Source organism: Mchenga conophoros, linkage group LG14, assembly GCF_057382185.1.
Source record: "Mchenga conophoros isolate Kocher_MC1m ecotype Shallow Benthic linkage group LG14, M_conophoros_male_GT1.1, whole genome shotgun sequence".
Taxonomy (NCBI): Eukaryota; Metazoa; Chordata; class Actinopteri; order Cichliformes; family Cichlidae; genus Mchenga; species Mchenga conophoros.
In genome coordinates this window covers 4,986,430-5,245,669 of record NC_140539.1, presented here as the reverse complement: position 1 = coordinate 5,245,669, position 259,240 = coordinate 4,986,430, and the positions used below count along the sequence as shown (strand labels likewise).

Below are 259,240 nucleotides of genomic sequence, written 5' to 3'. Positions count from 1 at the left end.
TACAGGAACTCATTTCAGTTTTCTTTTTTTATCTTTTTTATTCTTTTTTTTTTTTTTTACAGTATTTAGCTCATTATTGTTATTGTAGAAAAAGCTATTTACATATTTATCTTTACTCTGATGGTGGTTATTTTTTTCTAAAATGTTTAAATTATTTATAATCTACTGAAAGGTCTCACTGAAAATCTTTATATGAATAACAACAAATCATATAGAGAAAACTTTACCTTAGGATACCCAAATTTTGGTCATTTTCAATTTTCTTCCTGGACAATAACATACTTTTTTAGTGCATTTTTAGTAGACTCAGAGAAGTGTTAAAAAAATACAACCATGAAAAAGCAGCATTTGAACTCAATAGAATCCCATTTGAACTCACCTAACCTTAAGGTTTGCAGCATAAATCCGCATAATGTAGCCTTTACTGCACCATTTGCATGGCTATTTTTGATTTAAAATGTTGATGAATTGAATCCCGCTGAGTGTGGAAAGAGAGAACACACATTAAGCCAGTCTATCTGAAGCTGACATTGTGCTATTTTACAAAAAGGCTGGCAATGTACAATACAACAAAGCACAATGAGTGGGCTCATTTTCTGAACACCCGGGAACTGTAAAACAAAAAGCATATGGAACAGGCTGGAAAGTAAACATAATGCAGGTCTTTGCAAAGGCTCTGCTTGAACCACCTCGAACAGTACAAGTTACAGACAAATTTTGTTACTTTCTAGACTATAGCAGGTTTCAGCTGGAGTCAGTATGTTCACATCTGTTGTATCCTTTGATAGCATGCAGCAGCGGAGTTCAAAAGGGAAAAAAATGTTTTGGTTTTTGCATATGTAATCAAGTCCCAGACTCTGTAGATCATAACACAGACTCTCTTCTCTTGTCACAAGGGCCTTAACAGTGGAAATAATTGTGCTGGAGAAGTGTTCAGGAGCAGCTTCTCCGATGAATTGTGTCTTGTTCTCAAATTTGTTACTAACTTATGATTTTATACCGATTTAGAAAAAGACTGATTTAGCTTCAGCAAAGCAGGATAAAACTAAAATACCCAGTTAGCTAAATGTGAACAACATCATAAATCAAAGTAAAATAAAATGAACTGAGTACATTTATTCAAAAATAATTGATAAGTGACCTTATAGCTAATAAAACAGAAGATTGCCTGATTTAAATTTGGCTGATTTGTTGGTGAGGTGGTCAGCACTGCTGCCTCACATGAAAATCCTGGGTTTGGATCTATTGGGCTGTTTCTGCTTTCACTGCTCTGAGACCAGTTACTCTCTGTGAGTTCTGTGAAAAAAGCTAAACATGTAAGTGAGCATTCTGTGATTTATTATAGTAAATCACAGAATGACTTAAGTTCTGTATATACATTACACAGTAAGTTCAGATCTGGAAAATTATGAATTTTGTATCGCTTTTTTGCAACACTCTTGGCCTTTAATGGCCTTTGGAGTGCAGTGAAAAGAATTTTTATAAGTTTTTAGCATTTGGCAAGTAAATGGTTGATTAATTAGAGGAATTTGTGCCATGTTTGATTTCAGACTCAACTATCAATTTTGGATTAAAGGCCTTTACACACTGAGCGTGTAACAAAAAAACAACATGAACTTCCAAATTTTCTGGATCTGAATCCGTCGCTCAATGTCGCGCTTTTGTGAAAAGTTGATCCTCAAAAAACGCACTGTGAAACAAAGAATGAAGTCAACATCAAGCAAGATGAGTTGGTCCTGATGCTTGTAAACAAGAAAAGCTAGAAATGAAGATTCTGGGTTCACTCAATTCCCAAGTGAGTGAATTACCTACTTCACTCACTTAAGAATTTTTTAGGAATAAAAAGAATTGCAATCAACATCTATCAGAACCAGCTTTACTGACCAGTAGTTATTTATGGTCAGTAAAGCTGATACTAGCCTGGTTACTTATTAGTTCTCAATGTAACATAATAGAAAACAGACAATATTTACAATAGAAACATATATTGCATATTTATGTTTATGGTGCAGTTGTGCAGGGGGCAGAGATATTGGATTAAATTATGGAATAAATAAGGGATCGATAACTTGTTATTTGTTACTATTAACAGTACATATAAAGACTGAGAGAGAAGGAGAGAGAGATATAACGAAATAGTCCGTACAGCACAGTTTGATTCAGCAGCACGTATGTCACATGTTTAAGTACATCTGTCTTGTAACATTTTTTTTTTCAGTCTCTAGTGACAAAATATATGTGAACTATATGAAAGGGGAATTGTTTAAAGTAAAGTTTAAAAAAAGTATATTGGACTTGATTTAGTCCTTGGGGTTACAGGAAGTTGTCGCTGCCATATTTAGCTGCTTTGTTGTAGATTCCTTATAGGCTTCCTTCAGATTTTAGCCCAAGTGTTGCAATGGAACCGAGCTGGAGTACGTTTTTATTTCAAGTAAGTGGCACAGTCTCCATAAACGTTTGCCATAAAGCGTAAATATTGTTTGCTAAATGGGTTTTATCCGTTTCTGAAATTACTAAGAGTTAGCCAAGAAAAACAAAGGTGTTAGCGATACCCTGCTAGATAGCTCCGCTGAGTGGTTTCCTGTAACGAACTGCTAACTAGCTTTGTCGAATCCAAGAGCTCCAGACTTTGTGTTGCCAACTTAGATACAGTATAGTCTTGGTATCAGTTAAATAGCCAGAAATCTGTGTCGGTTCATAATTTGCGATTTGTACCATTTACAGCTTAATGGTCACATTATGTGACTATAAAGCTAATTTGTAGCTCGGATTTTGGTGATGCGCGCGCTAGCAAATTAGCTTTAAGCAAAGCTTTTGCTATTGTATGTAGGTAAGCTAAGCTAATAGGCTAACGGATTCGCTAACCAGACACTTTTCCCGTGTGCACCGTGGCTATTGCAATAGTACAGAGGGTTAACAAAGCAAGAAAGCGGTGGGGAGCTTAAGCTCTTGACTGGCCCCGTTAACAAGAACGGAGCTAACCCTAGCACTATAACTAAGGGGCTACTTAGCACGCCAAGAGAAGTGATTAAATCACATTCAAGGCTCCAAACGTTACCCTTTATCTTATCAATGATCAATAGCCACGACTTGCAAACTAGAAAAATAAACTATAAAGTCATCTGGTTCATTAGTTTTGTAAGTAAGTTCAGAATCAATTCACATGCTGTTTGATCATTTAATCTTGTTTTGAGAAACGAAAAGGAGGTTGTAAATTGTATATAGTCTATATGCCGAATAAATTAAGTTTTATGAAATAATCCCATATTATAGAAGGTCGGTGTTTAATTTTTGCTTAATTTTTACTGTCCGCAGTCAACTTTGTATCTGTTTAAGTATAACTGACACGCACTATTTTTATAGTGTATCATGTTCTCTGAACAACTGGTATTAAATCTACACTTTGTGTACATCTTAACTGCAAAACCTTAAGAAACCCTGCGCCATAACCTGATATTTTTTTTCTAGTCTTTTCATGAGATCTGAATATAAACAGCAAGACAATATTTACCTGCATCAATATAAGATTTGTAGACATGCCAACAGTTTTTCAAATAGGAGTCTTACCATAATTAATCTATACATTGTATTAACAGTGGCAGTTGTACAATTTTTTTTCCATTATCTTATTTAATGATGTTTAGCTTAGAAGATTTGTATAAATATTTTTTTGGAGCAGCATGATAGAGCAGCTGGCAAGCAAGCTTTATTTGTCACATACACAATCATACAGAGTACATGGGTCTATCCAGGACCCTTACTGGATACCCGCTCCAAAGGTGTGTAGTCTTACTACTACACTATCCAGCAATCTACTCTACTTGTTGTTGCTCGGAAAGGAGGAATTTGGCCGACCCATGCCAATTGCTAAAATGCTAATACAAATGCGGTACTAAATAGTCATGATAGGTAAAGTGAGCCTTTGTGAATCAGTGAAATAGTCAAAGCAATTACGCTGCGATTGTGCCAAGGTTTTAAATCAGTTCTACAGCCATCTTGACAGGGACACCTGCTGGCCATTGTGGCTATGATCACATATTGAAAATTATATTTGGTGATCATTGCAAAATTCTAAACAAAGCTATATACTATACCAGGGTTGCAGCAGAAGTCACCTGACATTCGTTCACACCACAACAAAATCAATCACATCAACATAAAAAACATAAGCACACAATATGCAGACTCTTGCATCCTTCATTGCACTTTGTTCTTTGCTTTTAGTTCTTATTAGCTAACATTCACACACATACTCTGAGGGATGCATCGGAGACCAACTTTGGGTTATTAACTTTCCCAAGGATATTTGGCATGCAGACTGCGGGAGCCAGGCATCATTGATGACCGGCTGTACCTCCTGAGCTACCCCCCCCCCCCCCCAACTTGGCAACCTGTTGGTCATGTTGAGAAATCTGATGGCTTGTAGAATAAATTTCATTTGAACCTGCTTTTTCAATATCAATAATTATGATCAATGTATGTTTTGGAAAACTCCTTAGACACAGTAAGAAAAGTGTTCAAATATTGAAAGAGTTAAAATAGTTAAATAATGTAATGCCTATACTACCCCCTCGTATTGTGTTAATTAATTCAGTGCATCCAGTTCATAAAATAAAATGTATTGAGAAAAGGTTGCTAATTTCTATTTATATTTTGATAAGTTTTGAGGATTTGAATGTTGCCTACTTTATTAGGTAAGTTAAGCATAGGCCACAGCAATCAGTGTGGAAGATGTTTGATGCTGATAACGCTTACGGAAATTTAAAATGAATAAGAAAAGTATCAATGGCTATATTTGTCATATGTAAATGTTTGTATAGAAAAATATTAGTTTTCAAGTTGCTTTCAGGCTGGGTTGGCTTTCTGTGAGTTTGCAGTGTCATCAGGTTTTGCTCTGCATTGTCAAAAACAGCCACGAAGCAGCAGGTAAGCCACCGGGATGAATTGCACCAAAATCTGAGTTAGCTGTGATCACATGATGTGGGGTTTTGGACCGCACTTTGGAACAGTGTTTCAAAACATTTGTGGTTTATAAGCTTGACACAGGGTTGAAATGTCAGTGTTGATGGTTACTTCCTTTTTTGTAAAAAAAAAAAACATGGCTGGGAGCGCCAGTGCGACCAGCCGTTTGAGTAAAAAAGAAAAAAATCTCCGCAACTCTGAAAGTCTCTGTGTGGTCAACAACAGACGCACATTATATCATATCATATTTTAAGTTAAAATTTCAGCTCAGCGAAGAACTTTGATCACAGGAACTTTTTCAGTACCATATTTTTTTGGACTGTAAGGTGCACTTAAAATACAGACTTCATACAAATGTGTGCCTTATGTATGAATTCCGGTTGTGCTTACTGACCGCGAAATGATTTTATGTGGTAACTGGCACTCAAAAATCTGTCAAAATGTTTTAAGTACAACTTTGGTAAGCTTTGAAACCGCACCACTTGATGGGTTGTTCACGCATTATGGCTACAGTAGTCGGGAGCCTCACAGAGTAATATGTACCATGCCTCAGCATAATATTACCGTTAGGGCTGGGACATATTATACCGTTCACGGTAATACCGGTACAATGATACACAACGATAAGAAAATAAAATTTCACGATAGAATTTGGGTAAAACGCGCATGCGCAGTTCCTTGGTTTTCATACGCACATTGCCGAAAAAGCATGGCGGCAACGGAGAATGAGAAGGGGGAAAAACGGATTGTTGAGTGAAACAGATGACCCAGAATCGGTTTGTAAAAATGGTGCAACTTCAGTGATGTGAAACTGGTTTGGTGTTTGTCCATCAGAAACAACACTGGAATAGAGCAGCTGTGATAGAATACAGCATTAATGAATCAATGGTACAGAAGTGGAGGAAGCAAGAAGAATGAGTTGAGTAAAGTTGGACTTACCTGACTGCTTTGTTTCGCTTAATCTGCGGCGCACTTTATGGGCCGAAAAATACTTTTTTATTTGGCACACTGCAGTTTAATGTTGCAAAGCACCTCTTTTTAACTTTAGTGGATATTATACATGGTTATGCTCAGGATATTTCAGCCCATTTCTACTGGAAATGCCTTTTGGTTAAACTTTAAGCAAGGAATTTGCATTTGCACATAAATGCACATTAAAAAAAAACAGCTGCTTGTTGAAAATAAATTGATGGGGTTTTTTTGCGCTAGTAAAGTTGTGGAGTTATATTTTGTATTTTGTCTCGCATTAATTATATCGTCAGTTATATCGTTATTGCAAATTTTCAAATGTGTATATAGTGATAAATATTTTTGGTCATATCGCCCTGCTCTAATTACTGTATTGTGTGTATGTAAGGACCCCAAAATGGCACCTTTTAAGAGACATGCTTACAAAGCGGATTTCAAACTAGAATGAGTTGAGTAAAGTTTGACTTATCTGACTGTTTGGTTTTGCTTAATGCGCCTTATAATCCAGTGCACCTTATGATCCAAAAAATATGGTAACTTATGTTTCTTGTAAAAATGTGCTCCAAATAAAGAAGTTTGTTGACAAGCTTGTTAGTTAATCATATACAAGTCAATATTGCCTGTATGGACAGCAATTTTTTTTTAATTTTTTTTTTTTTTTTATAAAGTGTACATTTAAATCTGCGGTGTTAAACGATGCAGTTGAGAAATTCGGGTGCACCTAAGAAAAAAAAGTTAGGCACACCAGTGCAGGGCATGCAGTCTGACAACATCACATTTTAGTACCTGCTCAGATTGCTTGGAACACCCATTCGAGCAGGTACTATTTTAGTACCTAGTACCAGGTACTATGACCTAATTGGAAAAACCTGAAACCTGTGGTAAATATGTACCAGTGACTGTAGAAAAGATTGCCGACTTGGTTGCACTTCTTCCCATTATACAAAAATGAAGCCAAAATGTCCTGTTTGTGGAAGCTGCCATGTTGCACTTTTGAAGCCAGAATCTGCGCAGTAGTGACTTGAGGTGTAGTGGCTGCCTCTTGCTCCTGCCCACACACCCGCACACATACATTTAGTTTTAGTTTCATTTAAGTTCAATGATTTTTTTTTTTGATTATTTTTTTAAAATCAAGCCAAAGCTTCAGTTTAATTATTTCATTTGTCATCTCATCCGATAAGTGCTGCAGATAATCACCAGAGCAGAAAATGTTTGTATCATCAGCAAATGGTACCCTTTTTTTTTTTTTTTTTTTTTTTTTTTTTTTACCGCTTTGAACACTTTACAAATGTCATTAATGTATAAGTTTAAGAATTTGGGGCCTAAAACTCACCCCTGCAGTACACCACAAGCAGTGTCCATACGTAAGGAGCAACAACCATTTAATTTCACAAACTCCTTCCTGTCTCTTAAAAAACTCAAACCCAATTTAAAATTACCCCCTGGTGTCCTTTATTTCAGTACAATAGCACATGTATGGCTTTAGTTTTTGTTGGTTTTTCCCCACATACTGTATGACCTTAAAAATCAGTAGTAGTAGTAGTAAAAAAGGCTTTTACTGTGAAAACCACAAACATATTTAATAAACCTTTTACTCCTCAGCCGTAAAAGACTGATGGGGTATTGTCGTCGCCCTACTAGGCGGGCAGCATGAGCACCCAAGTTTGTGAATGTGAAAACTCAAGAATGAAGTCACCTAGGTTTTTCACCATATGTCAGGAGTGGGCAACTCCAGGCCTCAAGGGCCAGTGTCCTGCAGGCTTTAGATATCACCCTGGATCAACACACCTGAATCACATGATTAGTTCATGTGTTTGATCAAAGACGCATCTAAAACCTGCAGGACACCGGCCCTCGAGGCCTGGAGTTGCCCACCCCTGCCATTGCTGCATTTACTAAGTTTCAAATGAATTCGAAGTCACATTTTCTGAAAATCTTATGAATGTGATAACTCGAGAACAAGGCAGCGTAGGATTTTTAAATTAATACCGATAGGCATGTCTACAAGGAGGCTATAGGGTAGCACTGGTGGTCATCAGTATTTTTTTTTTTTTTTTTTTTTTTATTTATTTTTTGAAATTCTATTTATTAATGTTTTTTAATTTGTAGCATTTCTATGATCCTCATGACTGTTAGAGTAGATACACAGTACTTTCTTAACTTTACTAATCCTTGATGATATGTGTATCTATTAACATAATTTTCAAAGGTCCTCTTCTTGATTTTTATTTTGTTTTATTTTGTTATTACAGCAGGCCAATGAGGCTCTGCATCACCAACACCAAGTAGCTGGAAACAGCCTGTTGCCTCTTCTTAATTCTGGGACAGAGCCACCTGATCAGAAACCAGTGCTGCCAATCCCGTTGGACCAGAAACCACCTGTCAGTGCTACAGAACTTCTTAAAAACAATGTGGCTACTGGGGCTGTTGGAGGAGTTGGTGAAGTGGCTCCAGTTGCTGTGGTTAAAAAGGAACCTAAGTCAAAGACTCCCTTTATCTGTGGCTACTGCAACAAAGCTTTCCGGGACAGCTACCATCTACGGCGGCACGAGTCTTGCCACACTGGCGTTAAGATGGTGTCACGGCCTAAGAAGGCTCAGACTGCTCCTACCATGGTGCCACTCATATCCACTGTACCACGTGAGAATAGTGGAAATCCGTCATACATAACTACTGTAGCCACAGGTGTCCTGACTACAGCAACAACATCAGCATCCACAGGCACTAGCAGCATGACCCCAATGCAACACCAACAACTACAGAGCATCCCTAAAAAGCCTCCCAAGCCAGTGAAAAAGAACCATGGTTGTGACATGTGTGGTAAGGCCTTCAGAGATGTGTATCACCTCAATCGCCACAAGCTGTCACACTCAGACGAAAAGCCGTTTGAATGTCCCATCTGTCAGCAGAGGTTTAAAAGGAAGGATCGCATGACATACCATGTCCGCTCCCATGATGGGGGAGTTCACAAGCCCTACATCTGTTCTGTCTGTGGGAAGGGCTTCTCTAGGTATGTGGTTCTGATTTCTCTATTGTTATAGTTCTTCTAAATTTGTACAATTTAAGGAATCATAATTGTTACACTACACTGTTTTTGAGGGATCACACTAATAGCCAGCCCCCCAAAAAATCACTTCAATTTTATATTTCAGTTTTAGGCTGTAGACAGGCTGCTGTCGCACTGTTTTTTCCATTTGAGGGTACACACTGTTTTGGTTTTGGGTTTTTTTTGGGGGGGGGGGTTGTTGTTGTTGTTGTTGTTGTTGTTGTTGTTGTTTTTTTCTTTCCTTTTTTTTTTTCTCTTTTCTTCATTTACGTATTTATTTCTGTCATTATTCATGAGTGCATATGTAATATCCCAATGCCAGTATTGACAGAGGACAGAAAAATGGGGGGGGGGGGGGGATATGAAAGAATAAGAGGGCAGAGCAACTAGTGCAGAAAGAAAAAATTTATATCTCAAACAAGTGGCACCTAAAAAGAAAAGGGGCCTAAGCCACTAGTCTTGTGTCGGTTGTAAACGAAACGGCTCCTAGAGTCGGATCTTTGAAGTGAACAAAGGGTGTTTTTTGTTTGTTTGTTTTCTTTCTCTCACCCTCTCTCTCTCTCACTTTTTTTTTTTTTTTTTTTCTCGCTTCACGCCCACGTGAGCCTTGTATTTGCCGTGAACAGGGGGGGGGCGGTAGCTACACTCCCAATAGCAGAGAGAGGGAGAGAGAGAGGGGGGGGGGGAGAGCGAGGGGGGGGGGGAGAGAGCGAGAGAGAGAGGGAAAACACTCTTCCAAAAAATCATCACAGGCCTATATGATAGAGAACGTGCATCTTCTTTTTGTTTTGCATATTTTAATTTATATTTTATTGTGTTGTTTGCAGTGTTTTGTGTTGTTTCACTTTAAATTTGTTTAAAAGGAAAAAGCTGAAAATTTAAATAGAAGTTGAAATGTAAATAGTTGTTTTTTTGTATTTTATAATTTATTTTTTACATTTTATGTGGAGTGACCGGTCAAAGCGGGCACGCTTCATTTTGCGTAACTATTTCTAAATCCCTGTAAAACTGCAACCACATAAGCTAGAGCAATAATTTTTTTTTGGCATATGAAACCAGAGGAATTTCATGCCATCACCTTGTCCCAAGTCATGGTTTCCTTCCACATATGGCCTTGCAAAAATTTCCTAAAAAGCATTTGTAGCAACAAAAACATAATATTCTAGAAACATGCTTTGCCGATCCAATCAGCTGTTCATAACACTTCCTACGTTGGAATAGACGTCAGCGTGAACTATTGCATGTCTGCCATTGCCTGCCCAAAACCTGAAGTTATGTAAATGTAGTTTCTTACCTTCGGGGCCGTATAATCCTATACTGGTGCTTTTAAATCATGTTGACTTGATGCTTTTCTGTATCGTTTCTGGGATGCTTAGAACTCAAATTGCACTGCTGGAAATAGTTTATTTTGATGCACATGCTGGTTTTTGTTTTGTTTTTTTTGTTTTTTTTTGCAAATTTACATTATAATATTTATTTTCGATTTTCCTGCAGTATATTAAAATTGATGTCTCCAAAAAAAAACAAACTATGAAGACACTCAAAATAAATTTCCTGTGGTGGGAAACTATGTTTTGTAACTTTTTTGTATTTACAGTTTTGAGGGACACTTAAATTTCTCGAACTAGAAATATGTTGGTTTTTTTTTTTGTTTGTTTGTTTGTTTTTTTTAAAGATTTTCAATTTTTTTTTTTTTTTCTAGTTTATTGCACTTTCTTGTAATTTATGTAGTTACTATAGACTTAATGCATACATATTATTAACATTTGGGATATAACAATTGTATTGATGTTTAGCAACTTGAAATGCTCCCAAAAATGGTACTACAGCATGTAAAAACATAAAAATAAGCTCTGGCGGACTTGCTCTATGCTAGGTCTTAAAGGGATAAATAAAAGCATATTTATGTATAAACATATATAAATAAAAAAACATTTTTTTTACATTAGTAATTCATTTTGTGCATAAATTTATATTGTTGCTGATAATAAATTAATTAACAAAGCAACAAAACAACCTGAAGAGCCGGTTGGGATCCAAAAGACTCGGCTCTTTTTAGTGAATGGAGCCGAAGCGGAGTTGAGTATGTGGGTTGCGCACACAAAAAAAAATTAACAGATCTCCACTGCCAATGCTAAACAACCTATTCTGCTATGGACTCTTCTTTGGTGTCATTTCTTGGATTGAATAATTGAAGTTTAAAGAAAGACATATTGGCAATTTAACAATTTATTCATTTAACAAACAATGGTCAAAAGCATGTGGAAGAACCATATATATCCATAACAGCCTGGCACCACCTCTTCATTCTTGTCATCAGCTTAGTTCCTGCTTGGGGATGGCATTTCATTCTTCAACCAGGATTTTTCGCAAGTCGGTCAACATTGTTGTGTATGTTACTCTGGCATGAACAGCACATCCAAGCTCATTCCACAAGTGTTCATTGGGGTTGAGGTCAGCACTGCAAGCAGGCTATTCCAGCCCCTCCAACTCAAAATTCTCTGATAAGCCCTGTTTTGTGTGGACGAGCATTGTCATCTTGGAGGATATACAGTCCCGATCACCAGTTTATGACTACTTGAAAATGGCCAAAAAATAATAATTTGCATGGTTGGATCTTAACATGGTTCCAATCTAGTGCTGGGCCATATTATACTGTTCACGGTAATACCGGTACAATGTTAGGCAACGATAAGAAAATGAAATATCGCGATAGAATATGGGTAAATGCGCAGTGCCTTTTGTTTTCATACACACATGAACGAAAAAGCATGGTGGCAACGGAGAATGAGAAGGGAGAAAGCAGATCGTTGAGTGAAACGGATGAACCAGAATTGGTTTGTAAAAATGGTGCCACTTCAGTGATGTGGAACTGGTTCGGTGTTTATCCATCAGATGCCCACCAAAGCACTTTTTTTTTTTTTTTCTTTTTCTTTTTTTTTTTTTTTTTGGGGGGGGGGGTAGAACATGCAAGCAGGCGTTGTTATTGCCGTATTTGTCAGACTAAGGTGCTCGTCATTCTTGGAGTAATCTGGGTCCTAAACTCCGTCCTCTTCAGTTCCCAAAGTCAAACGAACACTGCAGCATCACTGAGAGTTAAAAACTGTCTAAATTCTTTCATCTTTAATAAAATGATCAGCATTGCTGCTTTACCAGGTGTAACTATGAAGTTTAACATCCAGGCATCTATGAAAACAGCTAGCGACACAGCTATGTTTGCATAACAAACACAGTGAAGCTGGAGGATCAACGCTAACACTTTCCACTTTCCACTCGATAAAAGTTAACGTGAAGGTTCCTGATGGTTAGAGACAAATGCAATCTCATGGCAGGATGCTGTAAACGGGCCAAACTTCAGTTAGAAGAACAACTGAGATAATCCATCCACAATATGAGGTTAGTCATTAATATACTGCAACAACATGGGAATAGAGCAGCTGTGATAGAATACACCATTAATAAATCAATGGTACGGAAGTGGAGGAAGCAAGAAGAATGAGTTGAATAAAGTTTTATTTATCTGTCTGCTTTGTTTCGCTTAATGTGCCTTATCCTAATCCTGTGCACCTTATGGTCCGAAAAATGCGTATTTGACTTTTTTATTTGGCACACTGCAGTTTAATGTTGCAAAGCACCTCTTTTTAACTTCAGTGGATATTATACATGGTTATGCTCAGGATATATCAGCCCATTTCTACTGGAAATGCCTTTTGGTTAAACTTTCAGCAAGGAATTTGCATTTACACTGTTACATTTTTATATAGCTTTAATACACATAAAAACAGCTTGTTTAAGTGAAAATAAATAAATGGGGGGGTTTTGTGCACTAGTAAAGTTGTGGAGTTGTATTTTGTATCGCATCAATTATATCGTCAGTTATATCGTTATTGCAAATTTTCAAATACATATCGTGATAAATATTTTTGGCCATATCACCCTGCTCTAGTTCCAAGTTGAGCTCCAACGTGCAACAAGAAGAAATGGGAGTCAGATAAAACATTTTTAGGAGCATGCAATTTATTGAAAACAAGAATGAAACTGCTGATCAAAAGTTTAGGACCACACCTCCAAAAAAAAACCCCCACAGAAATTAGAGTTTCAAACATGAACTCAGTAGTGAGTAGCTCCAACCTTATTGTTGATCACTTCAAAAATTCATTTTGGCATGCTTGATGCAAGCGTTTCCATGTGGTGAGTGGAAACATTTCTCCAAGTGGTGAAGACGGCTGCACGAAGGGCATCTACTGTCTGGAACTGTTGTCCATTTTTGTAAACTTCCCTTGCAGTCTATCCCCTAAGGTTCTCAATTGGATTTAGATCAGGGGAACACGCAGGATGGTGATCCAAAAGAGTGATGGTATTCTCCTGGAAGAAGTCCCTTTTCTTGTGGGCATTGTGTACTGTAGTGTCGTCCTGTTGAGGGAAAAAAAAAAAAAAAACCCAGTGGACATAGCCTACAGCCATTTGACGCCCCTGCACCTCCTGAAGCTCCATTGTTCCACTGAAGGAAAAAGCACCCCAGACTACTATGACGCCCCCTCCACTGTGGTGCATAGAAAACATCTCAGGTTTTTGTCATGCCAATAATGTTGGGAAACCATCAGGACCATCAAGGTTAAAAATAAATAAATAAAAAATAAAAAATTTCTCATCAAAGAATAAATCCCCAAAGGTTGATTCTGTTCATCTGGATGTAGCGTTTTCAGTGGAAGAAATGTTTTGTCACTCATCCAGGTGACTTCTTCAGTCTCAGCTGACTGCAGCTTTCCCCAATCTTAAAAAAACATTACATAATGACTGAAACTAGCACCACTGAAAGAACACTGGGCTCCGAGGTCAGTTCATTCATCATAATTATGCCCACTGATCAAAGACCACTGATCAATTGCCATGAGTACCATTCACAGAGAGTTGAGGAATGGCTGCAATCATAGCATTGTAAGATGGCAAAAAATTTACCCTTAGGCCCCCTCCTCGATTCAGAGATGGTCTTTCCCTTTTCACATAACTGGCCTCCTTGACTCCACGCCTAAACCAGCATTCCTCCTTGTCCAGAATGTGTACATCCTCATTATTGAAAGAGTGTCCACTGGCCTGTAGGTGTAAATAGACTGCAGAGTCCTGGCCTGACGAGATAGCTCTTCTGTGTTCTGTCTATGTTACTCTGTTTGTGACGGGGGAACCGATCCTTGGGGTGGACCAGTTTTTGGCGCAGCGTGTTTTGGGGTTTAAAAGCCACAGAGACGCGGTGTTTAGAAGTTTGAGTTTTGAAACAGTCCTTAGATCAGACCTTACCAAAGTGTGGGGCCATTGGCGCGGTATGAAAAGGGGGGGGGGAAAAAACAAACGTTTGGACACTGCTAGCACGGGTGGCCACACAAACACAAAGCAGGAGCTGAAGCATAGCTGAATATGTTTCCAAACCAACTTCATTCTAAGCCAAAGACTAGAAAATATGGTGAAGCATATCTTCCCTTTGGTTTCACCTGCACAAGTGCCGAGGTAGGTCTCCCCTTCAGAATTGGTTTTCCCTTCGTCGGGAGCAGCACTGGGATGTTCAAATCACAGACAAACAGTATCCCACATTCTTGATTTTTAGTTCGCAAACACTTCTCATAATAACTAACTACTCCTGACATTTTTGGAGGTTTTAGCTCTTTATACAGTGAAGTTACAGTGGGATACAAATAATATCAGGCTGATCCTGCCACGATTTGTTCACCCTGTCCAAATCACGGACAAACAGTATCCTACAACTGTTTATGTTTTTGAACCCGTTTTGCACAGAGAGGCATTTTTTTTTAAAAATGTATTGATAGCAATGTTGAATATTATTACACAGGAAAAAAACAACTACACGTAAAATAATTACACCGTGATGCCTCTGCCTTTCTAAATGGAGGGACAGTGACTGCGTGTGTGTATGTAAGCGTGTAAAACTGCAGATATTCAGCTTAACAGTATTTTCTCTATCTGCCATTCTGCAATTCATCTCATGTAAACAATAACGTGGCGCACAGCGTGACGTGAAAAAAGGCACATAACTTTGACATTGCGTGACGAACTCTGTATTCCTCGTCCACACGTAAACGCAAAAAAGGAGTTTTTAAAAAATCTCAGTTTTTGGTGATTCGAAACGCCGTTTGTGTGGACGAAACAGCTGCGTTTTCAAAAATACAGTAGGTGTGGACGTAGCATAAAAGAGTTAGTAGTTTATTTTATTACTACCTGTAATTTATTGCAGTCTACTTGTATTAGCTTAATTGTTTACTAAATGTTTGAGGTGTGAAATAAACAAAATATGGGTGTGTGTGGTTGGAGGATGCGTTAGTGCGTTGGGGGGGGCGCGAACATTTTTCTTGTAAAACAAAGGGGGGCCTAGCAAAAAGCGTTTGGGAACTACTGCCTTAGATGATAAAAACAGTTCTGAACCAGTCATTTGGAGTGATGCTCTAGCAACACTGAACTGTCAAATATGACACTGAGGTTTCTGATGCTTGATTAAACAGAACAGTCTTAAGCAGCTGATATGCGGCCTAATTTCTGAAATCATATGGTCATGAGCAATAATCAAAGTTCTTTTTTTTTTTCTTTTTTTTTTTATTTAACTGGAAGAAGTTGTTTTAACCACTGCTTGAGATCTGTCAGGCAATTACTTAAACTAGACAATTTTACAAAACTAAAGAGACTTTGAAAGAAAAGTATAACTGGATGTCATCAGCATAGAGATAATGGGAATTATTATTGTAATGCCTAATGATTTGGCCTGGGGGGTAAATATTGACCAAAAAGAGAATCAGACCCAAGACAGATCCCTGAGTAGGGATGGGTATCGAAAACCGGTTCTTGTTGAGAACCGGTTCCCACTGTTTCAATTCCTTGGAATCGTTTGCCACTTTTAAAAACGATTCCCTTATCGATTCCAGTCGCCCCGAATGACGTCATCACGTTGAGTAGCGTCTTTTACCCAGTAGGAAACACGGCGCCTGAGCGGCACAAACGCTCAAAAGTTTGGTTACACTTTATGAGAAAGGATGACAACAGGGCAACGTGCAATACTTGCAAAGTAGAGATTTCATCAAAGGGAGGAAACACTACGAATATGCAAAAGCATTTGCTCAAAAAACACGCGATTGCTTTCAACGAATGTCGTGTTTTTGATCCGCTCCGGACTAGCGAAGCTCAACCCAGCAGCAGCGGTAGCGTTTCCACGTCCTCTCCCGTTAATACTGCAGGTAACTAATCAATTAGCATTGCATATTATGTTAGCGCGATTTACCTTATTACAAAACCTGCTATTACTGTGCGTTGCATTTAGATAACCATGATGAGAGAGACAGAGTCTGGCTGGCTCAGATGCTGGCAGTTCTCGCTGCAGTCTACCGGTAGCGTCTCCTTTCAGGCCAGGATAGACGAATGTCACCCAGCAGTGTCTAAGTTTGTGGTCAAAGGCTTGCACCCATTTGCCACAGCAGATGCCCCCGATTTCACTTTGGTAAGTGAATGTGTTTAATTGTAGGCAGGGACATTACTGGATATTCTTGTGTAATTGCTACAGAATAATTTATGTTAAACTTTGTTATTGCTACAGGAGAATATTTATTTTATTATTTTACATATACATTTTTTTCCTGGGGACCCTGTGACACCCCATTGAAGAGCCGTAGGCTGGATCTCTTAAGATCTCACTGTTGGGTTTGTAAGGCCATGTTACTCCTAAATTTCTATCTTGTTCAAAGAGAAGATATAAAACACAGTTCTAAGCTAATCGACTTTAGTGTTCTCCTTTTTAAAAAAAAAGAATCGATAAGAGAATCGATAAGGAATCGAATCGTTAAACAGAATCGAAAATGGAATCGGAATCGTTAAAATCTTATCAATACCCATCCCTATCCCTGAGGTACCCCACAAGGCAAAACTGTCGTTTCAGACGTCACTTGATTCACAAAAACGGCAAAAGATCTCTCAGATATGACAAACTATTTTAAAACAAAACCAGTAATCTCAAACAGTCCTTGAGCCTATTAATCATAATACTGTGATCAATGGTATCAAAGGCAGAGGCTAGGTCCAACAGAACCAGAACTGTGTACTCTCCAGTGCAGCCATCACGATGTCACTAGACACTTAAAGTAAAGACGTTTCAGTGGAGTGCAATTTGCTAAAACCAGACTGAAAAATGTCCATAACATTATTTTTCTCCAAGAAATAGTTGTTTTGCTACTGTTTATTTCCCCAACATTTTTAACACAAAAAGCAGTTTGGATATTGGCCTGTAACTGTTTGGAGACTGATCCAAATGAGGTTTGTTTAATATTTGCTCAACAACAGCATGTTTAAAGAAGCTGGGAAGTAAGCCAGTATGAAGAGAAGTATTCATCATTTCCACTAAACAGGGGCCAATTGTCAAAGACACTAATGAAAAATGCAGCCGGTAGGACAACAAGAGGGCGTGAAGTTGGTTTCAAATGACCAAGCAGAGCCCTGATTTACTGTAATGTAACAGGAGCAAAGAAGGACCAAGTATCAAAGGAAAGCAAATTGTAAGCATGATACCGAGCACACTGTGGGGCAATATTAGACTTGATGGCAGTGACCTTATTTGGGAAGTTCTTCCCTCAGTGATGGTGTTGGTGACCGTCCTCACTCAACCTGAGCTATGACATGCTGGCTGACAGGGTCAACACACTGTTTGGCTTCAATGTCAGCTGTTGAGATTTGAGGGAGTACTAAGGCTACGTCCACACTATCTGGAGCATGTACAAACTGATATTAATGTTTTTTAGGGGTGTCAAAATTGAGAGCAATCAAAACAACTGCTATATAATGCACTCCACTATCTTTGTTTAATTGGTCACATGACTGCATCACATGACTGAAATGCATCATCGTTTTAGAAAGTCTGCGTTTTCGAGTGTCCACACTGTGATGGGACAGCTCCGTTTTGAAATGTATGCGTTTTCGAGAGCCTTTTCAAAACGCTGCGTTTTTCCTTGGGGGAAAACGCCGTCTCAGTGTGGACGGGAGGCCAAAATGGAGAGAAAACGATCGGTTTTTGTTTGAAAACGCATTAGTGTGGACGAAGCCTAAGAAAGCGACCTGGATGTCATTCGTGAAACTGTCAGCCAGACTGTTTCACGAATGTGGACAAAGATAACACAAAAGCAAGTTTCATAAAGATGTTCTCTCCTCTGTTTTACCCTCTCAAAGAAAGAGTACCTATATGGCTCTACAGTTTGGTGATATTGTCCTCTGTCAATCCGATCGTTCAGTCTGACGTCACTAGCAGTGTCTGGGCCTAAACTCTGCTGCAGGTCCATATATCAAATGATCACTGTGGCATTACTGAGAGTTAAAACACTGTCTTAAGTCTTTAATCTTTAATAAAATTATCAGCGTTCTGCTCTACCAGGTGTAACAACTGGAAACGGAATTTATGACATTTAACGGAGTTAGAAGTTGGCAGGAAGTTAGCTCGCTAGCTTCCATCGAAATACAATATAGCATGTCCTGACTGCGGCGGTTTGGAAACAAATTCAAACGTTCAGCTCTGTTATCACTTCCAACATAAATGAAGACAGAAAACTAAACAGCAGTGACGTTTGTAGGGTTACTGAAGTTGGGCTAGCTGGTATATAATGATGTGCTACGTGACCGCTAGCGACACAGCTATGTTAGCATAATATAAACAAGCTAACTTTTTTTCCACTCGATAAAAGTTAACGTGAGGGTTCTCAGTGGTCAGGAACAAATGTAATCGCATGGCAGGATGCTGTATAAGGACCAAACTTCAGCCAGGAGAACAACTGAGATAATCCATCCACAATACGAGGTTAATCATTCATATACTGCTGCATGGGCTGGGCTGTAGTTACATCGTAAGGTTTTTAAAAACTGAGCTTAAATAAATGATTAGCGGTAATAAACGCCGAGGGAGGTCAACGGTGATCACTGACTTTTTTTTAGGAGCTTTTTGAGATTAAATAGAAGAAAATACAAAGCATTAAACATGTTAACAACACAAAAGCCATATTAAGTGCAGACTACTTTAGGCCCAGAAGTAGGATTCGTCACGTCATCGCTTAATAATCGGATACCACGTCCAGTTTACCACTTAAGTTGCTGCTTGCCTTTGGCAGTTCAACCAGGACACAGTGGGTATTTGCAGACTGTTTAGCACTTTCCTGCAAGATATGTGGAGCGCCTTCACATCCAGCTTCAGCTTGTACCATCCCAGTACAAAATAATTCATAGCCCAGTGGTTCTCAAATTTTTCACAATGAGTACCACCTCATAAAATACAGTGGAACCCCGGCTTACGAAGACCCCATTTAACAAAAAATTCAAGTTACGAAGGCACTGAACAGCAATATTTTTGCCCGTGGTACGACAAAATGCCTGTGTAACGAAATCCGTTTGCGAAATGTGCTTCACTGTTCCACGTGAAAGACGTATTGTTGTTGCAGTGCACTATTTCGCGTGCTTTTCGTTTGCAATTAGCCTATCGTAAGGCATAAATATGAGCGAGTTTAAAAAAAAAAAAAAAAAAAGTTAAAATATATCATTGCACAGTGTACATACGTACATTAATTAACGTAAATGTAAGTTTTAGTTTTAATGTTTAGAATTAAATTTCATAATGTTATGTACACATACGTACGTATTAGGGGTGCAACGATACAGAAAATTCACGGTTCGGTTCAGTTCGATACTTTGGTGTCATGGTTCGATATTTTTTTCGATACAAAAAAAATGTTCATGCCTTTTTAATTTGTCATTTATTAAATTTTCACGGCACATTCCGCACCGCATCTCTGTGCGTTCATCATTTGTTTGAAGCCAGCTCACCTCCTGCAACTACTTTTCCGAGAATACGCGCTTCTTTTGTGGTTCGGACTCCTTCTGACATTTGTTTGGAGGTGGAGGAACACCAAAGTAATTGCTTAAAGGAGCTTCTTCGACATCTTTAAGAGGTCTAAACAAATGTCTGTCCTCCTCCTGAAAATCTTATGTACGCAAACACGCGTTGCAACTTCTTATCTTGTGCGCGTTTTTTATTTTGACAGCGAATGCGCACCTGCGGACCACTTATGTGCACCCCTGGTTATTTAGCTTGTCATATTGCAGCCACAGAAATTCTTTTGTCCATGAAACCATAAAGCTGCACTTTCTTTTTGCCTTATAGTCTGATTTGTCATAACTTTTCAGTTTTGTGGTAAGCTTTTCTTTGGCTGTCACTTCTTCACCCTGACCTGTCTTATTTGGCTCAGCAGAACTAAAATATATATCCTGCTGCTTTTACTCACGCACTCACATAACGCTCAGCGATTCTCTGCGCGATCAACCTCTCACATGTTTAAGCTGCGGGAGATTTCACTTGTCATGTTTGCATAGTAAGCTAACGATTAATAAGACGATGTCAGAGGAATTGGTGCGCAAATTATCATCACTCACCAATCAGTGCTGTCGCTCTCTATACGCAGTTCGCGCAATTGCAAAGTGAAAGCAAAAAACAAGCGCAAATTCAAACGCGATTTCAATATGTCACATATTGACAGTGGCTCACCGATGCCAATGACATAATTACCCAGCTAAATTTCCGAAAGAATGCAAAAGCATTGACATATATTTTTCCTTCCTACGATAGCCCGACGGGCAGGGCAGAGATAGATTTTGGTAGCCCGACTGGAAAAATCGCTAGCGATTTTGCGAGCCCTGTATCTGATTGAGGAATCACTCATCTTTGGAAAAGAGAGTTTATTACAGAGAAATGTCTCTTTTCAAAATAAAAGCTATACTATACGCTTTTTCTGGGCTATATTCTCAGCAGCATATTAAACATATCAGGTCCCCATGAGGGAGAATCATGTGCTAAAGCTGTCTAAATGACTCGGGTAAAGTTTGTAGCATGCGTGCTTGTTGTTTTTGTCTGCTTCCACTTGTCTTTGCACTAGGATGATGTCGGCGTAAATGTGCAGTCATATTCGTTGTGTTCCCACTAGTGCTGTCAGCGTAAATCTCGTTGAAATGACGTTAACGCCACAACACGGCAAATCTCCGTTAACGAGCTACCGCGGATCGCCCCGTGTATGGGGCTGGACGGCCAACACGTTAATGAGCTAACTGCGCTAACACACTAGCTCCCACCCATGTAATTGAGCATTGCGTGGCACATCCAACATACTGTTTTACTTTTGTCCATGACGCGCTTACCTTCAGGGTCATACGTCACATGAAAACCCAAATAGTTCCAAACGCCAGATCTGAATGAGGGTGGGGGAGGTTCAATTTGCCATGTTGCAAGGAGAGCTTAACTTCTGTCTCGCTAGCTTGCCCTGCACTCAGTGAATCTGCGTTCGACTACTCCGCCTAGGCTGCACTGTCGAGCGCAGATCCACTGAGCGCTCAACACAGACAGCATCGTCAGAAGCAAAGTTGATAAAATAAATGAAAACTTTTGTATTGTTCGATACGTACCGAATATGCGTACCGATCCGAAAGCACTGTATCGAACGGTTCAATATCGATACGAGTATCGTTGCACCCCGTGTGTGTGTGCGTGCGTGCGTGCGTGTGTGTGTGCGTGCGTGCGTGCGCGCATGCATGAAGAACTTCGTCTTCAGCCAGCATCGCCTCACTCAAAAGGCGATGGAAAAAGGTGCTTCAACTTAAAAAAAATTTGACTTACGAAAGACCCTCTGGAACGAATTAATTTCGTAAGTCGGGGTTCCACTGTATATGGCTCTTCAAGTACCACCCTTATCACCAACATTAAAGTACAGTAGTATAGGCCTACTTAACACCACATACAGTTTACACAGACAATTTTATTTCTTATATGAATGTTATTTATTTTAACTGTCATAAACAGGATGTGACAAGTGATAATAATAACTACTGTACTGCACTACAGGTGGGATATCCAATCTTTAAATGATGACCTGATGTAACCTGCTTCTGCGCCCAAGCTACTCTACACTGAATAAAACTGTGTTTTTAACATGTTTTAATGCTTTATATTTTGTTGTATCTAATCTGAACAAGCCCCCCAAAAAAAAGTCATTGATCATTGTCGGCCTCTCGGTTTTTATCATCATTATTCATTTTAAAGCTCAGTTTTTAAAACCTTACAATGTAACTACAGCCCAGCCCATGCAGCAGTATTGTTCTCCTCACTGAAGTTTGGTCCGTTTACAGCATGCTGCCATGCAATTACATTTGTCCCTAACCATCAGAAATCTTTATCGTGTGGGGGAAAAAGTTAGCGTTCATCCTCCAGCTTCACTGTTTGTTTTTTATGTTAACCATAGCTGTGTAGCACATCATTATATACCAGTTAGCCCAACTTTAGTAACCCTACAAACGCCAATGCTCTCTCTCAGGCCTCGGTGATGGTACTGCTCTCGAGCTTATGGAGAGGATGCTGTCCTTGTTAGGAACTGATGACACTGGAAAAAACGTTTTCTTTCACTCTATCCAAGGTCACCATGTCTATAATGGCTTCACCAATTTTGCTCTGCGCTGTGTGCAGACCGACTCCACATGAAACAATAACAACATCATCATCAGCTGTTGTGTTATCAGTCTTTTCTTTGAAATACTGGGGCTGCGTGGGCTTAATGTTGTCATGCTTTTTATTCACATGCCTGCTCCTAAATATTTTTTTTTATTGCAGGTATATTTTTAGTTGCAAATGTGGGTGAAACACTTGAATTTACTTGGTAACAACTGAGTGCTACTGAGCCATGTTATAAATGAAGCATGAAAGCAAAACATTTGTGTCGAGGACTTTTTATAATAGTTATTCTAATTCAATGAATTGTTTCAGCCCTAATCTCAGCCTTGCAAGATGTTGTCACAAAACATCAAAGGCTTTGTTTGTTTGTTTAACCTACTAGTTAAAGTGAGCTTAAAAATAAATGTGGTTTAATTAGTTTAATTGTGGTTTAAAAACGAAAACTGACCAAAACTAGTGTGAGGACTTCATAAGCTCAGCTCTGAGGTTCTCTGACGCTGCTGTCAAAAGTTATAAATGGCCTGTAACACTACCAGTAACTATGGAAGGCCAGGGCTGCCATAATGAATTAATTAAATACGCCATTAAATAATTCATTAAATGTAGCAATAATTATTTACAATCGGAAATAATTAATTACATAAATATTTACGACGCATGTAATTAATTATTGACATATTTAATTAATTATTGACACATTTAAATAATTATTGACAGGTTTAATTAATTAATAATTTATTTATTTAATTCATTTTGGCACTTTTGTCCCCTTCATCTCTCTCCTTGAAATAATTTTATCTGTCAGCCTCACCCATCAAACGAAGTGGGCGGGGTTAACGCTGCCCAAGCAGCTTCTCTAACATTTGATTGGTTGCAAAGTAAGTCAAGACAGGTCAATCCTAGATAATCGATTGCTTGTGTGGACTTGGGGCAGCCAGGTATCCTAGAATGCATTTTAAATCACAGGCAGCAATGGTGGTGGTGTAAAGTTTTAAAATACCCCATTTTTCTGTCACCAACTACACTTTTAATAGTGTTTTAGCCGCTAATGTCGCGGCGTAATCTTCACATGTCTGGTCAGGTTGTCGACATAGAACATGTTTGCAAAAGTGCTCAGATGTTTTCAGCTCTGCTAACAGTCAGCTGACAGAGTGCACCGAGCTCACAGCCCCGGTGTACCAGCTTAACTGTTTTTGTTTTGTTTTTTTTAGTTTGTTTGTTAGTTGTTGATTGATATAGAGAGGGAGAGAGAGAGAGATAAAATTATTTATTTTTTTTTTATTTTTTTTCTCCTTCCCCGGTCATGTTATGTTTAACTGTCAAAGGCTTGTTACAAACTATGAAACACATGGTGCAGACTTCTGGATGTTAGAAGAAAACTAATACTGCTCATGAATGAGACTAAAGGCAGGAAGGTGTCCTTTAAATTTGTTAATAGGACCTCCCTATTTATATCATAGTTTATGATATAGCACGTGTATTTCAGTTATAGCCTACTTATTTCAGTGTAGTGGTGAACAGTTACACAGCTCACGTGGGCGTTATCTGTAATACTCCTTAACTATAATTTATCCAAGTTAACTTCAGTTGACCATTCAGACAGTTCTTTTGCAATGAAAAACATAAACACCCATGCTGCCGGTAGGTTTCAGCTGTGCCAGCTGTTTACATTACAGCTGCTTATGCAGTAACCATGGTAACAACGGACTCTGAGCGGCTGGATTGACACAGGCCAGACAACAATTTTACATATATGATCTTAAAACAGGACACAGCCATTATCTGTCCTGGCCTCATATCAAATGTGAACGCAGACTGAGTCTATGTTTGACGTTTGCTTTATATCTAATCTTCCTCTCAAACATTTAAACGGCAGCGAGTCTGCAGCTGAGGGAATACAAACTCAAATTGTCGGAACAGGTTTGCTCGTTTCTTGCGTGTATTCATTTGGTGATTTATTAAATGTATAAATGTTATTCTAATCTGCTGCTGAGTCTCTTATGCTGATGAAAATGCAGAAAACACAGATCACAAACACCTGTTCAACTAATCACTTTTATTCCACTTTGATCTGTGACAAACTGACGGTTCATCTCTGTTAGTGTTGCGTTAGACTGCTATATTTTCTTGTTCTTTATGCTGTAGATTTTCACGTCTCTGGAATAGTTGGCATTAATAAGGATGATTTTCTGTTAAATCATATTAATATGACCCGTGACATATTCGTAGATGACAGTTAGATTAGTCAGCCGGGAAACTGGGCTAACTCGGAGAGCTGAAGATATCATGGATATGCTGACCTCGCTCCGTGGTGTACAGGGCCGTTTACCCTCATGATTAATATTCACAATAAAAATATTAGCCGAACATCATGAAGTCTGTATGCGTTTCATAGTGTTGAACAACCTTTGTATAGTTAAAGCCAGCAGTTACTACATGACAGAAACGCCAACGTTATCTCTTTTATGCATTTATACGCAGGTCATGCTGATTACTGAACAAAAACCCAAAGATCAGCTGTTAATTGAATTTATTTCCTCTCTCTCCTCCTTAAACATGTTTTTAATGTTATTTATAATTCAGAATTGGCGACTGAAACACGTAGGACACATAAGAACATCAGGAAATAAAAACCCGATGAATATAACCTCAGTAAAAGAAGTCAGTGTCAGCGGGGGTTATTATAGCTGTGTACCGGGGTCTGCGCTTTGTCGGTGGTAATAACAGCTCGATTGCTTGCGAGGCAAGCGGGTCTGTCCCACGCTTTGCCGTGAGACTGGGCAGACATCTCTGAAATCATCGAAGCACTTTTGCGAAGAGGCTCTATCTTGACAAACCAACCAGACATATGAAGATTAAACCACTACATTCTCGGCTAAAAAAAAAAAATTATTAAAACGGTATTTGGTGACACACAAACAGGGTTTTTCAAAGTTCAGTTCTGTTAGTTTCCACATGCCGGTTGTTGTGTGGTAAAAACAATGGCCACCAGGCCAAAGCAATGGTTTTGACTGGATCAGTGTTAACCCCGCCCCCTGAGTTTGATGGGTGAGGTTGACAGATAAAATTATTTCATGGTGAGACCTGAAGGAGTCAACTGTGCCAAAATGAATTAATTAAATACACCATTAAATAATTAATTAAATGTGGCAATAATTAATTAAAATGTGAAATAAATAATTAATTAAATGTGTAATTAAGTAATTAATTAATTAATTACATGTGTCGTAAATATTTATGTAATTATTGACACATTTAATTAAATATTGCCACATTTAATAATTTCTTTCACATTTTAATTAATTATTGCCACATTTAATTAAATATTTAATGGTGTATTTAATTAATTCATTATGGCAGTCCTGGTGTTCCATAAGTATCTACCTATTTATGCAGTGTAGGATTTCTCAATCCTAAAATACATAATATTTCATTGTGAGTATTTTACTGATTTTAATTAAATGATAAAACTTCTCAATAAAATTAGGTGATTCGTCCCAGATAGATATTAAGTTTGTGTTACCTTCTTCATAGAAAACCATGCATCTATATTTCTGGCCTCCTGACAAGCAAAATAATGTTTGGAATTGTTTTTGTGATCGGTTTTGTGTTATTTGGGTTTTATGTAAAGGGAAATCTAATAGTATAAGGGATTCTTGGGTTAAAACTTAGCCTGGATTTTTCAGTTACTGTAACTACCACATTACCCAGCCTTAAATTGGTATGTATATATCTCACCTTTCAGACCTGATCATCTAAGCTGTCATGTCAAGCACGTCCATTCCTCAGAGAGGCCATTTAAATGCCAAGTAACGGTAAGAGTTGTGACTGGGTCTCTTGCTTTCATGTTTATTTTAAGTTTACATTGTGTGTCTTCATCACAGGCCAATAAAGGGCAGTTTTGTTTAGAGATTAGCTGCCACTCAGAAACTGTTAATTTCCATTTGTATCATGTCTTATGGTTACTTTGTATATTATAATATCTGAGTTCTCTGTGCTTCAAATATGCATTTTCTGAAATGTAGTGGCTGGTAGTCCATGGTTTTTGGCAAAACACATTTGTGATCAGTCATGCTGCTCATGAAAGTAACATGAACAATCTTGAGGTTGATCACAGAAAATGGCAACCAATGCAGCACAAGCTGCACTAGTTATCTAGAGTGTCCTTTTTGCAAAGTGTTTTGTTAATGAAGTGAAACTACAATACAAGTTGAAAAAGAAAAATTGATTTCCTGATTTCTCATTTTTCTCAGGCTTGTACGTCTGCTTTTGCTACCAAAGACCGCCTGCGATCTCACATGATCAGACATGAAGGCAAAGTGACCTGCAACATCTGTGGCAAAATGCTAAGTGCTGCCTACATCACAAGTCACCTCAAGACCCATGGGCAAGCTAGCTTCAACAGCCCATGTAACAATAAAGGTAGGTGCATATCTCCTTCCCTTATTTGCTCACTTTTGCATTTGCAATAATATTGCTGCGGTAATGATTACAGATATGGAGCATTTAGACGGACAACGTGGCTCCAATTCCTCTCAAAATGAAGTCAAAATTACCTTTTTGTGGGGGCTGCCATATTGCACTTTTGGAGCCCAAGTATGAACAGTAGTGACTTGAAGTGGAGTTGCTGCATCACACTCCCACCCACACACCCGCTGGACGAAACCGCGAACAAACCCGCCTACACTTTTTATATAGCCCAGCTGCTCCAATTTTGAGGATATCTGCTGATGGGTTTACCACGACTGATGGTTCGTTAAATGAAGGTGAATACAACCATGTTGCTATAATTTAAAAAGACACAGCTTAACATCTTATAGTTCTACAACATCTGGCATCACTCTGTAGCCCCTATTGTTAATGTGTTAGCTAGATTAGCCTTTAGTGTATGCACTGTGTTAGAGGCTTGTTGCTAGCTAATTAGTGATGCTACACGCCTATGTTACTTTCATAGACTTGGTTTGAATGATACAGCACTACTTAGATTTTTAAATATTGTCCTTTGAGATTTTAACGTAAGCCTGAGGATGATATAAAAATGAAGATTTAAGCAGTTTTAGATCCATAGCACTCACAGAGCACTCTGCAGTCTGGTATCATGGAAACTTTAAAATAAAATATTAGATTTTAAAAACACAGCAGTGGAAGGTTAATAGAAGTGTAATTTGTTCTTTTCATTTAATACCAGGATCCAGAGTTCACCTTATTACTCACAGACACATTTCACCAGGGGAAAATGAGTGAAGGATACCATCAGGACCAAGCTAGGTGTTGTGGAGCCAGAGGTTTCCAGAAACTTTCTCCCTTTCTTTCATCACTGCTGTCCTATGCCAGATTTTCGGTTGTCCCACTGAGAGAGACATTATTTCAGAAACATCAGGAGGAATGAAGCAGGACTCATTATCTTCACTAGCAGCTCCCTCAGAGGGATATCTTCTTCAGATCTCCATCGTAGACCCATCACAGAACATCTTTAAACCCAGCACTTCATAAACAATGTGATGGCGACCTTTGCCTTGTGTAATGTTAGCAGTAGTGCACATCATCCTCAGATAAAGCACAGAGGACCTGGACTTTGACATAACAATGTTGTATTCAGTCCAGTAGAAACATATTAAAATTTAAAATACACATTATTGTCTCTTGTTACTCTTGTATGAATGGCTCTTAATTAATTTATGATAAATAACACACTATTAGCAAAACACAGTGTGAAAGTTTTTAGTTCAATATACAAGTAAAGACCTTTGACGTTCCAAATCATGTCCTTTTCATGCAGCTGACTACAGTCAGTGTTAAAAGCAGAGGCTGTGCAGATCTGAGATCAGCAGGTTTCTGCTGAGTTACTGCTTATGCTCCTGTATAGTGAGACCAGTCACCTGGATGTTAGACTTTTATCAATAAAACGGCTGCAGCCTTCACTGACAGCATCTCATGTGGTACTTTTTAGTCTTAGTACTGTTTTCATCAGTTAATTTTGGAGTTACTACAAAGAGTGAATATATAGGATCATTTGTCTGTTGCCACTTGGGGGTGCTGAGGTCGGAATCTCAGGGCAGCATCTGTAATCACAGAGAAAAGAATCATTGCAAACAATGAAATGTTTATTTCATTTCAAACCCATCCAACCCACCCTCTGTTTGGATAGTTAAATTTGTGATTGACATGACATTGGCCAATCAGATGAAAGGAAGAAAAACAGGGTCAAAATTCGTATTTGTAACTTGAAACTTGAGTGCAGAGTTTCACAAGTATTTTTGGGCTAAGTCCACACACAAATCTTTTTTACACGCACACAAATTCTTTTTACACATACAAATCCTAATTTACAAGTACAAAACTGATTTACAAGTACTAAATATTTATGACCACAATTTGAGCCCATAGAGTTTGAAATCCTTTTTGTAACCATGTCTCTTACAGGTGCCATTTGTGGTCCTTATACACACACACAGTACGGTAATATTACGTTGAAGCAGAGTACGTATTACTCCGCGAGGCTCCTCGGTAGCCGTAATGCTCCGACAATCCATCAAGCAGTGCAGCTTCGTAGCTTACCAAAGTCGTACCAAAAATTTTTTTGAAAGGTTTCTGAGCGCTGTGTACCACAAAATCAGTTCGCGGTTAGTAAGCACAACCAGAATTCATACATATGGCACACTGTCGGTCTTTGAGAAAATGAAAGGATTTTAGGCGTCAACGCGTTAGCGCAGCTCGTTGATGCCGTCCAGCCCTACGCGCAGGGTCATCTACGGTAACTCATTATCAGAGATTTGCCCCGTTAATGCAGCTATGGCGTTAATGTCACGCTGACAGCACTAAAACGGTAATCTCCAAATCTTTTCTTTTTACCGACCAGCTCCTCTTTGATAGCTGCTGTGTCCATCTTGTCGTTGCCTGCAGGTGAAGCGATGGGGGAGTGGGAGTTGTGTTCAGTGAAGGAGAGAGCCGAGGCAGAGTAACGTTGCGTAGAGACAAAAGTGGGCGAAAGAGAGGCAAACTTGCGGTTCCACAAGTATAATTATAACATAACATAGACTATATCATACAAACGATATTGTCACATCTCAAATCTCGTATAAAAATATATCGATATATTTAAAAACTTGATATATCGCCCAGTCCTAATATCACAGTATAATTTAAAGCAAGTGCGGTAATGATATATATCACGATATATTCTTTTCTTCTGTAGAACGTATTTTACACACTATAAGGCACACTTAAAATCCTTTAATTTTTTCAAAAATCGACAATGTGCACAGAAATCTGTCTTTAGTACGACTTTGGTAAGCTATGAAGCCGCACCGCTTGATGGATTGTCGGAGCATTACAGCTGCCGTAGTCAGGAGCCTTGCGGAGTAATCTGGGTCCAAAACTCTGTCAGCTTCAGGTCCCAAAGTCAAACGAACACTACGGCATTACTGAGAGTTAACAACTGTCTAAATTCTTTCATCTTTAATAAAATGATCAGCATTGCTGCTTTACCAGGTGTAACAATTAAGTTTAACATCCAGGCATCCATGAAGACAGAATTTATTAAATTCAACGCAGTTAAAGTTAGCAGGAAGTTAGCTCGCTAGTTTCCACCTAAACATGATATAGCATGTTCTGACTGAGAGATTTCTGAAAAAATTAAACGTACTGCTCTGCTATCACTTCCAACATGAAGTGGAATGAAGACAGAAAACTAAACCGCAGTGACGTTTGTAGGGTTACTGAAGTTTGACTAGCAGTGATGTCCTACGTGATCGCTAGCAAAACAGCTATGTTAGCATAACATTAGCAAAGTGAAGCTGAAGGATGAACGCAAACTTCTTTCTACTCGATAAAAGTTAACGTGAGGGTTTCTGGTGGTTAGGGACAAATGCAATTGCATGGCAGGATGCTATAAACGGACCAAAATTCAGTCAGGAGAACAACTGAGATAATCCATCCACAATACGAGGTTAGTCATTAATATACTGCAACAACATGGGAACAGAGCAGCTGCGAGAGAATTCAGCATTAATGAATCAATGGTATGGAAGTGGAGGAAGCACCGTTTTTGGCTTTCCCCATATTCCAAAAGTGCTTTGACTCTTTGCTATTACTGTCACCCGGCATAATTTGCAGATAATGTTGTTTGCAGCCGCTGCAATGCTTTCGACCAAAACAGGCGCAACTTGATGACACCATCAACATGCGCTATCGCGATAGAGCGGTATAGTCAAAATCTCTACCGTTGGCCCAATTTATATAATTTCTACCGTATACCGTTTATACCGCCCACCCTTAGTAGCCTGTGACAAAAACACATAATTTGTTCCCAGTTCTCCAGTTGAATCTTTGAAAAAATGCCAAACATAGCAGTTTGACAGCTAGAAGATACTATTTTTTTCTTTTCTTTCATACTTAAAAATGCATCATTATAAGATTATTACCTAACACGAGACCTGAAAGATGCATCTGGCTCTTCAGCTGATCATTCCATCTATCCATCTATTATTCACTGAAGCTTCATCAGAAATGGTCTAATTTGAAGGGTAACTTTTCTTTAACTATTCTTAAGAAAGGGGAAACGGGAAAGGTGGAGGTATGCTAAATTACACAAGAACTGGACTAATAATTAGTGACATCAGGTCTTATGAAGTGATACACAATTTCAGATTTTTGGTTTAATTTGTCATCAGTATGTAGAGTGGAGGTCAGGAGTGATAGTCTAATGCAATCTTTACCACAAGGTGGAGGCACTGTTATGGTTTGCAGCTCCATTTCAGCCATTGGTATTGGGGATCTTATCAAAATGAAGAGAATTATAAATGTTGAAAAGTACTGAGAGATTTCGATCCACCGTGCATTACCATCTAAAAACGTATTTGATTGGAAATGGCTTCTCTCATTCTTCAACAATGATGCCAGAATAGACTGCCAGTCCTTTTGGCATCATTGCTTAAGCATACTTCAATTGAAAAACAGACACAGTTATGGATTGACCTCCCCAGAGCCTGGACCTCAACTTTAATTTGACTGTGGTATCATCTTGACAGAGAAAAGAACAAAAGGCAGCCAACGGCCAACAATATTCCTGAAGACTACTTAAAGAAATTTAAAGAAAGCTTGCCTAAGAGAGTTCAGGCTGTGTTAAACTGTAAAGGTAGCAATATTGACTTGTATATTGACTTTCAAGCCTGTTAAAATTGTAAAAACTCAATTTTCCCCTTATATACTGTATTTCCATTTATTTTCTTGCATTTAAAAAATGACTACACCCATTTCCAGTTTTCCTGGAAAGTCATAAAGAAATGAAAGCTGGCTCAAGACATTTGCACTGTACTGTATACTTGAAATAGTCTTTAATGATTTTTTTTGTTTTCTTGTGAGATAATGGACTCCACAGAACTGTACAATATCATGTTTTAATTATATTTTCTTACTGTGGTTGTGCAGGTTTAAGTGCTGGTGGAATTTGAGATCACCTTTTTTTTTTTTGTTTGTTTGTTTGTTTACATGTTTCTTATAAGTAATCCCTAACTACTAAACTGCACACATCACATGAAAGGGCAAATGTTAGAAGTTGGACAGTTTAGGTGATGTCTACAAAGCGTGTGGATTATAAAGGAAAGCTTTCAGAGGAAAACCTGGTCTTATTAGGGGAAATAGCATATCTCTAACCTTAGATGGTAGGTTTCATTTCTAGATATTTATAGTATTTATTAAAGCTTCCAAAATGTGACCACCCAGATTTCCAAAATCCTATCCCAAAGACTGTCTGCTCGTAGACCAACGAAGTGTCTCAAAGAAACCTGCTTCCAGGAGAAAAAAATGTTGGTGTAAATGTATCAACACCAATTGAGAAATGTTACATAATGGGAAAGTTTTTAGGATAAAAATTTGACCTTGTATTTTCACATTTTTACTTTTAAGATGTTTTCACTTGTGTTTTAAATTTACAGTTACCTAAAAGTAAAAAGAAAAAAAAAATTTTTTTGTGGTAAACATGTTGCAAAACCTGCTGAACGAGCAGTTTATTACAAAGCAGAGGACCAAGATGTCTCATTCTCAGCTGTCCTGTGTCCACCACATGGATTTGTAACCACAAAGCACCTGTGATTCATGAGCAAATCACTGCAGACACAAAATCCCTCATTCTTTCAACCAGCAAAAATGAAGTTGAAAGAGAATTTTGTATATCTGCAACTGCTAACGAGTTATCCAGCATAAATGCAGTGACCAGTATGCTTCTGTGACATTAGTATTTGCTCAGATATTTGGCAAACGTTCAGTCCACATGCCAGCAGTGTCTTCTCACTTAGTTTCTACCAGCATTGTCAGTTAAAGAGGACTGTTAGTTAGTTCAATTTTATTTATATAGGGCCAAATCAGCCTCAAGCGCTTTATATTGTAAGGTAAAGACGCTTAATGGACCCAGCAATTAAATTACCTCTTTGAGTGAACATTTGTCAACAGTGGGAAGGAAAGGGCAGAAACCAGTTGGGTGTGATGGGAGGAAAACAACATAAAGACACACTGTGGAAGAGAGACAGATATTATTGATAACTACTGATTTAATGCAGAATGCTGAGTGAAAAAGGTGAGTGAAGAAGAAATGGTACTGGTCTCCAGCACCATTGGCTTATTGCAGCATAACTAAGGGAGGATTTAGGGTCTCCTGATCTAGACCTAATTATATGCTTTAGCAAAAAGGAAAGTTTTAAGCCAAATCTTAAAAGTAGAGACTGTGTCTGTCTCCCAAATCCAAATTAAACTGGTTCCACAGAAGAGGAGCCTGAAAGGTGAAGGCTCTGACTTCCATTGTACTTTTAAATACTTACTGATCCATTTAGAAAATCTTTCTTTACTTCTACTTTCTATGGACAGAATAAAGGTGTACAAGCATGCACCATGTGTGTATTGTAGTAACAAAATTCAGTGTAGGTTTGAAGTAACTGGGTCAAATGAGAGACAAGCCATGATTTAAATGTCAACCTACACATTTTTCAATATTTTTGTTCTGTAACTGTAAATTTAAAACACAAGTGTGGGGAAAAAAATACAAGTAAATATGAATGTTTTGTACACGTTTCCAAATTTTATTCTAGAAGCACTGACATTCTTGCAACATATTTAACTTGATACCATGAGTCATACTGTCAGAATCCTCGAAGCACAGGCCAAGATGGAGGAATGTTACCCTCTTTAGCCCTAGCTAATCAATCACCCAAAGACCCAGACATTTATAATTTATTTGAAAATCATATATTTGGCCTTGCTTACCCTAATAGAAAAAAAAACGCACACACAAAGTTTAATTTGAGAGACTAACATTTTGGTTTTATTTTATACTAGAAAGGCTAAAACCCTGGTCGAGGTGTTGTACCCCATTCCCACCTACACACAACTTGACTAATTGATCAAGTTGATTCCAAGAATAATGGCAGTGCTCCCCTTGTTTATGTAACCCAATATGTGTCTGTATTTCTGAATAGGCATAAGTGACTGGCAGTGGAACCACTCAGGGCCACGAAAAGGTAATCCCGTAGCAGAAATAGCAGAAATCCCTAATTATTTAAGCATAACCTCTGCAAAACATTAGTGGCCAGTTTTAATTCATGTTGTACCATGTCACCTAAGTACAAAGAGATTTTTTTTTTTTCTTGAAGCACTGGTACAGTTGAGGCTATTCTCATGTGTAGATAATAGATATTTTGCTAATGTAAGGTTAAATTTCATGAAGCAGGATCAGTAGATCAATTAAATTAACCACAAAAAGGACCATAGCACTCGGGGTAGATGTGCACTCCTTTACATTTCATCACAGGCCATCTGCTATTACCGAGCTGTCATTTCTGTCTGGACTTCGAAATTTAGATTTTCTTTTTGAGAACGGATCACAAATGACCCAGCAATGTGCCAATTATCTGTGGGCAAGAGTGAAACTAGTCAGTGATCCTAAGCTTACCTAGGCCTGCTAATTACTGGTCTAAGACCTACACTGCAGTGTGTGTCCAACCTTAGGAATATGCAGAACTTAAGATGTCCTTAATATGTTTCTGTTTAAATTTTTTAATTATAACATTAACAATAATTAACTGGTTAGTCTATTGATCCTGCTTTTTGAATTTACCCCTCAGGTGAGTTGACGGTAGGAGAGATTTTAAATAACTCCTTCCAAGTCCTAATTGACAACTCTCATAAAGGTAGGTTTCTTCAAATATATTACCACAGTTGACACTATGTGATAATGATGTATTGATATTTTCAGTCACCCACAGCCGAGGAGCTGAGAGGGCTGTTGTCTCCTTGTTTTGAAAGGGTAATATGTATCTATAAGGCTGACCAGCCCTAAATGTGTTTTTTGTTTGTTTGTTTTTTTCTTTTCTAATACAGATGCCAACAACTTACACAACAGCTCTGCGGCTACGACACCTGTCACCAACTCTGCAGCCAACACCTCTGCTGTGAACCGCAGTGTCAATTCCAGCAATGCTGTTACCATCACAGCTCAGATTAATACTGCCACCAGCACCGTTAACATTACATCGCCAGTTAACCTGCAGCACCCTGTCACCATCACTGGCCCTGTGAACCTGACCTCTGTTGGAATCCCTACAACAGCACACATGAATATTGCCCACCCGGTAGCTATCACCACTCCTATGCCCATGAATATAACTGGGCCACTCAATATTGCTATGAGGCCCATGGAGTCTATGCCTTTTCTTTCCCAGGTTCTGCCATCCTCCCCTCCTTGGTAGATCTTTTGTTCCTCATGTAACAGTTAGTGATGTTTTAACTGCCTAATAACGGACAAAGCCATTAGATATTAGTAAAATCTCCCTCTAAATGAGTTGATAGTGTACTGGGCATAAAAAGGTGAACTAATGTGTCACGTAGATGGTAACCAATGATTGTTACTTACAGAGGTCAGCATTATTACAACATTATGTGGTAATTATGAATTTTATTTTTAGTTAATACAGAAAATACATATTTTTGTAACTTAGCAATGGTCAGAAATTAATTAATCAGAGTACTAGCATGTACATAAATTGTTCTTTTATAGAATATATATGCATTTTGTTTTATGCATTTTACCTTAGGACATTAGTAGAAATGTTTTAATAGGGGAAGACTTTGTTGATTGTGAGTTGTTTGTTTTGTTTTTTTGTTTGTTTGGGTTTTTTTGCCTAATTCAGTGAACCTGAAAAACCACAGTCCTACATCATATTGATGCAAAATCTGTAAATCCAATAATATGTCCAATAATATTGATAAATAGTTGTCAAACCTATTAGTTGGATCCCTGAAGGCAGAGCCAGTCTTACATGTCCATGTTTTAAAGAGCTGTCATTGCTTGCTTTCAACGTCACGAATGAGCTCTCATGCTCAGGTAATTCCAATTTGTTACATCGTCATCATTTAACCAGATAACATGTGATTTCATAGTTTGGGAGAAGTGGAAATAGGTTTAAGCCAAAGAATTTTATAAATGTAATTTTGCCCATGAATGATATTTTCAAAAAGAAGTGGGGGAATCTTTTAACCAGTATGGAGATTTTTTTTTTTCATCTGAAAACCAGAGAGAATAAATTGTTGCCTTTAAAGAGACTAACACAGTAGATGCTAACGTGTCCTGGTCATCACACGATTACGCTCAAATGTTTCCAGGACCCAGTATATTGCTCAAATATGAATTCTACTTTTTGTACCATTTTAATGTTTGATAATGCTAATATTGATGTATTAGTCAATTGTATTACTCACAGTTGATCATGTGAACAGTTTTAATTACACCTATAGACTCAAACCAAAAAGTAGGTTCTTTCACTTAAACATGGTTTTAAATTATTGGGCAGTTATTACACTTCCAGCTGTTCTATGTTAAACTACTTTGTATTTGCATTTTACCCTTTTACAAATATGTATAATTTTACTGTAATGGTTGACATTGAGCAAACTCAGTGCAGGAGTCTTTACCGTAAACGCAATATACTGTAGGGAGGCAAACCATTTAAGATCGTTATTGTCAAGTTATTTGACAAGACACTGTTGATCTTATCAGAGTGAGAAGTAAAAATTATATTGTGCAACTGGACATCTTAAAATATGGATAATGTGTGATGCTATACTGATATTTAGGAAATGTCTTAATATTTGTGTTGCTTCTTCTTTTCTTTTTTTTTGTCCTTTTTAGCTGATTTTTATTTTAGTGGACTTCTCAGTATTTTATATTTGATATGTTTTAAAGTTAAAACAAGATATGTTTATTTGGAGTATGTTTTGCTAAATTTTGCGCCCCTCCCCAGTAGAATTTCTACAGTTAAAGTTGCTGGAAGCACAATCATTCCTTACTGCTGGAGACAAGTTTATGTGGAACTAAGTTTGGAGGGGTTGTATTATTTTGTATTTGAACGTGACAGGTGAAAGTATTGCTTCCTGAAAAATGTCACTTAGGCTTTGCCTGTTAAAATCCTGGTATTATCAAAAGTCAAACATTAAATTTAGCTTTTTTTAAGACTTTTTAAACGTGAAAGCCAAAAGAGAAGACATTACATTTAAGTGGCGCAGTCCCAAAGTTTCTGTGGTGTGTTCAGTTGGTTAGATTTTTAATTTAGCAGATAGTGGATCCCATCACTGTCCATCATTTGTGTCAACATGTCAGACATTTTACACTGACCTTTTTTCTTTTTCTTTCCTTTCAAACCAATAATGTAAAACACTATTTTATTGCCTTTACCCATGGTAGATAAAGCCTTTCTATTAACTACATGTTATTGGTGCAAAAACTTCATCAACACTGATGTGGCCGTCCAGCCTGGAGAGAAAGGAGAATAAGGAGTCTTATACATAAGCCTGGTGTCACTTTATTTTTATTATGAGAAAAATCCCACTAAAAAGGAAAACATGTTTTACTTGCTGCAGTTTTTATACAGCTGCAAATGTCCAAAAACATTTGGACGCACTCACAATTTTTTAAATTTTGCCCTTTGTACACCATCTCACTGGATTTTAAGACAAATAATTAGGATGTGATTAAAATGCAGACTTTCAATTTTAATTTAAGAGGTTTTACATACATTCTGTATTAACTATTATGAATTACAGCAGCTTTTTTTACAGGCCCCAATTAGACAGCTGACAAACAGTTTCATGGCAAAGTGACACCTCTTCTTTGATTATTTTTAGCTGGTAAATTATCTGGACATCATTACAAATGTTGAATTTGCATGTGGTAGTTATTAACCTCAATATGAGTGGGAGTCAAACCATTGGTTACACTCAAGAAAAAGAAGACCAGGTTAGAAAACATTTTGGTTTTGTCTTGGACAAATAAAACCAATGTTATCATTTACCAGAATAGTAGGAAGAGATCCGAAGCATACTACATAATTTGTCAAACAAAGCCTTGGCACGGGCATGTACGGCTTCCACAAATGTTTATTGATGACGTGGCTTCTGATAGGATTAGTAGGATGAATTCTGAAGTGTACAACTATACTTTCTGTTTCTATTAATGGCAAATAGATAAGGTTGCAAGGTAGACTGCAAAACCAGCCCAAGAGAAAAAGAAGTGAGATATGTTCATTGGCCAAACCAGTCACCTGGTGTCAATTCATATTTTCAGTTAGTAAAGACAAAACTGGAGACCTAGGCAGATGTCCACATCTTGGTGATGTCCATGGGTTGAAGACTTCCAGCAGTCATTGACTGCAAACGATAATCATTTTTATTACCGTTGCTAAACATTAGTAAACAGATAAAGCAATACTTTTGCTAAACTATTGACTTAAGGCAGAATATGTCCATCTTAATCACATCTTGGTTATTTTTTTTAATTTAATTATATTGGTTTTTAATTTTTTGGTTTCAAAATTAAAATTGCCAGTGTGGTGCTTTAAGCGCAACATAATAAAAATGTTATTCAAATGCTTGTGGATTTAACTATACCTTATCCCTCCAATACGGAATACTGAGTGTTGTCTGTCATCTAAGATTACCAAAATAGGAAAATGGTCATAGTACAAAGTTATCTACATGTTGTCCACTCCAAATGGTGCTACTAATTAGAGCTTGAACATGAAGCCATTAATTACTTCTAGAATAATCCCCAGTGCAATAGTATAGTAGGACATTAGGTCTTGCTTGTATTTCCATTAGCCGTGGCACAGTGTTAGTAATATCAAACTATAGCAGCACAGATCAAACCTGTCAGCAGAGAAATGTTCTCGATGTTTGTAATTTGTTTAGGAAAGTTATCTGTTGCTAGAAAGAGAGAAATAAACTACAGCCTTATTCTGTGTAAAAGAGTTTTCTCTGTAGGTTTCATATGCTTCCTTATTTTATTTATTTTATTGTTGTTGTTATTGTTTTCTTGTCACTCTAGCAACCTAGATAATTGGGATAATTAATAAAGAACATTTGCCTAGGTGTAAACAAAAGATCAAGATGCTAAAGGATGGGTGTTGTGTTACTGATGTTATTACTTAGTGGTTTTGACAATTTGCAACCATGTGCATGCAGCATCCACTAAGTTGCCCTTAGAAGTTACAGGCTCATGACTCTAAATGTTTACATACCTTTTCCTGCTGTTTCAGCCATTTAATTTTCATTTGTGCCCCCTTCAGTTGAGACTTGTGAGCTTGCACATATTCTGCTGCTCTCTTGGGCAGGAATAGGTTTACAGAGCACATTACATCTGGAGATGTCTGCTTGATTGTTTGAAAGGGTGAACATGTTTCCTGGCTGTGAGTGTCTTGAGCAACATGAATATACAGTTTTTTGATACTTGGATTTTGTAGTTTTTTACCCTTTTACAGTGTAGGAACTCCGTAGCACCTGCAGTAAATGGTAAGATATAGGGACTACAGGACAATGGTACATAGAGGGGCATTCCAGTTTGGTGTAACTGGACAATGACTGTCAGTCCCACTTCACCTGGCTCATCTGTATGTTGTCAACTCAGTTGTTTAGCTCATTAATTTCATTTTATGTATGCTAACAGTCCACAAGGGAAGGTGCTTTTAATTTTAAATGGCATTATTTGTTGAAAATATATTTCCTGGTTCTTTTGTTTGTTTGTTTGTTTGTTTTTATGTTGCCTGTGGATGATGAGTTGATTAGAAGGTAATTAGAAGGGTGAAGACTTTTTATAAAAACACTAAAAAAAAAAAACATACAGGATGAAAGCTTAGTATGTGGTGTCATTTGTCCTTCTTTAGTGGCTGGTTAACAAGTGTGCCTAAAATACTTTACAAGACTTTTCTCACACATTGATACTTCCTCTTCTAGTTAAGCTGTGCAAGAGAATAGCCTTGTGAAGGAATCCTTCATTAGTTCAAATGGCCTAGGGTCCTGCATGGCCAGTTTTTGGCTTTGTTCTTTAAAGCTAACAATAATGAACTTAATGTTTTCTACTTAAGGACTAATCTTGAAACGCAAAGTGATTGATCTTTAAAAGCGCATGCTCCTGTTAACGTATCATTGACATTTCTCTGTGTGGTTTCACTTTGTAATCCAGCCTAATATGAAAAACAATTTGTTTGGCCAAATAATTATTTGAGTTTTGTTTTGTTTTTTGGTGAAGTTTGTAATTTGGCAGATGTGAAGGCAAATGAATGTATATCTTTGTATAAACCATTTAGTTCAGAAGACATGCTAGTTATGACACACAAGGAAAAAAAACTTTTATAAATCCTTTTTGTATTAGAACATTAACAGTGGTAATTTTTGTATATATGAAGATTAGGCTTTCTGATTAGCAGAAAGGTAAAACATTCCTACATTTTTTTAAATGTATGTCCATTGAGAATAATTATGTAAACATATTTCCAATGTTTTATGTGCCTTTTATTTTAATTTGTTTAAATAAAAGAAAAGAATCAAACTTGTTTGTGGACCGTCTGATACAGAGGAATTTCAGTGCTCATTCAAGATAAATTTCTGGAGTGATGCAGATCATCTAGATGCGAGAAGTTGTAGTGACTAATAATTTTTGTTGCTTTTACTAGATTTAGTTGAGATTTCTGAAAGGTTATCTTTGTCGCCCACAACACAAATAAATAGCAGAAAATGAGTAGATGGAGTCGCTGATCTTTTGCAGTGGAGTGGCTGCTTTGAACTCCCGCTAATCCTAACCCACCAGACAGGTGTCTGCACTCATCATAATTTTGTCAACATGAAACTGTTCAGTAAATCTTGGCATCGTTATTATTCTTCACACAAACCTTTCTGTGATGTGAGGATTGCCAGCCTAACTACAGCTCACACTTTATGTTATCTGCACTCAGACTGGATGTTAGTCCGCGCATGCTACACTGTCACTTTGACAGTCCAGCCGGATGAACCTGTGACACAGCTGCATTCTGAGCATATTTCAGATCAACACTTCCTGTTTCATGTTTAACACATCAGACTCTGCAGCTGTCAATGTCAACTTCCAGAGCCTTCAGGAACTCATGGCAAACCTTATTCACCCCAGGGCCTCTGCCACCAAGAAGTTGTTCAATTGCCTCATTGGCCTCACCCCCCTGTGATGGACGAGTCATCCCCCTCTGCTTCCTCTATAGAAGATAAGGAGGTCCTCCAAGTATTCCTTTCAACACCTGACAATATTCTCAGTTAAGGTCAGCAGCGCCCCACTGTACACAGATCAGGCTTTCCTCTCCTGAGTTGCCTGACGGCTTGCCTCATACTCTTTGAGGAATGAGGCTACGCATTATTATAATGGTGATTTTTCTTTTACAAACAACTCATGAGAATTTCAAGCTGTTTTTAACACCGACACTGGTCTCTCAATCTCCCGTTGGGTAGTTGTGAGTTTCTCCATGATGTTATTTACCTTCAGTTCCGTGGTCTTTTCAGTCTTTTGCTCACAGAGCAGATTCTGAGACCTCATGACCGCAGCCAACTGATCCGCGATGTAATCCAGCTTCCGCCCAGAGGTGTTGTTCCAAGTGGATTCTTCCCTGATGTAATTCAATATACGCTCAGAGGTGTTATTCTGAGCCTTGACTGCAGCCGTTAGCTCCTCCAAGCTCTTAACCATGCTGCATTCAGTGAGCCCATTCTGAGAAGCCGCACCTCGTCCCATCATTTCAATCCCAGCGGGCAGCCTTGGGGGGGGGGGGGGGGGTTTGAACAGCCGGTTCCGCTTTCTTAATTCTGCGATAAGCCAGGGCCAAGCCAGCTCCGATCAGCAAGAACCCTGTTATCATGGTTCCGAATAGGTAGATATCTTCAGCGTCCTCGATCGACAGTCCCGCCAGGCACACGATCCTCCATGTCTGTCACCCGTCCATCGTGTATCCGGCAGGGAAAGTCCCTCCAGGGCACTCGGGCTCTCCCGAGCCCAAACTTCTCATTGACAAAAGGGTGTCAATAGCATTCAGAGACCAGTTGATCAAATCGTATTCACTATAGCTACTGTACATTATCTCTTACACTTTAAAGTATTATTAGAATAAATTATTATTATTATTATTATCATGATTAATATTATTCTTATTCTTATTATTAGCTGTATAAAGTGATACATTAAGACTGCAGCTTTGACATTTCTGATGTGTACCTGGAGTAGGTGCTGATCCAAACTTTACTGTGTCGTGCTCCTGGCTGCCTCTAGATGGTGCATCTGTGAAGGAACTGCTGGCGATTGAGAAGGAGGGCTTTTCATCGGTGCTCACACACTCCTCCTGGGGCTCTGTCTGGCTCCTGTGGTTCTGTTGGCCACTGTGGGGCCATATCGTGGGGGCAGTGGGGCAGTTCTGTTGGGCACATGCATTTACAGTGCTCTCGGGTTCCTTCTTAACCGTTTCTATCCATTGGCTCTGGGAGGCTGAACCAATTCCAGAGGCCCATTAGGTTTCCTACAGTTCTGACATGGTGTCACGGTGCATTTGCAAAGAACTAGCCCTGATGAGTCCGCGTCCAGAGTTGGGACCAGGAAGCAGAGTTGCAGTCTTACACGCCTCTCTGCAGCTTCTCTCCTCCTGCTACCCCCCCAAAAACCCATCTCCATAGAGACTGTGTCAGCTTCCAAAAAGACAAAAAACAAACTAAAAACCAGCAACAAACAACTTAAACATAAACAATTACAAAGAAAGAACAATACAGTATCCACATCTGAACCAAAGAGTAAAACAGTGAAATGTGGATTATTAAATATTAGGTCTCTCTCCTCCAAGTCTCTGTTAGTACATGACTTAATAATTGATCAACAAATCGATTTACTCTGCCTTACAGAAACCTGGTTGCAGCAGGATGATTATGTTAGTCAGAATGAGTCGGGGGTGTTGATTCATTTAAACTACCAGAAATCTTGAAGCACAGGCCGAGGGGGCGGTGTGGCAGCAAATTTTCACACCAGCCTATTAATTAATGAAAGACCAAGACAGACTTTTAATTCATTTGAAAGCCTGATGCTTAACATTGTCCACCCCAGCTGTGAAACTCAGAAACCAGTCTTACTTGTTATCATCTATCGTCCACCTGGGCCTTACACAGAGTTTCTGTCTGATTTCTCAGACTTTTTATCTGATTTAGTTCTGAGCTCAGATAAAATAATTATTGTGGGTGATTTTAACATCCATGTAGATGCTAAAAATGACAGCCTCAACATGGCATTTAATCTGTTATTAGACTCAATTGGCTTCTCTCAAAATGTAAAAGAACCCACCCACCACTTTAATCACACTCTAGATCTTGTTTCAACATATGGAATAGAAACTGAACATTTAACAGTGTTTCCTGAAAACCCTCTCCTGTCTGATCATTTCCTGTTAACATTTACATTTACCATAATTGATTACACAGCGGTGGAGAGTAGACTTTATCACAGTAGATGTCTTTCTGAAAGCGCTGTAACTAAGTTTAAGAATATAATCCACCCACTGTTATCATCTCCAATGCCCTGTACCAACACAGAGCAGAGCAGCTATCTGAACGCTACCCCAACAGAGGTCGATTATCTTGTTAATAATTTCACCTCCTCACTACGTACGACTCTGGATACTGTAGCTCCTGTGAAAACTAAGGCCTCAAATCAGAAGTACCTGACTCCGTGGTATAATTCTCAAACACGTACCCTAAAGCAGATGACTCGTAATCTGGAGAGGAAATGGCGTGTCACAAATTTAGAGGATCATCATTTTGCCTGGAGAAATAGTTTGCTGCTTTATAAGAAAGCCCTCCGCAAAGCCAGAACATCTTACTATTCATCACTGATTGAAGAAAATAAGAACAACCCCAGGTTTCTCTTCAGCTCTGTAGCCAGGCTGACAAAAAGTCAGAGCTCTTTTGAGCCAACAATCCCTTTAACGTTAACTAGTAATGACTTCATGAACTTCTTCACAAATAAAATTTTTATCATTAGAGAAAAAATTACCAATAATCATCCCACAGATGTAATATTATCTACAGCTACTCTTAGTATCATTGATGTTAAGTTAGACTCTTTTTCTCCAATTGATCTTTCTGAGTTAACTTCAATAATTACTTCCTCCAAACCATCAACGTGTCTTTTAGACCCCATTCCTACAAAACTGCTCAAAGAAGTCCTGCCATTAATTAATGCTTCGATCTTAAATATGATCAACCTATCTCTAATAATCGGCTATGTACCACAGGCCTTCAAGCTAGCTGTAGTTAAACCTTTACTCAAAAAGCATCTCTAGACCCAGCAGTCTTAGCTAATTATAGGCCAATCTCCAACCTTCCTTTCATATCAAACATCCTTGAAAGAGTTGTCAAACAGCTAACAGATCATCTGCAGAGGAATGGTTTATTTGAAGAGTTTCCGTCAGGTTTCAGAGCTCATCACGGCACAGAAACAGCTTTAGTGAAGGTTACAAATGATCTTCTTATGGCCTCTGACAGTGGACTCATCTCTGTGCTTGTCCTGCTAGACTTCAGTGCAGCATTCGATACTGTCGACCATAATATCCTATTAGAGCGATTAGAACATGCTGTAGGTATTACAGGTACTGCACTGCAGTGGTTTGTATCATATCTATCTCATAGACTCCAATTTGTGCATGTAAATGGAGAGTCCTCTTCACACACTGAGGTTAATTATGGAGTTCCACAGGGTTCAGTGCTAGGACCAATTCTGTTTACATTATACATGCTTCCCTTAGGCAGCATCATTAGAAGACATAGCATACATTTTCACTGCTATGCAGAGGACACCCAACTCCATCTGTTCATGAAGCCAGATAACACACACACCAATTAGTTAAACTGCAGGAATGTCTTAAAGACATAAAGACCTGGATGGCCGCTAACTTTCTGCTTCTTACTTCAGATCAAACTGAGGTTATTGTACTCGGCCCTGAAAATCTTAGAAATATGGTATCCAACCAGATTCTTACTCTGGATGGCATTACCTTGGCCTCCAGTAACACTGTGAGGAACCTTGGAGTCATTTTTGACCAGGATATGTCCTTCAACGCACATATTAAACAAATATGTAAGACTGCTTTCTTCCATTTGCGCAACATCTCTAAAGTTAGAAATATCCTGTCTCAGAGTGACGCTGAAAAACTAGTTCATGCATTTATTACTTCCAGGCTGGACGACAGTAATTCATTATTATCAGGATGTCCAAAAAACTCACTGAAAAGCCTTCAGTTAATCCAAAATGCTGCAGCAAGAGTCCTGACAGGGACTAGAAAGAGAGAGCATATTTCTCCTGTTTTGGCTTCCCTTCATTGGCTTCCTGTTAAATCCAGAATTGAATTCAAAATCCTGCTCCTCACATACAAGGTCTTAAATAATCAGGCCCCATCTTATCTTAATGACCTTGTAGTACCATATCACCCTATTAGAGCACTTCGCTCTCGCTCTGCAGGCCTACTTGTTGTTCCTAGAGTATTTAAAAGTAGAATGGGAGGCAGAGCCTTCAGTTTTCAGGCCCCTCTTCTGTGGAACCAGCTTCCAGTTTGGATTCAGGAGACAGACACTATCTCTACTTTTAAGATTAGGCTTCAAACTTTCCTTTTCGCTAAAGCATATAGTTAGGGCTGGACCAGGTGACCCTGAATCCTCCCTTAGTTATGCTGCAATAGACATAGGCTCCCGGGGATTCCCATGATGCATTGAGTTTTTCCTTTCCAGTCTCCTTTCTCACTCACTATGTCTTAACAGACCTCTCTGCATTGAATCATATCTGTTATTAACCTCTGTCTCTCTTCCACAGCATGTTTTTTATCCTGTCTTCCTTCTCTCACCCCAACCGGTCGCAGCAGATGGCCGCCCCTCCCTGAGCCTGGTTCTGCTGAAGGTTTCTTCCTGTTAAAAGGGAGTTTTTCCTTCCCACTGTCGCCAAAGTGCTCATAGGGGGTCATATGATTGTTGGGTTTTTCTCTGTATCTATGAAGCGCCTTGAGGCGACTTTTGTTGTGATTTGGCGCTATATAAATAAAATTGAATTGAATTGAATTGAACTGATGGGCTTTCCTTGGAAAGAGAGGCCCCCTGGGAGTCACTGGGTGTACTGCAAGCTTTAGAGCAGGGGTCAGGGGAAGAAGTCCTTTCTAATGAGGCCTGAGTTTTCATGTCCTCTGATGCTCCACTTGATTGTGTATTTGCTTTCTGCTCAAAGTGCCACTCTGTTGATGAGGCCTTATGTTTGATGGATAGGTGTCGCATGATACTGCACTGGAGAGCGATGACATCCTGAATCCAGCTGAAACTGAGTGGGGTTTCTCTCCATAGCAGCCGCTATGTCGGGTCAGAGCAGAAACTGTAGAACTCTCAAGCTCTGCACCCTGAACTTCATCCTCAGGCTCTGCTGCCTCCTCCTCTCCATCGTTCTGCTCCTCTGAGGGGGTTGGGGTGGATGAAGTGTTGGAATTTGGAGTCCCAGGTCGGCTGCTTGGCCTGCTGCTGGTTCTGCGGTCCAATAGTTGTACCTGGGCCACTCGTAGACCAGGACCTGCAGCTCCGGCCCCCGGAGGAAGACCGTCAAGCTGCAGCCGGCCAGCGTTGAGCTGCAGCTCCACGGATGGAGAAGCAGAGCGCTTGGAGGAGGATTTCTCTGGCAGGTCGTTGGTCTGTTCAGACTTCTTTTCTGTACATAGACACACAAAAAAACCCAAACACTGATTTAAAAAGCCATCTCTTGACCCTGCTGTCCTACCTAGTTAGAGGCGAATCGCCAACCTTCCTTTTATCTCAAAAATTCTTGAAAAAATAATTTTTAAAAAGCTAACAGATAATTTTCAGAGGAATGGCTTATTTGAACAGTTTCAGTCAGATTTCAGAGCTCATCACAGCACAGAAACAGCTTTAGTGAAGGTTACACATCATCTTCTCATGGCCTCAGTGCAACGTTCAAAACTTTTGACCGTAATATTTTATTAAAGCAATTAGAGCATCCTGTAGGTATTGATTTCTGCAGTGGTTTGTATCATATTTATCTAAGGTTAATTATGGATGTGCTAGGACCAATTCTGTTTACAATTTAAATGCAGTATCATCAGAAGGCATAGCATACATTTTCACTGCTATGCAGAGGACACCCAACTTTATTTATCTATGAAGCCAGATAACACACACCAATTAGTTAAACTGCAGGAATGTCTTAAAGACATAAAGACCTGGATGGCCTCTAATTTTCTGCTTCTAAATTCAGATCAAACTGAGGTTATTGTACTCGCCCTGAAAATCTTAGAAATATGGTATCTAAGCAGACTCTTACTCTGGATGGCATTACCTTGGCCTCCAGTAACACTGTGAGGAACCTTGGAGTCATTTTTGACCAGGACATGTCCTTCAATGCACATATTAAACAAATATCTAGAACTGATTTCTTCCAATTCCAATCTTTGTGTAATATCTCTGAAATAAGAAATATCCTGTCTCAGAGTGACGCTGAAAAACTACTTCATGCATTTATTACTTCTAGGCTGGACTAGATGTTTTCTAATATTTTGGGACATCATTTTAGAGACAGAACATTACTTTTTACTTACCACATTGTTCATTCTCGCCAATGTCTGAGATGCAGAAGATGATAATTTACACTTTGCACTGTCTTCATGGATTATTGGTTCATTTTACACAGATTACATAATAAAGTCAGTCTTGTATTCCTTGCAGTCATATCAAACACACAGGCCAGCACCAAGAAATAACGAAAAGTGCAAGACGCACTGAAAACGCTGACCTGTGTATCTCAATAATAAAAAAAAACTATATACATATGTACAGAAATAACTCCTCAGACTAGCCACATCATGATGGTCTCTGTGTAAGATGGAGAGATGTTTCCAGCCTTTCCAGACACAGCGCAGACATGAGGAGTTAGAAAGTTTGCTCCAAAGCACGAGGAAACATCCATATGTAACATCCATGTTCCATATGTCCAGGAAAGGCTTCATTGCTGATCACAGCCGGAGACGTTTCCTTGGTGGAGTGGGGCTCCTGCTGCTGCTCTCCTCCTCTGCAGGCTTCCTCTTTGCACCCTGTGTAAACCTCTTCAGAAACTGGCAGAGCACCGACATGATTACTCTGCCGTCAGAGGTGTAGTCCGTAACTCTCCATCGATTTGTCATTTCCCTTTCCTCTGTGCAATACACAGTGGAAATGACTCTGGTGATGGTGTCGCCGTCGACATCCAGGGTGCAGACGCAGTTCCTCTGATCTGCCTTCAGGACAGAAAGATCTGCCTTCTCTGGAAGCAGAGGTGTGAGGAACCATGAATGGAGGTGGGACCCTGCAGGCGGCACCATTAAACCAGCTGGTGAGTTGGTAGGAGGAGATGGAGTGGTGTTCTCCAACTGGCTCTCTGGCACATGGGTGAAAGGTGTCGTCAGCAGCAGTTTGTTAAAGAATCCCCTGAAGGCAATATAAGGAAACGCCTTCGTCCCCGTAACCAGGTTGTGGTTTAACGAGAGGACCAGATTTTTCATAGAGTCCACATGGCTGGGGCTCAAAGGACGGCTCCTCAGGTTGGAGATTAACATCTGGCGTACGCTGACAGGACTCACCAGCTCAGCTACGAGAAAACAAAAAGATCATCTGTGTTAATCGTGACATAATCAGACAAATTACGGATTTAAATGTCAAAACATGGCTTTATATCATCATATGCTATTTCTACACACAGCAATGAGAGGCCCGCAGCAGAACTCACTCTTTATGAAAGCCTTAAGATTGGTAGAAGGTGAGAAAAATGGCTTTGCACTGTAAATGACTAAATTTCATGTTTTAAACCAAAGATCACAGCACCAAACTCTGCTTGTTAGCATGTTTAAACAGTAAAAATGTCCTGCTGATAGAATTCATTTGCAAATTCACATTTTAGCTGCATGTAAATTAAAAATGTACAGCTCATAGTAAAGAATAACTTTGTGTGTTCTTGGTGACTGTGAACAACATTTCATGATAAATGAATGTCATCCATAATATTTGTGAATTATGGACACATTGTCAGTAAGGCTGCATAGAGTTTCAGTGATGTTTAATAATGAATTCATGTTCAGCACTTATTCTTATTTTATTTAAGCATCAGTCTGTTGGAAATAAAACAGCTAAAGTCAGGTGAGAAACCTCCAACCTGCTTATTGCATGCACACAGTTTCAATTTCTCACCGAGCACATAACATACATCTGGACACCTGTACAGACACGGCAATACACAATGCACTCACATAAATATGATATACTTAATTCAGCATCAGTAGCTATAACTGATTTTGCACATAATGCGTGCAAGATCAAATTTTGGCCACATCTCCGAGGACTCCCTAACCTCCCTCAAAATTTCCCAGCTTTATAAACGCAACGAGTGCCTCTGTGAACTCTCACAGCTCCATCATGCTTCTATACAGATTCGTAATTTATTAACTTTATCGTCTAATTCAGGGCCAGTTGCTAAAACATGTAAACTCAAACCCTCCACATACAAAAACAGGACTCCAGGATGACCGCACTGACGTCAGACGTCAGCCTCCCGCAGGTTCTAATGAGTGACGTCGTTTCCATGGCGCGTGCATTAAATTGAGTGTTTTTAAGCATTTTTCAAACAAAAATTGCCCAAAATTGATGTTTCTAAAGTTTGACATATTTCACCTGAAATGTTCACACTCATGAAATCTTCCTCACTTTAAAGCAGGGGTCGGCAACCTTTCTGATGATGAGTGCCATTTAAAATTTCCTCAGAGGTCAGTGTGCCATATGATTGCATTAGCAATAAATTTAATAACGCTCTATATTAACAGTTACACACTATATAGAACCACTTTCTAGAATTATATTTGTTTGCAGATGTTGACAGCTATCAGCGAATAGTTATCAGCTATTTTGAAACAAAAGAAAGACACTTGTTATCCATAACAACAAATGAACTGTACAACAGAAAATACAAATGCTATTTATGGTCTCCTCACATGAATGATAAGAAAAATTAACTAAGCCAATATGGCATGTCTGTTAATACAGAGACACACATGTTAATATGATCTCTGGTCTCCCACTCAGAGACACAGGTCTACGAGTGTCCAGCATTCAGACGGCTACCTGAGGACACTCATTCATTATTATCAGGATGTCCAAAAAACTCACTGAAAAGCCTTCAGTTAATCCAAAATGCTGCAGCAAGAGTCCTGACAGGGACTAGAAAGAGAGAGCATATTTCTCCTGTTTTGGCTTCCCTTCATTGGCTTCCTGTTAAATCCAGAATTAAATTCAAAATCCTGCTCCTCACATACAAGGTCTTAAATAATCAGGCCCCATCTTATCTTAATGACCTTGTAGTACCATATCACCCTATTAGAGCACTTCGCTCTCGCTCTGCAGGCCTACTTGTTGTTCCTAGAGTATTTAAAAGTAGAATGGGAGGCAGAGCCTTCAGTTTTCAGGCCCCTCTTCTGTGGAACCAGCTTCCAGTTTGGATTCAGGAGACAGACACTATCTCTAATTTTAAGATTAGGCTTCAAACTTTCCTTTTTGCTAAAGCATATAGTTAGGGCTGGACCAGGTGACCCTGAATCCTCCCTTAGTTATGCTGCAATAGACATAGGCTCCCGGGGATTCCCATGATGCATTGAGTTTTTCCTTTCCAGTCTCCTTTCTCACTCACTATGTATTAACAGACCTCTCTGCATTAAATCATATCTGTTATTAACCTCTGTCTCTCTTCCACAGCATGTCTTTTATCCTGTCTTCCTTCTCTCACCCCAACCGGTCGCAGCAGATGGCCCCGCCCCTCCCTGAGCCTGGTTCTGCTGAAGGTTTCTTCCTGTTAAAAGGGAGTTTTTCCTTCCCACTGTCGCCAAAGTGCTCATAGGGGGTCATATGATTGTTGGGTTTTTCTCTGTATCTATGAAGCGCCTTGAGGCGACTTTTGTTGTGATTTGGCGCTATATAAATAAAATTGAATTGAATTGAATTCATGTGAGAGAAAACCTGCTCACACAGACATTAGAGCCAAATACTGTCAATAAGGCCTCTGCAATGTTCTGAAGACAGTTAAACTTGTCAGGTAGTGATGTCCAGCAGGTGAAAATGCAGCTCCATGAACACGCACAGCTGTGGATTCCAGCTGCTTCGATGTTGCATTAACTGGCATTAACTCAGCCAGTTAATGCGAGACAAATCCAGCAGCTCATTAAAGATTTCTGGTTTGATTAGAAAATAAAACACTGGTCCCAAAAATGCATTGTGTCTCGAGTCCGTGTATCTCCGTGGTGCTGATGCTGTGCTGAGCGGAGAGCTCCTGAAGCTTTTGAAGTGTCAGAATGTGGAAAGCTAACAACGTCCCCCTCACCAGTAGGTGAAATTATTTTTAGCCAATTACAAGTAGAATCTGGTAGTTGGGGTTGTTAGTTAAGATACCGTCATTAAGAAGAGGCACAACTAATGTGTCTATGCGAGCTGATTTGCGATGTGCACCGCTGGCGTGGCCATTTATTTTTTAATGCACCCTCTCAGATTAATTAACTGCGTGTCGTGCACAGGGCTGGACTGGGACAAAAAAACAGCCCGGGCATTTTGACTAAAGACCGGCCCACCAGGTATTAAAGCCATAAAGCCTTTGAATGAAAACAAACGCTGTTGTGACAGTGATGCACAGTCTTGTTGGTATATATGTATGATTTCTATACATTTTACGTCAGATAAAAACTTTGGTTGTAAGCTTCAGATAATTATTTAATAACAGCCAGACATTTTAAATGAAAATAAGAAAGTATTTCTTTGTGCCCCCCTCTCCCTGTTAATGCCCTACCTGGCCCCTGGCAAAACTTTGCTAGATCCGCCCCTGCACAGTTACCAGCTGTCAGCTACTTAGAAAAGGATCCTGGTGTTATTTGTCTCTCAGAAACAGTTCATAACTTTCCTTCAACTCATTCATGTCATCTAAAAGGTAAACCTGTTTCTCCTTCACCTGTTCAGCTCTGATGATCCAGTAAGGACATCTCCTGGTTTCATCTTCATGTTTCCCTCTCACCACATATACAAACCAATATCATGACCAGCAGCTTTACAGCTGTGGCTCCAGCAAACATCAGCTGACACTAGAAATTAATATTAAAGAAATTCTAACAACAGCTGATCAAGCTTAAACGTGCTGCTGTTGTTTAGCTCGACATCCGCCGGTTTCCTCTTTCTGGCGCAAAGTGAGCGATAAACAAACAAGAGAGAAAAGCCAATCAGCTGATCATTGATCAGTTTCATGATTGAAGTAGCAACAGGAGAGGGAGGGGAGAGAATGAAAGGAGAAGAGGCAGCTGTGCAGCAAAGACACAGAATAACTCCAGCTTTGTGTCTTTTCCATTCTAGCTGAAGTCCGGGACAAACTGTGTTCCCTCTCAGCTTAACACGAAAGGCGTAATATTTTCTCTGAATGCGGGAGGATTCCGTCTTTTTACGGGACGGTTGGCAACTCTACTAACTAACCTTATGAATAAAATAAAGTTCACTATCAGTAACATCAAAGCACCCACCCAGCTGTATAGAAACTCCATCATGCTAGCTAGTACGCATACGAGTTATTGTAACTGACTGTAAAAAGTCAGCACAACGAAAATAAACTCCATCTAAACTTTATATCTGACCCAGATAGACTGCAGGTCATAACTTCTTACCTGAAGTTCAGTTCACCTGACGCTCGGACCGGCGGCCGCCCCGGGTCTCTCCTCGTCCTGCCTCCGATCTCCCTCATCCACCTGCTGGCCTCCACCACTTGTTAATTTTTTTTTTTTTTTGCCTGTCCCGTTTGGCTCTTTTGCCATCAGAATTGTTGTCTAAAGGCAAAGAAAGATGCCCAACGGATTTACTTTACCAAACTGACCATCCCAGCCTTGCCATAATGGTCCATTTGATTCACCTTTTATTGTTTATTTTATTTTCATTTACTGAATACGGGACAGACTTGACTGGGGGAAAGAAGGGGAGAAAGAAAGAGGGAAAGAGAAACAGCTGAGAAGAGGGACGGGGGAGAAGGGCAAAAACCAAAAACCAACAGAATGAGCAGAAAAAAAAATGAAATAAAAAATGCATATATCAATCACCTGGATCACCTGCTGAGAAAGAAAAAAGAAAACAAGCAGAAGAGAACAAGAGTAATAGAATAAACAACATCACAATGATATATGGGAATATGACAGTAAATACTAAATATTAAACATTATTGTGCAGCACATAAGATCAACAGAACACAGTGTGCTTTGACGTAGGAGCCAAAAAGGGTGTAGTTTGTGGGTGTGATCACCCGTGTGTACACCTGTGAGCATGGACGCGCTTGTTTTTTTAAAAGGTTCCTTCATGTAATGATCTGCTAGAGGGTGTGGGGGGGCCACAGCCCCGTCCTCCAGGGTATGAAGCAGGTATGGAGGAGATCAAAACTCCAGACATCCAGAGGCCCCCAGAACACAAGAGACCAAGGAAGACCAACAGAGGGGCAGCCGCGCCACTGTCCCAGAAAGAGCTGAGGAGAGTCCCAGATGAGGGCTCACTCAGCAGCCGCGGAGCAGAAGCCAGGGGGAGTTGCAGTGACGCGCCCGTGAGCTCCGCCGGCAGCCAGCCGAGCCTGAGTGACCGAGCCCCAGGCCGAGAGGCCGGGGGCACCCCACCTCCGAAGTGGCCCGAGCGAGCCCCAGGCTCCAGGCCCCGATAAGCGGCCGCCAAGGAGTGAGCCGGTGTGTACCTGGACGCCCATCCCCGGACACAAAGAACCACCAACGCACCGATGTCTGAGGGAGTCCGCTACTGGCAGGGGAAGTGGTGGTAGGGGGAGATAGGCCTCCAAACCTTGGAGGGCCTGAGATGTCCCCAGAGAGGTGGCGCCTGACACCCAACCTGACATATAGACACAGAAATACAGGCACACACATATACAAACATCCATTCCCACCCTCATGCTCTCATATGCACTTACTCCACACTCAACCAACGTGGAGACAGACATAAAGAGACGCTGTACACACGATCACACTCCCCAAGCGTACTCTACAAACCGGGTCTAGGTACCCTTGCCCCTGGAGGGGGAACTGCACCCAGACCCAGGTGGTGTTACCCTTTTCCCTGCGGTGGGGGGAGGCAGACCGCCCCGACTCCGCAGCAGCAGGGAGGCCCCACACTCCAGACCGCAGTCGGACGGCCAACTCCTCCTCCTAGCCCCCCCCGCTCCAGCAGGTCGCAGAGAATGGGGGTGAGAGAAGACTCCAAACCTCCCTCCACCCGCTCATTGTAGTGTTGATGCATGTGTGTTCTAAGGTGCATTTAAAACCCAGGAGGGCATGGAGCTACCTGCCAGAGAGCAGCAGGTAAGCGCATGGTCCCTCCTGCTAGCCCTCAATGTCTACGTGTATTTAACCTTGAGAGGTGGGCAACTACGCCAGGGGTGGGGTGTACACCCTGATGGTACTTTGGATTCCGTGTATCGCGCCCACCCCCAAGATCCTATATGTATGTGTAATGAGAGTGTGAGTAATGTGAATGTCTAAGTTGTGGGATAAAATTGAGGCAGAGGCAACCAGAAGGAGACGGGGGGGGGGGGCTCCTCTGCACCCTGGTGACATACCCCCACTCCAAGGTCCTGCGTGTGTGGGTGGTTGTGGTGGAGCGGGAAGAGGGAGGCAGCTGGAGATGGGGAGGGAAGGAAGGGAGGGGCAAGTGACCCCTCCCTGGGGCCAGCTCCCCCGCTGACCCCAGTAGGCACCCCCATACTCCGCGACCCGCCAGGGAAAGGGGGCCCAGGCCCATCCAGACCGGGGCCCAGTGCAGCAGCGCCTCCCGGCCCCACAGAGCCCGGGACAGTCCACCCAACCCCACCACAGAGAAAACTGCACCCACCCCACCATCCACTCATCTTCCAGACTACATAAGACAATAAACACCCAGGCTGAGATCTTCCTCCACCTCTCCTGTATCTCCCCCTCCTGCAGAGGGAGCTCCTGAGGAGAGGAAAGCTCCTGCAAGATGTGACAATCTCCCCCACCAGTTGAAGAGCCCCCCCAGGTGGCTCGATGCACCGGCGGCACCCTGCTCCAGGGCTGGGCCCCCATGCACCCACCCGCCCACAACCCCGGCAACACACCAACCAGGACCCAAGCCCTCGAGGCCCGGCCCGGGCCCCAGCCCAGAGACGGAGCGCCCCCAGAACCTCACGCCCATCCCGGACCCACCCAGGGGCAGCCAGGCTACCAGGTCAGTAACCCACGTCCGTCAGCACAGACCCTCCCCTAGCCCCGCTGCACGCAGCCGCGAGGAAACAGTCACCTGAGAGCCAACAGAGCCCCTAACCGGACATGACCGCTACCCCGGGTTGAGCCCCCCAAGGAAGATGCCTCCGGGGAACCCCCCGACGCCCTAAGCCTGTCCCTACCCCCACACCAATCACAACGGTGAAGGCGGGACCAAACTATGACCCCCCACCCCCACTAGGTGATGGAGCTGATCAAAGGAGCCCAGAGCAATTGATCTGATGTGGTGGCAGAGGCTGTATCAAGACTAATGTAATCTAATAGATAATTTCTATATTGGTTAGAATTAAGATTATTTTTATTTTTCCAGTTCATGAGGACAGTTTTCTTGGCTATGCATAGGGCAGTGAAAACCATATGGGCGATATTCTTTTCTGAAGTGACATTATCTAAGCTGCCCAACAAACACACTAAGGGGGAAGTTGGAATGTTACATTTCAGACACTTTGATAAGTCTTCACATGTCTCGCGCCAAAACTTCTGAACTGGTGGACAGAACCAAAGAGCGTGGATATAATTGTCCGGTGAATTGGTTTGGCAGTGTGAGCAGTTGTTGGTAGACGTAAAGCCCATCTTGAACATCCGATGACCTGTATAGTGCATTCTATGTAATATTTTGTATTGAATTAATTGAAGACTGGGATTTCTAATTAGATGAAAGGTTTTTAAGCAAATCTGAGACCAGAAGTTTAGGTCTAAGTTAACTGATAAATCCGCTTCCCATTTTGCAATAGGAAGTGATATTGATTCATCTGTTTTAGAAAGCATTCTGTATATTTTGGATAGTAATTTGGGGGTTTTAAGAGTAAGAAATTGAACCACACTTGGTGGTGTTTGTAGTTCAACTTGACCCGGTTTAAATTTCTTTTTTACTATGGATTTAATTTGTTGATATTCTAAAAATCTTTTCTTGTTGATCCCATATTGTGTAACTAGTCCGTCAAATGAGATAAATTCTGTTCCTTCTAGTATATGTTCTAAATATTTGATTCCTTTACCACTCCAATCTGAAAAGTTTATCATATTATTGTTTTGTAATATGTCAGGGTTGTTCCAGATAGGTGTACGTTTGCATGGGATTAATGAAGACGCTGTCAATTTTAGAAACTCCCACCATGCTGTCAGAGAAGAGCTGATGTTGATGCTTTTAAAGCATTCATGTCGTTGGATGTTTGAGCTGATAAATGGTAGGTCTGAGATCTCTAGATTATTGCAAAGTGCTTGTTCTACATCTAGCCAAGGTTCATCTAAGAGGGTATGTTTTAGCCATCCTGAGATAAACTGAAGCCTGTTGGCTAAGAAGTAGTGCTGAAAGTTAGGTAGTTCTAGTCCTCCTTTATCCTTGGTCTTTTGTAGTGTTTTTAAGCTTATACGTGGGGGTTTATTTTTCCAAAGGAATTTGGACATACATGAATCTAGCGATCTGAACCAATCTTGTGGCGGTTTAGTTGGGATCATTGAGAATAAATAATTTATTTTTGGTAAGACCATCATTTTTATAGCGGCAACCCTTCCCATGAGTGATATGGGTAGACATTTCCATCTAGCCAGATCATCTTCTACCTTCTTTAAAAGTGGGATATGGTTTAATTTAGTTAGATCTGCAAGCTTGGGAGAAACATTAATACCTAAATATTTTATATTTCCCGATTGCAGTGGTGTAGAAGAGGAATTATGGAGGGAGCAATTAATCGGTAGAACTGTAGATTTTGACCAGTTAATTGAGTAATCTGATATTCTTGCAAAAGAGTTTATCAATTCAATCACCCCAGAGATATTGGTTTGTGAATTTTGGAGAAAGAGTAACACATCATCCGCATAAAGGCTGATTTTATGTTCCACGTTCTTGCATTTTATGCCCTTAATTACTGAATTCTGTCTAATTGCTGCTGCTAGTGGTTCAATAAAAATTGCAAACAGTGAAGGGGAGAGTGGGCATCCCTGCCTGGTGCCCCTCAAGAGACAGAAGCTGGAGGATGTCTGGTCATTTGTTCTAACACAAGCTGTTGGGGAATTATATAATATTTTTAACCAGTTTATGAAAGAAGATCCAAAACCAAATTTGTGTAAAGTTGCAAATAGAAATTTCCAGTTAACTCTGTCGAATGCTTTTTCTGCGTCTAAAGAGAATATTGTAGTTTCTAGGTTTTTACTGTATGAGTAGTCTATCAAATTAAGTAATCTACGTGTATTTGTTGATGAGTGCCTACCTTTTATGAAACCAGTTTGGTCAGGATGAATTAAGAGGGGGGTTATTTTCTCCAGTCTCTTTGAGAGAGCTTTGCAGATTATTTTAAGGTCTACATTTATAAGGGATATTGGACGATAGCTTGAGGGATATACAGGGTCTTTGCCTGGTTTTAGCAGGAGATTAATGTTTGCAGAATTCATATTTGATGGAAGTCTGCCCTTTTCTTTCATTTCCAACAGCGTTCTGTAGAAAACTGGTGCTAGAATCGACCAGAATTCTTTGTAGAATTCTGCAGGAAAGCCGTCTGGACCTGGAGCCTTATTATTGGGCATACTTATCAGAGCTTCCTGGAGTTCACCTGGTGTCAGTGGTGAATCCAGTGCCATTGCTTGAGTGTCTAATAATTTTGGAAGAGTTATGTTGTCCAAAAACTGATCAATTTCTTTTTTAGATGGGTTTATTTGTGGTGAATACAACGTTTTATAGAAATCCTTGAAAATGTTGTTTATTTGTATCGGTTCATATATTGTGTTCCCAGATGAATCTTGAACAGCACATATAGTTGTTTTTTCTTTATTTATTTTTAGCTGGTTTGCTAGAAATTGACCGGATTTATTACCATGTTCATAATTTTGTAGGCGTAGTCTTTGTACTAAGAATTTTGTTTTTTTATCAATTATCTCATTTAATTCTAGTTTTGTTTTGCGTATTTTGTTCAATGTTTCCTGATCTTGGTGGGACGCGTAGGCTTCTTCTAGTGATTTGATGTTTTTTTCTAATTCCTGAATATTTTTGTTTTCTTTTTTCTTTTTATGTGATGAGAAAGACCACTTAAAATTAACAAGACCACTTGTTAATTTTACTGAATCTCTGGAAGCTCCAAGATGCCACCACCAAACAACTGCGTTATTTTTACACACCGGCCAGCATCTGGCCAGTCCAACACCTTTCATTGTTTATACCGTTACAAAAAAAAAAAAAAATCATTGGGCCACTGAGCAAATGCCCGTATGCCCGATGGCCAGTCCAGCTATGGCCGTGCCACCAGTTAACCCTTCGTGTGCCAACTGTGGCACACGAGAAATTGCAAATTGAGAATTCAGTTCACAGGTCATGCAGGGCCATAATAATTATGGCCCATGGAAATTATGCCCCCCCCCCCACCCACCCACCCACCCCAATAATCACACCCAACCAATACAACCCCCCCCAAAAAAAATAAATAAATAGGCTGTTGATTTTCTTTACTCATTTCAGGTATTACCAGCAAAACAGTTGCATGTTTAATCATCTGGGAATTTACCCAGATTTATTTATTTATTTAGACAGAGATCTTGACCCCCACCCCCCAATGTTCAGCAAAAAGTTACACCGATAAGGTCATGGCACACTACTCTCCCCCAATTAGCTCCCTGAATAACTTCAAATTATTGATACCGATATCGGCAATAATGGGCCTGTATTTACTTGGTATTGGATTGATACCAGAATTTGTTGTGTGGCATAGCACTACTGTGAATGAGGGAAAGTGTGAATGTTGAATGTTTTTGTTGAAATGTTGAGGCAAGTATATACATGTTAAATGACAAGATATGCGTGTTCAAACAGCATCAGTTAACACACAACTTCAAGGTTTTTTTTATTTCTATATGATAATTCTTCATAATTAAACAACAAGAACGAGTAATCTGATGCCCTGTAATCATTATGAAGCAATAATTTGAAATACAATAACACATTAAGTTTGTACAAAGTATTGTATCGGATCAGTATCGTCGATACCACCCTGAATTTTACTCCTTACTATGTATGACACTGTCTTTAATCTTGTCTTCCTTCTCTCACCCCAATCGGTCTCAGCAGATGGCTGCTCCTCCCTGAGCCTGGTTCTTCCAGAGGTTTCTTCCTGTTAAAAGGGCGATTTTCCCCTGTCGCCAAAGTGCTTGCTCATAGGGGGTAATTTGCTTGTTGGGTTTTTCTCTGTATGTATTATTGTAGGGTCTACCTAACAATATAAAGCGCCTTGAGGCAACTGTTGGTTTGGTACTGTATAAATAAAATTGAACTGAATTGAATTGAACTGAAGTCAATTGAAAACTGCATAGTTTTAGTGGACCTCAATAGCTCACTGGAGCATTTGTTGAACTAAATCATTCATTTGTCTTTACTTCCTGATTTAATGTGTTTAAACTGCTGTTTGTTAGGAAGTCGTTGAAATTTATTAAATTGAACAGGAAATACTTAAAGATGTCCCATGCAAAGAGCAAAGAAAAAAAGACAAGTTACAGACTGTGTTAAAGAGGCATGCAGCTGTTTTCTCTAAAAAGCTAGGAAAAATGAAAAGGGTTAAAGCCGAACTGCCTCTAAGACCCACTGTACCCAAATTCTGCCCACCACGTAACGTGCCGTATGCTCAAAATCTTCTAAACCCACAGATCTGTGTGGATAAGTATCCAATTCCACACACTGAGGACTTGTTTGCTTCGCTAGGTCAATTGCTCCAACTGGACCAATTGCTACCAACTGATACCTGGACAACATGCTCGTCGGTGGTCCTGAGGATGCACCTCAAATGGATGAGGTCCTGAGCAGACTTAAAGAAGATGGCCTGCATCTCACGCAAGAGAAATGCCTGTTTTTCTTGGTCTAATGATATTCATTTTGAGCCAGAAAGAACATTCCTGACACAAAATAGAATCAGTTTTTGGCAAAGTGACTTTTATATTTCCTTTATTTGTCCAGGTAAAAAGTGTCACTGACATTAAAAAGCGATCTATCCAAGAACGCAGCAGAAATATATAACATCACATTTCTATAAACACACTTTAAGTGACCAAGAAAGACTTTATTGATTGTAATAAAACTTAGGGTTTTTTGTCTTTAGTATGCGTACCACTGCCACTTACTTTCTTAAACTGGTCTGGTCCGCTGTTCAGAAAATCAGGATTATCAGTCAAATGCTTTTAAAACTTCAAACTTTTGAATTAGAATAACAATTATTAAAATTTATAAAACATCCTTAATAAAAAAAAATTCAACCCGGCCTTGATAAGCAATCTGCAATTAACAGTGGTTTTCCCTACTCACAGAACCCAAACACCACACAAGTAAATCCTCAAACTTATCACAAACCGCGGCACAAAAGAAAAGTGCACTTCAAAGACAGAAAAGCTCAACTGTGAGAATCACAGTAAACAAAAGGCCACTCTGTAGCCAACATCATTTATTTAGAGGAGGCCCCCGAAATTTAACAGAATTTTTTTATGATATATATACCGTGAAATCATATGTACTTCTATACACCATATACCTATACTAGAGTGTTTATATATTGGAATTACAATGTTAAGCAATTGCTCAAATTGTGATCCATATATTTAGGTCAAGCATTATTTACATTTGCAAGAACACCTGTTAATGCACAGTGGTTGTTTTGAGATTTAATAATTGGGACTTATGTGCAACTTTGAGAGTTTTGTGGTCTATTTTGACAGGTTTGTGGCATATGGTTGGTAGAAATTGGTAGAGAATCCTGGCTATTTAAGCACTTGTGGGACTCTCCACCATTTGCTCTTAGAACTGAAGAATCTTCTTGGATGAGAGGTGAAGCGTCTTCAAGACACCTAAAGAAGCCCAGTTGCTTTTTTTCCCAAGCTCCTTAGATTACCATGAACTGGACGACTGAGAACCTACACACACTATAACATGTTCAACCTCTGTTCACTACAGTATTTGCTAATATAAGTAATATAAGTAAAGGTATTAGACTTTAAAAACCGTAGAAACATCGGAAATCACTTTTTGGTAGATTTTGGCACAAAAAGTTTTATGTAGTATTTTATTTTGAAGGTCGTTGGCGGAAGTTTCCTTATTTACACGCTAACCATTTAACAGTAGTATTCCACCAAGTCTTCCACGGACTGCCACGTCGAGATCCGTGACGACAAGGTTTGTAACTATTCTTTCACACTGTGATTCTCTGCTATAACGAACCCGACTATTACGAGTCCGGTAGAAATATGCTGGCCAACAGAAACTGTCCCAACTCAGGACAGTTACTTGTAACTCACTGCTAATAATAAAGTAACTCAGTGCTGCTGAATCGTCAGCAGTACTTTGTCATCGATGAAGCTCACGCTTCCTAAAGTTAGAACTAACTACTATACTAACTACTGTCACTGAAAGGCACCGGATACAAAACCGTAACTTCCTCGACAGTACGTAATACTGTCTAAGAGAAAATGGGAAGACTAGAAAACTCCTGTATTTAACGCAGTCCCCTGTGAAGTCAGCGCCTTCTCAGTGTGGAACTAATGTTACGAAGTGTAACGTTAGCATGATATGAATACACTGTGCCGCGATACTCACGATTCAGGTACTACTTTTACCCTAACCCTAGTAAATATAGCATGGGGGGCGACTGTGGAAGGTCAGACTGCTTCGGAATCTTTTTTTGTATTTCTGCATGCTGGAGACTCTTGATGACTAAGTGTATCTTCAACGTCAGCGACTGAACATTTCTTGCCCTCCAAACTGCTGTTTCCCTTACCTCTGATTTTTTTTTTTTTTAATACACTCGTGAAACTTGCTTTATGTAGAACATACCTGCTTGGTTTGTTTGAATCTCGGTGCAGTAAAGGTTGTTTTTAAATTCACCTGGGTGAATTTGATTTGAAGCTTACAGTGTATTCTTTTGTAGCAATATGATTGTGGAGTAGTGCTTTATTGTTAGTTAAGGATTTCTCCAGGTAATGGTCTCACTGAGATTAAAATCTCTTTTTCAAAGAGAGACCTAATAAGGTTAATTAGTGACTCTACTTTGACCAATGAACAATGCTAAAACATAGTACATAGCACCAATAATAATATTAAAAGAGAAGAACGTATAATTTGCAATTCATTATTATAATAATAATAATAATAATAATAATAATAATATTGGCAAATGTGTACAAGTAAATGGTAAATGGCCTGTATTTGTATAGCGCTTTATAAGTAGAGCTTAATAGGTATTCTGTCTCTCTCTAATAGGTTTATTTGGTTTTTATCCCTCAGTTTCAAAAAGGCTGATTGGGTATTGTCATCACCCTGCCAGGTGGGCAGGTAGGCAGATGGCCAATGTGGACACCCAAGTTTGGGAATGCGATAACTCGAGAACAAAGCAACATAGGAATTTCAAATGATGCCATAGGTGTATTAACTAAAAATCTCAGACGAGTTTGAATCTTAGTGACCCCGACCTCAAGGTCTGGGTCAGAGTTCAAGTTTTCTGAAAATCCTATGAATGCGATAACTCAAGGAGAAGTTAATGCTATAGGTTTATCTACTAAAAATCTCTTAACAGGTTTAAATCTTAGGGACCTCAGCCTCAAGGACAGAGGTCAGAGGACAGAGAAGTTTTCTAGTAATCCTGTGAATGCAATAACTTCAAAACAAATTTATAACTTAAGAAAAATCTAAATAACTAAAAACCGTGAAAGCACATAGATTTGCTCTCCTGATATTTAGACTGTAGTATTGATATTTTAACCTTTGCTGTTCAAAAACTGTGAGCCTCACTGTAATAAGAAAAGGTAAACATGGACTGTAAATCATTTGTAAATGTCATAAATACGTGTTATTGTTGTAAGCATTTGTACTGAAACTGAAGAAAATGGAAGGTTCTTGTGTGTTACATGTCAAGGCAGGTGGATGCCCCTTCCTAAACCCAAGTCTACCGAGCTCTATTTCTTTAACCTCCTAAGACCCAAACTCTTCCAAGGCATTCATTTTTAATTTCTCTTTGATATTTGGGCATGTTGGGACACGATGAATGTAAAAGCAAAGAATTACCAGATTTTTTTTTTGTTTCTAAGAAAAATGAGAGCCACATATGAGGATATTCGTTGTTCTTCCTCTACACCCCCCCCCCCCAATTTTTGCACATGTCGAGGAGCGTGTCAGGCTACATTTCACTGTGTGTTATACTTGTATAACTATGCATGTGACAAATAATAAAGAACCTAGAACCTACCTAGAACCCTAAAATTTCAATAGAACAGTAGCACTATAATGTCCTTGTAAGTGGATATCAGGCCCTTGTAGAGCAAAATTGAGTATTTTGGCCTAAGTAACCCAAAATGGGACGTCCACATATGTGGACGCCAGGTCCTAGGAGGTTAAAGGGGATGCAACAAGGAATAATTTGATCATTGAGGTTTTCCATCTAATATTGTAGGTTTTTAACTTCAAGGTAAAGGCACCTTGATCAGATGTTGTGACTGACATTATAAAAATGTAACTGAATTGAGTTCGCTTGTCGAATTGAAATGGAAGAAATAGACGTTGTCATAATGGTGGAGGATCACATAAGGGACTTGGCTTGTCAGCCATTACTGGACAGTGTGGAATCGTTTCTGGTCCTTGCTAACTCTTGAGACTGCTATATCAGTATCATTTTTGTCTGCTTACTTCTGAAACTGAGACTTAAGATAAGATAAGATAAGATAGAACTTTATTAATCCCTCGGGTGGGATTAAAACAACTAGGTGTGAACTCATTTCTATTACTCCTTTGTGCCACCATGTAATTTACAACAAGTGTGTGTGTGTGTTTTAGTACTACAAATGAACTGCATAGAAAAAGGGTTTCAGCATAAGTAACAGAAATATTAATGCCAAAATTTAATGCTAACTATTGTATGCTTCCCCAGGTTCCAGTGAGCACAGCAAGACAAATCATCACTTGGTCGTAATGAGGCAGCTTAAAGGCAAGCCGAAGAAAGAAACCTCTAAGGACAAGAAGGAGCGCAAACAGGCAATGCAGGAAGCCCGTCAGCAGGTTGCTACTGTAGTCCTGCCCACACTAGCTGTAGTGGTCTTACTTATCATCGTCTTTGTCTATGTGGCCACCAGACCTGATGCTATTGAGTAGACACTAAAGAAACATCTACTTCCCAGCTGGTGTGGCAAATTGACTTGGTTATATCGAAAGGATTGACCCTATCATGTGATGACCATACTTGTGCAGGCCAGTTACTGGGCCTAGGACTATTGTTTATTTTAAGGAAACCCTTCTTCAAAGTGTGTCTTCATGCTGCAAAAAGAAGAAAACATTGCTCCTTGGTGCCTCCAAATGTATGAGGGTAAAACCACATTTAATCTTGGTTGTTAGAGTCTTACAGCCACTGATGGATTTGTGTGTATGTTTAACAAAACAATGCACTATCCTGCATACCAAAGTACTTATGCAGAGCTTTCAAAATGTGACCACAGGTGTTTAATGTCTAAAGTGTTCAATGTAAAAAATTGGTCTTGTGACTTGTGCTGTTAAAAATATTTCAAATCAATGCAAACAAGGTCCTTTACCACACCTTAGACATATCTCACATTTACAGTATCTGTACAAATATGTGTGACATGTTTAGAATAATTCTTGTGCCTACCTTGTGTGAATGTCACTGTGAAATATTTTATTTTAAGAGCAGTAGGATCACACATGAATTTCTTCATCTTCAAAATGTTTAGAAGCCTGATCCACAAAGTCATTGACATCCAAACATTTGAGTCATTCGTGACTTGTTCAAAGTGTAACAAAGTGCCTTATAAGAGATTTGCATTTTTGCAAATAAAGAGAGAAAACACAATGTGATTTGTTAAATATTTTAAATACTACAACTTTTATCTTTGTCTGTTTGTTTGTGGGGTTTTTTGTTTTGTTTTGTTTTGTTTTGTTTTGTTTTGGTGAAATGCAGCAAACCACATTCGTATTGGTGTTTATTATTACAACAGGGGTTTTGCTACTTGTTCTCAAATATAATCTTGGCATCAAGCATTGTGAGAAAGCTTGGCCAAAGTGGCTGAAGAAGGCCAGGAGACAGATGCTGTTAACTCCAAAGTTAACTTGGTGCAAATAAGCATGGACTTAAACCAAAATTAATGTCAAGTGCACTCAGCCACACTGACCTGATCCTCCTCTGTCAAACACCTGAGTTCTCTGCTTAAATACTCGATATCCAAACACAATATTCTCCTATGGAATATTCCATTCAATGGGTAATACTAAACATTACATGATGATACTTTTTACCAAAAATAAAACACACACCTCTGAAGTGTAGCCATTACATTTTACAATAATACATACAACTCTCAAACAAACAAAACCCTAAAATTGACTTTATTAAATTAAAACAATTTTCTTCCCCCTCTTCACCTGGTTCCTTCCTGTGATGTCAGCACTAAACAGGACAAGCTAACAGTTTAAATAAATGAAATTTTAACTTAACAAACTTGTCAAAATTTATTTAAAAGATGTTATATTAAGTAATCTGTAAAAGTGCAAAACATAAACAAACCCAGGATAGTAAATATTTGCAAGCTACAGAAAAAAAACAAGGTATGGCTAAATCAAAACAAGAATGTTAACTAAGAATAACAAACCTAAACTCTGGGCAAATGGTGTTCTCACCCACATTGTCACAAGCACACACAAAAAAACCCACACTATTGTGAAATTTCTGAATATTTTCACCTCAGAATGAATTTTCCAAATGTCTTTTTGTCGGACAAAGCATACAGAAATAGCTGCATTTAACAAACAAAATGTGTTGTGGTTCAGTCAGGTTTCAGAGCTCATCACAGCACAGAAACAGCTTTAGTGAAGGTTACAAATGATCTTCTTATGGCCTCTGACAGTGGACTCATCTCTGTGCTTGTCCTGCTAGACCTCAGTGCAGCGTTCGATACTGTCGACCATAATATTCTATTAGAGCGATTAGAACATGCTGTAGGTATTACAGGTACTGTGCTGCAGTGGTTTGTATCATATCTATCTCATAGACTCCAATTTGTTCATGTAAATGGAGAGTCCTCTTCACACGCTGAGGTTAATTATGGAGTTCCACACGGTTCAGTGTTTACATTATACATGCTTCCCTTAGGCAGCATCATTAGAAGACATAGCATACATTTTCACTGCTATGCAGATGACACGGAGCTCTATCTGTCCATGAAGCCAGATAACACACACCAATTAGTTAAACTGCAGGAATGTCTTAAAGACATAAAGACCTGGATGGCTGCTAACTTTCTGCTTCTAAATTCAGATCAAACTGAGGTTATTGTACTCGGCCCTGAAACTTTAGAAATATGGTCTCTAACCAGATACTTACTCAGGATGGCATTACCTTGGCCTCCAGTAACACTGTGAGGAACCTTGGAGTCATTTTTGACCAGGATATGTCCTTCAACGCACATATTAAACAAATATGTAAGACTGCTTTCTTCAATTTACGCAACATCTCTAAAAGATGATGTCTCAGAGTGACGCTGAAAAACTAGTTCATGCATTTATTACTTCTGGATATTACTTCCAGGCTGGACTACTGTAATTCATTATTATCAGGAAGTCCTAAAAACTCCCTGAAAAGCCTTCAGCTAATCCAAAATGCTGCAGCAAGAGTCCTGACAGGGACTAGAAAGAGAGAGCATATTTCTCCTGTTTTGGCTTCCCTTCATTGGCTTCCTGTTAAATCCAGAATTGAATTCAAAATCCTGCTCCTCACATACAAGGTCTTAAATAATCAGGCCCAATCTTATCTTAATGACCTTGTAGTACCATATCACCCTATTAGAGCATGCCAATGAGCTGTGGGTAGTGACCGAAAAAACAAGATCATAGATACAAGCAGCGGAAATTAGGGTGCCTGGCCTGTCCCTTAAAGATAGCGTGAGGAGCTCAGCCATCCAGGAGGGGCTCAGAGTAGAGCTCCTCCACATCGAAAGAAGCCAGTTGAGGTGATTTGGGCATCTAACAAGGATGCCTCCTTGATGAGGTCTTCTGGGCATGTCCCACCAGGAGTAGGCCCAGGGCAGACCCAGAACACGCTGGAGAGATTATATCCTTCAGCTGGCCTTGGAAGGCCCTGGTATTCCCCCGGACAAGCTGGATGAGGTGGCCGGGGAGAGGGAGGTCTGGGCTTCTCTGCTTAGGCTGCTGCTCCCGTGACCCAGCCCAGGATAAGCGGAAAAAGACGGATGGATGACGGAAGACTGATTTTTGTAATTCCTTTCAGTTGTCTTGAAGAATAGTTTTCTAAGCTCCTTAAAGGACATTGCAAAGCACTTTAAGTATTTGCTGCCTTTTTGTTTTGTTCTCTGTCAAGACAATCCTATACTGCTTCATTTATATTAAGGTCAGAGTTCTGAGGAGGCCAATCCATGACTGATAGTGTCCCATTGTTTTCTATCCAGACATGCTTTTACTCCATTGGCAGGGTGTTTGGGATCATTGGGCCACATTCACAAACATTGCACTGCTAGTACATCACTAATGGTTTCAGGTTTTGAGAGTTGAGCCTGACAGTGTGACAAAATGGAACTTCTAAATATGATAATTTAAGAATAGAAATTAAGGTATGAAAACATTGATGAATCACTACTTTGTGTGTGAAACATTCATATGCACATTTATGCACAAATGTGTCCATAGCAAAGTGAGTGGTTATCATTGCCGACCTGCCAATGTGAGGGCGTTGTGGTTCAAGGTCAGAACACCCAATGATATTTGGGCACAACCTGATGACATCGGTTAATTAACTTATTGCAGTTACAGCGCAGATGTAAACATCTGTTTGTTGGGAGCAGTTTTGATTGTACAGTCTGACAGCTGCAGGAAGGAAGGATCTGCAGAAACGGTCATTCATGCATCTAGGATGCAGCGGTCTGTCACTGAAGGAGCTCTGCAGTTCAGCAGCATTTACATGCATGGGGTGTTAGACTCTGTCCATCAGAGATGTTATTTTGGCCAGAGTCCTTCTGTCTCCCACCACCTGCACTGGGTCCAGGGTGCATCCCAGAACAGAACTGGCCTTCCTAATGAGTTTATCCAACCTCTTCCTCTCAGCTGCCGATAAACTGCTGCTCCAACATACCACACTGTAAAAAATGACAGATGCCACCACAGAGTCATAGGTCTTTAAAAGCGCTCCCTGGACTCCAAATGACCTCAGCCGCCTCAGCAGGTAGAGTCTGCTCTGACCCTTTCTGTCACGGTCTGGCTGGCAGATCGTGGGGAGATGGGGAAATAGGACCCAAACGCTGGACTTAATGGAATGAACAGTGGGTTTATTTACAGTGAGGTAATTGTACACCACACACTGAATCTCCAAAAGTGCTCCCTCGACTCCCGTGACGTGTCTTCTCCCAAGTGCTGGTATCCCGTGCTCTCTGCCCCTGTGCCTTCACACACCCCGTGTGTCTTGCAGTCCTGTGTTCCGCTGTCCTCCTGGGGAAAAACACAGACACAGCCGTTATGGCACCAACTCCGGCAGGCATACACTTTAACAACACTAGAAACACTGACATGGAGTCTAACTCAACGATCCTGCGCCGGAGGAAGCTCCATCGCTCTGTTAAGTAGCTCCCCCGACGATCCTGATCAGAAGCAGGTGTGTGGTAAGCTAGGCGTGACCAGCAGCTGGCAGGGCCACACCCATCAGGCCTGCAGGTGGCTGTCCTTCATCCTCCAGCCTCACACACACACACACACACACACACACACACACACACACCAGCATGGAACACAAGAGCACAGTGCAGCAAACATACATCCAATACACTAATAACAATAAAGGTCCACACTGTTCACGAACCCCGAGTCCCCGGCACCGGGTCCGTGACAGTACCCCCCCCTCAAAGGGTCGACTCCCGACGACCCAAAACAAAACCACAGAACAACCAACCCAGGGCGGGTGGCGGGGGGTCCAGGACGGAGGGCCCCAAAACCACTCCGCTAAACAGCCACCACAAAGCAACAAAAGAAAAACACAGTTCAACAGTTCAATCCCCCGGTCCAGTGGCAGCAAACACAGTTCTGGCGGCCGACCTGTAGGACGGCAAAACAAGCGGGACCCGCTGCGGGTTAGGCAGTGGCGGCAAAAAAGTTCAGGTGGCCTACCTCTAACCCCTTGATGGAAACGCAGGAGCTCCGGCGGGCGGCCATGGGTCCGGCAGCCGCGGTGGAACGGTTCTGGTGGCCTGCCACGGGTCCGGTGGCGGCGGCGTTGTAGCTCCCGCCTCAGCACAACCCATGATTCTCGATGTACCGGCCGGGCTGCAGGACGTGGCGGCCGGGCTGCTGGACGTGGCGGCCCCTCCGGCACGCCGACCTCCAGCTCTGGCTCAGCGGATCCCTCCGGACCTCCGAGCTCCTCCGGTGGAAGCGCGGGCTCACCAGGCTCGCTGAGCTCCTCTGCTGGCAACGCCGGTCCCTCCGGCTCGTTGAAGTCCGCCAGCAGCGGTGCGGGCTTCTCAGTGGGTGGCTCGCTGAGCTGCTCCAGCTCACAGTGCTCCTCCGGCATTAGCTCGCTGGGCTCCCCCAGCTCACAGTGCTCCTCCGGCATTAGCTCGCTGGGCTCCCCCGGCTCACTGTGCTCCTCCGGCATTAGCTCGCTGGGCTCCCCCGGCTCACTGTGCTCCTCCGGCTCGCCGAGCTCCTCCGGCTCGCCGAGCTCTACAGCTGGCGACGCGGGCTCCCCTCGCTCGCTGAGCTCCTTCGGCATGCTGAGCTCCTCCAGCATAAGCTCGCTGAGCTCCTTCGGCATGCTGAGCTCCTCCAGCATAAGCTCGCTGAGCTCCTCCGGCTCACAGTGCTCCTCCGGCATTAGCTCGCTGTGCTCCTCCGGCTCGCTGAGCTCTACAGCTGGCGACGCGGGCTCCCCTCGCTCGCTGAGCTCCTTCGGCTCGCTGAGCTCCTTCGGCTCGCTGAGCTCCTTCGGCTCGCTGAGCTCCTTCGGCTCGAGCATGCTGAGCTCCCGCTCGAGCATGCTGAGCTCCCGCTCGCCGAGCCGCTGCTCCCGCTCTCCGGGCTCCGGCTCGCAGGGCTGCACGGCTGGCCGTGCAGGCACCTCCCGCTCCCTGAGCTCCTGCTCCGCTTCGCTGAGCAGCTCCTCCCGCTCTTCGGGCTCCTGCTCCGGCTCGCAGGGCTCAACAGCTGGCCGTGCGGGCACCTCTGGCTGCGCTTCAGCCACAGATGGATGATCCGGAGGCGAAGATGGTGATGCGGTGTCCGCAGGTGGGGAAGGTGAAGGTAGAGCCGGTGAAGAAGATGGCCGAGGGGTGACTGCATGCGGATGGGATGATGACGGCGCTACAACCGCAGATGGTGAAGCCGCCAGTGGCGTGGAGACTGCTGAATGAGGCCACGCTAGTTGTACTGTTGGCCGGCTTGCAGCAGCGTCAGCGGTGTCACCATCCACTGAAAACAAAAAAGCAGATGGGGTGAGAAATGAAAAAGTGTCCTTATTACTCACCACAGCCGGTTCTTGAGATGTCCGGGAGGGCGGCTGCGGTGAGGAACGCCGGCGGCGCGAACGCCGTTTCCGGGTAGACGTCGGGGCCGGCGTATCAGGCTGAAGAACCTCAGGCTGGCCGAGTGGGGGGGCAGCCTGGATCGGAGAGTGGAGGTGAAGGGTGTTGAGCAGGAAATCCGCCACAATCGGAAAAAGATTGTCCAACACCCAGGGAAAACAAGTCAGTGTTTCCTGCAACCGCTTCTCCACAGCACAACGTAAACCCTCCGCGTGCGCTTCCAGCCACAGTTCACATAGACGATTTACTTTGTCTGTCACCTCCCTCCTGAACCTCTCCGAAAAGTCCGCTGGGTCCATCTGGCAGGATCGTTCTGTCACGGTCTGGCTGGCAGATCGTGGGGAGATGGGGAAATAGGACCCAAACGCTGGACTTAATGGAATGAACAGTGGGTTTATTTACAGTGAGGTAATTGTACACCACACATTGAATCTCCAAAAGTGCTCCCTCGACTCCCGTGACGTGTCTTCTCCCAAGTGCTGGTATCCCGTGCTCTCTGCCCCTGTGCCTTCACACACCCCGTGTGTCTTGCAGTCCTGTGTTCCGCTGTCCTCCTGGGGAAAAACACAGACACAGCCGTTATGGCACCAACTCCGGCAGGCATACACTTTAACAACACTAGAAACACTGACATGGAGTCTAACTCAACGATCCTGCGCCGGAGGAAGCTCCATCGCTCTGTTAAGTAGCTCCCCCGACGATCCTGATCAGAAGCAGGTGTGTGGTAAGCTAGGCGTGACCAGCAGCTGGCAGGGCCACACCCATCAGGCCTGCAGGTGGCTGTCCTTCATCCTCCAGCCTCACACACACACACACACACACACACCAGCATGGAACACAAGAGCACAGTGCAGCAAACATACATCCAATACACTAATAACAATAAAGGTCCACACTGTTCACGAACCCCGAGTCCCCGGCACCGGGTCCGTGACACTTCCTGTAAAGAGCATGAGTGTTGTGGCTCCAGTCCAGTTTATTATTCAGGTGAACACCTATAAGAGTCCACTATCTCTAAAAGCTATCTAAAAGCTGCAGTTGCTTGCAAACAAACTTAAGGTGGAAGCACTTTAGGGTGTGTAACATAAAAATGACAGCTGTAACATATCATTTAATCTACTATTAGACTTAATAGACTTCAAGACTATTTCTTTAATTGATCTTTGTGTCACGGCCGTGCAGCCCAAGGTGAGAGAGTGGACTCAGGTGCAGACAAAACTTTGGAGGCTCGATGGCGTAGAATTAAGTGAAGTTAAGTTACAGGAGGTCAGTTGTGACAAAAAAACGAGTGAAGAACATAAAACACTCTTAGTAAGTGAACATGAACTAAAGGCGAGAGCCTTATAACCGGCTCAGAGGAAAATACTAATTTACAAGGTAGCACATAACTTTGCATGGACCCCCAAATCACTTGAAGTCATCTATAATCTATGAGGCTACGCTCTGAGATTCTATCAGTAGCACTAAAGGAAAACACTATGAACGGTTCTATGAGGAAAAACAATATTACCTGGGGCCAGGGCAGACACAGAGACACAGGCTGGACACAGAACAGAGGGAGTGTGGAAACCAAAACTTAAGAAATACAAAATCACAAACCAAGAAGAACTGGAGAAATAAAAATGTAAAACAGAAACCAAAACCAAAACTGAAAACACTGGGTCAACCACCCAGGTACCCTAACACTGAAGAGATAAGTACCATCTTGTTATCCTAGCATTAGTGTTTTTCATGTTGTGGATCCATTGCAAAGCATAATGATCATTCTCAAAAACAAACACTTTCCCAATGTAGAATAGAATAGAATAGAATAGAATAGAATACTTTTATTTGTCAATTTCTTCAAATGTACTTGCCATACAAAGGAATTGAAATTACGTTTCACACTGTCCCACGCGTAGACATTGACAACAATAAGGTGCAGATGCACAACAAAAACAGCCCTAACAATAAAGTAATAAATAGTAATATAATAATATAAATAGTGCTAAAAGAAATACTAAAAATATATATATAGTAGCAGGTGTGTGCAATTGCAATGCAAGTCAGGAATGTTTTCAGTTCTTGGTTCAGAGAGTGTTTCCTTGTTGGAGAGTGTGCGTGGGTGGGTGGGTGGGGGGGAGTAGAGTCCAATCTGTCTTCCTATACTTCTGCCAATCTGGTGATTCTGCTGGCTGGGAGTCGGGAGGGAAGAGAGTTCAGCAGTCTCACAGCCTGGTGGATGAAGCTGTTGGTGAGCCTGGTAGTGCGGGAGTGGAGACTTCTGTATCTCTTTCCAGAGGGCAGGAGGCTGAACAGATAGTGCGCGGGGTGGGTTGCATCGTTGACAATTGTGATGGCTTTGCGGGTGAGGCGAGTGGTGTAAATGTCTTGCAGGGAGGGGAGTGGTACACCAACTATCCTCTCAGCTGTTCTCACAATGCGTTGTAGAGCTTTTCTGTTATAGTCAGTGCAGCTACCGCCCCACACAGTGATGCAGCTGGAGAGGATACTTTCAATAGTGCCTCTGTAGAATGTAGTCAGGATGGGTGGTGGAGCACTTGCCTGCTTGAGTTTGCGCAGGAAGTAGAGGCGCTGTTGTGCTTTCTTGGCCAGTGATGCTGTGTTGGTGGTCCAGGAGAGGTCCTCACTGATGTGCACCCCCAGGAACTTGGTGCTGCTCACCCTCTCCACCGCAGCGCCGTCGATGGTCAATGGGGGGTGACAGGTGTGGCCTCTCTAGAAGTTGACAATAATCTCCTTGGTCTTACTGACATTTAGCAGGAGGTTGTTGTCTCTGCACCACGTGGTCAGGAGCTCAACCTCTTTCCTGTAGTGGGTCTCATCGCCCTTGGTGATGAGCCCCACCAGCGTTGTGTCGTCCGCAAACTTCACAAGGTGGTTGGAGCTGTAGGTTGGTGTGCAGTCATGTGTCAACAGGGTGAAGAGCAGAGGACTGAGCACACAGCCTTGTGGAGCCCCCGTGCTCAGGGTGATGCTGTTTGAGACCTTGTTGCCCACTCGCACCGCTTGAGGCCTCTGGCTGAGGAAATCCAGCAGCCAGTTGCAGAGGGAGGTGCTGAGGCCCAGTCTGTCCAGTTTACAGATGAGTTGTTGTGGTATTATGGTGTTGAATGCTGAGCTAAAGTCTATGAACAGCATTCTCACGTATGAGTCTTTCTTGTCCAGATGAGTTAGGGCTGGGTGGAGGGCAGAGCAGATTGCATCCTCTGTGGATCGGTTCGCTCTGTATGCGAACTGGTGTGGGTCCAGGGTGGGAGGTAGGGTGGATTTGAAGTGTGACATGACTAGTCGTTCAAAGCACTTCATAATAATGGGTGTCAGTGCCACGGGGCGGTAGTCATTGAAACAGGCTGGGGATGGTTTCTTTGGCACAGGTATGATGGTGGCAGTCTTGAAGCATGATGGAACAGTGGCTTGCCTCAGGGAGGTGTTAAAGATGTCCGGTTGGCTCGAGTTGTGATACCTTTCACTTGTGTTACATCATCAATGCATGTCTCGGTGAAAACTAGCACACAACAGTCACTTACTTTGCGATTCGCTGATCTCAGAAGTCATATGTTGTCCATTTTATTGTCCAGAGATCGTACGTTGGCTAAGAGGATCGATGGTATGGCTGGGCGAGTTGGCTTAGCCTCAAGCCTGACTCGGACACCTCCGCGCTTGCCCCGCTTCCTTGTCCTAGCGCACCGCTTTCGACACCTCCTTGCCCGGGGAGGGTTAGCAGGCGAGTCCGGTGAGTTGCTAGGCCAGCTAGCAGGCTGTCGCAGAAGTCCTATCTCCCTTAGCATCTCAACGTTAGTGTTCAAAACTTGGCAAATCTTGCTTCTCTGAATGTGTAAGAGAGCCTGACGACTGTACACATATTCCGACGTGGACTGGCGAGAAACACTTGCAGAAAGACACTTACTTGACGAACAAAACATCGCATTTTCAGGAGAGCGTGAGGTCGCTGCGTTTACACGCGCCGCCATTTTGATGTGATAATATGTGATAATAGCTTAGGTGTCTAGGGCCCATTTAATTGCCAATGCCTCCTCCAATGGTCGAATATCTCATTTCCTCCTAGACCCACCTCAGAGGCATCTGTTTGTACTGTAATGGGAAGTCTAAAATCTGGACACTGCAAGACAAGTTTCAGACACAGTCTTTCAAATCATTGAATGCATTCTCAGCCTCTTTAGTTCCCTCAATCTTTATAGAACTAGACTTTCTTTTCATGTTGGTTAGTAGAACCACTCTGGATGAAAAATTGGGAATTAGTTGGCAGTACCAACCCACTAACCCCAAAAATGATTGCAACCTTTTCTTTGTGTTTGGAAAGGGTGCTGCAGTAACTTGATCCACTTTTGCCACCTGAGGGCGAATGCCTCCACCTCCTATTACATAACCAGGTACTGCACCTCGGGCTTGGAGATGTGAAATTTCTTTGTATTTATGACAAGTCCTGCATTTTTGATGCGTTGAAAAACATCAGCATGAAGACAACAATATCATCAATGTATGCAGCTGCATATTGTTCTGCACCCCTCAAAACTCGATCCACCAACCTTTGGAATGTAGCCAGTGCTCCATGCAAGCCAAAAGGCATCACTGTGAATCTAAACAATCCACTTGGTACTCTGAATGTAAGTCCTTTGAAGATTCTGTCAAGGGAACCTGCCAATATCCTTTACAGAGGTCAAGGGTTGTCAGAAAATTAGGATTTGCATTGGATACGGATCAAAAACACACATACAATTTAACTCATAAAAGTTTACACAACATCTAAGCTTAGAATTATCTTTCTTTGGCAAAAGCACAACAGGACTACACCACTCACTGTGTGAAGGCTCGATGATTCCTGCAGCCAGCATACAGCAAGTGGCATCTCTAATTGGCCGTTGGTCTGGAGCAATCTTGCTGATTCACTGCTGGCCTCTCCCACAGCGTCGCTCCCATGCCCCTGCCTCTGTGAGGCCTGGGCCGGTGAAGGTTGACTTATCAGGAGGCAGATGTTGAAGAAGCTTCCATCCTCTCCTCCGGTGTCGCCCACCTGTCCCTGGGCTGCCCACTGCTGGTCCCCAGGCACAGTGTCGGGCAAGATGGATCCCTTCAGCTCTTGATTGGAGCATGCCGGGTGTGGGAACTAGCCCTTCCTGAGGTCCTGTCTAGTAGAACAGACCTCAAGGTTGGTGATGTCACACAGCCACAGCGCCTCCTATCTCAGGTGCCACTGCTGCCTGATTGGTCTGGTTGCAGGCAGTTGAGTGCCCTGCCTCCCAGCATTTATGGTCCCCTGCCCGGAGATGGTTGCTGCCATGCATGGCGAGATTAGTTTGCCTTTGGCCCCTCCCCCGATAGCCCCGTCCCTGGTCCCTCTGGATGCCCCTTCAAGCCCTCCCTGGGCAGGGCGGCATGCTCTAACAGGGGCGTGAGGGTAACTGCTGGTGGCTGGTGGCCATTTTGTCGGTCGCTCTATAGGGATGGAGCTTGACACGACAGCTGCAGGCAGGCTGGGGACACAGAGAGCCCTCCCACATCCTGTGCCTCTAAGGCTAAAATGGGGATGGCTGCAGCGTGTGAGGGAATCAACCTCCACCGGCCCAGGTGGACGGTGGAGGTTGATTACCGTGAGGTCGATGTTGAAGAAGCTTCCATCCCCTCTGGCTGCCACTGGAGTGGGGCCTGGATGGGTGGACCTATGTCTGGGTCGCTTGATTTCCGGGCCCCTCCCGCAGCATTCCCTGCCATGGCCCCGCCTTGTGAGGCCTGGGCCGGTGGAGGTTGATTGTCAGGAGATTGATGTTTATGACGCTTGGCTCCGGTCGGACAACCAGGGTTGCCTGATGGGACTGCCTGTCTGCCCTGCGGCCACCTCGCTGTGCTGAGGGCCCTATGCAGGCGTGTGGAGACAGCTGTGTTCAGGTGAGGCGGGGAGGACTCGGAGCCTAGGATCACCTGTCCTCCAGCCGCCTTCCTCCCTCATGACATCCTTTGAGTTGGGCCTAGTGGCCAGCACTGCTGTAGGCTGTGTTCCCCTGGCATATTGCCCATGCTTCGCCGGTTTATATGCCAGTCAGGCCTCACTGCGTCTGCCGCCTGGGCCAGCAGTTGACAGTTCTCCAGCCTGCGGCGCTGGCTCTCTGTCTGGCAGATTGCCCACATATTGCGGGTTACGTTACCTTTCGCAGCTGTACTGCTGCTGCGGGCTGTGTTCCCCTGGCGTATTGCCCGTGGTTAGCCGGCTAACGCGCCAGTCGGACTTCACTGCAGCGAGTGTACGTTCTCCAGCCTCTTAGCCAGGTTCTGTCTGGCATATGAGCTGCTGCGGCTGCAGGCTGTGTTTTCCACGCCAGTTGGACCTCGCTGTGTCTGATGTGTCAGCCAGTGAGTGAGTGTTCTTCACCCTCCAGCGCCGACTGTGCACGAGTAGCGAGTTCGCCCTTGCGACACACCTGCTGCAACAGCACTTAGTGGCCAACCGGCATTGGGGCACACCTTTGGGTTGTGTCCCCAATTGGCCTTTCAGTTGGCTGGACCGCCAGCCCCCTTGCCAGTCTGTGGATGGCGCGGGGTGGCTTGGGGACAGACACTTTGGGTCATGTCCCTACCTCGGCCCTCTGCTTTCAGCGGCTGTGCTGACATTGCAGGCTGTCTGTCTGGCATTGCCCGGTGGCTTATGCGACCAGCAGGATACTACTTGGCAGCTTGGTGTGCTGCGCTCCCTGGCCGTGTGCTTCACGGTTCCCAGGCTGACCTTGAGCGGCCAATCACTTGCGGTCCTGCGTCCTGCACTACAGGTTCGGGCCAGTCTGGCGTCTGCAGACTGCTGCCTCCACCCCCCGGCTTGGCCTTCGCGTCTGGCGAAGCCCTGACCAGGGTGGTCTGCTTATGTGTACTTTGTCGATGGTTCATTGGCACCTTCCCTCTCGGGGGTTCGGTTGCACTGTCTCCTCGCAGGGTGTCTTAGAGAGTTACCCCGTACATATGGATAATGTAATGGTGTGGAGAGATAGTCTCGATATGATAGTACGTACAGTTACTGTGCAACCTTGGTTCCCTTAGTGAGAGACTATCTCTCCACCGTCAGGTCGCTCGGAGACGTGTTCCGATCAAACTATCACCGGTGTCACCTCTGCACAGCTGTTTTATACGTGAGCTGTGGGGCGTAGCCAGGTGTGCTGGAGTGTCTTAAAGAAGTATCCACACACCACGACCAAGGGGGGACGTATCTTGTACATATGGAATACGTAACGGTGTGGAGAGATAGTCTCTGACTAAGAGAACCAAGGTTACACAGTAACCGTATGATTTACCTATGACTAATGACTTAGTTAGTATAAGGGATAAGGTAAGACCCTCATCATCCTTGTTAGAGATCTTAATTCTTTCTGTCCTGTTTGGATCTCTCACAAGCATTGCTCCCTTATTGCTGTCTATTATTAACAGCTCACTGAGGCAAGATTGTGTTCTATCCGATTTTAAGTATACTAAGGTAACTCAATTACTTACAAAACCTCAAATTGATGCCAGTTCTCCCAGCAGCCTATTTCAAAATGAAAAAGAAAACATTTTTGAAAATCAGTTTAGATCATTACTATGCACTTTGCAGATTTCTGACCACTTTCAATCTGTTTTTCAAAAGCAGCGTGCCATTGAAACTGCTCTTTTAATGATCTCTATAATGATAGCTATAATTGCCCTCTGTTGGCATCTGATGCAGAAAATTGCTCTGTGCTCATATTGCTTGACCTCAGTGCTGTTTTTGATTCTGTTGACCATAATATTTTACTTAATATGCATTTCTTATCATTTGTATGCTGATGACATTCTGTCCACCCTAGTTGACTGTTCTTCCTGGATTAGTGACTGGATCTCCAGTAACTGTCTTGTTTTAAACTCTGACAAAACTGAGGCAATAATCCTTGAATGCCATTCTCCATAGTCTTAGTGTAATTTTTGACTCACGTATAGAATCTATTTCACATTCCTGTTTCTTTCATTTAGAGAACATTTCAAAATTGCAAGCTATATTCTCGTATTAACTTATCCAGGGCCGCATCACATTTTAAGCTTTTTATGTTTTACATTACAAATTTCAACACTTTATATTTTCATCCAGCCATCTTGTTCCATTTATCTAGGGTTGGGTCATGGGGGCAGCAGCCTAGGCAGAGAATACCAGGCCTTCCTCTCCCTGGCCACCTCCTCCAGCTTGTCCAGATGAACACCAAGGCATTGCCAGGCCAGCCGAGAGATATAATCTCTCCAGCGTGTCCTGGGTCTTCCCAGGGCCTCCTCCCGGTGAGACCCAGGACACGCTCAGAACACCGGAGGCGCTCGTCCTTGTCAGATGCCCAAACCACATCAACTATTTTCTTTTGATGTGGAGGAGCTGCGGCTCTACACTGAGCCCCTCCTGGATGGCTGTGCTCCTCACTAAGGGACAGGGACAGGTCAGCCACCCTTCGGAGGAAGCTGGATGGCTGGTTCGACTGGATGACTTCCCGGCCTCATACCCCCATCGGGGGTATGTGGTGGGGCGTGGTCTGGGGTGCCATGCAGGGAAGGTGGACGCAGCTTCACGGCATCCGCAATTACGCCTGCCGACTTAAATAAGGGGAATTAGGGTTTGTGGGGAGAGTTGTGGTATATGTTCGGCTGGTAGCTTGGGAGCTGCAGCCGCATTCAATAAAATGGCTCTGAAATCTGACCTGTGGACTCGTCGTGCCTTATTTACACCACACTGATCCTATGAGTCTTACCCAGTAGGCAGTGCAGAGCTTAAATGGATGAGGGCATTAGCCCGGTACTAACTGCCTCGAAGGCCTCTGGGCGGTTGCGCTCCTGCCACTGATAAAAAAAAACTGGGGGCAATGGCCTTGCAAGCCTAGTCCTACTAGCTACACGCATCAACGGCAGCGTCCCTTTAGATCAGTGCTCTTGAAATATAACTAGGTTTAGTTTAGTGGCTTTGAAAAATAAGCCCCAAGGCTCTGTTACTTTAAAAGACTGGAGTAACCTGTAAGAGCTATTTATTCAAATGCAGATTAATACTCAGGGTTTTGCCTTCACTGTTTCACAAAGGGTTAAAAAAAAATAGGTCCACAATTCGGACTTTTTAATGCAGCATGTTTCAATGAAGTGATTAAACATAAGCAAAACAGAATTAAATCAGTTTGCTAATTAACCTTCTCTGAGCTAATGCTGAGCAGTGATGGGAATAACGGCATTACAAGTAATGGTGTTACTTTTTTCAGTAACGAGTAATCTAACTAATTACTATTCCTATCGTTACAACGCCGTTACAGTTACTAACAAGAAAATGCGGTCCTTTACTATTTTTCAACAAACAGACGGTTGAAGCTGTGTTCAGCTTACCGCATCTTATATCACTTGCACGGAAGTAGCTGTAAGTAATCGGGGCGCTACAGCTTTAAGCAGCTGCGCGCGCTCCCGCTGACGGTAATCACGATCACTGTCTAGCACAGTGGTTCCCAAACTTTTTTTGCTGGGCCCCCCTTTGTTTTACAAGAAAAATGTTTGAAAACGCAGCTGTTTCGTCCACACATAAACGGTGTTTCAAATCACCGAAAACTGAGATTTTTTTAAAACTCCTTTTTTGCGTTTACGTGTGGACGAGGAATACAGAGTTCATCACGCAACGTCAAAGCTATGTGCCTTTTTCACGTCACGTTGTGCGCCACGTTATTGTTTACATGAGATGAATTGCAGAATGGCAGATAGACACAAAATACTGTTAAGCTGACTATCTGCAGGTTTTACACGCAGTTACTGTCCCTCCATTTACAAAGGCAGAGGCATCACGGTGTAATTATTTTACGTGTAGTTGTTTTTTTCCTGTGTAATAATATTCAACATTGCTGTCAATGCATTTTTCAAAAAATGCCTCTCTGTGCAAAATGGGTTTAAAAACATAAACAGCTGTGGGATACTGTTTGTCCGTGATTTGAACCGGGGGAACAAATCGTGGCAGGATCAGCCTGATGTTATTTGTATCCCGCTGTAACTTTACTGTATAAAGAGCTAACATCTCCAAAATGTCAGGAGTAGTTAGTTATTATAAAAAGTGTTTGTGAACTAAAAATCAAGAATGTGGGATCCTGTTTGTCCATGATTGAGCGTGTGCTCCCAACAAAGGGAAAACCAATTCTGCAGGGGGAGACCTACCTCGGCACTGTGCAGGTGAAACCAAAGGGAAGATATGCTTCACCATATTTTCTAGTCTTTGGGTTAGAATGAAGTTGGTTTGGAAACCTATTCAGCGATGCTTCCTCTCCTGCTCTGCTTTCTGTGGGCGCCGGCGCTAGCAGTGTCCAAGCAGTGGTGGTCCTAGCCTGTTTGTCGCCCCGGGCTAACACTCCCTCTGGCGCCCCCCCCCCCCCCCCCCCCCACACACACACACACACACACACGAAGAGAGAGAGAATATGCAAACGGCTACCAAACAGCCATCATAATTCATCATACAATGAGAACAGGACAGGATGACCTGCCTTTATCCAATGACACATCTGCTTACCTGCATCTTTTGCTCGTTTCTCCTCCTCTTCTTTTCTATTTTTTCTAAACTGAGCACCTGATGGCTTTGAACTTTTCTTGTCCATCTTACATTGGTTTTAATTTTTGCACTCCAGTATGAACACAAATCCCCCAACCCAAGGATCACCACAACATAACCTAATAGACCTACACCTTAGTTCACAGATTCACTTTGTCTAGGGTGTATTTCTGGGATTTCACACAACCCAGGATTCAAATCATGAATGCATAATTTACAACATTATGAATGAAATGTGCTCTATTTGGAAGCAGCCGGCCCCCCTCCCTTTTCGACGGGTTGTGTGTGAGACTTTAAATCATCAAACTGTAAATTATAATTTTTGAATTGTTATTGATCCCTTTACTCCTGGTCCTAAACTGTAGATTTATTTTCTTACTCTTCTTATATTTATTGTTTGTTTACTTGCACTGCTGTAACTGGAGCCTCGTCGTCTCGTCTCTCTATATACTGTACTGTATGTAGTGGAGATGACAATAAAGTTTACTTTGATTTCAGCAGCAAGGAGGTGCACCGAGGGCTCTCGCGCTCACTTTTCGCATATAGAATTTCGAAAAAACATCGGTGCAAATTATAAGTCTCTATCATGATGTCTGGTGTTTTCGTGTTTGTTGTTTTTTTTAGATTTTGTTTTATTTTGCGAGTTGGTTATTAGATGCTGCTCTAGCCAGCCAGAGAATCCCCTGCAGCCCCGCCCTCTCCTCCCTGTGCCGCAAGCAGCAGGCGCACCTCGCAAACGGAGGGCACCCTTACTCCCAGCAAATGGGCGATAGAAAACCGATCGGTGCCTATGCCATTCCCAATATGCGCTGGCTGATGTCGGGGCAGCATGAGTACGAGCAATTTTTTTTTTTTTGCCGATGCCCGTGATGCCGCCCCCCACCACGATGCCGCCCCGGGCAACCGCCCGTGTCGCCCATATCAAAAACCGCTACTGTGTCCAAGTGTTTTGTTTTTTTCCTTTTCATACCTCGCCCCCCCCCCCCCCCCCCCCCCCCAGCCATGGCTCTGCGCCCCCCCCCCCCCCTAGGGGGCGGGCCCCACACTTTGGGAAGGTCTGGTCTAGCACAACACCTGGAGCTAAGGGGCAAAACAATCGCGTGAGTGCTGCTGTTTGACTGAGGAAGAATAAAGTAGTCGTGGTAAGCCAGTCACACGACCACTTAAAGACAAAGCAACAAGATGATATATACCAGTTTTTAAATTGTGTTGATAGGCCACGTAAAACCACAGTCATGATAAACAATATATACGTGGCGTTTTTTCCTCAATAGTTTCGTCACTTTTACTGTCTAAGGACAGCGCAGCAAACACTCTCTGCATATGAGCAAAACAACAAAACAAAACAGGGGAAGTTTTAGGAGTGACGGCGAGAGAGAGAGAGAGAGAGAGAGAGAGAAAGACAGCAGAAATAGAGGGAGAGCGAGTTTTGAGATGTGTCAGAACATTGAGGCGACTGCTGTCTCCAGGTAGAAACAGGAGTGATACACCTGCTGCTGTCAGACCTGCAGGTATCAGGCTGTGACGTTCTCCTTTATAGTGGACAGAAATAATTTTTTTGGAGTGGCACAAATAATTTGTGTGGCATCTTATTGAATGCAGAACAGCTGATTGTTATGTAAATAGTTTGAAATGGTTATTTAAAAAATCAAGGTAAAAGGTAAATGGATGCAAATAACTTTGTTGTTTGCAAAACTTGTGCATAGGATTTTAAAATTAACAATTTATATTTGCATTTAAAGTTATCAAATATGATTCATTAAACATGTTTGTGGTTGTTACAGTAAAAATATAACTTTTTCTACTCGGATTTTATGTTTTTTGTCTGATTTTAGATCAATTGTGGTAATACAGTATGTCAAAAATGAAAACATAACTGTAAATTCAGACACGTGAGGCTGTGCTGATGATACCAAACAAGGCTAAGTAAATAATTTTTAAAGGTAAAATGTGGAGGGAAAATCAAAAGTAGTTAAAAATGGCCAATTATACCCTGGACCAAAGAGGGTTAAACAATTTTTTTTAAAGTAACGCAATAGTTACTTTTCAAGTAATTAATTACTTTTAGAATATTGTAACTCAGTTACTAACTCAGTTACTTTTTTGAAGAAGTAACTAATAACTATAATTAATTACTTTTTCAAAGTAACTTGCCCAACACTGATGCTGAGCTTGTTCTGATCTTTGTGAGAAGAAAGGTTGGAGAGAGAACAAGCACACCCTAGCCTGAAGAGTGGCAATCCAAATCGTCTTGAGTCGATGATCTAACAAAAAATCAGGAACAAGCCAAAACATACAAAATCAACTTGCAGGTTTACAGTTTCGGCAGCAGTTGATCTCTCTGATAGTCCTTTATTGTCATTGCACATGTACAAAATTATGGGTGCTCCACACCAACAGGAATAAAATATAAATAGTAAAACGGCAGGAATTTTAAAAAAAAATTTAATTTGGTGAGATGAGTCGGCAGGGTGTGGTGTGGGGGGAAAGCGTATATTAACAGTCTGAATTACCCAGGGGAAGAAGCTCTTTGTGAGTTTAGAGATGTGGGACTTGATGGCCCTGAGGCGCCGACCAGAGAACAGTGTTGACCCACTGTTCTCTGGTCGGCGCCTCAGGCAGGTGGCAGGCAGGGAGCAATCGGTCACCTGTCATGGCCCTGGTTTTCCTGAGACAGGAGGATCTGGCGATGCTCTCCAGGGTGCCAGATTAGCTCATTCTTACATGAACACTCATTTCAGCATATTCTTTTTTTAATTCAAATACAGGGGAAAGTTTTCTCACTTTTTCTCTTCTGAACTTTGTGTTTGTGAATCACATTATATACAATAAAATGTATTTTATTGAATAATGTGTTTTATAGTCAGACATTGCTTAGTGTCTGCTCACTCTTCCCTCCTATCCTCACACACACACACACACACTTTCAGTGATAGGCCTGTCTTTACTGTCATTATTATACTCTCTTATTTGTTATATCGATTAAACTTACACCTGATTTAGTTGATTATGCTTAATACTGATCTGTCACGGCCGAGGCCGACTCAAAAGAAAAAGGACTCAAATGCAGAACGCAGAGCAGCACAGAGAACGTTTTATTGACAACGTTTATTCTTTCACAACAAGTGTAAGTGAAAAAAAAACCCCAGAAAACTGAGTTGTGTGTTTCACTAGTGCTAGGAACAAACACCAAAACTAAACAGCACTTATGCGACCTGAGCTAAGTAAACAATCAGTGATTTTTCAATGGTGGAAACTGCAGTTCTGTGGTTAGGGACAAAGGGAGAGTCAAACTGGATGGCTGGGTCCCTGGAAAGGGGTCAGAGTCACTGAAACAAGAGTACATATGTCTCAACTCTGTATATTTTTATATATTTTATTTATTGTTTACTCTATTTAATTTGTAAAATATGTGTACACACACACACACACACACACACACACATGTAGAAAAATATTTAGTATACACATCCAGAAATGCATATACTATTATATATTGTACATATATTTATTAGTTTCAGATGTAGCCATTCTTGTATTTTGCTTGTTTACATTATTGTATTTTGCACAACTCTGTTGCTTGTGAAGCTCGCACACAAGAATTTCACTCACATGTGCTGTACCAATGTACCTGCACATGTGATGTGACAATAAAAGTGATTTTATTTGATTTGATTTGATATGTCAGGTATGGTTCCGGAGGAATACTGGCAAGCTATTTGTTCTGAATATTCCTTTGCACTGCTTACTTGCCGCAGGTGGATCGGTAGCGTGGTCCCGGTGAGTGGTACGTAACCGAAATTCCTGACATTGAGGCAGGGAGGCAGGCAGGTGCGTGGAGTGAGTAAAACCGTGAGACTGTCAGGAGGTCCAGCGTCCGAATGGGGGTTCTATGGCGGAGAGTTGCGTCTGCTAATCTATGGTGCGTTGCTATGAAAGAGAGATACAAGATGAGCCAAGGTAGTTCACTAAGCCGTGTACAAAACAAAGCGGTGGCCTGTATTAACTGTGGTTAGCTGAGAATCTGGCAAAGAGAAGTTGAGCGCCGCTGGCCTTATAAGTCCACGGCTTAATTGCCCACAGGTGCGAGCAATGAGCAGGAACACGGTGGCTCCTCCCAGAGGTGGAGCTGCTGGCTTGGAGGAAAAACACTGGGACTCACCCAGACCATGACACTATCAGCAAAATCATATATGAATTACGGTTCTGTGTTCAATAACCAACACTTAATACCATTTCTCTTATTCAAAATCATGTTTAATGATCGTTGGCTACACATTTCCATTTCTTTCCACATTCCTGCAGCCACACACAGATGCAACTCTGCCAAGGTCGTAACTGGATCATGTCTATGCAAACAAAATCCAGATGTTAGAATCATTTTCATTACTCAAACTGCATTTTTCAGTCAACATATTAATCAGACTTATACTTTCATTACATCTTTGTTTAATAATAAAGATGATTTAGCATTAGCAAAAGCTCATATAGAGAAACTCTGTAATACCACTTTTTTTTTTTAACATAAAAGGCTATTAAGACCTTTTACCCTTTCTCAGATGTGATAAGAGGTAAGCCAGGGGGACCTCAATCTCTCTCTGTCCTATCTCTCTCGTCTGCTTCTTCAGTCAGTACGTGGAGATCATGTCCATATCCATTGGTTGTCCAGCTTTCTTCCTAAACCTGTATTCTTTATTTATTCTTTATTCATTAATATCTAAGGTTCATCCAGGTTGCGATATGTTCAGCCTATTTTGTATTTTATCATTTCTGCCCAGTTGTACAGTTGTTATAGTTTGTATTGTTTTTTAAGGCTTGTGTAAAGTGGGGATGGTGCATAGAGCAATATTCATATCGGCAAGCATCTCCTCTGATAGGACTCTGTCAATTAGCTGAGGGAGTTGTGCTCTTCCTAGGGTGGCTACATTGAGTGTGTTTTCTGTTGATGTTATTGAGTTATTAGTTGCTTCTTGGTCAGTATGGATGTTGGCTTTCTACTCATCCAGAGTACTCACATATGCTGCATATAACCCCTCTCACTGGCTCATCTGGTAATTCCATATTCTTGTCCAGTAGTTGCCCATGTATGCCTCGTTCTAATAACCCACTTCTCATCAGTGTGTACTGGTTCCTCAGAGCTGTGGGAGTCCTGCAGTAGGTGTTACATTTTTTATGCTTGCATGGTGGGGTTTATTAGACTAAAAGTATAGTATACAATAACAGGCTATAAAATATACTTCATACACATTTTTATTTAACAAGTATGAGTTATTTTTAGTAAACATACAAGTCATGTTGTCTTGTTCTAATGCAACAGTAAAATAATTAAACACAAATTTGTCTTGCAGATAACAAACCCTGATGCACGAAGCAGACAAGAATAAGCAAAAACAAAGATGTACAGATCCAACAATCTGTTATCCAGAGCTTGAAAAACATCTTGAACCTATAAAGGAGACCGTAATTAAACATCTCCTTTGTGAAAAGGTGAACACACCAGTGAGCAAAATCATAATGAAACTAGAAAACAATAGGCCAGTCTTACAACTATGAAGTTCTGTTACATACAGCAACCAGCAACATACAACGTGCACAGCTGAATAAAAGATATATAAAAAAAATATACAACATTTGAACTAACCCAAAAGACGCATTTTCAAAGCATACAAAATGGCTAAATCCATTTTGCAGCAAGGATATATTCATGCTTAATAACAATGTTTTAAGTGTTCATAACAAGTTAAAGCTTTACCTTTATCTTGGTGCAGGGGTGCAATACCAAATGTGGCTCAGGGTCTGAAGAGAGCCCTCATAAATTCCTTCATGTGGACTCTAATGTCTATATTTCTTATTCAAAATGCCTGTGTGGACATTGGACGGACATGCGATATAGTGGACTGTAACCATGATTTCAGTGATCTCAAGTTAAAGAAGTATCTCTCCTGTGAGGCCACTGATAGTGGTAAACAAAGGCACAACTGTACGAGTCTTCTAGCGTCTGTGAACAGAGTTCTAGTTTGAGAGATAACTCTTTATTGTCATTGCACAGTCATACCTAGTACAATAGTACAACGAAATTGGAACGTGTCCAAACACACACACACACACACACACACACACACACACACACACACACATATGTATATATGTATATATATACACACACACACACACAAATATATATCAATGTATATATATTTATATATATTTATGTGTATCTGTTGGCATAGCATACCGTGTTACATGTAGCATACATGTTGCATAATGAAAATCAAAATGATGATGAATCTTGAAAACAGTGCCTGGAAGTGTCCTTTTTCATTACGGCTAACTTGACCCTGCACCGCCCGCCCCCCAGTCAGTTTCTGTGAAGAAGACTTCCGGTAGTGTGTCATGGCGGTGGGATGGTGAATCCTAAAGAAGGAGAAAAAATCTCGCCCCTTTCGTCCTTTCCCACAGATTCAAGACAATTTCCATGCATTACTAAGCCCGTCAGCTGCGGTCTTGCATCTTGGATTTAGCAGCAGAGGGCTGCGGTGTCCGTCCGCCTGGTCATGGCGGCTCACAAACCAGTGGAATGGGTCCAGGCCGTGATTACTAGATTTGATGAGCAGGTAAGATGGGCTCATTCAGTAGATGGGTGTAGCAAGCTTCGGTAGTGTTGACGCTGAAGTACTCTAATTAACGTAATATATACAGCAACGAGGTGTTTTGAAAATCGAATTAAATACCGATTCATTTGTCAAATGTACTTTCTCCACTGTAGTGTACTGTGTTTGCTTCTTCCAGCTGCAAAACACTGAAGATGAGGTCTTTCTAGCTAGCGCTGTCTCCACGATCAGTTAGCACGTTTATCTCATATTATAATTGAGCTGTTGGGATTTGCCTGTTCCAGTGGGGAATAATGTTAATAAAACATTATATCTAGAACATTTGAACCAGTGAAGACACGTCTGTATGCCATTTAAAGTTGATCTGTCGTTTTCTCTCTTGTCAGCTAGGTAGCTAACATTAGCAGGCCTAGCTTTCTAATGTAAACAAAAAAGATGTGGCTGGGGTAGCACACTGCATCCAAAATATCTTATGAACTTACTGGGGTGTGAGTACTAAAAGTTAATGCGCCTCTTTCTAACAGCTATTTTCTTAACAGTTACTGTGAGACGCCTGCTTTTCTTTATTTGTAAGAGAAATCCATATCAGTTTATACTCAAAACTTAGCTCTTGTTACAATGTGTGTTCGTATTAGTTATTTCCTTTAAGTATGACACATCTACGACGTCGACAAAACATGCATCAGCTGTTTACAAAAGAAGAAACCTCCCAGTCAGACAGTAGTCAAAGTTAATTTTGGTAGATTGTGATTGTGAAAAGTAATTCGCTTTTCTTAAGTTGTCTTGGGTGTTAGTTGATACAGATCATGGCTTGTACGTAGGATTTAGCAGCTTAGCCTGGATTACTACCACTGGAAAAAGTGGCTTTCGGTGTTACATCTACTTGTTAGTTATTATTGCACCAAACTCCAATTAAAACCTCACAGGCAACAGTCTGTGCTGAAATACACATAGTTTGTCATTGACACTATTACATTTTGAGCAATCTGAGCGTGTTTGGAAGACACTAATATTAATAATTAATAGAAAAAGCATTTAATGGTCAGTGTTTATATTGCTTACTGCCTACCTTGCTTTTTTTTTTTTTTTTTTTTTTTTTTTTTTTTTTTAAAAACAACCTTTGTCGTATTTTTTTGGGGGGGATATTTGTCACACTTACATAATTCAGAGCAAATTTTAATGTTAGACAAGGATAACCCAAGGACATCTGGCCCTCCTTTTTCAATTTACCTAAACCTATCTAGGTCTATGTGAAAAAGTATCTTTTCTTTTTCTCTTAATAAATTAACTCAACATTTAAAAGCCTTTGATTTTTACTTGTATTTGTCTAATATTACATTTTGTTTTTATATATATATATATATATATATATATATATATATATATATATATATATATAGAGAGAGAGAGAGAGAGAGATATTAAAAACTTTAATTTTAAAATGGCAGTTGAAAATTTCCTTGTAGACAAGCATTTTGGCAGCATTTGAGGAATGATCTATGTCCATACTTGAAAATTAATAGGTGACCATTACAGTTAATTGACTGGTCACGCTATCTGCATGTATAAAATAGACATGGACAACAAAGCCAGCAAGCAACCCTTGTAGTTCTTTGTGTGCTGATTTAAGCACTTTGTTTTTGTTTCCTTTGGAAAAGAGTCACAAGATACTGATGTGACAAGTCAGTTGAGGAAACATGATTGATAAGATCCAATCAGGAAGCACATACGTGTGTCTGTGTCACTGTTTCCAAAAATTTCTTTATGCTTGTTCAGACCGGGGAGAAAAAACAGGTAAGAAGTTTTCCCAAGAAAAGTCTGAATTTTAGAAACCCAGACTTGTGTGGATGGTAGCTGTAAACCTAGCAAAAGTTACTAATTTAAAATTATTATTTTTTGACTATAAAATCAAAACTGTTAAAATATCAAAGAAATTATTTGAGATTACATAGATTTTGTTAAGTATGTTTGTTATATGTGGTCAGTTTTTGGGTTGCTACTGTGAAGGATTTTCACTTCCCAAAAAATGTCAACATTTTGAAGTATACTTTTTTGTACTAGTATAGTAGCAGTTACAATGAAGCTTTAAAATAAACAAGAAAAGAAAAAATGTAATGAATAAATATTATATAGCATTTCTATCATTACTGAGACCAAGCTATTGAGTCTGACAAATACTTGAAGAGGTGCAGATGAGTTGCATTAATTTTTTGTAATACAGTAGAAAAGAAAATGGATTACGTGTGATTGCTGTGATGGTATGTATAGCAAGAAACCAAATGCTATACCACATCAGCACTGCTGGAAAATGTTTTCAGTTTTTATGTTACTGGTTTAGTAGAAGTAGGCGAAGCAATCCAAATATCCCTAGTATAGATACCAGTTTGCTGATATTGGTATCAGATTGATATGTGATCGGCTCAGAATGTAGCCATCTGAGCTTGCTGTCCATACCTGAGGTCTTGGAAACTACCAAACAAAGACTCACAGGTTTGGCCAGCCGCTTGACGAGGTATACCAGAGAGATTGAAGGCAGAAGAATAAACTAGCTGTTCTCCACAGAACCATCCAAGGTATATTCCCAGTGGCAGGGCAACAATATGACAACAGCTCCACAAAGGGTGGAGACTGAGCAATACTGGAAGAGCATATGGGAGAAGGATGCAACACATAATGACTACGTCCTGCCCGTGATCAGGTACCCTGCTGGGATAATAAGATGGCCAAAGGAGGAGGTAGAAGCCACTGACATCAAGACCAGGAAGCTCCTGACCATGCATGGAGGGTTTCATTCTAAGTCTAGCACAGTGAGGCTGTACGCTAAGCAGAAGGAAGGAGGCTTGGGACTAATTAATGTAAGTTTCCATGACCGACCGTGTGCTCAGTGAAACCCAAGAAGGAGGAGGAACCATCATGAAAGGACAAGCCCCTGCACATTATGTACCTATGGCAGATAGAGGAAGTGGCTGACATCAAGAAATCCTACTGAAAGACAGCACAGAAGACAAGGTGCATAGAGGCTGGGGTCTGTCACACCAGGCAATATTCTAGGGCAGGATGTGTAAAGATGCCCCTGAGACAATCCAACACATAACAGCAACGTGCAAGATGCTAGCAGGCAGGGCATACATGGAATGCCATAACGAAGTGGCTGGCATAGTATACAGCAGGGGTCAGCAACGCTGGGCACGCGTGCCAGCTGTGAAGGGTTAACTAATGGCACAACAGGCAGTGAATTAATCGGAGAAGGTGCATTAAAAATAAATGGCTGGGCCAGCGGTGCACATCGCACATTAGCTCGCATAGACACATTAGTTGTGCCGCTTCTTAATGACGGTATCTTAGCTAACCCCAACAACCACATTCAGCTTGTAAATAACTTAGCCTACCGGTGAGAGGGACGTTGCTCGCTGGCAGTTTTTTTTCAAGCGATGTTGAAATTTCCACATTCCGACACTTCAAATTCTTCAGGAGCTGTCCGCTCAGCGCAGCATCAGCACCGCGGAAATACACGGATACATCCGTAGACTCAAAACAGAATTCGCAATGCGTTTTCGGGACTTTCAGGTGTATGGACTAGAGATGGACCGATCCGATATTACGTATCGGTATCGGTCCGATACTGACGTAAATTACTGGATCGGATATCGAAGAGAAATAAAAAATGTAATCCGATCCATTAAATATCAAAAACCATCTCACAAAACTTGCCACACGGCGTAACTCAGTTCATAACCGTAGCACGTCGGAGCAGTATGCATCACGTGATAGAGCGGCTGTGTGTATTTGGAGCCTCGCTACCAAACCAGCATTTCATCTCCGAGGAAGTTATCCCAGAGAGAAGTAAAGCAAGTGTGTAAGTTCGTCTCTGAATCTTTGTAAAGCATTCCCACGTTAAGCTTAACAACCGATATATGGAGCGACTGCCTCTCTCTCCTGCTGCTACTTCAATCATGAAACTGATCAATGATCAGCTGATCGGCTTTTCTGTTGCGAGTCCGTCTCTCTTTTTTGTTTTTGGCCCACTTTGGACCAGAAAGAGGAAACCAGCGGCTGAACAACAGCAGCACGTTTAAGCTTGATAATCTGTTGTTAGAATTTATTTAATATTACTTTCTACACCAGGATCTTTTTCTACGTAGCTGACGGCTGGTAACTGTGCAGAGGCGGATCTAGCAAAGTTTAGCCAAGGGGGCCGATAGGGCATGAACAGGGAAAAGGGGGCACAAAGACATACTTTTCTTTGTTATTCTAATTTAAAATGTCTAGCTTTTTATAAATAATTATCTGAATCTTACACCCAAAGTTTTAATCTGATGTCAAATGTATAGAAGTCCATTACTGTATATAGTAACTGTTAAGTCTAATATACCCTAGTAAGCTATACTACTTTTTCCTTTGGGAAGATACCATCTGTGCAGTCTGCCATTCTGTAGAAGAAAGATGTTGAATCTATTTAATTATTCTTCAAAAATAATTTAATTCTGTCAAAGGAGCTTGCAAAGAAAAGCGTCTGGACTTCTTTAAGTTACTTGAAGACGTTTCACCTCTCATCCGAGAAGCTTCTTCAGTTCTAAGGTCAAATGGTGGAGAGTCCCAGATATAAACCTAGTGGGAGTAACCCCCCACAGAGGGACAAAAGGACCCCCTGATGATCCTCTAATTGCCTGAGCCAAGGTGATTAGAGGATCACCTTGGCTCATGCTTGGGATGTCATGCTTGGAGAAAACTCTCCTGAGGAGAGTTTTCTCCAAGCATGACATCCCGGTGCATTTCAGACCCAGCAACACGCTCAGACAAAAACTGGTTCACCCGAAAGACAAAACGCCAAAACGCAGACTTAACAATGTGGTGTATGCTGTACAGTGCAGCGAGGAATGCCCAGACCTCTACATTGGAGAGACCAAACAGCCACTTCACAAGCGCATGGCACAACACAGAAGAGCCACCTCCACAGGACAAGACTCAGCAGTCCATCTGCATCTTAAGGATAAAGGACACTCTTTCGAGGATACCAATGTTCACATTTTGGACAGAGAGGACAGATGGTTTGAAAGAGGAGTGAAAGAAGCCATCTATGTCCACTGTGAGCGACCATCTTTGAACAGAGGCGGGGGTTTACGACACCAACTCTCTGCCATCTATAATCCAGTTTTGAGATCCCTTCCCAGACGCCTTAACGCCCACTCACATCCTGGGCCATCTGACCTCAGGAATTCGCATGATAAGGTGGGGCCAGGTTTCACAATGAACACACCCGAAACTCTGGCTGATTGGGACCCACACCCAGTTTCACACCTTGGCTCAGGCGATTAGAGGATCATCAGGGGGTCCTTTTGTCCCTCTGTGGGGGGAAACTCCCACTGGGTTTATATCTGGGACTCTCCACATTTGACCTTAGAACTAAAGAAGCTTCTCGGATGAGAGGTGAAACGTCTTCAAGTAACTTAAAGAAGTCCAGATGCTTTTCTTTGCAAGCTCCTTTGACTACGATGACCTGGATGACTGAGAACCTTCACAGACAATTTAATTCTGTGCATTTTTTTTCACACTGCATCAAATTAAAGTTGATTAAGTCGATTAAGCATCATTAGGTGGAGGGTGGTTCCCTATTTTTTTTGCTGGGAGTTTGCAACCCTATTAGTTAGGTTGCTTAATATTTCTGCTAAGTACTCTTTAAAATACCAGAATAGGGAGGATGGAGCAGGTAGGGCTGCTCGATTATGGCAAAAATGATAATCACGATTATTTTCACTGAAATTGAGATCACGATTATTTGACGATATTTATTTAACCCTTTAAGACCTACTATAGAACCAAGTCCACCAGAGCTTATATTATTTTTATTTATTTTTTTTACATGCTGTAGTGCCATTTGTGAGAGCATTTCAAGTTGCTATACATCAATACAACTGTTATAGCCCATATTTTAATAATATGTATGCATTAAGTGCATAGTAATTACATAAATTGCAAAAAAGTGCAATAAACTACAAAAAAAATTGAAAATCGCTTTTGTTTTGTTTACATATATTTCTACTTGGAGAAGTTTAAGAGGTTTATCCCTCAAAACTTTAAATACAATAAAGTTGCAAAAAATAGTTTCCCACCACAGGAAATTTATTTTGAGTGTCTTCATAGTTTTATTTTGGAGATACAGCAATTTTTATATACTGCAGGAAAAACAAAAAACAATCCTATGATGCAAATTTGCAAAGAAAACAGCAGGTGCATCATTTCACTGTGGGAAGTGTTACGAACAGCTGATAGGAACGGCAAAGCGTGTTTCTGGAATATTATGTTTTTGTTCCTGCAAGCTCTTTTTATGCAATTTTTGCAAAGCTATATGTGGAACGAAACCGTGACCGAGGACAAGCTGATGGCATCAGATGTAAGTACAACTCCTCCGGTTTCATATGCAAAACAAATTATTGCGCTAGCTTACACGGTTCAGGTTCTACAGGGATTTAAAAATAGTTACGCAAAACGGAGCGTGCTGCTCTGACCGGCTTTAAAGGGTTAACAATGACTTTAAAAAAATAATATAAAATAGTGTGCAACACCACTGAAGTTTTTTTTTTAAAACTCTCTTTTCAACCAACGGCAGTCACTCTCCAAATAACTTCTGCTTAGCTTTCCGAGCTTCCCTCGGGTCCTCTTAATCAGCGGTCTCCAACCTTTTTTGCGCCACGGACCGGTTTATGCCCGACAATATTTTCACGGACCGGCCTTTAAGGTGTCGCGGATAAATGAGGGAGGGGCTAATAATCGGCTCAGTCATTTTTAATGATCGTTGAAAGCCCAGATCGTAATCGTGATTAAAATTCGATTAATTGAGCAGCCCTAGGAGCAGGTTTAAGTTCATTAGATTGATCAGTTTTGCTGAACTATGACATATTTTGGGTGCAGTGTATCTTTTACATACAGGTATAACAGAATAGCTTTAGTGTTGTTGTTTATTTAAACTTGAGTATGAACTTATACAAAATGCAGCAAGATATTAAAAAACAGTTTTATTGATTAAAAAACACTATATCGGATTCATATCAGTATCGGCAGATATCCAAATTTATGATATCGGCTACAATGTAGCTTGCCATCGCCAGTGTGTGAATGTGTGTGTGAATGGGTGAATGACTGAATGTAGTGTGAAGCGCTTTGGGGTCCTTAGGGACTAGAAAAGCGCTATACAAATGCAGGCCATTTACCATAGTTCTTTCCATGGATTTTAAATTGGATACAGGTCAGGTGATTTGCTGGGCCATTCTAGAACCTTTATTTTCCTTCTCTGAAACCATTTGAGAGTTTCCTTCCCTGTGTGTTTGGGATCACTGTCTTCCTTAAATGTCCACTCTCATTTCATCTTCATCATCCATGTAAATGGCAGCAGGTTTTTATTGTTTGTTTGGTTTTTTTTGTTTGTTTTTTTCGGGAATGTCTTTTCTCTCTTAGTGCTCTCTTTGGCTCTCAGACAAATCTTATGATAATTATTTTCACACCTCTGTATGAAATCTTGGGGGAAGCAATTGGTCTTGACTAGTTTATAGTGAAGTTATGTTTTTTCCACTTCCAGATTATGGCACTAACAGTGCACACTGGGACCTTTAGTAGTTTAGAATTTCTTTAGTAACTAATGCCATCAGTATGTTTTGCAATAATAAGGTTGTGAAGGTCTTGAGAGAGCTCATTGGTTTACTCATAATGAGAAGTTTCTTGTGTGACGCCTTGGTAATGAGACACCTTTTATATAGGCCATCAGTAGTAAACTAGATTATATAATTTGCGCTAAGTGACAGGACCGTTTTCTAATTATTAATAGATTTTAGCTGGTTTAATGACTTTCCATTTCCCTGTTTATTTTTTCAATACATTTTCCTTGTGTCATTTCTAATCAGGGCAGGGGAATATGGCCAAAAATATTTATCACAATATATATTTGATAACGATATAACTGACGATATAATTGACGCAAGACAAAATACTTTACAACTTCACAACTTTATTAGTGCAAAAAAAACCCATCAATGTATTTTGACTTAAACAAGCAGCTGTTTTTTATGTGCATTAAAGTTATATAAAAATTTTACAGTGCAAATGCAAATTCCTTGCTGACAGTTTAACCAAAAGGCATTTCCAGTGGAAATTGGCCGACATATCCTCAGCATAACCATGTATAATATCCACAAAACAAAACCTCTGATCCCAATCTCTCTAAGCAGCTTTGCTCAGACTTAAAAAGAGGTTATACACACACAATACGGTAATATTATGTTGAAGCACAGTACGTATTTCTCCGCGAGGCTCCTGACTACGATAGCCGTAGTGCTCTGACAATCCATCAAGCGGTGCGGCTTTGTAGCTTAGCAAAGTTGTACTAAAACATTTGACAGATTTTTGAGCGCCGTGTAGCACATAAAATCGGTTTGGTAATAACGACGGCCCGCTAGCATGCTCTACCAAAAAATATGCTTTGGTGTGTATCTGACGGACGAAAGCCAAACCAGCTCCACCCACTGAAGTTGCAGAATTTTTACAAACCAGTTGTGGTTCATCTGTTTCATTCAACGATCCGCTTTCGTCCTTCTCATTCTCCATCGCCACCATGCTTTTTCCATTATGTGCTAATGAAAACAAAGGCACTGCGCATGCGCGTTTTACCCATATTCTGTCGTGATATTTCATTTTTTTATCATTGCCCAACATTACACCGGTATTACCGTGAATGGTATGATATGGCCCAGCCCTATTTCTAATTATTGGACATAATTTATCAGTTTGATTTCTTTGCATGTGTGGATTGGATGGGTTGTTATCAACATCTAGTGAGAATTTCATATCAATATCACCTTTAGAAACGTGTATATGTATATTTACTTAGAAAATTAGCAATGTGTTCAAAACTTATTTTACCTGCTGTATATTGCTATATACTGTCAGAATTATTTTCCCTCCAGGGAATCAAGAACCTACTCTTTTTAGAAAACCGTTTCCTGGTAGTCCAATTCCTTGGAATCGTTGGTCTGCCTGCCTATTGATTCTGCTTATTGGTTTTTGTGCTTGCGTGACAATCAGGTGATTGAGGAGGAAAATAGCAATGCAGTGGATATGGACATTTATTTTTATTGCTCTAAAGGACGAGAGCACAGTGGGAAAGTGGAAAACTGCATCCAGGACAGAAACGAATGCATTATGCTGCAACTTTAGTTCTTTGCACGTATCTGCACAGACAACATAGTAATGCTAAGCTAGCCAAGAACCCAATACTAAAGCTGAGTGAATGCCGATCCCAGCAGCAAGACCCTTAACTTCTATAGGTAACAAACAGATGAACAGTTAGGCTGCAGCCTCCCTTTCTAGCTGTTCATGTTTCTAATGCGGAATCACTTTGCGTCTTTGCTTTCTGCAGTCAGCTTTGTATTGTACTAAGAGAAAGATCTTAGTAATTAAGTAACGTACTGCATTACTTTGAGGAAAGTTTTCTGTGTAATATGTGCACTAATTACTACTTTGAGTAACGACTCCAACACTGATCAAAACAAAGAAGGGTGCTACCCTAACAAAATGCACAAACGTTTGACCGAAAAAAATGCAATTTGCATGTAATGTAATTTTTTCTATTGCTGCTTAGCAATGGTGGTTACTCTCAAAATGGAGCCAACGAGAATCAATAAGAAAGTGAATCGATAAGTGATGTTTATAATGGAATCGGAATGGGGATTTGAATTTATCAATTCCCATTCCTAACTACAGATGTGGTGTTTAGGTTTAAAGTGATGATGGAGAACTATAGAGAAGGTCAGAAGGCGATAGACTATATCTTTGTGGATCTAGAGAGAGCATAGTTCCACAGGTGTGGTACTGTGGTAATATATCAGGAAGTCAGGAGTGACAGAGCAGTATGTCAGTGTGGTGCAGAACAAGGGAGGACAGAAAGCCAATAGTGAGGTGTGTGGTAGGTGTGACAGATGTGTTCAATGTGGGAGTGGGATTACATCAGGGATCAGCTCAGAGAGGCTTTTTGTTTGCGATGGTGATATACAGGCTTACACATGAGATTGCTGGTGATATAGCTGTTCTCACTGTTGACAACACTCCCATAACTTTCCACTTTTATTTAATAATAATAATAATAATGGATTGCATTTATATAGTGCTTTTCGGGGCCCTCAAAGCGCTTTACAATTCCACTATTCATTCACTCTCACATTCACACACTGGTGGAGGCAAGCTACAGTTGTAGCCACAGCTGCCCTGGGGCAGACTGACAGAAGTGAGGCTGCCATATCGCGCCATCGGCCCCTCTGGCCATCACCAGTAGGCGGTAGGTGAAGTGTCTTGCCCAAGGACACAACGACCAAGACTGTCTGAACTAGGGCTCGAACCGGCAACCTTCCGGTTACAAGACGAACTGCCAACTCTTTCAGCCACGATCGCCCCATTTGTGTTGCCATCAGGTGCAATATGACCAGAATCTCATATCCCAATATAAGACATCTATCGTCCCGATAACGATATAAATCACAAAAATGTAACATTTTCTGTAAATTCTGTGAATCTCGGGCAGCTCGACTTACGTGAAGTGTTTCCAGCTGGGCATCGTGTACCTGGAGTCGAGTGTTTTAACCGATGCATGAAACGATGCATTTTTTTTTCTTTTTCTTTTTTTTTGTGTCCCGTTTGGATCTTTAGCCATCAGAATTGTTGTCTTAAGGCCAAGAAAGATGCCAAGCGGCGATGCATTTTTAGACATAAATTGTAACGGCCGCTGTTTTCTTTGTGAGTATTTATTACACGGCGTGCTGCGGGGAAAAGCCTTTTCAAACGTTTGAGTCTAAGGTTTTTTTTTTTTTTTAGCACCTGCCAGCTCTTTTTTGCTTCTCATCCGTAAATACTCTGCATGCTCTTTCACGTCGTTCAGTTTATTTTGAAAAGTCTCAACAGGATCTTGAGCTTTATTGTGCAAGGTTTATGTGGAAAATAAACAAGCGGACACGCGATGGTTTTACCGTCATTGTTGCTAACGACAACGCATAAAAACAGGCGCTTGTCCGTCCGTAGTGTGGCTATATTAAATATAAGAGAAAGAGAGAACTTAAGAAATGAATATAGCCACTACAGTGACCATCAAAACAGTGAAAAAATATTGCCGTAAACAGTTTATTTTGCGACACCACGAAACAAACGATAGCGTAAAATGAAACGATAGATGTTTTTATATCGTCATCCGATATATATCGTTATATCGAACAGCCCTAGTTGCCATATAATTTTGTGATTGGCTGACAAGGATAATTGAAGATGCTAGGGGTAGGATGAGATGGAGGCAGATGATCTGCTGTGGCGACCCCTAAAGGAAACAGCTGAAAGGAGTAGTAGTACTAATACTATTGCAGCAACAATCATAACTACAAGTATGTTGCTGTTCTCTTGGCAGTGACATTTTCTGAATTGCCTATGTACTTTGTATCCAGAAAGAATTTAGAAGAATGGGAGAAACAGCCCAAGATATAGATTGGCTATATATACGGTGGATGTAAAAAGTGTGCACACCCATGTTAACCCAGGGTTTTGTGATGTTAGACCACAGTAAACAATTTCAAAAGTTTTCCCACCTTCAGTGTGACCTATAGCCTGTACAGTTCCCGGCGAGTTTACATGGTATTAAATGACTCTCAAAAGCTTATGAGAAGACTAGACAAAATCTGGTCAGGGAGACCTACACCAGCACTGAAGAAATGTGAATTATGATGAAGAATAAAAACAGTGTAATATTCAACATGAATAAATGTCTCATTAGGACATGCATAATATTTTAGCTAAAATACTCTTCACTGCACACACTGACATTTTAAATTTAAAAAAGCCTTAGCATTTGAAATTCTTAACAGAATTTAAGAACTTTTACAGACAACATGCAACAATAGCTGCAGATTGTTTTTTGTTGTTGTTGTTGTTGTTTTTAACTCAATGTTTGAAACTGAAATAAAAATTAAGTGTTTACAATTCTGATTCCATTTTTAGTTTCATTTTTTTAAACAGCACAAAGGGCCAATGATGATGAGAATAGTGCTGCGCTGCACTAATCATGTTGTTGGAATAGTTACAGCTACATGGGGTTAGGTTGATGCTTTCTTAGCTGGTAGCAACATATGTGTTAATCTTTGAGCTGCTACGCAATGGTACATTACAGCAAGGTAAAAGACTTAAAATGAAAACGTGAAATGTTAATAAAATCTTCAGCTAGAGGGCACCTCAGCAGACACAGCCTGAGGCTCAAAAGACTTCCTTGTTTTTTTTTAACATTTTATGTTGCATACATCTTTCCACAAAGGCAGGTAACACTTGACAAGGCATGATGCCAGTATCGAAAATATCAGATTTAACCCTTGTGTGGTGTTCATATTTTTGTTACTCAGCCAGTGTTCATGGGTCTGGTGGACCCGCCAGAGTTTTGGCTTTCCAAATTAACACTATCAAACAATTTTTTGTTAAATTACTCATCAGATGTTTACTTCATCCCAATTACAAACCATATGAACAGCAAACATGGTTAATTTTTTCCCTTTAACTTTTGTTAGATCACATTTATGAATCAATGTGCTTCTCGGGTTTTTTTTGTTTTGTTTTTTAATGTTATAAAAAATATATCAGTTATAATCAAGTGGAGTGAGTGGAAAGACACAACACATTTACACGTGAAGCAATATGTTTCACAACTAAATGGGATCAGCTGCTCATCAATGGTGACATTAGGCCCAGGTTTGTAAAACAGGGGGAGGTGTTGCACACACTTATCCCACACTGTCCTGATGGCAGCTAGCTTGTCTCTCTGCCGTCGAGCTGGTCTGTCAACTCGGTTATCAAAACGGATAATCCTGGAAATTTTGTGGAAGTTTTCCAGAGACATTGATGCACGGAAAGGTTCGTGCCGGTTTCTGCATCCCACAGGGATTCTGTGGATTCCCCTTTGGACCTGAAAACTCCTGCAAGGATAAGGACCCCAAAGTAGGCCTTTGGGGTTCTTAGATCTCCTTCCATCTCTCTCCAAAAACACACCTTCCTTCTAGATTACTGCAATCCAGAATAATTTTCTGGATGGAATCTGGGATGAAAAGCTCAAATGAAGACTTGATGTCCTGTCAGCCGTGTTGGCCCTGGCTTATCACAGTAACAGCTCTGCAGGGTGGCTCATTTCTTGGGCAAGAAGACCATTCAATTTCACCAGTTATTGACATCCATATTTCTTGCTGTCTGGTGGGCTTGTTCTGGTCCTGGAGCTGGCTGCAGATGGGGTACTCGTCTTCGTTTTGTTACTAAATGGTGCTCAACCTCATCGTCTTCTTCAAAGTCACTGTCAGACTCTGAATTTTCAGAAATGTGAAATATTCTGAAACCTCTTTGTCAACATCATCATCCAAAGCTCCTCTCTCTTCCAAAATCAATTGGACGGCCCTCGCAGCAGATAATCTTTTGCCATCTTGATCAGTTGTGATAAAGAACCACACTGGCAAAGTCTTATTTATAGTATTATGCCCCTAATTTGCAGGTGGGACAGGGTATGAGAAAATAAAATTTGGATCCCTCAAGAAAGAGGGTAAAATGTGTGAGAATGTAAGAGCAGACGGTGTTGGTAGTTGAATTTTCAACAATGTTGCAACTTTGTGCGGAGCAGGAGGGGAAGAAAACACTATCAGCAGCACCAGAAAGGAGGAGGACAGAGTATGGGAACACAGGACCTGCACTTTCAACACTTTTATTAGACCTGGGTCCAGTGGACCCGAACACCTTGTATGTAATGTAAATGCGTGGGGGGAGGTACAGTATGAGGTCATTGAAAATTAGTTCGGATTTATGTTCTTCACAGAAAATAAGCCAAAGCCAATGAATTTCAGGTTGAAAAAATAATTAATTGTTTAATTTTTCTTTTGAAAAAAACTGAAAACGGGTCTCACAGACCCGAACACCATACAAGGGTTAAGCAGCCCAATTAAGGTAACTGACCCTCATCACCAATTTCTTGGCTATAAACATTTTTCTCAGACAGTTTTTTTCTAGATACACACAGTGTAGCGAGACAGCTGAACGCCTGTGTTCACTACCTCATCAAACTGGTGGTCGCACACCTGATCCATATATGAACTTCACTGAGCCAGTGCTGTACTTCATCTGCTGTTTGTTTCCCTTGGAGCATAAACGGATCACAATCAAGTGTCACTTGTGTTTATGTTCTCCTTCATTTACATTTGGAAGTTTGATAGAAATCTGTACCAAGGCGACATACAAAGTCTTTTAAAAACTGTTTATTATTTTGATTGTATTTGTTTTATTTCCTATAAATAAGAAAATAAATACATGAATATTTAAAAAAAATTGTAAAAGTGAATATCCATGATGCCCTTATTACAATAATCATGTTTGAACAGTTCATTACTGGATGCAACTAAAAAGACCATGGTCGGAGCAAAAGAGGAGTTTGGCAGAAATGCAGTCTTGGGTCAATCTTGGATATCTGACAATAGTTTTTTTGTTAATGTTGGTCTTGATAATTATAACAATGAACAAAAAGGTGATACATTTTATATTTATAAGCATACATACAGGGAGTGCAGAATTATTAGGCAAATGCCACCAGTTTGGCCATATTTCAGAGCTGCAACATCACTGGAGTGCCCAAAAGCACAAGGTGTGCAATACTCAGAGACATGGCCAAGGTAAGAAAGGCTGAAAGTCGACCACCACTGAACAAGACACACAAGCTGAAACGTCAAGACTGGGCCAAGAAATATCTCAAGACTGGTTTTTCTAAGGTTTTATGGACTGATGAAATGAGAGTGAGTCTTGATGGGCCAGATGGATGGGCCCGTGGCTGGATTGGTAAAGGGCAGAGAGCTCCAGTCCGACTCAGACGCCAGCAAGGTGGAGGTGGAGTACTGGTTTGGGCTGGTATCATCAAAGATGAGCTTGTGGGGCCTTTTCGGATTGAGGATGGAGTCAAGCTCAACTCCCAGTCCTACTGCCAGTTTCTGGAAGACACCTTCTTCAAGCAGTGGTACAGGAAGAAGTCTGCATCCTTCAAGAAAAACATGATTTTCATGCAGGACAATGCTCCATCACACGCGTCCAAGTACTCCACAGCGTGGCTGGCAAGAAAGGGTATAAAAGAAGAAAAACTAATGACATGGCCTCCTTGTTCACCTGATCTGAACCCCATTGAGAACCTGTGGTCCATCATCAAATGTGAGATTTACAAGGAGGGAAAACAGTACACCTCTCTGAACAGTGTCTGAGAGGCTGTGGTTGCTACTGCACGCAATGTTGATGGTGAACAGATCAAAACACTGACAGAATCCATGGATGGCAGGCTTTTGAGTGTCCTTGCAAAGAAAGGTGGCTATATTGGTCGCTGATTTGTTTTTGTTTTGTTTTTGAATGTCAGAAATGTATATTTGTGAATGTGGAGATGTTATATTGGTGTCACTGGTAAAAATAAATCATTGAAATGGGTATATATTTGTTTTTTGTTAAGTTGTCTAATAATTATGCACAGTAATAGTCACCTGCACACACAGATATCCCCCTAAAATAGCTAAAACTAAAAACAAACTAAAAACTACTTCCAAAAACATTCAGCTTTGATATTAATGAGTTTTTTGGGTTCATTGAGAACATGGTTGTTGTTCAATAATAAAATTATTCCTCAAAAATACAACTTGCCTAATAATTCTGCACTCCCTGTAATAGTTCTGTAAACCATAACCTGCACCCAAGATAGGAAAAACAAGAAGTAGAAGCTGTAGTCAACAACTATAGCAGTTGCCCATTGTTTTCAGACAATAGCTTAGGGGCAGTTTAAAAAGAGACATAATTTTAACAAGAGGATCTCTAAATGAATGCATCCCAGAGGAAAGCAATTAAAATGAGAAGAGTATATAGCACATCATGCAGGATGGATAAACAACATACAGTGTGTAGCTTTAAAGGCTAAGCCTGCCAAAATGTTCTAGGTGAACGGTGTTCTCTAAATTTTTAGTCAGGCCACGACAGAAATATTTTATTTACTGAATGTCTCACCTCTAATTTCATGGGGTTTTTTTGTTCTTTTTCTCAGCTTCCCATTAAAGTTGGACACCAGAACACCCACACCAAAGTCAGCACAGAGCACAACAAGGAATGTTTGATTAATATCTCCAAGTACAAGTTCTCCCTTGTCATCAGTGGTCTTACCACCATTCTCAAAAATGTCAATAATATGGTAAGTGCATTTTTCTACTCTCCTAGTCATAATAGTTACATGCACACACTTTAAACAAATCTTTTAGATTGTTGATGTATGTTGCAGGATGTGACATGTGTTGATCAGGCTTGTTGTGGTAAACTGCAAGGCTGCTTTATCAGACTTGTATCGGGGCAGGTTGGAGGTCAGTTCAACACTTAACCCTTTAAGACCTACCATAGAACCAAGTCCGCCAGAGCTTATATTATATTTTTACATGCTGTGGAGCCATTTTTGGGAGCATTTCAAGTTGCTATACATCAATACAACCATTATAGCCCAGATTCTAATAATATGTCTGCATTAAGTGCATAGTAATTACATAAATTGCAAAAAAGTGCAATAAACTACAAAAAAATTGAAAATCGTTTTTGTTTTTTTAACATATATTTCTTATATATTGAAGAAATATATGTCATATATTGCTCTCGGGCAGCACGGTGGTTAGCACCGTTGCCGCACAGCAAGAAGGTCCTGAGTTCAATTCCAACACCAGGCCGGGGTCTTTCTGTGTGGAGTTTGCATGTTCTCCCCGTGTTTGCGTGGGTTCCCTCCGGGTACTCCGGCTTCCTCCCACCGTCCAAAGACATGCAGCTTGTGGGGATAGGTTAATTGGATAATCCAAATTGTCACTAGGTGTGAATGTGTGAATGAATGTGATTGCAAATGGTTGTCTGTCCCTGTGTGTTGGCCCTGTGACAGACTGGCGACCTATCCAGGGTGTACCCCGCCTCTCGCCCTACAACAGCTGGGATAGGCTCCAGCGCCCCCCGCGACCCTGAAAAGGATAAGCAGAAGCGAATGGATGGATGGAACATATATTTCTAGTTAGAGAAATTTAAGAGGCTTATCCCTCAAAACTGTAAATACAAAAAAGTTGCACAAAATAGCTTCCTACCACAGGAAATTTATTTTGAGTGTCTTCATAGTTTTATTTTTGAAATACACCAATTTTTATATACTGCAGGAAAAACGAAAATAAATATTATAATGCAAATTTGCAAAAAAGCAGCATATGCATCAAAATAAACTATTTCCAGCAGTGCAATATGAGTCCGAAGCATCCCAGAAACGACACAGAAAGTCATAAAGTCAAAGAAAACTTTTAAAAACACCAGAATAGGCTCATGAGGCCCTGATGGTAAAAAAAACTACAATTCCGCAAAATGACATCACTTCCGGTTTCGGGCAGGTCATGGTGGACATGCAATAGTTCGCGCTGACGTCTATTCCAACATAGGAAGTGTTATGAACAGCTGATCGGATCGGCAGAGTGTGTTTCTGGAATATTATGTTTTTGTTGCTGCAAGCGCTTTTTATGCAGTTTTTGCAAAGCTTTATGTGGAAGGAAACTGTGACCTAGGACAAGCTGATGGCATAAGATGTAAGTACAACTCCTCCGGTTTCATATGCAAAAAAAATTATTGTGCTAGCTTACGTGGTTGCAGAGCTACCGGGATTTAAAAATAGTTACGCAAAACAGAACGTGCCCGCTCCAACCGGCTTTAAAGGGTTAAATGAGGCATAAAACGCTGCAAATGGAAAGGCTAATTTACACCATTGAGCCCTACTCTCAAGAACCAACATAGATGTAACACTGTCTGTGAAGCTGGACTTAAGAAATGTGCTTACTGTCCACTTTCACTCTGTGTCTTTAGCAGTAAGGGGCAGTCTGTTGTTCAGCTAGCTGCACTCAAAAAGGAAAACCCAGTTGTTAGCTGTAATATTCGAGTTTGTAAAGCACTTTATAAATGAGGATTGTGTAGAGTAGAGCCTGAGTCACCAGACAAGAGTCCAACTTTCCTGCTTTTCCCCACCAATCCGATTGTACAGAGCTTTGCAATCAGCTGGCCAAGCAGATGTTTGCAACACGCAATCAGCGCTATTTTATGCAATAATATATTCTCTATTTTCCCAAGCAAAACCAAACAGTGTACAACATCACAGGTTACTATATATCACCAAAAACTGTTTCCTACTGATGACTATTGGAAATTCTAATATCCATCAGCATGTCCGCAGGAAATCTCCATGTTACAATATCCTTCAATTACATTTGGGATTCGCTTTTCCTCACTTCTGATATGAAGTAAGTCGTTTTACTTACTTCATACGGGGAATTATTTTTCCCCACATCATCAGTGAGATGATCAGTCATCAGTGAAATAATGTGGCGAAAAAAACAAAAGATCTCCAAAAAGTGTGCATTCTTGTCCTCAGAACATCAGATTCTTTTCTTTTTCTTTTTACCCCCTCTTCATACACATTGGCCTACTTTTCCCTGCAGACATGCTGATGGGATTCCCAATCGTGCTTTGGAAAGAAACTTTATGTTTGTGGTGTGATGTGGATGTACACTCGGCCAAGGAGGGAAATTCGGGAAATTCGGTTTCTGTCAGTCCGGTGAATCACCTGTCACCTGGCTCAAACAGCCTCTCCTCCATACAGTCCTCATTTATGAGAAACAGACAGTAAGGTGGACAGTATGTCCTCGTCACTGTTGCAGTCAGGGAGAGCCCGCGTGTGATCCCCTTTAACTGATTTTTAGTTTTAGTGTTGTTTTTCTTCCCTCCAAGTTATAGGTGCTGGACTTTAACTCAGGACCTTCTTGTTGTGAGGCAACAGCAATTTAAGGATCTTTTAGATAGTTGTGTTCGAAAATCTTGGTAGATCACCGATTTCTGAAATACTCAGCCTGTCTGCCCGCACACTGTTTACAGTCACTTCAATTCAATTCAATTCAATTCAATTTTATTTATATAGCGCCAAATCACAACAAAAGTCACCTCAAGGCGCTTCATAGATACAGAGAAAAACCCAACAATCATATGACCCCCTATGAGCACTTTAGTGACAGTGGGAAGGAAAAACTCCCTTTTAACAGGAAGAAACCTCCGGCAGAACCAGGCTCAGGGAGGGGCGGGGCCATCTGCTGCGACCGGTTGGGGTGAGAGAAGGAAGACAGGATAGAAGACATGCTGTGGAAGAGAGACAGAGGTTAATAACAGATATGATTCAATGCAGAGAGGTCTATTAATACATAGTGAGTGAGAAAGGTGACTGGAAAGGAAAAACTCAATGCATCATGGGAATCCCCCGGCAGCCTACGTCTATTGCAGCATAACTAAGGGAGGATTCAGGGTCACCTGGTCCAGCCCTAACTATATGCTTTAGCAAAAAGGAAAGTTTGAAGCCTAATCTTAAAATTAGAGATAGTGTCTGTCTCCCGAATCCAAACTGGAAGCTGGTTCCACAGAAGATGGGCCTGAAAACTGAAGGCTCTGCCTCCCATTCTACTTTTAAATACTCTAGGAACAACAAGTTAAATCACCTCTCTACTTTAAGGTTAATCTTTAAGGTTGTCTTGACCGTGTCTGAATGCATTGTTAATTTTTAAGATGTTTTATTTGGGTCTTTCCATCTCTTCAGCAATTTTTAGAACATTTTCTGCTTGACCATTCCAATTTGCATAACTAGAGTAAAATGGAGTAGCCTTCTGGACAGAGAGCTCCGATGTTATTCCCGGGATCTGCTGGAGCCACACAGTTATTTCATTTTTAACTTTAATTTTTATATTTTTATTTTATTTTATTCCTTCCTAGTTAAATGTACCCTTTTCGTATTTATTTCCTATCTTATTCATAGCCTTTTCATTTTTCTTTAGGTCACGAGCAGTTGTGTAAGCATTTCACTGCATATCGTGCTGTGTATGACTGTGTATGTGACAAATAAAATTTGAATTTGAATTTGAACCTTGTTGCTTCTCAGATTAACCCTTGATTGAGTTTAAGGCTAGTTACTAAAGTTCATGCACTCTGCTCTATGGGATTCTGTCACATAAGATAAGATAAACCTTTATTAGTCCCACACATGGGAAATCTTTTGGTCATGGCAGAAAGTACAAGTTTAAGAGCAGTAAAACTTAAGAAAAACACAAAAGAATATGATAAGATAAACTAGAATAACATACTATTCCTCAAGAATAAAATACTATTATAAAATAGAATAAAGTGCTCTGTTATAGTAGGTAAATTGCTTTTGGTAATATTGCACATCAGGGAGACAGTTACAGTTGTGTACAGGATGTGTGTCTGTCTGCACATGTGTGGTCATCTGCAGAGACCATGCTGTAGAGTCTGACAGCAGTAGGAAGGAGAGACATGCGAAATCTCGCCGTCCCACATCGTGGGTGCAGCAGCCTGCCACTGAAGGAGCTGCTCAGTGCTGTCAGAATCTCCCAACCTGTGCCTGTGGAAGTCTACCACCAGCTCCTTGGTTTTTCTAGTGTTGATCTGGAGGTATTTCTGCTGGCACCAGTCCACAAAATCTTGGGTCAGTTCTCTGTACTCCCTGTTGTCCCCATCAGTGATGAGGCCTAATATTGCAGAGTTGTCAGAACTTCTGCAGGAAGCACGGGGTGGAGTTGTGGGAGAAGTCTGCATTAGAGTAATTACTTTATGGCGTACCACCATAAAGTAATTACTCTGGAGTTCAGAACTGGACTGAGATCACCCCAAAGGGTCCCAGTGTGGTTGTTTTTGCCTTACGCCTAAGTGAATTTACTGTGTTCACATCTGCGAAAATTAAGTTCACAACAGCAGAAAAAAGAATGAAAATTTGATTTAAGCAGACTAAAAAGCATAGGTATGAAAACACCCTAAGATTTAAGATCTAATTCAGTGATGTTATGTCTGTGCCTGTCTTCACAGCGGATATTTGGAGAAGCATCTGAGAAGAACCTCTACCTCTCTCAGCTCATCATTCTAGATACCCTGAAGAAGTGCCTGGCTGGGGTGAGCTTTACCCTCTCACAATATGGTTTTGTTCTGTCAGGGAAAAAAAATTCACTTGAGCAAACTTAGTTATGTCTAAGTGACCTCATCTTATTGAAGACCATATCTAACTAAGGCAACATTGACTTGACAGTGAAATTTTCTTTCCGTAATTTGTCAGTAGATGGCACTATAATACAGTGTAACGCTTGTGATCTTGAGGGCCAATTAAATGAGACAGTCTAACCTATGAAGTGCCACTCCTGCTGCATAGCAGCCGTGACACCAGCAGCTTTGTTCAGCAAAATGTAGATAATGTAGTTCATGAGACTTGCTTTATTTCACTTTGACTGTATAATATAGATATAATAGAGCTTACATTCATTTTAACACATTAAATATATTTTATTAAAATTACCGGTGGAATTGGTAGAAGTTAACTCAGTTGATATATACTGTGCTTCAGTAAAAATTTGAAGTACATTCACTTCCATTCAATATCATTTTATAACTTCTTCTACTCTACTAGGCTTCATCTCAGAGATGAATGTTGTTCTTTTAATATATTTTAATATATTGTAACCACTACACCCCAATGCAATATGTGTTTAGTTTGTTTAAGTCAAGATGTTCACTGGATAACTTTGTATCACTGGAATACTCTATTCACTTGTTAGACTCTTGCAGCAATATTTGGCTGTAGAACAAAGGAGAAGCTCGAGTAATAAGTCTAGTTACAGACTTTGTCAGTACAGGAAAATCAATTTCTTACCATCTAACAGGAGATTTGTGCTTATGTGTTAAATCTAGACCATAGGTTGTTAACTACAAACCCCTCTGAAGCACAATGACACCAAGACATTGGGTCAAACTTTTCAACCAATTTCTTTAGGAGTTCTTGGTGCTAAGAGTGCCAACATTCGAGGGCCATGTAGGTTTGGGGCACTTTTTTTGCCTTAATAAATTAAATCCTTTAGGAGCTTTTTGTATTTACTTGGCTTATCTTTATCTAGTATTAGACTTTGTTTGATGACCTGAAACATGTGAGAAATATATGACAAACTAAGAAATCAGGAAGGGGGCAAATGGTTGTAATTAGAGCTGGGCGATAGAACGATAACGATATGTATCGCGATATAACTTTTACTCGATAGAGAAATTAAGCTATCGCGATAGACCTAGCCGCTCTTGTCCTCAAAAAAAAAAAAAAAAAAAAAAAAAGGTCAGCCATTCCAAATTAAGTAGCGCAGAGCCGAACCAATCACAGCCGCAGCGTCACGTCGCGTGACTTGTTACGTACAGCACAAGTGCCAAGCCGCACGTGTGTTTGTTTGGGAAGCAGCCAGCGGGTAATGGAGCCAGCGCATAATGGCGGAAATGAGTGTGCCGACTAGAAAAATCAACCGAGCGTGACCGAAGAGAAAACAGATGATGGTTCCAATGCCGGAGAGATTGTCAAACGGAAGAGCCATAGAAGTTCCGTAGTGTGAAGGTATTTCGGCTATTTCAAGTCTGACAAAAAACAGAGTAGCGTGCACTGTAAATTGTGCCGAAAGCAAGTCTGGAAATACAATAAACTGGTGCATGCGTCACACTGTGCGCCACGTTATTGTTTCGGTGAAATGAATTTCTACAATACTGTTACTGTTAATTCTACTCTCTGCAGTGTTTAAATGCTTACATATACACACAGTTACTGTCCCTCCACACATACGACTCGGTTCTGCTTCTATGCCCCAGCTTTGTTTACTTTTTCCCACCGAGGCTTCTAGACTTCTGATTGGCCAACATTTCTGCACGGTTAGGAATCTAGCGCCACCTAGATTCCTAACCGTGCACCCCTGACCTCGTTGCCCACCTCTCAATTTTAAATACACTTAGTCATTGAGGGCTAGCAGGAGGGACCATGCGCTTACCTGCTGCTCCTTGGCAGGTAGCTCCATGCCCTCCTGGGTTTTAATTGCACCTTAGAACACACATGCATCAACACTACAATGAGCGGGTGGAGGGAGGTTTGGAGTCTTCTCCCACCCCCATTCTCTGCGGCCTGCTGGAGCGGGGGGGCTAGTAGGGGGAGTTGGCCGTCCGACTGCGGTCTGGGGTGTGGGGCCTCCCTGCTGCTGCGGAGTCGGGGTGGTCTGCCTCTCCCCACCGCAGGGAAAAGGGTAACACCACCTGGGTCTGGGTGCAATTCCCCCCTCCAGGGGCAAGGGTACCTAGACCCGGTTTGTAGAGTACGCTTGGGGAGTGTGATTGTGTGTACAGCGTCTCTTTATGTCTGTCTCCACGTTGGTTGAGTGTGGAGTGAGTGCATATGAGAGCATGAGGGTGGGAATGGATGTTTGTGTCTGTGTGTGCCTGTATGTCTGTGTCTATATGTCAGGTTGGGTATCAGACGCCACCTCTCTGGGGACACCTCAGGCCCTCCAAGGTTTGGAGGCCTATCTCCACCCACCACCACTTCCCCTGCCGGTGGCGGACTCCCTCAGGTGTCGGTGTGTTGGTGGTTCTTTGTGTCTGGGGGTGGGCGTCCGGGTGCACACCGGCTCACTCCTTGGAGGCCGCTTGTCGGGGCCTGGGGCCTGGGGCTCGCTCGGGCCCCTTTGGAGGTGGGGTGCCCCCGGCCTCTCGGCCTAGGGCTCGGTCACTCAGGCGCAGCTGGGGGCTGGCGGAGCTCACGGGCGCGTCACTGCAACCCCCCCTGGCTTCTGCTCCGCGGCTGCTGAGTGAGCCCTCATCTGGGACTCTCCTCAGCTCTTACTGGAACAGTGGCGCGGCTGCCCCTCTGTTGGTCTTCCATGGTCTCTTGTGTTCTGGGGGCCTCTGGATGTCTGGAGTTTTGATCTCCTCCATACCCGTTTCACACCCTGGAGGACGGGGCTGTGGCCCCCCCACACTCCCTAGCAGATCATTACATGGAGAAACCTTTGGAATGCAAGCATGCTGATCCACACAGGTATGCACACATGGGTATTCACAGACGCGGACTACAGCTTTCTTGGCTGCTGCCTCAAAGCACACTGTGCGCTGTCTATCTTGCGTGCTGCACAATATCGTTTATTACTTAGTAAATACTGATATCTATGACTAGCTAGTTTATTGTGATGGTGCTTTGTTTTCTCTATTATTATGTTGCTCTTTGTTGTTTGCTGTCTCCTCTGTTTGTTTGTTTGTTTGTTTGTTTGTTTGTTTTTTCTCCATACAGGTGACCCAGGAGTTTTTTTTTTTTTTTTTTTTTTGTCTCTCTTCCCCCCCCTTCTCACCGTCTCTTCTCCCCTTGGGTTTTCTTTCTTTCTCTCCCCCTCTCTCTCTCATTCATTCCCCCTGTCCTATTTATTAAAAAAAAAAAAAAAAAAAAAATGACAAAGGATGAACTGAAGCTCTGCCATCACGTAATGTCGCATACTGCTGTTTCTGATGTCATTTAAAAAAAAAAAAAAAAAAGGAATCTAGCGCCACCTGCTGCTTTGGCATGTTCATAGCAGCGTTTTCCTTCATTTCTGCCTTTATGTGTGGACGGGATTATTTTTTAAAACGAAAACGGAAAATCTCCGTTTTCAAAAATACCCGTGTACGCGTGGACGTAGCCTCAGTCTCTGACTGGAAGCGCTAATTCGTCATTCGGCTTTTGTCAGACTAAAGTAACTGTTAAAACTGTTTGAAAAGCTAAGCTATACAACAAGGAGAGATTGAGAATTTCCTTTTAGTTCTCAGTTTATTTGATATTGACAAAAGTTAGTCAGTTTTGTCTGTTCTTCTGTAAAACAAACTAAGATTTATTTTTAGAATTAATATTTTGTTTCTAAGTGGAATTGACAATTTAGTCTGTTTCGTTTGTTCTATTTTGAAACTTAAACGCTTTAGCGGCTGCCTTTTGTGTAGTTTGCAATATTTGCCTTTATTTATCTGAAAAAGTCTCATGTTCCTTAAGTACATCTACCCTGTTGAACTTATTATGGGAAATAAATATTTAAATAAAAACAAGCTGCTGATTATTTCACATTTTACTTGTGAGCAACGGCACATTTAAATCTTACAAATATAGTTATTTGGCTTATATCGTGATAGATATCGTTATCGCCTGAAATGAAAAAAACATATCGTGATATGAAAAAATCTCATATCGCCCAGCTCTAGTTGTAATAGTATATAGTGCAAGAACATCAAAGATTTGATTTGACTTTGTGTGAGTAGAAACTGTAACAGACACATTGAATATCTGGGGTATAGTGGCAAGTTGTTGTCCGTCAAATTTAGGCTTCACCATCACTACCATTTCTACTACTATTATGTAGTGTAGATCAGAATTTATTCAGTGTCTCTGTTGCTGTTTCCCCTCATGCAGACACAAACCCCTAAGTACACTTCTCTTTCATGAATCTTGCTCCCCATGACCCTGGGATTGGTTTACCTTTGGCTTTCACAAAAATGACTGAAGCCTGGTACTTCTCAGTAGTTTGTGCTAGGGCTGTGTTTGTAATTTCAAATAGCTTCCCAATCAAAATGCCATTTCACATCATTGAAACATCATGTAGCCCTTTTGTTGATTGCCCTCCTCTTTGTTTTCCCTTCTCAGCAATCCAAGGACTGCTTGCGTCTGGATGAAACTATGCTGGTCAAACAGCTGCTGCCAGAGATCTGCCATTTCATTCACACGTATCGTGAGGGGCACCAGCACCAGCATGCTGCTGAGCTACGAGCCTCAGCTTCGGCTGTCCTCTTCTCTCTGAGCTCCAACAACTTCAGCGCTGTTTTTAGCCGCATTTCGACCAGGTAGCACATTCACCTAAGTCTGTCATTTGTTGTGTAAATATATAAAATGAAAAGAAATAGACCAGTGGCCTAGAGGGTTTGAGGTTGAAAAAAATATATCAAATCTTTTAATGAATTGAATGAATTTCTAACTTCTCAAAGAAGTCCAATGTGCCTACTTAAATTTTTATTTTTTTTTTAAAAAAGGGTGAATTTAGTTAAGTGAATTAGATAATTATTATTTTCAAATGTGTCTTTGACAGATTTCTAAACTGTTTGAAGGTCTAATAAAAAAATTAAGCAATATATACGGTGCAAGTATTCACAGCACTTTCTCCAAAATTTTACACACAATGCCCTGTGACAAAGTGAAAAAGATTCCTTGAAATTCTTGTAGACATATTAAAAATAATATTGCATAACAGAATAATCATGGATTGGAAGGCTTGACATGGATTGGATGGATTGACATCATGGATTGGCTAGTGCTCTCACATACACTGTCATCAATGGGAACTTTATATACACAGGCGTGTCTTTCTAAATCCAAGTCCAGTTGCCTGAATTTATACCTTTATGCCAGGTGGATTGCAATCAAGTTGCAGATGATCTGATCTGATTGCATCTGACAGATGATCAATGAAAACAATGCACCTGAGATCAGTTTTAAGCGTCATTGCAAAATGTGTCTACACACACACACACACACACACACACACACACACACACACACACACACACACACACACACACACACACGGCTAGACCCCTCATGCTAACCAAGCCTACCGCAGACATGAGTGACAGAGATAAATGTGAAGCCATACCGGCTCGGAAGTCGCCTGGATTAACAAGGTCCGCATCAGGTGTCGAGGAACCAGGGCATGCTGATTAGAAGTGGGCTACTGGAACCAGACGGCATCGGTAGGCAAGTGACGAAAATAGAGCGCTATTTGAATGCTACTATGCAAGTAACCCCTGCGGAAGGGGTTACATGAATAGGATGAGGGCCTTATGGAGTCTTCGATACCCAGCATCCACATTAACGGCGAAACAACTAGTAGCTCTGTTTTCTAACATTCGGAAGAAAGGATTGCTCTCATGGCTAGAGATTCACAAGGTACAACACTCATGCTACAGCTGTAGGGGGCGATTGAAGAACTGAACTAAAAGATAAGATCATGGCGAAGCTTGAAACCTGGATCCTCTGTAGCCAGTTACCAAGACTACGTGAAGTACACTTGGAAGATTTAGTAGATGATGTAAATGAAGTACCAGGGACGGACACCTAGGGCTCTGATTACTAATGTGACCACTGTTAACTTCACCCTCCACATCTTCTCAAGCTCATCTCTGAGCCCTTGGCTCTTCTCTGACTTGACTCAACAAATACTTTAAACATACAGTGGGGCAAAAAAGTATTTAGTCAGCCACCGATTGTGCAAGTTCCCCCACTTAAAATGATGACAGAGGTCAGTAATTTGCACCAGAGGTACACTTCAACTGTGAGAGACAGAATGTGGAAAAAAAAATCCATGAATTCACATGGTAGGATTTGTAAAGGATTTATTCGTAAATTAGGGTGGAAAATAAGTATTTGGTCACCTCAAACAAGGAAAATCTCTGGCTCTCACAGACCTGTAACGTCTCCTGTAAGAAGCTTTTCTGTCCCCCACTCGTTACCTGTATGAATGGCACCTGTTTGAACTCATCATCTGTATAAAAGACACCTGTCCACAGCCTCAAACAGTCAGACTCCAAACTCCGCCATGGCCAAGACCAAAGAGCTTTCGAAGGACACCAGGAAAATTATTGTAGACCTGCACCAGACTGGGAAGAGTGAATCTACAATAGGCAAGCAGCTTGGTGTGAAAAAATCAACTGTGGGAGCAATCATCAGAAAATGGATGACATACAAGACCACTGATAATCTCCCTCGATCTGGGGCTCCACGCAAGATCTCATCCCGTGGGGTCAAAATGATCATGAGAACGGTGAGCAAAGATCCCAGAACCACACGGGGGGACCTGGTGAATGACCTGCAGAGAGCTGGGACCAAAGTAACAAAGGTCACCATCAGTAACACACTACAACGGCAGGGAATCAAATCCCGCAGTGCCAGAACTGTTCCGCTGCTGAAGCCAGTGCATGTCCAGGCCCGTCTGAAGTTTGCCAGAGAGCACATGGATGATACAGCAGAGGATTGGGAGAATGTCATGTGGTCAGATGAAACCAAAGTAGAACTTTTTGGTATAAACTCAACTCGTCGTGTTTGGAGGAAGAAGAATACTGAGTTGCATCCCAAGAACACCATACCTACTGTGAAGCATGGGGGTGGAAACATCATGCTATGGGGCTGTTTTTCTGCCAAGGGGACAGGACGACTGATCCGTGTTAAGGACAGAATGAATGGGGCCATGTATCGTGAGATTCTGAGCCAAAACCTCCTTCCATCAGTGAGAACTTTGAAGATGAAACGAGGCTGGGTCTTCCAACATGACAATGATCCAAAACACACCGCCCGGGCAACAAAGGAGTGGCTCCGTAAGAAGCATTTGAAAGTCCTGGAGTGGCCTAGCCAGTCTCCAGACCTCAACCCCATAGAAAATCTGTGGCGGGAGTTGAAAGTCCGTGTTGCTCGGCGACAGCCCCAAAACATCACTGCTCTCGAGAAGATCTGCATGGAGGAATGGGCCAAAATACCAGCTACTGTGTGTGCAAACCTGGTAAAGACCTATAGTAAACGTTTGACCTCTGTTATTGCCAACAAAGGTTATGTTACAAAGTATTGAGTTGTATTTTTGTTATTGACCAAATACTTATTTTCCACCCTGATTTACCAATAAATTCTTTACAAATCCTACCATGTGGATTCATGGATTTTTTTTTTCACATTCTGTCTCTCACAGTTGAAGTGTACCTCTGGTGCAAATTACTGACCTCTGTCATCATTTTAAGTGGGAGGTGGGGGAACTTGCATAATCGGTGGCTGACTAAATACTTTTTTGCCCCACTGTATATCATGGGTCCAGAGAGGGACACATTGAGCACTTGTGGACATTGGTAAATGGCCTGCATTTGTATAGCGCTTTACTAGTCCCTAAGGACCCCAAAGCGCTTTACACAACCAGTCATCCACCCATTCACACACTGGTGATGGCACTGACAGAGGCGAGGCTGCCGGACACTGGCGCCACCGGCCCTCTGACCACCACCAGTAGGCAACGGGTGAAGTGTCTTGCCCAAGGACACAACGACTGAGACTGTCCGAGCCGGGGCTCGAACCGGCAACCTTCCGATTACAAGGCGAACTACTTTAAAATATAAAGCCTTTGAAACCAGATGATTCTTTTTAATGCACCCTGTATTATTATCCTTAGTAATCCCCTGACTTGGGGCTTCAGGCAATAAACGTGCCAACAATAAAGAATTTTTTGGGGAATCTTGTCCAGTAAGTCTCTAGGCTATATTTAGGTCCATTAATTATTTTTGCCTCTCTCTTATTGCACAGTGGAAAACTATCAGTGTTTGGCCTCGCCAAAGCCCAAACCCCAAAGAAGAGCTTTGTAACATCCTTCAAAAAGCCTGTGGAACTATTCCTAAAGACTAAATAAATAAAGAAATAAATAACAAGAGAGTTCAGGCTGTTCTTGCTGTATTGAAGTACAAAGGTAGTCATACCAAATTTAGATTTTATCGTAAAACCGGACTTATCGTGCTTGTTGTTTTCAACATGTAGACATCCATTCGGGACTACAGAAAGTTATAGAACCTACAGTGCTATTTATTTTATTACAATAATTTTAGATTTTAAAACCACCTAGAGAATCCCACCAAGTATAAATCAAGCTTTCATCACACTGCTTGTGAAACTAAACCCACCCAGCAATCTAATTATTGAGTTCTTAGCTTTTGCATCTGAACTATATAAAATCATACCATTTGTTATTCATCCTTATCAGAGAGGTTTAATTAAAGGTAAATAAATCTAAGACAACAACAGGGGGAAAAAAAGCCACGCACTTCCTCCAGGGCCAAAAAAACATGAACATGGAAAAGAATTAACTTTGTTCTTTTCAACCTCAAATTTCCTTACTTATTCCATCTAGTGTATCATGTTTTGAGCACATGTACTCTTCATTGTACAATGAAATACAGAGCGGTGCCATCTTATGTCACCTGTCAAAAGCCACATGACCACGACACACAGTAATAATATGCAATCAGAACCATGTTTTATGAAAGACGGTCGATAAATAAATCATCTACAAGTAATATATATTGGCTTGGTATAAGCCAGAAAAATCAGTGCCTCCACAAACCAAGCAACAAACAGAAGGGTATGCAGAATGTTGCAGGGAGTATCTAACAGGAAAATATTTGATACAGTTGGTTACACAGATATCAAACCTACTCACTCAAAGAACACAATAAGTAATGCACTCAACCGCTAGGGCCTGTATGCACACTCACCACGCAAGACTCCATTGCTGTAGAAAAAGAATGTTGAAGCGCATTTAGAATTTTCTTGAACAACATTTAGACAAGCTTGTGAAATACTGAGAGAACATAGTGTGATCAGATGAGACCAAAAGTCTCTCTGAGCTCTTCTGTCAGCCCTTGGTATTTCTCGAGCTATTTGTTTTCCTTTCCTCTAATGTCGCTATCTGTCGCTACAGCCGTCTTCTTCTGCTTGTCCACCACTACCATGTCCCGATGGTTAGCCGTCACCAGTTTGTCTGTCTGTATCTCTTAAGTCACACATGATCTTAGCTTGGTCATGCTCAGCCGCGCTAGGGGGAATGTCCCAGTTTGACTTGTGGACTACCAGGCCATACACAGATATTCCTGTATACTATACTGTACACAGATGTTCCTTTTTTATGGGCCAGGACTCGCGATGGAAGACGCCAGAAAGGAAGCAGTCAGATTAACCTCCAGCTGAAACTCTGCATCATTTATCCACGATATCCAGTAAATCCACGGTAGGGCTAGCCTTCTTTTGGGCCACTCCACTGAAATAAAATGCTGAATCGCCAGAAGTATGACCCAGACTGACTCTGGTGCAGTAAGTCAGACCAGCTGTTTAAACCTAGTTGGTCTCAGTGGCAGCTTATTTGGGTGTGAAATACAGTAAACGAATGAAAGCTTCAGGATACTTTGATTGAATGTGCTGGGCTCATTTCCTTGTTTTGCTTCATGGGGATTGGAGAACCTGAGGTAGAGTTTTGATTGTGCAACTTTTTTTAGTAACAAAGAATGAACTGAAGATCTAATATGGAATCCACTCTGGTTTTTTGTCTTCACTTTTGTGAGTGAACTCAAGCAACTCCTTATTACTGATGTTATGGACTCCTTGTGGAATGAATTTACTGGTTAATGGCATTTTGTATTGTTTTTGTGGGTGAGTGTTGAACATATTTCTTGGTGTATAGGAAATTGCATTGGGTTTGTTTTCATTCACTGTTTAGGGTGTTGTGTCTTAAATGTACAAACATCCTTTGTGTGGTTAGCATTTTAAACTGAATCCATTTTTTTTTTCTGGCTGGTACCTCAGAAAAAACTTACTCGTGAGTCTCCTTGGCTAAGCAAACTTACACTATATACAGACCTATTGGTATATGTTCTCAAGTCAAGATGTACTGGATTATAGTGCAGTGGAGGTCTGTGACTTTCATTATTTATTAAGATGATTTCTAAGTCAGTACACATAAGGGCATCATCTAAGTGTGTCTTGGTGTTTGGTTGGAACCAGATTGAAAGTTTAGTGAGTTGAAAGCTTTCTCTGCTGTGTCTTTTGTCTTTCTAATGGTTTAATGTAGTGCATGCATACTTTATTCAGAAAGTATTCAAAGCACTTGTTGCACATTCATGTCATGTTAAAAACTTTCTCCAAAATGGAATAAAGTCATTGTTCACCTCCCAATTTTACGCACAGTACTCCATGATAACAACGTGAAAAATGTTTGCTTGAAATTCTTGCACAAGTATTAAAAATAAAAAACAAAAATCTAACTTGTGCATAACTAATCACAGCCCTTGCCATGACATTCAAAATTGATCTCAGGTGCATCTTATTTCATCCTGTGGAGTCGACACACTACCATTTAGTGGCATAGGACCATGGCCTCAAATTTGGAGGTGCTAGATATCATTCCTACTGTTACAAACTTTGCTGTGAACCGCTCCAGTCCAAACTGGAGCACATGAAACCAACAGAACTACATCATCTGCAAAAAGCAAAGATTAAATTCTGAGGCCTTTTATCACCTGGCTATGGCTATCCCTCATATTCCCAAAACACCCCCCATAGGATACCCCGAAGGTTGCAGTTGAATGCTTTCTCCAACTCCACAAAACACATGTAGACTGGTTGCGTTCAATCTTCCACACCCCCTTGAATATCCTTGTGAGGATAAAGAGCTGATCTAGCGTTCCACCACCAGGACAGAAACCTCATTGTCCCTCCTGAATCCCAGGTTCAATAAATGGATGAACTCTCGTTTCCAGTACCCTGCCATAGGTCTGCCCAAAAGCTGAGGAGTGTTATCCCTCTATATTTGGAACACACACCCCCATCCCCATCTTAAAGATCGGACTGAATGCCTATCCAGGGGTGCAGCTGCAGAGGTGTGTCAGCCAAGACAACCGTGGCTTCGAGAAACTTGGGGTGAATCTCATCCACTCTAGAGGTCCTGCCACCAGAGAATTGTTCAACTACCTCAATAACCTTACCCCCAAGTCAATTGTCCGCCTCGTTCTTAACTCTGCTTCCTCTATGGAAGATGTGTCAGTGGGGTTGTGGAGGTCCTTGAACTATACTTTAGCCAAGATTCAGATTGGCAGGACCTCCGTCTTTGACTCTTCAGGGTCTGCTCTTGATGTTTCCTCCTGAGACTTGGGCCCGGCCACCAGGTCTCTCCTTCAAGCGCCCTCCTAAGACGTGGGTTCAGGGTGGGGGGCTGGTAACCTTATCCTGGGCAGGGTAAACTAGTCTGGATTTATCCGAGTCTTGATTTATTTCAAGACGTGGAGCATTTACAAATTATGGGATATGTGTCATGTATCACACATTTGCTGAATATAGTTGATAACTCATGAAATTTTTATAGTTCTTTTTTAATATGATTATTATATCAAATTGAGTTTTACTGGCATAGGGTCCATTCCTATAATATTATAGGGTTATGCTGTAGTATGAATAATGAATATTCAGTTATTTGGTCAGCAGAGAGTACCTCTGATTTCCAGATTAATGTTTTAAGCTCTCTTTTCTTTATGCCTTGTTGTTTGTAACTGCTGAACAGCAGAATTCTCTCCTTGTCTTTTCAGGCTTCAAGAGCTGACCGTCTGCTCAGAAGATAACGTTGATGTTCATGACATAGAGCTCATGCAGTACATCAATGTGGACTGCTCTAAGCTGAAGAGGCTGTTACAAGGTTTGTTTCTAATGCACTTACAGGTTTACATTTGGGGCTATACTATTTGTAAACAGACTACGGAATTATTAGAAGAATAAAATTAGTTTTTTATTGAGAAATTATGAAATAGAGATGTTAAAGAAAAAATTCTGTTTGGCTTTCTTCTCTTAGAAACTGTAATGAAGTTCAGAGCTCTAAAGAAGCCTGCCCAGCTTGCAGTCATCAGCAGTTTAGAGAAGGTAATTTTTTCTCTTTGTAAAAGTGCAAAATAATTTTAAGCATGATATCAGTGAATAATGCAAATGTGACACGTCTTTTTCTTTTTTTCAGGCATTTTGGAACTGGGTGGAGTGTTACCCAGATGAGTTCACCATGCTGTACCAGCGACCACAGTCAGATATGGCAGGTATGAAAAGAGTTAAATATAATATTAATATATAAGATGATGGAGAAGAAATAATTACCCCCATATCTGGGAAGTTATTTTGTTAGAACGGTTGATATGATTGTGTATTATTACAACTGTTTTTAGTAATAGTAATAATGAAACACACACACAGACAATATCAAACAGCTATCTTGTAGCAGCTGAGCTGATTTAGTCTGTTAGAGAAAAAGCTTCCATGCCTGCTTAGTAAGTGGTACAGAGCGTGTGCAGTGGTACTGTATGCATTGGCAGTGTTTGAATATACTGATGGCACATTTGATGTACTGTAGAAATGGTCTATTCTCTCCAGCGATATATGTTTAAAATAATCAGTAAGAACAATAAAAGTTTTTGAATGGCATTCTACAAGTGACATCACTACTACTGCTGGTTCAGCTGATGGTTGAATGGAAACAGTAACAGCAGTAAAAGATGACAGGTCCCTTTGTAAGTAGTAGAAGTAGTTGAAGAGTAGTTCAATAGCCATCAAAAGATTCTTTTAATTTTCTAGATGGTTTTTCTAATGTTCTACATCAGCGGTCCCCAACCCCCGGGCCTCGGACCGGTCCCGGTCCGTGAGTCGTTTGGTACCGGGCCGCGAGAGTTGAGGCTCAGGTGTGAAATGTATAGTTTTCAGGGTTTTTATCGGTTTTCAGCGTTATTTTGTTATCGTTTTTATCGTTAACTCGGTTTTCCTGGGTCTTTTCACGTGTGTTATGAATAAATCTTCTTTTTTTCGGTACCGGTACTAGTTTTATTTTGTTGTAATTAATCATCGACACCTTAAAGGCCGGTCCATGAAAATATTGTCGGGCATAAACTGGTCCGTGACGCAAAAAAGGTTGGAGACCGCTGCTCTAGAATATATAAGTAATGAAAAATATTGTCAGCTGTACATGTTTTATTTCAAATTTAACATACATGATAGTGGCTTAAAAAAATTGACTGGCAATGTTCCTGGCATTAAATGTGTGTATTTATGTCTTTGTACAGAAGCTGCAGAGAAGTTGTTTGACCTGGTGGACAGTTTTGCAGAGAGTACCAAGAGGAAGGCAGCAGTGTGGCCACTGCAGATAATCCTCCTCATACTCTGTCCAGAGATTACACACACAATCTCCAAAGACACAGTGGAAGAAAGCAAGGCTAACAAGGTGTGACAGAAGAACACACAGAGATAAAACAGAGTTTGATTCCAGTCACATTTTAATTACACACACACTTTTCTGTCATTTTGTATCTGCAGAAACTTTTTCTGGACAGTTTACGGAAAGCTTTAGCAGGGCAAGGTGGAAGCAAACAGCTGATGGAGAGTGCTGCCATTGCCTGTGTCAAACTTTGTAAAGCCTCTACTTACATCAACTGGGAAGATCATTCCACCATTTTCCTCCTGGTCCAGTCCATTGTCATGGATCTCAAGGTCTGACCACTTTCTGAAAAGCATTCATCCTGTTTGTTCAATCTTAGGTTGTGTTAATACTGTTTATTATTACATAGCGAATAGTAATGAATCTTTACACATCAAAGATGAACGCACACATCGTGCCTACATACTGGACATAAGTTATCACTCAAATATGTTTCTAAATGGGTGTACATATTTTGGGAAAAATAGTTTGAGCATCGAAACCAAACTGATTTTCTGAGATTTATTGAAAGAAAGTTCAAAACTTTGCAAAAGGATCAATATACAGAATTTGTACCAGCATTGACCAAAAGGCAAAATTATAGCAGCTTCTTTATAGCCATTGTCTGGATACAGTCTTTGTCTATTCAGTGGTTGGGAGGGAAATTCTCACCATCATGTAGGCACCAGCTAGATAATGAAGTGTGTCATGCCCTTGAGCAAAGTTTACAGTCAGTTGTTTTCCTGTCTTCATTCACTCCTTCTTTGTACAATAAAGTTATAATTACATATCAATAGTACATAGTGGTTTGATGAGGTAAAGTACATATTTTCCATCACATTTCAGTCTATTTGGTTATTTTTAATCAGACATTCTCAGCGAAAAATATCAGTAATAATACAAAGGAAAACCCTCCAAAAATATCAGATTCGCGCGTAGAGTTTAAGCGATTATGTTTTGCCAAGTCATGAGACTAGTCGCATCTATTTGCTCTCATACAGCTTTGAGTCGATGTCTAGAAGAATTAGTTAATCTTTCCTGTTTCTAATAAATGTAATTTATCCACTCTGTATTTTTGTTGTGAGACTTTAACACTTCTAGCATCCAAATAACATAAATATGTAAAATGACTTCACCTATCAAAATCTTAAATGGACAAAACCTTGATCTTAGAAAAAATGTGCAGAGCACCAGATTACTTCAAGTTTTAGTTCTTGCGGTTGCCCTTCAAAGTATTTAACAAAGTTGATCCTCTTCCTAATATTTAACTTGTTTTAAACGTGTCACTTGTCTGAGCATCCATGTAAAAGTTCAAACTGCTTGCTGCTCAGGTTACTGGCGTATGCACAGTCTTATCTGTCTGATTTTAGAGTGTGATGAATCTTCAGATTTCTTTGCTGCTCAGTGGACAGCAGGCACAGCGCCTCGTCTCCTCGCCTCATGTCGAGCGTACTGAGTTCTCACTGTAACTCCCTCCAAGCTGAATAACGGACACATGGCATTCTTGATTTCTTCTGGCATTTAGTGGACACAGGTGCCACCAATGATGCGTTGAGAACTGTACAAAACAACATAAAATAATCAATTTTCATAGAGAATAAACAATAAAGCATGTTATTCAACATGAAAAAGACATTCACAATTTGACCTTTTACAGTTCTTAATTTAACCTTTACAAAATGTCAACACATTCTGTATTGCACATGACTAACATAAACTCGACAGATCTGTCACAAATAAACATCTTGTTTTCATACCAACACATAGAATACAAATTGCATACCCCGACTGCTGCTGACGGCAGCCACAAAAAAAGGCTTATGTAGGCATAGATGTACTACCTGCAGTTTTTATACCTGTACATGGATTGTTAGTTACACAAATCATAGAAAAATTGCAAAAAAACAAACAAACCCATTTGTAAAGTAAAATTTGTTCTGCTTGTGTAGCTGTATTTGTTGTACCATCCCGCCTTTTCCTTCTCATGTGTCAATTTAGCATAATGAGGAGAGTGAAAGGAAAAGAAAGGTTGGGTACATATGTTTTGCTCTGAGTAGCCTGTAAATTGTTGTTAGGAGATGAAGTTAGTGTTAATGCTGTGGTCTGGTTCCAGATTTTGTTTAGGTGCTGGCTCTACCACTGTCTCCACGCTATAGTTGCCTAGAGAAAGAGAATTTTTGAAGTTTTATAAACTTCACATTTACAAACAGCTGCAGTTTATGGGAGTAATCAAGCATCCAGAAATGCAGCTTTTTTGTGATGTGCAATGGATTTACCTGAATCAGTTAAAAACTTTTATTTCCATGTGACAAAATGTATCTTATATCACCCTGTGTGTTTATGTAGAGTCAGTGTAAATGGTGACTGATCTTAAGTGATTTCACTTGCTTGTTCTAATGCTACAAGCTCAGCAACTTAAGCTGAATAGCAATATGGTAAAGAGCCTAATTCCAAGATGTTCTGTGCACATCCTACTTTTTCACTGGTGTCTGGGCTGCGTTATGCCAACTCGTCCACAAAAACCTTCAGATTAAAGTTAGCCAGCAGTGCACCCTGTAGGTCAGGTCTGAGTGAACAGATTCCAGAAATGGCTGCTATAAAATCATGTGGTTCATCATTTGCTGCTGTGGGGAGAAGTGATGCTGGGTTTAAAACAGTACATTTTTTCACTGTGATATTTGGCATTTTTCAATAATACAGTGTGATGCCAAAACCAAGAAGCAGCTAGTAAATATAGTTTATTCTCAGTGCGATCCGTGACACAGAATGTGGCAGATAAAAGATTGGTGGAGGTGGAGGTGGGCCTGCTGGTCTTGTCATTCTTTTAGTCTATCATGTCCAGTCATTCCCCTCCGATGTATCATTGCTGATGATGGAGCCTCTCGGCAGCATGTATATGACATACATATGATGTCATAGCAAAAAGTCAAACTTTATTGTTATTTCTGCTGTATGCAGTACAGTTTATAGAGAGACGAGACGACGAGGCTCCAGTTACATTCATTCCAAAAGACAAACAATGAATACATAAATACATCAATAAAATAAATAAATAAATAAAAATCTTTGTGACTTTGGAATGGGTTGGATCACTGCAATCCTTTTTAGACAAAGGGTCTGACCATGTGGTGTGAACATGTGTCCCAGAAAGGTGAGTTTCTCTGAAGCTCACTTCGGGCTGTTCTTAGTGAGGTATTTTATAGCCCTTTAGTTTCAATCTCACAAGCCCACTTAAAAGGAGAACAGATTATTAAATCATCGACCGATCAAAAAATGTGGACCCCTCCAGAGGGATAAAACCTGACAGGTTTCTTTAAGTCCACCGTTAAAAAGTGTTGGGGCCTGGTTTAGGCCTCAACACAGCAATGTATTTGCTTGGTGAAACTGGCAATATGGTGTGGCGGTTGTTTGCAACACAAACATTTGTTGTTAGATGCTTCCTGAACACCTAATTTGCGATGTTTTACCCCTGGAACGTCAGTTTCTTTCAACTGTTTGTACTGTTGCATTTATGTTAGCCGCAGCCCCAATCGTTTTGTTCAGTCTTTGAAAGAGAAACGCGTGAAATGCCGTCATGTAGCCTATAAAATCAGTTCAGTGAGAATTACCCTGGCTGTACACTTATCTTTTGTCAAATAGACACTGTTTTTTCTCTCTCGAACTGCTCATTAGCTCCCTTCCCATGTGCTGTTACATGTAGCAAGTTTGTTCCCATGTAATCAAAGTCAAATTTAGCTTCAATGTCAAAAACTATACATACAGATCATACACAGGAATTTGAAATTGCTGGGCTTCCACAGCCCTCAGTGTTACACTTAAACAAACATAAAAATCTTATATATGGATGAGATGGTATATAAGGTGTGTGTGTGTTGGTGTGCAAGCTTCACCAGTTCATCAGAAGCAGGAATAACAGCAGTTTGTTTGAGTCTCCACTCACATGCATACAGCGGTGGATCTGAGTCACATTTAACCATCTGCAACATTCTGTTCACTGGTGTTTTATTTTACGTTCCCCTGACATGATGACACTCGGTTAGTTTACATGTCAAATCTTAACCCTGCAAGTTGACAGGACAGCATGATAACAGAAATGCATGTTTGAAAGATCCAAATAAAAGATCAGTGCCTTCATATTGCAAGCATTTTACACTTGTATTAACCACCAAGTTTATTGACGGATCACTGATTGGTGGCACTGAAACGGATGAACTCGGTATTTGTTAGTAAGCGTGTTTCACACTGATGAACTATATGACTATGATTACGAGTGTAAGCTGGTCTTCATTGGCTGTCTGTGTGTGTGTGTTAGTAGGCAGGTTAATGCATTGTGTGTGTGTCTTATTTTCATCTCTGTTGCGATGCTGAGGACAGTTCCCCTTCTCAGCCTTTGCTCCAAGTCAGTTGGCTTTTACTGTTTTTCAGGACAATCCTTAAACAATCATTATGCAGATCGGACTTTAAAGAACATCCAAAGGCTTTGAAAGATATTACTTCATTCATTATTATTACATATGTTATACATATTATACGTTTTGTATATAACAGTATTTGTAACTGCTGTAACTGGTCCCTTTATTATATTTATCTATAAGGACGTTGTGATGAAGTTTGTCTTTGTAGAAATGTGCTTGTGAATGACATCAAGTGACTGTGTTTCATCAGGCTCTGCTGTTCAACCCAGCCAAACCCTTCTGGAGGGGAACGGGCAGTCAGAATGCTGATGTGGAGCTCATGATGGATTGCTTTGTGTCCTGTTTCCGCATTAACCCTCACAACAACCAGCACTTTAAGGTAGACAGGAAAAAAGTGATATTCATTTTCTTGTATGCCATGTTAACCTTTGTTTGAAGGTGCATGACATGAGAAGTTTCCTGTAAATCTCGGGGTGCTTCCTCTTTGTCTTATAGGTCTGCCTGGCCTCGTCATCCCCTTCCACCTTTCACTTTGTCCTGGTCAACTCGTTACATAGAATAATCAACAATGTAAGTTTGCATAGGCTCATACATCAGTGGTCCTGCAACAGTTTGAAGTGTTCTGTGACTTACTTGTCATCTCTTGTCCTGTGTTTTATTTCAGTCCCACCTGGACTGGTGGCCTAAGATTGATGCAGTATACTGCCACTCTGGAGAGCTTCGCTTCATGTTCTCAGACACCCTCAACCGTGTAACCCAAGGCACTGGCACACATGCCCCCCTACGCATGACTCCGGTGAGAAGGCATAAGGATATTGTAAACTGTTTTACTTATTTAAACAAACTTGTCTGAAGGTCAGAGAAAGCATGCCTCAACTAAACATGGCAAAAGACAAACTGTACTATTACAATAAAGAGTCAACTCTGCAATATAATTATACATGTATATAATTACACTTGGCTACTAGTTACTGCTATATTGTCTTTTCTCTCTCTCTGCCTCTCTCTCTGCTGCCTGCTACAGAGTCTAACATTTATTGGAAAGAAAACCACCAGCCTTAAGTTCAAAGAGAAAGCCACAGATTTGGACACTCGAAGTTACAAGTGCCTCCTCCTTGCTCTGGTTAAACTCATCCATGCCGACCCCAAACTCATGTTGCATGTGAGTCCCTCTACATTTATGTTGGACTGTCTTATCAGCTAGAAACAACTGATATTTTTCTTTGTTTAAACTGGTACAAAAATATCTTTCGACTTCAATATTTTGCAAGTATGCTCATATTTTTGTTTGTGTCGTTGTGTATCAGAATCCAGTGAAACAAGCTCCAGAGATGCAGAGCAGCACAGCAGAGCTCATCACTGGCCTTGTGCAGCTGGTGCCGCTAACCAACAGTACCCAGCTCTCACAAGAAGCCATGGAGGTCAGAGTCCAATGCTCAATGCTCGGTGCACTTCCTACAGATATTTAAAATGAAAAGCAGGAATAAAAGGGAAAAAACTCCTTTCAGTTTTACACATGTGAATGTTCACATGACTAATAACATCCAGCTATTAGCCAGTCAGTAGGCTGAGCAGGACTTTGCTATCCCTAATACCATTCGGCTCTCTCTCTCTAAAGTCTGTTGTCTTGCTGTTAGACAGACACCAACTTCATAGTTGTTGACTGTAGTTGGCCGTGGTGCTCTTGTTCTGCTGCGGGGATTTGCTGAGCTGCAGAACAAGGACTCCAACTACAACTCCATTCAAAGATTGTAGAGGTGGAATCCATCTGTGGGAGCAAGAATTCACTAGAGACAACTGATTATTGCTGTTGTCTCCTATTTCAATTTAAGAAAGTGTTTTATATGTTCTGTGGAAAACACAAACAAATAAAACAGGAAAAAACAATGAAAGAGCTAGTTGAACTTATATGATCACACAGCTCAAGCTATTTATTCAGCTTAAGGCTAAAGAACAATTTCAAAAATACTTTTTTCTGAAAGTTCTGACCCAAAGTGATGATATCTCTTGAGGTTTGTCTCAAATTTTACACAGTCTCACGGTCTCTGGAATTGTGGTAAATTTCTTATGCAAGTTATTATAATAGAGATAGGAACTGATCTTTTTATTTTTGATTGTTAATCTTTACCTCTTCCTGGTTCTTTCTCTTAAGTCTAAAATCTCCTTCCTCTTGCTCTTTTGATTTCCAGGCTTTGTTAGTTCTGCACCAACCAGAGAACATAGAGCTGTGGAATCCTGATGCCCCCATAGAGACATTTTGGGACATTAGGTACAACAGTCTTATCTTTCATGAAGAAGCTAGAGATCTTAAATTTGATCATTCCCATCAAGACTCAGCAATGTCCCAAAGGGTTGTGACTCATTTTCTTGCCTTTTAGTGAATTTGTTTTTATTTCATAACACAAACAATATTACATCCATCCGCTGAATATGTTTTAGAAGATATTTTGACATTGAAGCCAGGAACTTCTTGGACATTATTATGTCTAGTCTATGCTGGGGCATAGAGTATAAAACAAAGTAGAGTCCCAATAAAAAGTTTGAGACCACTTGAAAAATTGCAAAAAAAAATCATATTTTGCATGGTTGAATGATAAAAAGGTTCCAAGTCGAACTTGAACATGCAACAAGAGGAAATGGGAGTGAGACAAAACATTTTTTTGAGCGTGCAAAGCTTAAACTGAAACAGCTGATCAAAGGTTTTGCAAAAATGTGGATTCATTGTCATCTTCTGTCCAGTAGTCACACTGTCATGAGGTTCTGATGGCAAAGGCAAAGAAGCTTTCCCTTTTTGAACGTGGTCGGGTTGTTGAACTGCATAAGCAGGGCCTCTCGCAACACACCATCGCTGCTGAGGTGGGACGCAGCAAAACAGTAATTTAGGATTTCTTAAATGAATCCTGATGGTTATGGAACAAAAAAGTCAAGTGGAAGACCCCCAAAAATTTCACCAGCACTGAGCGAGAGGGTCTGTCAAGACACTGGATGATCCTCAACCCAAATTAAGGCTGTTACTGGTGCTGAAGGCAGCCCCACAATCAGCAGATGGCATCTAAGACTGAAGGGCTTCAAAAACAAAAAACGTCTCCTTAAACGCCACAGAACTGACCTGTTGGACTTTGCAAGAGAGCACCAAACATGGGACATTGGAAGGTGGAAGAAAGTTTTATTCTCTGATGTGAAAATTTTTTTACTTCGATGGTCCTGATTGTTTCCAATGTTACTGGCATGACAAGCAGATCCCACCTGAGCTGCTTTCTACCCACCACAGTGGAGGGGGCAGCACAAGAGGTACAGGGTCGTCAAACGGCCGCTGGCTATGTCCAGATGTTGCAGAGAACATCCCTCATGACTGAGGGCCCAGGTCTGTGTGGTAACAACTACAGTACACAATGCCCACAGGACAAGGGACTTCTTCCAGGACAATACCATCACTCTTTTGGACCATCCTGCATGTTCCCCCAATCTACAATGCAACTGAGAACCTTTGGGGATAGCTGGCAAGGGAAGTTTACAAAAATGGACAACAGTTCCAGACAGTAGATTCCCTTCGTGCACCCGTCTTCACCACTTGGAGAAATGTTCCCACCTACCTCATGTAAATGTTTGCATCACGGATTCCTGCAACAAAATTTGCAGTGATCAACAATAACGGTGGAGCTATTCATTACCGAGTTCATGTTTGGAATTTTGATTTCTGATTTGGGGGGTCTACAGGGTTTTTTAGAGGTGTGGTCCTAAACCTTTCATCAGCTTGTAAAACGGCCTGTTTCAGTTGAAGTCTTGTTTGCAATAAATTGCATGCTCCAAAAAATGCTTTGTCTCACTCCCATTTCTTCTTGTTGGATTTTGAAGCTCTACTTGGAATCTTGTTCAGATCCAACCATGCAACAAATGATTTTTTTGCTATTTTTCAAGTGGTCTAAAACTTTTGATTGGGACTCTATAGCCCCTTTTAATCTTTTTAGAACTGGTGAATTAAGTCAGGACAGCTTAAATGAAAATATTACAGGTAATGAGATATGATGATGATCCGTCACAGTATGACCCTAAATGCATTGAGTTGCTTTCATGTGATTGGATGATTAGATATTTGTGCTAATAAGCAGTTCAGCAGGTATAACTAATAAATTGAGTGTACACAAGTAGGTTGGACTCAGTATGTTCGTTGGAACTTTTCCTCAAAAATGACCATTTAGTACTTATTTATATATGAAGTCGACAGTTTCAGATACTGTTAATGGAATTAATGGAAAATAATGGAAAGATGTGCATTTCTGAAAGGTGCTTTTATGTTGTTATAGTGTAAAAAAAGCAGCACATACTCAGTTGATGTTATAAACATTGAAATTTACAGGACCGCTTGTTTATGTTCTTCTTTTCAGTTCACAGGTGCTCTTCCTAATTTGCCGCAAACTCATCGGTCAGCTAATTGTTAATGGGACAGAGGTTCTGAAATGGCTGAGGGAGATTCTCATCTGCAGGAACAAGTTTTTGCTCAAAAACAAGGTGCAGCCCCATTTATTTACGCACATTACTCTGGTGTATGCCCCAGTGATCAGTCTAGTCCTTGCGAGATGTGTTTCATTGGCTTAGAACCAGGAAGGGTGATGATGTGATGTCCCACAAGGTGGGTATAATCAGGATGTTACTTGCTATTTTCAGGAGTGTGCCACCATGGGTGGTGGCATCCCCATCTGTCGGCAGGCACAGACAAAGCTAGAGGTGTGCCTCTACATGTTCTTGTGGAGCCCAGACACCGAAGCTGTTCTGGTGGCCATGTCTTGTTTTCGCCACCTGTGTGAGGAAGCTGATATCCGCAGTGCTGCTGACGAGGTGCCCGTTCAGACAATCCTGCCCAACTATATGACTTTCAGTGAACTGGCATCTGTCAGCAACATGATGGGAACGGGTAAGTATGTTGCCTGTACCTTAGCTAGAAGTAATCCTCCAGTTTGGCTTCATGCCATCTAATGAATCTTTTCACATGAATAAATTGTAAATGATTTTGCTTTGATGCACAAAACAAACAAAAAAATAAACGGAAAACACGTTTTGATGCATGCTCAATCAAGCAAAATACAAAGTGTGTCCTCAGCAGCCAGTGTGTGTCAGACAATTCACTCAAGCCGAGAAAAGCATCCAAATAGGATTCACATAAATATTAAACCAAAAAGTTTCATATTTAGAATCATCATTTGATTTTGAGTTCAGTTCTTATGTAATTTGGCATACCTTTTTAGACCTACCACTTCATCTATCCTCCACTTGTTCAGTTTCTTTACATTTTTGTAAGAACAATCTGCACACATTCTAATTTTTAATCTCTGTGAGAATCACCTTTGTGATGTGAAAATTCAGTTTTTGTAGTTAGCAAACTGTGTTATCTTTGCTATTTTTAAATAAAGAACAAATTTTATGACAGGCTGCAAGTAGTAAAGTGCCTAAAGATAATAGAAAAATGTTTTTGGCTAAGTTGTCTGCTGAGTTATGTGGCTTTTTTTCATCCTTGGTTGTTCTATGCGTCAGTGTTATATGGCTTAACAAACAAAAAGAAAACAAACAACAAAAGAAAAACATTCCAGTGAAAACACTCAGATATAAGTGGACTGAAATCAGCAAAAAAAGCAGTCAGTGTCTAAAGAAAGTCATTGAAAGACCTTACAAAATCCTGGAGAACTATTGCTGAGGACCACTCAAAAGAACCCTCTTATTTCTTGGAAGTAAAATATCAAGAAATGAAATTGATGCAAGACTCTTGCACAGTACTGTATCGCAATATGACATCATTTATCAAAAACTAAGCCAAAATGCAAAAGCAGGGTCTAAACAATAGGCACACACTGTGATTTAGTAGTTTTTTAGATCCTGCTTTACTAGGAATATCTAGATGTCATTGTTTTCTGTTTATATTGTCTGTAGATCCCAAAATAGAAGTCTTTAAATGAAGGCTTTGTTCTTAATTCCATAGGCCGCTCCACCTTGCAGAAGAGGGTGATGGCTTTGTTGAGGAGGATAGAGCATCCTACGCCAGGAAATATTGAAGTAACATTCAATTTACATTCATTTTCAGGGCTACTGATGTGCTTTTTGTTATTTTTGTAATCACCCTTCCCTGGTGACTTCTTGGTTGATTTATACAATATCTTCAGATCTCAAATTTACAATTTGTTAATGTTGTAGGCTTGGGAGGACACATACGCTAAATGGGACCAGGCCACCAAACAGATTCTCAACTTTCCCAAAAACAAGGCAGATGATGGACAGGTAAGGTATAGGGAAATGTGAAGTTACCGTCTCTATGTATCACATCTTTGCTGGGAGTACCAGACTTAGTTTTACCTGAAAGCACAAAATACTAAGATAAAATATAAGAGCACTGCTAGTGAGGCAGTAGCAGAGGACACCAGTTTTTAGCAGGTATGGATTATTTACCAGCTCTGAATTCTACCTGATTGCAAGTCCACTATTGTGTTATATTCAGTCATCTTTAGAAGCTTATTTATTTTGGAAACTGAATTATAATCCTAAACATTACAATCATTAAAACAGTCTCAAAGAATTCTGATTAGTCAAACTAAGATTTGGTGACCTGTTTGTTGCTGTTGATGTGAATTTTTGTTTTGAGACAATGCAATATGAACAGAGATATTACTGAATGCAGACTTGTAACAAATAGCTTACCTGGTGTTGTGCCACTGGGCCTCAGTGTCTTTGTATCCCCCTGCAGCAGGAGTGGATCAACATGACAGGATTTCTGTGTGCTCTGGGCGGTGTGTGCCTCCAGCAGCGCAGCACCCCAGGCCCACCCACATACAGTCCACCTATGGGTTCCATGACCGAGCGTAAACACTCCATGATCTCTATGGGCCCTTGTGAGGTGTCCAACCTCATGACCTCCTCTTGCTCTTCGGCCTCGAGTGAGACACCTGTGAGCCGCTTCCTGGACCGGCTGCTGGCTCTGCTGGTTTGTGGCCACGACAGGGTGGGCCTCCATGTTCGCACCAATGTTAAGGATCTCCTTGGATTGGAGCTCAGTCCAGCTCTGTATCCCATGCTGTTCAACAAGCTCAAGAACAGCATTGGCAAGTTCTTTGACACTCAGGGTCCGGTGAGTTCGTATTAAAGAGAAATAAATGTTAAAAATTAGCCATTTTCTTAGGAAGTAAAAATGTGTCAAATAGTGGAGAAAAATTAGAAATGTGGTTGTGTAATAGGCCCTTGTTTTAATAGCAGTCGTTTTTTTAATTGAGCTTTAGAAAGCCTCCTGTATAACCTCATCCAATTTTCAAAAATCTTTATGCCATCCAGTGACACGAGGACGTAGCATAATTTGTTATTCAGGACCTTCTTTTTCAATTTTAGGACAGAAGCAGTAAAAGCCTATGAAATCACCTCAGTACACATAAACTGTATTGTTGGAAAATTGTGGATAAAGTTTTAAAAGTAAAAACAACTACAGATACAGCCACTTAAAACTGCCGCCTCATCAGTGACAGCACCACGTTGGAATCCTGACCGATTGCTGGCTAATGTTGAGCCTTGTTATTAAATATGTATATTAATATGTTTGCAGCCAAAAAATTACAGGTTGTGCACGAACAGGTCAGACAGAAAGTGATGCTTGCATTCTGTGATTATTGCTGACTTGTGTTTCTGAACATGACAGCGTAAAATTATTATTGTAGGGTCTTGTATGTTTTGTTATATAAACTACAAAATCGAAACTTAAACTAATTCAGATTGTGCAACAATATGTATGTGTGTGTTTCAGCCAGAAATATGTGGATGATTAATAAAACACTGCTGTAGGAGTGAACCACAAAGCGCTGGCACTGTGCGTAAAACCATTGGTAATTCTCACCATTTACACTTTCCAAATAAATTACGTCATAGCGGTAACGATCACAGTCCTGCCTGCTTACTCAAGGTGTCTGCCACTAATCTTAGTAAATCGCCTTTGTGATTTGCAATATAATACTCTGGTTCAAAAATTTTGCGCTGTGAAAGGGACACTCCAAGTCCAACGACTGATACATGTCCTGCAAAGTATCCAACCTGTAGTATTTATGCAGGTCTGGATCTTTGAGAAAGCTTGTGTGCAAGAATACTATTATTATTTAGTTATAGGTGGAAAATCTGCATGTGCTAACAGGTCGCAAAGAATCGCGTTATTAGCGTTCAACCTGGTCTTAATGAGCGACTATACAAATGTAAGAATTAGAAGAAATTTAAAGAATAAATCAAAGTATTTAGTTTCAACCTTACACGGAAAAGTGAAGAATGTACTCATATTTCAAACAGAGGTCTGAAGAAGTATCAGCCCAGCAAACAATAGGCTGGGATCTTTGAGGAAGCTTGTGTGCAAGAATATTATTTTTTGTATTCAATTTTCCTTTAAATTGTAACTATTTTATTAGATTAGCTTGAATTGGATGAATGAAAAACTGTTAACTGAAAATAGTTTGGGGGATTTGTAGTATGAAATGTCTGAATGCTGAAAATGAAGTTTTATCAATTTCTTTTAGATTTTAATCGGTGAAGAGGTTTACAGCAAAAGCTATCAAAAGAATGTAAAATTCCATTAAATTCAGTTTTATAGCATGAAATCAAAACACTTGCCTTAATGCGCTTTATATTATAACATAAAGGCCCTACAATAATACTGAGAAAATCATCTATGACTAACTATCCAGGGGGTTTTTTGTGGGTTTTTTATTTTTTCTTTCCCCTAACAAAGCGACATCCCTTGGTGCCACTATGCAATTGAGTGAAAGGGACGTGTTTATAGCGGAAAGTATACGCCCCAAGGACGAAAGGGAGACTCTCAGCGACTGACTTTCAGCTGACAGTTGACTGTCGGCTCATCTCTGGCTGAAAGCAGCAGTTTTGAGTGGCTGTATCTGTAATTTGCAGAAAAATGTTCTTTATCAGTCTTAAATGGATTAATATTACTTTTTAATTATATATATTCATAATATTTAAAAGAATCATCATTACCTTGCTTGAGGAGAGTTTAACATGGTTAACTGTCAATAGCGCTGGAGTTTTGGTTAAATGGCTGGTTTTGGCCCAAAAAATCCCCAAATTTTCTTCTGGCAAGGACTCAAAAACAAATCTGGATTAAATTGTCAGATTTTTCTTAAACAATTCTTTGTTTTGGTTCATCACACTGCAGCTTTGATAAAATTCAGTCCTTTATCAAAAGTCACCAAGTGTGTTTGTTGTTTTGTTTCTTTAACACTGTGTACAGTAACAATGTTACTGACATTTACGTTGTGGCTTTCCGTTTTTTCAGGTTCCCATCAACGACACTAACACACAGTTTGTGGAGCAGACCATAGCCATCATGAAGAACCTGTTAGATAACCACTCAGAGGGCAGCTCTGAACACCTGGGACAAGCCAGCATTGAGACCATGATGCTCAACCTAGTAAGGTAATCACAGCAAAATATGAAATTAAAACATTGTGCGGTGATGGAAATTACAAAGCATAAAACACCACAACAAACTAAATCTAAATTGATGTTCTTTTTGGCATTAAACATGTGAAAATAAATGTCATAACATCTGGACATAGTTGTTCCTTTTAGCAGAATAACTTCTAGTAGAGTTTCTTCATCATTTAGCAGAATGGTCCAGCCTTCTCTCATGGATCATTCCATCTCACAGTGGCATGTAGAACATTTTCTGCTTAACCATCTCCACTTTGCATTAAAAGAGTATGGTCAAAAGTTTGAACATATTTAGTAGAGGTGGGAATCACCAGACACCCCACGATACGATATGATCACAATACTTAACTCGCGATGTGATATATTCTGATTTATCAAATTTTTTCTACTGCAGATTCTGCCCATAAAGGTAAACTTTATCAATATTCATTTTATCTAATAACAAAGTCCTCAGGCTTCTTCAGTCTCCAGTAACTGAACAAGTCACTTGCATGAGTGATGAAACGTTTCTCTCACTGAAAACGCCATGTCCAGATGAACACAATCAACTTTTGGAGACTGTATGTTTGATTAAATTATAAATTCTTTAATATTTTGTGTACCTGTCCAGGACCTGCAGATGAGAATTAAATACTAGCAAAATCTAGGATAAGGCACCTTTTTACCTCATAAACTAAATGGGTGAATGTGGTTTACAGGTACAGCCACTCATGTTTGCTGCTAACAGCCATATGTCAACCGGTTGTCAGCTGATCGGAGTACCCCCCTCCTTCTCCTGGGACATATCTACTTTCCACTATAAACACACCCCTTTGACTTGAATTATTACCTGTAAAAGATTTTATGAGAAATCTTGTAGTCACCGAAACTATTCCCATATTGGGGGGTTGCTGCTTGCCTGTAGAAGGAAGGCTTTTATTTCACGATCATTAATAAGTGATGATTGTTTCAATGAAATACAGATAAAGCACGGCAGCTGAACAACAAGCATTAAAATGTAAAAAGCTTAACTCCCTTATTTTAATGTCATAAAATTCAGGAAAATTCAAAGAAGAAGATTGTTTGTATCACAGTGTTCTGTCAGTACTTTCTGTCAGTGATTTCTGCAGGACTACTATGTGCGTCTGTTAAAATCACAGTTGGACATAGAGAGGATATTTGGGCTGGGGTTTGGAATTCATTGGCCTTTGGTGGGAGGGGTCAGAGAGCTGTTTGAATAATCGCCTAATGTGTTACAAGTAGTGATTTATCAGAGATGTACAGAGCAGAAGGGTTTAAAACAAAAAACGCAGTTACACCAGCCAATTTACTGCATTTTAAAATTATGCAATCCATACATTATTAGTAAAACTACTATTTTGTGCCCCTCTCCTACAGAATCTTTTTACTGACCCTATTAATCACCCCAATTGTTTAGAACAAAGTGCCACAAATTTCTGGCAGAAAAACGCAGGCACATACACACATTTTGAGTGCTCTATGGCAGCTTGTTTAAATTGCATTAATTGCTGGGTGTTGCACAATCCAGCAAGTGCTTAATTCACATTTCAGTTTTGATTTTGACCATAGACAGCAAGCATCACTGTCTGTCTTCTGTCTTGCGTGTTTGGTATGCACAACCTCTTTTTTATTTGGTGCAAGCAAACATTTATGTTGGTATTTTATAGAAAGGCTTAAAGTAATGGTTCTGTTATAAGTATTTAAAAGGTAAATGAATGCACACTCCTCCCCCTGCTGGATATGCAAGACATTACAACTGGTTTTCCTAAATGCCACTTATGGGTGTTCCTACTCATGGTTGCATGGTCCATGTCACAGGCAAGATATATCATTACTGCTAAGAATCGGCTAAGCATCCATCATCGTCCTGTTAGGGACCAGGTGACCATTTTAAGTGGCTGTATATACTGTGAGGGGCGAGTAAGACTAGAAGGAAAAACTATATAAATCCAGTACATTTAACCCTTTTAGGGTTTTCCATCAGAGTATGTCGACTTTATCAATAGGCGCTGTTTTAAACAGGATCAAATGTTTGCTTATCCAAATGTGTTTAAAAAGTGAATAATGTCAGTGAGAGAGATTTTGTTTTTTCAAAGTGAATGGAATTATGATTTTATTTGTCTCTGAAGCTTTTGGAAACTGTAATGAAAATCACAGAATATGCTCTGAGCTACACAGAACTGTGCTCTATCCCTTAGGTATGTGCGTATTTTGGGTAATGTAGTCCATGCGATCCAGATCAAAACCAAGCTGTGCCAGCTGGTCGAGGTGATGATGGAGAGACGAGATGACCTGTCCTTCTGCCAGGAGATGAAGTTCAGGTCAGTAGAACCAGCTACCAGTTAGGACACTGTTTGCTTGCACATCACTGAGGAAAAAAACACATCTTCTACTTTTTATACCAGCTGCTTGCACTTACTGACTTAATGCATTTTAACTGAAGAACACATCCTATTCACTTAGATTTTCTTCTTCCACTTATTTGATTCAGAGTTGGATTGGGGGGGGGTTGAAGCTTTTCCCAGCTGTCACAGGGCAAAAGGCAGGGTACACTCTGGACAGGTCCCCAGGTATCACTGAGAGACAGACGACCATTGACGCTTACTTTGACACGTTTGGCCAATTTAGACTCGCAAATTAACATAACCCTTTGAATATCTTCTGACTGTTTGGGGAAGCTAGACTACCCGAGAGAAGATGCAGACTTCACACAGAAAGGTCCCAGGTGGCCAATGGGTTTGAAACAAGCACCGTCCATCACCAAGCTGCGACGCAATAGTGCAGCCCGCTGCCCCTCCGCTTGTTATTTACATAGAAATGTATTGCCTCTTTGGACATAATGGAATTTTTCACTCATGGTGTTTTGTAGGAACAAGATGGTGGAATATCTGACAGACTGGGTAATGGGAACCTCCAACCAAGCTGCTGATGATGACATCAAGTGCCTGACAAGGTGCATCTCTGTTAAATATATGCTATAAAACCATTGTATTGTCAGGAAATGATGAACTCCCTTCTCATTGTTTTCATATTTGTCTGTGTGTCTGTTTGTGTGCATGCATGCATGTGTAATGTGCGATGCTAAGGGACCTGGACCAAGCCAGTATGGAGGCTGTAGTATCACTGTTAGCTGGTCTTCCTTTGCAGCCAGAGGAGGGAGATGGAGTAGAGCTGATGGAGGCCAAATCTCAGCTCTTCTTGAAGTAAGAACACATCAACATTTTACCTTTTCTGTGGCATAAAAGACAGTACTTGATCATTAATTCATCTCAACAGTAGCTCACAATCATCAGAAATTTTATGTTTGAATGCTGATGCTCTCACAGCCACAAGTACTATGTACAGCCTCGCTCTGCAATAAGTGCAATGCATCATGGCCAAAGACAGAGGAAGAGGAAATTGATTAGGGGCAATGTTTAAGGATGTGAGATGGTGTTTTAGAGATGAAGAGAGTGTCAGACAGGATCATGTATGTGAGACTGGACACTCAGGGGAAGGAGAAAAGGACTTGTATCAGTTGGCTAGCCAAAGAGATTGAGCGGGAAAGGACGTACACCCTGTTATGCTGGGCAGACACTGTGCGATTTTTGGCCCATTTTGAGCCGATTTTTGAGTCGTGCGACCGTTTTGGCGATTGGCCCGATTTTGGCCTTCATCGTGCATCGTGTAGTATACGTGGGGTAACGAGAAGCTATTAACACCTCACGACCAGCTCCAGATCATCAATCGCTTGGTCGTGAGGGTGTCACCGCAGTTTCTCACACTGCGCATGCGCAAACACAAATGTCAGGGAAAAAGACGGAGCAGTACGGCAGTGCAGCGTGTGATCTGGACACAAGCGATGGAGGCACAACTTGTAGAACTTTGGAAAGCTCATCCGAGCCTTTTCGATGTGGCCTCACAAAATGATCACGACCACAACAACCGTGAAAATAGTTGGATCTACACTGCTGCTCAATCACAGCTGCCTGATCAATGTTTTTCATTAGCAATTTAGCAAAGTTGATGGTGGTGGTGTGTCTGTGTGAGTGAAAGCCAGAGGGAGAGCAAGCGACATTATTTCTGTTATAACCTTCGTTTTATGGACGCACAGTGTGAGCACTCAGGTCGCATCAGAGCATCAGGCCGTATAGTGTGAGACCCTGCATCGTTCGCAGGTCATCGCACAGTGTCTGCCCAGCATTAAGGTGATTAGAGATTGAGATGGAAAGGTACTAACAAATGAAGAGAGTGCGCTGAGAAAGTGAGAGATATAATTTATGAATGGAAAAATGAGACCGATCAGTAGGGCTGGGCCATATCATACCATTTTTTGGTAGAGCATGCAAGTGGGCCGTCGTTATTACTAAACCGATTTTATTTGGAACACGGCGCTCAAAAATCTGTCAAAAAATGTTTTAGTACGACTTTGCTAAGCTACGAAGCCGCACCGCTTCATGGATTGTCGGAGCGTTACGGCTACCGTAGTCAGGAGCCTCGCGGAGTGATACGTATTGTGCTTCAACAGAATATTACCGTATTGTGTGTGTATAACCTCTTTTTAAGTCTGAGCAAAGCTGCTTAGAGAGACTGGGATCAGAGGACAGGCGCAACGGCAGGCTAATGGAGAACTAGCTAACACTGCTGAGAGGACCAGTCACTGGCTATGGTTAAAAAGGGCTGACATCACTTGGGCAGCTAAGGCAGTCAGCTAACCACGATACACATGCCCACGATTGATCGACCCGTGATGGGCCTGCCTCAACAGGGGTCGTCAAAAGGGTAAAACTTAACATTAGAGGTTTTGCTGGTTGACTGATAAGGCTGTCTTAGGGCCTCCTGGGGATTATGCAGTTAACATCATTGTTACGTCCCCACGATGAAGGTCTAGGGTTGTGTGGGGGGACTGGTAACATATGGGTCCGGAACAGAATGAAAGGAGAACAGACAGAGGTGTCTAGTAAATAAAATAGTTTTTATTATAGATGAGCTTAACATAAAGAGCCGACAACGCCATTTTACCAATAACACTTGGAAAAAGAAAAAGGTCGCAACAACAAAGAACAGAACAACCAAACAAAAAACTCCACAGCATGAGGAGGCACTTCCAGGGGCCCACAAGCCCACACGACTCACATGTAGCAGCTACACTGCTTCCACAACTCCCCACTATAGGATCTCTCCCGACACCTTCGACACACAATGTGGGAACACCAGAGGAAAAACCACCCTCCTACATCCAGTTCATCCCCAGCTTATATGACCTCAGAGAGGTGATTGCTGACTGGGCCCAGGTGGTAAATGAGGCTAATGAGTAGGGCTGGGTATCGTCACTGATTTCTAGAATCGATTCAATTCCGATTCACAAGGTCCCGAATCGATTCGATCCACGATTCGATTTAATTCGATTCGATTCGATTTAAATCTGGGAAATTTTGACAGTCAGAAATAATTCAGATCAGTACATTTACATATTTTTGTATCAATAAAAAGGAAGCTGACACACGCAAGACTTTATCAAAGGTGTGAGCATCACAGCAGAGGCCTTTGTGTCAAAGTAGCTGAAGATAAAACACAGAAAAAGATGAAGGTGGTTTTCCTGGCCTGGGATTTATAAAAATATTCTGCAGTCCATCAAAAACGAAAGAAAACCATTAATCAACACATGAACATTACCTCTGAAGTTAGAGTGGTTTTAGTAGAGATTTAGCATTTTGCATTTTGCATAATTTTAAAAAGTTTAAATTTGTTCAGTATTGAAGAGCAGAAATGAGGTTTTCTTTTCGGAAGAATGTAAAAGGGAAAAAAAACAGCGGCCGACAGCGCTGTAAACAACGGTAGACTTGTGCGTAACAAGCAAGCGAATAATGAAGAAAACAGATTTTTAGACGGGAAACTGTTCTTGAAGTACAGAGAGAGAGAGAGAGAGCGAGCTGTGCATCGCCGTGGAAGCAAAACAGCAAAAGTCAGAGTGAATTCATGACGATGTTTATGTGAAGCGTAGTTTGGATCTTCTTTTGCTGCTGGTTCGGTCAATATTGTTTGGAGAGACATCAAACTAACAGCTTTAGAATCAGCGCATAAAGGGCGTGAACACAAAGCGCGGACCCGCCGACAGATCAGAATCAGCGAGCTGTCGGCTTTCAGCCCCGATCGTGAGAAAGGCGACATCTCACTGATTCTGATCCGCGGGTCGCGCTGTGTGTTTAAGTCTACAGGGAGTGCAGAATTATTAGGCAAGTTGTATTTTTGAGGAATAATTTTATTATTGAACAACAACCATGTTCTCAATGAACCCAAAAAACTCATTAATATCAAAGCTGAATGTTTGTGGAAGTAGTTTTTAGTTTGTTTTTAGTTTTAGCTATTTTAGGGGGATATCTGTGTGTGCAGGTGACTATTACTGTGCATAATTATTAGGCAACTTAACAAAAAACAAATACAGTGGGGCAAAAAAGTATTTAGTCAGCCACCGATTGTGCAAGTTCCCCCACTTAAAATGATGACAGAGGTCAGTAATTTGCACCAGAGGTACACTTCAACTGTGAGAGACGGAATGTGAAAAAAAAAAATCCATGAATCCACATGGTAGGATTTGTAAAGAATTTATTCGTAAATTAGGGTGGAAAATAAGTATTTGGTCACCTCAAACAAGGAAAATCTCTGGCTCTCACAGACCTGTAACGTCTTCTGTAAGAAGCTTTTCTGTCCCCCACTCGTTACCTGTATGAATGGCACCTGTTTGAACTCATCATCTGTATAAAAGACACCTGTCCACAGCCTCAAACAGTCAGACTCCAAACTCCGCCATGGCCAAGACCAAAGAGCTTTCGAAGGACACCAGGAAAAGTATTGTAGACCTGCACCAGACTGGGAAGAGTGAATCTACAATAGGCAAGCAGCTTGGTGTGAAAAAATCAACTGTGGGACCAATCATCAGAAAATGGAAGACATACAAGACCACTGATAATCTCCCTCGATCTGGGGCTCCACGCAAGATCTCATCCCGTGGGGTCAAAATGATCATGAGAACGGTGAGCAAAGATCCCAGAACAACACGGGGGGACCTGGTGAATGACCTGCAGAGAGCTGGGACCAAAGTAACAAAGGTCACCATCAGTAACACACTACAACGGCAGGGAATCAAATCCCGCAGTGCCAGACGTGTTCCGCTGCTGAAGCCAGTGCATGTCCAGGCCCGTCTGAAGTTTGCCAGAGAGCACATGGATGATACAGCAGAGGATTGGGAGAATGTCATGTGGTCAGATGAAACCAAAGTAGAACTTTTTGGTATAAACTCAACTCGTCGTGTTTGGAGGAAGAAGAATACTGAGTTGCATCCCAAGAACACCATACCTACTGTGAAGCATGGGGGTGGAAACATCATGCTATGGGGCTGTTTTTCTGCCAAGGGGACAGGACGACTGATCCGTGTTAAGGACAGAATGAATGGGGCCATGTATCGTGAGATTCTGAGCCAAAACCTCCTTCCATCAGTGAGAACTTTGAAGATGAAACGAGGCTGGGTCTTCCAACATGACAATGATCCAAAACACACCGCCCGAGCAACAAAGGAGTGGCTCCGTAAGAAGCATTTGAAAGTCCTGGAGTGGCCTAGCCAGTCTCCAGACCTCAACCCCATAGAAAATCTGTGGCGGGAGTTGAAAGTCCGTGTTGCTCGGCGACAGCCCCAAAACATCACTGCTCTCGAGAAGATCTGCATGGAGGAATGGGCCAAAATACCAGCTACTGTGTGTGCAAACCTGGTAAAGACCTATAGTAAACGTTTGACCTCTGTTATTGCCAACAAAGGTTATGTTACAAAGCATTGAGTTGTATTTTTGTTATTGACCAAATACTTATTTTCCACCCTGATTTACGAATAAATTCTTTACAAATCCTACCATGTGGATTCATGGATTTTTTTTTCACATTCTGTCTCTCACAGTTGAAGTGTACCTCTGGTGCAAATTACTGACCTCTGTCATCATTTTAGGTGGGGGAACTTGCACAATCCGTGGCTGACTAAATACTTTTTTGCCCCACTGTATATACCCATTTCAATGATTTATTTTTACCAGTGAAACCAATATAACATCTCCACATTCACAAATATACATTTCTGACATTCAAAAACAAAACAAAAACAAATCAGCGACCAATATAGCCACCTTTCTTTGCAAGGACACTCAAAAGCCTGCCATCCATGGATTCTGTCAGTGTTTTGATCTGTTCACCATCAACATTGCGTGCAGCAGCAATGTCCAGTAGGACTGGGAGTTGAGCTTGACTCCATCCTCAATCCGAAAAGGCCCCACAAGCTCATCTTTGATGATACCAGCCCAAACCAGTACTCCACCTCCACCTTGCTGGCGTCTGAGTCGGACTGGAGCTCTCTGCCCTTTACCAATCCAGCCACGGGCCCATCCATCTGGCCCATCAAGACTCACTCTCATTTCATCAGTCCATAAAACCTTAGAAAAACCAGTCTCGAGATATTTCTTGGCTCAGTCTTGACGTTTCAGCTTGTGTGTCTTGTTCAGTGGTGGTCGTCTTTCAGCCTTTCTTACCTTGGCCATGTCTCTGAGTATTGCACACCTTGTGCTTTTGGGCACTCCAGTGATGTTGCAGCTCTGAAATATGGCCAAACTGGTGGCAAGTGGCATCTTGGCAGCTGCACGCTTGACTTTTCTCAGTTCATGGGCAGTTATTTTGCGCCTTGGTTTTTCCACACGCTTCTTGCGACCCTGTTGACTATTTTGATTGTTCGATGATCGCGCTTCAGAAGCTTTGCAATGTTGAGACTGCTGCATCCCTCTGCAAGATATCTCACTATTTTTGACTTTTCTGAGCCTGTCAAGTCCTTCTTTTGACCCATTTTGCCGAAGGAAAGGACGTTGCCTAATAATTATGCACACCTGATATAGGGTGTTGATGTCATTAGACCACACCCCTTCTCATTACAGAGATGCACATCACCTAATATGCTTAATTGGTAGTAGGCTTTCGAGCCTATACAGCTTGGAGTAAGACAACATGCATGAAGAGGATGATGTGGACAAAATACTCATTTGCCTAATAATTCTGCACTCCCTGTATCGTGATAAATATTTTTGGCCATGTTGCCCTGCCCTACCGATCAGAACAGATGAAGTACAGTCATAGAATTAGGAAGTGCAGTGGATTCACTGTGTCTTTATGGATTCGCTAGCTTAGTTAAGCTTGTAGCTTCCCTCCTGCACCTTTGGCACTCAGTGTGTAAGATATTTAGCTACTCCTCAGCCTTTAGTAATGATGATGCCTGTAAGAAATTTAGGCTGTATACTGCTTTGGAAGCTAGGCTCAATGCACAAGTACTCTCTGAAACGATGGGTTTCAGAGTGTAGCACTGAGTATGCCGTTTCCTATGTGATAGAGGCCTTTAGCGCTCGAAGCAGCTGTGAAAACAGGCTGACTAGTTTTAAACTGAAGCCCTCATTACACCGCCAACCCATTTATGTCTCAGAGGTCACTAAATTAAAAGTCAGAAACCAGAAACCTGGTTACAGGATGTTGTTTATGTTAGTTTAAATGAGTCAGCACCCCTGAGTAATCCTATCTGTCTCTGAGGTCTATGGGCAATTCCTTGAACTTGATGACTTGGTTTGTTCTCTGACATATACTGTCAAATATGGGATCTTATATAGTCAGGTGTGTGCCTTTCCATATTATGTCCAGTCAATGAAATTTACCACCATTGGACCCAAATCAAGTCGTAGAAACATCTGACAAATGATTACTTTGTCAATTTGGGTTTTTGTTTGTTTTAGTTTTAGGGATCTTTATAGGGCTAATTATCAACCTCTGTTATGAGGAAAAGTCACATCTATCAAGATGTGTGTAGTTCCTAAATTTCTTTATGTGTTTTAAAAAAATCTTTCTTTTCCAACCTTAATTGCCAACTGCATATCTTCATAAAACTTCATGAAAGACAGCTGAGGGTACATGAAAATATCTTATAGTTAGTTAGAACAATGAGCGATATGTCACTTCCAAACATATATTATTGCTGGGCATCAAATATTGGAACATTGTTGTTAGCTCCAGTTGGATGGTGTTGGAAGGAGCTTTACTTGAACACATCTCTCCTTCAGCTTTTCTAGGCTCTAGACTACCTTTCATACAGCCAGTCTCAACCTATCCAATTTATTTTTCAATCCAGATGTTTTTGATAAAGTAAAAATTTAGAATAAATTTATATCACCGCTTATGGCCACAGCATGGTGGTGGAATTGGTGTAACACGCTGAGGCGTGAAGGGCTAAGCATGGGGCCTGGCAGCATGAGGTCATTAAGTTTGGCAGTTTGCTGGTAGAGGAAGGAGCAGTTGAAGACTAGGGGGGCTTTGTTGTTGTGATGGACAAGACTGTGTGGAATGTAAGTTGAACCATTCACCTCCTCTGGAGTAGGGCTGGGCCATATCATACCGTTCATGGTAATACCGGTATAATGTTGGGCAACGATAAGAAAATGAAATATCGCCATAGAATATGGGTAAAACGCGCATGCGCAGTGCCTTTTTTTCATACGCATATGGTGGAAAGCATGGCGGCGATGGAGAATGATAAGGGTGAAAGCAGATCGTTGAATGAAACGGATGAACCACAACTGGTTTGTAAAAATGCTGCAACTTCAGTGGTGTGGGACTGGTTTAGCTTTCGTCCGTCAGATACACAACAAAGCACTATTTTTGGTGGAGCATGCTAGCGGGCCGTTATTACCGTGTTTTTTGGGAAATACGGTGCACTTAAAATCAATCCAGTGATTTTTCTGAAAATCGACAGTGCCCCTTATAATCCCGTGTGCCTTATGTATGAATTCTGGTTGTGTTTACTGACCTCGAAACGATTTTATGTACACGGCGCTCGAAAATCTGTCAAATGTTTTAGTACGACTTTGCTAAGCTACGAAGCCGCACCTCTTGATGGATTGTCGGAGCATTACGGCTATCGTAGGCAGGAGCCTTGCGGAGTGATACGTACTGTGCTTCAACATAATATTACAGTACTGTGTGTGTATAACCTCTTTTTGAGTTTTGTGGATATTATACATGGTTATGCTGAGGCCCAGAATCCTAAATGTCGGAGCAGGATCATCTGTCCAAGACATTAGAGAATGAGGGGAACACCCCCCCCCCCCCCCCCCCCCCCCAAAAAAAAAAAAGAAAAAAAAAAAGGACAAAGGACTGCTTTCTGGCTGTCCTCGCACTCTGCTTCTCTATTCTGCCAGACAGGCGGCGATGAAGCCACCCTCGTGGATTCCCAGCAGCAGTCTGACTAAGGTGTGGTCTGCTCAAACATGAACATTAAGAGGCTTATTTACTCACATAATAGTAAGATGCAAGGAGCCGTTCTTAAGGAAGGGAAGAAAAGAGAAAAGGCTGAGGTATCCAAAATTACCTGAATCTTGAAAATCAGTGGCAACAGGTCTAATGAAGCCATTGATCCAGATTTGTTTTGTATCAAATTGTGGTTTATATGCATGGAGGAGGTCAGAAGAAAGGTACAATAGTATCTACAGCTACATACAGTGGTTTCGAGCTGCATTTCAGCCAGTGGTATTTGGAGATCTTGATGCAAGATCTTTCAAGTGTCCTTCAAGAAGTGTGGACAACTGCTAAAAGAAATGACAAGAAAGCTTACCTAATAGAGTTCAGGCTGTTTTGAAGAATAAAGGTGACTTTACCAAATGAGTGTAGAACTGTACAAATTCAGTAACTGCCTTTAATCAGTGCACCTATTTCCCATTTTCCTCGCAAGAAATGGCGAGTGGCCCAAGAATCTTCCACATTACTATCTGTATGAGAATACAGGGATGTCTCCTTGATGTTGGGAATGGGGCTGAACACTGAGACAAACCTCTGTTCAGCCCACTGCTGCAGATTGCAGTGTCACTGATGCCTGATTTCAGACAGAATTATACAGTTTACAACGGACCACGTTTACTTTTCCGTTTTGGTTTTTCATTTGTTTTGTTTTTGCCAAATACTGTCACATTCAGTACACTTCCAGTAATGATTTTACAACTGGGTTTCTGAAATTTGTCACTGAAAATGTGAACCCCCGTGAAGGTATACAAATAAAAGATGCACAGTATAGTGAGACTATAGAAAACCCATCTTTTCTCATTTAGCTGTTGTTTTTGGTGGTGTGCAGGTACTTTACTCTGTTCATGAACCTGCTGAATGACTGCAGTGAGGTGGAGGATGAAGGCCAGGCAGTTGGGGGACGTAAGAGAGGAATGTCCCGACGTCTGGCATCCCTTCGACATTGCACCATCCTAGCAATGTCCAATCTACTCAATGCTAATGTGGACAGTGGTCTTATGCACTCAATTGGTAAGTAAGGAAATATATAAGGCAAAATGAATCTGTTGTGAGGAAGTCCAGTAGTTTATTTTAGTAAATTTACATTTTGGTTTCCTCTTTTTCAGGTCTCGGTTATCACAAAGATCTTCAGACTCGAGCCACATTTATGGAAGTGCTGACCAAGATCCTTCAACAGGGAACAGAGTTTGACACACTGGCTGAGACTGTGTTGGCTGACCGCTTTGAGAGGCTGGTAGAGCTGGTCACCATGATGGGAGACCAAGGAGAGCTGCCCATTGCCATGGCATTAGCTAATGTGGTTCCAGGGTCTCAATGGGTGTGTGGCTTCTTTTTGTTTTTAACCACGGATTTAAAATTGAATGTTGACATATGTTACCTACGACAATGTCGTAGGTAACATAATGCTACTACACATTTGCACAGACCTTTCAGAGGCCTTTTTTCCCTTTTTTAATGAATGGGTGTGTTCATAATGTTGCTTTAATACAGTGAAAGCCTATGTAATAGTTACTCTATGTGTTTTCAGGATGAACTAGCACGAGTCCTGGTGACACTGTTTGATTCCCGACACCTACTCTACCAACTCCTGTGGAATATGTTTTCTAAAGAGGTGGAGCTAGCTGACTCCATGCAAACCCTCTTCAGAGGAAATAGCCTGGCCAGCAAGATAATGACCTTTTGTTTCAAGGTAGAAACCCTGCCTGACTCTTCTTGTGAATTCTTTAGAAATGCTTCTTAACTGCCTCTTAGGACATGTTGTTTGCATGATTTAAGCTGTCACTCTTTCTTTTTTCAGGTATACGGGGCAGCCTATCTACAGAAGTTACTGGAGCCTTTATTGAGAGGAGTCATCACAACCCCTGAACACATTAGCTTTGAGGTGGACCCCACCAGGTTAGTACCTCCATCTCTGCAGACAGCTTAGACTGAAAAACTGAAGCCCTTCTTTTTCTTAATGCCTTTTGAGAAATGGCCTAGGTAGCAGATGTTGGAGAAATTTAAGTGGTAACAAAATTATAGCATGAACAAGGAGGAGCTTCCTCTGCAAGTCACTGGCAAATTTCTTCTCATACGTTACGAATTTTGTGCTGCCATACACTGGCTTTTTTCCCGTTTGCCATAGTTTAGTCACTGGAACTGCTTCAAATAAAAAAACACAAACTATGTGTTGGATGCATGTATCAGCTAAGTGCTGCCCACTATTTCTATATGGTCACAAGAACTGAAAGACTAATAGAACTGAGTTTTTTTTGTTTGTTTTTTTGTCATCAGATTGGAACAAGGTGAGAACCTCGAAGAGAACCAGAGGAACCTGCTGCAAATCACTGAGCGCTTTTTTCAGGCCATCATTAGTTCATCAGGCGAATTTCCCCCACAGCTCCGCAGTGTCTGCCACTGTCTCTACCAGGTAGACCCCTGATTTTTTTCACTCCAACATGAGTCCACAGTTGCTCACTCAATTTGTCTGCTCTTGCCTGTGTGCACATAGTGTCACTTTAACATTTCAAGCTCCTACCTCTTCACTCTAAGGCCGCCTGATGCCGCTTGATTCACTGCTTCTACATAACATGAATCAGTGCACAACTATACAGAACTTTAAACTGCTGGACTCATAAGTTAGGACCTTTCAAAGATCCTTTAAAGCTTGAGATTTGGTGGAACACGTTGCAGATGATTCTAGTGCAGAGCCTGTTTTTCTTTTGTTTTTTTGTTTTTTAAGGTTTTGCCATCTTGACATCTAACAGGATCACTAGTCATTATTTTCAATTAAAAGCAAGGTTATCTGAAAACTTTATACAGTTTTTGTTGGTCACAGTCTTTTCCTTTTTCATCTTGACCTGAGATATTTTTTGATTCTCTTGATTTAAACTGAACTAAAGCTGGTAATTTCTTTTCTATTAATCAGTTAACTTGCTAGTGCTAGACGTAATTGGCAGTGTGCACTACTGCCAAGTACAAGCTAGCAGAACCAGCGAGTTCTCTATGTACAAACACACAGTGCCTGTGACCATGTTAGCTGGATGTAATTTGTCCATTAAAAATATTCTGCATTTGACTGAACTATGAATTCCTACCTCAGTAGGAAAGTGGCTGCAAATGCAGTTTGTGTGTGCAAGCATAGCAAGTATTAATCACACACATGAATCCATGTGATATTCCACATTAAAACACTATGGTCTGCAGGATTGTTGATACAGTCAAGCCCATACTTTTTCATAACCCTGGCAAGTTTTGACTTAGTTACTTTTATTCAATCAGCAAGTTTTTTAGTTTTTTTTTAGTTTTTTTTTTTTTACCAGAAATGACACAAACGTCTCCCAAAAGATAATAAGATGATGTACAAGACGCATCATTTTGGAGGGGAAAAAAAATCTCATCTTTTATTTACATTTGAGCAAAAAGTGTCACGTCCAAAATTATTCATACCCCACGCAATAATCAATAGAAAGACCTCGATTACAGCAATCAAACTCTTCCTATAATTGCAGACCAGCTTTTTGCGTGTCTCCACAGGTATTTTTGTCCATTCATCTTTAGCAATGAGCTCCAACTCTTTCAGGTTGTAGAGTCTTCTTGCCATCACCCTGATCTTTAGCTCCCTCCACAGATTTTCAATTGGTTTCAAGTGAGGAGTCTGGCTGGGCCACTGCAAAACGTTAATGTTTTTGTCTGCTAACCATTTCTTCACCGCTTTTGCTGTGTGTTTTGGGTCATTGTTGTGCTGAAATGTCCACTGGTGCCCAAGGCCAAGTTTCTCTGCAGACTGCCTGATGTTATTGTTGAGAATCTTCTTGTATTGCTCTTTTCTCATGGTGCCATTTACTGTGATTAGGTTCCCTGGTCTGTTGGCTGAAACATAGCCCCAAAGCATTAGGTTCCCAACACCATGTTTGACAGAGGGGATGGTGTTCTTAGCAAAACGTTTCTCCTTTTTTGCTTTTGTTTTGTTTTGTTTTTTATGCCAAATGAAGGAAACATCATTGTGTCCAAACAATTCAATTTTTGTTTCATCTGATTGTAACACGGAAGACCAGAACTCTGCTTCTTTGTCCAGATGAGCATTTCCAAAGGCCAAGCAGGCTTTTGTGTGCCTTCTCTGGAGATGTGGCGTCTTCCTTGGTCTGCATTACTGGAACATAGCACTGTCCAGTTTCCGTTGGATTGTCTGCCTTGAGACATTGCCACTAGTAGAGCACAGATTCACCAGTATGGTCTTGGTGGTGATCCTTGTAATTCTATTTCACACCTCTCACCATCCTGCTGGCCAGCACAGGTGTTACTTCCAACCACATCCTCTGAGATGTTCCACACTGCGGAACATCTTGTATTTTTTTTAATAACATTGGAACTTGAAAACCTTTAGATATAACCTTGTAGCCCTTTCCTGACTTGTGAGCAGCCACAATGCACAGCTGCAGGTCCTCACTGAGCTCCTTTGTCTTAGTCATGCCTGTCCACAAGGAGCTGCTGTTTTTCACCTGTTAAATTGATTAAAACACCTGTTCTCAGTGAATCAGGGTAATGAGAATGCTGTAGAACATCTTGGACTGTTTGGAATGGTATAGAACTTTAGATTTTCCAAGAGACTGTGACAGTTTGTGATGGGTATGAATAATTTTGGACATTACACTTTTTGCTCAAATGTAAATAAGAGCTCAGAAATATTTTTCTCCACAATGATGCCTCTTTTACATCATCTTATTGTCTTTGGGAGACACCTGTGTAATTAATGGTTGAATAAGAGTAACGTCAAGTCAAAATTTGCCATGAATAATTATGGGCTTGACTGTATTTACACAATGCATTCATCTTTGTGTGACAAAATTGTTACCATGAACATCCACTCAGAAATTAGAGAGCTAAAAACATCTTTGAATATAAACACTAAAACTTGCTACTCCTGGTGCCATCAATTGCATGCACTAAATGAAGAGAGATTATAGCCACTGAGCATTCATGATACAGGCTCCTCAGAGCTATGTTGTAGTTCAAATTACTGAACACCTATGAAATTATTTAAAATTCCCCTGAGCAGGAGTAATATTGTAGTGAGGGCAGTTGGGCTTGTTAACCAGAAAGCATACAGATAAAATAAAACATAAAAGTAGAGAACACATGATGGTAAAAACTAGTAAAAGCAGTGTGTGGCCTAGGAAAAACAAGTTAAGTTGGTATAAGCCAGACTTAAACGGAGTGAAATTTCTCCCTAACTACTTTTTCAGTAACTCCAGATTTGAGTGCATTTAAAAAAAAAAAAAAAAACAACCCAAAAGCTGTGATCACACCTTTTTCATTGTCATGATCTAAGTCAACATTTGATTCTTTTGTTTGATCGAATCACTGTAAAAGAAAATCTTTTGCACACTCCTACACTTCCTCTGTCTTTATTATCAGCGCTTTCAATGAAACAAAGATTCTTTTGGGAGATTTTTTTGCCATCATTTATTTTTTCCGGCATCTGACCAGAATGCCTCGTGGGCGCCTCCTGGGTGAGGTTTTCTGGGCATGTCTCCCCAGGAGAAGGCCCTGAGGCAGACCAAGTTTAAATCCAGGACACGGAGGCGAGATTACATCTCGCTGTCTTGGAACGCCTTGCTGTCCCATGAAAGAGCTGGAGGAGGCGGTGAAGATCTGGAGATATGTTATAATTAGGTTGAGAGAGAGGGGTCAAAATTTCATTCAGAAAATCAAAGTCTTGAAGGCAGATAAACTTGCTGGCTTTGCAGTTCATGGTAGTACCTTAACTTTACAGCCTCTTGTCCCCAGGAAAGTATTTACAAATCATCTCAGCAGTAAACCTGCTTTACCCGTACATGAGCTAGACTGTTTAAGCAGAGCAGTGATTTTGAATAAGCTACTTTCATACAGTAAACTGAACTGGGTATCAGGGATGAGTAGCATAATGGAATTTAGATTCATGAATATTATTTTTAGTACCATCAAAACTAATTTTATCTTATTAAACTGACTCAGGAGTGTCATATTAACTTGGCAGAATATAACAGAGTTAAAACTGTTTTTGTTTTGTTTTTTAAATTGATGATACAAATATTGTGATAGGTGCAGTGTTTGTGACAATAAAGCTACATCAAAAGTGGAACATGCATCCGACCGTTGTTGCCAAGAATTCTACCACTGTAAAAATACAGCCACTTAAAATGGCTACCTCATCCCTGACAGGACCATGATGGGATTCTGACTGATTGCTGGCTAGTGGGTGAGTGTAATCATCCCCCACCTGTGACGTGGCTGATGCAACCATGAGTAGCAAATACCCCTAAACGGCAGTTAAGAAAACCAGTGGTAACCTCTAGTGTATCCACCAGGTGGAGCAGTGTTGAGGCGCATTTATTTACAGGCTTGGGATCTATGAAGAAGCTTGTGTGCAAGAATATTATTTGTCTGGATTAAATTTTCTTTTAAATTGTATCTCTTTATTAGATTACATTGAAATTAATGAATGAATGAAAAACTGTTTACTAGAAATAGTTTTGGTAACTTTAAGTATAAATGACCTCTGGCTAAAAGCGGCAGTTTTGACTGGTTGTATCTGTATGTCCTTATAGTGCGGCATCTAAAGGAATATTATATTATATTATAATATTGTAATATTATAAGCCATACATCAAAAGATAATGCTACATTTTTAAAGGGCTGAAATTTGGCTTTAAAATAATTGTTAATCCAATTTTTAACTTTCTTTCATTGTAACTCAATATGAACTTCAACTGCTATAAAAAGGGGTCAAGCAAAGGCACTTGAACAAGTTAATCACATTCTTCAGTAATGAGTCATACTTTAACTGCTTCTTAACCGTGTGGTATCTTGCATTCCACATTATATTCAAGACAATGAGAATAAGAAGGAAAAAACCCTAAAAAAGTGATATGAAACAAGGTTTCATTTTCATTTCAATATTCTTTTTCTAGAGGTGAAACTCTTGCAAATATGTATGGTGTAAGGCCAACTGCAAAAATACTCCTCTTCCGACTTTCAGTCACAAAACTGACACTGAGCCTCTTTAGTGAATCCAGCATATTTTAATGTGAAAAGAAGGCTTTTGGTTGTCACAGATGTTAGTCTGGCCCTAATTGTTCCTTCTTCTTTAAAATACCAACCTTTGTAATGAAGGGTTATTTTTCGCAGCCTGTTCTTGTTTATTTGAAATCAGTAAAACAGCAAAGTAAGATGTTTGTTTTGTAGTCTATCTTTTGCATATCATAGTTTCACAATGCAGACATCCATTTCTCAGCGCACGGCTTTTCTCCTAGAATGCTGTTTTCATCAAGGTCAAGGAAAGGAGGCTAGAAATGGGAAATAGGAGGTACTTTTGGAACGCACCCTAGATCTCTTTGCTGGCCTGGGAACAGCTCAGTATTAGGGCTGGGCCATATCATACCATTCACGGTAATACTGGTATAATGTTAGGCAATGATAAGAAAATGAAATATCGCGATAAAATATGAGTAAAACGCGCATGCACAGTACCTTTGTTTTCATACGCACATGGTAGAAAAAGCATGGCGGTGACGGAGAATGAGAAGGGCGTGTCAGGGTGAAAGCGGATCGTTGAATGAAACAGATGAACCGGAATTGGTTTGTCAAAATGCTGCGACTTCAGTGGTGTGGGACTGGTTTAGCTTTCGTCCGTCAGATACACACCAAAGCAGATTTTTTTTAGTAGAGCAAGCAAGCGCACCATCATTATTACCGTTATTACCGAGCTGATTTTATTTGGTACACAGCGCTCAAAAATCTGACAAAAAATGTTTTAGTGCAACTTTGCTTAAGTACGAAAGCCGCACCGCTCGAAAGCCGAGCATTACGGCTACCGTAGTCAGGAGTCATGCGGAGTGATACGTACTGTGCTTCAACATAATATTACAGTACTGTGTGTGGATAAGCTCTTTTTGAGTTTTGTGGATATTATACATGGTTATGCTGAGGATATGTCGGCCAATTTCCACTGGAAATGCCTTTTGGTTAAACTGTCAGCGAGGAATTTGCATTTGCACTGTTACATTTTTATATAACTTTAATGCACATAAAAAACAGCTGCTTGTTTAAGTGAAAATACGTTGATGGGTTCTTTTTTCCACTAATAAAGTTGTGGAGTGGTAAAGTATTTTGTCTCGGGTCAATTAGATCGTCAGTTGTACCGTTATCGCAAATTTTCAAATATATATCGTAATAAATATTTTTGGCCATATTGCCCTGCTCTACTCTGTATTCCCTCGGGTAAGCTGAAGGCAGTTGCTGGTGAATGGAAAGTCTGGCCCTCCTTTCTTAGGCCGCTGCCCACATGACCCAGCCTCGGATAAGCAGAAATACAGGGAGTCTATTAGAGACTAGTGACAGTAGCAATGATTAGTCAACTAGTTGTGTACATCCTTAGACATAATTGTACCCATGGGTTTTCACTTTTTGCTTTTAATCAGTTTTTATTTTATGCTAGGTCAGTTTTTAATGCTCAGCCTTAAAAACCTAATGGGGTATTGTTGACACCCAAGGTTGTGAATGGGATAACTTGAGAACAAAACATGGAGGACTTTCAAATTTATACCATAAATATATCTACAAGGAGGCTGAGGGGTACCAATTGCTGCCACCAGTCTTTTTTCCTTTTGTGGTTTAACCCAGCTGACCCAAAAGGAAAGGCTTGGACACTGCTAGCATAATGGACAGGTTTTTGACGAGGCTCCCACACAAACACAAAGCAGAAGAGGAAGCAATGCCAAATATGTTTCCAAACCAAAGACTACAAAATATGATGAAGCATATCTTGCTCTTAGCTTCACCTGCACAATGGTGGTGCCAAGGTAGGTATCCCCGGAAGAATCTGAAGTTCACTCTGATGCCTGATGTAAATGGAGGAACAGTAACTGTGTGTGTAAAAGCGTGTAAAAACTGCAGATAGTAAGATTAACAGCAATAGTATTTTGTCTATATCGGCCATTGTAGAAATTCATCTCATGTAAACAATAACATGGCGCACAGCATGACGTCATGAAAGGCGCTCACCTTTGATGTTGCGTGACTATTCCTTGTCCACACGTAAACGCAAAAACGGAGTTTTCGAAAATCTCCACCCTGGCAGGAGTTTTTCAGGCCCAAACGCATAGAAAAAACTGTTTTCTAAAAATACCTTTGTAGGTGGGGGCGTAACGTAAAAGGATAGTAGTTTATTTTATTGCTACCTGTAATTTATTGCAGTTTACTTTTATTTATTTAATTGTTTACAAAAGGTTTGAGGTGTGAAATTAATTGCGTTGGAGTTTGAAAACAATATGTGGGTGTTTGTGGTTGGAGGGGGTGGTCTTGTAAAACAAAGGGGACCCAGCAAAAAAAGTTTGGGAACTGCTGTTTTAAAGCTCATGGGAACAATTAAGTTAGAGCAGTTGTGACGCAAGCTTTACTTTTGTTGGTCACTATACCAACACAAGTAAGTTTTTTTTGGTTCTCCCATTTCCAGTTAACTTCGCTGTAGCTGTAGATACTTCTCCTATTTTGGCCCACTTGACAACCAGTCTGCAGACTGATGTGTCATCTACTTTCGGTGATGTGCATTTAGTATCTAAGAGGACTGCGTGGGAGTGTGTCTGGTGTGGGTAGAGAGTAGGACATTAAAAGTCTAAATTGCACCCTTTTTCTGGGTTTTTCCAGAAAAAACGCTCACAGAACAATCAGAGGTTTGGAGGTGGAGGACATGTTAGTAAGTTGGTTAAGGTGATACAGAATGTCCCCAGGGGCAGAGATTGGTGATTAAAACAGACTTCGGTGGACATATAGGGAAACAAAACACAGATGTTTGGTGGGTATGGTGTTATGGAGAGGAATGGAGAATGGCAGATGGTGGTGGATTTTACAAAAAGGATGGCTGTAGTCAACAGATATTTCAGTAAGAGGGAGGATAGGTCAAGATATAGGAGTTGAGGTCGGTGCACACACATGGTGGGAAAGATGGGAGTGGAATGGTAGAGACCTGCTATGATGTATGGTTTGGAGACAGTGGCACTAAACAAAAATAGGAGTTCGAAGTGAAGATGGCAGAGTTGTAGATGTTATGGTTTCAGTGGGAGTGACCAGAGTAGACAAGATTAGAAAGGACTATCAGAGGGACAGCTCAGGATGAGTGAACGTTAGAGAGGCATGGTTGAGATGTTTTAAAAACCTGCAGAGGTCTAGTGGGTATCTTGGACAAAGGATGCCAGGTGTGCAGGAGAAGAGGAAAACCTCAGAGGAGGTTCAAGGATAGTAGTGTAGGATGACATGCAGAGGGTTAGTGTGACAGAAAAGGATGCTACAGACAGGGTGAGGTGTAGGCACATGATCAACCCTTCAAAAGGGCAACCAAAAGAAGATGAAGCTGTAGATACGGACCAATCAGCAGTTGACTTGTTGATAGGCAAGTGCATGAGTGGAGCCCACCAGTTGGAGACTTGCAGACAGAGAATCAAATATCGCCCAAAGTAGAGAGCACACACTCAATATAAAACAGAAAAAAACACTAAATTACAGGACAATAACACAACATTTCAGGAGATGTAGTGGCAACTGTGCTCTTTCGCTGGGACGATCAACACACAAGCATCTGGAATAAGTCTGACTTTCCCACCACCAGCGCTCCTCTATGAATGTAGCCATTTTTGATTGCTTGAAAATAGTGATGAAAATACAAGCTCACTGTCTATTGGAATATATAAATTTACCATTCATCCCTTTATTCATTGATTCATTTTCTTCAGCTTTTCCACTTTGGGGTAGCATGGGGGCTGCAGTTTGTCACAGGTTAAGAGCATTTCATTGGACAGGTCGCAATCTATATCCAGATTAATCCTTAGAGACAACCAGGTCACATTCACACCTATATCCAGTTTTGAATTGCCATTAAACCTAATCTCATGCATGTCTTTGGATTGTGTGAGAAAACCGGAATAACCGAAGGTGCTACAGACAATTAGAGATGGAGGACAATATCTCTCAAGGCCAAATCAAGCAGTGGATTAGGTGTGATCACATCATGGGAGAATGACAACTGACTGCTTTTTATCACAAAGACATGTACCAAATAATATTATCTAATTGCAATTTTCAGTTATATTTGAGTTCAGATGTTCTGTCTTTTCTACCTGGATGTCCCATGAAGCCACGGAGAAATCCAGAATATGCCAACATACCCTCACTATAGTATTTTCCACTCGTAATCAAAAAGTGAAAAAAACAACAACTTTGTCTCAGCTTTCAAGATTTAAAATGATTCGGAGACACACACAAAAAGTCTTTGATTTTTATTGTATCTGCTTATATATTTCATTTCCTGTTCTCCACCTTGGATATCGTGTCACAAGTGTGTAGATACACACATTTGTGTACACCCGTCTGCTAAAGTAAAAGACTGGTAGTGCATGCATTAACACGCTTTATGTGCCCTGAGCAGTGAAACGGCATTTTTTTATTTTTCTTTGTGCTTTCCTAGATAAAAATGTATGTTTAAATGGTTAGGGCTATGCTACCTGTGTGTGTGTGTGTGTGTGTGCGCGCGTGTGTTGGTGTGTGTGTCTGTTTAGCTGGTGCTGTGACCATATTGTGCTCATCTCTGTTCTGTAGGCTACTTGCCACTCTCTACTGAATAAAGCAACAGTAAAAGAAAAAAAGGAAAGCAAAAAAGCAGTAAGTTTGGAGAATCTATTTTACCTCAGATACTTTTACCCCTAAAGCAAAAAAGCTTTTTTTTGCATTTTATTTCTTTTTGTTGTTTGTTTGTTTTTGTTTTGTTTCTTTTTTTCAGTTTTAATTTGGTTTTTCACTGGAAATGTTTTGTTTTTCCATATTCAGCTTTGTGTACAACCCTCTCTTGAAATCATTGTACTAATACTGGCATCACTTGATGTATTTTTGATTAACAGTTTCCAGGAAATAGAAGCATTCTGTCTTCTCTTTTCTTTCTGGGCTTTCTGTTTGCACTCTAGGTGACCTTTTCTCAGAACATTTCATCTGCACCATCATTGTAATCTTTTAACTTACATCACTTATTTTAGTAAACTGTCACAGATGCACAGCAGCACATCTCGCCTGCTCTGGTGGGGACATAGCCTTTTAAGACTTTTAGATGAAATATTCTGATATATTGGCCTCTTGCTGTAATGAGTTGCATTTCACAGCTGATGTGAAATGCCACCATTATGACAGTATGACCCCACAGTTTTTTCTTTGTTCGTTTGTTTTTAACTAGAAACTCATCCAGAACCTTGATTCTTTTATTCAAATGTTGGTGCTGATGTGCAGTTTTGTTGCCACTTGTTTATCAACAATTCCTCCATCTCCTCTTCCTTCTGAAATAGTTTACTGATGTTGTTGCATCAGTAGAGCATAATTCTGGGGTTCTGACATGAACTGCGGATTATGATCCACCTCAACCCTGCTTTAAAGCAGTTCTGACATTTTGGTGCAATAATATAAAAGGTATATCATTTTTGGTTTTTGGTCTAAATGTTCTAAACTGTGAAAAAGCATGGTCCCAAAATGCCTGATGACTTTGTTGATAATCAGACTTTTGCTCTACCACTACATTCAGGTCTATATTTAATCTTTAAGCAAATACAGTGACATTCACATACTTATAGACTCTTGTATTAATTACTTTTAAAGTTTTTTTTTTTTTTAAAGGGTTTTTGACGATTTTGCTTCATTTCAGCCAGACATGGGGAACTTGGGGAGACTTAGGGAAACATTTCTCTAAGGCGAGTGTCAGTAGTTTCCCCAAACTTTGAAGTGGAACATTTTTGCTTTTGCAGGCACTGGCTTTACCTACAGGAAGTTGTGCATCATTTACTCTTTGCATCTAGGAGAGCAGCCACTAACTTTCTGTGACCTTTTAAAATTCAAAATATCAAAGTAAAATACATGAATTACAGCAGGCAAACATAAAACTTTTTACATTTTAGAGCTTCTTGGTTTTATCTATACCGTTCTGTCATAAATAATTCACCCTTACTTACACGGACAACAGTGTGGAGATACAGCTTTGTTAATGTTTTAGTTATGAAGCCCCTTGAGTTGCTATAAAAAATGCTTTTTATCAACTGTCATCTTTGTATTGTGATTGTTGAACTACCAAGAAACCTAACTTGCCAATAATAGCATAGTCCTTTTCAGGACATTTTGCGTATTTCCTGCTCTATATTTCATTTAACACTGTTTGTCCACAAATTATAAACACTGATTGTAATTTGTAGTCACAAATTTGACCATTTGTAGAGTTTTTGGTCAATTCTAGTACTTGCGGTACACACAGACTTTCTTTAAGGGTTGTTTAAACTGAAAATGTTCTGAAATGTCCATTGACTTTTGATCCTCAAAGTTTTGATCTGATACCACAGTCAGTTCAGTGTAGTTGGTTGTTGTGATTATTTAGAAAATGAAAAAATATAAAAAGACCATTATCACCAAGAACATCACTGATAACACCATTATGTTAAGAACATAGACACAAAAGTAGTTCACAAACATCCTAGAAACATTGGTTTATGATGAAGCATGTCCAGGTCTACTATAAATCTTGCTTTGTGAAATGATTGATAGAAGGCTAGGGAGAAAGAGGAGATGAAGCCAAAATTAAACTCTTTGGTATCAGCTCAACCTGCTGTATTTCAACATGTAGGTTTACTTCTTAGGCATCTTCTTCATTGCACCTTTCTGCAGCTCCAATAGTCGGCTAACCTTCCTCCCTACTACCTTGATCTTGGCCTCTAGTCTCCTTCTCTCAATGGAGGGTACTGCTTCTTGTGGCTGTTCATCTCACTGATCACTGCCACTGTAGTGTAGATCAGCTGGTTGCTCTCGGTAATGGTTGCAGAATGTATTGTCCGCGGGAAGTGTATCCTTCAAGCTCGGGTCCTCTACCAGGTAGGTAGGTAGGTAGATATAAGGGACATAGAGAGATCTCCAGCATGTCCTTGGTCTCTGCCCGGGCCTCAAACCATTAGGACATGCCCAGTCAGAACACCTTACCCAGGAACTGAATCTGGTGACTACTCTTACTGAGGCAGCTGGCTAGTGGCTAGCTCTAAGCTCTGGACAGCTTTAGTTTTGTCTGTGTACCTTTGTTGTTACAACCTTTTTTTGGTGGTTCCTTCAATGTTTACTTTGGTTAACTATACCTTAACTCATAGTGAAAAGCTTACATGCAATTGTCATGTTAGTGTGTGGCTGTGAGTGTGCATCTGACTATTTTTCTGTGCCAGTGTGAATGTGTTGCACATGCATTAAACACGCAACATACATGTCATACACGTCTGACCAACTGGTCACCAATCAGGTCCAAGAACATAAAAAATTGACGATATCTTTCCCACCGATTCCCAACTCCTGATGTACATAGATGTTATTGGAAACTGTTCCAGCAACCTGGTTGTGCCTCTAAGTAAATGCTGTTCCAACTTGTATTCCATCTGCAGGGTACTTTTGCGTAGCTTACAACTTTCAGCTGTGGTAGACTGTTGCCTTTAGAGGTCTAGTGCTTAGGCTTTGTTCTTGTGCTGGTGGGATAAGAGCTTCTGGTATCCTTTAGGCTGGACTCTTGTAGTCAGTGGTAGGATTTCTTAATGTCAACAGCCTCGCTATCTCTCGATGGTACATCTTGTGCAGCGGCTTGGTCTTTAATAATAGTTCCTGTGCTGTTCCTCTTCACCACCTGTCTTAATCTACCTGAGGCATTCCTGGACCAGTGCATCTAAGTGTGAAATGTGTTAATGTGTGGTCTGTGTTTCCTCCCGGATTGTGGCTCTGACACTCACTAATCCTTGCCCTCTGTTGCTCATAGCAGGTTAGCGAGTTTTCATGTGTTGTCATCAGTGTCATCTATCTACCAATGAACAGGTCACCCAACGCGCATTTATCATATGCATTTTCTGCATGTAATAAAACAACTGCTGATGGGTGGTTGGAATGAGATGTAAAATAAATAACATAATAAAGTTATAGGTTACCGTCATTCTTTTAGTAACTTAGTTTGATCCACAAGATGGAATAGCTGTCTCTGTCCATAATTGTAAAGCCTTACTGATGATTTTGACGTTTGTGTTGATGATATGGGGTTATAGCCTGATGTTGTAGCTGTGTATATATATTTGTAGGAAGTTTGTATTTTTTCATTTCTTCTTCTAGTAATTGAATTAAAAGAGGCACCACCATCTTATACTTTAATCACAATTCATGGCTTAACATCTGTCATCTGTCTTCTGTCAGTTTGTGTAATCATTTCCTGTTTTCATCTTTCACCAACAGAGAGGAGACAGCTGGGTTGATTGTCATGTTTTTCCTCTCTTGCATGTTTCTTCTGCTGTAACTGGAGTAAAAACCTTTTTCACTCCTGGTACAACCAGAATAAACTCGGATCATGTCCAAGTCTTTTGTCATATTTCTTCCTAGCTAGGCTCTCCTCCTGAGCGCAGCATTTTTTGGCCTGATCATGACTCAGCTCAAATATCTCTGTTACACATATTGATACATGTATATTTTGTTATTATTATCATTCCCTCATTTGCTCTTGAATGTACCAAAATCAACTTTTAATATTGTCTCCTTCCCTTTTTTTCAAACTGGTCCCTCTTCTTATACTTTTCCCTTCTGTTCTGTATTTTCCGTTTGTGTTCGCCAACATTTTTTTTTCCCTCCACTCTCTCCATACTCCCTCACACAGGTTGTGAGTCAGCGGTTCCCACAGAACAGCATTGGTGCGGTGGGCAGTGCTATGTTTCTGCGCTTCATCAACCCTGCTATTGTGTCCCCCTATGAGACTGGTATTTTAGACAAGAAGCCTCTGCCCAGGATAGAACGGGGGCTCAAACTCATGTCCAAGGTAAGCTTATTGGATATGAGGGCTGCCATGAAAGTAACCAGAAAAAAATGGTTACATCCCTAAGTCTAGGGATGGGAATTAATAAGAATTTAGCGATTCAGATTCCATTATCAATATCACTTCTTAATTCGATTCCTCCATCCATCCATCCATCTTCATCCGCTTTATCCGGGGCCGGGTCACGGGGGCAGCAGCCTAAGCAAAGAGGCTGCTGCCTAATTCGATTCCTTTCAATTTCAATTCTCATTATTTTCCCACTGGGTTGTTTGAGAGTCAACACCATCCCTAAGCAGCATATTAAAGATATTCGATTCTACAAGAACCGGTTCACAATTCCCATCCCTAGCGACAGCTGAACCCAGCATCTCTGTATGCCAGAGAATTATACCCATTGGCTGGTTCAGTTTTGTTTGACACTTTGCATCCTGTGCATATCAACTTTCAGTTTCTTCCTTCTGAATGAAGTCTTCTAGTTCAATGGAGCAGAAGAACAAACCTTTAAAACAGTTTGGCTCCAATAGCCAAACTTTTTACTTATTCTGTGATTTATTTATTTTTTTTCTGGGTTTTTTGTTTGTTTGTTTTTTGAAAATCCACATGAGGATAAGTGACGTACAAGAAGAGATCTAAAGAAATTTATTTTTACCCCCTTTATTTGTATCCACAGGTACAAATAAAGTGTCCTTAACCTAATTTTGTTTGGCAAAAATGCCATCAATGAGTAGGCATCATAGACACATGACTAATAAAGTTTAAAATGTCACTGACTATCTTAAACCTTGTGATCGCGTCTGGTTTAAAAAGAAGCTCCTACAGTCTGGGTATAGAGTGACATTAATAATTTTAGCAGGAGGTAAGTTTTTATTGTGAGACTGAGCACAAAGATAGTGAAACACTGTACTGCATTAAAGAGAAATCTTTTGGCATAGTGTACCTGATATAAGTGTCTGTTCAGATCCCAGTAACCTGTATTTGATATCAGGATTAAACCTGAGGGTAACCATTCTCTTTGAACTCGAGCAAGATCACACAACTCACATAACATGAGCTTATTGTGAATCTCTTGTATTTTTTATTTCAGATTTTGCAGAGTATTGCAAACCACGTCTTATTTACAAAAGAAGAACACATGAGGCCTTTTAATGACTTTGTGAAGAGCAACTTTGATTCAGCCCGAAGGTAAATGCAGGGAACTACTGTTACTGTAAATACTGTTTGTATCCCTATCCCTAGAGATATCCCTGCCCCCTATATAATGGATTGCTGTGAAATTCTAACTTAACTATATCCAGTTAAAAAGTATATTTACTGATATGTTTGTTTGTATTTTTTGTCAGTGTGTGCTCAAATATTGGACATTATAGGACTGCTTGTTTTGTTTTGTTTCTTAAATATATTTTAATTAGCCAATATAATATATAATCTGTCCCAAATACCTTCTGGTTAGTTTTCATAGTGCGAGAGGGCTCTGAGACCTGAAAATAGGCGGGCAGTGGTGGGGTCTTGCCCATGGTAGTGAATAGGTAGGAATGGAGAAAAATCATTCTGTGGACAGGCATGTTTTATTTACACAACAAGTTGGCATATCTGTAACTGATTTGATGAGATGGTAATCTGTGTGCCACATGAACATGCAGCCAATCGGTGAGAGACAGATTTCTGGCTGGGTTATAGACATGCATCATTTATTTTTATGTAATGCGTTTTTTTCTGGATTTTTGGCTTATAGTCTGTCTCCCTCCGATAAGTGAAACTGCCATAAAATTTTCAGATGGTTGATTTCTTTGTAAGTGAGCAAGCTTACAAATTCAGCAGGGGATCAAATAATTATTTACTCCAGTGTATGTGAACTCACATGCTGAAACCCTCCTCATATAATACTTTTGTTAGACCCAGAACCTCTGGTATGCTTTTTATATAAAGATACACCAGATGTTATTTCTTTCTGGCAATTAGCAACTTTTTCAGTCTTTAGATTTTTTTCTTTTCCTTGTCGTAATTTTTTGACACCTGCTGCCTGACATGAATCACAGACTCATCGTGGCAATTAATGATCCCCTCTCTTCTCACTAGTACCACCATGCTGACTGTTCATGCTGACTGTTCATCAGTTGTTTGACCAGTCACTAACAAAAAAATAACAAACGAATCAAACATTTTATATCAACAGAGTTTGTGTAGTCAGGGAAACCTGAGCTATGTGGTCATGTGACAGTTCAGACAAACCAAAAACTTTGCAAACTAAATCAGTGAAGTGCTTGCTGTCGTGTTTCTTCTGACCTTAAGTTGAGCTGGCAATCTTCTCTCTCTGCCCCAGGTTTTTCTTGGACATAGCATCTGACTCTCCACCCAGTGATTCTGTCAACCACAGTCTGTCATTTATCAGTGACGGTAATGTGCTGGCTCTCCACCGGCTGCTGTGGAATAATCAGGAAAGAATTGGCCAGTACTTATCCAGTAACAGGTCAGAATTTTGTATTTCATTAAATTAGATTTTTTATTTTTATTTTTAATCATTACATTTTTATTTTTGATCATTAAATCATGAGTCACAATTTTATTTTAGGGACCACAAGGCTGTAGGTAGGCGACCTTTTGACAAGATGGCCACCTTGCTGGCTTACCTAGGACCGCCGGAACACAAACCTGTGGCTGACACTCACTGGTCTAGTCTCAATCTGACCAGCTCCAAGTTTGAGGAGTTTATGACCAGGTAAGATTGATAACAGCTTGTCAACATAATGGTTCTGACTCAATAAGCACTTTTTTCCCATTTATGGGTTGTAAGTCTGTCCATCTTTAGTTTTAGATGCATTAACACTTTATAGGAAGCTTTCATTGTATTCAATTTCAACTTTTATCTCAGTGCATCATGGAAAGCCCTAGCAGCCTAGGCCTTTTGCAACGCAAGTAAAGGAGGATTCAGGGCGACCTGATTAAGCCCTGTCTATTTGCTGTCAAAAAAGAAAGTTTTGAACCAAATCTAAAACGTAGAGGGGGTGTCTGTCTCCCAAATCCAAACTGAGAGCTAGATCCACAGAAGAGGGTCCTGAAAGGTGAAGGCTCTTCCCCCCCCCTTTCTGCTTTTAATACCCTTATAACTTCAAGTAAGCTGGCAGTCTAAGAGCAAAGGATATTCTTCATAAATGTAAAAAGAGACAAAAAATATTAATTAGAGGTTATCCAGGCCTTTAAGACAATCAGTCTGTGCTGTCTGGCTTCATGGGCAGGTAGGTAGAAGGTATGCTATGCTTTCTATTGATGTTGCCTAAGGGAAGCATGTAAATGTAAACAGAACTGGTCCTAGCACTGAACCCTGTGGACCTTAATAATTAACCTTAGTGTGTGAAGAGGGGTAGGGCTGTGCGATATGACCAAAATCTCATCGTCCCGATATAAGACCTCTATCGTCCCGATAACGATATAAATCACAAAAATTTAACATTTTCTGTAAATTCTGTGAATCTCGGGCAGCTCGACTTGCGGGAAGTGTTTCCAGCTGGGTGTCGTGTACCTGGAGTCAAGTATTTTAACCGATGCATGAAATTATGCATGTTTAGACACATGTTGTAACGGCCGCCGTTTTTGTTGTATTTATTACACGGCGTGCTGCAGGGAAAAGCCTGTTCTAACGTTTGAGTCTAAGGTCTATTTTTTAGCACCTGACGGCTCTTCTTTGCTTCTCATCCGTAAATACTCTTCATACTCTTTCGTGTGATTCAGTTTATTTTGAAAAGTCTCAACAGGATCTTGAGCTTTATTGTGAAAGGTTTATGTGGAAAATAAACAAGCTGACGACATCGGCTTGTTTACGACAACGCATAAAAACAGGCGCTTGTCCGTCCGTAGTGTGGCTATATTAAATATAAGAGAAAGAGAAATGAATATAGCCACTACAGTGACCATCAAAACGATGAAAAAATATTGCCGTAAACAGTTTATTTTGCGACACCACGAAACAAACGATAGCATAAAATGAAACGATAGATTTTTTATATCGTCATCCGATATATATCGTTATATCGAACAGCCCTAAAGAGGGGTCCCTATTTAAATGAACAAGGTGAAGTCTATTAAATAGTTATGATTCAAATCACTGCAACACAGTATCTTTCATTCCTATAGCATGCTCTAATCACTGTAATTAAATACTACAGTCAACAGTGCAATGATCCACTAAGGCCGAGCAGAACATACACAGTCCCAATCAAATGTTTCAAACCACTTGAAAAATGCCAGAAAGTCATATTTTGCATGGTTGGAACCAAGAAGAGCTCCAACATCCAACAAGAAGAAATGAGAGTGAGAAAACGTTTTTTTGAACATGCAAGTTATTGAAAACAATGCTTAAACTGAAACGGGCTTTTTTACAGCCGATCAAAAAGGAACATTTCTCCAAGCGGCGAACACGAAGGGTGTCTACTGTCTGGAACTGTTGTCCATTTTTGTAAACTTCCCTTGCCATCCATCCCCAAAGGTTCTCAATTGGATTTAGATCAGGGGAACACGCAGGATGGTCCAAAAGAGTGATGGTATTCTCCTGCAAGAAGTTCCTTGTCCTGCAGGCATTGTGTACTGTAGCGTTGTCATGTTGAAAATCCCAGTTGTTACCACACAGACGAGGGCCCTCAGTCATGAGGGATGCTCTCTGCAACATCTGGACATAGCCAGTGGCCATTCGCCCCCCCTGCACCTCCTGAAGCTCCATTGTTCCACTGAAGGAAAAAGCACCCCAGGCCATTATGGCGCCTCCTCCACTGTGGTGCACAGAAAACATCTCAGGTGGGATCTGCTTGTCATGCCAGTAACGTTGGAAACCACCAGGACCATCAAGGTTAAATTTTTTCACATCAGAGGATAAAACTTTCTTTCACCTTTCAGTGTTTAGTGCTCTCTTTCAGTCTCTGGCATTTAATGAGACAAGACCATTTAAGATCTTTAATGTTTTTGAAGCCATTCGGTCTAAGATGCCGTCTGATGATTATGAGGCTGCAGTCGGCACCAGTAATGGCCTTAATTTGGGTCGAGGATTGTCCAGTGTCTTGACAAACAGCCAATTGGATCCTCCAGCTCAGTGCTGGTAAGGGTTTCTTGGGTCTTCCACTTGACCTTTTTGTTCCTATAACCATCAGGATCATTTAAGAAATTCCAAATGACTGTCTGACTGCGTCCCGCCTCAGCAGCAATGGCACGCTGCGAGAGACCCTGCTTATGCAGTTCAAAAACCCGACCACGGTCCAAAAGGGAACGTTTTTTTGCCTTTGCCATCGTGACTACCTGACAGAAGATGACAATGAATTCACATTTTTGCATAGAGTTTGCCTCTTAAAGGCATGTGGTCCTAAATTTTTAATCAGTTATAAAACAGCCTGTTTCAATTTTAGCATTGTTTTCGATAAATTGCATGCTCCAAAAAATGTTTTGTCTCACTCCCATTTCTTCTTGTTGCATATTGAAGCTCTACTTGGAACCTTGTTAAGATCCAACCATGCAAAATATTATTTTATTTCAAGTGGTCTTAAACTTTTAATCAGGACTGTATATACTGAGGAGAGTGGGACAGCAGGTGGAGCAGAAGTAACAATATTATTAATGGTGTCAAATAACGCCATAGGATTACCTGTTCTATTTGTAACCAAGTGTGAGAAACAGTCAGCCCGTGCATCTCTAACTGAACTGTTGAAAGAAAAGATGAAAAGATCCTTTTGCTGAAGGGGATGAATACAAACTGAATTTTCCTTCACTAGTGCTCACCTTTTCCACAAGAACACTTTAAGAGGCGTATGGTGTTTATCTAATTTATCCAAGGTGACAACTTGGAAACAGGAGCTAATCATCTATGTGAATGTTAATATTTCCATCTGTAAGCAATCCTAAACGGCTTAATAGTGGAGAATAATAAATCACTAAACTTCTTTAAAAACAAGCCATTTGGGTTAGGTTGACGTCCACCTGCACAATAAAACAGATTCTTATTCCCGACTCCTGCATGCACCAACGAGGGCAATGCTGCGGATGCCAAATAAGGATTCAGGCACAAAATATCAAAACAGGAGGATGAGGTATCTTGACCCATCAGATAGCATGGATAAAGGTGTTCATAAACTAAGGCAGACAGCATGCTGGAATCCAGGATAAAACCCGAGTTAAGGTAGCTGCTCTGTACTGTGTTAGCAAATGGCATTAAAGAAGATAACAGTGGAGGAATTATACCCTTAAGTTTAGTTACAGCGCTATCGGCTGTATTTAAAAGTATTCCCAACTGCTGTGTGATCCATTATTGTAAATTTTATTGTTGTTAGGAAATGATCGAAGGGTTTTCAATGAATACTTTTAAGTGTTCGGTTTCCATGCCATATCTCAGAACTAGATGGAGAGTGTGGTTAACGTTGTTGTGGGTTCTTTTACATTTTGAGAGAAGCTAATTGAGTCTAATAATAGATTAAATGCTGTGTTGAGGCTGTCAAAATCATCCACAACAATTATTTTATTTGAACTGAGCACTAAGTCAGATAACAAGTCTGATAAACCTCTGAGTAAGGGCCAAGGGGACAATAGAGAAACAACAAATAAAACTGGTTTGTTATTTTACCAGTTGGGTTGTAACTTTATTTGCTTAATTTACTATCTTCAGCGCTTCTTTTTGTTCTACAGGCATCAAGTACATGAGAAGGAGGAATTCAAAGCCTTAAAGACCCTCAACATTTTCTACCAGGCAGGAACCTCAAAGATTGGAAATCCAGTGTTCTACTATGTCGCCCGCAGGTAGGACTTGGCTTTACTTATTTCTCAATTTAGTAAACTGACAAAATAATAGATAAGAGTGCATTTGTTGTTAGAGACTTTGGTTCATTTTAAATTGCTGTCAAGCAAACCTTGCATTTAAAATTTCCTTTGCCAAAAATGAAATGTGGAGGTTTCAAATTAGTCAGGACAGAGCTATTCTGTAAAGATATATTGTATCTGTCAGAATGTGTGCTGGCAAGTTGGATGAATTATTTCTAGATTAGCCACTAACCACACATCCTGTGTATGGTGTTAGTGTGTGATGTTTCCTGGATACCAGTATGCACCTATCAACAGTAGTTGAGACAGTATCTGCTTCAAACAGATTGGTTTTTGGTTTTTAAAAATAGGACCCTGTTGTGTCAGTTCTGTCTACGATTGGTGCCTGAGCATGCAATGTAAAAACCATTTTGTATCTGCTTATTTGAGTGTCCCAAAGCATTCACAGTATTGACATCCCAATCTTTATTATTATTGAGTGTGCCAGTACAATAGTACTGAGGCATTGTCTAAGGAGCTTGGGAAAAAAGGTTCTGGACTTCTCTAAGTAATTCTTGAAGACGTTTCACCTCTCATCCTAGAAGCTTATTCAGTTCTAAGTGCAATTGTTGGAGAGTCTCAGTATTGAGGCATTTCCGAAAGTTGATTCAGTTCATCTGGACGTAGCACTTTCAGTGGGAGAAATGTTTCGTCATTCATCCAAGTGACTTCTTCAGTCTCAGCTGACTGCAGGTTTCCCCACCCTTATGAACATACATTTGCATGATGAATGAAACTAGCACCACTGGCGAACAATGGGCTGACAGGCCAGTTTCTTGATCATTAATATGCAAATTGTCATGACCATTGATCAGCAACCACCTATCAAAGGCCATTGGTCAACTGCTATTGATCACTGAGGAATGACCATTGATCAATGGTTATGAGTACCATTCAGAGAGAGTGGGAAGTGGCTGCAGTTCTTCTAAGATTTTGAGATTTTCATCAGTAATGGCGGACATTTAAAAGTTGATGTGCAGCATAAACCTTACCAAGCCTTCCTAATTTTTTGGAATCTCCTTATCTGGATGATTGAGCATGCATCAAGAAATACTGTATATTATTTGTCTGATTTATTATTCTGATTATTATTATTTAGTGTGCCAATGCAATAGCATCCAAGAATTATTATTATTATTATTTTATGGTTGGATATTATTATTATTTGTCAGATTTATTATTCTAGTTATTATGAGTGTTTATTTTTGTCTTTCTAAGTGTCTAACTTTGCAATAACATACAATAATATACAGTATGGTTAACAACACATTAATTTTACAATATCCAACAACTTTATTAGATGGTAAATGGCCTGTATTTATATAGCGCTTTACTAGTCCCTAAGGACCCCAAAGCGCTTTACATATCCAGTCATCCACCCATTCACACACACATTCACACACTGGTGATGGCAAGCTACATTGTAGCCACAGCCACCCTGGGGCGCACTGACAGAGGCGAGATGCAGCTGTTTTCACTTTACAGGAACAAGAGTAATATGGGTACCACAAACAGATGTCTCAATTTAAAAATCTCTGCCACATTATTATATACGCTTGTTTTCACACTACAGCAAGAACCTATGTGTAATGATATTACAGTCATTTTACATACAGTCGAAGAACATATGCACATATCAAAAACACATCAATTTTAAAATGTCTGCCACTTTTTTTTAGTAAATCTGTTTTCACTGAGTGAAGTGATTTCCAACTTTTTAGTGCCACCAGCAGCAAAGAAATACCTGACCGTTCTCTCAAAGCAAATGCTTTGATTTTTCTCTGAGCTACTTGTTATTGATCTGCATACACTGCATGTAGCTCTCTTCACGACAACACAGACACAGGTCGGTTCTTTGAAACGGGCGTTTATTACTTGGGCCTTCTCTCCTCAGCTTCACCATCACCAGTACGCCGATACGCCATTACGCCAATACGCCGTGAGAACTGGTCACGAGCGAACAGTACAAACAATTAGCAACTTTACAGTACACATATTAAGTCCAAACACAAATAAAAAACATTTCTCAAATGACAAATACCTCGTTGGCTGCTTGTCCTGAAAAGAGGTCCTTAAGTCCTTGTATTGCCCTTTCTTTTAGTAAACTTTTAGCTTAAATCGCTTCATGAGAGACATCGGCTCCCTCGCAGTCCATGAAAAGTCTCGTGTGCTCTCGTTAAGGGTATTCTCACGAGACACTAGCTCTCACCTTACACATGTACATTTCAAATAAAGACATTTCAACGCAAACTATATATATTCATGAAATTATGTAACTTAACATTTTAACAGTATTTACACTCCCACCAAAATCACTCATTGACTTAAAATGAGAGATTTTCCTCAATGAAAATTATAAGGAAGTGATGTGTGAGTGTACATTTAAGTGTAGGTCATTTAGCTTTACGTGTGTTTTAGGTGGCCTCAAGTAATGTAACTACTTTGTGAACAGGCCTCTCAAGGAAAACTGATTTAGTGATTGGTTTTCCCTTATCAAAAGTAGTGTCACTGAGCAGAAGCTTTAGCTTTCGCACCTTGCCATCTGCGCTGGGCAGGGCTTCCACAACCCTTGCAAGCTTCCACTGGTTTCTTGGTGCACTGTCATCCTTTAATATTACAATGTCATCTGGTTGCAAGTTTCGTGACAGCTTCTGCCATTTCTGTCGTTGTTGGAGGTTTAGCAGGTATTCTCGTTTCCATCGTTGCCAAAATTCATTGGCCAAAAACTGCACTCTTCTCCACCTTTTGTGCAGATAGAGATCTTCTTTGCAGAATTGTCCAGGGGGTGGCAGAATTACAGATGATTTCATGGTTAGAATGTGGTTGGGAGTGAGGGGTTCCGGACCAGTAGGATCGTGAAGATGCTCGACACTTAGTGGCCTGCTGTTGATTATGGTCATTGTTTCATACAGAAACGTTCTTAGAGTTGTGGTGTCAAGTCTGCTGGCGGACTTGTCGAGCATAGCTATCAGGATGCTTCGGATTGTTCGAATCTGGCGTTCCCAAACTCCTCCCATATGACTAGCTGATGGGACATTCAGCACAAATTCACAACCAAGCGCCCTTGTACGGTCTTGATCCATTCCTTCAAGTAATTCAGAAAGCTCCTTTCTAGCACCAACAAAGTTTGTGCCTCTATCACATCTTAGCTGGCGCACGGGTCCTCGAATAGCTATGAATGATCGAAGTGCATTCATGAATGCGTCTGTTGTCAAATCGTCAAGGGTTTCTATGTGAACTGCTCTAGAACATAGGCAGGTGAATAACAATCCGTATCGTTTCAACTCTCTCCTTCCTTCCTTCACAATAAAGGGGCCAAAACAATCAAGCCCACAATAAGTAAAGGGGGGAGATGTCTCAATTCTCTCTCCTGGTAGATTTGCCATTTGTTGAACCTCAGTTGTTCTTCTGTATCGTCTACATTTTACACACTTGTAAATGTGTGAGGAGACCACACTTCCACATCCTAGGACCCATATTCCGCTTGCGCGCAACTCGTTCATGGTCATGCCCCTTCCTTGATGGTGTATAAGCTCATGATGATGTTTGACCAGCAGAGCTGACACATGAGATTTTTTCGGAAGAATCGCAGGATGCTTTACATCATGGTGTAAGGCTGACTGAGACAGCCGTCCTCCCACCCTAAGAACATTGGTTTCGTCCAGGAAAGCATTCAGCTGGCGTAGCCTGTTGTGCCTGCTCAAAGTGTGTTCCTTCTTGCCTCTTATTTTCTTTATGTCTTCAGCGAAAGCGTCTTCTTGTACGAGTTTGATGATGAAGATCTCTGCTTCTCTTCGTTCTTCAAGATTAGTCGACTCATTAGTTCTCGACTGAAATCCCTTAAACTCTCTGACAAATCTCTTGAGCCTGGCAATGGCTCTCACCACTCTGGACCAGTCAGAAAATTTAGTTAAACGGTTTACCATTGGATTCTGTTCTCTTGCTTTAACTGCATGAACATGTGCTCTCCGAAGTTCAGGATCAGTAGCCTCAACTTCTCCCACCATTCCCACTTCATGTGGGAGATTTTGCTGCCAAAGGAAGTTGGGTCCTTTCAGCCAGCTAGATTCTTTCATTTGAACTGCAGTCAATCCTCTTGAGGCTCCATCAGCTGGGTTGTTTTCAGAGTTGACATGTCGCCATTGTTCAGGTTTTGTGCTAGATCTTATTCGCTGGATGCGGTTGGCCACGAATGTTTGGAACCTTTTAGCATCATTGTTCACATAGCCAAGGACCACCTTTGAGTCAGTCCAGTAATACTCTTGCACATTTTCAATCTCCAGCTCGCCTCTAATGATATCACCAATGCGGACTGAGGTCACAGCTGAAGATAACTCAAGCCTTGGGATGGTTGTTAGTTTGGTAGGGGCTACTCTTGCTTTCCCCAAGACAAGTGAACAACTTATCTGTCCTGTTTCACTCACCGCTCTAAGGTATGAGCATGCACCATACCCTTTGAAGCTTGCATCAGAAAAGTTGTGAAGCTCATATAGTGAGACTTCACCAAAGTTTGATGGAAGGTAGCTTCTTGGAATCTTTAGAACTGCCAAATGAGGCAGATCTTTGAGCCATGACTCCCATTGTGGCTGGATGTGCTCGGGGAGAGGTTCGTCCCAGCTTACCTTGTCTCTACACAGTGTTTGAAGAATCTGTTTGCCGATAAGTAGGAATGGAGCCACGAAACCTAGTGGATCATAGACTGAGGCAACAGTTGAGAGAACGCCTCTCCTTGTCAGTGGGTTTTCTTTTACCACCACCCTGAACTGAAATTCATCCGCCTCAACACACCACTGAACTCCAAGTGCTCGCTCGATATGAAGTTCTCCTAGAGCCATGTTTAGATCTTTGGTCTGAACACATTCTTGTGGTGGAATTGTTGCAATCACACTCTCATCGTTGGATACAAACTTATGTAGCCGTAGATTTCCTGTTTTGCACAGAGCTCTTGATTCCTTTACCAGGCGTATAGCTTCAGCAGTCGACCTTACACTTGTCAGGCCATCATCTACATAGAAGCTTCTTTGGATGAACTTAATGGCTTCTTTGCTGAACTTGCCTTGGCCTTGTGAAGCTAGGTATTTCAGTCCAAAGTTGGAGCAACCGGGGGATGAAGCTGCCCCAAAGAGGTGTACCTTCATCCTGTACACTGAGGGTTCAGAATCCAAATCACCTCCATCCCACCAGAGGAACCTGAGATAATCTTGATGTTCCCTTGCAACGTGGAACTGGTGAAACATTTTTTCGATGTCGCACATTATGGCTATAGGACCCTTTCTAAATCGACACAACACACCAACTAATGTGTTAGTCAGGTCTGGACCTGTCAAGAGATAGTCATTTAGAGAGGTTTCTTGGTAGCGTGCCGAACAATCGAAAACCACACGGATCTTCCCGGGCTTGTGGGGATGGTAGACACCATGGTGCGGTATGTACCATGCTGGCTGGTTGTCTAATTCAGACTGTGGCACCTTCTCAGCATCTCTTCTACTTATGATTTCATTCATGAAATTGACATAGTCCGTGTAATATTGTTCATTTCTCCTCAGTCGACGCTCTAATGAGCTGAGCCTGTGAACTGCACACTGTTTATTGTCTGGAAGATTAGGTTTGTCTGTCTTGAAAGAAAGCGGAAGTTCATAGTGGCCATCTTCCTTCTGTCTTATTCCAGCTTTCACTTTAGACAGAAAGAGGAGGTCCTCCTGAGAAACTGGATTATCATCTGTTGAGTGATCTGTGAAATCTGATTCAAAAGTCTTAATTATGTCAAGTGGGTTGATCTCTTTGACTTGAGTCCTGCACGCAAAGTGCACTTCCTTCTTTAGCTGAACTGATGGATGCACAGTTGGTGTCACTTGTCGTACTATGATTCTATGACTGAATCCTATTGGATCGCTGTTGTCGCTTGCTGAATGTGAGCAACCAACAATGCTCCAGCCCAGATCAGTCCGCTGCGCATATGGATGATTTTCGTCACCAGACAGGATCTCTCTTGGGAGGAGGGCTCGTTGACAGTTGTAGCCTATAAGAAGGCCTACTTCGCAATCCAACTGTGGTGGAATCTTTTCTGACAGTTGCTCTAGATGTGGCCATTTTAGAGCTGTTTCAGAGGTAGGAATGTGCAGCCTGTTTACTGGAATAAATTCTCTTGTGAAAACAGGTGGTAGTGGAATCCTTTTCTCTGAGTTGTATCCTCTCACTTGTAGACCTGTCATTTTCTGACATGGAATAACTGTCGACTTGGCAGACATTGTGGACAGTCGCAGACTGACATTCTCTCTGTTTGTGTTCAGGCCTTGAGCTACTTCATCTAGTATGAAGGTGGTATCACTCTGTGTGTCTAAGAGTGCATAAACTAGCAGTTCTTGATCTGGCTGCTTAATAGATGACACCCAGACTGGCAAGATAGAAGATGTTCGTGTGCTTAGACCCTCTTGAATAACTCTGTTGGAAGTGGCTGTTGCGGTCCTTTCTGTGGTGTCTGCCTTGTCCTTTGAAATTTCACTTGCATTTAGGTGGATTGGCCTTTGACGTTCCTTGAACTTATCGTCATGCAAACATGTTGGGTGTCTCTTTTGGCATTTCTCACACGTGCTTTTGTTATCACATTTTCTTGAGTGATGACCGGTCTTCAAACATCCAAAGCAAAGCTTCTCTGTGTGTACAAACTTAACACGATCCTGAACTGTCTTTTCTGTGAAACTTCGACATTTGTCTAGGATGTGTCCTGTCCTTTTGCAGAAAACACATGATGTAATACTGCTCTGTGTTGTAGTTGTGGTCAGAGTCTTTGCTTGAACTATTTGGCTTCGTAGATGCCTTGGTTTCTCGCTTTCAACACTCTTAAGTGCTTGTATTGAGGAAATTGGATCGCAAGCAAGATCTGCTTCCTTTGATAGGAAGTCAACAAACACCTTGAATGGTGGGTACTCAGCTTTCACTTGTCTGACTTCCATCACTTTGCGATTCCAGCTGGAAACCAACCAATCTGGCAATTTCAGCAGAATCCTCTGACTCTCAACGCAGTCATTCAAGACCTCCAGCATCTTGACATGAGACATGGCAGCCTCACAGCTCTTGAGAAAGTCTGCAAATTCTCTTAGGTTCTAAGGATGCTTGCGAGCTATCTTTGGCCATGCATGCAGCTTGTCTCTGAGTGACTTCCCAATTACGAATGGGTCTCCGAAACGTTTCTCTAAAAGCTTCCAGGCTGAGTCATATGCTGCTTCTGTGCCCAATAGAAGAAATCCTTCCACGGCCTTCTTTGCTGTGCCACCTAAGTACTTTCTTAGGTAATACAGTTTTTCATTCTTTGGGATGTTCTTCCTTTCTATTAATGTTTCAAAGGACAGTTGCCAGTCTTTGAACTTCAAGGGATCTCCTGTAAACACCCCAGGCTCTGGTGTTGGGAGCCGGTTTGCACTCATAGCTTCTACTAGTGCATTGACCAGATCTAAGCTATTCTGCTCTTGAGGCCTCAACACTGAGGCTGGAGGAGACTGAGGTAGCTGTTGTGGACAAGGAGCTTGACTTGTGACTGCTAGGGATTGAGGAATAAATGGGGGACTTGATGCATTGAGAGAATGGGTTGTGACTGGAAGTACTGTGGAGTCAGCGACTCTAAGCTCTGGCAGTACTTCACTACCATACAACAAATCAGTTGCTTCTATGTTTTCTTCAGCTTCATCATAGACCCTCACTCGAGCTCTAGCAGCATTTAGCTTCTTTACTTCTTCTAGGCGTGCAAATTTTCTACGTTTATCTTGGATTGCTTGCTGTCTGGCTAGGTTCTCAGCCTCTAACATTTGAAGTTCTGTTTCTTCCCTTTCTTGCTCCTCCAACACTGCCAAGACTTCCTGAGTTGCAGCAGCTTCAGCTACAGCCTCTATTCTTTTGACAGAGTGGCTGCTAGAGTGGGTAGAACTACATCCTTGACGAGACAGTGGTCTAGAAACAGAACCTGTTGAGCCTAGAACAGATCCAGCATCAGGCCAAGACTCTTCATCTTTATCTGCTTCATGACCTTTAAGCTGTCTCTCTGCTCTTTGAATAATAAATTCTGAGAATGACATGCATGTATCAACCCTGCGCCGCAGGTCTGGTTCAGGGGTTTGCGCTTGACGCAGCTCCTCATAAACCACCTTTACATCAGAACAGGTGCTTTTGATGTTCTCAATAAGCTCAGTTAACTCATCCTTAGAAGCATCACCACTTAATAACTCTTTGCCTATTCGTGCATGACACCTCCACTTCTCATAGATGATTTTGTATTTGCGTTGAATGTGCTTCAGTCTCTCATCTTGGTATGCTCTTCCCCTTTCTGTTAGGGTATGCGCCCTCTCACTTCTTCGAAGCCCCTCTAGTTCTGCTGCAGATTCAGTGACAGTAGCTTCAGCTTGAGCGGATTGTTCAGCATCTTTATGGCAGGTCTCTCTGCTTATGTTAGACATGTTGAGATTATAGCAGTGTGATTGTGCAGCTATTAAACTTCAACTAGATTTCTTCTGGACTATGTGTAAGTGAAAGTTGCAATAAACTTAATTTGAATTAAGGTTCATAAATGTATGTATGAGTCTTCCAACACACTGTTGACTTCAATACTGAACTTAAGTTTCAAACAGACAAGAACAACAAAAATCACCTTATCACAAATATACAATAACAGTGTAAATGTACTTAGAAATACCTTAAATCCTTATCATTTACATTACTAAAGGTTTTCAAGTTTTCACATCAGTATAGTACCTCTTTAAAATTCACATAAGGTGCCCTTTAAACTCAGCAAATTTTGTATAACTCAAAATTACTCATAACCTGTGAGCTTGTTAAATATTTACTTGTTTGTTCTATAAACCTTGTGATGTACAACAACTATAAATGCAAACACATTGGATTAATCTCTACATTAAGCAAGCAAGAATAACAGATGAGTCCCTTAGTTGCAATTTTCACATTTAACCACTTCTCACACCACCTTAACTTCACTTTTGTGGTAGAGCTTCTCCTGATCTTAAACGTGAAAATTAGCGCTTTAACTCAGTCTAACCACCGTTGCTTGTTAATGCTGTGCCGATATGCGTTATGCACTCTGCTTATCTGACGTGATGCACCGGATCCGCGTCGTTTCGTCATCCGCGGCGATCCTGTCCTCTCCTACCCGTGTTGAGCAGGCGAGTTCTCACTGTAGCTCTCTTCACGACAACACAGACACAGGTCGGTTCTTTGAAACGGGCGTTTATTACTTGGGCCTTCTCTCCTCAGCTTCACCATCACCAGTACGCCGATACGCCATTACGCCAATACGCCGTGAGAACTGGTCACGAGCGAACAGTACAAACAATTAGCAACTTTACAGTACACATATTAAGTCCAAACACAAATAAAAAACATTTCTCAAATGACAAATACCTCGTTGGCTGCTTGTCCTGAAAAGAGGTCCTTAAGTCCTTGTATTGCCCTTTCTTTTAGTAAACTTTTAGCTTAAATCGCTTCATGAGAGACATCTGCTCCCTCGCAGTCCATGAAAAGTCTCGTGTGCTCTCGTTAAGGGTATTCTCACGAGACACTAGCTCTCACTTTACACATGTACATTTCAAATAAAGACATTTCAACGCAAACTATATATATTCATGAAATTATGTAACTTAACATTTTAACAGCATTTACACTGCAATAGAACAAAAATGTTTTTCTGGTGAAAAACAATCGTGATAAACATGTCCGTTGAATTGTTTTGGTGGTACAATCAGTGCACTTTAATTCCAATTTCACAACTTTGTAGTGAGCTGTGTAGAATACTATTTAGCTTAAACTGTACACTATGCTGATAATCATGGTGTTTCACTGGAATCCACTGGAATCGCTGGATTCTTTTTTGGATTGCCCCCTAAACCTAATACCTGGTTGACTGCAGTAGAGTGTTTGAAATAACTGGCAATGAGTCTTTGAATTCTGGCCAACTCATCTTTGCAGAATTGTTGTAATTCAACCACATTGGAGCTTTTTAAGGTCATGCCACAGAATCTTGATCGATTCAATTCTGTTTTTTTTTTTTTTTAATGTTTTATATAGCGCCAAATCACAACAACAGTCGCCTCAAGGCGCTCAGATTGGATTTAGGTCAGCACTTTGACTAGGCCACTCCAAAGTCTTCATTTTGTTTTTTTAAGCCATTCAGAGGTGGACTTCCTGGTGTGTTTTGGATCATTGTCCTGCTGCAGAACCCAAGTGCACTTCAGCTTGAGGTCACAAACAGATGATCGGACATTCTTCCTCAGGATGTGTTGGTAGAAAGCAAGATTCGTGGTGCCATATAACACAGCAAGTCTTCCATGTGCTAAGGCAGCAAAATAGCCCCAGACCATCACACTACCACCACCCTATTTTAATGTTGGCATGATGATCCTTTTCTGAAATTCTGTGTTAGTTTTACACCAGATGTAATGGGACTCAAACCTTCCAAAGGTACAACTTTTGTCTTTGTCAGTATAGAGAATACAGTCATCAACATGTTTTCTGGTAAAACTGTGATGACCTTCTATGTTCCTTTTGCACAGCAATGGTTTTCATCTTGGAGCTCTGCCATGAAGGCCATTTTTGCCCAATTTGTCATGAACATTGATGTTAGCCCTGCAGTTCTTTGGATGTTGTGCTGGCGTGTTTTGTGACCTCTTGGATGAGTCCTCGCTTCGTTCTTAAGGTTATTTTGGTCAGCAATTCACTCCTTGGAAGGTTCACCACTGTTATATGTATTTGCCTTTTGTGGATAATGGTGCTCACTGGAGTCCCACAGCTCTAGAAATGGCTTTATAATCATTTCCAGACTGAGGGACCTCAATTACTTTGTTTCTCATTTGTTCCTGGGTTTCCTTGGCTCGTGACATGATGTATGGCTTTTGAGGATCTTTTTGGTCTACTCCACTTTGTCAGGCAGGTCCTATTTAAATTTCTTGATTGAAGTGTATCAGTAATCAAGGCTAGGTGTGACCAGAGAAACTGAACCCAGCTTTCCAAAGTTAATTTATGTTATAATGGGGCAGGGGAGGGATCACCTTTGCACACAGGGCCATCTATGTTTGGATTTGTTTCCCCCGAATAATAAACACCTTCATTTAGAAACGGCAGTTTCCATTTTTATAAGCCATTTTTTACAAACCGCTTCTCTCAAAGACATGACAGACACAGGGGTGCTCACACCCTTGCTCATTTGAATATCATTTGTTGATTGGTTGGAATCTCCTCTCTGTCTTTGTGTAATAACACCCAGGGATGGGATTAATGAAGGATTTAGGAATTTCGATTCCATTATTGATATCACTTATTTTTTTGATTCCTTATCGGTTGTCACTGGCAGATTAATTGCATGCTGTGGGTCAAATGTTTGTGCATGTTTGTTGGGGTATTTTCCCTCTTTGTTGTGATCAGTGTTGAGTCGTTATTTTAAAAAGTCAGTGTTACACATACAGAACACTTTTTTCAAAGTAATGCAGTAAGTTACTTAATTACTCCTCTGAAAAAGTAATTTGTTATACTACTTGTTACATCACATGGTGGAGAGTCCCAGATTTTGAGCCCTGGTGGGAGTTAGAGTTGTTGAGCACTGTTGATCATGTGCTTCATCGCATGAGCCAAAGTGTGAAAAAGGGTGTGGATCATTATCATCAGAGGTTTTGGGTAAAAACCATTGTGAGACCTTGCCTCACCCTATCATGTGACTTATTGAGATCAACTGACACAAGACGTGAGTGGGCGTTAAAGCATCTGGGAAGGGATCTCAAAACTGGATTATAAGTGGCAGACCAGTTGGTGTGATAAGCAACCCCCTCTGTTCAAGGATGGTCGTTAACAGTGGACATAGATGGCTTCTTTCACTCCTCTTTCAAACCATCTGTCCTCTTTGTCCACAATGTGAACATTGGCATCCTGGACATTGAGAAGAATGGACACCTCAACATTGAAGTTTACCAGAAGCCCACACACAGCCTGGTACCTACTCTTTGACTCCAACCACCCTCTGGAACTAGAAGTGATCCAGCAATATTGGTCAGAAAATGTTCCCTCTAAGGCAGAAGGGAAAGAAAAGGAACACACACATGTAAAGAAAGCTCTTAAAACATGTTTTTATCCCAACATGGGCTTTAATCAAATCAGCAAAGATGCACAGTAAACAAGGTCAGACACCAAATAGGGAGAAACAGAATGACAAACAGAACAAAAATGTCATCCCTTATGTAGCCAGTTTATCAAAGAAACTGACGCACACTCTGACAAAAACTGGTTTGTCCCAAAGACAAACTAAACAACAGACCTCTACGTTCAACAAACCCAACAGCCACTTCATAAATGTATGGCACAACATAGAAGAGCCACCTCGACCGGACAAGACTCAAATGTACATCTGCATCTAAAGGATAAAGGTCACTCTTTTGAGGATGCCAATGTAAACCGTTTTTGGTAGCTATTCGTCACATAGTTTTTGCAACATTCTCAACAAATTTTTCCAATTCATTTGAATGGAAAAACCTCTGAAAAAGAGCACCAAGCCAGGCCACTTTGGAGCCCTCCTGCTCAGCCATACTTTATCGCAGAAACATCATCCAAACTTTATACGGGTCACAAGGTTGTCCATCACATTTTACACACAGTACAAACATGAAAGTTAGGTATTTTGTACTTGAGAAGTTGTTGCTGCTCACAATTAAATAATGCTTGCGATACAACTTGTAGGTTTCTCTTGGTAAAGTGTTGTTTGAGACTCAAATTCCTGTTTGCGTTCCTCTTTCAGTTTCACAAGTGGAATTTGCAGTCCTGCAAATGTCTTCATTCGCATACATTTTTCAGTCTGGCACAGGGGTGAAGAGGGGTTTTCACCCACCCAAGACACACTCCCATGCAGTCCTCCCATGCAGATGTGACTGCTGAAAGTTGATTGGTTGACCAGTAGCCTGGAATAGAGAAGGAAGCAATAGCGATAGTCGAGTTCACTCGGAACAGAAGAACTGGGGGGAAAAAAACTTCAGAAATTAAAAAATACAGCATGAAACGCACAGTTGCCGTAGTGCACACTTTTCACTATGTTTAACACTCGATCTCACTTGAGCTCTTTATATGTTATAGCTTCACTCTCCTTTGCGGCTGGCTGACTCACCAACAGCAACAACATGAGAAAAACTGTCTCACAGATTGGCTCACATGCTTTAAACACTGCTTCCGTCTGACAACAGACTCTCTGCAGGCAGTTGGGCAGTCCCCATAGTGGAACGGGAGGAGAACATGCTCACGTGTGTGTATTACACACTGTCCTATTGCTAGTCTTTAACTGGTAAATTGGAAAGCATTTTGTATTTAGAACAGCACTGTTCTAAATGCCTTGGTAGGACCAAAACAGCACAATAGCATTGATTAGGAATCAACTAATAAATGAACCCAGCAGCATGTGTTCAAGCAATAACCTAGATGTTTACCTCTGACATTTTTCTTTGTGTACAGGATTTTAAGAGATATTGTCATGATGATAACAACAGTTGCAACAGTTTTTATATGGCAAATGAAAATGGAACTGCTACATACAGGAAATTACTTATAGATTTAGTGTCCACAAGATTCTAATAACTGTTACACTATGTGTATTGTAGTTTAGATGGTGGTGAGTGCAGTTGTCATGACTATAACAGACAGAATGACTGTTTGTTGAGTTTTGATGTCCAGTTTGCAGCCTTCATTATATAAACGAGTTAGTTTAGGCTTATTGGTTAAAGACCTTGGATGTTCTGTTGTGCTTGTGTGTGAAGAAAACCTATCCATACTTGTTGAAGATGTCCAGATGTGATCCCCAGATTCATTCATACCTGCTTTGCCCTGATACATTCCACTGTCAACAAGTGGAGACTTCGCCTGATAGTTAGGTGTGTTCTCTACAGTCCTTGGGGGCAATTGAACATCCTGCCCTTCACTTCTGTTGTTAACCCAGAGTGGTGGCTCCGTAAACCGAGCTGAGTGCCTTTCCCTTCCGGTTACTGGTAAATGGGATTGCCCACAGATGGGTCTTGTATAACAGGGGCACCCCAAAACGGTTGCACGGGTTTTCTCTGACCATCTAAGGAGCTTTGTTATGTGTTCTTCTTCTTCACAAGCCCAGGGGTTATCCCCAAGAGTAATAATCTCCAGTCCTATTAGGTCATCAAAGATTCCCTCAGACAGCCAGGTGAAGCGGTTAGCATGCAAATAAAACTGGGCCAGTCGGGGCAGTCGATCCAACGATCCGGGCAGGATCTGCAACAGATAGTTATGTGACAAGTCAATGATCTCCAGATTGTGTGGCATGTTTGTGGGCACTGTCCAAAACCTGTTATGACTGAGGTTAAGAGACTGTAGACTCAACAGTGTGTTATTGATAAAGACCACTCTCTCTAGCTCATTATCTGATAGATCCAGTACTTTCAGGTTCCAGTGGTAGGCTGTGTCATTTTTGTCTAGAGAGCGTAGATGGTTCCCTGCTGCTCGAATGTCCCACAGAGACCGTGGCAGGGCAGGGGGGAGACTCTCCAGGCGGTTGTAGGACAGATCCAGGGTGCGCAGATGGGCATAGTGGCTGAGCTGGTTGTCCACACCGTGCAAGCTGCCAAAAGAATGTCATATTTAATCGTCATATTTATCACCATCATAATTGTAATAGAATGGTAATATTGCTAATTGGATTGATGAATAATCAAATGGCTAAAAAAGCTAAAGCATGAATGTTTGCTAGTGTAAAAACACTCTGAGTGCTTAGAAGGATTAGAGAAGCGCTTAATAAATATCAGTTGATACCATATAGCATGATTATAAGCACAGAAGTATGACAGGAGTCTGAATATTGGGATCTTGTAAAAGCCTTGATCATCTGGAGTTAAAAAAAACTACTCATACTGTGTTCATATTGAACACCTTTAAGACAAAGGAAATGATAGTAGATTACCAAAGATACAGGCCTCCTTTCCAGCCTGTGAAAGTTTGTGGCTTGGACATAGAGATGGTAACAAAATATAAATATCTAGGTTTACACCTATACAACAAACTAAACTGGTCCTGAATACAGGAGCCATCTCTCTCTCTTTTTTTTTTAAGGAAACCAAGATCTCTTGAAATCTGCAGTAAATTGCTGCAGATGTTCTTTCAGTCTGTGGCACTAACTGTTCTATGCTGCACACTTCTACTGGGAAGCCAGTGTCAGAAACAAGGATGCATGAAGACTGGACCTACTAGTGTAAGCTGTAATTGCTGTAATTTGAGCCATACGGGGGGAGATGGTGGAAAGATGCATACTAAATCCATTAGAAGCCATTCTGAATAATTTTGATCACCCACTTTACAAAATCTTTATGGAACAAAAAAACGGATATCAGTTTTTTTCATCTCATATAAGTAGCAGATGAGTGATGTCAGATATATGAGCTCAATCAACAATCAAGTTATTCTTATTCTGTTATGAACAGTTGCTATTAGTTCCAAGTTCATTTTTAGAAGTTCCTTAAAGGCTTTTAAAGACTTGTGAGTGTGTATGTAAAAATCTATTATTATTAATTTACAAGTTCAGGACGCTTATCTGGGACAGCTATATATTTTAACAGTCAGATCCTCTAGTTAAGTAAATTTCTGCTTAACCATATGCTACTTATTCTGTTACCTGTTACATGCACATGTATCTAAAAGTGAGTCATGTAATATAATGTCTAAAAGTGGAGCATTTGAGAGGTGCAGGAGCTTACCTGTTAAAAGAAAGGTTGAGAAAGCGAATGTTATGCTGCAGACCAGGCGGTAACTTGGTCAGGCCTCGTGAAGAGCAGTCCACAACACGATGGCCTCCACTGCAGGAGCAGGCAGCGGGGCAGATGGACAGCACCCAGCCTCCCAGCAGCCCACACAGCAGCAAGAGGAGTAGGTAGAGCACAGATGCAGAGCATACAGGCATGCTTAGAGCTCTAGAAGTGAGACAAGTTTTTAAAGTAGTAGGTTAGATATCAAGCTGGCTAGTTCTAGCACATGAAATTTCGTAATATTTAAACTTTAAATGAATACTTCCATTGTTTCAAATATTCTATATTTCTCTGTAAGAATCTGACGGAAATGTCAGATTATTTACTGAAATTAGATTTTTTTTGCTGACGTAGTCCAGATATCTTTGGCAAGTGTACTGACAGAATATATTTTAAGTGAATTTTTTTAAAAATGCAGTTACTATAGCTCAGGAGGTAGGGCAGGATGTCTACTAATCTGAAGGTGGGTGGTTTGATCCCTGCTCCCGTCTGCGTGCCACATATACATAACTCCAAGTTGCTCTTCTATGCATCCACTGGACTATGAACAGGTATAACCGTTAGAAAGCAAGAGCTGTTGTAGGAAAAGCATACAATGCTTTTATTATTGTGTGAATGAGGCAAGTTGTATAAAGCGCTTTGACTACTCAGGTACGGTAGAAAAGCAATATATGAGAACCAGTCCATGTAACTTTATGTACTTCTGATGTGATAGGAAGTAGGTATACATGAATCAAGTTGATCTAACAGTATTATTTTTTGTATGCTTGTGACAGGGCTGGGCTGCAGTCGCATCCCATGTTTATGGAGAACACGGTGCTTAATCACCATCAGTCTTTTGTTGATTGTGTGTAGGTATTTCAGTTAGAAAATCTTTTGGGGGGGGGGTCGAATGCATTATATGTCAAAAGGCAAGTGAATAATTGTCCTAAAAGATTTTAACTTGAGTATTGACCAAAATAATCATGAATATGATTGTGATGCAATACTTGAGCTAATGCCCGAATGTAGCAACAGCATCTACAGTGCATATGATACAATAATATAGCAGAATGACACCAAGTTTCACTGTAGCTCAGAGGTGTTTGAAGGTTGTAATCATAGATCATTGTACATAGCTCATTAGAGAAGATCCATATTAACTGTATACTATATTAGTCACAGTTCTATGTGACAAAACTATAAATACAAATATCAATAGAAACCATAATTTCATTAAAAATATTAAAAACACAAACCTAAAGTGCATTTTTACTGAGTGACCCTCCATCATATATTGGATTCCTAAATGTGACTCTTTGGTCTTGTCTTTGAGAACTTTTAACTGTGGCCCACCAGTTAACATTTTCAGCATTTTGGCATTTTATCTTCAAATTGAGTCCTTAGCAGCCTTTAATCTTGCCTTCAGAGATCAATTTTAATGTCTTGTCAATTCAGACTGCTCTTCTGACCAAAACAGTCATTGAGCTAAGTCAGTAACATTATTGCTATGTAATATCATTGATGGTGTTTAAGAAAATTAGTTACTAACAAATAGCATTAAATGTAAGTGAATGACTGCAGAAATGGCACGTGCATTGTGAATTCACCACTTAAACTCATCAGACTCTCTTCTCAGTACTGTTGCCATACTGAAGTAGGGTGGTTTTAAGTAGCAACCAGCTTGAAGATGTGCCAGTAGGACATGCGCTCAGAATGCTGCAGTGACATTCAGTTCATTCAAGCCAATAAACTGTGTTTCCACAACTGCAGTTCATATTCTGATCTAAAGACTACTCGATCACAAGCACTGAATATGATAAATATATTCTGGAAATTTCTTCAAGGTGTCGCTTTATGTGCTTGATGATAGCAGTTGCCACTGCTATGACTGTGCTTTACGTTGCTAGCTTCTATATTTAAGTACTATAATGTGACTTTGTCAATGCCTCCATGGAATAGTAAAAGAAAAAAATCTGCATAGCGACAGAGCACAGACTAGCTTTATCATGAGCCAGCACTACATTACATTAATTTACTGCAGCCATCATGTGCATGTGGATCTCCCCGTTTAAAATCACTCACCTTATGCTTTCTAGTGTCTGTTTATCATCTTTCCTTTTTTCTTCTCGTTTCCTCCTCAAGCTCTTGTTGTGTCCTTTCTTTGTGCTTCTCTTTGCTGCTCAAGACTCTCAGATTCCTGTTTCTGGTTGTTGTGTGGCAGTATACAATACTACCTTCTGTCGCTGGTGCTGTGTCCTGTTTACTGCTCTGCAGGCTCCTGATGCAGCTGGAGCTCCAGGTTAGGGAGGAGAGAGAATTGCAGCAGCAAGCCAAGCCTACTGCTGATGAAGCAAGCAATAACTCGACATGTGTGTGTGTTTGTGTGTGCATATATATACCGTGTCACGGTTCGATATTTTTTCAATACAAAAAAATGTTCATGCCTTTTTAATTTGTCATTTATTAAAATTAGAAATATATATTTTAACTCAAAAGTACAGTTTTTAAATTGAATGTTGCTGAAACAACAAAGTAATAAAAAAATAAATCTAATCTATCTGATCGAGGAATCGCTCATCTTTGGAAAAGAGAGTTTATTACAGAGAAATGGCTCTTTCCAAAATAAAAGCTATACTATACGCTTCTTCTGGGCTATATTCTCAGCAGCATATTAAACATATCAGGTCCCCATAAGGAGAATCCTGTGCTAACGGCTGTCTAAATGACTCGGGTAAAGTTTGTAGCATGCATGCTTGTTGTTTTTGTCTGTTTCCACTTGTCTTTGCACTAGGATGATGTCGGCGTAAATGTGCAGTCATATTCGTTGTGTTCCCACTAGTGCTGTCAGCGTTAATCTCGTTAAAATGACATTAATGCCATAACGCGGCAAATCTCCGTTAACGAGTTACCGGGGATCGCCCCGTGCGTGGGGCTGGACGGCGTCAGCACGTTAACAAGCTAACTGCGCTAACGCACTAGTTCCCACCAATTGAGCATTGTGTGGCACATCCGACATACTGTTTTACTTTAGTCCATGACGCGCTTACCTTCAGGGTCATACGTCACATGAAAACCAAAATAGTTCCAAACGCCAGATCTGAATGAGGGTGGGGGAGGTTCAATTTCGGGTAGCGTTGAGGCAGTTGCCATGTTGCAACGAGCTTAGCTTCTGTCTTGCTAGCTTGCGCTGCGCTCAGTGGCTCTGCACTCGACAGTGCAGCCTAGGCGGAGTAGTCGAACGCAGATCCACTGAGCTGTCAACACAGACAGCATCGTCAGAAGAAAAGTTGATAAAATTTTGTATTGTTCGATACATATGCGTACCGAACCGAAAGCACTGTATCGAACGGTTCAATATCGATACGAGTATCGTTGCACCCCTAATAATATATATATATATATATATATATATATATATATATATATATATATATATATATTAGTGCTGTCAATAGATTAAAAAAAGTTAACTAACTAATCTCACAATTTTCTGTTATTAATTGCGATTAATCTCAATTACTTTATTAATAGCCTGGCTCCAATTACATTTTTTTATTCTTTATATTTTAAGTAATTATCGTTGTTCACCGAAGTCCAGTGGTCTCCGGTGAGAGCGATATTCCTTACTTGCACAAGCTTGCTGGACTGCTGAGCCCTCTGGTCCCCATACAAAGTGTGCAGTCTCGACACAATGATTCCTCTCGAGGGCAGATTGTAACACTCATCTCCTGATGCAGCACGAATGACTTCTCTCAGTCCATCATCTTCTACTATGCTAACTGGTCGGGAGTTTTTAGCTATCCAAACAACCAAGGAATTGGTTACCTTTTCTCTCACATTTTTTGTTATTCGTCCACAAGCACCATACTCCTGAAGCGTAGACTGGCGAGGTCCCGTAGAGGTGGATTCAGTTGGGTGTTTTGCTCTCAGGTGATACGCCAGTGATGAACTGCTTCTGTGGTACTTGAATTCAGCGTTGCAAATTGTGCATCTTACTCTCGTTTTGTCCAACAAGCCATCAGGCAACTTCTTAAAGAGAAACTTTCCACCCAAAAGTCCGCCCTCGTCCATGCTTGCGTGTGTTAGCTAGTGTTAGCTAGATAGTAGCATGGTGTCACTTCTTCTTCTTCTTCTAATCATTTCTGTCAGGCCAAACGCCAGCATAGCACACTGTTGCCCCCTCCTCCAGAGGTGCTCATGAATTTAAAGGTCTTAGATTACAGGAAATTAATAAAAAAACAAAATCAGCGATAAATTGTTTTAATGCATTAAACATTTCGCGTTGATCTTAACAATTAACGCGATAATTTTGACAGCACTAATATATATATTTATTTATTTATTTATTTATTTATTAGGGGTGCAACGATACTCATATCGATATTGAACCGTTCGATACAGTGCTTTCGGTATATATATATATATATATATATATATATATATATATACCTTTTTAATGGTTTCTTTGAGCTGGCAGGGTATTGGCTTGCTGCCAGTGTGTTTGGGTTCTCACTGGTGGCTGTTCAGAGAACCCAGTCTTCTTGGAGTCACTAAGTGGGGTGCTGTTTGAAGATGATGTGGTTCTGTTAGATTATTGATTTCGAGGCAGCAGAAATTAGAATCTGAGTCCATGGTCCTCAGGCGGCAAAGGGTCCAAGTGCTCACTCTGGGTCAGGGATGAGTTGCTGCCTTAAGTGGAAGAGAATGGAGTAAGAGATTGACAGATGGATTTGGGCTGGAGCTGCAGTGATGCAGACATCCTGTTATGATAAAAGCGAATCTCCCAATTTACCGGTTGATCCTACATCCCTACCCTCACCTATAGTCAAGAGCTTTGGGTATTGACTGAGAGAACGGGATCGCAAAGTTGTTTCTATGTCCAACTCATGGGAAGAGTTCCTCCCAGTTTTTGTAAATCTTCAGTTCTCCTTCTTAGATCTTCACTGAGTTGCTTGGACTTTATCATTCTTCTGAGTATTGGCCTAGCCAGTCAGTGCGGTCAAACAAAGCCTTTTATGCTGGAAAAAAGAAACTGCCAGTTCATCAATCGCGGTCACTAACAAGAAGATTTATGTTAGCGTATGAATTCATTTGAGCTTGTATGTCTACTTTTGATGCTATGAGGATTACTTGCTTGTGGGAATGAAAGAGACATATGAGTCAATGGAACTCATTTTGAAGCTGATCAACTGGAATATTTGTGATGACCTGAAGGTTGTGGCACTGCTGTTGGGTCTACAGTTGGGGTACACAGAACACATGTGCTTTCTGTGCCTATGGAACATTCGTGATGATCGCAATCATTACAAAGTGAAGCAGTAGCCACCCAGAGTTAGATGAGATAAACCTTTATTAGTTCCACATGTGGAAAATCTGTTGTGTCACAGCAGAAAGTGGACAGTGCAAAGTTACAGTAGCAAAAATTAAGAATAACAATAGAATAGGATAAGATATTAAGAATAAGATGCTATATACAATAGAATAAAATATTTTATGCAATAGAAAAAAATACTATGTTGTCGGAAAGAGAAAAAAAAACTGTTGGCCGATACAATGTGCTACATGCATCACTAGTTGATCCACTAAAAGTGTACTTTCCGCCACTTCACATTAAACTAGGCCTAATGAAAAACTTTGTCTTGGCAATGGATCGTAATGGAAATGGCTTCCATTCCATTTGGAAAAACCAAAACTGATGCTAAAAGTAGAAATTTTTGTTGGTCCTGAAATCCGCTAAATGATGCATGATGACACATTCAGATCCAAACTGAACATGAATTCGCCGCTTGGGATGCATCTGTGCTAGTTGTGCAAAACTTTCTTGGCAACCATCAGGCTGAAAACTATGTTGAACTTGTAAGCAACATGTTAGCAGCATATCAGCAACTCTGCTGCTGAATGTGACTCAAAATGCATTTATAGCGGGGGGGTTTCACTCCAAATTTGGGTGGTGTGAGTGATGAACATGGAGAACAATTCCACCAGGATATTGCCAGCATGGAGAAAAGATATCAAGGCCACTTCAACCCCATAATGATGGGCAATTACTGCTGGCTTCTGCAGCGGTCAACAGCAGAGACTCACAAGCGCAAAAGCAAGTGCCTACAGCACTTTTTAACAGTGTATGTACATTCCATAAACACTCAAGTGAACTATCTATTTACACGTTTGGTAAAGTGTACAAGTTTTTGTAATCTCTCACAGTTTTAAATCAAAATTTAGTTATGTACAGTGCCCATATAACGACTATAAAATCAGTTTCCTTTTCTGTCTGTATGAATAGCCATTGATACTGTGTATAACTTCAGAACCTGACATCCTAGACAAAATCCGACTACAGATTTGGACTCAGCACACTTGATTTAGTATACGACACATGAAATACCACAACTTTGTTTTATGATCCTGTGTTTTAGAAAATTCTAAATAAATCAAACCCTGCACACATAATGTTTTTTTTATAAAGTTCTTAAAGCTGTGTTCTGTACAATCATATCACACTAGAAAGAACAGTTCAAAGGAAACATTAAAAGCTCCAAATTACCTTTACATTCATATCTATGATGAGTATACATAAACCACTTTGCATCATGGTTTGCATTTTCTTTTCAAAGCAAAAGCAAAGCAAATCCCTGTTTTTAAAAATTGTGTAGACCTGTGGACTTTGCTGATTAAAATTAAGCCACTACACATTTACAGGCTAGTAAAAGCATCATGACTAGAATTATCATCAGTTTTCAAATTCCAAGGCTACTAAACATGCAGATTAAATATGGCAAGATAATCTGCATGCAGAGTTTCCACTGGTCCTTCCATCAGACTGTGAGCCCCACCTATTGCTCCTCGGTTACACTGTTTTCATGAAAAAGCAGAAATGAACTTTGCGCACACACCAAGCAACTTTTCTCTGCTGAATGTGTAAGAAATAGGTGTTAGTGTGTTAGGTTTATGCCTGAATGTTGCAATGTGCTATTAAAACTGCAATGCATGCATTCATGCACATGACACAGTAACACAAGATGACTCATAATCTGATGGTAAATAATGTTTTGTGTTCTCTGTACATCTTAGCTCAGGTAATAAGGCAGGTCATCTGCTAATCTGAAGGTTAGGGGTTCCATCCCTACAGTTCGCATGCCAAATATCCTTTCACAAGATACTAACACCCCCGTTGCTCTCCGATGCATCAGTTTGGAGTATGATTGCGTGTGAATGTTAGATAGAAAGCACTTGCATAGAAAGACTTATTTTCTTAAATCAAAAGGATATTGATTCTCTTTCAGCTTCCTCACATTTATCCGAATTGCCACGCTGTTTTCAGAGAGCAACACTTGTGTGAAACCTGAGCTTAAACTGGAATTTTGAGCCACTAATTTGCTCTTGGCACAAGGCTGGTTTTTACTGCAGTTAACTGCATCTTTTTATAAAAATAAAGCACATTCTTAATAGATCCCCCAGCAATTGCGACATCACAGTAATTTGTCTCACTTAGTAAATCTGTCCCATAGCATCTAAAATTAAATTCATCTTATTTGTTATATTTTACTGTTGTGATACTAGGTAACTAATTTTATCATGCCTGTTAAGGCAGTGCTATCTATCACTTATTCCAGCAGACTATTCTGGAGTAAAATTATACTAAAGACTGCAATATAACAAAGGACTTTACTGATTAGCACCAGTTGCACAGAACCTTAAGTACTATTATTAATTAATATAGATCTTGAGCTTATATAGCATTCTGTGTTCTTCGTGCAAGGCTACAGTTCAATCAGAAGTAGTTTTTATTGCAGCAGTGTGAGGTTCTTCTTTCAGCTGTGAATTTAATGAACTGTTGTTAAAAACTATATCAGGAGGATATTCAATGAAAATGGGGAAAGGCACTCACAGATAACATTTACCAGAGCTGAGCAACTTTTTTTTAAATTATATTGTGTTTTGTCATGAATGGTCAGATGGGCCATCTCAGTGAATTATGGAGTGGTGTTTTCTCCTCCCTTTTCTTAAAGGATGGTCCAGTGTACACTATGCTAAAGGAACCAATAAAGGAAGAATTTACCCTCCTTCCCTTATTATTTGGAGAATTGGTACAGCTCTTATTATGGCCATCACACAGATACTTCAGGTCCCGTCTGAGTTTCTGTTTTATGATGGTGGCACCTATACTTATACTACCACGCCAGAGAAGTAAAACTTGTAAAGACAACGATCAATGATTAGTCTTTGAAAGCTTTGTGGTTTTATGCAATTTAATTTATTAACTCAAAAAGTACTGGATAATTATCAAATGGATAATTGTTAAACATAAAATAGTTTTCTCTTAATATTTTTTAATACCTAGCATTCTAATCAACTTAAATGATGATCAGTATTGCCATATTAAACTAAATGTGGTTGCGCAACTAGGTCCATTGCTGACTAAAAACGCCACGCTATGTAAGTGAGAAACAGAAATGGAAAATTAGAGTAATGAGGGGTTTTTGTTTGTCTTTCCCAAATGTGATTGTAAAGAAACAACCCAATTGTGAACAATGGAACAATTATTTTAATTATTTAAGAAATTTAAAAAGGTTATTGAAAATTTTTTAAATTATTTCTTTTGAAATAATTTAATTCTCTGCAAATTGAGCAGAGAGCTAAAACAATTTATTTGCATTATATTAGTTGTACAAGCTCCACTGTTACTAATGTTGAACTAAATTATAAAAGGCTGCCTGAGAAACGTGCTTCTGAGGTTTACATAAGCTTAATTGTTTTTGGAATTAAAGATAAAAAGTAACGTTTGCAGAAAGGTTCTGAATGTCATTTAAACGAAACTAAAGCCATAGCGCACCTCCAGATTCTTACATGCAATTGTAAGTACAGGAAATTTTATTGGGGGATATTTAGTTTTCTTACTTTTCTATTGCATATGCCATATTGTGCAAAACGAATATTATTAAGATAGGCATGTATGTACCAGAGCTTGCTTTTGATGTGGCCAAGCGAACTGAATGATATTTGAAATGAGACAGATCTTATTCACATGAATGTTAAAAAGGAAGCTTCCTGTTCACATCATGGTATGGTATTTATTCACACTGTTACATGACACAGTGTAAATAAAACTGCTTGCTGTGCAATGTTATTATCTGTTAGCAGCAAGAAAATGCCCCTACATGTAGCGTATGATTATTATTTTGCATATTCCTACTCTTACTAACACAGAAAACTACAATTAATCAACCTTACTATGTTGTTCTTCAGGTTTTGCTGTAGAAATCATGGTTAACATCACACAATCTCAATTATTTCCGAATGCACTAACAACATGGTTTCCTGTTTTTGTAGTTACCTTTGCTGCTACCAGGAAACCAATGAAGGGTGTTATAACTGGTACCCTACATCTGCTGGATTTGTTTAGAGATCAAGTTCGCTTAAGGTTCCATAAGGGCATTGTTCATTTGTTCAGACATATTTTCCATGACTTCAGATTGATTTGACTGATTTGCAGAAAGGTCTTGACGGAGGCTTGAATTATTTGTGGACACAGGGTTGTTAGTTTGCAAAGAGACAGCCGAAACACAGTTTTCAGCAGTCTCTGCGAAGTCTACTGTGGTTTTCATTTCAGGAAAAACTGCATTAGTCCCATTGCTTTCTGGTCCGATGTCTACTGTGGTTTTCATTTCAGGAAAAACTGCATTAGTCCCATTGCTTTCTGGTCCGATGTCTACTGTGGTTTTCATTTCAGGAAAAACTGCATTAGTCCCATTGCTTTCTGGTCCATCATTTCCATCAACTGTTTGGCCAAATGTGGTCCCCTGGTTTTTATCTCCAAATGTAGTAACTTGAGTCATGTCTTCTAACTCCTCATCTGTTTCCGGAAGCAAGGACAATCTTTTGGACAGTCTTGCAGGTAGAAAGCTGGCTACAGAAATTCGGTTAGGTGGCCTCATTGTTACCTGGCCATTGTTAGCTCCACCCTCTAGAAATGGCGAAGGACCCGCCCAGTCTGTAGTTGATACCTGCTGCTTCTGAAGCTTCCGTTTCTTAATAAAGATGATCAGGAATCCTACCATCATCACTAACAGGGATCCACCGATTAGTCCGGCCACTACTTTACCATGGTTAGTTTTCTTTGTTTCTGAAGGTTCTTGTATTTTCCTTTTTCTGATATTGTTGATGGATGTTGAAGTTTTGTATAAGCCTGTGGAATGTTTCACATCATCACCTGTAGCTGGACTCATGCTTTCAGACTTGTCTTCTTCAGGTGTGGTAAATGTGTTAGTAGTAGAGATGAGTTTTGTAGACTTCGGTGAAAATGTAGGTGGATAGGGGTTTGTGTGCCTCCTAACGTGTGTGCTTAATGTCTTCTGGCTTTGGGTTGAGTTGATTATCACTGGAGTTACACTTGTAGGTGTTGCTGGGGTGCCAGTTAGATCTGTCATTGAAGATTTGATGACTGTAGATTGTATTTCTGTTAAGGATTCCATGGAAGTACTGTTTAAGTGAGGCGATGCAGAACTGGTAGGAGCTGGTGCTGTCTTAGTATTAGGTAGGATCGTATTCGAGGGCATTGTTTGACTTCTTCGTTGTGCGTCTTTCGTGGCAGGTATTTTCTCTGAGTATGCCTGAGTATGTGTTGTCAACTCATTGTGAGAGAATGATTCTACAGTTACCACAGAGCTGGAGACTTCACTTTGATTAGATGTCACTGCATTGCTTGATGTCACTGCATTGCTTGCTGCCAGTGGCAGCAGCCATATGAACGTGAGGCTTGTAAAATCTGTGGTCATTGCTGTCCTCAGAATGGCTACTGTGTCTCTGAAGCTAGAACAGAGGAAATTATTCTGTCAGAGCACGTAGTCTGAAGTAGTATCATTTGAATAAAGAACGTTTAGTGATATGCAATATAATATGTTTTAGGAAATGGTAAGTTCCTCAAAATGCTCGTAATCCACCATAGGTTTGAAGGGTACGCAATTTACCAGTTTCAAACACTGCTTTTACCATTTTCATCTAATTTACATTTATGTATCCTCTGTTGTTTAATAACATTTTACACATAACATTTAGTTTTTAGGTGTGTGTGTGTGTATAGATATAGATATGTCTCAATTTCACATAATCATCAATTTAAAGTTGTCAAGCTGTGAGTTGGACCCAAAACTGTATCAGTAATCTAGTAATTTAGATTTACATACCAGTGTCTGTACGCAGGTGAACACTCAAAGCTGTTGGTTGTGTCCTTCCAGGGTGTATTAAAAGCCGAATATTGCTGTTGCTGTCTGGCAGAGTTGCTATCTCTAAGGAAGTAAGATCTTGGGGGTTGGACAGTTTGTCGCTGCTGAAATTTCGAGACTGATTCTTGCACCACTTACAGGAAGCGTGACATGTGAAATCATTCTCAGTGTCCTATGTTAAATATAGTAGTTCATGTTTTACAACCAAGTCTTGTGTTAAAAATGTTTGCTGAAACAATGCTGAATTAATCTGTAAAATTCTAAAGATTGACTTTTAAAAAGTGTGAATTTTAAATTTTCATGAGTGCTCTTTGGTTTTAAGAAGGAAAAGGCATTCTTTAAGTTTAAATGTCCAGAACAGTAACATATCATAACTGAAATAGCAGCATGGTAGCAGCTCATGTCTGTTTTTTAGGACATAGTTTGAGTAAGGTAAGGACATTTATTAGCCACACCATTGATGCCTGTGAAAGGTAAACTCACCTTGTTATCATACTGCATTCTCAACCACAAAATCTACAGGATCTGCGATACACAAAAACATACAAACAGAGATCACTTTCCCATGCCCTGACAGGTCAGAGATATTTTGACTGCATAAGGAGGGCATATACAGTCCTGATCAAAAGTTTAAGACCACTTCACTTGAAGAATGGCAAAAAAATCATATTTTTGCATGGCTGGATCTTAACACGATTCCAAGTAGAGCATGTAATGTGCAAGAAATGGGACTGAGACAGAACATTTTTTTGAGCATGCAATTTATTGAAAACAACACTTAAACTGAAACAGGCTGTTTGACAGCTGATCAAAGGTTTAGGACGCACATGCACATAGGACATAGCCAGCAGCCGTTTGACGCCCCTGCACTTCCCGAAGCTCAATTGTTCCACTGAAGGAAAAAGCACCCCAGACCATTATGGCACCCCCTCCACTGTGGCGCATAGAAAACATCTCAGGTGGGATCTGCTTGTCATGTCAGTAACGTTTTTGAAGCCCTTCAGCCTCAGATGCTATCTGATGGTTATGAGACTGCAGTCTGCACCAGTAACGGCCTTAATTTGGGTCGAGGATAGTCCAGTGTATTGACGGACAGCCAATTGGATCCTCCAGCTCAGTGCTTGTGAAATTTTTGGGGGTCTTCCACTTGACGTTTTGGTTCCATAACCCTAAGGATCATTTAAGAAATTCCAAATGACCGTCTTACTGGGTCCCACCTTGGCAGTGATGTTGCGCTGAGAGACCCTGCTTATGCAGTTCAGCAACCCGACCGCGTTCAAAAAGGTAAAGTTTTTTTGCCTTTGCCATCAGAACGTCATAACAGTCTGACTACCTGACAGAAGATGACAATGAATCCACATTTTTGCACAGATTTGGCTTTTTTAAGGCATGTGGCCCTAAACTTTTGATCAGCTGTAAAACAGCCTGTTTCAATTTAAGCATTGTTTCAATAAATTGCATGCTCCAAAAAAATGTCTCACTCCCATTTCTTCTTGTTTTATGTTGAAGCTCTATTTGGATCCTTGTTAAGATCCAACCATGCAAAATATGATATTTTTTGCCATTTTTCAAGTACAATACAGTTCAATACAGTTTAGAAGTTTAGAACAACTTTTAATCAGAACTGTATCATAACAGGAATGGGTGGGGTTTTTTCTGGGTTACTGACAGGTGTGTGGCTTGTACATGTTATTTAATCAAGCAGAATAACAGTTCTATAAGTAGTCACTGTTGTGGCCTGTTTTGTTGTCGAATGATTATATAGTATAGATCTTTAAAAATTTTAAGAATAATAATTGCCATTGCACAAATACATTTTGGATTTTCTCTAATCCACACAGGGTCAAAAGTATATATTCAAGCTCAAAGTGTTGTCTTTTAACAAGACATAGTTTGTATTTGTCAGCATAGAAGAAATAGCTTGATAGTACTTATTTCATTGACCAATACTCTACGAGTCCAAGAAACTATTGATTTTCCAAAGCTGGTAAAATCTCTTGGAGCCTTTGTACAGATGTGCAGATTTCAAGAAGTTGATATCTGTTGAAACTGTTTTACAAAAGTTATTTGGATGTGTCACCACTTTGCCAAGCTCTTGAAAAACACCCAAATTGTCACTTGTTAATGGCTACCAAAAGCATCTGGTCTAGGTGCAACTAAGGAACATGTAGCCAAATATTAGTGGGGGGTGTGTATATATATATTTGAACTTGTGTGCACATTTTTGGTCATGTATGATTATGAAATCCAAAATAAATTCTACAGTACATCCAGTTCTTGGTTGTTTTTTGTGTGTTTTTCTTTTAGTCCTTGAAGGTATATTGATGAGACTCAGTCGACCAGGGAAAACAACAATGGAAAGAAATAATTTAAAGCTCAAAATGTCCATGACGAGTGTATGGAAACTTTTGACCACAACTTTCTCTGTCTGTGTGTGTGTGTATAGGGCTCATAATTGACAAATATTGATTTGACTCATGAAACACTGACACCAATACAAAGGTCAATTTATTTAAAAACTGGCAAATATTACAAGTATTTAAGTTATAACCAATAATTAAATTGTTGAAAATTCATTTAAAAGATTAGACATAGCTGAAACAGATTCAGAGTTAAGTTTCCAGCATTTCTATTATCAATTTAGCCCATTATCTCTTCAAAACTGTGAATGTATGTTGACCTTGTTTTTGTTAATCTGCTTTTTGTTCATTATGTAAGTTATTATGCTATGTTATGTTACTGATGCAAATCATGCGCACAACAAATATGGACCGTGCTATGTTATGTGTTTAAAAGTTATGATGTCTTTCTTTCTTTCGTTCTTTCTTTCTGTTTTAATTGAACACTCAGGACCAGGCTTTAAAGATTTACTACGAGATATAGAACTATGTAACATGTTAAAAGTATCCTTATCTAAGCAAAAACTATGCTTTTTGGTGTGTGCACCCAAAGCTCTTTATTCTGTCAGCACTAATGTAGTAAATTGCATATGATGCCCTACATTTAACAAGATGAAAATAAACAGGAATAGTGATGCAACAACAAAATTATCAGTTTATTTACCAAATTTCCATTCTCACTTTGTTGACTGCCTTCAGCAAATAAGAAAACAGTCACCACTCTATTATAGCTTTTTCTTTCCTTGTGTCCGTTTCATGAATGCGTTTGAAAGACTTTCAAAGTTATTTATTTCTGTCCAAAAAAAGAGCAAAATAAAAATTAAAAAAAATCTCCATTAATATAATTCGTTTATTTTATTTTATATTTGCCCATGATTTAACAATTGGTGCATCTCTGTTGGAAAGGATGTGATTGAAACAAGCCAAGTTAATATATTTTAAATCAGCTAAACTGATTAGTTGTGTATGTGACTGGATTTACTGAAGTAGGGTTACCTCCTTACACAACAAGGGGCATGTCTTCTAAATCCCTGGGAATCTCCAAACAGGAGTCCTTGAAGTTGGAGCTGTGCATATGACTTTGATCGTCCTCAGGATTAAACGCTATTGCCATTGCCCCTTCCTTGAGTCCTGCCCCATCGTCCTCCATTGTCCCTTTTGTTTCAGCCTGCCTCTCTTCCTCAGTCTTGTCTTCTTTCACCTCCTCAAGCATGACACTGGCATCATATGGTCCAACCAGGCCTGCAATCTCTGGTTGGTCTGTGCCCCAGTAGCCTGTACTGCTTACTAAGTCCATGTTGGACCGTGAGGTGCGAGGGCCATAAACCTGGCGCTGAAGGCTGCAGACCTGGCATGCCAGTACCACAGTAGCAGCCAGCAAGCACACAATGAGACCTCCAGCTGAACTTATAGCAATCAGACCCATCTCAGTGTCAACCAAGCAGTCACCACGAGTGCCATTGATGGAGTTTTTGTCTTCACTTGTTCTGAGGGTAGTACTCACAGCAAGTGTGGGGCTGCTTCTTTGGTCTTGTGAATAGTCTTGTGAATATATTTGAGTTGTTGAAAGGACTGCGTCAGCACCGACAGGGCAGAGTGGCAGGTGGTTGAGCAGGAGAAACAGCCAAAGAGTTTTTGCACCTTCCATCATCTCTGAAATTCAGAAACTGTTTTAGAAAAAGTAAAGCTGAAAAAAAATGTAGAACGTTATTCCAGAATGCCACTACAAGAGCTCATGATCAGAAGGTTGTTTGAACAGTTCTAGTTAAATTTTTTTTAAAGGAAATGCTTGACTTTTGTGCTTTTAATATGATTCAAAGATGCTGCATGACAAATTCTTACCTGAAGTAGTCCTATGGAGGTCTTGGGGAAGAAATGGCACGTGACACCTGCTGCAAACTGACTGTTGAGATGGTCTGAAGTCACTTCCTGACCCCTCTTTCTGCTGGGTTTTTTTTTGTCTTTTGGTTTGTTTGTTTTTTTGCAGAGGGTGTGATTATTTCAGAGCCTTGGGTTTGATACCACAGAGGCTTGCAGGGCTCTTACAAAAAAGGACAGACAAAAAGAAGCAATCTTTTTCAGAAATGAAGCTTTTCAGAGTTCAACCACATAGAATGCAATGAACAATTTAAGCCTCACATTTATACAACTGATCTAAAAAATAAAACTATTTCGTATTTAACCATAATGAATTTTTTCCCCCTTTTCTTTAGGTTCAAAACGGGCCAGATCAATGGTGACCTGCTCATCTACCATGTCCTTCTCACCCTCAAACCCTACTATGCTAAGCCCTATGAGATAGTGGTAGACTTAACACATGTTGGACCCAGCAATCGTTTCAAGACTGACTTCCTCTCTAAGTGGTTTGTTGTCTTTCCTGGCTTTGCATATGAGAATGTGGCAGCTGTTTATGTCTACAACTGCAACACTTGGGTAAGAGAGTACACCAAGTATCATGAGCGGCTGCTGACAGGCCTAAAAGGGAGCAAGCGGCTCCAGTTCATTGATTCTCCAGCTAAGTTGGCAGAGCACATTGAACCTGACCAACAGAAGCTGCCTGCAGCCACACTGATACTGGAGGAAGACCTTAAAGTGTTCCACAATGCCCTCAAACTGGCCCACAAAGATACCAAGGTCTCAATTAAGGTAAGGTTTCAGCCAGTGAACTTGCACTAAAAATGAGCAACATAGAAATATTACCACTAAATAAACATATTAAATCACTAAAATCGTAACAGAGGTGTATCTTTAACCATCTTTATTTTCTTCTTGACCAGGTGGGTTCAACAGCCGTTCAGGTGACCTCAGCTGAGCGCACCCGCGTCCTTGGCCAGCCTGTCTTCCTCAACGATGTATATTATGCCTCCGAGATTGAGGAAATTTGCCTTGTGGATGAGAGTCAGTTCACCCTCACCATGGCCAACCAGGGCACACCCCTCACTTTCATGCACCAGGAGTGTGATGCCATAGTTCAGTCTATCATCCATATCCGGACACGCTGGGAGTTGTCGCAGCCTGACTCCATCCCTCAGCACACTAAAATCCGACCAAAAGATGTGCCTGGCACTCTCCTCAACATTGCTCTTCTCAACCTGGGCAGTTCTGACCCCAGCCTCAGGTCTGTCCTGTAGGGTCATTGTTTTGTTATTCTAGGCCAAATTCTTTGGCTTTATGGGGAATAAAGTAGGTCTGTAAAAATAACAAAGAATGTGTTTAATTTAAAATATAACTGAGATTTTTTGCTTCGGAACCAGTGACACATGAATATTTGAGCATACTTTAGGTTTAAAGTTTAGACTTTGTATAAAGGTTGCTGGAAGTAAACCTAATGCAGAAGCACCTTAAACTTAGTGACTCCTGCTTGTATAAATGTTTGATAAAACAACCCTATTGCTCACATGTCTATGAAAACATAAATTTGAAGGTACTACAATGTATGAATACATTGTATTTACATCATAAATTATAGCCCCATGTAGATGAAAATTAGATTATAAAACTAATACAAAGCAAAAACTATAGCAGTGGTCAAAAAACTCAATGCTTCAAAGTCAAATTTCAGAAACCAGCAGTTAACTGGATTAGCGATACATTCATTTTTTTTATAAACTGTGTTTAAAGGTTTAGTTCAACCACCCCTCATTTCTTTGTTTTCCTTGAAAGAACCAGACATGAGCAATCGCTTTCTGGGCTTTCTTAATGTCTTCTTAATGGCACCTTTTTTTACTTAAATACTTACTTTTAGTCTAGTCCTTGTACATCAGAAAAGTATTCCTGAAGACTACTTGAAGAAATTACAAGAAAGCTTCCCTAAAAGTTGTTTTGTTAAAAAAAATATGGGTGGACCAAAACACTGTTTTGCCTGTATTTTACTCACTAGCTCACTGCATCTATTTCCCATTTACCTAGCAAAATGTAAAGAAATGAGGGATGGCTCAAGACTTTTGCGCAGTAATGTACACTTTGAACATGAGCCTAAATATTTTTGATCCAATGCAAGTGGTTCAGTTTCAAAGGAAAAACTCGAACATTTTAGCACATCTTATTGTCTTTCCAGTTTTCAGTTGAGCTTCACCGACCTGAAATAAAACTTTTGATCTACTCATTTACAACACCTATGTTTTTCAACTCAAACCTGTAAAAGTAAAGACTAAAACTGTTTTTACACTGACTTATCTGTTTCATATCCAGATCTGCAGCTTACAACCTATTGTGTGCTTTGACCTGCACCTTTAATCTGAAGATAGAGGGCCAGCTGCTGGAGACATCAGGTCTCTGCATCCCAGCCAACAATACGCTCTTTATAGTTTCCATCAGCAAAACTCTGGCAGCCAACGAACCTCATCTGACTCTGGAGTTTCTGGAGGAGTGCATCTCAGGCTTCAGCAAGTCTAGTAAGTCTGCTTACCATCGTACTGGTTACCATACATAAGCTCTCACATACACTCAGTCATGAAACTGCGTCAGTTTATTATTCAAAGATGTTACCTCTCTAAATGGGAATAGATACATTGTACTCATACCGCCACCAGCTCACCTCACTGAAATGCATAAAGTTTTAAGGTTTTTGTTTCTTTTTTTACATAACTGTGGTGGGGAGGGGAGCGTTTGGGAATGACAATATGGTTTATGATTTTACGTAGATGCTGAAGTGCACAGTGCACAAAGGTCGCCAACTTTCTGTATGGTCAATCGCTACATACCTCCAAACTTCATGAAGCCTTCAAATTAGCTCAAGACTTTGCACAAAAAGCTTCCTGGAATAGGTTTTCATGGCAGAGCAGCTGCATCCAAGCCTTACATCACCAAGTATAAGGCAAAGCTTTGGATGCAGTGGTGTAAATCACACAGCCACTGGACTCTAGAGCAGTAAACACTTGTTTTGGCAATCCAATTGACGAATATCGGTTTGGCAGCTCCCAGGAGAAAGATACTGATTGCACTGTGCCAAGTATTAAGTTTGGTGGACGTTGATTGTGGTGTTGTTGTTTTTCAAGAGCTGTGCTCAGGCCCCTAGTTCCAGTAAAAGCAACTCTTCATTTGTGAGCTTCATTTCATTGATTCAGCATACGAAGACATTTAGGGCATTTTCATGCTCACAACTTTGTGGGAACAGTCTGGTTTGGGGATGGACCTTCCTATTCTAACATGATCTTGAATCCAGCTCTACTAGTAATTATTTTAAGCCTATTTCAATAGGCCATTTATAAGCAAATTACTAGAAAAAATAGTAGAAAATCAGTTCTGATCTTTACTGTGCAGATGACATATTTTTACCCTTTTCAGTCGGGCTTTCAGAGGCAGCGTTCCACTGAGACCGCTCCTTTGAAGGTCTGTAATGATCTTCTAATGGCTTCTGATGCAGGGAATTGTTCTGTGATCATTTTGTTTGGTCATAGCGCAGCCTTTGATACCATTGGAAACAAATTCCTACTTAATAGGCTTAAAGCTTTAGCTGGTGTATATGGCTCTGCCAGAGAAAGAAAGCCAGAATGGTTTTCTTCATACTTATCTGATAGGACCTTCTTTGTTAGAACAGACAAGTTCTCCTCTAACATTTCCTTCCTGACCTGCGGGGTTCCACAGGGTTCAGTTTTGAGTCCATTATTATTTTCTTTCTACATGCTTTCTTTAGCTTATTTAGTCTTTTAGTGACATTTCTTATCCATTGTATGCCAGTGACATATTCAGCTGTCATTAGCATACAATGGATAAGCTGTCATGTCTTTTAAGACTCATCTACTGGATAGGTTGTCCACCCTAATCCACTACTTAACTCAGATTGGCTCTCTATCTGTTACCTTGTTTTAAACACCAACAAGACTGAGACCGTGATTGCAGCTCCTCTTGAACTACATTCTGAAGTCAGTCAGGTTCTTGCTTCTTTCTGTCCTTGGAGTAATATTTGAGTTGCATGTAAAACCTTTGTCTGGTTCCTGTTTCTTTCATTTAAGGTACATTTCTAAATTGCAACATATGGTCTCCTCAGCTGAACTGCGTTTGTGTCATCGCATTTAGTGTAATGCTCTGTTTACCAGCTTGGACAAATCATCCCTTTTTCACCTCCAAGCTATACAAAGTGCTTCACCCAGACTGCTAACACGTTCTAGCAAGCGTGCTCACATTACTCCTGTTTTATGTTCTCTACATTGGCTCGCAAATAGATTTTAGAATTCATTTTAAAATTCTTGTTTTAGCATACAGAGCACCAAATGGCCAGGCCCCAGATTATTTATCTCAGCTTCTTACAAAATACACTGCTGCTCGTTGTCCACGTTCACAGACTCCGAGTCGGTTGGTTGTTCCCCATACAGAGCCTTTCAGCCTGTGGCACCAAGGCTGTGGATCAGTGTACCACCACAACTGTGTTTGGTTGACTCTGCTGATTCTTTAAAAAAAAAACATTTCTGTTTAATCTGGCTTTCTGTTCAGAAATGTATTTATTTATTTACTTATTTAAATTGATTAATTTATTTTAAAGCCACCTGTTAACTTTGCTGTATTTTATTAAATATTTTGTATTGTCTATTTTGGCACCTAATATTCTTGTTTATTTAGCCTGTTGTTACCTGCTATCTGTGAAAAGTGCTTAATAAATAAACTTAAGTTCATAAGTGTTTGAAGACAGGACCATTGAATATTTTTGGCAATATAGTGATATATTCTTAACATTAAAATAAACCGTAAGCTCTAAGTGCTGCTGTTCTCTTGCAGGCATCGAGCTGAAGCATCTCTGCTTGGAGTACATGACACCCTGGCTGCTCAACCTGGTCCGCTTCTGTAAGCACAATGACGATGCCAAGCGCCAGCGGGTCACTGCCATTTTGGACAAACTCATCACCATGACAATAAATGAAAAACAGATGTATCCCTCTATCCAGGCTAAGATCTGGGGCAGCCTTGGCCAGGTAAGTTTACCCAGCCCCTCAGCAGCTAAATAAGTACATGTGTCTCTTGGATTCTGGCCTTCTAACCATCTCACCTTCAGATAACAGACCTGCTGGATGTGGTCTTAGACAGCTTTATTAAGACCAGTGCCACAGGAGGCCTGGGTTCCATCAAAGCAGAGGTTATGGCTGATACTGCAGTGGCTCTAGCCTCAGGAAATGTCAAATTGGTCTCCAACAAGGTGAGAGCACATTGGCAACTAATACACACAGAAAATAATCATGTTGAATCATGTTGCAACTCGTGGAGAGGATTTAATGGTATTGATGATGGAAAGTGACTTGGGTTCTGTTAAATGAGCAGAGCAGGTTGTTTGAGTAAACAACTGATCAATTAAAGCGGTTGTAAAAACCATCGCATTATGTTAAACAGGACAAATCCTACATTATATTTCATACAAACACATATGCTCATTATCCTATACATTTTAATATACATAAGAAGTGGACGAAATACTTTATTTTCATAAAGTAATTACTTTTCTTTACAGAACTTTCCTTCATTGCCAAATATCAAAATCAGGTGAAAAGGAGAAATTCAGTAATTACATACTGTTCCCACTAGGGGCATTTCTGTGCTGATTCACATCTGTTACAAAGAATATTGAAAGAGTTCTGGAAAAATATAAAACAATAAACGTCCATCAGAAAGAGAGCTTATATATTCTTCCACTTGGGGAACTGCAATGCACTTTCCTGCCATTTGTCAAACTCTTCTGTTTCTGAGCACTGTGCTTTTATTATCTGTGTATGCTGCATTGTGTTATGCAATATATCACAATGCGTGGCAGATATATATCAATATATAGCATTATTAGCCTTATGCACATCAACTGAGCCAGCTACCCACTGTCTTGAAACTACAGACAGTAGATATGGCACAACGGGGCCAGGGCATGATAGCAGTACCCTATCATGTACTGGCCCACAAATTTAACATCAAACCTTCTAGATATAGATATTTACACATAGACCGACACACACAAACCCTGACCTGGTGTTAACACTTCTTAATAGACTCACTTCTACTTGGTCCAGGTCAGCTCATTTGGTCATGGTTAATAAAGGATATACTATGTTTAAATTATGGATTAATGATTAATGCTTTCAGGCTGCAAGTTTAAAACGTGCTTCTGTGCTGCAACTGGATCTCATACTCTACGTTCTAGCTATGTGTGCTACAGTTTTCATTTAGAAGAACAGCTGTGCGTAAAGAGCAAAATTTCTCTGCCAGCTACTGGTCAGTCGAAACAGAGAGCCTGTAGTTCAGGACAGAAAAACAAATCAACAAAAAGCCACCACATCATGTGGCCTAAAAGCAGAAATGCACATGGACATGAGCCAAGGCAGCTGACAATTTTTTGCCTTTGTTATGTTTCCACACTGACAACCACAGTGGCCACATGACTTGCATCTTTGGGTTGTCTATCAAGTCCCAATTCAGTTCAGTTCAAGTTTATTTATATAATCAAATCACAACAACAGTTGCCTCATGGTGCGTTAAATTGTAAAGACCCTACAATAATTGTCCCACAGTTTTTAACATCAAATCTTTGGTGGTCAAAGGTTACAGTGACAGTGTCCCTTAAATTCTTAATTTTTTTCTCTTTACATCTCAAAGAAATCTCTACAAATTTGGCCAAAGTCTTTAGACTTCAGGAAAAAATCATTAGATTTTGGTGGTCAAGGGCATACTCCTACTCCTACACAGAAACCTAAAATATAAAATATATTTAAATGTTAAAGTCAGTTAATAATTACTTACATACTGATGGAAGAAATAAATCCAGCTGGGATTCACTCTTGATTTGTAGAAGCTAAAGAGACAAACTCATCTAATCACTATCCATTATCTGTGTGCTGTTGTTCCAAATCCAAGCTGCTGTTTGGATAAACAAACACAATATACACAGGCAGACACAAAAGAAAACCCAAGGCCCCCTGGCTCCGATTATAGCAGACACCATCACTGCACTCAATAGTGGCCATTGTGAAGACTGTTGACTAAGAAAAAATTGATCTTTGAGTTGTAGTATTGTTTTTCTCTGCAGGTCAGTTTGGTCTTACTAAAGTATTGTACTGAATTTGAAAAACGATATATAAAATTGAGCATTGTACATAGCTATTAGACGTCTTACTTGAGTCTTTATCCTGGTGTTATCTGTAGAGTTACAGCATGATGTCATGGCAGTACAGCCTACTGGACACAATGGCTTCTTGTTTGCTGTTCTTGAACTCTTTGTCTCCCAAAACTTGAATAAATGCCATTTTCTAACTGGTTAGAATAGCTGTATAGTCCAGTATGTCAGCTTCATAACCAAAATGATTATTAAGGGTCATGATTAGTATTATTAGTTTACTAGTGATACATTTATTATTAAGTTTGCATTTCCTCTTTAGTGTTGCCTTTATTGGCTCTGGTTAAGCACTCCTATAAAACCATGATTTTACTTGTACAAAATTTTACTTGAGTTCAAAATTTTTGAGAAGTTATTATTAGCTTACGCAAGGAGATACATCTTATAAGGCCTTAATGTACGTTTGTGGTTGTGTAAGGATAAAGCTTTTCTACCATTTTCTTTAAATAATCGTTTGATCGCTTGAAATTTTAAAAACCAGCAGGAGGAAGTGGCTTTCAATGACATTTCCACAGTCTTCTACGGAGAACATAGACATTCACAATCTGATTGAATATCATGAGTAATGCCCCCAGTAAACTTTTTCCAGTTAACCCCTGTGGAAGTCGTCTTTAATACCGTAGCTTCTTAGAGATCGGGTGTGGTGTGAGGATGTGCTCTTCTCTGTTTTCTTTTTTCTTTTTTCTTTATGCTCATAAAGTCTTGATAATGACAGAAACTGCCCTTCTAGAAAAATAGAAGAAAATAAAGTGTTTGATGTAAGGCATGCATTACACCCAACAACTTTCACAGGCACTTAGTAACTGTACTATTGTACAGATGCATTAAGCTGGAAAAGGCAACACATTTCTAAAAACGGTTTCTCACGTGGAGATTCCATCTTATGAATCTATGTTGCACAGCCTGAAGGTCTGCAGGGGAGACGAGGAGGATGAGGAGAGCCCATGGGACTTCCTCTGAGCAAACATTGGATAGTTTTTCATGTCATAAATCAGATCTCATATGCAATACAGTACATTTTACTATTGGGGACTAGATTTCCACTCATTCTTATCGTAACTGTTCTGCTCCTGTGAGTTATTATTTTATTCTATAACAAATTCTGATACCTGCATCAATAACCCTGTACCAACAGACCAAGCTTTATTTATTTGTTTTTTCAACTTTCAGTTGTGAAAAATGGGTGAAAATAAGCAACAAAAAACTGCAAAAGGTTATGTGGCTAGCTAACATCTGTATTCATGTGTCCACTGTAGAAAAAACAATGAATAATAATGGTGTTAATTGAAGGACGCAACTGAGGCAACGTTCAGATAATAGCATAAGTGACACCTTGAACTCGGTGACATAATGCTTAGAAGCAGATGCAGCAAACAATGAGCCGAAGCTTCGGAGAGAATAAGGACTTGATCCTGACCTTTAACCCAAATGAGATGCTAAGACATAACCTAAATTGGACATGCTAGACATAATGATTCTACACCTATTCTTTGTGGTAGGTCATTGGGCGGATGTGTAAGATCATCGACAAGACGTGTCTGTCCCCAACGCCAACACTGGAGCAGCACCTGATGTGGGATGACATTGCCATCTTGGCTCGCTACATGCTCATGTTGTCCTTCAACAACTCTCTAGATGTGGCAGCCCACTTGCCTTATCTGTTCCATGTGGTAACCCTGCTAGTAGCCACTGGGCCTCTGTCCCTCAGGGCCTCCACTCACGGTTTGGTCATCAACATTATCCACTCCCTCTGCACCTGCTCTCAGCTCAACTTCAGTGGTGAGGAAGTGTTTGTTCATTTATTTTCTTCTTTATTGGTCAGTGAATAATGGGAGGTATCTTCATAAAGCTAGATGCATGAGTTTGCATGGCGTGCAGGCACACAATGGACACACAAAACATAAAGCGAGTAGGCTACTGTGACCTGAAAAAAGAACCATGTTTTTGTGTTGAATACAGAGGAAACAAAGCAGGTTCTGAGGCTGAGTCTGACTGAGTTCTCCCTGCCCAAGTTCTACCTGCTGTTTGGCATCAGCAAAGTCAAATCAGCCGCTGTGATTGCCTTCCGCTCCAGCTACAGAGACCGCTCATTCTCACCAGGCTCTTATGAGAGGGAGACCTTTGCACTGTCCTCCCTCGAAACCGTCACTGAGGCCTTACTGGAAATCATGGAGGTCAGCTGAGAAAATCAGGATTTTTACATGTTTTTGCTTTTTCTCTGCCTTCCTACTACCCTTATTCGTTTAATAAAAAGTTATTATTATAAAATTGACTGTTTGTCTAATTACTGTATTTAGTTTATTAAATACTGATTGAGTTATGTGTTTTTGGTCCAGGCTTGTATGAGGGACATACCAAGCTGCAAGTGGTTAGACCAGTGGACAGAACTTGCACAAAAGTATGATCTTCTTGTGTTCTATTGCTTTTCATTCAGTTGCATAGATTTTCAGTGTGGAACAGGTATTTATTTGTCTTTGGATTCCAGGTTTGCATTCCAATACAACCCATCTCTTCAGCCCAGAGCACTGGTGGTGTTTGGCTGCATCAGTAAAAGAGTGAGCCATGGCCAGATCAAGCAGATCATTCGAATCCTAAGCAAGGCTAGCCCTCTGCTCAGCATAGACCGGGTGAGGGCCTTGAGTCATTTACCATGCAGTCTGATCCGTGAACAGAACGTGTGTTTCAGTCCTTTACGTGTCTACATAGACGTTTGTAGAGTAAAGCTGCTTCACATACACCTGTGAATTTTACTTCACTGTCTCTTTGACTTCTTTATTCCGTGTATTGTGTACGGTGTAAACGGTAACATTTAACTGAAAAATTATGTTTAACATTTTGTTCTTCTTCCTTCTTTTTATTTCACTCACTCTTCTTTTCGTTTCAGGGTCTAGAGAGCTGTCTGAAGGGGCCAGACAATTACAACAGCCAAGTATTAATAGAGGCCACAGTCATTGCTCTGACTAAGCTACAACCTCTACTCAGCAAGGTATTCAACTAGTATAGATCTACTTTTTGTCACAGTTGGGAAACCTTTCAGAAATTCACAATTCTGTTCAAAATCAAATTGTTTCAAACTGTTTGATCTTTTCCTTTCTTTTCAACTTGGTAACTCTGTACATCATATTGTTATAAAGTAAAACCTTATTGGCTCTTTGTTTATCACTATCCCCTTTGTAATATTAATTAAATTTGTCTTTATTTGTTTAATCTCCCAGGAATCTCCCATGCACAAAGCTCTGTTCTGGGTGGCAATAGCTGTGCTGCAGCTGGATGAAGTCAACCTTTACTCAGCTGGAACGGCCCTGCTGGAGCAGAACCTCCACACTCTGGACACAATGCGTGTTTTCAATGATAAGGTAAAAAGCATTATTTACTGCCTTTTCATTCCTGCAGTTGTATATTGTTTGAATTAAAGACCATCCATCGGGTGACAATCTACTTTTTGCTTTGTATATGTATAATTTAGTTTGTAACAATGCCCAGGAACATTGTTTATGTGAATATGGCTAATAACTTCAGCTCATCCACTGTAGGCACGCTTTGACTTTAGAAAAGTGGGTAGTGGTGATGGTAAGCAACCAGATGACTGCAGTGTTTCTCAGGTTTCCCTCTGTGATCAGGTTATTGAAGTGAACGTAAACACACTCATTTATAAGACAGTCAGAATATCGTCTGGCACTGCACATCACCCATTACTTTTATGTAGAACTTCTCTGACAGGAGCTAAAAAACTGATTGGTCTTTTTTGTATGTTAAATGTCTTCAAGAATCTAATAAAGAGATATTTGATTCAGTATTTAGCACTAGACTTCCATCATGTAGCCAAAAGTAACATCTGTGTGCAGGAAATATATTGTGGCCATACATCGACATGGCCATTGATAAGGAGTCTTTTTTTAACATATAATTTGTCCTGCAGAGTCCAGAAGAAGTATTCATGGAGATCAGGCGTCCTTTAGAATGGCACTGCAAGCAGATGGATCACTTTGTCGGACTCAACTTTAGCGCCAACTTTAACTTTGCACTGGTGGGCCACCTACTCAAAGGTAAACTGGTGTGTCATGATTCTAAACACTTGTTTGTAGATATTTAGTCTGCAAAAACACAGTTAAACAGACACACAAATCTGCTGTCAGTGTGATTTTAGAAATGAAGCTTCAGAATATGTACATAGGAAGTGCTATGTCTAAAAATGGCTGTCTGCATTTAACTACAGTATCTAAGAAAGGAAGTCACACAGCGTGACTGTGAAAAGCAACGCGTTTTATTATGTGTGTGGGTTTGTCCCCCCTCAGCACTATATTTTGTTTTATTGTTTTTGTACACAATGACATTTCCATTGCCGTCTGTCTTTCTGTTTCTCAGCATGTTTTATACATGTCTTTCAGGCTACAGGCACCCATCAGCCACCACAGTCGCAAGGACAGTGAGAATCCTTCACACACTGTTGGCTCTCATCAGCAAGCATCTGAAATGTGACAAGTTTGAGGTCAACACCCAGAGTGTGGCCTATCTGGCTGGTACATAAGATGTTCAGTGTCGTTTTACTGCAATTTTCAGCACTTTCACACATTTGAAATACCTTTCATTTGCTGGATATTTGAGGTCATCATGTGATGAAGTTGAGGAACTTGGGTAGTGTTTGCTAACTCAGATATCAGAGGATCTTAGCATTAATATTGAACCAATGTCTGAGCTGTTAACCCTGCGTAGTTGAAGTGGTTTGGATGTGCCCTTCTAACAGCTATGATATCGTAACTAACATTTTGTTGTTTTGTGTAGCACTACTCACTGTATCTGAGGAGGTCCGAAGTCGCTGCAGCCTCAAACACAGGAAGTCACTGTTAATTTCTGACCTCTCCATGGACCCAGTTCCTATGGACACCTTCTCAAGTCATATGACTGATCCTACGTGCAGGTGAGCTCATTAAAAGACAATAAAAACTAAGGACAACAAACTACGGTGGAAGTTAGTTAAAGAGCATCAGTCTGCTCACTGATGCTTCTGTTTTCAATAGTATTCTACTTGTGCTACACCAAATGTGTGTAGAGATGCTTGGCCTCCTTAAAGCTGATGATGAATAAATAAATAAATACTTTAATAAGACAATTTGAAACAATAGTTTTACTAATAATGTATACATTATTATAAAATGCTGTAAATTGCCTGCTGTGAACCACCTGTATTTTTTGTATTATTTTTTAAACTTTTCTTCTGTGCTCTGCACATCTCTGTCAAATCACTACAGTAATTTTAAAGCCAAAAATAAACTTTTACAGACAGGTAAGCCCAAGAAGGCCAGTGACTTCTGAATTCTGTCCCAAATATCACTTGCTATGGCTGGCTATAATTTTAACACACATGCACAGTTCTCTGTGGAGGAATCATTGGCAGAAAGTATTTTTGAACACTGTGTAAAGACAATCATCTTCTTTGCCATCGACTTGGGGAACATGCAATGTTAAAATGAGGGATTCTTGCTTTTCGTATTTTAATGCTTGTTGTTCAGCTGCTGCACTTCATTTGTATTACATTAAAACTATCGTCACCTCTTAATGAGGAAATAAGAGCCTTCCTTCTTCAAACAAGTAGCAAACTTTGTCTGTCTGTGAAATATGCAGAAGTCATTTGTTTAGTTTCTTTTTTTAGGTCTGCTCATACAAAGAAAACAGTTTTCAGTGAATAGATGCCTTCATGGAAACTCCGACATCAGAAAATCACAATTGTCGTTTTCAACTAAAACCAATCATTTGTTTCAACAAAATCAGAATTTTGAGCAGAAAAAAACCTTAAATTTATATTAGTTATATTAATATTGTAAAAGAACCCACCCATCACTTTACTCACACTCTAGATCTTGTTTTAACATATGGCAAAAAAAAAAAAACCCTGAACATTTAACAGTGTTTCCTGAAAACCCTCTTTTGTCTGATCATTTCCTGATTTAAATTTACAATAGTTGGTTACACAGCAGTGGGGAGTAGGTTTCTTCACAGTAGATGTCTTTCTGAAAGCGCTGTAACTAAGTTTAAGAATATAATCCACCCACTGTTATCATCTTCAATGCCCTGTACCAACACAGAGCAGAGCAGCTACCTGAACGCTACCCCAACAGAGGTCGATTATCTTGTTAATAATTTTACCTCCTTACTATCATCATCATTGTTTATTTATATAGCACTTTAAAAACACACAAGGCTGACCAAAGTGCTGAACAATAGATACTATGTATGACACTGGGTACTGTAGCTCCTGTGAAAAATAGTATCTCAAACCAGAAGTACCTGACTCCGTGGTATAATTCTCAAACACGCAGCCTAAAGCAGATAACTCATAAGCTGGAGAGGAAATGGTGTATCACAAATTTAGAGGATCATCATTTATCCTGGAGAAATAGTTTGTTGCTGTATAAGAAAGCCCTCCACAAACCTCGAACATCTTACACACATTGAAGAAAATAAGAACAACCCCAGGTTTCTCTTCAGCACTGTAGCCAGGCTGACAAAAAGTCAGAGCTCTACTGAGCCAACCATCCCTTTAACGTTAACTAGTAATGAATTCATGATTTCACAAATAAAATTTTAACCATTAGAGAGGAAATGACCCATAATCATCTCACAGATGTAACATTATCTCTGTGCTTGTCTTGCTAGACCTCCGTTCGGCGTTCAATGTTGACCATAATATTCTATTAGAAGAATTAGAGTAAGCTGTAGGCATTACAGGTACTGCGCTGCAGTGGTTTGTATCATGTCTATCTAATAGACTCCAGTTTGTTGTAAATGGAGAGTCCTCTTCACACACTGAGGTTAATTATGGAGTTCCACAGGGTTCTGTGCTAGGACCAATTCTGTTTACATTACACATGCTTCCCTTAGGCAGTGTCAATTTGATGTTAAAGTGCAATCCAGAATCTAAAATGACTACAAAACTTTTAACTGGTGGTTATACCCCTTTCAGCCAGTGTCCCTAACACGCATTTCAGTTTAGGGCCAGTTAAAATTATTTCAATTTTTTTAATTAAGGCTTAAAAGGTTTGCAGTAACTGATTTGTTAATGTCAGTTAAACACAATGTTAGAGACTTCAGGACAGGTCATATTGCAGGGTACACTAAATCTGAGAAACGGAGTTATGACAGTAGGTTTAACAGCTTATTGACACTTGATTGGATTTTGTTCTCCATTTTATCCATCTACTTTTCGTGTGTGTGTGTGTGTGTGTGTGTGTGTGTGTGTGTGTGTGTGTGTGTGTGTGTGTGTGTGTGTGTGTTGTCGGTGTTGTTTTGTTTGGGGTTCTTTTCTCCCATCATGGCACGGATATGTTTTTTGATTGCGGCATCATTTCATGCTCTATTCCTGTAAGTATTAGTTAGTAGTCCAATGTTTAGTTTCATGACCAAAGATAGAACCACAATTCTGTTTGGTTAGTTATCTGTCATTAGGGACAGTTGTCCACCTTCCTCCATTGTGGAATTTCTAGGTTAAAAATGAGTTTGTAACCTACTTGCTAACAATTGTTCTGTTACTGTCCTCTCAGAACTTTGAATGAGACTCAGCCGTGGACATCACCTCAGGTTTCAGAGCGCTACCTTTCAGCTCATTATCCAACAATGGGCCAGATTAGCCCTCGAACACGCAAGTCGATGAGCCTCGACATGGGTCAGCCTTCACAGGCCAACACCAAGAAGCTCTTGGGTATGTCCAATCCCTCAGTTTTTGTTACATCTGTCAGTCTTTCCTTAGAAGGACCCCCCGAATATCTGTGTTAAATCGCCACATTTCAAGTCTTCTGTGTGTGTGTGTGTGTGTGTGTGTGTGTGTGTGTGTGTGTGTGTGTTGTTGGCTAGGCACCCGGAAGAGCTTTGATCATCTCATATCAGACTCCAAAGCACCAAAGAGACCAGAAATGGAGTCAGGCATGACTACCCCTCCAAAGATGAGGCGTGTAGCAGAGAACGACTATGAGATAGGTGAGAGTATAGCACAAGGTATTGATCCTAGCACATCCTTCTATGTTTGATATGATTCTGAAGTTTGTTCAAGAACATATTCTATGTGATACCTGATTGTTGTAATTACAGAGACACAGAGAATTGGAAACTCTCACCTTCGCAAGGTGTCTGTATCAGAGTCCAATGTTCTGCTGGACGAGGAGGTGCTTACCGACCCAAAGATCCAGGCTCTGCTGCTCACTGTGCTGGTGAGGAAACACACCATACAGCTTACTTTATATGCTGTTACCTTTCAGTTCATGTTCACTTTTCACTCTTGTTGTTGTTTTTCAGGCCACCCAGGTCAAATACACCACTGATGACTTTGACCAGCGGATTCTGTATGAGTATTTAGCTGAAGCTAGTGTTGTCTTCCCAAAGGTTTTTCCAGTTGTGTAAGTAATGAACATGTCTCGTCCTGGTTATCTTGAGGTTTACTTTTTTTGTTTGTTTGTTTGACCTGAAAAATGTGACCTTTGAATTTTTCAGATATTTTTTGAGTATAAAGGTAAAGTCTTCATGGTTATAACTGGGACCCAATATAAGCAGACAGGATCAAATGGCTGCTGCCAGTCTTCTGTTCTTGTTCAGATTAGGTGAAATTATCCTGGGATATTTTTGGACAATGGTTGATTTTCTGTAGTGGTAGGTCAGGCTTCATTTTGCTCTTAGATAGGGAAGCTTTCCAATCCAATACTTTGCCAATCCACCCCCAGACTCATTAAAGAGCCATTGTTCCATATAGGATGCAGCTTGCTCAGTCTTTTATCTGAATGGTTATCAGCGCCTTCTAACCAATATTTTCAGTTAAAATGTTGGTTTTAACAAATATATCCTACATCAGAACAGACGAACTCTGCTATAGGTGTTCGCTTCACTAAGATTTTATAATGCTGGGAGTTATTTCTCATTTTTACACTCTTTGTGGTAATTGTCAGTGAAAATGTACCTCGATACTTTCAATTAGCAGTAAAACCCTTGAGCTTTTTAAAAGGCTAACTTGTATAACCGCATAACCATGTGCCCCAATATTGTTTTCTCTGTTCACCCTCTCAGCCACAATCTACTGGACTCCAAGATCAACACTGTGCTATCCATGTGCCAGGATATCAATCTCCTGAACCCTGTCCACGGCATTGTCCAGAGTGTGGTGTACCATGAGGAGTCACCCCCCCAGTACCAACCTTCCTATTTACAAAGTAAATTGATTTACAAGCTCTACATGCCAGCCTTCCTAGTTTTGCACTTAGTTATGTCACCTGATGCTGACAGGTACTGAAAATGGATAGAAGCTTGTAGATATTTATTCACTGAGTTGTCTTCCCCCGTTCTTAGAAGCTAAAGAAAAAAGAAGACAATTGGACGTCTTTAACTTTATGAAGATGTTTCACTACTTTCATTCCCTTCTCTTCCTTTCTCTCAATTCACAGGCTTTGGCTTTAATGGACTTTGGAGGTTTGCTGGACCCTTCTCTAAGGTACAAATAACATTTTCCTCTTGTCAATTAGTTATTTTCACTTGGGCCGCTTCAGCTGCCTTGCAGTAGAATTTCAGCTTACTAAGGAAGTACACAGCAGATCTACAACCAGGTTGTCAGTTGGTGTGTTGAAATATGAAGCATCAACTCTTGGAAGCACATACATAAATACCAAAAAGTAGCAGAGAGGCTGAAAATGATCTGTGGTCTGCTTTCATGTTGATATTGGATTATGCCGCTTCGGAAAACTAGCAAAACCCAAAACTCAATAATACAGACTCCTGAATTGCATTGACAATGCTGACTAAATGACTAATTGACTGAATATTTATTTCTTTTCTTATGTTTTTTAATTTTATTTTTAAACGTTGCCCATTTTGATATATTGATATTGAATGGTTCAGCATGGAATCCTAATGTTTACACTTCTACTTTTTTCTGAGGGTGACTGGAATGTTTTTTTTTAGTTTTGACATACCAGTTTAAGATCCTGGGAGAACATATGCTTACAAAACTTAAGTTTATACAGAAAGATGTTCAGGGGCCGTATGAATGCTCTATTTCTATCTAACAGACTCTATCACTCAAAAACACACACAGAAAGTGTTTTATTGTCCTTCTCCATCAATTTCTTCCATATTTACTGCATAACATTTTTGAAATGTTTCAGTCGGGTTTCAGGGCCCACAACAGAATCTGCCCTGCTAAAAGTATACAATGATGTGCTCCTGTCAGTTTACTCTGGGGACTGTACCATCCTCCTCCTCAACCTGCACTTTAGTGCTGGTATCAGCTGCAGAGAACTACACTGGTTCAGTTCAGTTTTATTTTGCTATACAGGACCAATCACAACAACAGTTGCCTCAGGGCGCTTTACCTCATACCTGAAAAATTAAACTTTCTCTGTCATCATTGGAAATTATTCTTCAACAGCAACACTTTGCTGTGTACCTCAGGTTCCATCTTATCACTTGTGTAGAAAGAGCATAGAAAAAAGTGCTTGTGCAAATGGGTGTAAATGAGTTGTTTAAAGCGATATATAAGAACCAGTCCATAGTTCAATTTAAATGAACTAAACACATCAGGTGTGAAAGCACCTTTAAACTCAGAGGGGACCGGACGTTTGCTGTGGTTGGTCAAATCTGCTCTCTCAATTAAGTCTTTTAAAACTAGACTTAAAGCTTATTTTTAGTCATCGGTATTTGAGTTTATCCGAGTCTTTCTGCTCATCGCATCTCCTGTGCCTTTTTTGGGGCATGACTGTGTATGTTTTGCACCCCCAAATATCACTAGTTTCTTATTTATTTCTGTGTTCTCTTGTTTTTTTCCCCATTCTTCTTTTAATACAGCACTTAAGTTTAAAGAACTCTATGCAGTCCTGTATACGTGTACTGTTACTCCTTCCAAAGAATTCAGAGTGTGAGTAGCAGCCAGGTGCTGCTAATAAAATGCACTTGATAAACCAATCATCAGAAAGTGTCAGCACCTTTAGAAATCCAGTTTTGGCATTATTATTTATTAGTGGAAAGACTCAAACAGTTGCCAATCTTAACTCAAACCATGCAATGGTTTGCACTTAATGAAACTGCAAAATACCTAAAGGCAGGCTACAGAGGCCTCAGGTAGCATGTTAAATGTTTATGACAGTACAAGTAAAGAAAGACTCCAGTGTGGCTTGGTTTGGAGGGATTTCCAGAAGAAAGCCGTTTGTCTCTAAAATGAACATTGCAGCACTGATTAGGTTTGTAAAGATACATCAGAGCAAACCACAAGACTTCTGGAACCATTTTCTTTGAATAAACAAGAACAAATTGGAGATGTTTGTCATTAATTACAGCATCTGGCCACCTTGTTGACCATCAACTCCTCTGTATATTCTAGAGTCAAGGGGCCAACTGTCTGACAGTTAAAACTTGATAAAAACTGGGTCATGTCACAAAAATATTCTTCAGCACACCAGGAAATCTGCAACAGAAAGGTTGAAGAAAGAGAATTAGTTGTTGTTGAAAGCCCAGAGTCCAGCAAGTATTCAAAATAAAAAGTGTCTATGGGAGGTAATCAAATGTCTAAATTAAGAAAACCTCTCATGCGCACAGCAGTTTTGTCAACACCACCAACAGTTTGTTTTCATGACGCAATTAGTAAAGCAATGTTAAATAATTTAAATTATAACCAGTGAAACAGAGCATGTTACCATCCCATCTGAAAAATCCACCCGATAAAGTGTTGACACGGGCCAGATTCTTATGCTCTTTCGGCATTTGGTTGCAGTTGTTATGCAGACGACATTGGGTTTCACTGACTGAGGATGAACCTCGTCTGTGCTGCTGTTAGACCTTGTTACCTGACTCTGATGTTGCTCATTGTGTTTGTTGTTTGTGCAGCAAACCCAGATTCCAGACTACGCTGAGCTGATTGTCAAGTTCTTGGAGGCATTGATTGACAGCTACCTGCCAGCAGCTGACGAGGAACGAGGGGAGGAGCAACTGAGGACACCTACTTCCCCCTACCCTCCTACCAGCCAGAGCCAGCTTAGCATCACTGCCAACCTCAACCTGTCAAACTCGATGACCTCACTGGCCACTTCACAGCACTCACCAGGTGTCCATCTCTCTCTACAACAAAAAGCATACAGTCACTCTAACTCTCTGTATTAAAGCTTCCTGTTTTTTCACCTCGTCTACATGTTTTACTTCATCATCTAGTGAAATCAAATCAAAATGTTCTCATCCAAGTCACAGTCCAGAGAGAAAGCTGGTCACATTCTTGTCCTACGTTACCTCCTTTTGTTTGAAAAGAAATTTCTTGTAAAGGGTTAAATATTTACCAGGAAATTTTCATCAATCATCTCGAGGGGGTTAGATGCTGAGAATTATTTTTTTGGACTAGAATTACTGCTTGCACAAAGAGAAGACTTTGAGACATGCGTAGTGTTACCTCATGTCAGTCGTCTGTCTGTGTCTTGTGTTACAGACAGTAAAACCAAAAAAGTTAATCTGTTAGTGATTAATCATCAAAGAAGATTCACAGAAACATAAAGAGAACGGTTCATGTTACTTGAAGTTGCTCTAAAAACATCTTTCTAAAGGAAAGTAGTCAGTGATGGGAGAGGTGATGTTTTAGATGTTCTGACTTGCACGACATGATCACTCCTGCGATCAAAGAGATCTCAATAAAGTCTCTGACGCAGTACTCACGTCTACCAAACCTTCCACTACACTGGCAGCCCTGATGAAGTGTGGTTAAAAAATACTAAATTTGCATTGTTTCCCTTTTCACCTTTATCTCTAGAACCAGGCTACAGTAACATCAGCAGCTCGTCTATTTAAGAATAGACGAGCTGCTGCAAATTCATAATAAGCGGGCGGTTCCGTCTTCTGCATGCTCAACCCAGGAAGCACCCTTAGCTTAAATAAGCACCCGCTGTGAGGTATGGTTTATAGCTATTTCCACAACAGGTCTGCCTTGGGCCTTGTGTTGTGTGCAGGATGTAACAAAGAACATCTTTCGACACTGTCCTGACCTGATTCTTCAACAGTTTGTTATGAGGTTGAAGGATATAATATAGACATTTTAAGACTACTAGGAAATTAACAGTGAGTGGCAGTTTACTTTATTTGTACAATAAATACATGTCACATATAAAAACAAAAATTCTGTTAAAATGCAACGCAGTATAGAAAGGAAAAGAAACTCAAAGAGCTTATTTGATGTCTGTTTAATTAGACAAACAATATTACAAACAAGCTAAGAGATGTTTCTAGAAAAAAACACATTTACAAACTCTGCAAGTCTACCTAACCAAAAGAATTACCACTCTCAAACTGTTAGCATCCATCCATAAATCCATGTATTGTAGCAGTCATAAGGCACAGGCTAAATAGAGAGACAGTCGTTTTCATTGACAATTTGCATCAACCTAAGATGCAAATTGGACTGGGAGGGAGCCGAAATACCAGAGATAAAGTCCACACACTGAGACGACATGCAAGCTCCACACAGAAAGGGCCCCTGGATGTAGATGCAGGACCGTCTTGCTGTGAGGCGACAGTGCTAACCGCTGCACCACGTCTTCTTCGCAGTACCTTTCATTCATCAGACTTGTAAATGTTTTAATTAGATAATTTCCCAAGATTAGAAACATGTGGTTGGTCTCAATAACAATATAATCTAAAGAGATTTTAAGAAAAATGAAATGGTCGAGAAAACAATCCCAGACGAAGGGAATGCCTTTAAAGCCTGTCATCCCTGTGTTCCTCCAGGTGTAGATAAGGAGAATGTCCAGTTGTCCCCCAGCTCAGCTTTGTCCAGTGGAGGTCGTACTCGCCATGGTTCAGCCAGTCAGGTCCAGAAGCAGCGCAGTGCTGGCAGCTTCAAGAGACCCAGCATCAAGAAGATTGTCTGATCGACCAGAGAAGACAGCTGCCCTGTCACACATATACTTTCTTTCTCCCCCTCTCCACCTGTCCCAGGCCTGCCAGGCCTCATGCTGCACTCCACATTTACTCTTTAGTTCCTCCTTCACGGTTGTTGCTTTGGCAGAACAGGTGATCGTGTGTTTCGTAACAAGGAGGAATATTAGCAAGGGCAAACTTGAATTCTGCTGCTTGATTTTTATTTATTTTATAATTTTTTTATCATTATAATTGTTTTCTTTCTTTCTTTCTTTTTCTCAAATCTTTAAATTTAGAGAGTACATGGTGTCAGACAGGCTCCTTCTCTTCATAGGGACAGTGTTTGGAAACACTTTAACTGTCCTGCAGTGAGGGAAGCCACACTTTAAGTGGAAAACACTGAAGGGAAAACCGTGTGAATGGATTTGGATGTCGACTGTGATGTGTCTCAGTTGGCACAGTCCAAACAGGAAGTCTCTGACTTCAGGCAAGTCCCTTGGCCTTCCTCCAGACTAAATATTCCAGTGTCAGTGAGATGGACCAAACGACAACAGTAAATAGGTGATTGGGTGTGTCTGCGAGAAAAGACCTCTTCTCTGGACATCTCAGCTCCCCTCTCCCAGTACTGTACATATGTTACATAGATTATGTATAACTAGTCCTTAGTTCTAATTTAGATGTGGATGTTTTCTCCATGGTGTGCCTTTGTCAGGGTTTTTCAATGTGTACAATTTGTAAAGTAAAATTAAAATCTTGCTGGGGACAAAGACCAGGTACTAATCTTGGAGGCGAGCCATCCATATCTTCACAAGTTCACCAAGCTATGTCACGACAGGCCTCCAATGATCATCAAATATACAATCATCAATATACCCTGCTGCCTGAAAATATTTATCTTGTACAAGTAGATCATAGTACACGATTCATCTATTTACTTTCCATAAACTGTCTTTCAACATGAAGATTGCAAAACACTAGAGAAAATGCATCTGTAAATAGCTGCGAGCTTTCGGGTTTGTTTGGTTTTTCTGTCCTCGTGTTTTTTGTTGATATTTTATTATGAACTGTATTTTTTTTAGCAGCATAGCATTAAATTTGTTTACACATGGACCATGAAAATTGAGTAATAGGCAATAATCCTCAACTCTCAAACTTTGTCAACCTCTACCTTTTTTTTTTTCCTTCACACAAACCGGAAGAACACATTACTGTCAGCTTGGTGCAATATGTGGCCAACTTCTGAGTTACTTGTTCAAATAGAGATTTAACTCATAGTGGACAGCGTGGTGTCTAGGTGTGTTTCATCTCGGCAGTCTGAGCTGGATCCTTGAAAGGAAAGTCCAACCAGTAAGCAGCTTCGTCTGTTAGAGGAGTTGACTGTGCTCTTCTGTTTTTAAATCTGACTAAAGTCACCACTGTTCCCTTCTGTACGAAAGTGAAAATCAAAAAACTCGTCACTGTCATGCAGCCAGAGTCTTGCCTTCTACTTGGCTCATAAACGAGCCGTAGCTCACGTCCTGAGCCTCTGCCGTTTTGAGCTTTCAGTGATCTTTGCTGTGCAATCATCATTTTCATAACAAAATTATTTACTCACAGAAACTCATTACCTTTATTATTCAGGATGATTTTCAAAATAAATGTATTTTATTGACACTTTGTTTTATCAGCAAACATTACCAGTATTGAAATAATAATATTCGTGTTTACTTTTCATGTTCTTATAAACATTGATTTTGAAAATAAGCCTAAAACAGACATTTTTTTAAAAAATTGTGATTATAGCCATCAGCTGCTTTATCCCCAGATGTCTTTGCTAAGATGGAGTATTAAGTAATCGTCCATCTGCCCGGCCCTTAAAACCATGTCTGAATCCCATCTACTGGACAGAAACTGGTTCTGAATTATGTCAACAGTGTCAGAAGCACCTGTTTCCAAGATGTAGGTGTCATGTTATCTTTATATACGCCTGATAGCTCACAGCAGTACCAAAAAGTGTAAAATTAGACAATTTTCTACAAAATTACCCAAAACAATAGGTCACAGAGCAGAACAAAGCACTAAGACTGTGACTTATGGTTCATTTCTATAGCTCCTTTGACCTTTTCTGAGAACAAAATGTTTGATCAAAGAGGGTGACAAAGTGACTGACTATAGTGGCAACTGACAGTGCTGGACATTTACTTTATATGTAGCTGCCCACAAAAAAGATCAGGTATTCAGAAAGAAATGGGCATCATACCCCGCTCCATTTGGTATGGTTTTCTAGCATTACTGAAAAATGGTGAAATAAAATGTGGTTTCGGTTTCAGTCCTTTAAAGTAATTCCAGAGCTCCCAGTCCGCATGATCATAGAGATGACAGGTCTTCACTTGCAGAGACTGAGCAGATTCTTTGGGGGAAGTACGTGGTAGTAAATGCTTTTCATCTGTGTGGCTTTAGAACGGTCTACATAACAAGAATTGTGTTTCAGCTCATTTACTACATATCACGGGAACTGTGCATCACTGCTGACTGTTTTCAAAGCATGCTGTTGTGTTTTAGATGCTGTACTGCAGTTCTAACTTTCAGGGCAGCCTGCATGTGGTAATAGAAAGTGAGATAACAAAACAAATCTGCAGTACAACCCAACACGTCTCTACGTGCAATGGTGTCAAAGTATAAGAAACCGGAATGGTTTACTTTTACACTCACACTGTTCCACTCACTACATATGTTGGTCACAATACTCCAAAAATTGTTCACAATTAAAATTAAATCATTAAAAATTATTGGCTCTTTCATTATTGGGTTTTTTAAACTGCCAGTCATTGCTATCGTTATTGTCTTTCCATTATTATTATTACTCTTCACAATAACAATAAACCTCTGACAACACGAGCAGTCACGACGGTCAGTATAGATTACTTAACCTGCCTTGCAGGCTGATCTGGATGTTGGAACCTGTAGCTGTTTTGAGAAAATGACTTGCTTTGGAAGTGATCACAAAATTTGTAGTGACACTGTGTCCTGGACCTGTGCAGTTAGTCAAAACACTTTAATCTATGCATAAAAAGAGTTGAGTATTGTTGAACAACTATGAATTTATTTTAAACATATTTTTTAAAGATTAATGTCATTTGTTGATACATCTGTGAATCGGTCGCAACAGATTTCTTTCCTTGTCTTGTAGTGGTCTGACAGGATGTTATTTTCTACTGTGCATGTAGCTCTTTCAGTCAGTATATCATGAGATTTGTCATAAAGGAGATAGAGAAATCCTTTAATGAAGGATGTTTAGTTAAATAAATGAACACATGAAACGTGACTTCTTATGTTGGCCTCCATGAGGCCATCGCTAACAGATTTTCTTGTATAAAATCAAAGAGTCAAATTCAAACAAGAAATATGTATTGCTGAAGTCCTAACATAGTTTTAAAGTACCAGAAATTAATAAATGCCCAAAGAGTCCCATTGATGTACAATCTGAAAGGGCCTGGAGGAAAAAAACATTTCTGAATGTTCCAGTGGGCTTCAGTCTTGCAGCTTTCTGGTCAGAGTGCTGAAAATGCAGGTGACTCTGGACACTTGACAGTTCTTCTATGTCAACTTCAGGCTACACAATTTGTCCATCTGAAATACTCATTCTGTCAGAATAGATGGTAATAGAGACCAAAATGTTTTGCCTTAGTTTGACAGAGACGTATAATTGGATCCATCAATATTGCTTCCTGACGAATCGTAGCATGGTGCCTTTCATGATTTGTGAGATGTCATTAGGATGGATTTAAAAGGAAGTGGCTGCTGGGAACAAGAAAAGTGTTGTCTGACCCTAGCTCCCTCATCCACTTTTCTCATTTCCAGTGTGTAAATCCTCTCCTATAGTCTTAGCCCCTTACACCCAAAACATGAGTGGTGGCGGCGCAAATGCAAGGAGAAATGAGTCACCACAGCACCTGTCTACAATGAACATGAACGTCAGTGTTTATAAAAAAAAAAAATTCACACTGACGTGATGAGAATGTATGGATGCAATTTTTTATACACTGGATGTGTATAGTTAAATCACGCCATCATTCATCTGAGAACTGCAACTTTCATGCAGAGATGGATTTCCAGGTCACAGGCAGATGTGAAACTAGAGACTGTCAAAGATGGGCTGTTAGTGCACTCTGTATTACTGTTGGTTGTAGAAGTTGTATTATGAGGTAAAAAAATAAGGTAACCATTCTGTCAGATTGATTGTCATCCAATGTGAATTTAATAATGGGAATTTAAAAAAGAAACAAAAAAAAACATCAAATGTGATGTCATGTAATATTTTGTCTCTAATCCTGGCATTAGAAAGTGTTGGTGGTATGACTCACAGCTGTATAACTGCTAAAAAAAAAGCCCTTCCTATCATTTGAAGCATCTCCAGACCTCGAAGCTACTGATGATACTGAACAGATACCACGAGTGTGATGTGTTAAAATCTTATTTGACATCAGATTTTCCCAAATATTTTCTAGAGCCACACTGCAGTCACTGAGATTATGTAACTAGGCCTCCTCTAAGATCAAAATGCAGCATCAAGTTTTCTCTCTTCTTTTTCTTTTGACCCTTCAATTTGTTAAAACTCAATGAGAAACTTATGAGATGTGGATCATACAATCACTGATGCTGTTAAGGGACATATTTCTTTAGAGTTCAGTGTCAGAATTGCATTGAAACATCTCACAAGTAAGTCTGCTCACCACTCCTCACAAGTGAACTGTTGTTAAAGATATACTACAGAACTATGTCCACAGCCATCCGGTCAAAGAATCAGCTACTATACCTTTAACCAAACACAATCAGGAAACATCTGAAGGTCAGCTGTATTTGAGGAACAAGGCAACGGGTTTCCATTATTTCCAGGTTTTAGTTTGACTTGTGTGAATGAAACTATTAAAAATATATATCCATAACCTCTGACACAAGTGGTTAACTTGCACTAATTTAAAAATGGTCATGGGTTTGTAAAGATGAAAAACCTCAAAATGCGGCATGTTTTATTTGATGTTATGCAAAATTCAATGTCTGTAGAGTATTAGCCGGAGTTTTGTTTTTAATGCAGTATGTGTGGAATTGTAAATACTTTGTGTACAATTTGAGATGGTATATTTACTATACTGTACATATGTGTGACATTGTATCATTTTGTTTTTGTAAAACAGTTAGTTTCTGTATAATAATAAACAAATTTAACTACTCCAGTGTTAGTAATAAAATGGTTTACTCTTCAAAATTATGAATTTGTGTGACATTTTTAGTAAATACATCTTAGCAACAATGTAAAATTAAGTTTCTAAAAGAAAGTGCTCGTAGGTCTGTTTCAGGTGAATATCTCATATCTTCATACTATCTTCTGCAGCGTAGGTCCACCTACAAGGGTGGAGTCAAAGTTCCTACAAACATACATTAATGATGTAGACAGTGGACTACAGGCAATCTATAAATGACATGAAGATTGTTGTTCAGATTTAACTGAGTTGTGACACCAAAATCTTTGGTATGAAACATATACCTTTTTTCTTTTGTGAATTACACTTGGTCATTATAAATAAAGACACCGGAGAATATATATATATATTACTTATTTTATCTTCATCGTCAAAGTAATTCAGTTATGTTTTTCCATATATCCACTGGCACAGACAATAAGACGATATTATTAGCCAATTCAATCTATTTTTTATAAATTGTAAAAAAAAATAATAATAAAAAAAAATCAGAGCATAATTTTGTTTCTTTTACAGTTCTGTTTCCAAATTTGTAATTTAATATTTTAATACTTCTGGTCTTCACTATAAATTTGGTACCTAAAACAGATTACTAATTTATGCCTGTCTGCTATAAACCAGCATACAACTGATTTCTTGTGTTTGTGAAGTTACATTTCATTAATTGCAAAACCAAAAGTAAAATAAGTCAGTTGGTTAAAATATAAACTCGCATTCCAGTTTTAACCACAAAAGCTGGTTTGCTCTGAACCACATACAGTTTTAGAATGACCAGCATGGAGGAAGCCAGAGCCAACGAGGCGCAAAGAGATCCAACGGCAAACTGCTGAGAAAGGCTCCAGCTGACCAGAGGCATCTACTACAAAGCAGGATTTTGGCTGGTCCAGGCAACTTCAGGGTTAACCCTGGGACGACCCACACCTCTGGAGCAATCATTTCTTAAGCCCTCAGATGAAGTAAGCCAGGTCAGCCAGCTATTGCTGTCCTCCTCCATCCTGTGTGATGATTGATGGGTCCATGTTGTTGTCCCCACTAGCTCTGTGGAGGATATGGGGGTCCCCTCTCCTTGTGTTTCTTCACTCTGGTAATCAAGATGAGCTAGATCTTCTCATGCCTGTGGAGCAATTACGAGCTTCATGTGAAAATATTGAAATTTGCCAAAGCTGCCAGTTTCACACCCTTTAACAAAAACTCATAGTTTTTAACCTCCTAAGACCTGAACTCTTCCACGGCATGCATTTTTCATTTCTCTTTGATATTTGGGCATATTGGGAACCAGTGAATGTAAAAACAAAGAATTACCAGATTTTTTTTACCTGATTTTTGTTTCTAAGAAAAATGAGAGCCACATATGAGGATATTCGTTTAAAATTTCGATAGAACAGTAGCAGTATAATGTCCTTGTAAGTGGATATCAGGCCCTTGTAGAGCAAAATTGAGTATTTTGGTCTATATAACCCAAAATGGGATGTCCACATATGTGGATGCCAGGTCTTAAGAGGTTAATGTAACCCAAGACCAACTGTTCCCACTAGGTGGCGCTTTGACCATTGTCAAATATGGCAGATGAAATGTGTTCAGGGTCAAAGCCTGATCACATATGAAAAATTTGGTCCAGACTGGATAATGCATGTGTGGGTGACAGCATATTAAAATTCCATAGCGAATGATCAAAATTCGCTGTGGTGCCACGGCCACCGCCTTTGAAGAAAACGCAAAAGCTCTGCAGTTTCTGTAGTTTAGACTGACCAAATATGAAGTTGAGCCGATAAAATCCCTAGGAGTTTGCAAAAGTACAACAAAATTTGCAAAATCAAAAGTTTTAACCAAAAATATCGCAGTTTTATGAGTTTTTGAGCATGTTAAAAAGACCATTTTGGGGGAAAATAATAGTAATAATAAACGGAGCAATTACAATGGGGCCTATCTGACTTCACGTACATGATTTAATACAGGGTTTAAGTTTAAACTTCAAAATCACTTCATTACATTTTCTTCTTTTCTGTGTTATTCTTAAAATAGAAAATCTATTTCCCATTTGAACATTCACTATGGATATAACTCAAGTTTCAGTTAAAGTAATTATACTTCAGTTAGATTTGTCTTTAGCATGTTCTCACATGACCATTCATTTGAACATAATCCCTTTTTAAGTGAAACACGGGAATATTTTCTTCACTTCCTCTTTAAAACTCTGGCCATTTCTCAATATGCGTATTTGTATGTACTTGAGTTGTGATACGTCATCAGTCGCAGACCAAGTAGTGTTCCAAGTACGCTCAAAATGCCCGGATGTGTTCTCGCTCCTCCCATTCTATCGAGCGTGCAGCCAAATATCCCAGAATGCATTTCGTCCAAAACTCAAATGGCGGAGGAGGGCGGGTAAAGAGTTTGAAATATTACTGTTTCTGTGACACAAAATAAACTTTTAAGAGATTTTCATGCGATGATGTAGGTGTGTAAATTACACAGCCAAACTCACCAGCTTGATACCTGACGGTAGTGATGGTCAAATGACGCTTTCTGAAGCACTGAAGCTTGTGTTGAAAAACGGTTCATTACTCGAAGCTTTTCAACACAGTCCTCTCTGGTGACATCTGGTGGCCTAAAATATGAAGAGCAGCGTGAATCCACAAAATAAAACCAACTGCTTCATTATGATTGCCCACTCTACTGAGTGGAATTCTGTCTGATATTGGGCCGCCGTTGTGTTGCTTTGAACGTGTATTTTTTGGTGGTTAAAAAATGTGTTTTATTTGTTTAATAAATAGTTTTGACCAGTAAACTCTCCTTGTTATGCACCATGGTGTGGTCTTTCTTTGCTTGTGACTTCTTGATGTTGGTAAATACAATAATTGAAAAATACCAGGTTACATATAATATATACATATAATAATGTACAACACATTATGGAGTATGCTTCTGCTGTGAGGTCCTGCCTCCATGCAGGTATGCAATTAATCGCTAGAATCAGAATCAGAATCGTCTTTATTGGCCAAGTATATGTGCAGACACATACAAGGAATTTGGTTCCGGTAGATGGTGGCTCTCAAGCACAGCAATGTACATCACACACACACACACACACACACACACACACACACACACACACACACACACGTGTCTATATATACATTACACATGCGTACACATACATGCACAAAGCTGTGTAAACCAACTATAAATAACTAATCTAAACTTATATACATAAAATACAGAAATTAAATGAGGTGGAATGAATACTACAGAATGTACATAAGGTGCAGTTGCAGTCTGGCAGTGGACGGGTGTATTTATAAATAATATTATATTAGGGAAATTTCCCCAGACATATTTTTGACCTGGGGGTAGAATTGATTGTGAAATGGAAAAGGAAAATGCTTATGAACTTGCAAATTAAAAACATGATGCATTTAAGGTAACCCTTTCTCATTTTTATTTAAGAAGAGAATTTGTTCTAGTGTGCGATGACTGAACCTGTTCCTTTTTGTGGAGATAATTTCTCCTGCCTTAAGGAAAATCCCTTCACATGGCACAGAGGAGGCTGGAGTGCAGAGAAACTGGTAGAGATGCAGTTATACAGTCTACCTGGGCCCCACAAACTATCAGCTAAAGAGAATAAAGAAATTCAATTGCTGCACATTTGGCAGACTAACATTTTCAGATTAATTAAACAATAAAATATATAGTTTTACAACATTACATGTAAAGAGTCAAGTGGAAGTTTTTCTAAAGTTATTTAATGATATTTATATTATGGAAGCAGATTTTTGACATTTTACCTTTTTCCCGTTTTCAGATATAATAAACACGCACAAAACAAAAAGCAAACGGCCAGAACACAAAGCTGGAAAACCCACCTGATCGACAAAAATCAACTCAAAATTCTCCCACACAACAGAACCTCCTCTATTCCTCGCTGGCTCCAAATCTCTCAGTAGAATGATCAGTGGTTCGCTATCTGTCACCATCAAAACACTCCACAAATCCCGCGAATGATTTGCTTCCTTATAAACCATTGAATCAGACACCGAAGCAGTTAGGCTCTAACTGAAGCTTCGGACGTCACCGATCACGTGACTCTGGCCAAACGAGTCAAGCTTCGACACAGTGCTTCTGAAGCAGTGTGTTGATTTTTTTGACACACGCACCGGAGCTTCAGCTTCAAGCGGACCATCACTACCTGACAGGGAGGTCAAGGTTCACTGGAGCCAGCGAGCACACCTGACTCCGGACACATCATTGTTTTCCAAAAATGGCAGGAAATGAAGCCACGTCGTGCATATTAACCACAGTTATTGGTGCGACCCTTTTTGGTACAGCTGACCTTACTTAGCAAGTAAACCTGTGTGTTGTGTCTGACTACTACTTTGTGGAGAGGCGGGTGCTTCTTTTGGTTTGGCAGGCTAGATGAAACAATGGCGTGTTGCTGCCATCTACTGTTCACTACTTCCCAAGTTTTCTTCTAGATAAGCGAGCTAGCCACACGCTCAGTCTCAGGTCTCTATATTCTCTAACAGGTTAGCACTGCATAAGTAATGTAACAGCTTTCCTTTTAAAAATATTGAAAACAGTTTTTCCAGTTGATCAAAGTCTCTGAACAGCTTTTTCCTTTGATGAACATGCTGCTGCATTACATCGCGGTGTCTCTAGAGTCAGGTCAGGTCTGGTTCTGCTCCTTAAATGCTAAAAAACCTGCAGCTGAATCACTGTATATATGATGCAGTATCGTGCCTTTGGTCCTCAACCCACCAGAGAGCCCATAAAACTGATCTGATATACACAAGCTTTTTTTAAAACTCTGTTTTCAGTATGTACACACTACAAGCCACTCTGCTACTTACATGACCTTTGACCCATCTGTATAAACTTGTAAATAGCCAATCCAAAGGTGTTCCATCCTAGAGTAGGTTATTTTTACGATATCTACTGAGTTCTTTTTCCTGTTCTTGTTGAGTATGGACCTAGAATCAGCCATGATGGTATACCTGACCAACAGACAGGAGAACACACATCCATGTTGAAGGAAACGGTTTCCAGGGCCTAATCCGTGGATCGACTTCCTTCGAGGCGTGGACGTCTATCAGCAGAGAATGTACCTTCACCTATCAGCAGAGAATGTCCCTTAGTCTGTAACACAGTCAAATATATTCTCAAGTAATATTCAAGCATGCCATTCAGCGTGTTAGTACGAGCTCGGGAGCAGCTTGGGAGAACAAGAAAACAGAGACTGCTTCAGGTTGTCTTCCCAAATTGACTCAACTTTATTCACAAGTACAACAGTTTATATAGAGGGTAAAATTCATGAGACAGCAGATTATCAGTTTAAACCAGTACAGACCAAGATAAGGGAGCGTCTTCCTGCCCTTGGGTGAAGAAGCATCCTTTGTGTAGTTTATTAGTTCAGCTACAATTGTGATTATCTCAGCGACATATTTTCAAGGCACAAAACAAAGAGTTCTTTCATTAGTGAAATCTGAAACAAACCATTTGGCCTTCAACAGGCGTCTAAAAGATTAAGAAACTAATGTAGCTGAGGGAGTGATCTCTGTGGTATTTCAACCTTGTACCAGCCTGTGATTCTCACACATCAATTCTTGGGTCAAAGAGAAAAATAACTAAAACAAAGGGGCCTTATTGAATGACAGAGTTTTCCTGTATAATGTCACTATAAAACAATATCCAGTAAATGCTACCATGGTACTAAAATACCTAACACATGTCAACAAAGCCAATTTTTTCATGTGATGGATTTCAACTCCTCATTAAAGTTGATTTTGACTTTCTTTGCTGATCCCAAGAATTCCCAGTGCTAGCCCAGTTTTAACCAGAACTATTACATTTTGTCCTTTTCTTTTTATTAAATACTTCAGCCCAAGCCTATATTTTCTCATTTTCAAAGGCATTTCACACATTTCTATTAAAAGGACAATATTGGAGTGGTGCAGAGTTTTCGACCAAATTATATCCAGCTTCTTGATCAATTTGAACTGCTTGACTGTCTCAAGGTCCTTTCCGTAGACTTGCAGATGTTTAGTTGGTCCCTTCCTTTTATGTCCAGTTATCATACACTTATTTTTATCAATAGATATTTTAAAGCCCCAATCATTAGCCGATGTAACCACATTCTTTAAAGCTTTCTGAATTTGAACCTATATTTCAGCCTGTATTGATGATGGCAGTGGTGTCGTCTTGTTGGCGGTTTATCAATGCTTTAATGAACCTCTTGGGAGATACAGGAGACCAAGAGGTAGCCCAAAAGTTTCTGTCTTACTGAACCTGTACAGGTCAAGAGGAGTGGTGTGCAGGTTTTCACATTCACACCACTCTTCCTGTCCTCCTATACAATTTATCAAATCCAACATGTGTTATCCAAATCAGTCCACTTGTTATAGTTAAACTGAAGAAACACTCCAACATTCCAGCTACTTCACTTGTTTCCTCTCTTTTATAGGTGTTAGTGTCTTGTCCGTCTCTTTTACTTTATCCAGAGTTGGGACCCGGAAGCAGAGTTGCAGTCTTACACGCCTCCACGTCTTCAGCTTCTCCTGTATAAAATCACCATTTTGTCATCTGATGATTGAAAGAGGCAACTAACACACAATAAGTGGCCACACAAAGCTAGTTATTAACTCTCTAAGTTAACCCAGGGTGTCAAAATGTCAAATGTTTGTGAAAAATCATGCACAAACAGTTATACTGTGTCTTATTCATTGAGCTACCATCACTTGTTGTCAAAAAACAACAAAATCTTTTAAATGCAGAGAATGTACATTTCTTGTGCTTGACAAGTTGGTTGATATTCTGAATAGCAATTTATGCTGAACGGCTCTGCATTTTAAAAAGTGAACATTTGGCTGTCAAATTTTATTCTGTGACTCTTTTGAGTACTGTCCAGAAGGTTGGGTCACCACTCATTTTCTCAATACTTTTAGCAGGAAAAATGGAAAATGGGTATAGTGATTTATTGAAACATGCAAATGTATATGTATGTACATTACATAAGGCAAAAACAGAGATTGTGCAATTCTAATGAGCTTGCAGGTCAGTATTAACATAACCCATACTCTGTCGGGAAAGATTTCTTGTAATTTATTTAAGCAGTCTGTTAGTAAAACTTATTTTAATTTTGAGATGTCATTCAGCTGACTGAAATTTGGAATTACAGAACTGACCTGGTTAAAGTGTCTCTTACTTTGCTGAATGATTTGCATTTTAGGACAAAAAGCATCTCCTGATTTTTTATATTCTTTGTTTGATTGGCTGTTTTTGTTCACTCAGTTGGGATCTATGACAGTTAAGAGATGTTCTCCCAATTTATAATCTTATACCACTGGAAAGCCTGTTTCTTTCTCCTTGACTGGTGCCACAATTGTAAGGTAAATGCATTTGTGGGTTGAGCAGCAGCGTTGTGGATGTGGGTTGTATCCACGAAAACTTGCAAAGTCATCTGCCAATGACAAATAACCTTACTTTTTGTGAAAAGTTTGTTTTGTATTTTTTAGAAAAAGAAATAATCTTGTGATTAAAACCTGTGTTCAATGTATTACTAAACATGTACAGTAAATAAACTTTACTAAACAATGAAATGAACACAAAATAATTATACTTAAACTTATGTCAAGTAAAACTCTCCTGAGTTTTAAATGCACTTTAGAACAGCACGCAGCAACACTACATATGAGCGGGCATAGGGAGGTTTGAGGTCTTCACTCACCCCGGTTCTGTTAGCCGTCAGACTGGGGTCTGGGATGCGGGGCCTCCCTGCTACTGCAGATAAGGAGGTGGTCCGCTTGCCTCCACCCCAGAGACAAGGGTTACATCTCCTGGGTCTAGGTGCGGCTTGCCCCTCTGAGGGCGGGGGTACCTGGACCTGGGATATAGAGTATGTTTGGGGAGTGTGACTGTCTGTGCAGTGTCTATTTGTGTCTGTCTACACGTTGGGTGAGTGCCGAGTATTTGGTTATGCATATGGGGTGGGAATGCACGTCTGTGTCCGCGTGTGCCTGTTCGTCTGTGTCTATATGTCAGGTTGGGTCTTAGACTCAACCTCTCTGGGTACATCTCAGGTCCTCTAAAGTACGGAGGCCTATCTCCCCTCACCACACTCCCTGCCGGTGGCTGATGCCCTCAGACGTTGGTGTGTTGGTGGTCCTTGTCGTCTGGGGCTGGGTGCTCATGTATGTACCGGCTCACTCCTGGTGGCCGATTGGCGGGGCCGGGCGCCTGTGGCCCGGCTGGGCTCCTTCCGGGGGCCTCTGGGCCTGAAGCTCAGTCCTCTCTGGCACAGCTGGCTGCCGGCAGAGCAGCCACCATACAGGTGATCCAGGTGCTTTGTTTGTTTTTCTTTTTTTCTTTCTTTCTTCCCCCCCTTCTCACCGTCTCTTCTCCCCTTTGGTTTTCTTTCTCTCCCTCTCTTTCTTTCATTCTTTCTCCCTGTCCTATCCCCCAGTCATGTCTGTCCCGTTTGTAGCAACTGAAAATAAAATAAATTCATAATTATAATAAAGGTCAATCAAATGGACCAATATGGCAAGACCATGATGATCCACTTGGTAAAATAAATCCGCTTGGCATCTTTCTTGGCCTTAAGACAACAATTCTGATGGCTAAAGATCCAAACTGGACACACAAAAAAAAGACTTATGTCAAGTATAAATGTGTTTCAACAGGGTATATAACAAAAGCCTTTGTACTTGTTTTTACTGCACTACAAACTTAAAGTACAATATGTTAAAAACAAACAAACAAACAAAGAAAACCAAATGATTATATTCACAATAAAGTACTAATGCCTTAAAAGGAAATACTGCCCAGATAGTGAGGTACCAGAGAGGTTTGGACTCTGTGAGTGCTCAGTGTTTGGCTTACTTTGAAAAGCAGTGTTGTGAGACTGGTCAGGTGTGTCTGAGTAAGGGCAGTTGATTTGAGCACAACGACTCTCTCTCTCTCTCTCTCAGTTTGAATAACAGAGAGATCTGCATTTTTGATCATTAACTTTAATGCATAATGCCCAGGTAATGTTGTCTTTGATTGGAAGGGGATTTGGGACATTTTAAGGTTGGGTCAATGCCTTGAGCTCCTTGTCTTGATCCTAGAACTGTTTCTGAGCAGCTTTGCTGTGTGTGTGTGTGTGGGGGGGGGGGGGGGGGGGGGGGCACATTGTCCTGTTGGAGCTGTAAGGTTCTTGGTCTGCAACCATGTAAAGTGACATGAATAAATAAATAAATGCCATGACTCAAGGTTGTCCAGCAGAAAATTGTATTACAACGACATGCCCCAATTTAATTTTACTTATCACACAAGGTGCAAATCCTTCCGGTTGTAATATTGTGCTATTTCTAACGTGACCTTTGCCTTAACGTGATGGCATTCATTTATATAGTAAAATTATATGAACGCGGTGCTTTGTCCCATCTGTACTCGAATGTTCTTTTCCCCCCTATTTTTTATAGTAAAAGTGACCAGGATGATGTGAAATCTACCTATGAGACTGCGTGAGCTTAACAGAAGAAACGTTTACCTTTACTGCATTCTCAGTTGACGCAGGACTCCAAGCGGCTTAAACTTTAGAGTATCGCGAGAATTGATCAGCTGTTATGTCTGCGTGTTTTTTTTCCTCTCTCTTTTTTTTAAGACTGGTACTGGTCTGTCAAACACGTGGGGAGGAGAGTGTGACTTTCCACTAGTGTACGTTTCAAAAAGCTCACGTTGTTAGTGTTGCTATCATCGTTGCGGTACCGAGGACCCAAAAACATTGTAAGTAAAATAATTAGTCCGTGAAGGAAGTGGCACACTGAAAGAGACTGTTAGCTTTTAGTTTTCTATTTAATGCGTACATGGTTGCATGATTCAGTTTCATTGACATTTATGTGAGTATATTTCAGGGAAAAAAAACATTCACTGGCATTTCTACTGTTCTCTGTGGGTCGTCAAATGTTTATTGTGTCGCCATGTGATCCCATGTCATTGAAAAACTAGCCTACAAAGCAACTCCTCCTAACTTGCCATTCAGAACAGCACATGTAGCTTCTGTTGTAGAAGTTAAATTTCCGCACTTGCTTCGTTTTGTTGAGCGTGCACGTGCCAACGTAGGAGCATTGCTTCTCGGATAATAATAAATGCATTTTGGCCCACAGTTGGCAGTCATTGTCGCCAGGCCGGCTAGCAGGCTAGCATGAAGGTCTAAGGCCCATGCGGGGCATTGACAGTCTTTGGCTTCAAATGTCCTTTACCCCTGCATCGATTACAGATTCCCCCTCGTTGGTGCAGTTGGGTATAGTTAACGACTATGTATCACACAGCTTTATGTTGTGGCCCAGTACGTCTGTAATTCGGGGATATGAAACTCTGAAGTGGCTTTAATAATGTAGCCACCTACCAACATAGTCTAAAAATAATACAGTGGAGGGAACGTGCCATTAGCTTATATTTTTTCATGTTTAGCTAGCGTTAATTTTCATAAACATCAAAGCCACTGTGGTTGCTAGGTAGCTAACTTCATGCTTTGTATCCTGCACTGCGGCCTCCAAACTCCCCTATATGCATTTGTTATATGGGATTTGACATCTTACTGGCTGCAGGTTGTTCAGTTTAGTACGGGGCACAACTTCGCTGTTGGATATTTTGTAGAATCTGAAAAATTCGGCATTAAAAAGGACCTGTCAGCGTATCGTAAGCTAAAGTTGTTATAAATTGCTGCCTGCCTATGAGAGTCTAAGCATATATTTTTGCGCTTCTTTCGAAGGTTGTTTAGGTTTTAGTTGGCTAATGCAAAGAACTGAGAGGGATAACCTTATAAAGACAAAATGAATCGCTTGAGTCACAAATGAAAGTGGTATTTTGGTATCACAACGAATTAATTTTTCCTTACCATATAGTCATGTAACGTTAAACTTCGAGAATTATATATGAAGGTTCACATTGTGGCCTTTGTACTTCCTAGCTAGCTAATTGTGTTAGCCGGTGTTTGACGATGGCGTGAATGACCACACGCCACGCTTTTGTTTTGTTTTTATTATTATTATTATTTTTTGTGGGACAGAAAGCATCACCACTATCATTATTGGGAACTACACAATGTCCCGCAGTTGTAGTATTAAGACATAGCTAGCTGAACGCTTTTAGCATTTGAGTCGTTGCTGAAAGACAGCTGGGGTGTTGAGGCGCACCTTCTGTACATCACTGGGGCTTTGGTCACATGTAAACTGGACTCGTATGTGTCTGTAGCAACGATCAACGCCACCTAAGTTTAAAGTTGTTGGTAGCAGCATGGCTCCTGTATGGTCTTGACTTTTGGCCACAGGGCATGCAAGACTTGACAGCCTACTGTATTAATATCCAGATCTGTCTGTAATTCGCTTTGTAACTCACGTTTGTTTACATAAAATAATTTGGTTTTCATTTATGTAAAAACTGTCATGTTCATTGTTAATTTTTCTTAGTGATGACAGTGAGTCCCAAGGTTCATTTAACAGGCATGATGATGATTAAAGGGATATTGGAAAATGTATGACATGAAGAATAAAGTTTAAACGCAAACAGGTGGGAATTAAGTGACACTGAACTTGTTGGCATGAAGGTCTTTTGAGGCTACATAATAATTTTACACCAGTCTGTCTGTGCTGGCATGATGTAAGGGTTATAACATGTAAAATAGTTTTATCATTCCTGTTTGAACAGCCAAGGTCACAGTAAGAGACGATTTTACAGTTTATAGACAGTCTTGACTATAAGGCCAGGAAAGGAACCAATAAAGACTTGTCTGACTTGTAAGGACAGCTCTTCATTTGACAGCTTGTTGCTTCCGTTGTGACCTTTATATGGTGAGTGAGTTGCCCTTGGATTTAACAGCAACACATACAAGCTACACATAAAGCCTGGGAGCTTCATGTGTAGCATCTTTGCTGGTCCTTTCTGGACAGATCTTGAATGTTACTCCTGGGACCTGCTGGAACCGCTCGCCCAGTTTGGGAGTCACTGCTGTAAGTGCTCTGAATGCCACTGGGACCACTGTTGCCTTTATCCTTCGTTTATTCTCTAGCTCCCCTCTGAGCCCTTGGCATTTCTCAAGCTTTACGTATTTCTTTTTCTTGATTTTTGCTTTCATTTGGTATAGCTACATGTACTACTATGGCTTTATTACTCTGCTTGTCCACTAGTAATATATCTGGTTGGTTAGCCATCGCCAGTTTGTCTGTGTGTATCTAGAAATCCCACAGGATTTTAGCTTGGTCATTTTCAACCACCCTGAGGGGCATATTCCATTTTGATCTTGGGACTTCCAGGCCACACTCTGCACACATGTTCCTGTATACTGTGCAACCCACCTTGTTACTGGGTTTCATGCAAGTTCCATGCATGTATCCAGGTAGCAGAGGTGGCTAACGTTTGCTCCATTCCATTGTCTATATCCATAGGCAGTCTTGGTAATGATTTGAGTGATTTGCACTTTTAACCTGAAATTTAATAAAATAAAGGACCCCCTATTCCACCTTGTATAAGTAGGTAGGTGATGCTGAGGATTGCCACTTTATCAGCATTAGCTTTCTGGCCAAGCTGTGAATGCCATTAAGTTCTTTTTAAAAGGACAGAGTTAGTCAAAAACCCTGCATCCAAAACAAAGCTATCAACACTCGGAGCATTATCCCTTTCAGTTACATTGAACAAGGTATGAGAGTTCTGACTGAAATCTTTGCAGAAAGGGACACCTCGAAAACATGAAGTTTCCAAATATGTTACTTTGGACCTTTGACTGCTTCTTCAAGGTCAAATAAGGTCAAATTTTCATTATGTCAACCTTTCATAAAATGCTTCATCTTTAAAACTATGCTTAAAATTCTACTTCTGTGTTTGTATTGGCAAGATTTAAAAAATTATACTGGTAAATAGTGATTCTAAATATCACATAGTTTTGATCCAACACGTTTGACCTCTGATCTCATTTTTATATTTCACATCTGCCTTTTCTCTTTTCTTTTTTTTTTTTTAAAGATTGACCCCAAAAATGCATTGTATTCAGGGGTGGAAATTAACACCCACCACTGGGCAAATGCAGGTAAATTTATGAAGTGGCTTGTAAATTTGAGCAATAGACAAGCCACCACGGCAGGTTTAAATTTAAACAGAAAAAATGATGTTCAATTTGCACTCCTGACCTGTCTGGGGCAGCAATGCGCTTGGGTTGCTGCTAGTTTTTATTACCACTTTGAATCGCAGCACATTTAAAAACCTTTGCCCATGCAGCAGTATATTAATGACTAACATCATATTGTGGTTGGATTCTCAGTTGTTCATCTGACTAAAGTTTGACCCGTTTACTGCATCCTGCGATTGCATTTGTCCCTAACCATTGGGAATGGTCATGTTAACTTTTATGGAGTGAAAAAAGTTAGCAGTCATCCTCCAGCTTCACTGTGTTTATATTATGTTAACCATAGCTGCGTACCTAGCAACCACGTAGCACATCATTGTATGCTAGGTAGTTGACTTCAGTAACACTACAAACCTCACTACTGTTTAGTTTTTCAACATAAATGACAGAAATAATAGTTTAATTTTTCAGAAATCCCTCAGTCAGAACATGGTATATAATCTTTAGATCATAGGTGTCAAACTCTGGCCCGCGGGGCCAATTTTGGCCTGCAGCCTAATGACATTTGGCCCGCGAAGCCATACCAAATTATTATTAGAGCTGGCCTACTGTTATTATACAGCTAATATGTATATTGTTTAGTATTAAGCTTTGCTTGTTCCATATTCAGTTTTTCAGCAAAACTTGTTTGAGTCCATAAGAAGAGATTCATTCTTAAATCTGGAGGAAGGTTTTTTTTTTTTCTTCTTCTTCAATAAACATCAATGTTAGCCCACGACCTTGTTCCAGTTTTGAATTTTGGCCCACTGTGTATTTGAGTTTGACACCCCTGCTTTAGATAGAAACTAGCGAGCTAACTTACTGCTAACTTCAGACTCCATTAAACTTCATAAATTAAACTTAATTTTTACACCTGCTAGAGGAGCCACACTGATCATTTTATTAAAGATGAAAGAATTGAGACAGTTTGTAACTCTGTGATGCTACAGTGTTTGTTTGACTTTGTGACCAGAAGTGGAGTTTGACGTTATTAGCAGTTTCCGGGTCCAAACTTCAAGACCCAATGGAAAACCAGTTGATCCGAGTCAAGTTGTGGCGAGTTTACAAATCAATATCTATTATTGGGGATGGAATCGAGAACTGGTTCTCAGTAGTCCAGTTCCATAGACTTGTTAGTCTGTTTTCCTGTCGATCCCGTTTATTGGTTCCATTTTTACTTGCACTACAATCAGCTGACTCAAGTTTGCCTGTCAGAGTAGGAAAACGGTGATCTCCATTTCTACCTTTTCATCTTTCTACAGTAGAATCACTGTGATGATTGCTTTAAAGTGTTTTTGTGCCGGTTTTTAACTTTGCTTTGTGCTGTCGGCTTCATTTTCATACTTAAATGTTAAAGAAGGGTCATAAATGTGTGTTCATAACAGGGATTTGTGCTGGTGTAATTAGCCTAGCCTAGGTTTATACTGTTAACTGGTGCAATTTATTTGCAGGAATGTAATGTTGTTGATATGCTGCTTAGCAATGGTGGTCACTGTCAAAGCAAAGAAGATGAGATCCCAGTTAAGGAATCAATGAGTGCTAAAACAAAATACAATACTATTCCCTAAAAGTAAATAACACCCAGGTGGACGTTTCCACTCTTGGAGTGCTGCTTGAGGGTAAAACTGCTTCTGTGTCTGGACAGTAACTGACAGAAGTTTGAAGATATTTAACAAGCCAATGTGCATAATAATGAATCTGGTACTTTGAAAAACAAGCCTGGGCAGGGTTGGGAGGGGTTTTTTTTTTTTGTTTTGTTTTTTTTTAGTATTCCAAGTAGAAATGGTTTCTTCCAAATTGTTTTATAAAGCATGTGTGGGATGCCCTCTGGGCCTGGTCTTTGCTGTTTTGTAAAGATTTAAATGAAACATCAGTAATGGGACAATAGAATTCCTCATTCACATTTAGCAGTTGCAGTTCGGCACAGCATTTTAAAAAGACAAACAAACAAACACAAAAAGCAAGAATTCCACTTGCACTGGAGGTTCACTTGAGGAATAATGGGCAGGGAAAAGGAACCAGATCAACCTTATTTACAAATTGAGATTGAGTGGCAGGTCCATGATGGAATGCAAGCATAAAGCCAAATCTTGTTAATGTGATCATTTGAGAACAAGATGACATAGATTTTGAAATTCATATTATCTGCTAGGAGGCTGCTCCAGTCTTTCTCTCATCTACAGCACAGACCATTAAAAATGGAACAAAATGCAATATTGTTGCAAACATGACAAGACCTCTGTCCATTTGTCACATGAGGACTGAAGCAATCCTGGCTGCTGTGGAGCCAGAGGCAGGGTATAACTGAGACGGGTAGTTTGTCACAAGAGCGAAATACTGGCAGAAAATGAGTACTCTTGTAAACCTGTGAGTAATGTTTTATAGCTCAACACTTGTCTTCTTTTCTAATGTGACAATTTATCACATCTGAGCTCTGAATAGGAAGGGGAGTCTAATCTGTTTCTCAGTAGTTCAATTCCTTGGAATTGTTAGTCAACGCTAATCGGCTCCACTTGCACTATACTCCACAGATTTCAGTTTATGCCACAGGAGGAAAATAATGATGTCATCTACAAGGAGCAGAAAGCTAAACTCACCTGCAAATGCCACTTACATCCACTGCTTAGTTACATAATGCAATGATTGACTGCGTAGTTTGCAAACATCCAAAGCTGTCGGATGAAACTGTAACAGCTGTGCAGGATAACAGAACAGCTGCAGTTATCCAGAGCTTGTTAAAACTATACTTCCTAAAGCTTATGCTTGGGTTTTTGTTTTTAAGCATGGCATCATTTGCATCTCTCTTTAGACCTCATAGCCATTTATTCATAGCTATAAAGTGTGGCTGTAGTACCAATAAAATTACTATAATACACATGCTATACCTCCCCTGACAAAGACCTTGTACCCTTTTCTTCTCTTGGAACATCCAAGAGGTTATTTAGATGAATAGAAGTTGAACATCAAACAGGAATGTAATTGGTGAATCAAAATACATTTCAAGGTTGACATCAAATTTACCACTTGTGTTCAAGCAACTCTCTTAATGTCAGGAATTCTAGAATTTAATTTCTGACTAGAATTCATTTCTAAATCAGCCTGTAGTCAATAAGCATGGTTTTCACACATCCGTAAGAAGTTGCATTTAGCTTGAAATGTTCCTCATACAAATGTTTGTGTGCTGTTGTGGCTTTCAGGTGTAGCTGCTAGTGTCTTGAGGAAATGCCACTGAGGTTTCGCTCTGTTGTACCCTATACACTGCCCGGAGTACTCGCACTGATTGGATGGTGGTGGTACATCTCACGAAAGAGAGAGCGGCTCATCAACCATGACAGGACTGAGGGAACTCCAACCACTACGGACCTTAAAACATCTTCAGCAGATGGTAGCAATGGTTTGGTGGAGAAAGACACTGTATCCCCCACAAATGACACAGACAGCCCCATTCACAGACCTCCAAATGCCAGTAACCAGAGAACACAACATGAAAACATTTCACAGATCCATTTCCAGCACACTGAAGCATCACCGTCACTGGCACAAAGTTCTGAAAAGTTTTCATGTAATTCTGAGAGAATGAAACAAGGAGTCCATAGGCCTCCACAGTCAGCACTGCCATCACTTGATAAAGATGACAGCTTGCAGGTATCATCAAAAGACCGTAAAGACCCAGAGAGGAGCTTGTCACTTGCCTTGGGAACAGAGCTCAACCTAGTGAAAGATCCAGTATCTGATCTAGAAAGAGCCACATTTTCCTATCAGTCTACCAAAGTCACCAGCTCCTTTCCCACTACATCGCTGCTTTCTGGTGCAGAGAGACCAGACCCGGAGGGGGAAGTTGCAAAGAACCACAGCACTAATAATACACAAGATGAAATGATTGGTTGGGATGAGCATGCATCCAATGTAGAGAGGGTGGACCCATCAGAAGCAGACTCTCTGGATACACCTCCACCAGTGCCGGATTTTCACCAACACATTCTGTCCAGCACACCAACTGACCCAGTCCTGGCCTCTACATCCCTAAGTATTGTCCAGAACACAACAGCAGTAACACCAGAGGACATATTGGTACACGGTAGCCCTGGAGAGGAGCATGATCTTGAGGATCTTGCTGCTCGACTTATAACTAAGGTCATCTCAGCTGCCACCCAGGAAGTCCTTAGTGTCACAAGTTGCCAGGTTGTGGACAAAAGTCTGCCTAACTGCAGTAGTGGTGGACTATACCCAGAGCTCGAGCCAATCATAGCAACACAGAAACACCATCATCTCTCGACAAGCCCTTCTCAGGTAGGCTGTGATTGTAGAGAGGCAACAGAAAAAGAAGCGCAAGCAGTGCCTAATGGCTGCTCCTCATCTCCAGTATGGAAATCTGTTGATGTCAGTCACATAAATCATCAGAAAAATGCTGTTCACAGCAGCCACTGGTCAACACAGCTGCCCCAAGAAGCACAAACCTCACCTGTGTTGAACATTAAACTAAAAGGTGACGAGGCTGCTCCGCTGGCTGAGGACTCGGCCTGCAGCACCTGCCACTCTGAGGATGGCATTAGCAGCGAGGATCTTCAAAGCAGCTTGTTTGACAACCAAAGTGATGTGATCCAGCTTACAGACCTCTCTGCAGGAGAAGCGGCACAGGGCCAGGTGCAGGCTGAGAGTTTGACAGAGGGCTTAGTTTTGTCTGCAACTGAAGAAGACTCTTTGGATGCAGCGTGTGAGATAAAGGGGCTAAATGCAGTAGGTGTAAGGAATGGAGCTCATGGGACATGTGAAGTAGAGACGGATCAATCTGGAGGTGAGATTCTCTCTCACTGACTTTTATATGTTTGTCATGATAGCTAATTTTTATTTTATTTTTTATTTGAAGAATGATAACAGTGAGTTAAGAAATGTGGTGTACATCAGCAGATGCAGTATTAGTAGTAATTTGTTACACAAACTCATAACTCGGAACATATAGAGGCTCATTTGGCCTTTTTTTTTTTTGCAGTGTATTCCCGGTTATCGAGCAGTGGGTCAAAAAGTGCCCAAGAATGTGATGCCTGTTAACAAACATGTAAATTAGGACAGTGACAAGATCAAAACTGATGATGCCGGGAATCTGAAAATTCAGATGCTGTCATGCTGAGATTGATTGTTTCCATTGCCAGGTTCTGATGTAAACAGTATGGACTCTGTGGATAGCGGATGCACTATGGGTGCCCTAGAGAGTAAGGGCAACCATGCTGCCTCAAGCACTGGGCTGATCATCTGGGAGATTGAGGTACCAAAGGTGAGTAAAGACAATTCATGTGAAATACAAAACCATATATTTTATCCATGATTTCAACGCTGTACACCTCACACTACTCAATTAAAATGTTAATGTATTGTATGCAGGAATGCTATCATGATTCTACAACTAGGCAAATTTACTTTTCATAATTGTAATGCATTCATAAGAAAGCAACTTAAATATGACCCTGATTAGTGGATTTTGCAAGACATTCTTGTTTGGTTAATTGGGCACATGTGAGGTAGATGACTTTTTATTGCATATAGAATAAAATCCTGTCTGAATGAGTGTAAATGCCTGTCCATATTGGCGATTCTTCTCATCAGCATCAGGAATATTTTGAAATATTTTATTAAAAAATATAAATATAAAGAAATAAAAATACTTTTGTTTTGAAGTAGAAGTATAGCAAGCTTTTGACATAACTGTGTGACACTTGGAGTTGGTGGTTCGCTCCTGTATTGAAGTTGTAATGAAAGAATAGCTGTAAAAATCAGGGTCACTGGACGAGCACCAAATTTGGCCAATGCCTATCTACTTTGAGGTACTGTAATTTTATTAAGGTAAACTTTTACATGGCTTCATTGGGTATAGTAAAATTACTGTACAAAAAAATTGCTTATTATGGAATTACCAGTAACTGAAACAAATCTTCCCAACAACTGGCAGCCAACTGGGTTGAATAGAATGTTGGACCACTCAGGACCGTAAGTAAAGGGGAAAAAACTTTTTTTTTAATTTTTTTTATTGGTTACAATCACATTAGAATTCTGAATATCCTCTGACATTAACATTAGCAAACAAACTGGGCTTTGTGACATGCGTTTTCAAAGCTGAGCAGTTGTCTATATTGCGTATTTAAAATATTTTGTCATAACTTGGTAGGCAGCATGCTAGTGGGTTTGATTAAATGTTCATTTAAACGGTTTAAAGGAACTGTCCTGTTTACTCAGCATTGTCTGTTCTACCTGTCCTGTTGTACCAGCATCTTGTAGGGAGGCTTATTGGAAAGCAAGGTCGATATGTGAGTTTCCTAAAGCAGAACTCTGGAGCAAAGATCTACATTTCTACCTTGCCTTATACACAGGAGTTCCAGATTTGTCACATAGAAGGTGAGTACTGAGGGGTTTGTCCCCACATCTTTCCATCTTCTTTAGAGATTTGTGAACAAATGTGATTTTGACCATAGGAGAAAAGCGCAAGCATTTTAAACTCCTGTTTCTTACTTGTTCGTTTGGACTAGTGGTAAAATTTGACCTTGCGTGATCTTTTTCTAGGGACACAGCAGCAGGTCGACAAAGCCCTGTCGTTGATTGGGAAGAAATTTAAAGACCTGGACCTCAACAATCTATATGCTGCACCACCACCTCCACTTACATTACCATCTCTTCCCATGACTTCATGGGTGAGGAAAAATACTTGTGTTAATGATACTTTTTTTTTTACCCCTCCACTGTAAGGCGGATGGGATATTGTCACTCCGTCGAGCAAGCATGTGGAAAAGACACCCAAGTTTGTGAATGCGATAACGAGGCGATGTAGGAGCTTCAAACTGATACCATAGGTGTATCTACTAAAAGTCTTGTATAATTTTGAATCTGTGACCCTGACCTCAAGGCCTAAGGTCAAACTCTGAAACTCTTGTGAATGTGAAACCTCGAACAAGGCAACATAGGATTTTGACACTGATACCGTAGGCATGTCTACCAGGAAGCTGAGGGGTAGCACTGGCGGCTGCCAGTATTTTTACTATGATTATTGTAAGTTAAAGAGAGATATTTTATATTCTCCTTTTGCATTATCATTTACAGAAAATGAATACATTTGTACAACATTGAAACTGCTTTCCCATTTTACACACAGCTCAGTCTTTAGACTTGAGAAATTGAGTCATGAAGACGTGTATGAATGCATCAGTTCATAAATGTTAGTTAGCAGGGACATGTTCCATCATTTGTTTTAATAGTTCTGTGGGTTCTTTCATTTTGCCTAAGAAAAAATGTTTACAAATTTAGTCCTGGGTTTTCCATTAACATTACCTCACCTGCTTATAGTGCTGATTTATACCCTGTCTGTCCCTCTGTTATAAATATGTTGGTGTAACTGTACAGTTCTTCAAAAACTGTTTATGGAAGACAACCACAGTGATTGTCTGTTTGAGTAATAATGGACTATGACAGAGCTTCCCAAAGTCTGGGGCCCGCCCCCTAGGGAGGGCGCAGAGCCATTGCAGGGGGTGCGCAGTATGAAAAGGCAAAAAACAAACACAAAAAAACACTCTTGGACACTGCTAGCACGGGGCGCCCACAGAAACGCAAAGCAGGAGATGACGCATCGCTGAATAGGTTTCCAAACCAACTTCATTCTAAGCCAAAGACTAGAAAATATGGTGAAGCATATCTTCCCTTTGGTTTCACCTGCACAAGTGCCGAGGTAGGTCTCCCCTTCAGAATTGGTTTTCCCTTTGTTGGGAGCAGCGCTGGGCTCTTCAAATCATGGACAAACAGGATCCCACATTCTTGAATTTTAGTTCACAAACACTTTTTATAATAACTAACTACTCCTGACATTTTGGAGATGTTAGCTCTTTATACAGTAAAGTTACAGTGGGATAAAAATAATATCAGGCTGATCCTGCCACGATTTGTTCCCCCGGTTCAAATCACAGACAAACAGGATCCCACAGCTGTTTATGTTTTTGAACCCGTTTTGCACAGAGAGATATTTTTTGAAAAATGCATTGACAGCAATGTTGAATATTATTACACAGGAAAAAACAACTACACGTAAAATAATCACACGGTGACGCCTCTGCCTTTGTAAATGGAGGGACAGTAACTACGTGTGTGTGTGTGTGTGTGTGTGTATGTAAGCGTGTAAAACAGCAGATATTCAGATTAACAGTATTTTCTCTATCTGCCATTCTGCAATTCATCTCATGTAAACAATAACGTGGCCACGGCGTGACGTGAAAAAAGACACATACCTTTGACATTGCGTGACGAACTCTGTATTCCTCGTCCACACGTGTGGACGAAACAGCTGTGTTTTCAAAAATACCCGTGTAGGTGTGGATGTAGTGTAAAAGAGTTAGTAGTTTATTTTATTACTACTTGTAATTTATTGCAGATTACTTGTATTTGCTTAATTGTTTACCAAATGTTTGAGGTGTGACATAAACCGCAATGGAGCAAAATATGGGTGTGTGTGGTTGGAGGATGTGTTTGTGCGTGCGCGGGGGGGGGGACTTTTTTTTTCTTTCTTGTAAAACAAAGGGGGGCCTAGCAAAAAAAAAGTTTGGGAACGTGTGTGTGTGTGTGTGTGTGTGTGTGTGTGTTTTCTTCATTGGTCACTATTAAGGATTCAGGTGAATTGGTATTATTTAGAAAGCATAGTAGATGAAGAAACGGTATGGAAGCAAACCTCGGTGTGACGCTCTGCATCATGCTGTTCTTTTCATTTAACACAAAGTGACTTGAAGAAATATTTTGTTAATTTTAACTTAAGTATAAACCAGTTGTGAACATTAATAAGAATATTTTGATTCAGATGTATTACAAGGACTAGAAACATCATACTTATTCTTCATCATACATTTTTAGCGTTAAAGTAGTAAAGCTAAAGTGTTTTAAGTCCTTAGAGTGATGAATTATTTGGGTATGCTGATATAAAGTATAAATGAGACTGCATTAATTTATTTTAAGGTTTGAGAGAGTTGTTTGTAGTTTTATGCATGACCAACATTTGTTTGATATTTGTCTTCTCAGCTTCTCCTTCCAAGTGGAGTCACAGTTGAAGTGATAGTGGTGAACATCGTGTCAGCTGGTCACGTCTTTGTCCAGCAACACACCCACCCCACGTACCATGCCTTGCGAAGCCTTGACCAGCAGATGTTCCTTTGCTACTCACAGCCAGGCACCCCTGCCTTGCCCTCACCTGCTGAAAGTAAGCTTAGTTGTACTGTGGATACTGCTAAATGTGTAAAATTTTAGTAAACATGCGCAACTATAGGTTGTTTTAATGAAACTTTGACATTTAGTTTATGGTTAATTTAAAATAATCTTCACTGCATCGGTGAAGCTGTAGTTCACTTAGCTCAGCTTTCTAGTTAAGCAAGTTTTGTTTAGTTTTTTTAAATTGCAAATACATTTTTAGTAAACTAACAAGGTCCCTGTGCTTTTGTTTATTCTTTTTCTACATGAAAGTAACCCAGTTTGATACATGGCTGAAATAAGCTAATTGTCACATGCAGTGATTTGTTTTTGTTTTTTTTCAGAACTTCTTAACAACAAGCTAATTTAGTAAAGGTCATTCAGCTACTTTTAGCTTTTATTCTGTTTTTGTGTTTTGTCTCTTTTCTGTTATCCAGTTGGTGTGATCTGTGCAGCTCCTGCAGTTGAAGGAGCTTGGTGGAGAGCTCAGGTCATCACCTTCTACAAAGAATCGAATGAAGTGGAGATCAGATACGTTGACTATGGAGGCTATGACAGAGTTAAGATTGACTCACTACGGCAAATAAGGTTATTATAAGAGATCTCACCGTATTAAAACTTGTATTCTAAGATGGCGTCATTTAGAGTGTTTGCTTTATAAAACGTGCCTCACTAACACAAGCACTTTTTTTCCTGTGCTTAAGTGCTTTCTATCTAACATTCATGCTCCTCAAGAGCAACTTGGTAGATATTACGCATGCAGACTGGAACAGCCAGTAGATTACCTCCCATCCCCAAACAAAGCATTTGCTGATCAGACAGTTTAGTTGTTGTGTGATTCTGGTATTTGTAATACCTTTTTATTTGATTCAGAATTAAGAAGTGTTAATGCCAAAGTCAGCGAGAAACTAACTAATCTCCTGCAAGGTAAAGTTGCTGCAGAAAGTTATCCCAACATGCAGACTAGAGAAGCTGGGAATCAAAATGCCAATGTTCTGATTAGTAGATGACCCACTCTCCCACATCAAAACTTTTTGCTGTGGGGCACACTCAGTTCTTGAACTTTCTAATGCCCTAACCTGAAATTATGGAGTTTTTTGAAAGGTAAGGTTAGCCCATTTGGCATTAGTTGTATGTATATATCCACATTTATAATGGCAAATAAATAAAGGTGCACAAAAGATTATGGTTGTTGATGTTGTAGAGTTTATCCACCAGAGGGTATTCTACTTCTGTTGGCAACAGGTTCTAAGGCCTGAGTTAGACTTCTGTAGTAAAACCTATGAGTGAATCTACATGAATGGACAACATTACTCAGTGCTGCATTATTTGCTAATTACCTTGTGGTTGTGTCCCAGTGTTTTATGTGTATTTATGGATTTTGGTCGTAGAGAAGCCCAGACTTCCTTCACCCCGACCTCTTCTTCTAGCTTGTATTGTCAGACACAGATGTTCCCAAGCCAGCTAAGGGATCTTATCTCTCCAGTGAGTATTGGGTCTGCCCCAGGAAATCCTTCCAGTAGAACATACCCAGAATACCCCACTTAGGAGGTATCCAGCAGGCATGCTAGTCAGATGCCTGAACCACCTCAACTGGCTCATTTCAGTGTCCTTTCAGCAGCTCTACTTTGCCCCTCTTGAATGAAAGAGTTCCTCACTCGATCTCCAAGGGAGAGCCCGGTCACTCGTTAAAGGAAATGTTCCCCTCTCCTTGCAAGTGTCAGCAAGACCCATAGATACTATCCCCTCCTTGGAGGATTCCAAGTAACTCATCCCTGGCCCGTATGGGGCACTTTTCCAGTCTTTGCCCTTTTCTGCCTGTGAGCCATGGTTTAGGGCTTGGAGGTGATGTAAAGCCAACAGAACCACATTATGTGCAAAACATGAAGATGAAATCCTCCGGCCTTGAGAGCTTTTTGCCATTGAAACCCCGAGGGATGCAGTCAAATCCCATTTCCAGGTTAACAAAACTCATCTAGACTGGGTGGGCAAACGCCTATGCACCCTTGAATGTCGTTGAGAGGATACAGACCTGGTTTCAGTGCAGGGACACTGGACCCTAATTTGTGTTGCATATGGGTTATCTGAATCACTTTGTCTGACCCTCCACTCAGGACTAATTTGCCATGGGGAAACAGTAACAGGGGGCAACTTGCCCCTGGCAGCATAGCTTCTGGGATCACTAGAACACAAACCCCTCCACCATGATAAAGTGGTGGTTCATGGAGCAGCTTATGGAGACATTAATTTATTATTTGTAATATTTGGGGGTGGCTACTAGGCCACCTGGTCAAGGTTGGTGGTCCAGTTTGCATGCCAAATAGTTTTGGGCAAGATACTAATCCCAAGTTGCTCTCTGATGCATCCATCAGAATATGAAAGCGTGTGAATGTTGGATAGAAAGCACTAAAAGCTTAGAAAGAAAAAAAGTGCTTGTGTGACTGGGTGAATGAGGCAAGTTGTGTAAAGTGCTTTTAGTGCTCAGAGTAGAAAAGCGATATAAATGAACTATCAAAAACTGAAAGTAACCAGAAATGCATAATAAGCTTCTGGGGTATGGAGCAGATTGCCTCAATGCTGCTGACCAATGTGTAGTTAAGAAATGCACATCAGGTTGCATGATAGGTTGTGGTGTAGAATTTCAGAGCAGGTTGTGGTTACAATGTAGCTAAAACATGGATTTCTTACTGAAGCAGAATTGCTCAGTAACACAACTGATATGACCAAAGTTGAGCAAAGCATAACTGAATAATACATGACGTGCGTGTGTGCGACAGAGTGAGAAAAATCTGCCAAACCAAATGTTTGTCGTCCGAATCAGTCAGTCTGTAGTTAGACTGTTTGCTGTGGTTGGATATACAAGGAGTTCCTACAGATTTCTCTAGCTGTTTGAGAAAAGGTCTGCTAGTGGGAAAAAATCTTTTTAGGCAAATTCAAGAAGATTATCAGCAGAATTTGTTTTGTGTGTTGTAGTTGACAAAATAAGTATATTGAGAATAATTTTATAAGTTAAACAGTCAGTGTAGCTAGTGTTAAAGGTCACGTTATCATTTAGCGCAGTCGAAAAAAATATATTTATTAAACTGCAAAGTGTGTATATACACTAGTCCAAGTCTGCTCATTGTTATCTTCCAGGTCTGACTTTGTGACACTACCATTTCAAGGTGCTGAAGTATTACTCGACAACATTGCACCACTACCAGGTACAGTTTGGAAAAGTCTTTGGGGAGATAGTGGTGTACCTACCTAATGTCAGTGGCAATTTGTTAAAACAAAGTATAAACTTTGCCTTATGAAACCTGCAGATACTCTTTTGCTGGAAGGATACCTGCTGTGTTGTTCTGAAATGTGTTTAAATTGTCTGTGATCAGGAGAGGATCGTTTTTCAGCTGAGGCCACATCAGAGCTGGAGGAAATGACCAGAGGAGTCTCATTGCTTGCGCAGGTGAGACCACCATTCTCAGTGACTTTTTGCAATGTAGAAAAGTTGGGCATTACTAAGTTGCGTGTTTGTTTTGGGGGTTTTTTTGTTTTGTTTTTTTGCTGAAGGTCTCCAGCTATGATAACAACACAGGCCTCCCGCTGGTCCACCTGTGGAACATGGTTGGAGATGAGGTATGACATAAGTCTTGGATCCTTGCCACTGTTTTCATGTTACCTCTGTACCTCTAATATCTTAATTAATGATTCTAATCCTATTCCTTTAAGACGCAAGTCACTGATCATTTTGTTTCTTCCCCTCTTTCCCCAGCATAGTCTGGGATAGTCAAATATGCACTGCTATGATGCCACTTTTTTAAAATGAAAACTTGATTTAAAGTTAAATTAAGTGTAAAGTAGTTTTTTTTTTATTTGTTTTTTTTAATTGGTGACAATGATGCTTATTTAATTGATGCCCAAAACCTCAGGCAGCAAGCACAATTATCCTTTTTTTTTTTTTTTTTTTTTCATGTATTTGATTTTTTTTGAGTTGTTCCCAGCTAGAAAGACCCCAGAGAGTAAAGGCTGGGATCTCTTTAAACGACTGGTCTCAAACACACTTTCTTTAAATCATCCGATAATCCATCAGAACACTGACAACGTAGAAGAGAATAGAGAGAGAGAGATGATTACTGATATTACACAATATACACACATAAATGCATAAGGCATCCTGAATTGGTTTTAACTGTAGTGATTCACTGACTGTTGGTCTTCTTTTTGCAGGTTATATCTGTGAACCGTACACTGGCAGAGAGGGGCCTGGGTGTTTGGGTGGATGGATTTTGAACTTGCATGGTCTCTCAACTTCATCAAACAGTTCACTTGACCTAAAAAAACTAAAAAACAAAAATTCCCTCCTCTCATGCTATTGCCCCTTCTCCTCCTTCCCCTCCTTTAAAAAGAAATGCATTGTTTGCAGGTATCATGGACATGATGAACAAGAACATAACGCTACTTTAATATGACAGCCTTCCATTTTTGTTCTTGCGTTAAAATAGGAGAAAGGAATTTGTCTTTTAAAAAAACAAAAAAAACTTTTGCACACTGACAGTGGATCGAGTGAAAGGACAGGTACCTGCATCAGTCTAATGTAGTCATCTGTAGGTTAGTGCATTTCAAAGCTGCCTGGCTTGTTGCCTGGAGTGAAAGTGGGGGACACAAAGCTTACAGCACTGCAAAGTGTAGAGATGGTCAGACAGTGTTCCCTGTGGGAGCACTGAGCTAATCTACCCGGCCCTGCGGCCTCAGAGCTCGGACTTCTCTCTGGTCTCCTTTAGCAAGGACAGAAGAACTACCTTGTTGCTTTTTGCTTTGTTTTTCTCCATGAAGCTGATTTGCAATACCAAATAATGACCATAAATGACCTACCATACAAAATGTGGCTGAATGATTGCTCTACATGTTGGCAGGATTTTTTTGTTGTTTTTTTTGTTTTTTGTTTGTTTGTTTGTTTGTTTGTTTGTTTGTGTGTGTGGGGTGGGGGGGGGGTGTCCAGGTCCAGATTTTTCATCTGAGGAAGCAGATCGTTACTTTGGGGCAATGCAAGTTCCTCAACGCGAGATGTTCAGTTTGGCTGACAAAACTACAGATTGATTTTTGAGGTGCTGTTTAAAAAAAACAAACAAATGAAATAAAAAAAAATCAGTCTATTTAGTCTCCCCCATTCCTGAAGGTTGATTATTTTATACACAAAAGGTGAAATGAACCATATGCAAGCTTGTGATTGAATGTACTGTATTTTCAAAACTACCAAATGGTTAAAAATCAGACTTAACGACTAAATTCAGTTAGTGTCATGAGTTTCCATTTACGGTGGAGACTTTCTGCCTGTTGTGACACAGAGGGATTTCTTCTACACTTGGAAAACTTGGTTGGTTTGACAGAAGGCCATACTTCAGTACTTCTAGTCAGACATGTTGAGGGATATCTTCAGCTTCACTGAGCCATGATAAGCAGGCTCAACAACTGGCTTTGTTAACTAAATATACTCATGCGAACAAGTTGAGTTCTAATTTACAAATTACATGATCGCAGCTGTGAATGAAGTACCTAATGTGACAGACTGAAACTGACCTGATGTGTCAGAAGCTATATTTGGAGGAATATATATAAATATATATTTGACTTAAATCCAGAAGGTGTTATAACACAGAAGAACATGTTTATGTATTTAAAGTTGCCTGTACATGTAAAAACTCCTACACGTCTTTCATTTTGGTTGGCTTTAACCATTTAATATATATTAACTGACAGTCTTTTGGTTTTTGTATAACTGCCAAGATGTATTCTAGATTGTGGGGGTGTGTATGTGTGTACATATATATATAAAAATGGAAGACTGTACTGGAACAAAGAAAAGGGATGAAGTTTTAATTATTAAATATAAAATGAAACTTTAAGGCAACATTGGGTTTATTTACTGCCACTTATTCTTACACGATAGCCTTGATGTTCTGACCTGCACTAATAAAGTTCAGTATCATGAGTTGAGAGGAGGGGGGGAAAAAAACTTGACTTGGGCTCCAGAAAGATTTTGATCTGATCCTGAAGTAGCCATGTATTTATTAGCGGTTCACCATGATGGTGTGCTTCTGTTAATACTGGGCTAGTTTTTTATGGGGGGGGACAAAACCTGTTGTCTTTAACAGTAAGAGCTTGGAGTCTTTAAAGGGAACTGATATTAGCCTACTGCATAAGAATTTATTTATTTAAGCTAGCTGACATGATGTAAGCCTGAGCATCTTTCATAAAGAGGCTTCAGAAGAGGAGCAACGCTTATTGTGGCAAGCTGGCTTGAATCACAAATAAGGATCAAATGTTCATATACTAAAACCAGACTTGCAGAGATGCTGAGCACAGGTCATAGCTCACCACTGAAGAGAACACAGGACAAAAATGTACTGCAGAGCGGATGGAAAGAAACTATAAAATGAACAGATTATTTCAACCCATTTAAAAACTGAAGATGTGGTTTTACTGATCAATGGAGCAAGACAACCATGCAAGAGCACTCTTCTGTCATTTGTCGAGCTGGACAGCCAATCAGTCCAATCACATAAAACTGCTGGTTTTTGGTTCAGTCTGTATTTAAATGGTGACATGATGAATCTACAGATTTTATTTATCAAACAGTAACTTGTAATGGTAAACTCAAATTGTCTGTTAGCAGTTCCTCAACCTCATTTTAACATGAAAATGTTATAGTGAGTTTGCAGGGCATGAATGAATCCTGGAATGGCCCACGTTTAAATGATCTGGACTGTGTGCACTTCATTTTTTTAATTTTTTAATTTTATTTTTTTCTTTAACATGAATGAAATCACTGTTATTCTAGCAATAAGGCAGCTTTATTCTGACTGAAGAACAGATTAGGGAAGGGGTTACCTGTTGTTTAATTTTGCTAAGAACGTTGACTTGATACTTTTTGTCAAATTCTTGATTAGTCAAACTCAATGCATCTCTCATATGGTTAATTCAGTGGTTTAGTGACTCAACCCGTTCAGATACCTTGTGGAAGAAAATGGGTTGGTTGTGTTCAAACCATAACATTGAGTTATATGAAATTAGGCATGCATACAGTGTGCTTAGCATCAGCCCTATTGGCTTTTGCATTTTTCCATCCATCCATGTTTTAAATGATCTCTGCTCCTATGTGTGTATGTTGGGGTTTTTTGTTTTGGGGGTTTTTCTTCAATTCATGCTGGTGTTTGTCCTCCTAACAACAATCCTTCACTACAGCCTCAGATTATGATGCTTTTGTTCATTTTCCTGTAGATAAGATGACTGTAATTTTCTATAACACTGAAGACAGAAAGATAAGGGAACATTATTTTTTCGTTTCTAAGATTTCTTCCATTTCATCCTGCCCCTGCCAGCTTTCAAATGTTTTCAAGCTGTGGGACTGACTATTAGGGTTTGTATCGCTAGTCAAGTCATCATTTGATTATTTAACTGGATGTTAAACTGTTATGCCGAAAATCAATTGACATGTACAGATCAGTTTTTGTTAGGATTATATTAAGTTTGATTTGATTGTACAGATCTGTTAGGAAAAAAAATAAAAGTTCTTGAAAGTGGTTTCAAATCGTCTGGAAGCGCCTCGTTTTCTGTTTTCTTGTAGTATAAATTGTTTATACTGCTTTGGTATCATCTCAGAGTGTAGTGGTTAACACACACTGAGCATGAATCACAAAGATAACCACCGTTGTGATATTCTTCATCTGAGGTCTAAGATTATGTCAAGCCAGCTAAGAAAATTTGGCTTTGTTGAACTTAGTTTGTTGTATACTTGAATAGAACTGATACCATTGACTGATTCCCACGCTCACCTAAATAATTCTGGGACAATATAATTTAGTTTATACAGTCCCAATCAAAAGTTTAAGACTTGAAAAGACATCTGAAAAATGGCAAAAAAAATATCATACTTTGCATGGTTGGAGCTTAAGGATCCACGTAGAGCTTCAGCATGTAACAAGAATAAATGGGAGTGAGAAAACATTTCTTGAGCATGAAATTTATTGAAAACGTTTAAATTGAAACAGGCTGTTTTACAGCTGATCAAAAGTTTAGGACCATGTGCCTTTAAAAGGCCAAATCAGTGCAAAAATGTGAATTCATTGTCCTTTTCTGTCATGTAGTCACACTGTCAGGATGTTGTGATGGCAAAGGCAAAAAAGCTTTCCCTTTTTGAACGTGGTCGGGTTGCTGAACTGCAATAGCAGGGTCTCTCGCAACGCACCATCGTTGCTGAGGTGGGACACAGTAAGACAGTCATTTGGATCTCTAAAAGTTGATTCTGTTCATCTGGACGTAGTGTTTTCAGTGGGAGAAATGTTTTGTCACTCATCCAAGTGACTTCTTCAGTCATTGAAGACTGAAGAAGCTACATCCAGATGAACAGAATCCACTTTTGGAGATTTACTTACCTGGATGATTGAGCATGCATCAAGAAAGTAATTTGGAATTTCTTAAATGATCCTGAGGGTTATGGAATAAAAAGGTCAAGCGGAAGACACCAAAATTTCACCAGCACTGAGATGGAGGATCCAGTTTGCTGTGTCAAGACACTGGCTGATCCTCAACCCAAATTAGGGCCTTGACTGGTGCCGACTGCAGCCCCATAGCCATCAGACAGCATCTGAGACCGAAAGGCTTCAAAAACATGAAACGTCTTCAAAGGCTTTGACTCCTTGAACGCCACAGAACTGACCGTTTGGACTTTGCACCAAACATGAGACATGAAAGGTGGAAAAAAGTTTTATTCTCTGT

The 259,240-nt window shown here is 40.4% G+C and overlaps 8 protein-coding genes and 1 long non-coding RNA gene across 20 annotated transcripts; 3 read left to right on the top strand and 6 right to left on the bottom strand.

The window, feature by feature from the left end:
* The first annotated feature begins 2,312 nt into the window (after positions 1–2,312).
* On the top strand, positions 2,313–40,359 carry LOC146559127 (vascular endothelial zinc finger 1-like). 4 transcript variants are annotated; one of them, XM_085244849.1, is made up of 7 exons: positions 2,313–2,431; positions 8,184–8,941; positions 26,239–26,308; positions 26,747–26,915; positions 33,962–34,003; positions 34,607–34,672; positions 34,863–40,359. In XM_085244849.1, exons 1-7 carry the CDS (start codon positions 2,399–2,401, stop codon positions 35,228–35,230), a joined length of 1,506 nt encoding a protein of 501 aa, XP_085100975.1. In that variant the 5' UTR covers positions 2,313–2,398; the 3' UTR covers positions 35,231–40,359. The 4 variants fall into 4 exon arrangements, with proteins under 4 accessions (XP_085100975.1, XP_085100976.1, XP_085100977.1 ...); XM_085244850.1 differs by lacking the exon at positions 33,962–34,003; XM_085244851.1 differs by lacking the exon at positions 34,607–34,672.
* A 7,501-nt stretch (positions 40,360–47,860) lies between these two features.
* LOC146559126 (uncharacterized) lies at positions 47,861–49,460 on the bottom strand. Its single transcript, XM_085245203.1, has 2 exons — positions 49,382–49,460; positions 47,861–48,471 (listed from the first exon to the last, which is right to left on the bottom strand). Exons 1-2 carry the CDS (start codon positions 49,458–49,460, stop codon positions 47,861–47,863), a joined length of 690 nt encoding a protein of 229 aa, XP_085101329.1.
* A 20,357-nt stretch (positions 49,461–69,817) lies between these two features.
* LOC146559125 (uncharacterized) lies at positions 69,818–71,019 on the bottom strand. Its single transcript, XM_085245201.1, has 2 exons — positions 70,134–71,019; positions 69,818–69,963 (listed from the first exon to the last, which is right to left on the bottom strand). Exons 1-2 carry the CDS (start codon positions 71,017–71,019, stop codon positions 69,818–69,820), a joined length of 1,032 nt encoding a protein of 343 aa, XP_085101327.1.
* A 16,641-nt stretch (positions 71,020–87,660) lies between these two features.
* Positions 87,661–228,152, top strand: nf1a (neurofibromin 1a). 4 transcript variants are annotated; one of them, XM_085244845.1, is made up of 57 exons: positions 87,661–87,898; positions 104,004–104,147; positions 108,878–108,961; positions 113,517–113,713; positions 121,025–121,131; positions 121,285–121,352; positions 121,444–121,519; positions 122,534–122,691; positions 122,784–122,957; positions 127,330–127,458; positions 127,575–127,649; positions 127,744–127,875; positions 128,104–128,241; positions 128,387–128,500; positions 129,269–129,348; positions 131,465–131,588; positions 131,745–131,991; positions 133,051–133,124; positions 133,263–133,346; positions 133,813–134,190; positions 136,378–136,517; positions 138,734–138,856; positions 139,405–139,488; positions 139,622–139,738; positions 148,708–148,889; positions 148,985–149,196; positions 149,407–149,568; positions 149,677–149,774; positions 150,153–150,288; positions 159,489–159,551; positions 163,582–163,740; positions 164,822–164,919; positions 166,058–166,204; positions 166,307–166,453; positions 170,395–170,505; positions 202,173–202,605; positions 202,737–203,077; positions 204,151–204,353; positions 206,674–206,867; positions 206,948–207,088; positions 210,544–210,823; positions 211,004–211,218; positions 211,381–211,442; positions 211,530–211,671; positions 211,929–212,030; positions 212,260–212,400; positions 212,964–213,090; positions 213,433–213,564; positions 213,827–213,962; positions 216,583–216,740; positions 216,893–217,015; positions 217,127–217,245; positions 217,331–217,431; positions 218,093–218,235; positions 218,467–218,513; positions 220,898–221,114; positions 222,776–228,152. In XM_085244845.1, the coding sequence occupies exons 1-57, from the start codon at positions 87,839–87,841 to the stop codon at positions 222,916–222,918; spliced, it is 8,322 nt and encodes a 2,773-aa protein (XP_085100971.1). In that variant the 5' UTR covers positions 87,661–87,838; the 3' UTR covers positions 222,919–228,152. The 4 variants fall into 4 exon arrangements, with proteins under 4 accessions (XP_085100971.1, XP_085100970.1, XP_085100969.1 ...); XM_085244844.1 differs by having other exon boundaries at positions 133,810–134,190; XM_085244843.1 differs by having other exon boundaries at positions 133,789–134,190.
* On the bottom strand, positions 177,669–179,012 carry LOC146559124 (uncharacterized). Its single transcript, XM_085245136.1, has one exon. It carries the CDS (start codon positions 179,010–179,012, stop codon positions 177,669–177,671), a length of 1,344 nt encoding a protein of 447 aa, XP_085101262.1.
* Positions 182,680–189,325, bottom strand: omg (oligodendrocyte myelin glycoprotein). 4 transcript variants are annotated; one of them, XM_085245036.1, is made up of 4 exons: positions 188,421–189,325; positions 186,309–186,521; positions 184,410–185,179; positions 182,680–183,506 (listed from the first exon to the last, which is right to left on the bottom strand). In XM_085245036.1, exons 2-4 carry the CDS (start codon positions 186,509–186,511, stop codon positions 183,382–183,384), a joined length of 1,098 nt encoding a protein of 365 aa, XP_085101162.1. In that variant the 5' UTR covers positions 186,512–186,521; positions 188,421–189,325; the 3' UTR covers positions 182,680–183,381. The 4 variants fall into 4 exon arrangements, with proteins under 4 accessions (XP_085101162.1, XP_085101163.1, XP_085101160.1 ...); XM_085245037.1 differs by having other exon boundaries at positions 183,384–184,833; positions 184,999–185,179; XM_085245034.1 differs by having other exon boundaries at positions 183,384–185,179.
* Positions 191,671–201,052, bottom strand: evi2b (ecotropic viral integration site 2B). 2 transcript variants are annotated; one of them, XM_085244847.1, is made up of 3 exons: positions 200,956–201,052; positions 198,044–198,085; positions 191,671–197,147 (listed from the first exon to the last, which is right to left on the bottom strand). In XM_085244847.1, exons 2-3 carry the CDS (start codon positions 198,052–198,054, stop codon positions 195,755–195,757), a joined length of 1,404 nt encoding a protein of 467 aa, XP_085100973.1. In that variant the 5' UTR covers positions 198,055–198,085; positions 200,956–201,052; the 3' UTR covers positions 191,671–195,754. The 2 variants fall into 2 exon arrangements, with proteins under 2 accessions (XP_085100973.1, XP_085100974.1); XM_085244848.1 differs by lacking the exons at positions 198,044–198,085; positions 200,956–201,052 and adding an exon at positions 197,522–198,001.
* On the bottom strand, positions 228,144–236,750 carry LOC146559120 (uncharacterized). Its single transcript, XR_014888290.1, has 4 exons — positions 235,865–236,750; positions 232,008–234,695; positions 230,630–230,752; positions 228,144–229,261 (listed from the first exon to the last, which is right to left on the bottom strand). It is a non-coding gene; the product is annotated as an uncharacterized LOC146559120 (long non-coding RNA).
* Positions 236,751–237,764: 1,014 nt separating this feature from the next.
* On the top strand, positions 237,765–258,058 carry akap1b (A kinase (PRKA) anchor protein 1b). Of its 2 annotated transcripts, none has more exons than XM_085244839.1 (11): positions 237,765–237,906; positions 244,477–246,074; positions 246,430–246,551; positions 247,540–247,666; positions 247,832–247,959; positions 250,322–250,499; positions 250,924–251,074; positions 253,622–253,689; positions 253,858–253,931; positions 254,036–254,101; positions 254,693–258,058. In XM_085244839.1, exons 2-11 carry the CDS (start codon positions 244,502–244,504, stop codon positions 254,753–254,755), a joined length of 2,550 nt encoding a protein of 849 aa, XP_085100965.1. In that variant the 5' UTR covers positions 237,765–237,906; positions 244,477–244,501; the 3' UTR covers positions 254,756–258,058. The 2 variants fall into 2 exon arrangements, with proteins under 2 accessions (XP_085100965.1, XP_085100966.1); XM_085244840.1 differs by lacking the exon at positions 237,765–237,906 and adding an exon at positions 240,062–240,131.
* The last annotated feature ends 1,182 nt before the right edge of the window (positions 258,059–259,240 follow it).

Bases quoted from the DNA above. Each gene is read 5' to 3' on its own strand.
- LOC146559124 (XM_085245136.1), bottom strand. From the start codon at position 179,012: ATGTCTAACATAAGCAGAGAGACCTGCCATAAAGATGCTGAACAATCC.
- omg (XM_085245034.1), bottom strand. From the start codon at position 186,511: ATGCCTGTATGCTCTGCATCTGTGCTCTACCTACTCCTCTTGCTGCTG. The intron at 185,180-186,308 runs GTAAGCTCCTGC...TTCTTTTGGCAG, and splicing joins CTCAACCTTTCTTTTAACAG to CTTGCACGGTGTGGACAACC.
- LOC146559125 (XM_085245201.1), bottom strand. From the start codon at position 71,019: ATGGACCCAGCGGACTTTTCGGAGAGGTTCAGGAGGGAGGTGACAGAC. The intron at 69,964-70,133 runs GCGAGCCGAAGG...CTTATGCTGGAG, and splicing joins GCTCGAGCCGAAGGAGCTCA to GAGCTCAGCATGCCGAAGGA.
- nf1a (XM_085244843.1), top strand. From the start codon at position 87,839: ATGGCGGCTCACAAACCAGTGGAATGGGTCCAGGCCGTGATTACTAGA. The intron at 159,552-163,581 runs GTAAGTTTGGAG...TCCCTCACACAG, and splicing joins AAAAGGAAAGCAAAAAAGCA to GTTGTGAGTCAGCGGTTCCC. The intron at 213,963-216,582 runs GTGAGCTCATTA...CTGTCCTCTCAG, and splicing joins ATGACTGATCCTACGTGCAG to AACTTTGAATGAGACTCAGC.
- LOC146559126 (XM_085245203.1), bottom strand. From the start codon at position 49,460: ATGGAAACGACGTCACTCATTAGAACCTGCGGGAGGCTGACGTCTGAC. The intron at 48,472-49,381 runs GTATGTGGAGGG...GTTTTCTCGTAG, and splicing joins CATCCTGGAGTCCTGTTTTT to CTGAGCTGGTGAGTCCTGTC.
- LOC146559127 (XM_085244849.1), top strand. From the start codon at position 2,399: ATGGAACCGAGCTGGAGTACGTTTTTATTTCAA. The intron at 2,432-8,183 runs GTAAGTGGCACA...TTGTTATTACAG, and splicing joins GGAGTACGTTTTTATTTCAA to CAGGCCAATGAGGCTCTGCA. The intron at 26,916-33,961 runs GTAGGTGCATAT...ATTTCTGAATAG, and splicing joins CAGCCCATGTAACAATAAAG to GCATAAGTGACTGGCAGTGG.
- akap1b (XM_085244839.1), top strand. From the start codon at position 244,502: ATGCCACTGAGGTTTCGCTCTGTTGTACCCTATACACTGCCCGGAGTA. The intron at 246,552-247,539 runs GTGAGTAAAGAC...CTGTTGTACCAG, and splicing joins GGGAGATTGAGGTACCAAAG to CATCTTGTAGGGAGGCTTAT. The intron at 251,075-253,621 runs GTTATTATAAGA...GTTATCTTCCAG, and splicing joins GACTCACTACGGCAAATAAG to GTCTGACTTTGTGACACTAC.